We start from the raw sequence: 220,146 nt of genomic DNA on the forward strand, positions 1-220,146 counted from the left end.
TATTAGAGAAATGGCTTGGGGAAATTGATGGGATTGAAGGCAGACACATATCCAGGGCTTGATAATCTTCATCCCAGAGTACTTAAGGAAGTGGCCCTGGAAATAGTAGATCCATTGGTGGTCATTTTCTAAATTCCTCTGGACTGGTTCCTACAGATTGGAGGGTAGTTAATGTAAGCCCACTATTCAGAAAGGGAGGTTGAGAGAAAACAGGGAACTATAGACCAGTGAGCCTAACGTCAGTACTGGGGAAGTTGCTAGAGTCCATTGTCAAGGATCTCATAGCTCAGCATTTGGAAAGCAGTGGTATAATCAGACAAAGTCAGCATGGATTTACAAAAGGGCTTGATAAATCTATTGGAATTCCTGAGAATGTAACTAGTAGAGTTGACCAAGGAGAAACATAGAATCATAGAATCCCTACAGTGCAGAAGGAGGCCATTCGGCCCATCGAGCCAGCATTGAGAACCGGTGGAGGTGGTCAGTTTAAACGTTCAGAAGGCTTTCGACAAGATCTCACATAGCAGACTGCTAAGTAAAGTTAAACTGCATGGGATTGTGGGAAGTGTCTTGAGATGGATATAAAGTTGGTTAGCAGACAGGAAGCAAAGAGTTGGCATAAATGGATCATTTTCTGATTGGCAAGCAGTGACTAATGGGATACCACAGGGATCTGTGCCCAACTGTTGACATTATATATTAATAATTTGGAAGAGATTACTAAATGTATTATCTCCAAATTTGCAGATGATACACAGTTGGGTGGGAGGATGAGCTGTGAGGAAGATGCAGAGATGCTTCAGCGTGATTTGGACAGGCTGAGTGAGTGGGAATATGCATAGCAGATGCAGTATAATATGGATAAGTGTGAGGTTATCCACTTCGGTAGCAACAATAGGAAGGTAGCTTATTATTTGAATGGGTGTAAATTGAGAGGTGGATACCGAGCGAGACCTTGATGTCCTCATGCATCAGTCGCTGAAAGTAAGCATGCAGGTACAACAGGCAGTAAAGAAGGCAGATGGTATATTGGCCTTCAAAGCAAGAGGATTTAATAATAGGAATAGGAATGTTATACTGAAATTGTATAGTTGGGATCAGGATATTGATTTTGATGATCAGCCATGATCAAAAGGCTCGAAGGGCCGAATGGCCTACTCCTGCTTCTATTTTCTATGTTTTTATGTCTGTAACAATTGGTTTGGTGATCCTGCTGATTAAGTAATCCTAATGCAGTACATTGACAAATCTGTACCAGCTTTGACGAAATATTAAAGGCCTTTGATGAATATTTTAATCTTCAAGTTGTGGAACACACAGAGCTTAAAAAGAGGGATAGATGGCTCCCAGTAAAGCTACAAAAGCATAAGATGATACCCAAAGTAAATCATACAAGGGCACCAGAGAGGCAGGGAATTTTCCAGAAGTCCCAAAGATATATCTTTTTGGAGATTCTGACATGTGTCCTGAACAATGACAGAAGTTGGCAGTGCAGAGCGCGTAGCCAGCAGTGAATGAGAAAAACAAAGACCTGTTGCAGACACGCCAAGAAAAAACAGAGGCAAATCAGAATCATATAAAAGATGAATGGGAGCATTGAAATGCAAGGTTCAAGCTGAGTATATACTTTTGAAAATGCATAGCAAACTCAAGCCTTCAGTGAACAAAGCTGTTTGAGATTGGAACAAACACATTTCTGAGGCAGCACAAAAAGGTACAAGAAGAACAAAAACTCTATATTTCATGGTTGGTAAATCAAAGGTGGAGTTGGGAAAACTCAACCAGATGCACAGCCAGCCATAACAGCAAGCATAACAGGTATTCAAAGAAGATGTGGCCTGAAAGATTGAATACTACTTCAGAAAAAGCTGTGTTAGAACTATCAGCAGTGACAAACCAATACACTGAAGCACAGAGTGAGAAGCCAAGAGCTGAACAAGAACATAAGCAGTTGAAAAAACCGCCAACTGTCTTTCAAGATCAAATTCAGAAACAGCATCTAACCCTTCAGCAATGTGAAGGAATAAAGGTTACCCCAAACAGTAGAATGGAGGAACAGCAGAACAAACTCGAAGCAACTCTGCTAAATTACAGGAAAACTTGAGATGAAGTAATTGAGCTTTCCAATGACTTGATTGAAGTATATAAGATCCTGAATAGTCTGGACAAAGTGGACGTTGAAAGGATGTTTCCTCTTGTGGGTGAGTCCAGAACTAAGGGGCATTGTTTTAAAATTAGGGGACGCCCTGATATTTCGGAGATGAGGAGAAATCTTTTTTCTCAGAGTGCGACTTTGAAATGCTCTGTCTCAGAAGGCAGTGGAAACAGGATCACTGAATATTCTTAAGGCAGAGGTGGATAGATTCTTGTTGGTTAATGGAATAAAAGGTTATCGGGGGTAGATGGTGAATGTGGAACACAACACAAACAGATCAGCCATGATCTTATTGAATGACGGAGCAGGCTCCAAGGGCCAAACGACCTACTTCGGGATGGCACAGTGGCATAGTGGTTAGCACTGCTGCCTCACGGCGCCAGGGACCCGGGCTCAATTCCAGCCTTGGGCCACTGTCTGTGTGGAGTTTGCACTTTCTCCCCGTGTCTGCGTGGGTTTCCTCCAGGTGCTCCGGTTTCCTCCCACAGTCCAAAGATGTGCGGGTTAGGTGGATTGGCCATGCTAAATTGCCCCTTAGTGTCAGGGGATTAGTAGGGTAAATATGTGGGGTTACGGGAATGGAGCCTGGGTGAGATTGTGGTTGGTGTGGACTCGATGGGCCAAATGGCCTTACTCTGCACTGTGGGTATTCTATGATTCTGCTCCTATTTTGCAAGTTTGAATGTTTGTTTTAGCACTTAAAATACATTGGATGAAGATTTGGGAGGTGTGGTATAAGGATCTGGCACATATAAGGTTAATGTGGGACTGAGCAGAGTACTGCTCACACAGTGGTGCAAAAGAATACATGACCCACACCCAGGGTCAGTTGAGTGTTGGACAGAGCCATGTGTACCAGTAAGCATGGAGACAGCATCTACCAGAATCCTTCACTCTTTATCTATAGTTCTAAGCGTCAATAGAGATTTACAGTTAACCTACCTATCACCGAGAGGACTTCCTCAGACCTCTGAACTGTAACTTACACCCGACAACAGATACTTTGGGAAGCTAGTAAGGTGTTGAAAGCTGTAACAGATAGCGAGGTGTATTCACCTGTGAATTGTGGGCAATTATCAGACATCACTTGGGCCAGGATGCCATAGCTCACAAACACTTCCTCCCAGGACCTATGGACCGACTCTGTGGGTATCGTGTGCAACTGCTTCACATCAATCCATGTCCATTGGGAGAAATAGTCAACCTTCATGAGAAAGGACCTGCAATTAAGCACAAATAACTCCACTCCAAACTGTCCCATGACCTGGTAAGAACTGTGTGGGGCTAAGGGGCTTTGTCGGGACAGGTTTGTGCAGCACAGCTTGGCAGTTTGAGATAATTTCTTCAACTTCCCTTGATATTCCCGGCCACCACATTGCAGACCAGGCCCGTACTCTGCACTATGTAATGCCCGGCCTTGATGTATTTGTTGGAGCACCTCTGGCAGAGGAAAACTGGAAGACCAATCATTTATTAGAAGATCATCTGTCACGGTGAAGTGTTTCTGCTGGTCAAAACAACATTACCCCCTGGCCTCTGCTATGGCCACCCTTGTTGACAGTAATGACGGATGCGGATGCACTCCTCATCTCTCAACCACTCCGTGCATATTTGCTGAAACTTTCCTGAGGTGACCGGCAGTTGTTTTCACACCAATTGGAAATAGGTTACGAGGTCATCGACCAGGTTGACAAGAAGTGTCACAGGATTCACACTATCAGAAGGATGTGGAAGCTTTGGAGAGGGTACAGAAGAGGTTTACCAGGATGTTGCCTGGTCTGGAGGGTATTAGCTATGAGGAGAAGTTGAAGAAACTCGGTTTGTTCTCACTGGAACGACGGAGGTTGAGGGGCGACCTGATAGAAGTCTACAAAATTATGAGTGGCATGGACAGAGTGGAGAGTCAGATGCTGTTTTCTTGGGTAGAAAAGTCAAGTACTAGGAACGTAGGTTTAAGGTGTGTGGGGAAAAGTTTAGAGGAGGTGTGCGAGGCAAGTTTTTTACACAGAGGGTGGTGAATGCCTGAAACGCGCTGTCCGGGGAGGTGGTGGGAGCGGGTAATGTTGCGGCATTTAAGGGCAACTAGACGAATACATGAATAGAATGAGAATAGAAGGATACGGACTCCGTAAGTGCATACAGTTTTAGTTTAGGCAGGCATCATGATCGGCACAGGCTTGGAGGGCCGAAGGACCTGTTCCTGTGCTGTACTTTTCTTTGTTCTTTGAAGGTTGACTGCGGCCCTGGATAGTGTGTCTGCAGTCATTTGATGTTTCCCTTGAACATACACTGCATTATGTGAAAAGACAAGCAGAATCGTCGCAAGTTCCTTCTCGTCTAACAATGAGACCAGTGGTTTGTGATTCATTTTAATGGTGACTTTCAGGCCAATGATGTCGGCAGAGAACATCTCGCGAGAACACGTGACTGCAGGAGTTTCCTTTCAGTAACAGCATACCATATCCCTGTGTCTGATTGCCCCTAGGCCTGTGGAGGAGACATTCGCTGCTGTTGTAGTGAGCGAGGATGGGTTGTAGTGAGTCAGAATATCGGGTGAGGGTGGCATGTCTGTGATTTGACCGAATGTTTATTCTTGGTGCGCGTCCCAGCATCATGTCTGACCCTTTTTGAGAAGGCATCGCAGGGACTCTGTGACCTGTGCCTGGCTGGGCAGAAATTTTGCCAACTGGTTGACCATGCCGAGGAATCTTTGGGACTCTGGAAGAGATGGGATTGGGGACTCCGTGATTGCCTTTGTTTTGTGTGTGTCTGCCGTGATGTCACCATTTTGTGAGGTTCTGCCACGATGCTTTTGCTGCTCACAATGAATCCTAAGAAGTGAACAGGGTTCTTAGAGAACTTGTATTTCTCATTCAGTGTCAGTTCTGCTTCCTGCAAGCATTCTAAGACAGCTGTGTGCCTCCTGTCGTGGTCCTCAATGGTTGTACCATGCACCAAAACATCATCCATTTGGCAGATGGCATCCTCCAGGCCTTGTAAGAGAGTTGACATTGTGCGTTGAAAAATCTCAGATGCTGAGGCAAGGCCCAAGACAAGCAGTTGAAACAGAATCTACCAAATGGGGGGATAAACACGATCAATAATCTGAACTTCTCGTCTAGTGGAAGTTGCCAGAAGCTGCTGTTAGCATTGAGCTTTGCAAACACTGTGCCTTTGGAGAGCTTGGTCAGCCTGTCATCCACCAAGGACATTGGGTGGACATATCTTGCAACTGCCTTGTTCAGGTCAAGACAGACATACGTGAGTGGACCCATTTGGCTTTGGAACTGGAACACCATTCCCTCAGCTGAGTGACAGGGGAAATGACCCCCATTTTGGGCACCTGATCCAGGTGTTGCTACACTTGCTTCACAAACAGGTGCGGTATTTTCCGTGGTGTGACCAGACCCACAGGCTTGGCACTCTCTCAGTGTAACACTGTATACAGTCTTACGTTACTTCAATCCAGTGAAAAGTATTTGGAAACTCTTTCTTAAAATTGGAACCAGGCCCTTGCTGGTTAACCTCATTGATTTTCTAAAGGATGTTGAGGTCGACACAGGCTTTCTTACTCAGGAGGGAAAATTTCTTGATTGGAGTAAAAATAATGTCTCCCACACTCATTTGTTTTTATATTGGAGTGTGGTTTGCAATGTATTTCGGGATCATCCACATGCCCCAATGTCTTAACCTTGCACAGCTTCCCAAAGTGGTTTAGTGAAGTAATGCCTGATGTAACACCCAACACAGGTCTATAGAGCAGGTGGCATCAAGCTAACCTATCTACTATCTATCCAGTGAACAATAAGGAGCCGATCAAATAAAGTTTTCCTGAGTCAAAGAAAGGACAAGTTTATTAGCCACTAAATCAATAGAAATAATAAAACATGTGATGCACGCTCGCACACGTACACACACGTGTATCAGAGGTAAGGAAAGTTAGGATCAAAATAAAAGTTAAAAGAATATGTGGCTAGATGCCCTTTGCTTGTCCTTGAGGTATAGATTGTTAAAATGTTGCGGCCGATTTAAATTAGCTGGTTCCTTGGATGCATGATGTGGAGATGTTTGAGAGCAGATATCCACTCCATCTGACGAAAGAGCAGCGCTCCGAAAGCTAATGACATTTGCTACCAAATAAACCTGTTGGACTTTAACCTGGTGTTGTTAAAACTCTTACTGTCCTTGGATGCAGTCAGATATGGAAGGTACTGCAATTCTTTCCCAATTTTGGTTCATTGGTAGATTTTGGTCCTCTGATTTCTTGAACTGGATGCTGCACTTGTTCCAGGAGAGAGGACCAGGGAGAGATTTTCAGATTGTTTTTTAGCTGAAGTCCTTTTTTCAAAATCTCTCTGACAAAGATCTCTTCTGCTTCTGGTTTGGTAAGAATCAGTTCTTAAAGCCTTGCTGGCTGTGTATTCCAGAGGGACTCAACCACCATGTTTGCTGTCGTCATTGTGGTGGAACAGGCAATCACATTATTTGAAGTTCCATCTCAGAAACTTTTGACGAGTTTCAAGATAGGAGAATCCAACAGGAGATTGGGATCTTTCACATTCCACAGGGGGGGGGGGGGGGGGGGGGAGGTGGTTTGAATGTCTGTTCCGAATTGGGTGGAGGGCAGTTGAATATCCTGGCTGGCTAACAGTTCTCCATTGTCCTAAAAAGATGACAATTGATTAAAAGCCATCACTTGGCATTTTCAATACCATTCTTCGATAGTGTTGAGTATCAATGTCTGTAGATTACCCGAAACGTCTCTTTCAATTCACACTCGCTTGACTAGGGTCTTGTTTGCTTTACTTTGGAAGGTGGCCTCACATTTCAAATTACAGGATTTCCAGTGAGTTGAAGGTTTTACAAGTCATGCTTTTAAAAATAAAGAGCTATAACATCATGACAATAAGCACAAAGCATAGCCTAAAATGAGACATTCTTAAGAGGAAGGGTGAACAACCAGAGGTTATAGTTCACATTGGTGCCAACAATGTAGGTAGAAAGATGGATGGGGTCCTGAAAGCAGATTTCAGGGAGCTAGCTAAAGCATTGAAAAGCAGGACATCAGAGGTTGTAATTTCCAGATTACCACCAGCGCCACGCGCCAGTGAGCATAGAAATAATAGGTTAGAGCTGATGAACTTGTGACTGGAAAGATGGTGGAGGAGGGAGGGATTCTGATTCCTGGGGCATTGGGACTGTCCTGGGGAAGGTGGGACCTCAATGGGGCCGAGACCAATACCCTTGTTCGAAAGTTTGCCAGTGCTGTTGGTAAACTAGTTTACAGGTAGTCTCAGATGGGTGAAAATCAGATATGGTAATGGAAGGCAGAAGATCAGTGAGCCTGGAAGACAGGGGAAACAAAAAATAGAAACTAAAAAGGTGAGTTTGGCAGTGCTGAAGCAGAGATACTTCAATGCACGGATAAGTGTGTAGTGATCCATTTTGGCAGATCCAATGGGATGGAGCAGCAGTATAAAATGAAGGGTACCATTCTTAGCAGTGTAGAGGATCAGAAGGACCTTGGGGTCCGGGTCCATAGGACTCTTAAATCGGCCTCGCAGGTGGAGGATGCGGTCAAGAAGGCGTATGGCGTACTAGCCTTCATTAATCGAGGGATTGAGTTTAGGAGTCGGGAGATAATGCTGCAGCTTTATAGGACCCTGGTTAGACCCCACTTGGAGTACTGCGCGCAGTTCTGGTCACCTCATTACAGGAAAGATGTTGAAGCCATTGAAAGGGTGCAGAGGAGATTTACAAGGATGTTGCCTGGATTGGGGGGCATGCCTTATGAGGATAGGTTGAGGGAGCTTGGTCTCTTCTCCCTGGAGAGACGAAGGATGAGAGGTGACCTGATAGAGGTTTACAAGATGTTGAGGGGTCTGGATAGGGTGGACTCTCAGAGGCTATTTCCAAGGGCTGAAATGGTTGCTACGAGAGGACACAGGTTTAAGGTGCTGGGGGGTAGGTACAGGGGGGATGTCAGGGGTAAGTTTTTCACTCAGAGGGTGGTGGGTGAGTGGAATCGGCTGACGTCGGTGGTGGTGGAGGCAAACTCGTTGGGGTCTTTTAAGAGACTTCTGGATGAGTACATGGGATTTAATGGGATTGAGGGCTATAGATAGGCCTAGAGGTGGGGATGTGATCGGCGCAACTTGTGGGCCGAAGGGCCTGTTTGTGCTGTGGCTTTCTATGTTCTATGTTCTATGTTCTATAACAAATAAAGTGGACATGCTGAGGGCAAATAGAAAATATGGCAGTATAATATCGCTTTTATAGAAACATGGTTAAAGAGGGACTGGAATGGCAGCTCAACATTCCTTTTTACAGGGTTTCCAGACAGGATAGAGAGGAGGATAAAAAGGCATGGGAGTGGCAATTTTGGTAGGAGAAGAAATTACAGCTGTGAGGAGGGATGACATGTTAGAAGGATCTTCAATTGAAGCCATGTGGATTGTGCTTAGGAACAACAAAAGGGGCAATCACACTACTGGGAGTGTGCTATAGATCCCCAAACACTCAGAGGGAGATAGAAGAGCAAATGGATAGGCAAATGTCTGAGAAGTGAAAAAAAGGAGGAAATTTAAACAACCCCAATATTAACTGGAATAGGTTTAGTGGGAAAGCAATGGAGGGAACAGAGTGCTTAGGTGCATTCAGGAGAACATTTTGGGCCAGTATATAGCAAGTTCGACAAGAGACAGTGCGGTTCTGGACTTAGTTTTCGGAAATGAGGTTGGGCTGGTGGAAGGAGTGACAGTGGGAGAAATCGTAGTGATCATAATGTAATTGGCTTTAACACAGTTATGGAAAAGGACGAAGATGGAACAGGAGTAAAAGTTCCAAACTGGGTCAAGGCCAATTTTACTAAGCTGAGGAGTGATTTAGAAAAAGTGGACTGGAAACAGCGACTTGAAGGCAAATCAGTGTCAGAGCAGTGCAAGGAGTTCAAAGGGGAGATTGAAGGGGTTCAGGGTAAACATACTCCTCCAAAGAAAAAAGGTGGGATGGCCAAATCCAAAACCTCCTGGATGTCAAGGAGCTTACAGGGTAAGATAATGCAGAGAATGAAAGCCGAGAACTCAATACTACAGAAAGCCAAAAGGGGTTTAGAAAGTGGAGGGGCGAAGTTAAAAAGGAAATTAGGAAAGCAAAGAGAGGGGATGAAAGAATATAGGCAAGCAAAAAGAAGGAAAACCCAAAAATGTTTGATCAATGCATAAAGTGTAAGAGGTGGAGATGCCAACGTTGAACTGGGATGGGCACGGTGAGAAGTCTCACAACACCAGGTTAAAGTCCAACAGGTTTATCTGGAATCACGAGCTTTCGGAGCGCTGCTCCTTCATCAGGTGAGTGGAAGTAGGTTCACATACCTCACCTGATGAAGGAGCAGCGAAAGTTCGTGATTCCAAATAAACATGTTGGACATTAACCTGGTGTTGTGAGACTTCTTGAAGTGTTAGCAGATAACTAACGAAGGAGTAGAGCCTATAAAAGACCTAAAAAGGGCATCTATGTGTGGAGGCGGAGGATGTGTGTAAGGTTCTTATATTTTGTCTCTATCTTTACAAAACAGGGGGACAATGCAAACATTGTTGTTAAGGAGCAGAGTGTGAAGTATTGGATGTGATTAATAAATAGAGAGAGGAAGGGGATTAGCATAGTTGAAAACTATGGCCAGGGCCAGCTGAAGTGTACTCCAGGCTGTTAAAAAAATCAGGAAGGAAATAGAAGAGGGTCTGACCATCATTTTCCTTTATTAGCTGAGGTATAGAATGCAAGAACAGGGAGGGTATGCTGGAACTGTGTAAATTATTAGACCACAATTTGAGTAGTGTGCGCAGTTCTGGTCACCTCATACAGAAAGGATGTAATTGCATTAGAGAGGGTACAGAGGAACTTTTCACGGGTGGCACGGTGCCACAGTGGTTAGCACTGCTGCCTCACAGCGCCAGGGAGCCAGGTTTGATTCTCAGCTTGGGTCACTGTCTGTGCAGAGTCTGCACGTTCTCCCCATGTCTGAGTGGGTTTCCTCCGGGTGCCCCGGTTTCCTCCCACAGTCCAAAAATGTGCAGGTTAGGTTGATTGACCATGCTAAATTGACCCTAGTGTCAGGGGGATTAGCAGGATAAATATGTGGGGTTACGGGAATAGAGTCCAGGTGGCAGTGTGGTTGGTGCAGTCTCGAAGGGCCAAATGGCCTCCTTCTGCACTGTAGGGATTCTATGATATGATCTATGAATGTTGCCAGGACTGGAAAATTGCAGCTATGAGAAAAGATCAGATAGGCTGTTGTTCTCCTTGGAACAGAGGAGGCTGAGGAGAGATTTGATTGAGATGTTGAGAATTGTGAGGGGCCCGGATAGAGTGGATTGGAAGGACTTATTTAGCGAAGAGGTGAGTGAATAAAGGGCCACAGATTTAAAGTGATTGGTAGAAAGATTAGAAGGGAGATGAAGAAATATTTTCATCCAGAGGGTTGTGCAGGTCTGGAACACACTGCCTGAGAGGTTAGTAGAGGCAGAACCCTCAACTCATTTAAAAAGTGTCTGGATATACACCTGAAGTGCTATAACCTGCAGTGCTACAGACCAAATGCTGGAGAGTGGGATTAGGCAGGGTGGCTGGTTTTTCAGCCAGCGGAGACACTATGAGCCAAGTGGCCTCTTTCTGTGCAGTAAATTCTCCATGATTTCTAGGTGCTAACTTCATCCTGAATTCTACTTGACTCACTCCATACCACTCTTCCCCCCACCTCCACTATTGTCATGTGTCTCTCTTTCCATCATATTATGGACAATACTGTTCTCCGGTGCCAGATTAACTCCTGCTATGCCAAACATCCTTATACTATAATTTTAAGAAATGGGAAGACCAAGAGTATTGAGAATCTCCTTGTGCCATACAAACTCCACGGGACCAATGCTCTTTGCTCATTCTGGGAGCTTCGAACTGTGTCACTAAATCATGAGCGGATTGAAATATGTGACAGTGTCAACAGACACTGCCGTGCTGCTTTACATGCAGTCTAAATAATTTCTCGGCTTGCTGGTTCATGCACATTGCATTGTTCTCATCTAGGGGCATGTTGATTTGATTTGATTTATTATTGTCACACGTATTAGTATACATCAACAGGGACGAAGTAGAAAGGGTCGAGAGCTTGAAGTTTTTAGATCACCAACAACCTGTCCTGGTCCCCCCATGCCGACACTATAGTTATGAAAGCCAACCAACACCTCTACTTTCTCAGAAGACGAAGGAAATTGGGCTTTTACAGATGCACCATAGAAAACATTCTTTCTGGTGGTATCACAGCTTGGTATGGCTCCTGCTCTGTCCAAGACTGCAAGAAACTACAAAAGATCGTTAATGTAGCCTAATCCATCACGCAAACCAGCCTTACATCTATTGACTCTGTCTACACTTCCTGCTACCTCGGCATATTAAGGACCAGCATAATTAAGGACCCCACGCACCCCGGACATTCTCTCTTCCACCTTCTTCCGTCGGGAAAAAGATACAAAAGTCTGAATTAATGTAACAACCGACACAAGGATAGCTTCTTCCCTGCTGCCATCAGACTTTTGAATGGACCTACCCTGCATTAAGTTGATCTTTCTCTACTCCCTAGCTATAACTGTAACATTAAATTCTGCACTCTCTTGTTTCCTTCTCTATGAACGATGTTTGTCTGTATAGCCCGCAAGAAACAAAACTTTTCACTATATGCTAATATATGTGACAATGATAAATCAAATCAGTGAAAAGTATTGTTTCTTTTGCGCTGCACAGACAAAGCATACCATTCATAGAGAAGGAGAGAGTGCAGAATGTAGTGTTATAGTCATAGCTAGGGTGCAGAGAAAGATCAACTTTATATAAGGTAGGTCTATTCAAAAGTCTAAACTAAACGCAAAATACTGCAGATGCTGGAATCTGAAACAAAAACGGAAAAATGCTGTAAAATCTGACAGCAGTTGTGGGGAGACGAAGCTCTGACGAAGGGTCACCGAGACTCAAAACGTTGGCTCTACTCTCTCTCCAGAGATGCTGTCAGACCTGCTGAGATTTTCCAGCATTTTCTGTTTCCATTCAAAAGTCTGTTGGCAGCAGAGAAGAAGCTGTTCTTGATTCGGTTGATAGGTATTATTTGCACAAGGTGTTATTGCATTATGCAACCTACATTGTTAGCAATCCCTTAGTGCCCAAAGATGTGCAGGTTAGGTGAATTAGCCACGGTAAATGCACAGGATACAGGGAATAGTGCAGGGGGAGTTCTTTCGTAAGATAAGATGCTCTTTCGGAGGGTCAGTGCGGGTTCAATGTGCCGAATGGCCTCCTTCTGCACTGTGGGCATTCTATCAATCCACTCAAGAGAAATTTTGGCCAAAAAATGGGGGAGACACACACACACACGGCTAAATATAAGAGCAAGTGGGCGGCCAGCAGGAGTCGCCAGCTGAATGGCAAAAGGCTGAATCTTACACATGGTTTGGGAAATTATTTATGTTTCTCTCCCAATGCAAGTTTCAATGCAGACGTATGCATTTGGAAATACTGCGCTACAAATGCGAATATGTACAGGTATATAAATCTACGAGAGCAAACCAGGGCGACTGGTTTGCAGAGTGCTGCAGCTGGGAGCTGACTGTACAGCAGGCACCATGTGTGTGGGAAGGGCTGAGGATCATGCGTTTTGCCTGGTGGCCACCCCCTTGTCCCCTCCCTCTGCCTCCAGCCTGTGTGCTGGGGCTGCCAGAGCGCTTCATAGTGTTAGCACAGAGCGGTGCAGCAAGCAAGCAGCACGCTAGCCCCTGTACACACACACACAGGGTGAGAGAGGGAGCACCCTGTCTATATGCATAGGCACACACATCCACATTGGCACACACTCAGCACTTGTACAAGAGGATGGCGGCTGCCACCAGCCCCGGCTCGGCAGTGCCAATGAAACATTCCAGCAGCAGCAGCAGCAGCAGCGAGCCCGGCAGCACCAGGAAGCGGATAGACCCGAGGAGGAGGCAGGCGGCACTCAGCTTCCTCACCAACATCTCTCTGGACGGCCGCCTGGCACAGGAGGAAGCGGAGGAGCAGCTGCAGCAGGAGGAGGAAGGGGAGGAGGAAGAGGAGAGAGGGGAAGGGGCAGCAGCAGCAGATGGCGAGGCTTTGCATTGCAGAGCCGGGGCTGCGCTCCCCCTCTCCGCATCCAGCGCCTCCTCTCCCCTCCCTCCCCCGGCCGAGGAAGCGGCGCCCCCGGCTGCCGAACGCAGGTTGCAGCCGGGCGGAGCTGGAGCTGCATCCCCTCTCCCCGCTCCCGCAGGCAGCGGCAGGGCAAGGATCAACTCCTTCACTCAGGGAATACTGCCTGCTGCCTTCCTCAGACAAGCATCAGTCCCAAACTACTGCCTGGAGCAGGGCCAAATGGGCAGCAGCACTTTTGATTTGCAAAGGTCCAGGTTAGTACACAATCCTTGCATTTCATTTTTTACATTCTTGCAATCTTTATTTACATGTTTCATTTCATATTGAACTGAGGTGGAAAAGCAGTTTACATGATCAGAAAAACAAAAAACTTGCAGATTGGAAATCTGAAATAAAAACCATGCTGAGGTCTGGAGAAACTGCCAGTTCTGGGGAAGATTCACCCCAAAATTCTCTCTGCACAGATGCTGCCAGACCTGCTGTGTATTTCCAGCACCTTCTGTTCTCCCCACCCTAACAGTTCATACATGCCTGTTCCTGCATGTGCATGTGTGCACACTTATGCATGCCAGGTTTACATGTGGCCAGAATTCTCCAGCCCTTCTGGGGATCCTCCGGTCCCGTCGGTGGCGCACCCCTGCTGGCGTGGGGTGACGTCAATGGGAATTCCTATTGACAGCGGCGGGACCAGAGAATCCCACCGCTAGCAAACAATTCGCCACCTCCCGCCGGCGGGAAACACGCGGCTGGGAGGTCGGAGAATCTCGCCTGTGGCTTCTCACCCCATGTCTCGAGAACTCCATTGGTAGTACCAGAGATTGCTCTTAGAATAACGGTGTGTCGGATGTCACTCACTTGTTCAGTTGTAATGGTACAGTAGCTTCAGGTGAGGAACAGATATGGATAATTCCAATAGCTAAAAGTTGCGGTCTGAGTTGTGCTGCTCTGCTGCCTACTTTCTGCTTCAGTTTTGAACACTGTGAAATTGCCATATTTGAGTAGTACATATGAACTAAATTCACAACAGCAAGTGAAGTCCTATTATTTAAGAACCTGTTTAACAGCGTAATAAGTGTTCATTATGCCAATCTACCTCTTTGGTACTGAAACTTTGCTATTACCAGTATGGAGTTCCATTCTGCCAATTATTAATTGTTGTTGGAGATTTTAAAAACGTCAAATTTTGATCCTTGTTGCTCCTTTGCTTGTCTCATTTATTTTCTGTTGTGCTCTTAATCCAAATGTTCTCCCCTCAATTGTCTTTCTGGACCTGATTTGACATTGAATTTCCACTTCCTTCGCCGTATTTGCGTGGTTTATTTCCAAATCTCTCAATCTGATTAAGGAGACACCCCGTTGTTTGATCTACTCAGTCAAATCCCAGATGCCTGACTTCCCTGCACTGCTATCAGCTCACACTTTGCAACTTGTCCCACAAATAATTTAAAAACCTCATGGGCGATGCTAAGTATGACTGATGGCAGATGCTGTCAGATGCCCAGAGGAAAAATAACTGGCCCATTAATGACAATTTCAAGCCCAGAGTTTCAATTTTGGGAGGTTGAAACCTGTTTTGGCAATTATCCATTGGTAACGTTATATTGAATATCAAAGTGTGAGCAAAATTGAAATGCAGGTTGAGCATGTGTTTTTCCGTATGGTGCATTTATGCAACAATTATTGTGTATCCCTTGTTTTCAAGATATTAGAAATTTGAGGTTAAAGTTGCTCTTACAAATCAACTTGTGAATTCCTACAAAAATCTCCTCAAATTATCTGAAATAATTTGTATTTATTTGAATCTTGACATTTAACTAAAACTTTCACCTACAGGAGCCTTTGGAATATTTGGTACTTTGATGAAAAGGAGGCAGTGAGGGAAAATGTTTCAAGCAAGTGTTGTAGTCATAATTATTCCAGGTTTCCATGGATCACTTATTACTGTTTGATTGTATTTGGTAGGTTCCCATAGTTTGAAATCTATATTAATCCCACCATTTTGTGTTATTGCTGGATGCAGAACAGTGAATTTTATTTGCTGCTATTATTTGGCTGGCAGCTACAGAGGGTAATGCAAATACTTATTGTACATGAGTAAACCAAAGCCACATTTACATTGGGTTAAAGTTTGGGAGAGTGGCGCACAAATGGCCTCTGTGGTTCACTATTTACTTGGATTTTATAAATGTTCGAATCCAGTCCCAGTGAGGCTGGAAGGCTAATAAAAATTAAAAGGGGATGGAGTCCAGTTTGGTGCATTCGAAGGTAAGTAGAGATCTGAAGGCAACTCGTGAGATTCCCAAAAATGCATCCGTTTTACAATTAGTATTGGTTCTGATTGCAGCAGAGTGGCATTTATGCATCAGATTCCCTAGTTTATATTGCTACAGCCACCTACAATTCTGATATCAGCGTGACAAAATTAGCAATGTAAATGTAATAGAGCCACTGCATGTTTCCTACCTGTAATCTGAATTACTGAAGTACAAAATGTAAGCCTGCTTACTAAGTCTCCAGTTCTTTTCATTCTTAGAAAGTACAGGTGCTGGTTTTACACTAGCGAGTGCTGATGTTGGTGAAACTAGCGCACACTTTTCCAGGTCAAAACTGCCTTCTGCCAGTGCTGAAGTTCAAATCTCTAACTGCGTCCTGGCAATGTGGTAACACAAGCAGTTAATTCTTAACTCCTGTTAAGTGCGCACTGGTGTTTGCAAATGATAACATTTGCACTGAATGCAGCCTTGAAAGATAGGATCAATTAAAGTTAGAATTATTTACTTTTTTATTAAAGCAAATAGCAAAGCACTACGCTAAAGTGAAAGCAAATGAAAAAAGTGAGGAGGGGAAATGTTTTTAGCACCTTTCATTGTCTCTCGAGGGATGCACCTTGGACTCCAGCTTGTTTAGTCATGTAACTATAAATATCTCAAGAGGCTTTTGTATGGCAGTGCTGCTCTGTAGCTGGTCTGTGGCAGTGCTGTTCTGTAGCTAGTCTGCTGGGGTTGCTAAAGAGCAACTGCAAAGGGGAACTGGTGGTTATTCTTCCTCCTGAGCTTCACCCCTCGCTTCTGCTCCATCTCAACAGCAGTTAGTAACTCAGCATCTGAGAGAAGGCAACTATTTATGCCTTTGTGATGTTCATGATACATGTAGTTGGTCAGACCCTTTCTGTCGTACTACAGTAGGACAGCGAACCTCAGGAGAAATATGTTGCTCTTGGAGGGAGTTACATTGCAGGTTTAGCATGAGGAGGCCAGGGTTTAAAGGGTTAAAAATGTCAGGAGAATTTGCATAAACCTGCTTTGTATTCCCTTGCATTTAAAATCTGATTGAGATGTTTAAACTGATAAAGGGACTCCAGGTTGAATACAGGGGGAATGATTTCTACTGGTAAGGGAATCCAGGACAAGAGGGTATAACAATTGGAGCTCGGCCTTTTTAGAAGTGAAATCCGGAAGCACTTTGTCCTTTGGTGAAAATCTGGAACATTCTTCCTGAAAAGGATGGATTGATTGAAATTTTTAAGATTAAGATCGGTAGATATTTGTTATCAGAAAATGTGGAACAAAAGCTTAAATGGGACTGAAGTGAACATCAGCCATCGACCCTCCTTCGCCATTCAGTATGGTCATTTGATTTGATTTATTATTGTCACATACTGTGATACAGTGAAAAGTATTGTTTCTTGTACACTGTACAGACAAAGCATACCATTCAATGAGTACATAGGGGAGAAGGAAATGAGAGGGTGCAAAACATAGTGTTACTCATAGCTAGGGTGCAGAGTAAGATCAGCTTAATATCTGGTTGGCCCATTCAAAAGTCTGATGGCAGCAGGGCAAAAGCTGTTCTTGAGTCGGTTGGGACGTGTTTTCAGATTTTTGTATCTTTTTCCCAATGTAAGAAGGTGCAAGAGAGTATGTCCGGGTTGCATAGGGTCCTTAAGTATGCTGGCTGCTTTTCCGAGGCAGCAGGAAGTGTAGACGGAGTCAATGGATGGGAGGCTGGTATGTGTGATGGACTGGGCTACGTTCATGACCGTTTGTAGTTTCTTGCGGTCTTGGTCAGAGCAGGAGCCATACCAAGCTGTGATAATCCGGAAAAGATGCCATCTATGGTTCATCAGAGTCATAGCAGACAAGCTGAATTTCCTTAGCCTTCTGAGAAAGTAGAGGCGTTGGTGGGCTTTCTTAACTGTAGCGTCAGCATGGAGGGTCCAGCTCAGATCGTTGGTGATCTGAACACCTAGAAACTTGAAGCTCTCGACCATCCCCACTCCATCACCGTTGATGTAGACAGGGGCGTGGCTGACCTGTACTTAAGTCTTATTTAGACATCCTTCGATATCCTTGCATGCAATTGAATAACCTATTCCAGTTCTGTGTGCTGGCTGGAAATCATAGAACATAGAAAGCCACAGCACAAACAGGCCCTTCGGCCCACAAGTTGCGCCGATCACATCCCCACCTCTAGGCCTATCTATAGCCCTCAATCCCATTAAATCCCATGTACTCATCCAGAAGTCTCTTAAAAGACCCCAACGAGTTTGCCTCCACCACCACCGATGTCAGCCGATTCCACTCACCCACCACCCTCTGAGTGAAAAACTTACCCCTGACATCTCCTCTGTACCTACCCCCCAGCACCTTAAACCTGTGTCCTCTCGTAGCAACCATTTCAGCCCTTGGAAATAGCCTCTGAGAGTCTACCCTATCCAGACCTCTCTATGATAGTTGATGTCTATAATAATGTAATGCAGCTCTGGGATCTGTGGCTAGGGAAGAAAGTTAAAATGAAAGTATTAATGGGAGAGAATTGGTACATTTGAGGTGTATGATGAGAAAAGGAGCTGGGTTGGATGTGTGCAAAAAGAATTCGGCTTATTTTGCACCACTGGTCATACTATATTATGATATATTATATATTATATTATACTAAGTAGAATTAAAAAATCCTGGTACGGTGGCACAGTGGTTAGCACTGCTGCCTCACAGTGCTAAGGACCTGGGTTCGATTCCCAGCTTGGGTCTCTGTCTGAGTGGAGTTTGCACATTCTGCGTTGGTTTCATCCAGGTTCCGGTTTCCTCCCACAGTCCAAAGATGTGCGGGTTAGGTGGATTGGCCATGCTAAATTGCTCCTTAGTGTCAGGGCACTAACTAGGGTAAATGCAGGGGGTTATGGGGATAGGGCCTGGGTGGGATTGTGGTTGGTGCAGACTTGATGGGCTGAATGGCCTCCTTCTGCACTGTAGGATTCTATGATCTATGATATTTTAAAAACTGTGGAAAATATTACTTTAAAAGTGCTAAAACATTGGCTAAGAGTTGACAAAAAAGTGCAGTTGAATAGGGAAGCTTACAGTCCGCAGTGAGTTTCTGAGGCTAGTTCATTCTATATTTATGCTTTCTGCTGAATACTTTGATCACCAAGATGAAGAATGCCAGCTGGGAAATGAACCATTTTGACCCATTCTCAACATCACTTTCTCCTGGGTCATGTACAGCATGGTCATAGATTAGGCTGCTCATCCCTTTATATTGGGGATAGGAATTCTACTGATTACTAAGTATAATAAGAAAATTCATCTGTTCAAATTTCTCGAAAGTCTTACAAAGATTTGAAAAGATGCTCCTGCCATTTCACCAGAAGCATTGAAATGAGGAAATCTTTAAGGTATGTCATTGCTGTGTGTGATGAGAAGAGAAACTACAATATCCGTGCAGGCTAATCTTGTCTTGAATAGCATGTTCTACCGCATTCACTTGCCAGAGCAATTGCCTTTGGTGCTAAGTTAGTGATTTCACTCAGTATGTAGGCAATCATAGAATCCCTAAAGTGCAGAAGAGGCCATTCGGTCTTCACTGACTCTCTGACAGGTTCTCTCCCCACCCTATCCCTGTAAACCCACACATTTCCCATGGCCAATCCACCTAACCTGCACACCTTTGGATTGTGGAAGGAAACCGGAGCACCCGGAGGAAACCCATGTAGACATGGGGAGAATGTGCAAACTCCACGCAAACAGTGAACCAAGGCCGGAATTGAACCTGGTGCTATGAGGCAGCAGTGCTAACCACTATGCCATCATGCCGCCCTTATTTGCACTCATCCACTAGGATTTTAGTGGTGCAGCTCAATCTCCTTTCATGGGAGTTCTTAAAGCAGCAGGGAGAGAGGATTGGGTTATCCTGTTTGCCTGCACTGGTATGAAATCCGGGTTTCGGAAGATCATCTAGTATCCAGTCTCCAGCTGTAATTTATTTGAGAGGACCTGTTAATTAATTCTTGCAATTTAGGAAATTGTCAAGCATTTATGCATTTAAATAAAGCAGGAGTTATGTACTCACAATTTTAATTGGTCAGTGTTGAGCAGGAAAGGGATTTAGGAAGTGGGAAGCTGTACATGTGGACAATTTGAGCTCAAGAGAAAAGATAATGGAGAAAAGCCGGAATGATCGGGGTTAAGAAGAGAGTGGGTGAGTGACTGGGCTGGACTGGAGGTGAGGGGGAGGGGAGGACACGGGGATATTACAGGGAGAGGCAGGGACACGGGGATAATGACAGGGAGAGAAGGGGACACGGAGATGTGACAGGGATGCCTTGATCTTGGTGATGACGTAATCCACAGATTTCCTGCACATGAGGCTGGGAGACACGGGAGCATAACTGACGCCACCGTGAGCCCTTTGGAAAATGGAGCCTTGGGTAATTCCTGTTTTCCAGAATTCTCCTGGAGGAGTTGGCGAGGGGACTGGAACACTTTAGTGTTTGGTGTGATCGAACGAAGATCTGGGTGATGATTGGCTAGCCAGCTGTGCAGCAGGTTTGTTCCGGTTTGGCTTCCTAGGATTGAGAGAATGAAGAAAGGGATTGTGTTCAGGGAACCACAGGAGTATCAGACAGTGCTAGTTTTGCTGGGAGGAGATAGGCAGGCAGCCTGTGAGTATGGGGTTTATGGACAGAGATAGGGTTATGTAGGTGAAAGACCAATATGGGGCACGACTGTATAATCTGAAGGTGTGTGACACTGTTTGACCGATACTTTCTTTGGGTAAAATCTATCCTGTCAGTGGATTACACAAAGGTTAGATTGTCCGCTGGGATTGTGCTGTATAGCTGTATCACAGTGCAACAGTTTCAATGATGATGTGGAGTTGCCGGCGTTGGACTGGGGTAGGCATAGTAAGTAGTCTCACAACATCAGGTTAAAGTCCAACAGGTTTATTTGGTGGCACGAGCTTTCGAAGCGCCGCTCCTTCATCAGGTGAGTGCAGGATTTGTTTCACAATCAGAGCCTCAGGACATTCACAAACATGCCCTGTTTGTGAAACAATTCCTGCACTCACCTGATGAAGGAGCGGCGCTTCGAAAGCTCGTGCTACCAAATAAACCTGTTGGACTTTAACCTGGTGTTGTGAGACAACTTACAGTTTCAATGATGGCAGAAATGTGTGTGTGCCTCAAGCAATTTCCATTTTCCTCCTCCCCTGAAAGGACTGACTTTCTGGGATCGATTTTCATTGGCATTTGGCAAACATTGGGAGTCTCATCCAAGTGCACATTTGTCAGATATGAACTGGGTGAACATGGGCTGGCCATTCAGCTGTGGAAGGCATCACAGTCAAACTCAGTTCTGTGTTCACTAATGGTGCCGTTTCAGTGGGGAACGTAGCTGAGTAGACCTTTGTCTGCAGCAACAGCAGCTTATTTATACATTGACCTTAAGGTAATAAAATATCTCCATGAATGCTGACGTCGGCTATTTAAGGCTGGAAATTAACCCCGGACTCTGTATTTTGTATAAGCAGGTGTGATACCAAAGCAGTAACTTTACCAACAGAAACAGAAAATGCTGGACGATTAAAGCAGGTCTGACAGCATTTGTGGAGAGAGGATAGTGCAAACGTTTTGAGTCTGGATGACCCTTCGTCAGAGCTTTACCCACTGGGCCATATTATCAGTATTCTCACCTTTGAGTCAGAAGTGCAGGTTCAAGTCTCATTCCAAAGATTTGACCATATAATCCATGCTGACACTTAATTGCAGTACTGAGGGAATGTTGCACTGTCAGAAGTGCTGTCCTTTGGATATAAAGTTAAACCAAGACCCCATTTGGCTTTCAGTAGGGCATAAAAGATCCCTTGGTGCTTTTTTTGATGGAGAGTAGGGAAGCTGTCACCAGTGTTCTGTTCAATATTTACGCCTCCGCTGTGTACCAATCGCGGCTCAGTTGATAACACTCTAGCCACTGAGTCCCAGCGCTACCAGGTAGATGCAAGAAGGATATTCCCGATGATAGGGGTCACAGTCTGAGGATACAGGGTAGACCGTTTAGGGCAGAGGTGAGGAGAAATTTCTACACAGAGTGGTCAGCCTGTGGAATTCTCTACCACAGAAAGCAGTTGAGGGCGACACGGTGGCACAGTGGTTAGCACTGCTGCCTCATAGCACCAGGAACTTGGGTTCAATTCCCAGCTTGGGTGACTGTCTGTGTGGAGTCTGCACATTCTCCCTATGTCTGCATGGGTTTCCTCTGGGTGCTCCGGTTTCCTCCTGCAGTCCGAAAGATGTGCTGGTTAGGTGGATTGGCCGTGCTAAATTCTCCCTCAGTATACCCAAACAGATGTCGGAGTGTGGCGACTAGGGGATTTTCACAGTAACTTCATTGCAGTGTTAATGTGAACCTACTTGTGACACTAATACTTAAACTAGTTGAGGTCAAAACATTGTATGTTTTCAAGAAGGAGTTAGATATAGCCCTTGCAGTGAAGAGATCAAAGGATATGGAGGGAAAGCAGGATCAAGATATCAAGTTGGATGATCAGCCATGATCATAATGAAAGGCAGAGCAGGCTCAAGGGGTTGAATGGCCTCCTCCTGCTCTTATTTTCTATGTTCAAGTCCCGCTTTAGGCCTTGAATGCAAAAGTCTAGGCTGACACATCAGAGTAGTAATGAGGGACTGCTGCACTGTCAGAGAGGTCACCTTTTAGATGAGGTGTTACACTGAGACCCCATCCACAAGGTCCCATGGCACTGTTTTGAGTGAGTCCATTATTGTGACCAATGTTTATCCCTTAATCAACATCACAAAGGCAGATTATCTGGGTATTATCATGATGCTATTTGTGGGAGCTATTCAGCAAATTGACTGCTGCATTTCCTACATTACAGCAGTGACTACACTTCAAAGTACTTCATTGGCTGTGAAGCACTGCGGTTTGTCCTGAGCTTGTAAACGGTGCTTCTTAAATACAAGTTCTTTCATAATGGGGAGAGCTTCTTGACCTCAGTTGCCACCTATTTTTATTCATCTTCGGGATGTAGATAACACTGGCAACATCAGGATTTTTTTTGCTCATCCTCAAGTAGCCTTGAGAAGGTGCTGGTAAGCTGCCTTAGAAACAGAAAACCTAAGAAGGAGGAGATCATTCGGTCCATTCTGTCTGTGTTCATGGAATGAAGCTGTGCAGCCTAAGCACATTTTCCAGCTTTGGTCAAAAATTCTTTAGGTTCGAGCAGTTCAAGTGTAAACCCAAGTATTTTTTAAGTGCACCGAGAGTTTCTGCTTCTGCCATTCTCTCAGATGTGAGGTACAGAGCCCCAATACCTTCTGGGTGTGAAATCTCTTAATCCTTCTGCCAATTACTCTGATTTTTGACCTGTCTGTGAACAGAGTTCGGCCCACCATATCCTCTCCATTTAGGCTTCTCATAATTTTATATAACTCAATTAAATTTCTCCTCCGTCTCCTTTGTCCATATTTTCAAATCTTTCCTCAGAGCTCAGATTCCCTGTCCCTGGCAACATAAGTTTTTCACTCGGAGGGTGGTGGGTGAGTGGAATTGGCTGCCGTCAGTGGTAGTGGAGGCAAACTCGATAGGGTCTTTTAAGAGACTTCTGGATGAGTACATGGAACTTAATAGGATTGAGGGTTATAGGTAAGCCTATATATAAGCCTAGGTAGGTAGGGACATGACCGGCGCAACTTGTGGGCCGAAGGGCCTGTTTGTGCTGTATTTTTCTATGTTCTATTCTTGTCAATCTCCTCTGTACCCTGTCTGGTGCGATCACACGCTTCCTGTAATGCATTGAGCTACACAATGTGGCCTAACTATTTTATATAATTCCCGCATAATCTGCCTGTTTTTATACTCTGTGCCTCTGCCAATAAATGGAAGTATCTCCTCTGCCTTCTTAACCACCTCATCTACCTGCCCTGCTTTCCTCTGTTTCACAGAAACCTTGGCTATCAGTTTCTGCTCAGCGACTGCGTTTCGTGTGTCGTGTCATGTCATGAGTCTTTACAGGTCTTTATTACCTGTAAAGACTCGCATTCCAACCATTATTTTGTAAATTGAGTTTGTGTCTTTATATGCCCTGTTTGTGAACAGAACTCCCACTCACCTGACGAAGGAGCAGCGAGCGCTCCGAAAGCTAGTGGCTTTTGCTACCAAATAAACCTGTTGGACTTTAACCTGGTGTTGTGAGACTTCAGTAACACAGTCTGTGTTTACCCCAGTCCAACGCCGGCATCTCCACATCACAGAAACCCTACAGTGCAAAAGGAGGCCATTCAGCCCATCAAATCTGCACTGACAACAATCCCACCCCAGGCCCTATCCCCAGAACGCCACATATTTACCCCGCTAATCCCTGTAAACTACGCATTCCATGACACTAAGGGGCAATTTAGAATGGCCAATCAACCTAACCCGCACATCTTTGGACTGTGGGAGGAAACCGGAGCACCGGAGGAAACCCACGCAGTCACGGGGAGAATATGCAAACTCCACACAGACAGTGACCCAAGCTAGGAATCGAACCACTGTGCCATTTCCCACTGTGCCATTTCCCACTGTGCCACACCTTACTGTCCAACATTTACTGTGTGTTCCCTCCGCTTGTTTGCTCTCCACAAATGCAGTGTTTCTCCAGATTGAATTGAATTTGATTTGATTTATTATTGTCACATGTATTAACATACAGTGAAAAGTATTGTTTCTTGCGCGCTATACAGACAAAGCATACCATTCATAGAGAAGGAAAGAAGAGAGTGCAGAATGTAGTGTTACAGTCATAGCTAGGGTGTAGAGAAAGATCAACTTAATGTGAGATAGGTCCATTCAAAAGTCTGACAGCAGCAGGGAAGAAGCTGTTCTTGAGTCGGTTGTTACGTGACCTCGGACTTTTGTATCTTTTTCCCGAAGGAAGAAGGTGGAAGAGAGAGTGTCCGGGGTGCGTGGGGTCCTTAATTATGCTGGCTGCTTTGCCGAGGCAGCGGGAAGTGTAGACAGAGTCAATGGATGGGAGGCTGGTTTGCGTGATGGATTGGGCAACATTCACGACCTTTTGTAGTTCCTTGCGGTCTGTAGGGATTCCATGATGCGAAGTTCCAGAATTTTGACCCAGCAACAGTGAAGCAATGCTAATATGATTTGAGGTCCTTGATGGTGTGTGCTAGGTCCTGTGGCGGAGTGGATTCTGAGCCAGAATCTCTGGGTTCAAGCCCCACACCGGGTCTTGTTGGCCAGGGAAGGTGCGTTCACAAACAGACGAAGTATCAACTTGTGAATCGTTCCAACACACGCCAATGGCAGGCAGTAAGAGCAGGACAGATTCCTGGTCAGCCAGGAATGTGCTGGAAGGAAAATTGGAGCCTCGACCATCACTATTACTAGCTCTGGACAACAGCGTGCTTGTTGTCACAGCAACCCTGATTCCTTTGGGGGGCGGGGTTGCTGGTTGGCCACTGTGGATCAGATAGGTGCCAACAGCACATGGGATTGGAAGTAGTATATTGAGATGTATAGAAAACTGGTTGGCAGACAGGAATCAAAAAGTGTGAATAAACGGGTCTTTTTCTGAATGGCAGACAGTGTCTAGTGAGGGACTGCAGGGATCAGTGCTAGGACAGTGCTAGCACAGCGCCAGGGGCATGGGTTCAATCCTGGTCTTGGGTGACAGTCTGTGTGGAGTCTGCACATACTCCCCGTGTCTGTATGGGTTTCCTCTGGGTCCTCCGGTTTGCTCCCATAGTTCAAAGATGCACAGGTTAGGTGGATTGGCCGTGCTGAATTGCCCCTTAGTGTCTAAAGGTGTGTAGGTTAGGTGTATTAGCGATGGTAAATGAGCAAGGTTATGGGGATCGAACGGAGTGGAGCGCCTGTGGGGGAATGTTCTTTCGGAAGTCGGTGGGCTGAATGGCCTCTTTCTGCACTGTAGGGATTCTGTGGTTCGATGGGCCCCAGCTATTCACAGTACAAATTTGCAGATGATGTAACGCTGGGTGGGAGGGTGACTGAGGAGGATGTAGAGATGCAGTATGATTTCGGCAAGCTGAGTGAGTGACCAGATGCATTAAAATGTGGATAAATGTGAGGCTATCCACTTGGGTAGCAAAAGCAGGCAGATTATTATCCGAATGGCTATAAATTAAGAGAGGGGAATGTGTGAAGAGATCTCAGCGTCTTCATAAACCAGTCGCTGAAGGGAAGCATGCAGGTGCAGCAGGCGAGAAAGAAAGCAAATGGTATGTTGGCCTTCATAGTGAGAGGACTCGAGTACAGGAGCAGGGATGTCTTGATGCAATTATACAGGGCCTTGGTGAGGCCATTCCTGCAATATTGTGTGTAGTTTTGGTCTCCTTATCTGAGGAAGAATGTCCTTGCTCTAGAAGGAATGCAGAAAAGGTTTACCGGACTGATGTATGAGGAGAGATTGAGTCAGGATTATAGTCCCTGTAGTTCAGAAGAATAAGGGGGTATCTCGTAAAACCCTATAAAATTTGAACAGGACTGGATAGGGTAGATGCAGGAAGGATGTACCTGATGGTGGGCGTGTCCAGAACCAGAGGTCGTAGTTGAAGGATATAGGGGAAAACTTTTAGGACTCAGCTGAGGAAAAGATTCTTCACCCAGGGAATGCTAAGCCTGTGAAATTTGTTACCACAGAAAGCAGTTGAGGCCAAAACATTGTGTATTTCAAGAAGTAGTTAGATGTAGCACAGGGAGCGAAGGGGATCAAAGGATATTGGGGAGGGGGCGGGGAAGTGGGATCAGGCTTTTGAGTTAGATGACCAGCCATAATCATGATGAATGGAGGAGCAAGTTCAAAGGACAGAATGGCCTACTCCTGCTTCTATTTTCTATGTTTCTATTCCCTCTCTGGCTGGATAGATTCAGGGCCTTTCTCCTTGCCCTACCTGTAGCAGAGGTCGCGGTGGTGTGGGTCGGACCTGCCTTCTAGCAGAGACCAGAAAACAATGGTGTGAGATAATTGGAGGGAACTTGCTTGTTCTTCTGATAGGAGAGATCAGTGGTTTTCCAAATCCCAAGTTCATTTCCAGAAATCTTTAGCTTTTATCATTACTCTTTCTTGTATTAGAGTCTTACCTCAATCCAGTTTCTGCAGTGCAGTTTACACCTGATGTTGTCTTGGTGATAGTTTATCACTTGTGCCAGCTGCCATCTTGATTGCTGCCACATGTGTGGGATTGTTTGGCATCATGTGATGATTAGTAGATTTACAAGTGGCTGAGGCCAAATTAGCTTTGTAAAAACATCAGCTATAAGGAGCGAGCATTTGCTTGAAAAATAATACATTTTTTTCACTGCGCCATGATTTGAGTTTTGCATAAATCACCCAGCTGTGTGTTAATCTAAAGAGGTATTGTCCAGTTTGAAATTAAATGCAAAGAAAATATTCTCTAAATACAAAATGTATTTGTTGACACCTCACAAGAGAAAAGCCAGGTTAATGATTCAGGGAGCAAGGAGATGCAAAAACTGCTACTTTTATTTCAGGTTTTCAGTGTTTGCTGTAGCATGAAATGAATATTATTTCTTATTGTTCAACAGAAACTTCACCAGTTCACAAGACTATCGCAATATAAACGCACAATGGCACAGTGGTTAGCACTGCTGCCTCACAGTGCAAGAAACCCAGGTTCGATTCCCAGGTTGGGTCACTGTCTTTGCGGAGTCTACATGTTCCCATGTGTCTGCATGGGTTTCCCCCGGGTGCTCCGGTTTCCTTCCACACTCCGAAAGATGTGCTGGTTAGGTGCATTGACCATGCTAAATTCTCCCTCAGTGTTCCCAAAAAGGCGCTGGAGTGTGGCGACTAGGGGATTTTCACAGTAACTTCATTGCAGTGTTAATGTAATCTTACTTGTGACAATAATAAATGAACTTTAAAACATTATCGCAAGATAAACTCTAGTCCACAACGCTATCGCAATATAAACTCCAGTTCACAACATTATCGCAATGTAAAAAGTTAATTTGTAAAATGGAGGGAATCTTTGTTATTGTGATATGTGGGGCATGCTCATTTCAACTCTTTAAGATATGAGTTTTGTGTCAAGTCATTGCTGACAATTTTTGATAAGGTTAAGGTTGTGTACTACTGACTATTAAAAACAGATGTCTAAAAAGCAACAGCGTCTCCTGCTTAGTAAGAGGGCAGCTCTAAAGTTTCCACTCCTCCTTGGTGGTTTAGCAGAGTTCACTTTGTCAGCTTAGGTCCTTATTTCTTCAGCACAATATTATCTACAGTGACTGTACGCGGTCCCAAGTCAAACATTAACACTTGTTTCTTTGTCATACGTTGAGATAAAATTTCTCAGTTGTAGACATCTAGCTGAGTGTGAGCACCTCCTCCAGTATAACTTGTTATATCCATTTTGATAGCATTGGTGTGGGAGGATAGAAATTACTGCCGGCATTGCATGTTTGTCTGACATCTCTCAGGCATTTTAATGGAGCCATAACCTATTTCTATTAAATATTTTAACAGTTGGATTAAAATAGCTGATAGGAATGTCATACCAGCATGTGTACACAGAAATGGTTGCAATATGTTAGCGGGCCATTATGGCCCCCTCCGTCCATGTTAGCACCAACTGTCCACGTGAACAACTCTAATCATAGTTACCTCGCCTATTCCCACATCCCTTCAATCTTTTCTTTTCACTCCCCTATCCAATTTAACCCTGACTGTTAACCCTGGAAGCGAATTCCGTAACTTCATGTGGCTCTGAGGCTTCCCTCTACCCTGTCTTCTGTGTTTCTGGTAATAGTGGGGGCAGAGGAGGGGGGGCGGTTCCCACAAACTTTGGTGCTTTTCACCATACAGAAAAATGGTTCTGCCTTGGGAATTTTAAAAAAAAAATCATTTATGGGATGTGGGTATTGCTGGCAAGGCCAGCATTTGTTGCCCACCCCTAATTGCCCTTGACCTGAGCCATTTCAGGGGGCATTTAAGAGTCAACCACATCAGTGAACACAATTCCCATGTTTGTAGTTGACTCCAGATTCGGCAATAAATAATACTGTGGTGAAATAAAAAGTCATCAATAAAATTGCACCATACTTTTAATTGGCAAATAAATTATAATATAGATAGTGGCGAGGTGGTACACTTTGGTAGAAAAAAGGAGTCTACACTCCTTGGATAATGAAAATCTTATGGGGTAAAGGAGCAAAGGGATCTATGTGATACACATTCACAAATAACTAAAAGTAGCAATGGAGATAAACGAGGCTATTTAAAAAATACAAACCCAACCCTTGAGGTTCATTTCAACAGGGATAGCATTGAAAGGCAGTGAATCTACATTGAACTTGTGTGGAATCTGCTTTAGACCACACATGTACTGTGCCTAGTTCTGGTCTTCACATTGTAAAATGGATTTTGAGGTACTGGAGACGGTGATTAAACAGATTTACAAGGTGAGAGCTGTCAGGAAAAATTGAGGCTGGGGCTGTTTTCTGTGGAAACGAGAAGGTTGAGAGGTGACCTCTTCGAAGTTAAGATTATAAAAGGGTTTGATGGGGTGGACGCAGAGAAGATGTTTCCACTTGCGGGCGAGACTGAAGGCCATAAATTTAACATAGACAATAATAAGTCCAATAATGAATTCAGGAGAAACTTCTTCCCCCAGAGTGTGGCTGGAATGTGGAACTCGTACTGCAAGGAGTAATTCAGGCAAATAACGTTGGTGAATTTAAGGGGAAGCTAAGAAGCATCTGAAGAGAAAGGAGGATGGGGTAACGCTGATGGGGTATGATGGCGGTTAACAGGTATTCGTGGGCAACTGAATGACCTCAAGTTTACCAGGCCAATTCCGGGGATGGTGGGACTGATGCATGAGGAGAGATTGACTAGGCTTGGATTGTTTTCGCTGGAGTTCAGATGAATGAGGGGGGATCTCATAGAGACTTATAAAATTCTAACAGGTCGAGACAGGGTAGATGCAGGTAGGATGTTCCCAATGGTGGGGGAGCCCAGAACCAGGGGTCACAGTCTGAGAATTTGGGGTAGACTATTTAGGGCAGAGGTGAGGAGATATTTCTTCACCCAAAGAGTGGTGAGCCTGTAGAATTCATTACCACAGAAAGTAGCTGATGCCAAAACATTGAATGTACTCAAGAGGCGGCTGGGTACAGCACTTGGGGCGAATGGGATCAAAGGTTATGGGGAGAAAGCAGGATTAGGCTATTGAGTTGGATGATCAGCCATGATCATGATGAATGGCAGAGCAGGCTCGAAGGGCCAAATGGCCTCCTCCTGCTCCTATCTTCTATGTATGTTTGAATGTATGTGACTCTTGCATTTAATCTTATGTTCATGACCAGTCATTTTGGACATCTGAACTTTGGAAAAAGCCAGCTTCTATCTGTTCTATTATAATTTTCTAGAAATGTCTGTTGTATTATTGAATTGCTCTAACAGAAAAAGCCTCAAGTGTTCGAATCATTCACTGTATTTGTATACCACATCCTACCAAATCTGCATTATTCCCACTCTAATGCCTCTGTATTCTCTCTGAAATGTGCAATGCAATATGTCTCACGTAACTCTAAACTGAGATCTTATTATGGTCTTATACAGGCTGAATAAAACCTCTTTTTTTAAATATTCGTGGCGTAGAACTTGTGGCACAAATGCAGCGGCAACAAAGAGCGTGATGCCAAAGTTGTGGCGCAAGAGGATTGCGCAGAAATTGTCCTGCTTAATCAGGATAACTGGCGTGCTGGGGACACTATAGAATCATAGAATCCCTGCAGTGCAGAAGGAGGCCATTCGGCCCGTCGAGTCTGCACCGACCACGACCCCACCCCCAGGTTCTATTTCCATAACCCCACATATTTACCCTGCTAACCCCCTGACACTGGGGTCAATTTAGCATGGCCAATCAACCTAACCCGCACATCTTTGGACTGTGGGAGGAAACTGGAGCACCCGGAGGAAACCCACGCAGACACGGGAGAACGTGCAAACCCCACGCAGACAGTGATCTGAGGCCGGAATTGAACCCGGCTCCCTGGCGCTGTGAGGCAGCAGTGCTAACTACTGTGTCACCGTGCCAGTCGTGCCCTGGTGTGCCAGTCCCAAAGATGACAAAAGACATTCAGAGGGGCACTGGCATAGGGCCTACCATGAGTTTTAACAGAGCTGGAGCAAAGTGCCGGAGATTGGGAGAAGGGTCAGCAGTGACTGGCTGAAGCCCACAATTTTAGAATAAGGGAACAAACTCAAATATCTGACTCCGATATTAATATTTAGTAAACCACCCAGTCATCAAAAGTATGTGGCATACAATGGTGGACGACTTAAAATTTAGAAGTGAAATGTTTGAACTATAATACAGGGGATTATACATAGAATTGCCCATAAACGGTCACCTCACGTTGATTGTCATCTATTCAATGATTGACCAGCTCACTATTACCACTAACTGCTGCAATGAGGTCCTTTTAATAGCCACTTTGTTTTGAATAGTAGAGAGGATATTACACTGACAAACCTTCGCTGTGCAGTAAAAAATCTTTAATGCTGTAGATAATCTAATGGGAGCGTGGAATTCTTTGTTTAAACCATGGAATTAAAGCCCATCCTGATATTGTCTGGCTTCCCATGCGCTGGACTTGCTTCTCATCAAATGGCAGAGCAGACCCAAGGGACTAAATGGTCTAGTCCTGCTCCCAGTCTGCCCGTGCGTATATTCTCTTATCTCTTTCTGTTCCCACAGTTGGTCAACAGCTCCCTGAAGTGGACAGGTCTAGAATTCACACTGTCCTCTTCAGGGGCCTCATTGGTTGCAATTGCCTTGACAGTGCCTTTATTCTCGAAGCTGTACAAAATGGTTGTCCAGTTTCATTTCTTATCAGCCAGCAAGCATAAAGACGTCAGAACAGTTTTGCAGTTCAGACCCAGACTCAGTTGCAGCAGTATGGCCTCCTGCAAACTGATATCACACACTGACCTCTTTGAATCTTTGAAAAAAAAGCCAAGGTTATTCTCAAAATGTTCACAATCAGCTAGTTTTAAAGAAGGTCTTCTCATCAGCACCAGCTCTCAGCTTCTCAAAGCATGCTGGTTAATTTGGACAAGTTTCTGTACAACTGGCGAAAACAAAGAGCATTCCGTTATTTCATTTAGACTATCGATGACCCTGGGTTGGATAGCTCTTGCAGGTCTCAACTACTGCATTCTGCACTCTTGTTTCCTTCTCTATGAATGGTATGCTTTGTATAACGTGCAAAAATCAATACTTTTCACTGTATACTAATACATGTGACAATAATATATCTGGTACAGAAGGTGAAGTCGCATGGGATCAGAGGTGAGCTGGCAAGATGGATACAGAACTGACTTGGTCATGGAAGACAGAGGGTAGCAGTGGAAGGGTGCGATTCTGAATGGAAGGCTGTGACAAGTGGCGTTCTTCAGGGATCAGTGCTGGGACCTTTGCTGTTTGTAATATATATAAATGATTTGGAGGAAAATGTAACTGGTTTAATTAGTAAGTTTGCGGACAACACAAAGGTTGGTGGATTTGCGGATGGCGATGAGGACCACCAGAGGATACAAAGAAGAAGATACAAAACAGCACAGGCACCGGCCCTTCGGCTCTCCAAGCCTGCACCGACCATACTGCCCGACTTAACTAAAACCTCCTACCCTTTCGGGGACCATATCCCTCTATTCCCATCCTATTCATGTACTTGTCAAGACACCCCTTAAAAGTCACTACCATATCTGCTTCTATTATCTCCCCCGGCAACGGGTTCCAGGCACTCACTACTTTCTGTGTAAAAGATCTGCCTCATACATCTCCTTTAAACCTTGCCCCTCGCACCTTAAACCTGTGCCCCCTAGTAATTGACTCTTCCACCCTGGGAAAAAGCTTCTGATTATCCACTCTGTCCATGCCTCTCATAATCTTGTAGACTTCTATCAGGTCGCCCATCAACCTCCGTCGTTCCAGTGAGAACAAACCAAGTTTCTCCAACCTCTCCTCATAGCTAATGTCCTCCATACCAGGCAACATCGTGGTAAATCCTTTCTGTACTCTCTCCAAAGCCTTCACATCCTTCTGGTAGTGTGGTGACCAGAATTGAACACTATATTCCAAGTGCGGCCTTACTAAGGTTCTATAAAGCTGCAACATGACTTGCCAAGTTTTAAACTCAATGCCCCAACCGATGAAGGCAAGCATGCCATATGCCTTCTTGACTATCTTCTCCACCTGTATTGCCACTTTTAGTGACCTGTGTACCTGTATACCCAGATCCCTTTGCCTATCAATACTCTTAAGGGTTCTGCCATTTACTGGTATATTTCCTATCTGTATTAGACCTTCCAAAATGCACTACCTCACATTTGTCCGAATTAAACTCCATCTGCCATCTCTCCGCTCAAGTCTCCAACCGATCTATATCCTGCTGTATCCTCTGATGGTCCCCATCGCTATCCGCAAATCCACCAACCTTTATGTCGTCCGCAAACTTACTAATCAAACCAATTGCAGTTTCCTCCAAATCATTTATATATATATATATTACAAACAGCAAAGGTCCCAGCACTGATCCCTGAGGAACGCTACTTGTCACAGCCCTCCATTCAGAAACGCACCGTTCCACTGCTACCCTCTGTCTTCTATGACCGAGCCAGTTTTGTATCCACCTTCCCAGCTCACCTCTGATCCCATGCGACATCATCTTCTTCACCAGTCTGCCACGAGGGACCTTGTCAAAGGCCTCACTAAAGTCCATGTAGACAACATCCACTGCTCTACCCTCATCAATCATCTTCGTCACTTCCTCGAAAAACTCGATCAAGTTTGTGAGACACGACCTCCCCTTCACAAAACCATGTTGCCTCTCACGAACACGTCCACTTATTTCCAAGTGGGAATAAATCCTGTCTCGAAGAATCCTGTCCGATAATTTCCCTATCATTGATGTAAGGCTCACCAGTATGTAATTACCTGGATTATTCTTGCTACCCTTCTTAAACAAGGAAACACATTGGCTATTCTCCAATCCTCTGGATATAGAGCGGTTGGAGACTTGGGCGGTGAGATGGCAGATGGAGTTTAATCTGTAGAAATGTGAGGAAAAGAAGGTCTAATAAAGATAGGAAATATACAGTAAATGGCAGAACTCTTAAGAGTATTTATAGGCAGAAGGATCTGGGTGTACAGGGACACAGGTCACTGAAAGTGGCAACGTAGGTGGAGAAGATAGTCAAGAAGGCATACAGCATGCTTGCCTTCATCGGCCGGGGCATTGAGTTTAAAAATTGGCAAGTCATGTTGCAGCTTTATAGACCTTAGTTAAGCCGTAGTTGGAATACAGTGTTCAATTCTGGTCGCCACACTCCCAGAAGGATGTGGAGGATTTGGAGAGGGGACAGAAAAGATTTACCAGGATGTTGCCTGGTATGGAGGGCATTAGCTATGAGGAGAGATTGGAGAAACTTGGTTTGTTCTCACTGGAACGACGCAGGTTGAGGGGCGACCTGATAGGAATCTACAAGATTATGAGGGGCATGGACAGTGGATAGTCAGAAGCTTTTTCCCAGGGTGGAAGAGTCAATTACTAGGGGGCATAGGTTTAAGGTGCGAGGGGCAAGGTTTAAAGGAGATATACAAGGCAAGTTTTTTACACAGAGGCTGATGGGTGCCTGGAACTTGCTGCCGGGGGAGGTAGTGGAAGCAGATATGACAGTGACCTTTAAGGGATGTCTTGACAAATACATGAATAGGATGAAAATAGAGGGATATGGTCCCCGGAAGGGGAGGAGGTTTTACTTCAGTCGGGCAGTATGGTCAGTACAGGTTTGGAGGGCTGTAGGGCTTGTTCTTGTGTTGTAATTTTCTTTGTTCTTTGATCAATTCAAGCACTGACCTCAGTTGGTCTGATTTTACAGTCGCTTCCAGTGGTCTCTTTGAAGGACCTGCTAGTCTGGCTGCTTTGGATCTGGGAAAACTGCAAGGCATATGCTCGAGTCAGATATGAATGAATATGGGAAAAAGACTTGAAGTTGAACTATAAGCTCTGGATTTGCATCGAAACTGGGCCTAAGTTTGGATGCAAGTGTGCACCTTGGATGGCTACAGGACATTCTATGCAATTTGTTATGTAGCACTGATCTGACGTTAGAACAGGCAAATGCATGCGCTATGCCATGTTGGACCTCCAAGTGTCCTTTATTCTCTCTCCTATCTAATGATAAAAGTTCATTCCATTAATGTTATCAATCTGAAATGTTACCTTTAAAGTTATATAAACCTGTACATGTAAATCCCTCTTTTCTTCCACAGCATTGAACCTACTCTTTTTTTTAGAAAATGCATTACCTCCTTATTACTGACACTAAACTCCATCCTGTTATCATATCAATATCGCATTAAGCAGAACTCCTCATTAACTCCACCAGTAATTGTGAGCCTATGGATGAAAAGGTCTTTGCCAGCTTTTCATAGTGTTATGGTTGGCCGAGGAGGAATAAGCCGGTTGCCCTTTGTATTCAACCCGCTTTGGTTGGGTCGCAACAAAGTTTTGTTTAAAATTCTTTCCCCGTGGAGACCTTTTCCCAATCCAAATATATTTACTTTTTACACAGAGCCAATTTAACCAGGCTTTCTCGAGTCAAAGAAAGAGTAAGTTTATTAGTTACCAAAACCCAACGAAAAAGTAATAAAGATGCGACACGCATGCGTGCACACAAGTCAAAAATGAGAAAGTTAGGAATCCAAATAAAACTGGAAAAGAATATAAGAATCAGTCCTTGACTTGTCTGCGTGGCATGGATGGTGGCACATTGCAGCCGTTAAGTTGGATGATTCTGGTAGACCTTTGGATGCTTGTTGGTTTTGCAGCGTGTTAGAGACAGGGGGGGGCGATGACCTGGTTGTCACTGCAGTGTGAACTGAAGAGGCTGTTTCTTCCTCCCTGTCTCCAGAGAGAGATCAATTACCTGTCTGTTTCTGCAGGGAAGACTGGTGTTGCTTCATGTTTCTGTCACTCACTTATCTTCAGCCAGTTTTAACCCAGTTTCTCTGTGTATTCCCAGGAGCGGGAATTTGTATCGCATCTGTGCTCTGTTTTGCTTCCACCTCAGAACTTTTTTACACATTCGGAGATATAAATCAACAGGGGATGGGTTTTATTGATCTCTGATAAGATGTAGGAAACAGTCCATTGTCTCCACAAACTCGGGAGATTAAAGCCCAGCCTTTTGCGTTTCTCATACCTTTCTGTTAAGTGTCACTATGTGAAGTGGGCCTTGCCACCTCTTCACGTGTGAAATCCCATGTTCTCAGGCCAGGTCTGACAGTGTCACCCATGTAGGACATTTCCAGAAAGTAGTCACTTTACAGTATCGGCTATCAGAGCCTTCACTTGTATTTCTTTTCGCAAAGTGGCCTGCCTTAAAACGTTCGAAATGCCTGTAGGGAGTTGGTAAAGCTGTAGCCAACTTTAGTGACAACAGTAAGGCCTGTGCCTGACGTCTGGTTTGCCTACATTTCACACTTTCTCCAGAGGCCAATTGTTATGAGGGTAGCTAACTTGGCTAAACTGGGAAATGCACGCGCCTAGCTCAGATTCTTTATTTTCCATTCACGATTCAGAACACATTCTTTGATCTCTTGTGTTCTGTTTTACCTGTTGCTTCTCTGGGTTGGAGATGCTTTGCGCAGCAGTGCAGCAAGCCAAATCATAGAATCCTACAGTGCAGACCCATCGAGTCTGCACCGACCACAATCCCACCCAGGCCCTATCCCCATAACCCCATGCATTTACCCTAGCCAGTCCTCCTGACAGTAGGGGCAATTTAGCATGGCCAATCCACCTAACCCACACAGCTTTGGACTGTGGGAGGAAACAGAAGCACCCAGAGGAAATCCACGCAGACACGGGGAGAACGTGCAAAACAGACAGTGACCCAAGCTGGGATTCGAACCCAGGTCCCTGAAGCAGCAGTGTTAACCACTGTGCCACCGTGCCAACGTGTTCCTCCTTGCTGACAGCTCAGGAGCAGCTCTTGCGACTCCTTTTGTGTTGAAGGGGAGCAGTTTCAAGCGAGTGCAGTTAGCTCTGGCGAACCTGTTGCAGTAAGAAGTCTCACAACACCAGGTTAAAGTCCAACAGGTTTATTTGGTAGCAAATACCATAAGCTTTCGGAGCACTACTCCTTCGTCAGATGGAGTGGATATCTGCTCTCAAACAGTGCACAGACACAGAAATCAAGTTACAGAATACTAATTAGAATGCGAATCTCTACAGCCAGCCAGGCCTTAAAGGTACAGACAATGTGGGTGGAGGGAGCACAGGTTAAAGAGATGTGTATTGTCTCCAGACAGAACAGCTAGTGAGATTCTGCAAGACCAGGGGGACAGACTTTAACCTGTTGCGACAGTGTTTTTCTGACGAGGTGCTGTTCCCTTGCGGGAAGGTCTTGACACTTTAGTTAAGCGCTGAGAATGGTTCTCTTTGTATTAAAGTCCGCCAGCCTCCTCGGTCTTATCCTGCTGACAGACTGCACAGCAGCCAGCCTCACTGCATTGTTTTACAGCCTGTAAACCAGCCTCCATCTGACCCGTCCCGTTTAAATGTCAGGTCAGAAACCATGGCAGGATGAGCGCACTTCATCGTCCGCCACTGCCCAGACCACTGCCAAAGAGTGATGAATTGGGAGTTTACAACGGCAGGAAGTGGCCCAGAGACCGAGAGGAGAGCCTCAGCAAGGCTAATGAAGGAATGTCAAAATCCACATCTAAGAATATGTTTCGTGCAAGTTTCTTTTCACGACTTAAAAGTCTGTGTTTGCATCTGGTTCGAGACGGCAGAACTTATTTGTCTTCCCCTTGTTGTGCATCTGCCGAGAATCTCTTTGAGCGGTGACCAAAACAAGTCACCCTGAATAGTAGCTTTGTTTTCCTTGAGTAGGATGTTAAATCATGTGTTCCGATTGGATTGCTGGCACCACTTACAGTGCAGGAAACCGGCAAGAAAATAAAACTGCCTCAACACTTTCAACAGTTGAAGCACCAAGTCCAGCGCAGAATTGCCGGGTTAAAATAACACTTTCACTTGTATAGCGCCGCAACTCACCAGAAGCCTCAAAAGTCCTTCGCACAGTGAATTGCTTTTGAAGTGCTTTACACGTGCGGTTTTGTTTCCGCTTGTGTTTCTGTTTGTACAAGCAGACAATCTGTTGAGTCAGGGAGTAAATAGAGAACTGTTGCTGCTGCAAAGGGATTCACAGAACAACCCATACCAGACACCTCAGTCACATCAGCCTACTTAGGGTGGCACAGGGGTTAGCACTGCTGCCTCACAGTGCCAGGGACCTAGGTTTGATTCCCGGCTTGGGTCACTGCCTGTGTGGAGTTTGCACGTTCTCCCTGTGTCTGCGTGGGTTTCCTCCGGGTGCTCCGGTTTCCTCCCACAGTCCAAAGATGTGCGGGTTAGGTGGATCGACCATGATAAATTGCCCCTTAGTGTCAGGGGGACTGGCTAGGGTAAATGCATGGCGTTATGGGGATAGGGCCCGGGTGGGATTGTGGTTGGTGCAAACTCGATGGGCCGAATGCCCTCCTTCTGCACTGTGGAATTCTATAATTCTACTCTTAATCATCAGCAAAGCGATCGATTACAGCCCCTCACCCTCACAGTATAAACCTTGTCTGATTTTCCTTGTCTTCAGCTCTGACAAGGGGTCACCTGACTCAAAATGTTGGCTCTATTTTCTCACCACAGGTGCTGTCAGACCTGAGATTTTCTGACATTTTCTGTTTTGTTGTGATGGAAGGTGGTGCTGACATTGCTGTCAAATGGTACGTATTCACCAATAACACGCTCACCGATGCTTAGTTAGGGTTCTGCCTGGAACACTTGGCTCTGTGCCTCATTGCTGCCTTGATCCAAATATGTAACCCTATTGGTTGGGGTGATACCTTGGAGAAAGGAAGATTATGGCGATTGTTGGGGGCTGATCGCCTCAGCGGCAGGGTTTTGCTGAAGGCCTCGCTCAGAGTGATGCAGCTGCTGACTCTCCAAGGCCCGTCCACCATCTACGAAGCAGAGGTCAGGGGTGTGATGGAATACTCTCCACTTGTCTGGATGAGTGTGGCTCCAACAACACACTAGAAGCTTGACACTTGCCAGGACAAAGAACCCCTCTTGACACCCATCCCCTTCTTTCACCACTGGCAACAGTATGTGCCATCTGCAAGATGCATTGTAGTAACTTGTCAAGATTTCTTAGATGACACCTTCCAAACCCAAGACCTCGACCACCTAGAAAGACGAGGACAGCACACGCATGGGAACACCAACACCTCCAAGTTCCCCTCCAAGCCGCACAACATCCTGACTCAGAGTTATATTGTCATTCCTTCACTGCCATTGGGTCAAAATTCTGGGCCTTCCTCCCAAACAGCACTGTGGGTGTAGCTGGGCCGTATGGGCTGAAGCTCACCGCCATGTTCTCGAGGGCAATTAGGGATGGATTATAATGATATCTACATACTGTAAGTGAATGAAGGAATGGGTGGCACGGTAGCACAGTGGTTAGAACTGCTACCTTATAGCTCCAGGGACCTGGTTCGATTCCCGGCTTGGGTCACTGTCTGTGTGGAGTTTGCATGTTCTCCCCGTGTCTGCGTGGGTTTTCCCCGGGTGCTTCGGTTTCCTCCCACATTCCAAAGATGTGCAGGTTAGGTGCATTGGCCATGCTAAATTGCCCCTTAGTGTCCCGGGATGCGTGGGTTAGAGGGATTAGCAGGGTAAATATGTGGGGCTCTGGGGATAGGGCCTGGGTGGGATTGTTGTTGGTGCAGACTCAATGGGCCAAATGGCCTCCTTCTGCACTGTAGAGATTCTGTGATGCATTTATGAGTAGTGATATTTATCCAAGTGACTTGAAGATGGTGATGTTCTTTACATCCTGGCCTTGACTTTCTAGGTGGTGGTAGTCACAGGTTTGGTAAATGTCCTTGTACAGTTTTATTTTTTATCGAGGTTTGTAGGGCAGGGTCATGACCAGTACAGGCATGGAGATATTAAAACTTTAAAGCTTTTTTTTTAAAGAAGCGGATATAAAAAGCTGTTTAAGGTGGCTGTAGCATATCATGTGACTTGGCCGTATGAAACTCCAGACAGTCCTGAAACTCAAGCACACATTTAATTATAAATGAACAATCACAGCCATTTATGAAATTCAGGCATCTCTTTCGTTAAGGATAGACAGTCAGAGGGTGTGAGACAAACTTATAATGGATTTCTACAACCTGTGTATTGTCGTCAGCCCAGACACACAGACTGTGGCCATCTGAAATGCTCGGTGTGAAAAGTCATAACACAATATGCTTATTGGTCCAACACACCATCTTATTTGGGACAGGACTTTGAGCTGGCCACAGTCCAAAGATGTGCGGGTTAGTTTGATTGGCCATGCTAAAGTTGCCCCTTAGTGTCCTGGGATGCGTAGATTAGAGAGATTAGTTGATAAAATATGTAGGGATATGGGGGTAGGGCCTGGGTGGGATTGTGGTTGGTGCAGACTCGATGGGCCGAATGGCCTCTTTCTGTACTGTAGGGTTTCTATGATTTCTATGATTCTATGGGTACTGCAGCCGTGTTCGCTACCTGCTTTTAAAAGCATAACAGCAGAAGCTGTTCCGAGTCTGATACCATCAGAAACGCCTTCTAAGCCATAAACTTTCTGAAAGACACCTACGCAGCTAAGATAATATACAATGCTATATTGGAAGTGGAAGAAGGGCTCTGTACATCGCCCTGCAACCCCTCCACCCCTCAACATGCAAACTTTCCAATTTAAATTCCACCTGAGAGCTGAGCTTCTGGCAATTCGACTGGGTGGCATGGTGGCACAGTGGTTAGCACTGCTGCCTCACAGCGCCAGGGACCCAGATTCGATTCTCGGCTTGGGTCACCGTCTGTGCAGAGTCTGCACGTTCTCCCCGTGTCTTCGTGGGTTTCCTCCCACAGTCCGAAAGACGTGCTGGTTAGGTGCATTGGCCGTGCTAAATCCTTCCTCTGTGTACCCGAAGAGGTGCCGGAGTGTGACGACTAGGGGATTTTCGCAGTAACTTCATTGCAATGTTAATGTAAGCCTACTTATGACACTAATAAATAAACTTTAGATGTTTTGCAGCTTACTGAGAACCCTCTACTTTTACAAGACCTCCTCTCCAGCTAAAGCACAATTCAGCCAAGAAGGTTAGCATGTGGAATTCTCTTCCCCCAATTCTCTATCCCGGAAAGAAATGGGAGCCCCGTTGTCGAATTTATTCAAGGCAGAGTTAGACAGATTTTTGAAAGGCAGGGGACTTGAGGATTATGGAGAGGCAGGCAGAAACATGGAATTAGAAGAGCTGATTGGCTTATTCCTGCTCCTAAATCATATGTTCTTAAACTACAGAAAGAGATTGAAATAATTCCAGGTTACAGTCATTGAATTATCTACATCTACATCGAATCTTTGTGTGTGATAATGTGCTTAGAGATAATCTTCAGTTTTAAATTCACAAAAGCTCGATGCTGGAAATCACTTTAAACTGGGACAAATCACCCTGAGGGTAAGCACTAACCTCACACATTGAAACATTCTGATCACTGGCTACAAGAAAATACATAAACTCCTGTCCATGACAGCAGTTAAGAGTCAATAACTTTAGTGTGTACTGGAGTCACATGTCTTTCTCATAGTAAGGACATTCCTGAACCAGCTGGATTTTTACGGGAAACCAGGAATTTCGTGGCTGCTGTTACTGATGGCAGGTTTTTATTTTCTAACTGAACTTAAATCCTCAAACTGCCATGGTGCAACCTGAACTCCTGTTCTGTATTATTGGATCTTGGGTTCATGTCACACTACCTGTAACCCCCACGACTTGCCTGGGCTTGCAAAATCTCACTAACTGTCCTGTCTGGAGACAATACACATCTCTTTAACCTGTGCTTGGCGCTCTCTCCACTCACATTGTCTGTACCTTTAAGACTTGATTACCTGTAAAGACTCGCATTCCAACCATTATTTTGTAAATTGAGTTTGTGTCTTTATATGCCCTGTTTGTGAACAGAACTCCCACTTACCTGACGAAGGAGCAGCGAACGCTCCGAAAGCTAGTGTGGCTTTTGCTACCAAATAAACCTGTTGGACTTTAACCTGGTGTTGTTAAACTTCTTACTGTGTTTACCCCAGTCCAATGCCGGCATCTCCACATCTGTATTATTGGGCCAGGCTATTATTACTAGACCGGAAATATAACACAATTGCATCCTGATTTTAAGGCAACGTGGCTTGTTTCTGAGTAGGGCATATGTTATGACATTATTACAGAATAATTGGGCATTCTGAAAGATATTAAGATTCCACCTTTTAAACAGCTTTTTTTTTAAGTAAAAGACTCCTAACAGTTGAATTGGTGGGTAAAGACACCATTCTGTACTACTGAACCGTGCAGCCTGGGAAGGCCTCGAGCCTGTTCTGTGCTGTGTGTGAGTGAGGCAACCTCAGCTGGGGTAACAACTCTGCAAGCTGCAACTGGCCCTAATGAGCTAGGGCTAGGGACCCGGGAACAAAACATTGAGTCCAAAGATGTGCGGGTTAGGTTGATTGGCCAGGTTAAAAATTGCCCCTTAGAGTCCTGAGATGCGTAGGTTAGAGGGATTAGCAGGTAAATATGTGGGGGGAGGGCCTGGGTGGGATTGTGGTCGGTGCAGACTCGATGGGCCGAATGGCCTCCTTCTGCACTGTAGGGTTTCTATGATTTCTATGAAAATCAGCCAGAGTCCTCGTTCCTGCATTGTTGTCCAGTAAGAATTGTTTCCTCTGTGTGAATTACATACCAACGTACAAATTAGGAGCAGGAGTTCAGTAAGATCATGACTAACCTGGTTGTGGCTCCACTCCATACTTACCCACCCCCGCTAACACGCCCTTGGTTAGTTTAACCATAGACCATAGGTTTAACCATAGAACCCATTCAGTGGAAAAGGGGGACACTCAGCCCATTGAGTCTGCACTGATTCTCTAATAGAGCATTCAGGCTCAAACCCCCTGCCCTGTCCCTGTAACCCTGCGTTACTATGGCCGATCCTGCACATCTCTGGACTGTGGGAGGAAACTGGAACACCCAGAGGAAACCCACGCAGACACGTGCAAACTCCACACAGACAGATACCCAAGGCTGGAATTGAACCCAGGTCCCTGGTGCTGAGAAGCAACAGTGCTAACCACTGCGCCACCCTGTCGCCCTCCATTACTTTCTAGGGGAAGAGCATTGCAAAGATTCACGACTTCTGAAAGAAAAAAAATCTTCTTATCTCTGTCTTAAATTGGAGACACCTTATTTTTAACATGTCCCCAAGTTCTAGTCTCTCCTACGAGGGGAAACAATCTTTCAGCATCCACCCTGTCAAAAGCCCTCTCAGGATCTTGTATGTTTTGATAGGATTGCCGTCGATCTTTTAAACTCCAGTGGATACAGACCCAATCTGTCCAACCTTTCCTCAGCAAATAACCCCTCACATCCCAGGCATCAGCTGAGTGAATTTCTAATGATTGAAGACAAGACCCAGCTTGCCTGTGAAGTCCTCCATAGTTAAATAGCATGGCATCACTCATTGTCAAGGTTAATGAATGACGACCACATGTTGAGGTATTGACGACCACATGTTGAGGTATTGACGACCACATGTTGAGGTATTGACGACCACATGTTGAGGTATTGACGACCACATGTTGAGGTATTGGAGGGCTTTCTGCATATTGTGGAATTATCTCCAAACAAGAGAATCATGCTTTCAGGAAAGGGAGAAAGCAGATCAAACACTATTGTGTGGCACTTCTGATGGTTCATTTGTGAGATGATGGGAGCTCTGGAACAGCAAATTACAACATTTTACCAAAAAAAAAGCGCACTTAGAATATTGGATCCACCTGTAAGTCCATTTAAAAATATAAAATTAAATGGAGGGGTGGGAGAAAAAGCATTTGCCGGATCTGTATATGTTAATTTTTAAATATACGTCAATTTTCCAGACCATCTTGCTGGGGTGTAATCATATCATCAAATGGTACAATATTTACAGTAAATTATTTCTTTGCCTTCGATAAAGTAGTTTGTTGTAGTCATGAATATTTACCCCACATTAAGGAAAGAAGGATCAGGTTAGTTGACCTGCTGTGTGTCTCGGGTGTACCTTGTTGTTTGTAAAGTTTTAAAGTTTATTTATTAGTGTCACAAGTAGGCTTACATTAACACTGCAATGAAGTTACTGTGACAATCTCCTAGTCGCCACACTCCGGCATCTGTTTGGGTACACTGGGGGGGGGGATTTAGCATGGCCCATGCATCTAATCCACACATCTTTGGACTGTGAGAGGAAACCCACGCAGACATGGGGAGAACGTGCAAACTCCACACAGACAGTGATCCAAGCCAGGAATCGAACCCGGGTCCCTGGCGCTGTGAGGCAGCAGTGCTAACCACTGTGCCACCCACTGGTCTGTTGTATATCATCAAATGGGACAATATTTACTGTAAATTATTCCTTTGCCTTCGGTAAAATAGTTTGTTTTAGTCATGAATATTTAGGCCCCATTAACGAAAGAAGGATCAGGTTAGTTGACCTGCTGTGAGTTTCGGATGTACCTTGTACATGTCCCTCTTTTACTACTGTATTTGTAATGGTACCTCCAGAGCTTTTTATTGCAAAAACGGGCATCCTTCCAAAATAACTCTGGTGTACACCAAAACATTTGGGATTTCAGAGAAACCATGTTAAATATAAACTGCAGATGTCAGAAGCAGCTGATTTTGTTGTCCTATTAAAGCAACACGAGTGTCCGTCTAAGAGATCAGTGTTGTACTGAAATACACTCTGATGGTTTGTGAATTGTAGATTTTTCCAAAAGGAACAATTGTCAGCTCGAAATGCATCTGTTGTAAGTGGAGCCGATTATAATAAGAGATGAGTTTGATCAGTTATCGGACCCAGCTGGCTGTAGATGTCAGCAGATCTCTCACATTGTGTTTTGCCCTCTGCCAGCTGCCCCCTCATTGTCCACTTAGATTGTCCTTTTTTTTCTTTATTCTTTCATGGGATGTGGGCGTCACTGGCTGGGCCAGCATTTCTTGCCCATCCTTAATTGAACTGAGTGGCTTGCAAGGCCATTTCAGGGGGCAAAGAGTCAACCACATTGCTGTGGCTCTGGAGTCACATGTAGGCCAGACCGGGTAAGGATGGCAGATTTCCTTCCCTAAAGGACATTAAGTGAACCCGATGTTTTTTTTAATGACAATTGACAATGGTTTCATGGTCATCATTAGACTTTTAATTCCAGATTTTTAACATTGAAATCAAGTTTCACCATCTGCCGTGGTGGGATTCGAACCCGGGTCCCCAGAGCATTACCTACGTGCCATCGCTGCTTCATTGTCTTAGCCGAACCAATTTTGCTCAGCTGGACCAATTCCCTTCATAATCCACCATTCTGCTGACATCCCTATCTGTTGAAACTCTGCGGCACAGTGGTTAATACTGCTGCCTCACAGCGCCAGTGACCTGGGTTCGATTCCCGGCTTGGGTCACTGTCTGTATGGAGTCCACATGTTCTCCCCGTGCCTGCGTGGGTTTCCTCCGGGTGCTCCGGCTTCCTCCCACGCTCGCCGGAGGAAGGAGCAGCGCTCCAAAAGCTCGTGATTCCAAATAAACCTATTGGACTTTAACCTGGTGTTGTGAGACTTTTTACTGTGTTCGTAGAGAAGGAAAGGAGAGAGTGCAGAATGTAGTGTTACACTCATAGCCAGGGTGTAAAACAGGTGAAACTGTATCCCATTGTGATTCAAACAGCTGCAACAACTCAAGCTGACCTTTGAAAGTGGACTTTGCCTGAATTATAATATCAAATAATTAAAGATAGCTGGCCTATTAAAAGGCTGATCTGTGCGCTTATCTTTAATTTTGACAGACATCTAGGCTTAGCTGTGATGGATTGCAGTGTGATTAGTGTTTTATTTTAACTCTGTTGATACTGTTCCCGAGTCGAGACATCCTACTGAAAGTGCAAAGAATTTTTCAGAGCCCATGCTAGCAATTGATATAATGAATATTTTTGGAAATATGTGGAGTGTGTCCCAACCCGGCCTCCTCAGGACCGAGACTGTGCCGGATTTCTGATTTTCCCGCAGTTTGGATTTTCCCAGATTTTGGAACCAACACCAGTCATCCATTCTTGAAACATTGGCTCTGTTCTCTTTCCAAGGATGCTGTCAGAGCTGCTGAGATTTTCCAGTATTTTCTGTTTTCTGTCTCAGATGCCAGCACCCACGGTATTTTGCTTTTATCTTCACACAGCCTGTCTGCCCCTGCAGCATGATCCATACTGAGTATTAACATCATAAAAATAACTCAGGATGGGGGAGTGCTTACCTGCTGCAAGTGCTGATAACCATTAGTGCCAGGAACATGGAAGATTTTAAAGTTTGATTAGGCAAATTTGTAAACAGAAATCTACTAATCTGGAGAGGGTGAAGAGGAGGTTCATGAGACTGCCCTGGGAATGAAAGGCTTGACGTATGAGAAGCGTTTGAGGACTCTGGGTCTGTACTCGATGGAGTTTAGAAAGATGGGGGGAGGAATCTCATTGAAACTTACAGAATACTAAAAGCACTGGATAGAGTGGACCTTTAGTTGGTGGGACTCGGATCCAAGGGCACAGCCTCAGAGTAAAGGGACGACCCTTTAGAACCAGGGAGAGGAGGAATTCCTTCAGCCAGAGGATTGTGAGTCTTTGGAATTCGTTGCCATGGAAGGGTATGGAGGCCAGGTCATTGAGTGTATTCAAGACAGAGATAGATATGTTGTTGATTGGTAAAGGGATCAAATGTTATGGGTAAAAAGCGGGGGAATGGGGTTGAGAAACATATCAGCTATGATCGAATGGCCTAATTCTACTCCTATATCTTATGGTCTTGGTGTATGGAGAATAGGTCGATCTTAACAGTGCTGCAATGAACTCAAATCCTGTGTATGCACAACTCTCGCAGATTCTGTCCTCTGTGTGCAATTCGTCAATGGCCTCTTCATTCCCGCACTTGCTCTGTTCTGAAAGCAGCGCCCAAGGGAAAAGCGTCCAGTTTTTTGGACAATTTCTGAAGTTTGGAAAGCTAGGTTTAAGACGCAGTACCTTTGTAGTTATGATAAACCTCTGCTTATTTGTCCCTCAATAAAACGCTATAGGATGTATTAAAAGGAGAAACTGAGGACAGAGGTGCTGATAAATTGTCTTTTAAAAAATTATCAGCAAAGTTTCCGTAGCCCAGCTGAAAAGCACAAGTTGGACGGAGTGGCATCACCTTTCCCTTGATGCACTGATTGACGAAAAGGAACAGTGGAAAAAATACGCAATCGAATAAATGTAACAAAATGGGGTTTCAGTTCAACGCAGCACATTGCTAAGAACACTTTGCAATATATTATATGAGAATATCACACCAATAGGGTCTCACTGAGAACAAATCCCGGTACATCACCAATTGCTTCAGGCCAAATAAGAAATTGAACTCACTGGATTCCTCTACAGAGAGCTGGCATGGACTTGATGGGCAAAATGGCCACATTCTGTGCCATAATGACTCTGTATGGTAGTACTTCATCAGATATTCACTTGCAACACTGGATTTCAGGTTAACTCCATTGCAGAACATTGTGTTGCACATCAAGGAAATGTTCACGTCTGTTCACTAATTTCTCTGCACACGGAGTTTAAGTTAGTGATGTTGGGAGGAAGGAGGAAGAACTTGCATTCTTGCTGGGGTGGTGGGGGGGGGTGGGGGAGGTGCAGGGGGGGGGTGGGGGGGGGGGGGGAGGTGCAGGGGGGGGGTGGGGGGGGGGGGGGGGGAGGTGCAGGGGGGGGGTGGGGGGGGAGGGGGAGGTGCAGGGGGGGGGGGGGGGTTGGGGGCCATGGCAGATTGGGTGCAGCATCTGGGCAACAGTGCATCATGGGATTAGGGCTGGGCTCGGGAATCTCCAGGATGGGAGAGAAGGATTGGTGCTCAGACGCCTAGGAGTAGGGGTTAGGATGCAGGGAATTTGGTGTTGCGGGGGTGCTGGGTGGGGTTGCTGTTTGGAGTTTCTGTGATCAGGAGGGCGGTTTGATGCGAGGTCGGGAGGAATTGCCTGCTCCTGATACACGGTAGGTAACATAGCTTTTCTTTCTGTAGGGTTGCTGTCATCTGAATGCAGCCCTTGATGAATACTGGCTCTTCCAGGATAACCCTTCAAATAGGTGTTCAGCCTTCTACGTAGGCAAATATGGGACTTAATGCTCGATTCTCAGCTGGACAAAGGGCACTTCTTGTTTGTCTTTGTCCAATATAGTGGATAGTGCACTTTCTGCTTGCAATTTTGGGATTCAGAAGGTCAGCTATTGCCTGGAAAATAGATGTCAAGCGGCCTATTTCCTTTTGTTGGTTTTGATTGAAGGCTAAATGTTGGCCACGACTCCAGGAAAGCTCTCCAGCTTTTCTTCGAATAGGTCTTTTGCATCCTCCTGTTCAGGTCCTCGAATTAATAATGCCTTATCCAAAATATGGGGCCAGTCTAGATTGTGTTCCAGGTCTGGATGGGGTTTCAGCCCAGGACTCTCTGTCTCAGAGGCAGAAGTGCCAGTCTGAATTAGGGAAGAGACACGAGTATCATTGAGACCAAAACTGCTGAGGGTGGTGCTTGGACTCTAATGGGGATTTGTTAACACACACACACAATGGAACATACCCGTACTGTAGAACTCATGAAAGTAAGCATTCATGTCGTGTGCTCACTTTGGTTGTGACTACCATTTGAGGTTTGGGACCGCAAGCGTTGCTAAAGCAAGCATCTTAATTATAGATTATACATTCGATAAATACATGACTAATTTGTTTGGACCATTTTGTGCTTGCTGAACATTCCTCTATTAAAAGGAATAATAAAAAGAGCCATTTTGCTGTCTTCTCTTATACCAGGTACATTTGAATCCAGATGAGATTATATTCAATGCCCAGATTTGTGTATGTGCATGGCACTAAATATTTGGCATTCATGTCTAAACAATCAGTGTGCAAAATGTCGGGTTTAACATCTCTAGGATACCATGGGGGAATTTTCAGTTTACAGCCCCTGTTTCTCCACTGAATGAAGTCTCACAACACCAGGTTGAAGTCCAACAGGTTTATTTGGAATCACAATCTTTCGGAGCACTGCTCCTTCATCAGGTGAGTGGAAGAGGTAGATTTCACAAACACGGCATATATAGACAAAGACGATACCAATCTTGCAGTTGTGTCGTTGCCTATATATGCTGTCTTTATGAAACCTACCTCTCCACTCACCTGATGAAGGAGCAGTGCTCCGAAAGCTCGTGATTCCAAATAAACCTGTTGGACTTTAACCTTGTGCTGTGAGACTTCTTACTGTGCCCACCCCAGTCCAACGCCGGCATCTCCAAATCATCTCCACTGAATAATAGGTAGATTGCCTTCCCTTGTCTGTGGAATGACAACACGGGGGAACGGCTTCAGGATAAGGGGCTGATTGTTTTAAGACTGAGATGAGGAGAAATTTGTTCACTCCGGTTGTGAATGTTTGGAATTGGCTATCCCAGAAGGTTGTGGATGCTCTATCAGTGAGTGTATTCGAGTCTGCGATGGACAGATTTTTAGTTTTGGAGGATCAAGCAATAGAGAGAATTGACTGGAAAGTGGAGTTGAGGCAGAAGGTCAGGTATGATCTTACTGAGCGGCAGAGCAGGCTCGAGGGGTCATTTGGTCTCGTCCTCCAGTTTCTTGTGTTGTAAGAAATCTGTTCCGGATCTTGGATCCCGTTTGTGTGCCTGATCTAATTTTCTGGCAAACATTTGAATGAGTGTTCAGTCCAGAATAGGCAAAAGGCTGTTTTAATACAATTGCAATTTTCATGATAAAATGGGTGAAGATTGCAAAGTTCAGGATCGTCTCTGCCGGGGCGGCACGGTAGCATGGTGGTTAGCACTGCTGCTTCACAGCGCTAGGGACCTGGGTTCAATTCCCAGTTTAGGTCACTGTAGGTGTGGAGTTTGCACATTCTCCCCGTGTCTGCGTGGGTTTCCTCCGGGTGCTCCGGTTTCCTCCCGCATTCTGAAAGATGTGCTGGTTAAGTGTATTGACCCGAAGAGGTGCGGACTGTGGCGACTAGGAGAATTTCACAGTAACTTCATTGCAGTATTAATGTAAGCCTTACTTGTGACTAATAAATAAACTTTATTCCAGCAACCTAAGCAACGATGCTTTTATAAGCTGTCAACCACCAAGGAAAAGAAGATTTTTGTGTTGTACTTAAAATTATTTATGCTCCACCTGGCCTCGCAATAATATTCATAGAATTCCTACAGTACAGAATGAAGCCATTCAGCCCATCAAGCCTGCACTGACAACAATCCCAGTTTGCCTCCATGTACTTACCCTGCCAGAAGACCCCTGACACTAAGGGGCAATTTAGCATGGCCAATCTACTTAACCCACAGATCTTTTGACACTAACGGGCAATTTAGCATGGTCAATCTACCTAATCTGCGCATCTTTGGAGCGTGGGAGGAAACAGGAGCACCCGGAGGAAACCCACTCAGACACGGGGAGAACGTGCGTACTCCACACGGACAGTCACCCGAGGCGGGAATTGAACCCGGGTCCCTGGCGCTGCGAGGCAGCAGTGCTTACCATTGTGACAGCGTGCTGCCCTATCTTACATTTCTTGTGTTGCCTCCTGCCTGAACTGTGCTTGTCCCCACTCTCCCCAACAAAGACTGCGAGCCCTGCAGAAGCCAGATTCAAATTGCCAAGCAGCAGTGGAGTTCCTGCCTGCCGGTGTAATTGAAATGAAGCTGTAATCTGAAAGAGGTTCCAGTATCCCCACTGTAGAATAAACGCAAAATACTGTGTTTGCTGGAATCTGAAACAAAAACAGAAAAATGCTGGAAAATCTCAGCAGGTTTGACAGCATCTGTGGAGAGGGAATAGAGCCAACGTTTCGAATCTAGATGACCCTTCGTCAGAGCTGAATTCCACCACCCCTCCCTACTCTCGTAGTATAAATCTCTGCTGACTCTCTTTCCTCTCAGCCCTGACGAAGGGTCACCCAGACTCAAAACGTTGGCTCTGTTCTCTCTCCACAAATGCTGTCAGACCTGCTGAGATTTTCCAGCATTCCTCTGCTTTTGATCCCAACTGTAACTTTGGGCAGGCACCTGAAACCTGGTCAATAATGAGCAGCGGTCCCAACATGTTTCTTCAGAAGGACTTCTTCAAAATGCAGCTAATGAAAATACCACAAAACTTGCTCCAACTTATAAATCAAAGAAAGGGTTTAATAAAGAAACATCATTACTCCAAACTTGGGGCCTCGCCCTGGGCCACTCCAAGCTCACCACAATTCTACATAGTTCCTTATTTATAGTGAATCAGCTGGTCAGCTGACTATTACATCACTCTGTAATTGGTTCCGTGGTTTACTGGGTCAGCCAGCCCTTGCATCGTGTTCCCATTGGTCACATTACATCCAATACAAAGTTGTCATCATTTACATTCTAACACAACAGGCCGTGGCAAAGAGTCATCCAGCCATGTTTGAAAGGAGGAGCTGGGGCTGATCTGCCGAGTGTCGCTGAGCAAGTCCACATTCTTTCCGATTAGTATGCTAACCCAGGTGGTGCTGTGTCTGATAAGTTCATTCCAGAACCCTAAACGTTAGTGAAAGAGAGAGGCTACAAAGATGATTATTCAGTAAGTATACACTTGTGAAGTAAATTTAACTTTGTCTTCCATATATGATATTGTCTACTAAAATAAGGACATGTGGCTAAAGCGTGTCGTTGTGACCACGCCAGGGACTAGTCGGCAACTTCTGTTGGACAACAGTGCGCTAAGGGAATATTGCAGATAGATTGACTGAAATTGTTACTTTTGGATGGAATTTTACACTGAGCTGCCCTGTTTTGAGTGCCCAGTGGAGAGTCCCCATGGTACACCACCATGCTCGCTGGGCCTTCCAGACTGGGCCTGGAGAAACACCCCGTTCGCCAAATGGCACAGTGGTCAGCACTGCTGCTTCATGCCAGGGTCCCGGGTTCAATTCCCGGCTTGGGTCACTGTCTGTGCGGAGTCTGCACATTCTCCCCATGTCTGCATGGGTTTCCTCCGGGTGCTCCGGTTTTCTCCCTCAGTCCAAAAGACGTGCTGGTGAGGTGCATTGGCCATGCTAAATTCTCATTCAGTGCACCCGACAGGCGCCCGAGTGTAGCAACCAGGGGATTTTCACAGTAACTTCATTACAGTGTTAATGAAAGCCTACTTGTGACAAATAAATAAACTTAAATCTGGCTGTACGGTTTCTGTGAACTGCCTGCAATCCCAGCAGTGGCCAACACGCTTGGTGGTGCTGCTGAGCCTGGTAAACTGTCAGCCAGCTGATTGATTTATTTATTATTGTCACATGCTTTAGTATACAGTTAAAATAATTGTTTATTGCATGCTTTACAGACAAAGCATACCATTCATAGAGAAGGAAAGGAGAGAGTGCAGAACGTAGTGTTACAGTCATAGCTAGGGTGTAGAGAAAGATCAACTTAATGCAAGGTAGATCCATTCAAAAGTCTGACAGCAGCAGGGAAGAAGCTGTTCTTGAATTGGTTGGTACGTGACCTCAGACTTCTGTATCTTTTTCCCAACGGAAATAGCTGGAAGAGGGTATGTCCGGGGTGCGTGGGGTCCTTAATTATGCTGGCTGTTTTTCTGAGGCAGTGGGAAGTGACAGAGTCAATGGATGGGAGGCTGGTTTGCGTGATGGATTGGGCTACATTCACGACCTTTTGTAGTTCCTTGTGGTCTTGGGCAGAGCAGGAGCCATACCAAGCTGTGATACAAACAGAAAGAATGCTTTCTATGGTGCATCTGTAAAAGTTGGTGAGCGTCGTAGCGGACATGCCAAATTTCCTTAGTCTTCAGGCAGATTGTCTGGTAGCTGCTGGAGGGGATGGAAATCTCATCCTGAGCTAATTAAAGGCCCGACGACCGCAAAGCTGGCTCGGGCCTTCCCAGCCAAGCCGCGGTGCTCTCAGCCCCAACTTTTAAGCTGGAGAGGGTGGGGCCACTGCCGCCAGGTAAATTCCAGTTACTAACAAAAGAAGACTAGGCCGTTTGGTCTATTTTGCTGCTCGTGACTCATTTCAGATCAATTCCTGCCCATTTTTCCATATCCTTTCATATCTTTACTCGGTAAGCCTAGGGGATTTTCACAGTAACTTCATTGCAGTGTTAATGTAATCCTACTTGTGACACTCATAAAATAAACTTTAAACTTAAAAAGGAGGTTTTTTTCTGCTGCAGTCTTTTTAACCAATTTATTTTAAAATAGCTTGCATTTTAAATTATGCTCCCTTTATTGAATTCTCTATTCGAGAGAGTAGCCCTGTCAATTCTTTTATTATTTTGACATATCAGTCGGATCATCCACCGGGGAATATATCAAGTTAATGCAGTCTCATCCTGACTCGATTGTATTCTGTCAGATGCCACCTTGATGGATGATGGCTGAATTCTCTTCATGGCTGAGGTATCCTTCCCAGGGTGGGGCACAAAATGCAGCACAACGTAAATACTGTATAAACTATTGGATCCGATTACTAAATTTTCACTGCCACTTGCTTGAAAGAATATTGCAAAGGATGGTCCTAAAATAACGTCATGGCTCAGGTTATTTGTGCAGTGGTGTTGGGGCTCTGCTGACTTTTGAACCGGATTTCCTCAGCTCCTTGCTGGCAGTGTTGAATCAAGTGGCCCTCAGCAGGTGCAGCACGGTGGCACAGTGATTAGCACTGCTGCCTCACTGCGCCAGGGACCCGGGTTTGATTCTGGCTTGGGTCACTGTGTGGAGTCTGCACGTTCTCCCCGTGTCTGCGTGGGTTTCCTCCCACAGTCTTAAAGACGTGCTGGTTAGGTGTATTGGCCGTGCTAAATTCTCCCTCAGTGTACCCAAACAGGCACCGGAGTGTGGCGACAAGGGGATTTTCACAGTAACTTCATTGCAGTGTTAATGTAAGCCTACTTGTGACATTAATAAATAAACTTAAACTTAAAAAATCTTCCATTTGGGGGTGAAAAGGAAGGCAGATGACCTTGATCTATCTATGATGCGTCTCCTCTCGACGGACTATGTGAAGAAAGCGGTTGCCAGGTGAAGTAATGTAAGATGTTGCGTACAGTTTTAATCTTTCTTGGGTGAGAGAACAATGAAGCGATAACTATGCCTCTGACAGCTGTGCTTGCTTCAAGAGCTCGATGGTGATCTGCGACAGGCAGGTGGTCTGCTGATGGCTCGGAATATATTTGGAAGTGAAGATGTTTGGAGGAGAACAGTAAACAGGTGGAATGGACCACCCGCTGAGAGGCAGCTAGTCTGCAGCGTCAAATCTAAGTGAGGATTAGTAAGCGATTTGAAGGAGTGGTGATTTGTTTTTGGATCTGGCCAGGTGGATTTCATTCTCTTTTTCAGTTCTGTATGTACCTGCGTGTTGGCACGTCAATTAAAAAAAAAATGGAGAAAACCTGTTTTTAGGCATAATTAATGGCCCAGCAACAAAAGTCACAGGAATGTCTTTTGAATGTGTGTTTCCTGAGAATGTACCTTCATCAGCTTGTTGTCGACTGTGAAAATGTAAACATGATGTGGAGATGCCGGCGTTGGACTGGGGTAAACACAGTAAGAAGTTTAACAACACCAGGTTAAAGTCCAACAGGTCTTAAAATGTAAACAGACATCCGTCTTTTGTTAAAAGAACATCACCTCACCCTCCCTAATTGACAGCTTAGAACTCGTAGGATCCCTACAGTGCAGAAGGAGGCCATTCAGCCCATCGTTCCTGCATCGACAACAATCCCACCCAGGCCCTATCCCCGGAACCCCACACATTTTCCCTGCTAGTGCCCCTGACACTAAGGGACAATTGAGCAGGGCCAATCAACCTAACCCGCACATCTTTGGAGTGTGGAAGGGAACCGGAGCACTCAGAGGAAACCCACACAGACACGGGGAGAACGTGCAAACTCCACACGGTTACCCGAGGCCGGAATTGAACCCAGATACCTGAAGCTGTAAGGCAGCAGTGCTAACCACTATGCCACCCTGCCACAGATAGTAAGGGGTGCTTATTGAGGATAAAGTGAGCCATTTTTACTTTGCAGTGGTGCAAGCTACTTTGGGGCGACGGCATGTCCAAGCATTCAGAAGCTGAGCAAGGGAAGAGTTTGTAAAGCAGTGAAGTCCGTTTCCGAATGCAAACTGATCCCCTGTCTGGGATCACGCATGTCGTGATTACTGAGTACCGTGGTCTGCTTTAGAAGCAAAACTGTCCCATCGCTAATGTTACACCTCATCTTAAAAAGAAATTTTAAAAAGATCAGGATGAAAAGATCAGGAAAAAATGTTGAATGGGATTAATATGCTTGATATCTTTGAATTGAATCAAAGCACAAAGTAGGATTTAAATTTTGGATCACAATAGAATTATGGCAGATAGTAAGGGTTACTGCACACTGTAAATACATGCGACTCTAATCTAAACAGTTTTGAGCCATTGTAGACTATGTTGATGCTAATTAAAAGCGGAGGAAGCTTTCATTAAGTTTAAGCATTCAGTTAGAATGAACTGATATCTTACAATTATCAAAGAAGGAAAACATGGCTTGAAATGAGCCAGAATGCAGGATAGCAGAAAAATCTAAATTGGCTCCGGATCCATCCATCCGGATTTGATCTCAGTCCCTCTGCGGAGACCCACTTTGCAGTTGCTGCCTTTATGTTCACGCTCGCCAACAAGAGTGGATATTGCCTGCTGAAGGGGAAGATATGTGTTATTTAGCTGCTAGGCTGCATTGCTGATAGGCAGCCTGGGATCTTAACATGGTTACTGATGTTGAGCTGACAAACAGGTCTTGTCCCTTCAATCAACCCTTTGGGCAGAATTGGCACAGCACAGGTAATAGCAGCTGTCTGTAAACCTCTGGAGTCAATCAGCAGGCACTTGCAATTGTGTGGGAATTTTATTGGTTTGTTGGGCAGACGGGCTATTGTGCAATGGCTGGATTTTACACTTTTGCATTCAGAGCAAAGTGTAATGTCTGGTGTGTGACAGATGTGCTAAACAAAGGATGTATTACAGATAGCTACATTCTCACTGTGCATTTCGCTTGATAATATCAACGTATCTTTGGTCTACCAGTAGTATATGTAAGAAATCTCACAACACCAGGTTAAAGTCCAACAGGTTTATTTAGAATCACAAGCTTTCGGAGCGCTGCCCCTTCATCAGGTGAAGGAGCAGCGCTCCAAAAGCTCGTGATTCCAAATAAACCCGTTGGACTTTAACCTGGTGTAGTGAGACTTCTTACTGTGCCCACCCCAGTCCAACGCCAGCATCTCCACATCAGTAGGATATGTGATGCTGGAATATGTCTCGACTGATTTAGTGACGCTCTCCTCTCGCCATCATATTTCCGCATAATTTTATACCTTGAACCTCGATCTGTGCTGAATTTGCTGATCCCTTCAAGATGATGGATAGTATTGTCAATTTAATTTTTGTGTGCCCCTGGGCTAATGAAGGGAAGAGGAATTGGGAATCATGCCCCCTGACCTTGTGTATGGACCTCAGTTGAGGACAGATTTGGGGTTTGCTGTGAAGTCCCCATGGTCGAATAGCTTTTTGGCACTCACCGGCATCATGTGGTGAATATGAATATTGCCGTAACACTGGATGTTGGGGTAAGGTATTGGGAGGATAATCAAAACCATCCAGAACCATGCACGGCAGTGCCTTCAAGGGAGAAGAGAGCTGACAGAAAAGTCAGACCAATGAAGAAGGAATTTTCACCGTGAAACCTTTCAAACATTAAGCACCAATTTGCAAGTTAGTGGCACTTGTATTTCATAGCCCGTTTCAAAGCATATTTTCTGCCTGCTTTTGAGTCAGGTCTGGAAGAAGCTGAAGAATTAACTTTCTGTTCCATTAGTGCTTGCAGTTTCCAACTGCTTGCAGCTAATGTGAATACAGAGCCTGAACATAATAGAGTGATCCTTGTATTGACAAATGCGAGGTTATTCACTTTGGAAGAAATAATAGCAAATTGGATTATTATCTAAATGGAAAAAAATTACAACATGCTACTGTGCAAAGGGACCTGGGGGTCCTTGTGCATGAGACGCAAAAACCCAGTCTGCAGGTGCAACAGGTGATCAAGAAGGCAAATGGGATGTTGGCCTATATCGCAAGGGGGATAGAATATAAAAGCAGAGATGTCTTGCTGCATCTGTACAGGACATTGGTGAGGCCGCAGCTGGAATACTGTGTGCAGTATTGGTCCCCTTATTTGCGGAAGGATATATTGGCCTTGGAGGGAGTGCAGAGAAGGTTCACCAGGTTGATACCAGAGATGAGGGGTGTTGATTATGAGGAGAGACTGAGCAGATTGGGTTTGTACTCGTTGGAATTTAGAAGGCTGAGGGGGGGATCTTATAGAGACCTATAAGATAATGAAGGGGCTGGATAGGGTAGAGGTGGAGAGATTCTTTCCACTTAGAAAGGAAGCTAGAACTAGAGGGCACAGCCTCAAAATAAAGGGGGGTCAGTTTAGGACAGAGTTGAGGAGGAACTTCTTCTCTCAGAGGGTGGTGAATGTCTGGAATTCTCTGCCCACTGAAGTGGTGGAGGCTACCTCGTTGAATATGTTTAAATCATGGATAGATGGATTCCTGATCGGTAAGGGAATTAGGGGTTTTAGGAATCAGGCGGGTAAGTGGAACTGATCCACTTCAGATCAGCCATGATCTTATTGAATGGTGGGGCAGGCTCGAGGGGCTAGATGGCCTACTCCTGCTCCTATTTCTTATGTTCTTATGTTGAATATACCATTCTGGTACTTGCGCATGTTGATTCTGTACATCCTGCGTACGTATAAAACAAAAACTAAATTCAGTATTGGTGCTTAAAGAATCCTTTGGCTGCCTTTAATATCAGGGGATTTGAAAAAGGAATGAAAAATATTTAAAGGTTTTAGCAGGGAACGCTGGTCATTGGAGACCGCCTGCCCGCCCTCAACAGTTGAGAGAGCTTTTGACATTTCCCAGCCAAGGGCAAGTGAGCAAAGGCAGGGATGAACCCACCCCTGCCTTTGCTCACTTGGACTTGCAGGTCTCGTGTCCTTTGATCATGACGTGTTACTGGCGGTGGCTGGAGTCTTCAGGTGAGCTTTACTTCACCAGCTGAACAAAACTCTGCTAAGGCCAACAAGGTGCGGTGCTGAGAGTGACACGTTGATTTGCGAATCGCTTTGCAGAACTTAACAACACCTCAGGCAAAATGAAGCGGATGTCCTCATTAACCATCACTTTAGCACCCAACCTGTTTCTCAGCTAGCTCTTCTAAGGAGCAGTGTGAGTAGTAGTGGTTATGAGGCCTGCTTGACACGAACTGTGATCACCCACTGATTCACTGAGTGCCTGATTCTGAACTAGTACACTCTGCGTGATGGATTTCATTAGCTTCTACGTGGGACACTCTCTGCTAGCCTGGCGCACAATGAAATAGCGGCACTTTATTTATTGCACGGCACTCAATCTACATCTTCTGTTGACAGAATCACAGAATATCAATAAAGGAGCCTGGAGCACTTTGACTTGTCCCTACTAAGTAGTGATAACTGGAGGGAAATATGAAGAGAGCAAGCGATAATTTATTTTAAGCAGCTAAATAAGAAGCAGTTTATTATAGTCCACGTGTTGTTTGCATCGTGCACGTGGGGAATGAATAATTTTATATATTGACGATCACACCCTTTGGAAAATGATTAAATATTAATTCTATAAACATTTGTACATGAGAGCCAAAACTCGTGAACATAGTAGCTACCTCATAAAGAGATCACCAGCAGCATTTTATTCTAGTCTTGTGTTTAGTTTTATTTGGACTTTCTTTGTTTAACTGCAGTAATGAGAATAATGGAATCAGGCCAGCAGGTTCGTGTAATACAAGCACTTGCAGCAGAAGCTCACTTACTGGGGTAACCTGTGATTGCCAAACGTATATTAAATGCACTCTGTGCTGCAGCCACTTTGCGCTTTTCATTCTGGAAAGCATTTTGAACGCTCAGTCCTGTTAAGAGTCAAATCAAACACAAAATACACTAAAGTGTGACCATGGTTCTCCCTCTTTCTCCCCCGCTTTGGTTTAATTCTCCTTCTGGAGGGCACGGCCTCCCTTTTGAAGATTCCGACCCAGTGGAAACTGGACGGTACGTAGCCTCAAATCACGCGGCTGTATATAACATCCCGATCCGATGACGACTTTTTCCTTCGCATCCTTCTTGTGGGCAGTCCAGGCACTAGCATGTTCCAGGCTGAAACCTGTGCAACGCATGAGTGCACAACCACCCATCAATGTATAGCGCAAACACCCATGTAGACACACCTCAAAAGATGCCATTGTGTTGTGGTCAGAATTGCTTATGTTTCCACTCGCCAAGGACTGCTGCCTAGATTGAGATGTTTGGTTTCCATTAGGATGAGAGAATTAACTTGGGAACTTCCTGGTCTTTTTGGGTCAGTTATGCACAGGGCTGTGCGTTTAGTAGGGAGAGTATCACATTTTTATGCAATACATCATTTTCAGCACCATCAAACATCAACCTTTTAACAGCGTGATGGAACAAGGGAAGATGGGTCCACAAGCACTGTGGTACAAACAAGGCCCTTCAGGCTTTTGCTAGAGGAATCGACAATCAATCCTGTTGCCTTGTCCCCTCCCCTTGCTCTTGTGTTTCTCCATTACATATCTCAGTTTAACTGAAGTCTCCTGTAAATGGACCTCATGCCCCTTATGATTAGATAAAGTTAAAGTTTGTTTATTAGTCACAAGTAGGCTTACATTCACACTGCAGTGAAGTTACTGTGAAAATCCCCTAGTCTCCACACACCGGTGCCTGTTCGAGTACACTGAGGGAGAATCTAACCCGCGCATCTTTGGACTGTGGGAGAAAACCAGAGCACCCGGAGAAAACCCATGCAGACACGGGGAGAATGTGCAAACTCCACACAGATGGTGACCCAAGCCTGGAATTGAACCTGGGGCCCTGGAACTGTGAGGCAGCAGTGCTAACCACTGTGCCACCGTGCCACTCCCCTTTCCTGTGGAAACCCTGCCATACACAGTGACCCAAGCTTTGTAACAATGATTGCAACAATCCTTGGTTTTCAACTGGAATCTATACCCTCATTTTCGCTTTGTGACACTAGTGTACCTTTAAGAAATGTTTGTTTAAAATCATGTTCTCTGCAGTTGTAAGCAGGTCTTTTGGTTTCGTTTTTGCCAAGCTATCTGCTAGAAATCCTTTTATTGCTGCTTCAATGTTTTAAATGGGGTTTTGTTTATGTTTACTCTGGGCCTCAGGGAAAAGTTTAAAGGAGATGGGAGGGGCAAGGTTTTTACACAGAGGGTGGTAAGTGCCAGGAATGTACTGCCAGAGGAGGTCGTGGAAGCAGATACAATAGCACTATTTAAGAGGCATCTTGACAGATACATGAATAGGCAGGGAATAGAGGGATACAAATCACGTAGAGGCAAAAGATCTTTAGTTAAGCAAGGTGTCACGTGTCGGCACAGGCTTGGTTGGCCGAAAAGCCTGTTGCTGTTCTGTACTGATCTTTGTATCTCCCCGATGGAGCAGAAACTCTGCATGTACGACATACCTCGAGTGCTGACCCTGCCACGGATTGCTGGAGGAAGTGGGAGGGCAGATTGATGGCTTGAGGCCGGCAGGCTGCCTCGCCACTGTGGAAGCATCTCTGGCTTCAGCCAGCCTCTGACCACTTTAAACGGCATCACCTGGCACCCTCCCAGAGGAATGCCCAAGCCCTTTCCAAGCATTCACTCAGTGGGACATCACTTCCAACCCACTCTCCCATCCAGTCCATGCTGATCCTTTTATTTCATGTTTGTCAACACTGTCTTGTCCATTTCCTCTTGTAGCAAGTGCCTGAATCATCCCAGCAAGCCTCCCGTGAGATACTTCTTTGAATGCCTGCTGAAGACTCACGTATTGCATGCCCTTTATCTATATGAGCAATCACTTTATTTTTTAAAAATTGCCTCTCTTTAAAAGAATCTGGGCCATTCACCTCTCAAGTAATTTAATTTCAGATTGGGTTTATTGTGTGCGTGATCGGAAAGCTGTCAAGTAGGACGTGTATCTTGATTGATGCAAAATTCCCATCCTGCAGCTTGTCTGCAAGTTCTGGAGCACATTTTCAATTTTATTGTTGGAATGTCCAGAGTCTTTGCAGTATCCAGTGCCATTAGCAGTTCCTTGAGTCCTTGGCACAGTGGTTAGCTGCCTCACAGCGCAAGGGACCCCGGTTCAATTCCAGCTTCAGGTGACTGTCTGTGTGCAGTTTGCACCTTCTCCCCATGTCTGCATGGGTTTCCTCCGGGTGTCCCAGTTTCCTCCCGCAGTTCAAAGAGGTGCGGGTTAGATTGATTGGCCATGATGAATTGCGCCTTATTGTCGGGAGGATCAGGAGGGTAAGTACGTGGGATTACGGGGATAGGACCTGGGTGAGATTGTTGGCAGTGCAGGCTCGATGGGCCAAATGGCCTCCTTCTGCACTGTAGATTCTATGATATCACATGGAGTGAATCGAATTGGCTGGAGACCGACATCTGTGATGCTGGGGACCAGCAGAGGAGGCTGAGATGGATCATCCACTTGCCACTTCTGGCTGAAGATTGTTGCAACAAATGCAACAGTGTTATCTTTTGCACTGATGTGTGCCCCCCTCTCCCTCCCCCCTATCATTGAGGATGAGGATATTTGTGGAGCCGCCTCTAGTGAGTTGCTTGATTGTCCAGTGCTAACTTTGCCATGGTGTAGTTTTAAGCAGGAAAGATTTAATGTGCAAAATGTGCTTTATGTTTGACTATGAATGGGTTCCATCGATTCTCTTACAAATACTTTTGTGCCCTTACCTCTGTGCTGGAGTTAACACAGCATGGCAAGGAAACCTGCAACTGCCTAATCTCAGTACCGGATAGTCTGTAATTAGATTAATGTCCCTAAAGGGTGCTTAACCTCTAAATAAATAATCAAGGATGCAGGTATCTTCCACCTTGAAATGCAAATTATACATTTTATCCTTTGGCTGTCAGTAACATGCAAACAACAGGACAGCAGAATGATGGACATTGGGTGAACAGGAGGGCAGATTATTATCTGAATGGCTATAAATTAAGCGAGGAATGGGTAACATGACCTGGATGTCCTCGTACACCAGCCATTGAAGGTAAGCGTCAGCTGCAGCAGGCAGTGAACTAGGCGAATGGTAAGTTGGCTTTCATAGCGAGAGAATTTGAGTACAGCAGCAGGGGTGTCTTGCTGCAAATGTACAGGGTCTTGGTGGGGCCACACCTGGAATATTGTGTGCAGTTTTGGTCTCCTTATCTGAGGAAGGATGCTCTTGCTATAGAGGGAGTGCAGAGAAGGTTTACCAGACTGATTCCTGGGATGGTGGGACTGATGTATGAGGAGAGATTGAGTCAGTTAGGGTTAGGTTAGCTGGAGTTTAGAAGATTTGGAGGGGGGGGGCGGAATCTCATAGAAACCTATAAAATTCAAACAGAGCAAGTGCTGGAAAATGGGATTAGCGTGACTTTAGTTGTGGTTATTGTTGGTACAGACTGAATGGGCCGAAGGGCCTTGTATGTGCTGTATGACTTTACGACTTCAGGACTAGATGTAGGAAGGATGTTCCTGATGTCGGGGGTGTGGGTAAGCCATTTAGATCTGAGATGAGGAGAAATCTCTTCACCCAAAGAGTGGTAAGCCTGTTGAATGCACTACCACAGAAAGCAATTGAGGCCAAAACATTGTATGTTTTCAAGAAGGAGTTAGATATAGCTTTTGGGGTGAAGAGGATCAAAGGCTATGGGGGAAGGTGGGATCCGACTATTGAGTTGGATGATCATAAGGAATGGCAGAGCAGGCGCTAAGGGCCAAATGGCCTACTCCTATTTTCTGTGCTTCTATGTGCTTGGAGAATATGTAATTGCATCATTGTTCAATGACGGTCATATATTTTGATGAAGTTGCTGCTACTCTGCTTGCAAAAATGCTAACGCATTCATCACCATTGTTGTCGAATTGAGTATAAGCATTGCTGGGGAACAGTATGCACATATCACCTTTGATATTTACAGTAGGTATCCGAGATCCCTGGCAGCGTGACAAAGCATGAACTGAGAAAAGCCCACATAAAGTTATTGTACAGACTCTACCCAACCCTCTATCCTTGCATGGAGGTCAATATTTACTGGAAATGAGTACTTTTGCACTTTAGTTGCCTGAGTGGATAACTGCACCCGACATAATATGCTTCTGAGCCTTGCGTACCAGAAGCTCTTGGGCGGGCTGACTGTCTGGTCTGTGCTGATTTAGCTGACCTCAATCAATTTAGACCTGTACATATTGGTCTGACTGTCCCAAGACTGGATGGGGAAAATCAAACCAGATTTCCCCACTCACTAGGATGCTGCCTGGAATGGAACATTTAAGTTATGAAGAGAGGCTGGGTAGGCTTGGGTTGTTTTCGTTGGAGCAGAGAAGGCTGAGGGGCGACCTGATCGAGGTGTTCCAGATTGTGGGAGACAAGGAGAGAGTGGATAAGGAGCAGCTGTTGCCCTTAGTTGAAATGTCAGTCACAAGGGCACATAGGTTCAAGGTGAGGGGCAAGAGGTTTGTGTGGAAAAGCTGTTACCCAGAGGGCGGTGACGGTCTGGAATGCGCTGCCTGGGAGGTAGATAGAGGTGGATTGCCTTTAAAAAGTACCTGGCTGAACACTTGGCGCGTCATAACATTCAAGGCTATGGGCCAAGTGCTGGTAGATGGGATTAGGTGGAAGTTCCAGTGTTTTCCATGTGTTGGTGCAGACACGACGGGCCGCAGGGCCTCTTCTGCGCTGTATGATTGTATTCCCGTTGCCGCCCAGAAGCATTGGTGTATGGATATTAGATCTGGTATTCTCATTGCTTAGGCTGACACAAGGTTTGAGCTGCATTCAGTCATTGATGAGATAGTTTGGTGATTTCTTTCCTATTTTCTGAGGACTAACTTGATTGCAAGATGTGCTCACAAATTCCAGGGAGCGCAGAGACGACTACTGGAAATTAAATGTTTGCTGACAGTTGAACATTGATAGATAACATCATTGGATTTAGATGATAAGAATAATAAAGACAGATTTATCGTTTATCTTGGAAGCATCTTAAGGTGATTTTAAAGTGACCATTGTTACATAAATAAATAAATCGGGAGTAAAACTATCCTGGTAGTTATTTATGGATGGTATCCTGATAGCCTTCAGCTACTTTTAAACTGATATTGGTTGGTCAACCTAGTATTCACTGATAGTTGAACTATCTTGAGTGACATACAGTACATTTGTTTAGAATCAGAGACTAGAATCATAGAATCCCTGCAATGCAGAAGTGGTCCATTGAGTCTGCATCGACTCTCCAAAAGAGCATCTTACCCAAGTTTCCGTCCTATTCCCGTAACCCTGCACATTTACCATGGCCAATCCACCTAACCTGCACAATCTTGGGACACCACTGATCATGGCCAATCCACCTTACATGCACATCTTTGGAGTGTGGGAAACCAGAGCACCCGGAGGAAACCCACTCTGACACGGAGTGAATGTGCAAACTCCACACAGTCACCCGAGGCCGGAATTGAACCCGGGTCCCTGGCGCTGTGAGGCAGCAGTGCTAACCATTTAACTTGAATTGTCAATTCACTGAAACCCACTATTGTCCATTCATATTGCACCATTATTACAGAACAGTCCACCTCCCGCTGTTTCTCACTCACTTCTATTTTGTGGAATGATAACAAGTGGTGTTATAATCTGGCTGCACTTTCAAGGTCAACTGATCTTAAGTGGCTGCTTACATGCAGCATGTGCCTGGCAGTTTGCAGCTCCCACACCATTGCCAGAAAACTACTCTGAAGTTGGGTTTGGTACCAGCGCATCTGGCTCAGACCCCACCTTTTCAAATAGCTGATTTCCCCTCTACTGCCTGGTGTATATCCTCTTATCATGCCCCACTTTGGGCCGCATCTGTTAGCATGTTGTGCACCTTAGTTTAAAATGAGTGTATTTATCCGGCAGAGATGTGGAAAATAAAGTTGCAATTGGAGAAACCCCACCAAAACAGCTCGAGCCTTTAACATTATAACACTCGGCTTTGGTATAATTGAGGCGTTATTAATCTTGCATGATTTCTGAGTATGTCAGCAAGTTACAAAATACTGGAATTTACCCTATTAACACAACTTAACCTTTTCACATTAGTGGATGAAAGTGCTTATATTTGGCCTTATTAAGCATCCCTAACACACAGGAACATGAAATGCTGCGCTCCCAGAGTTAATCCCTTAATCCCTTGCTTTTGGCCGATAGTTTTTTACAATATCCCTTTTGGCTGTTTGGTTTGTACCACCTTCTGCTTTGACGATTTTGCCTGTAGCTGCACACTGTTCATCATAAAGAATTGAAGGTTCCTTCTGCTGGTGAGGATTTGCAACGTTTCATCCACCTGCATTGATGAAAGCAATGGCTTGGAATGTAGGTCTGGTAAGTGACCGCTCAAACATTCAGTGAAGCACGTAAAAACTGGAATTGGAATCTGCTCTGCGGTACTAATTCCATTGATTACTTGGCCCAGCTACGCCTGGAGAAAGACGATTATATAATTCATTTGGAGCGTTGCATCATTTTGGGCTTGTTCTGTTGAATAAATTTTAATAGGTCCTAAGTGGGGATTTCACTTTCTGATTTAATTTGTTTTTCAGTTCCGCACATTTTTATGTGATGTTTAGTAATATTTTTGGTGACGGCCTTCAGTGAGATCCAACTCCCCGATCAGTTTGCGATCCAGGAGCGCAAATTCACGGAGGTTCCTCTCACTCCCATCTTTGGGGTTATTAGGCTTTTTTTATTTTCATAGTGACTTGGGCGATGCTTCAAATCACACAAGTCCTACAGCGCAGAAGGGCCATTCGGCCCATCATGTCCGCGCCGACTCTCCGAATGAGCAGTTCACTTTGTGCCATTCTCCCCACCTGCTCCCCGTAACCCTGCCATTCTTTCTTTTCAATTAAGAGTCTGATTCCCTTTTGAATGCCTCGATTGAGCCTGCACCACACACTCAGGCTGTGCACTCCGGACCCGAACCGCAGAAGGTTGCTGAGGCCAAAACGTTGTGTGATTTCAAGAAGAAATTGGATATAGCTCTTGGGGCCAGAAGGATTGAGGGATATGGGGGGGGAAGGCTGGATCAGGATGTTGAATTCGACGATCAGCCATGATCAAAATGAATGGCGGTGCAGGCTCGAAGGGCTGAATGGCCTACCCCCGCTTCTATTTTCTATGTTTCTAACCACTGGCTGTGTGGAAAGATTTGTCTCTCATGTCGCTTTTGCTTCTTTTGCCAATTATTTTAAATCTTTGCTCTCTTGTTCTCGATCCTTTCTGGAGTGGGAGCAGTTTCTCTCTATCAACTCTGTCCAGGTCTCTCATGGTTTTGGATACCTCTCGATCTCCTCTCAACCTTCTCTTCCAAGGTAAACAGGCTGAGCTGCTGCAGTTCATCCTCCGAACTGAAGTCCCTTATCCCTGGAACTATGTTTTGTTTGTATAGCACGCAAGAAACAATACTTTTCACTGTTAATACATGTGACAATAATAAATCAAATCAAACATCTTCATGTTCCATTTGAAAAAGTCTTTTTCGCTATTCTTTCAGTTTTAATATGCTATACCTACACATTCAAATAACAAATAAAACATTCCGGTTTCCTCCCACAGTCCAAAGATGTGCGGGTCAGGTTGATTGGCCAAGCTAAATTGCCCCTTTAATGTCAGGGGGATTAGCAGGATAAACACATGAGGTTACGGGGATAGGGTCTGGGTGGGATTGTCGTCAATGCAGGCTCAATGGGCCAAATGGCCTCCTTCTGCATTGCAGGGATTCTATGAAAGCAATAAACAAAAGCTTGAAAACCCCACCATTCTGGGTGGGCTTGTGCTGGAAATGCCAGTGTTGGAACTCCTACATGGCATAGGACAAGCATCATTTTAGCCTCAAACAGCCACATGAACTTCCCAACGTCAGCAGGGTTTAGTTGTGGAGTTTGTGTTGTTAACTGCATTCCATGGTGGTTCAGTTCTAGAACAATCTTTCACAAAGCTTTTGTTGGGTCCCTGAGCTTTGTTGCACTTGCTGGTCGTTCTACAACAGGCTGGTGCAATGCTGGCCTGTGCCCACAGCTTGCCAGCTGGTGATGGCTCTGAACGCCAATGTTGACAGCCTCGGTGGTGGTAAAATCCCTTTTCCCTCGAGGCGGGCAAAACTAGAAAAGTGACCATTCTATTAAAATAGTTCCAGATGGTTTTGAATATACTGCAACATTCCTGCTTCCTAAAAACATTGCTGCTTCTTACTGGAAAACGATAGGATGGGGTGAAGAGGGTGCGGAGCATGGGGGAGGGAAGGTGAGGGGAGAGGGATATACGTCTTAGTTCTGGCTGCAGAGCACAGCTGAGCCAGAACATGAGTGAAAGGCTAGAGACACAATTAACAGTACCTCTCTCCAGTAGGTAAAATGGCTGCTAGACTATCGTCGAGAACTGTTGGTATTGAATGACTAAATAGCTGCAGATACAGCTGAAGAATTAAACATCTTGTACTGCCTGCCTCAAAATGCATTCCAAACTAAGCACTGTATTATCTGTGTTTATAAGTCTGTTGTTACCATAAAAACACTATGAATAAACTCAGATTACTCTGTTCCAGACCTTACAGCCTCGGTTTGAACACTGACCAAGGTCCCGAATTTTGTGAGGTGAGGTGAGGTGAAAGTGACTGCGCTTTGATGTCAAGGTAGTGTTTGACCGAGTGTGGCTTCAAGGCATCCTGAATTAAATTGAAATTGGTGGAAATCGGGGCGGGTTAATTTTCCACTGAGTCACGTCTAGAACAAGGGAAATTGGTTGTGATTCTTGGAGGCCAATCATCCCAGCACCCGGACGTCACTTGCAGGAGTTCTTCAGGGTTGTGTTTTAGGCCTAACTGTCTTTTTTAACTGCTTCTCCAAAGATCTTCTGTCCTTTATATAACATCGGAATTGGGAATGTTCATTGCACAGTGTTCAGTCCCGTTCCGTTTACAACTCCTTGGATATGGCCTGTGCCCATATGCAGCAATAACGGGACAGCATTCTGCCTTGGGCTGATGTGTTGTGCAAATGTTTCTTGCAATTGCAGCACTAGGCAATTACCGTCATCCTACAGGAGGCACTCTAACTATCTCCCCATGACATTCGCTGGTTTTACTGTCACCAAATTAACCAGCGACAAATTCCTGGGGAGTACCATTGGCCAGAAACTGAACTGGACCAGCCACAACAGCAGGTCAGAACATGGAAATTCTGTGGCAAGTAACTCACCTCCTGACTCCCCAAAGCCTGTCTATCATCTAGAAGACACACTCAGAAGTATGATATAAAACTCTCCACTTGCAGTGCAGTGCACCTGAGTGGGCGGCACAGTGGCACAATGGTTAGCACTGCTGTTTCACAACGCCAATGACCTGGGTTCAATCCCCCGCCTTGGGCCACTGACTGTGTGGAGTTCGCACATTCTCCCCGTGTCTGTGTGGGTTTCCTCCAGGCGCTCCAGTTTCCTCCCACAGTCCAAAGATGTGGATTGGCGATGCTAAATTGCCCCTTAGCATCCCCAGATGTGTAGGTTAGGTGGATTAGCGGGGTCAATATGTGGGGTTACAGGGTTCGGGCCCGGGTAAAATATGCTGTCGGAAAGTCGCTGCAGACCCAATGGGCTGAATGGCCTCCTTCAGCACTGCAGGGATTCTATGATTCTAGAAGCACCATCCAAACATTAGAACTCGAATACCTTGGAAATCAAGAGCAGCAGGGGCTCAGGAACACCGCCACATCTGAGTTTGTTTCCAAGCCGCACGCCATCCTGACTTGGGGGGGGGGGGGGTGGAAATCTCCGTTCCTTCACTGTTGTTTGCTCAGAATCCCGAAACTCCCTACCTGACAGCACTGTGGGTGTACCTACACCCACGATGGTTCAAGAAGGCGTCGTCTTCTCCAGGGCAGTTAGGTATGGGCAGCAAATACTGATGTGGAGATGCCGGCATTGGACTGGGGTAAACACAGTAAGAAGTTTAACAACACCAGGTTAAAGTCCAACAGGTTTTGTTTGGTAGCAAAAGCCACACAAGCTTTCGGAGCTCCAAGCCCCTTCTTCAGGTGAGTGGTACCACTCACCTGAAGAAGGGGCTTGGAGCTCCGAAAGCCTGTGTGGCTTTTGCTACCAAATAAACCTGTTGGACTTTAACCTGGTGTTGTTAAACTTCTTACAGCAAATACTGGCCATGCCCAAAGTCCTTGGGTGAATTTTTTGACCAGTGATGCACATGGCCCGTGAAATAATTTTTTTTTAAAAGTGCCTGTAGGCAAAGCAGGGATAATGGTACAAACCTGAATCTAAATAAAAATGTTTAATTTATAGCCTTGCTTGTTTACTGGAGATGTGTGACATCTTGATTTTGAATTATTCTGTAAGATGTTACTGGTACCCTTCCGTGAACTACCATCTGTTGAAGCCCAGCATGCTCGCTGTGAATGCCACATCCCACTGGGAATGTGGAATAGGCCTTTATAATTGCAGCATTGGTGCAAACAATGCTACAATTGTCATGTCAATGTGCCCTGAAACATGATAATGAGTTTATGTTTATTTTTGTTTTGTTTTTTTTCGCTCCTTCAGTGAAGTATACAATATACCTCGTGTTTGGCCAATGCAGTGGAGCTCGGATCTGTTGTTTGACCTCTCTTAATTCTGTGGTCTAACTTTAAAAAAATAAACTCCTGGTTTTTAGAATGAGCTAACATCAAATCTAACCTGGAGTGAAGTGTTTTCCATTTAGAGCATGGAAACAGGCCCTTCGGCCCAGCTTGTCCATGCCACCCTTTTTTTAAAAACCCCGAAGCTAGTCCCAATTGCCCGCGTTTGGCCCATATCCCTCTATACTCATCTTACCCATGTAACTGTCTAAACGCTTTTTAAAAGTCAAAATTGTACCCGCCTCTACTACTACCTCTGGCAGCTTGTTCCAGACACTCGCCACCCTCTGTGTGAATAAATTGCCCCTGTGGACACTTTTGTAGCTCTCCTCTCTCACCTTAAACCTTTGCCCTCTAGTTTTGGACTCCCTATCTTGGGAAAAGATATTGACTATCTAGTTGATCTATGTCCCTCATTATTTTATAGACCTCTATAAGATAACCCCTCAGCCTTCTACACTCCAGTGAAAAAAGTCCCAGTCTATCCAGCCTCTCCTTATAACTCAAACCATCAAGTCCTGGTAGCATCCTAGTAAATCTCTTCTGCACTCTTTCTAGTTTAATAATATCCTTTCTATAATAGGGTGACCAGAACTGAACACAGTATTCCAAGTGTGGCCTTAGCAATGACTGAATACAGGAGTTGGGACGTCTTGTTGAAGTTGTACAATGTTCTGACCAATGAAACCAAGCATGCCGAATGCCGCCTTCACCACTCTCTCCACCTGTGACTCCACTTTCAAGGAACTATGAACCTGTACTCCTAGATCTCTTTGTACTGTAACTCTCTCCAATAGCCGACCATTAACTGAGTAAGTCCTGCCCTGGTTCAGTCTACCAAAATGCATCACCTCGCATTTATCTAAATTGAACTCCATCCGCCATTTGTCAGCCGACTAGCCCAATTGATCAAGATCCTGTTGCAATCCAAGATAACCTTCTTCACTGTCCACTATGCCACCAATCTTAGTGTCATCTGCAAACTTACTAACCATGCCTGCTATATTCTCATCCAAATCATTAATATAAATGACAAATAACAGTGGACCCAGCACTGATCCCTGAGGCACACCGCTGGTCACAGGTCTCAAGTTTGAAAAACAACCCTCTACAACCACTCTCTGGCTTCTCTCATCAAGAAGTTTAACAACACCAGGTTAAAGTCCAACAGGTTTATTTGGTAGCAAAAGCCACACATGCTTTCGGAGCCCCAAGCCCCTTCTTCAGGTGAGCCTGAAGAAGAGGCTTGAGGCTCCGAAAGCTTGTGTGGCTTTTGCTACCAAATAAACCTGTTGGACTTTAACCTGGTGTTGTTAAACTTCTCACTGTGTTTACCCCAGTCCAACGCCGGCATCTCCACATTCTGTCATCAAGCCAATTTTGTATCCATTTAGCTATCTCACCCTGAATCCCGTGAGATTTAACCTTATGCAACAACCTACCATGCGGTACCTTGTCAAAGGCCTTGCTAAAGTTCATGTAGACAACATCAACCCACTGCCCTCATCTACCTTCTTGGTTACCCGTTCAAAAAACTCAATCAAGTTTGTGAGACATGATTTTCCACTCACAAAGCCATGCTGACTGTCCCTAACCAGTCCTCGCGTCTCTAAATGCCTGTAGATCCTGTCTTTCAAAACACCTTCCAACAATTTACCCACCACAGATGTGAGGCTCACCAACCTGTAGTTCCCAGGTTTTTCCCTGCAGCCCTTTTTAAACAAAGGCACAACATTTGCCACCCTCCAATCTTCAGGCACCTCACCTGTGACGATTGATGACTCAAATATCTCAGCTAGGGGACCCGCAATTTCCTCCCTAGCCTCCCACAATGTCCTGGGATACATTTAATCAGGTCCTGGGGATTTATCTACCTTGATGCGCTTTAAGACTTCCAGCACCTCCTTCTTTGTGATATGTACACTCCTCAATACATCATTATTTATTTCCCCAAATTCCCTAACATCCATGCTTTTCTCAACAGTAAATACCAATGAGAAATATCCATTTAGGATCTCACCCATCTCTTGTGGATCCGCACATAGATGACCTTGTTGATACTTAAGAGGCCCTACTCTCTCCCTAATTAGTCTTTTGGCCTTTATGTATTTGTAGAAGCTCTTTGGATTCTCCTTTGTCTTATCTGTCAAAACAATCTTGTGCCCCCTTTTTGCCCTGGACAATTGCAGAAGTTAGTGTGCATTACTTCCACAGTAATAGCCTAACAATAATCATTCCTTTTATTGATTGATTTTATTAATTTGTGTCACAAGTAGACTTACATTAACATTATGATGAAGTTACTGTGAAAATCCCCTAGTCGCCACACTTCAACGCCTGTTCGGGGACACTGAGGGAGAATTTAGCATGGCCAATGTGCCTAACCAGCATGTCTTTCGGACTGTGGGAGGAAACCAGAGCACCCGGAGGAAACCCACGCAGACATGGGGAGAACATGTAAATTCCGCACAGACAGTGACCCAAGCCGGGAATCGAACCCAGGTCCCTGGCACTGTGAGGCAGCAGTGCTAAGCACTGTGCCACCGTACGGCTCTTCCAAACTTGTCACTAATCCATGTTCCGAGTGGTCAGAGGGAATTTGTGCAGCTGTCCCACTGCGTGTGAAATTCCCAGGTTGTGCACAACCAACATTCCCATTAATGTGTCCAGCATGCAGCAATCTTAAAAGGGCCCTTGCAGCACAACAAACGAGGAAAAAAAAGCTTGCATTCACATAGCACCTTTTTATGATCACTGGGTGCCTCAGAGGGCTTTGCAGCCAATCAAATCTATTTTGAAGTGTAATCACTTTGGTCATGTAGGAAAAGTGGCTGCTAGTGTACGCACAGCAAGATCTCACAAACAGCAGTATGCAGGTTAGGTGGTTTGGCCAGGCTAAATTGCCCCTGAGTGTCAGTGGGACTGTCTAGGGTAAATGCATGAGGTTATAGGGTTAGGGCCTGGGTGGGATTGTGGTTGGTGCAGATTCGATGGGCTGAATGGCCTCCTTCTGCACTGTGGGGTTTCTGTGATTCTATGAACTGAGCCAGTGCTGATGCTTTCCACAATGCTTCAATTGTCATGTCAATGTCACAATTGATGCTTGCATAATGCCAAAATGAAAACTGGGGACTGCATTGCCACTTACAGGGATACAGCGGGGGGGCGCTAAAGTTTTTGCTAATTTTATTTATTCTAAGTTCAAAAGCAGAAATGGATACATTACTGCCTCCTCTTGACCCTGATAATACTGACCTCAAACTTTACCACCACACTTTCTCTCCGTCTCACCAATAACTGAGTCATCTGTTACCATCTTTCCTGATTCCTGCACTTAACAATTTCACTTAACAATTTCAAAAGCACTTGGAGGAAACCCAGGCAGTAAGGCGCATTAACCCAAACAGGCGCCGGACTGTGGTGACTCAGGGAATTTCACAGTAACTTCATTGCAGTGTTAATGTAAGCCTTATTTGTGACTAATAAATAAACTTTAACTTTAATTTAATAGTATCAGAGCTGTAGACCATGTAGCAGATATTCAGTTCATGTCTGGGCCGGGGCTAATAAGTTGAAATACTTAAGCATGGCACAGTGGTTAGCACTGCTGCCCCACAACGCCAAGGACCCAAGTTCAATTCCGGCCTCGGGTCACTGTCTATGTGGAGTTTGCACATTCTCCCCATGTCTGCATGGGTTTTTTCTGGGTGCTCCGGTTTCCTCCCGCACTCCAAAGATGTGCGGGTTAGGTGGATTGGCCATGATAAATTGCCCCTTAGTGTCAGGGGGACTAGCAGGATAAGTAGGGTTACAGGAATAGGGTTTGGGTGGAATTATGGTCGGTGCAGATTTGATGGGCCAAATGGCCTCCTGCACTGTAGGGATTCTATAACTTCCTTTTCTGCCTTCGAATGCTATTTTGAAGTAAAGTAAAAAGTAAAGTTTATTCATTAGTCCACAAGTAAGGCTTGTTAGTCACAAGTAACACTGCAATGAAGTTACTGTGAAATTCCCCTAGTCGCCACAGTCTGGTGCCTGTTCGGGTCAATGCACCCTAACCAGCACGTCTTTCAGACTGTGGGAGGAAACCGGAGCACCCGGAGGAAACCCACGCAGAAACGGGGAGAACATGCAAACTCCACACAGACAGTGACCCAAGCCAGGAATTGAACCCGCGTCCCTGGCGCTGTGAGGCAGCAGTGCTAACCACTGTGCCACCTAATTGAAGGAATGTAAGGAAGACGCACTATGTCATTGGCCAATGGAACACTGCAATGATTTGTTGAATAAGCAATTTAATAAGGCCAATTGTCGTTGGGAGTTGAGAGTTGAGGCTTCAATGCTGCTGCTTGCTGTACTTTTGAGTCTCACCTGTAACTGCAGCTTGGGTATTGATGCTGTGCATGTTTCAGTCGATTTGAAATGAAATTGGAGTAATCATTGTGCACAGCTTGATGTCCACAGCTGCACATGATTGACCTCAGAAAGGGTGCAGTGAGTGCAGATGGACAGCCTGTCTTTCCCTGCTTGCTGCACAATGTGGAGACTTAAACTTCGATCAGAACGTTTCGCCATTTGTCATTCGGATGTGTTTAACGCAGGGCCTCAGAGTCACTGATGTATTTATTGCTACCCGATGATTGCATCAGCTTAATTTGCTCCCTTCCAGCACCAACTGGACCTGCGGGAAGTCAGGGTGAGTGTAAGATTGAACTTGACCACCGTTGAATTTGGTTATTTATTAGTGTCACAAGTAGGCCTACATTAACATTGCAATGAAGTTGCTGTGAAAATCCCCTTGTTGCCACACTCCAGCACCTGTTCGGGCACACTGAGGGAGAATTTAACATGGTCAAAGCACCTAACCAGCACGTCTTTCGGACTGTGGGAGGAAACTGGAGCACCCGGAGGAAACCCACGCAGACACTGGGAGAACGTGCAGACTCCGCACAGACAGTGAGCTAAGCCAGGAATCAAACCCGGGTTCCTGGTGCCGTGGGACAGCAGTACTAACCACTGTGCCACCATGCCTCACTGTGCCATCGAGTGGGAACCAGACTGGGGCTCTGCTTCACCTGCTGGACTGGAATCAGCACTGTGTGAAACTCTGCTCAGGCAAGGGCGAAGAGTTGGGCAGGAAGGCAAGTGGCTCGAATCGGTTGAGCCTGTTCCACAGGTACTGCCAAATTTGAGATTGAGGGCACGACATACGATAGCAGCTTAATTCTTGGTTGGCTGAGCTGAACAAGGCTTTGGACTGTGTGTTTTTTTTCAGAATGCTGGAAGTGTGATTGCTATTGGTTGAAGCAGGTCATCAAACTGTGTTGAAATACGTAAATATCCTGTAAGAATCCATCAGAATGTATGCTGTAATTCTCTGTCAAAAAGCCCACGACAGATCTGTAAATGTATATAAAAGAGGCAGAATGACAAATGTTTTGATTCATGTAATGTATTTGATTTTAGCATCAAGGTTCAGTTTGTTATCTAGGAAGGGGTTCGGCAGTTTGTAGAGTTTCTGACTTGCTTACTTCGAAGGAAGTAATAAATTATTGAAGAGATTGACCTCAGAAAGGGTGCAGTGAGTGCAGATGGACAGTCTTTCTTTTCTTTTCCTGCTTGCTGCACAATGTGGAGACTTAAACTTCGATCAGAACGTTTCGCCATTTGTCATTCGGTTGTGTTTAACGCAGGGCATCAGAGTCACTGACGTATTTATTGCTACCCGACGATTGCATCAGCTTAATTTCTGCTCGGAGCCACCTCATGTGACTGCTCCTGTTTTCCTTTTTCCTGCAGCTTTAGCTGCAGGGCTGGTTTTTAAACCCAGGATTACTTTGTCTCGCTGATATAAAGCCTGGCCTGCTGATCCAGCAGAAAATGAGCCCTGCTTAGTAAAGTAACGCTGGACTTTTAGTTTAGTGATACAGCCGAGCACAGTCAGATTTTCACACTCGTGTGTGCATGGCAGGGAGAAACAGGCCAGTCAGCTGAATGATTTGGCACATTAAACACCCCCCCCCCCCCCCCCGCACCCCCCATTGCCTTCACATTGCTTCCAGCTGCATGGGCAGAGTGGACTCGCTTGGCAGTAAATGGGGCGGCATGGTGGCACAGTGGTTAGCACTGCTGCCTCACAGCGCCAGGGACCCGGGTTCGATTCCCAGCTTGAGTCACTGTCTGTGTGGAGTTTGCACATTCACTCCGTGTCTGCGTGGGTTTCCTCCGGGTGCCCCGGTTTCCTCCCACATTCTGAAAGACGTGCTGGTTAGGTGCATTGACCCGAACAGGCGCCGGAGTGTGGCGACTAGGGAAATTCCACAGTAACTTCATTGTTAATGTAAGCCTTACTTGTGACTAATAAATAAAATAAACTTTCCTGTTCTAAAATAAAAAAATCGGTGCAGGAGTAGGCTATTCGGCCCTTGGAGCCTGCACCATCATTCAATATGATCATGGATGATCATGTACTTTCAGTACCCCACTCCCGTTCTCTCTCCAAACCCCTTGATCCCTTTAGCCACAAGGGCCACGTCCAGCTCCCTCTCGAACATATCTAACAAACTGGCCCCAACAGCTTTCTGTGGTAGAGAATTTCACAGGCTGAGTGAAGAAGTTCTTCCTCATCTTAGTCCTGAATGGTTTACCCCTTATTCTTAGACTGTAACCCCTAGTTCTGGACTGCCCAAACATCAGGAACATTCTTCCCGCATCTAACCTGTCCGGTTCCATCGGGATTTTATATGTTTTTATGAGATCCCCTCTCATCCTTTTGAATTCCAGTGAGTACAAGCCCAGACAATCCAGTCTTTCTTCATATGTCAGTCCTGCCATTCCAGGAATCAGTCTGGTGAACCTTTGCTGGACTCCCTCAATAGCAAGAATGTCCTTCCTCAGACTAGGAGACCAAAACTGCACACAATACTCAAGGTGTGCCCACACCAAGGCCCTGTATAACTGCAGCAAGACATCCTTACCCCTATACTCAAATCCTCTTGCTATGAAGGCCAGTATGCCATTAACTTTCCTCACCACCTGCTGTACCTGCATGCCAACCTTCAGCAACTGTTCCACCATGATCACGTTGCACTTACCCTTTTCCTAAACTGCCACCATTCAGATTATAATCTTCCTCCCTGTTATTGACACCAAAGTGGATAACCTCACATTGATCCACATTATATTGCATTTGCCCTTTCAGCCAGCCTGTCCAAGTCACCCTCTTAGCATCCTCCTCACGGCACACACTGCCACTCAGCTTAGTGTCATTTGCAAATTTGGAGATATTACATTCAATTCCTTCGTCCAAATCATCAATGTATATTGTGAATAGCTGGGGTCCCAGCACTGAACCCTGCGGCACTCCACTAGTCACTGCCTGTCACTCTGAAAAGGACGCGTTCATTCCCACTCTCTGCTTCGATGTCCTGATGTCAGATCAGTGCCTGTCCCTGATTAGCAGGTGTCAAGACAAGATGAGCGGGGGGTCAAGCGCTGACCCTGTCAGGAGGTGGAGCGGGAAGGATGAGGGGGGATCTCATTGAAACTTGCAGAATTCTGAAAGGCCTGGATAGAGTAGACTTGGAGAAGATGTTACCATTAGTCGGAGAGACTAGGATCCAGGGGCACAGCCTCAGTAAAAGGATGACCTTTTGGAACCGGGGTGAGGAGGAATTCAGCCAGAGGGTGATGAGTCTTGCAGTAACTAGTGGGGTACCACAGTACTGGGACCCCAGCTGTTCACAATATACATTAATGATTTGAATGAAGGAATTGAATGCAATATCTCCAAATTTGCAGAGGGTGATGCGGAATTCATTGCCACAGAAGGTTGTGGAGTCCAGGTCATTGAGTATATTTAAGACAGACAGAAGTAGGTAGATTCTTGATTGGTAAGGGGATCAAAGGTTATGGGGAAAAGGTGGGAGAAGGGGGTTCAGAAACTTATCAACCATGATTGAATGGTGGAGCAGACTCAATGGGCCGAATGGCCTAATTCTACTCCTATACCTTATGATCTCGTATGTTCTAAATAAATAATCAGAAGTAAAAGACAACTTGCGTTTATGTAGATGTTCAAACGTGGTGGAAAGTGTCGAGGCTCTCAGTGGAGTGTTTGGCAAACACAGTTTGACACACGTATTGGACTGGTGATCAAAACCGATTTAAAGAAAAGAATAATAGAATCCCAGCAGTGCAGAAGGAGGCTATTCGGCCCATCGGGCCTGCACTGACAACAATCCTACCCATGTCCTATCCCCATAACCCCAGATATTTACCCTGCTAATCCCCCTGACACTAAGGGGCAATTTAGCATGGCCAATCAACCTAACCCGCACATCTTTGGACTGTGGGAGGAAACCAGAGCACCCGAAGGAAACCCACGCAGACACGGGGAGAATGTGCAAACTCCACACAGACAGAGACCCAAGCCAGGAATCAAACCCTGGTCCCTGGTGCTATGAGGCAGCAGTGCTAACCACTGTGCCACCCCTGTGAGGTATGGTAAAGTTTGGAGGACTGCAGAGATCTCGGAAGATGATGGGGATGGAGGAGATTACAGGAACAGGAGAGCGTTCATGGAAAACGAGGATGCAAGTTTGAGAATTACTTAACTAGGGGCCAGCGCAGGATGGAGAACACAAGGATGGTAGGTGAGCAGGACTTGGTGTAAGGTGGAAACTGGGCAGCAAAGGTTTAGATGATATCATATTTCCAAGGAATGAAATGAGAAATGTCAGCCTGGAAGAGTCAAGTCCAGGATCTTCACTCTCGCAGTTGGTTTTGGATGGCTTTTGAGAAAATGGGGGTTTGAAATTTTATGGTCCCACCTCATTGCCAGGGTGAGGTGCCTGGGACATTGTTTACCCGCAAGTAAGGATGCTAACTTCGTCTACGAGTGTAATGCTCAGGACCAGTCACCTGTGCCTGCTGGAGCACGTGATGTGGAGATGCTGGCGTTGGACTGGGGTAAACACAGTAAGAAGTCTCACAACACCAGGTTAAAGTCCAACAGGTTTATTTGGTAGCAAACGCCACTAGCTTTCAGAGCGCTGCTCCTTCGTCAGGTGACGAAGGAGCAGCGCTCCGAAAGCTAGTGGCGTTTGCTACCAAATAAACCTGTTGGACTTTAACCTGGTGTTGTGAGACTTCTTCCTGCTGGAGCATGACAGAGGTGGCTGCTCTAATTGCCAGCAAGAAAGTCAGAGCAGAATCTGGCTCCTCTGATTGGGTTGGGGTCCTTAATGGGCTCGAGATAGCATTTGTGAAATTTATTTCAACAGGGCAGGAGAAGAAAGTTTGAGAAGGGAAATGATACCCTGTTACGGAGCCTTGTGACTTCCACAAGATCCATTATAAAACTTGTGCTGGCTTCAGTTGCTGAGGGTGAATTGCAGGGGTAACTTGGATATTCTATGACTCTCCCCAGGGTAGAATCGGGGTGTGTGTGCGTGCGTATGCATGCTTCCGGGGGTGTGTGTGCGTGCGTGCGGTGTGGGGGTGGTGGGGTGTGGGGGGGGGGGGGGGGGGATGGTGTGCTTGTGTGCAGGGGGGCTGTTTGTGCCCCTTCTCCAGTTGAGTTTGAAACAGGATGTGAACCTGCCGCAGATCTCAGCCATCCAAGGTGGGCAGTCTGCCTGCTTTTTGCTTTCCCCAGCCATTGGAACATTAGCACCTTAACCTTTCTCCAGACTGATCGCACAGCAGCAATGGTATAATGGTGTGAGTTCCCCTGTTTGCCCTTCCACAAAAATAAATGGAAAACTTCTCTTTTTAAATTGGGAGAGCCAGGCAGGGCATTGTTTCTGACCCAGGCCCAGGCTGCATTTACATGTGCCAACCTTTCCATGCCCCTCTTCAGTCACATCACAGGCACACAAACACAGTCGACTGGCTCACTGCTTTCACAAGATTTCCAGAGAATTTGGTTCCAGCAACAGAACAAAAGAACCACAATAATGTGATTCATGTTTCCAAGATGAACTGGTAGCAGAGCACCATGTGTTGGACACTGACTGTGGCTTTGCAGTGAAAATAGCCTGGGATGAATTATCTGTGATTTTTCTCTCCCTGGGCGGAAGGATGTGGGGGGGGGGACTTTTGCTCAAATTCTGCTTGCACTGATGGTCAACCAAGATGGAGAGCAGTGCGTCAGAATAGATCACCATGGACTGTGCATTTGTGGAGCCTCCTGCTCTTCCAAAATATGGATAATTGTTGCAAAGATAACTTGAATGCAGACAATAATATAATGACGTGCGTGTTGGAAACAGACCCGTGGGTTGAGCAGCTCATTGCTAAATTCATCGACATAGTCAGCGGTTTACCGTCGTCAGAATTAGCGGGGTAAATACGTGGGGTTACGGGGGTAGGGCCTGGGTAAGATGCTCTCTTAGAGAGTCAGTGCAGACTCAATGGGCCGAATGGCCTCCTTCTGCACTGTAGGATTGTATGATCTGTGATTCTATGAATGGGCGAAAGTGGGAAGACTGCAGCTTGCTGCTATTTCCAACTCAGCAAAGAGAGAGAAGGAAATATTTATGAACTGCTCTTTCAGGACATCACAGCCAGTGAAATATTTCTGAAGTGTAGTCACTGTTGTAATGCAGGAAAACATGGTAACTGATTTGCACATAGCAAGCTGATGTGATAACCAGATCGTCTGATTTAGTGATGATTCTGGGGGATTAATGTCATGATGTGGAGATGCCGGCGTTGGACTGGGGTAAACACAGTAAGAGTTTTAACAACACCAGGTTAAAGTCCAACAGGTTTATTTGGTAGCAATCGCGAAGCCTGCCGGTAGCTGTAGTTTTTTTTTTTCTCTCACTTACCTTATAAGTACTCGCCTCGGGGTATCGGCCTCAGTGTTCCTCTGGGAGCGGACCTGCGGGGTGGAGACTGTGAGCGGTGAGAGAGAGAGCGCGGACTGTGAGTAAATTCTGGGTTTTTTTTTTGTCTAATTTTCGGGAGGTTTTTTGTAATTAACGGAAACCGGAAGGCCGCATCGCGAAGCCTGCCGGTAGCTGTAGTTTTTTTTTCTCTCGGGCCCCTAGCCCTATAAATTGGTGCAGAGGAGATACCCGATCCTCTACACTGGTAGAGGATCCCACCCTTCCATCCTCCTCTAACCTAATTATAAGTGTGGGGAAGTTTTTTGTTTTCTTTTTTTCTTGCTGGTAATGGCTTCAGGGATGGCAGTTCAGGCAGTATGCTGCATCTCCTGTGGGATGTATGTGGTGAGGAAATCCAGTAGTGTTTCAGGAGATTTTAGTTGTAAGAAGTGCATTAGATTGCAGCTTCTGGAGGAGCGTGTAAAGGAGATGGAGGGGGAGTTAGAGGAACTCCGCATAATTCGGGAGGCGGAGGTGGAAGTTGATAGGAGTTATAGAGAAATAGTAACTCCTAGAAATGAGGCTTGGGTCAATGCCAGGAGGAGGGGTAAGAAGCAATCGGGAAGACAATCCCCTGGGGCGGTTCCCCTCCATAATAGGTTTTCGGTGCTGGAGGCTACAGTTGAGGAGGAATCAACTGAGCATAGAGAGCAGATCTCTGGGGGTGAGCCGAGTGAGAAAGCTCAGGTGGTTAGGGGCTGTAAAAGACTGGGCCTTGTGATTGGGGACTCCACAATTAAGGGGACAGATAGGAGGGTCGGAACTAAAGGCAGGGACTCAGGGTTGGTGTGTTGCCTACCAGGGGCTGGGGTCCGGGATGTGTCTGACAGGGTATTCAGGACTCTTAGGGGGGAGGGAGATAAACCACAAGTTATTGTACATGTGGGGACACACGACATAGGGAGGATAGGGGAAGGGGATATTAGGCAGGGATTTATGGAGTTGGGGTGGAAACTAAAGGCCAAGACTGACAGAGTGGTTATCTCTGGACTCTTGCCTGTACCACGGGATAGTTTAGAGAGGAATAGGGAGAGGGAAGGTTTGAATTCATGGCTGAGGGGATGGTGCAGGAGGGAGGGGTTCAGGTACTTAAGCAATTGGGGCTCGTACTGGGGAAGGTGTGACCTCTATGAGAAGGATGGTCTACACCTTAATCAGAAGGGGACCAATATCCTGGGGGGTAAATTTGCTAAGGCCATGCAGGGAGGTTTAAACTGATTCGAGGGGGGGGGAGGGATCCTGAGTAGTGGGGCTGAAAGTGAGGGATGCATGGATGGGGACTGCAATGCACGGCATTGCAGAGGTGGGGTGGAGCAGGGTTTGAAATGTGTATACTTCAATGCCAGGAGTATTCGCAATAAAGTGGGTGAACTTGCAGCGTGGATCAGTACCTGGGACTTCGATGTTGTGGCTATTTCAGAGACATGGATAGAGCATGGGCAGGAATGGATGCTGCAGGTCCCGGGGTTCAAATGTTTTAGTCGAAGTAGGGAAGGAGGTAGAAGAGGGGGAGGGGTAGCATTATTGGTCAGAGATTGTATCACAGTGTCAGAGAGGAGGTTTGATGAGGACTTATCTGTTGAGGTAGTATGGGCGGAGATTAGAAATAGGAGAGGAGAGGTCACCCTGTTGGGAGTCTTTTATAGACCTCCTAAAAGTTCTAGAGAGGTTTGAGGAAAGGATTGCGGAGTCAATCCTGCTTAGGAGTGAAAGTAATAGGGCAATTGTTATGGGGGATTTTAACTTGACTAATATTGACTGGAATTGTTATAGCTCTAGCTCGTTAGAGGGGTCAGTTTTTGTTCAAAGCGTGCAGGAAGGTTTTTTGACTCAGTATGTAGACAGGCCAACTAGAGGTGAGGCTATATTGGATCTGGTGCTGGGAAATGAGCCAGACCAGGTGCTAGACTTGGAAGTTGGTGTGCATTTTGGTGATAGTGACCACAATTCGGTTACGTTCACCTTAGTGATGGAAAGGGATAGGCATGAACCTCGGGCCAGTGGTTTTAGCTGGGGGAAGGGTAATTATGAGGCTATTAGGAGAGAATTAGGAAACATAGGTTGGACTAGGAGATTACAGGGACTGGGAACGTCCGACATGTGGCGTTTTTTCAAGGAGCAGCTACTGCGAGTCTGTGATAGGTATGTCCCTGTCAGGCAAGGAGGAATTGGTAGGGCTAGGGAACCGTGGTGCACCAAAAAAGTTTCTTTGTTGGTTAAAAAGAAAAAGGAGGCTTATGTTCGGATGAGACGTGAGCACTCGGGTAGTGCACTAGAAAGCTTTAGATTGGCTAAGAGGGAGTTGAAGAGCGAGCTTAGAAGGGCTAAAAGGGGACATGAGAAGACTTTGGCGGATAGGGTTAAAGAGAATCCTAAGGCGTTCTATAGGTATGTCAAGAACAGAAGGTTGGTTAGGGCAAGTTTAGGGCCAGTTATAGATGGCAGAGGGAAGTTATGTGTGGAACCGGAGGAGATTGGTGAAGCATTGAACCAATATTTCTCTTCGGTGTTCACGCAAGGGGACATGAATATAGCTGAGGAGGACACTGGGTTGCAGGGGAGTAGAATAGACAGTATTACAGTTGATAAGGAGGATGTGCAGGATATTCTGGAGGGTCTGAAAATAGATAAATCCCCTGGTCCGGATGGGATTTATCCAAGGATTCTCTGGGAGGCAAGAGAAGTGATTGCAGAGCCTCTGGCTCTGATCTTCAGGTCGTCGTTGGCCTCTGGTATAGTACCAGAAGATTGGAGGTTAGCGAATGTTGTCCCATTGTTTAAGAAGGGGAACAGAGACTTCCCCGGGAATTATAGACCGGTGAGTCTCACTTCTGTTGTCGGCAAGATGTTGGAAAAAATTATAAGGGATAGGATTTATAGTTATTTGGAGAGTAATGAATTGATAGGTGATAGTCAGCATGGTTTTGTGGCAGGTAGGTCGTGCCTTACTAACCTTATTGAGTTTTTTGAGAAAGTGACCAAGGAGGTGGATGGGGGCAAGGCAGTGGACGTGGTATATATGGATTTTAGTAAGGCGTTTGATAAGGTTCACCATGGTAGGCTTCTGCAGAAAATGCAGATGTATGGGATTGGGGGTGATCTAGGAAATTGGATCAGGAATTGGCTAGCGGATAGGAAACAGAGGGTGGTGGTTGATAGTAAATATTCATCATGGAGTGCGGTTACAAGTGGTGTACCTCAGGGATCTGTTTTGGGGCCACTGCTGTTTGTAATATTTATTAATGATCTGGATGAGGGTATAGTTGGGTGGATTAGCAAATTTGCTGATGACACCAAAGTCGGTGGTGTGGTAGACAGTGAGGAAGGGTGTCGTAGTTTGCAGGAAGACTTAGACAGGTTGCAAAGTTGGGCCGAGAGGTGGCGGATGGAGTTTAATGCGGAGAAGTGTGAGGTAATTCACTTTGGTAGGAATAACAGATGTGTTGAGTATAGGGCTAACGGGAGGACTTTGAATAGTGTGGAGGAGCAGAGGGATCTAGGTGTATGTGTGCATAGATCCCTGAAAGTTGGGAATCAAGTAGATAAGGTTGTTAAGAAGGCATATGGTGTCTTGGCGTTTATTGGTAGGGGGATTGAATTTAGGAGTCGTAGCGTTATGTTGCAACTGTACACAACTCTGGTGCGGCCGCACTTGGAGTACTGTGTGCAGTTCTGGTCCCCACATTACAGGAAGGATGTGGAGGCTTTGGAGAGGGTGCAGAGGAGGTTTACCAGGATGTTGCCTGGTATGGAGGGGAGATCCTATGAGGAGAGGCTGAGGGATTTGGGATTGTTTTCGCTGGAAAGGCGGCGGCTAAGAGGGGATCTTATTGAAACATATAAGATGATTAGAGGTTTAGATAGGGTGGATAGTGATAGCCTTTTTCCTCTGATGGAGAAATCCAGCACGAGGGGGCATGGCTTTAAATTGAGGGGGGGTAGTTATAGAACCGATGTCAGGGGTAGGTTCTTTACCCAGAGGGTGGTGAGGGATTGGAATGCCCTGCCAGCATCAGTTGTAAATGCGCCTAGTTTGGGGGCGTTTAAGAGATCCGTAGATAGGTTCATGGACGAAAAGAAATTGGTTTAGGTTGGAGGGTCACAGTTTTTTTTTTTTTAACTGGTCGGTGCAACATCGTGGGCCGAAGGGCCTGTTCTGCGCTGTAATGTTCTATGTTCTATTAGCTTTCGGAGCGCTGCTCCTTCGTCAGATGGAGTGGAAATCTGCGCTCAAACAGGGCACAGAGACACAAAATCAAGTTACAGAATACTGATTAGAATGCGAATCCCTACAGCCAACCAGGTCTTAAAGAGACAGATAATGTGAGTGGAGGGAGCATTAAGCACAGGTTAAAGAGATGTGTATTGTCTCCAGACAGGACAGCCAGTGAGATTCTGCAAGTCCAGGAGGCAAGCTGTGGGGGTTACTGATAGTGTGACATAAATCCAACATCCCGGTTTAGGCCGTCCTCATGTGTGCGGAACTTGGCTATCAGTTTCTGCTCAGCAACTCTGCGCTGTCGTGTGTCGTGAAGGCCGCCTTGGAGAACGCTTACCCGAAGATCAGAGGCTGAATGCCCATGACCGCTGAAGTGCTCCCCCACAGGAAGAGAACAGTCTTGCCTGGTGATTGTCGAGCGGTGTTCATTCATCCGTTGTCTTAGTGTCTGCATGGTTTCCCCAATGTACCATGCCTCGGGACATCCTTTCCTGCAGCGTATCAGGTAGACAACGTTGGCCGAGTTGCAAGAGTAGGTACCGTGTACCTGGTGGATGGTGTTCTCACGTGAGATGATGGCATCCGTGACGATGATCCGGCACGTCGACACGGATGCCATCATCTCACGTGAGAACACCATCTACCAGGTACACGGTACCTACTCTTGCAACTCGGTCAACGTTGTCTACCTGATACGCTGCAGGAAAGGATGTCCTGAGGCATGGTACATTGGGGAGACCATGCAGACACTACGACAACGGATGAATGAACACCACTCGACAATCACCAGGCAAGACTGTTCTCTTCCTGTGGGGGAGCACTTCAGCAGTCACGGGCATTCAGCCTCTGATCTTTGGGTAAGCGTTTTCCAAGGCGGCCTTCACGACACACGACAGCGCAGAGTCGCTGAGCAGAAACTGATAGCCAAGTTCCGCACACATGAGGACGGCCTAAACCGGGATGTTGGATTTATGTCACATTATCAGTAACCCCCACAGCTTGCCTCCTGGACTTGCAGAATCTCGCTGGCTGACCTGTCTGGAGACAATACACATCTCTGTAACCTGTGCTTAATGCTCCCTCCACTCACATTATCTGTCTCTTTAAGACCTGGTTGGCTGTAGGGATTCGCATTCTAATCAGTATTCTGTAACTTGATTTTGTGTCTCTGTGTCCTGTTTGAGAGCAGATTTCCACTCCATCTGACGAAGGAGCAGCGCTCCGAAAGCTAATGGTATTTGCTACCAAATAAACCTGTTGGACTTTAACCTGGTGCTGTTAAAACTCTTACTGGGATTAATATCACCCAGGATATCAGGAAAAATTACCCTGCTCTTCAAAACACTGACATTTTATGCTCTAAGAGGGCAGATGGGGCCTTGATGGTGAGGCAGTGGCGAAGTGGTAATGTCACTGGATTAGCAACCCAAAGACCCAAGGTAATGCTCTGGAGACCTGAGTTCAGTAAGAAGTTTAACAACACCAGGTTAAAGTCCAACAGGTTTATTTGGTAGCAAATGCCACTAGCTTTCGGAGCGCTGCTCCTTCGTCAGGTGGAGTGGAGAAATGCTCACAAACAGCATCCAAACAGCATTCGGCAGCACTCCGAAAGCTAGTGGCTTTTGCTACCAAATAAACCTGTTGGACTTTAACCTGGTGTTGTTAAACTTCTTACTGTGTTCACCCCAGTCCAACGCTGGCATCTCCACATCATGACCTGAGTTCAACCACGACAGATGGGGAAATTTGAATTCAATAAAAGTCTGGAATTAAAAGTCGTATGATGATCATGAAACCATTGTCGATTGTCGTTAAAAACCCATCCTGTTCACTAATGCCCTTTAGGGAAGGAAATCTGCCTTACTTACCCGGTCTGGCCTACATGTGACTCCAGAGCCACAGCAACATGGCTAACTCTTAACTGCCCCCTGAAATGCCCTCAGGGATGGACAATAAATGCAGACCCAGCCAGCGATGCCCACATCCCAGTAACAAAACGTAATGTTTCAGCTGCAAAAATAGCACTTCAACAATGCAGCAGTTTCTCAGTATTGTACTGAAGTACCAGTCTGTATTAGGTGCTTAATTGTTTTGGTGGACAACTTGAACTTGTAGCCTTGTTGGTGGGGTAGGGAATGCTGGCCTGCGGGTTAAGCCACTGTTTGGTAAGCCAGGTTATGTAAAATGCAAAGTCCCAGGATTGATGCCATCATTCCTGGAATAGAGATGGGGAAAAATAAGCCAAGGTCCCAGCTGTAACTGCACATGAGCGAAGACAGACAAACCTGAGCTTGGCTGTGATGGCTTCCACAGCCGAATGGCCTACCCACATTCATTGGCTCACACCTGATGAGTATCCACTCTGATGAAGAGCCAGGTTTTCACCGGCTGCCAATGGAAATGTACCCCAGAAAGGGGAGGACGCAGGGGGGTATTACAGGGAGAGGGGAGGATGCAGGGGAATGTTCCAGGGAGAGGCAATCATGCAAGGGGATATTACAAGGAATGTGGAGGACATGGGGATTTTACAGGGATGTCTTGATCTTGGTGATGAAGAAATCTATAAGCTTCCTGCCCATGTTGTTGGATGTGAGAGTGGGAGCACATTTGATGCAGTCATTTGGCCTCTGTCCACACCTCTCCCTGTAATATCCCCCTGAGTCCACACCTCTCCCTGTAATATCCCCCTGCGTCCCCCAGTCTCCCTGTAATATCCACCTGCGTCCCCCAGTCTCCCTGTAATATCCCCCTGTGTCCTCCACTCTCCCTGTAATATCCCCCTGCGTCCCCCAGTCTCCCTGTAATATCCCCCTGCGTCCCCCAGTCTCCCTGTAATATCCCCCTGCGTCCTCAACTCTCCCTGTAATATCCCCCTGCGTCCTCCACTCTCCCTGTAATATCCCCCTGCTTCCTGCACTCTCCCTGTAATATCCCCCCTGCGTCTTCGCCTTTCCCTGTAATATCCCCCCTGCGTCTTTGCCTTTCCCTGTAATATCCCCCCTGCGCGATCGCCTTTCCCTGTAAGATCCCTGCCCTCTCCCCGCCGGGATTGTGCTTTCACCATGTGGGAAATACAGGTGGATGTTTGAAGTAGAAAAGCTTGCCTTGACTCTATTCTAATTTAATATGGAAATGTGAAGCCTGTAAACCCATATTGGATGAGTCTTATTGCCCGTAGAGCTCATATGTCCCACTGCTCTCTCGGCCAGCCTCCAACTTGTGCCTTCCATATACTTGAGCCCGTTTGCTGCCTGTATTTTCACTCCGATTGGGTCTTGTTGCCTTTGCGTTCACTGAACTCCATTGGTTGAATGTTAATCAATGCCACAATTTTAAAATTCTCATCCCTATTTTAAATTCCTCCCTGGCTCTCCCTCCCCGTCACTCTGTAACCACTTGCAGCCCTCCAACCCTCCGTGCTCCTTCAATTGTGGCCTTTTGAGCATCTCCAGGTGTTCATGCCTTCAATCTCTGAGGTAGATAATAAGATATAGGAGCAGAATTAGGCCACTCGGCCCATTGAGTCTGCTCCGCCATTCAATCGTGACTGATATTTTTCTCATCCCCATTCTCCTGCCTTTTCCCCTGATCCCCTTATTAATCAAGAACCTATCTATCTCTGTCTTAAAGATACTCAATGACCTGGCCCCAAACTCTGGAATTCCCTCCTGAAACTGGTCGCTTTTCTCTCCCTCCCTTTCTTCCTTCAGGATGCTCCATACATCCCTCTTTAACCAAGCTTTTAGTCATCTGCCCTAATATCACATCATAGGATCCCTACAGTGCAGAAAGAGGCTTTTTAGCCCATCGAACCTGCACCGACGACAATCCCACCCAGGTCCTATCCACATAACCCTACGTATTTACCCTGCTAATCCCCCGACACTAAAGGCCAATTTAGCATGGTCATTCAACCTAACTCGGTCATCTTTGGACTGTGGGAGGAAACCGGAGCAACTGGAGGCCACACAGACATGGGGAGAACGCGCAAACTCCACACAAACAGTGACCCGAGGCAGGAATTGAACCTGGGTCCCTGCCGCTGTGAGGCAGCAGTGCTAACCACGGGGCCATCGTGTTCAGGAAGGTTCCTGTGGAGCACCTTGCGCTGTTCTATTCCAGGAAGTGTGCTATGTAAATGCAGAGTGTTGTTGCTGCTGTAACTTGCAAAGTAAATCGCTTAATATATAAATAGCCCTGACAACTGAGCTGCTGCTGTCTCACATATTTAGCGCTAAATTCCGCAGCTCCTTTACTTTCCCAGTATTATGTTTAGAAATGTTTTCATCTGGTGTTTTTTGTCTCTTGTGCCAACATCGTGCCGCTGTCTGATTAATACGAACTGTTTGATTGGCGCACTTATCGTCAAGAGTTGACCTTTTTTTTATGGAAGAGTGGCAAATGTGATTTAAGGTTTTAGACAAGAGATACTGGAGAAGGAAGAACCTTTTTTAACGCAGGAAGTGATAATGACCTGGAAGGCTCTGCCAACAAGGGAGGACGGAAGAGGAGATGAAGAGTGATTTCAGCAGGAAAATGGGAGGGCAGTTGAGGGAAATAAACTTCTGAGCAACGTGGAGAGAGCAAGGGAATGGGGCTGTTTTGAGTTGCTCAACGGAGGCAATGGGCCAAATGGCCTCACCTTGTGCTGTAATAATTCCTAGGTTCAGGAGAACTTGTGTCAGGATTTTACCTACTGTGGGCAAGGGAGAAATAGATCTAGTTTCCATAGTTTGATTTATCTCCCTCCTTGCAGATAGCTACAGTTGGCGTAGTCCTGGGAGGTGGGAATATCTTTGTCATCCCAAATCGAGGGGATGAGTGCATGGAGTCTTGTTGTGAGCAAAACTCCGCCTGGCTGTAATACCATTACGGCCATAGGGCTTTGTCTTTTATCCGTTTAAAGTTTTAAGTTGATTTATTGGTGTCACAGGTAGTTTTACATTAACACTGCAATGAAATTACTGTGAAAATCCCCTAATCGCCACACTCCGGCACCTGTTTGGGTACACTGAGGGAGAATTTAGCATGGCCAATGCACCTAACCAGCACGTCTTTCGAACTGTGGGAGGAAACCAGAGCACCCGGAGGAAACCCACGCAGACACGGGGAGAACGTGCAGACTCTACACAGGCAGTGACCCAAGCCAGAATCAAACCGGGGCCCCTGGCGCTGTGAGGCAGCAGTGCTAACCACTGTGCCATCATGCATTTTGCTGCTCTCCCATCGATGGATTCTAGCACAGGGTGCTGGGGGAAAGCCTGGAGAGTATCAGCTGCTGCTGTGGATTGATGGTCGAGGAGTTCTTCAGAATGTTCTTCCCAGCATTGATCATCGACCATGTCATCCTTATGAATAGAAACACCATCCTGTGAGCGACGGGAATTTAGTCCATTTGACTGTGGTTTACATATAGCCAAGGTGGCTTCAAAAACGCTTTGCAGAGAGCGTTCGACCTGCAGACCCACTTCCCACGTGGGGCTTTGTGCCTGACATTTTTCTTGGATTTGTCAGACAGCAACACCAGAACTGACAAACAATCCCACCAAGGCCCTATCCCTGTAACTCCATGTGTTTACCCTGCTAGACACTAAGGGGCAATTTAGCATGGCCAATCAACCTAACCCGCACATCTTTGGACTGTGGGAGGAAACCGGAGCACCCGGAGGAAATCCACGCAGACACGGGGAGAATGTGCAAACTCCACACAGACAGTGACCCGAGACCAGAATTGAATCCAAGTCCCTGGCACTGAGAGGCAGCAGTGCTAACCACTGTGCCACCCTGCTGCCCCAAATGTCGAAGAAAATTTATCAGTATCCCGCAATTGCTTTGTGATGATATGACTTCAGCTGTCCTGAGACAAAATCTGTACCAGCGTCAAGCAAGACCTTGTGATAACCCCAGTACTATTTACAACCTACCTGATAGTGCCTATTCACCTCTTCAAAGATCATCTAAGTAAGTAATAAAGACCGCCTAAATGCAAAACATTTTAACCTCGGTCTCCTCCGCGCTAAACTAAACTAACCGCTATAGATATACACAATATACTGGAGGGAGTATAGGCCGCATCAGAACCGGTTGAGCTACGTTCTGGGATACTGAGGGGAGTGAGATCATCGGAGGTTCTGACCATAAATTTTCCAATCTTAGATTCGGAGGTGATGCCAGAGGACTGGAGAATTGGAAATGTTACACTCTTGTTTTAAAAAGGGTGTAAAGATAAGCCCAGCAACGACAGGCTAGTTATTTTAACCTTGGTGATGGGGAAGCTTCTCGAAACAATAATTCCGGCAAATGCAAGTTAATTAAGGAAAGCCAGCACGGATTTGTTAAAGGCAAATCAAGTTCAACTAATTTGTCAGAGTTTTTTGATGAGGTAATAGAGGGTCAGTGAGGCTAATGTTGTTGATGTATACATGAACTTTCAGCAGGCACATGTTAAAGTAACACACAACAGATTGTAAGCAAGGTTAATGGATGGGTTTTGGACTGGAGGAAGGTTTGTAGTGGAGTTCTCCTGGCGTCAGTATCAAGTCCCTTGTTCTTCCTGATAAATATTAATGACCTAGGCTTTGGTGTACAGGGCACAGTTTCAAATTTGTGGATGTCACGAAACTTGAATGTATTGAGAACTGTGAAGAGGATTTTGTAGAACTTCAGAAGGACATGGACTGATAGGATGGGTGGTCAAGTGACAGATGAAGTTCAATGCAGAGAAGTCTGAAGTGATTCATTTTGGGAGGAAGAACACGGAAAGACAGTATAAAATACAGGGTACAATTCTACAGGGGGTGCAGGTGCAGAGGGACCTGGGTGTATATGTACATAAATCATTCAAGGTAGTTATACAAGTTGAGCGTGTGGTTAATAAGGCTTCCAACATCCTCAGCTTTATTAATAAGAGTAGAGAGTATACAAGCAAGGAGGCTATGCTAAACTTGTATAGAACACCGATCCAGCCTCAACTAAAGTATTGCAACTGATTCTGGATGCCATGTTTCAGGATCGATACAAAGACATGAGAGAGTTGCTGAAAAGATGCACAAGAATAGTCCCAGGGATGAGGAACTTCAGTTGCCTAGATAGATTGGAGGAGTAGGAATAGTTTCCCTTGCATAAGGGTGATGGATATATTCAAAATCATGATGAATCTTGACAGAGTAGAAAGAGAAAAACTATTCCCATTGCTGGAGAGATTGAGAACATGAGGGCCTAGATTTAAGGTAATTGGCAAAAGATGCAATGGTGACATGGCTGAGACTTTTTCATGCAGAGGGTGGTTAGGGTCTGGAAGGCAGCGCCTGAGAATGTGGGTGGAGGCAGGTTCAATCGAGGTATTCGAAAGGGAATTGGATTGCTATCTAAGAAGGTAGAATATGCAAGGTGGGGGTGTGGCACTGAGTCATTTCCTGAGCCCCAGATGGGCTGAATAGCCTCCTGTATTATAAATGGGTGGCCCAATGGTTGGTACTGCTGCCTCACAGCACTAGGGACCCAGGTTCGAAGCCTGGCTTGGGTCACTGTCTGTGTGGAGTTTGCACATTCTCCCCGTGTCTGGGGAGAACCCGGGTTTCCTCCGGGTGCTCCGGTTTCTTCCCACAGTCTGAAAGATGTGCTGGTTAGGTGCAGTGGCTATGCTAAATTCTCCTTCAGTGTACCCGAACAGGCGCCAGAGTGTGGCCACTCAGGGATTTTCACAGTAACTTCATTGCGGTGTTAATATAAGCCTACTTGTGACACTAATAAATAAACAATTCTGTGATTCTGTATTCTGCTGTAAGGTTTGATGATGATTGCAATGCCGTAGTTCACTCTGCACTAGATTTGCAAGTCATTCTTAATCTCTCCAATCTGCACACAAGAAACTTGGCCTGTTCCTGAAATGTTACCAAACAAAGCTATATCAAGGCTCATCTGGTCAACCAAATGTTCTGCTTCCCACACATGTGGAAGGAGAGACTCTGGGATATGTTGAGCACCTCCCATACATTTGCAGCCACCTCTCTCAAAAGGGTTGGCATGGTGGCACAGTGGTTAGCACTGCTGCCTCACAGTGCCAGGGACCCGGGTTCAATTCCAGCCTCGGGTCACTGTCTGTGTGGAGTTTGCACTTTCTCCCCGTGTCTGCGTGGGTTTCGTCCGGGTGCTCCGGTTTCCTCCCACAGTCCAAAGATATGTGGGTTAGGTTGATTGGCCAGGATAAATTGACCCTAGTGTCGGGGATTAGCAGGGTAAATGAGGGATACTGGAATAGGGCTTGGGTGGATTGTTGTCAGTACTGACTTGATGGGCCGAATGACCTCCTTCTGTACTGAAGGGCTTCTATGAAAAGGCCACTGTTGACGAGGAGATGCAACAGTGGATGAGTTGTGCTAGTTCAGGCCTCTACAAACTATGGCAGCAAGTGTTTGACAACAAAGCCATGCCAACCAAAGTCCTCGTGTACAGAGCAGTTGTCGTCAACAGGTCCTTGTACTGCAATGAGGTCTGGAAGCAATGCATGTAGGCATGGGCAAGAAATACTGGCCTAGCCAGTGATGCCATTAAATGAGTTTTTAGAGAAATCCCAACAGCATTGCCTCCGCCCCATCCTGGGAATTCAATGGGTGGACGTTGAACAAATGCTAGTGTCCCTGAAGCCAGCTCCACAAGCATTCAGGTAAAACTCCTGCAAAATCAACTTTGATGGGCTGGACACTGTGTCTGAATGGCCATAATAGGTCTCTCCCCCAGGGTCCTGTTCTCCAACTCTCAAATGGCCAAAGTTCCCAGGAAGAACAAAGGAAGCACTTCAAACACAGTCTGACGCTCTTCTTGATGCGAGATATCCTTGACATCGATGTGTGGGAGGAGCTTTCTACCCATCATTCAGAATGGCGACAGCATTGAGATAAAGCTGCATCAGGCTTCAAGTCCCAACGTCTTAACGATGAGGCAGAACAGCTGCAGAGATGGAAAGAAAAGGAAGCAAATAGAGTCATAGAATCCCTACAATGCAGAAAGAGGCCATTCAGCCCATCGAGCCTGCACTGACAACAATCCCACCCAGGCCCTATCCCCATAACCCCAAGTATTTACCCTGCTAATCTCCCTGACACTAAGGGGCAATTGAGCATGGCCAATCAACCTAATTCGCACAGCTTTGGACTGTGGGAGGAAACTGGCACACCCAGAGGAAACCCACATAGACACAGGGAGAGTGTGCAAACTCCTCACAGACAGACAGTCACCCCAGGCGGGAATTGAACCCGAGACCCTGGCGCTGTGAAACAGCAGTGCTAACCAGTATGCTGCCCCAAATCCTGCATTCTGGATCCCAGTCGTTCATGGGATGTCCTGCCCCATGCACCCAAGGATCAGCAGGCGGAGAATTGGCCTGTTCAGTCTCATGAACGCATGATTGCCACTCTGACTAGAGTTCATCCTCAAATCACAAGATGGCCGACAATGGCCACGCCATGACTCTCTGGCAGTTGAATGTCCTTCCCTCCACTGGACTAACACGTGGGTTCTCAGGGTGAAGTTACAGGTGCTTTGCTCTGTTCTGATTCTCTGCTCTGCCTCCAGGCTTTGTGGTGTGCGGGAGTCTAAGAATACAATACTGGATTGGAGGGGAATATCTTCAAGTTGGCAAGTATCTTTGAGGCAGCTTGGGGGAATTAGCTCAAATGGCATGGGATCGATGCCCACATTCTCCACTTTGAAAGGAGCGGCACGGTGGCACAGTGGTTAGCATTGCAGCCTCACAGTGCCAGAGACCCAGGTTCAATTCCGACTTCGGGTCACTGCCTGTGTGGAGTTTGCACGTTCTCCCCGTGTCTGCGTGGGTTTCCTCCGGGTGCTCCGGTTTCCTCCCACAGTCCAAAGATGTGCAAGTTAGGCTGATTGGCCATGCTAAATTGCCCATTGGTGTCAGGGAGATTAGGAGGGTAAATATGAGGGGTTATGGGGAGAGGGTGTGGGTGGGATTGTTGGTGCAGGCTCAATGGGTCAAAATGGCCTCCTCCTGCACTGTCGATTCTATAACTCTAAGTACTTCATAGAGTCCATAGAATCCCTACACTGCAGAAGGAGGTCATTCGGCCCATCGAGTCTGCTCCGACCACAATCCCACCCACGCCCTCTTCCCATAATTCCATGCATTTACCCTAGCTAGTCCCCCTAAAACAAAGGGGCAATTTAGCATGGCCAATCAACCTAACCCTCTTTAAACCATTTTTGCCATTGGGCTGCAGGCAGCCAGTCTCATCGACTGGTCACACATTCTGAGTATTTGGGTGCTGATTGTGCGTGGTTTTCAGATCGTTCAATTTAAATGCTGAAAACACGCTGGCAGCAAGCATTTGAATTTCTAATGGAATCCCACCTGATAATTGTCAGCAGCACAAAGTCAGATAATGACCTCCATATAACCAATTGACTGTGAATTCCTTTTATCTAAATTGAATCATGGTATGAATTGAAGCAGGAGAACCTGACCTGTGAGACACTTGGCTACAGCAGCCCGCACACACAATTCAAAGCAACATTCAAACCATTTTGTGCATCTGTCGTCAGCCTGTGGATTGCAAGTGGATCTTGCTGCATGATTTATAACTAATTCAACAATGAGGCAGATTTCCAACCCACCCAAGTTTCCATATTTAAACAAGTCAAACCCAGGGAGCATAAAATCCACGTGCAAACAGAACCTGGTTTGCCTGGGTATTGTGGATTCAACTGCCAGTTGTTTTTATCGTGGCATCTGATCCAAGCGCAATATTTTTCATACATTAAGGATCTCAAGACATTGTCTCAACTAAGGGGGTAAAATGGGTTCAAAGAGGACCAATTTCAGAGGCTAAAATCCTACACCTGAAGGATGTGCAATCTGATACTGTGTTGTGAGATGTCCAGGAGGGCTGTTAAATTTATATTTTGTTTTCATTCATTCGTGGGACATGGGCATCGCTGGCAGGCCAGCATTTATTGCCTATCCCTAGTTGCCAAGGGCAGTTGAGATTCAACCACATTACTGTGGCTCTGGAGTCATGTGTAGGCCAGACCAGGTAAGTTCAGCAGATTTCTTTCCCCAAAGGACATTAGTGAACCAGATGGGTTTTTCCATCAATCGACAATGGTTTCATGGTCATCGGTAGATTCTTCATTTCAGATTTTTAAAAATTAAATTCAAGTTCCACCATTTGCCGTGGTGGGATTCGAACCCAGGTCCCCAGAGCATTAGCTGAGTTTCTGGACTAATAGTCTAGCGATAATACTGCTAGGCCATTGCCTCCACTGGGCACAAACTTAGCCACTGCAATTAAAGCAAAAATGATTGAAGGACTTGCATTCATTTAGTGCCGTTCCTGAGGTCAGAGTGGCCATATTGCTTGCAGGCCAATCAATCGAGGGATTGAGTTTAGGAGTCTATATAAGACCCTCGTCAGACCCCACTTGGAGTACTGTGCTCAGTTCTGGTCGCCTCATTACAGGAAGGATGTGGAAAAGATTGAAAGGGTGCAGAGGAGATTTACAAGAATGTTGCCTGGATTGAGTGGCATGCCTTATGAGGATAGGCTGAGGGAGCTCGGTCTTTTCTCCTTGGAGAGACGTAGGATGAGAGGAGACCTAATAGAGGTATATAAGATGTTGAGAGGCATAGATCGGGTGGACTCTCGGTGGCTTTTTCCCAGGGTGGAAATGGCTGCTACGAGAGGACACAGGTTTAAGGTGCTGGGAGGTAGGTACAGGGGAAATGTTAGGGGGAAGTTTTTCACACAGAGGGTGGTGGGCGAGTGGAATTGGCTGCCGTCAGTGGTGGTGGAGGCAAACTCAATAGGGTCTTTTAAGAGACTCCTGGATGAGTACATGGGACTTAATAGGATGGAGGGTTATAGGTAGGCCTAGAAGGTAGGGATATGTTCGGCACAACTTGTGGGGCCAAAGGGCCTGTTTTGTGCTGTAGTTTTTCTATGTTTCTAAGTGCTTTTTTTGAAGTGTAGCCTTGTCACAATGTAGGAAATATGGCAGCCAGTATGTGCAGAGCACGATCCCACAAACAACATTATGTAATGTTTATTTTGAATTGATTGAGTGATAAATACAGACTGGGATATCAGAGATAACTCCCCCTGATCTTTGAAATCTGATGGCACAGTGGTTAGCACTGCTGCCTCACAGCGCCAGGGATCCAGGTTCAATTCCAGCCTCAGATGACTTTCTGTGTGGAGTTTGCACATTCTCCCCGTGCCTGTGTGAATTTCCTCCGGATACTCCAGTTTCCTCCCACAGGCCAAAGATGTGCAGATTAGGTGGATTGGCCATGCTAAATTGCCCCTTAGTGTCAGGGGGATTAGCAGGCTAAATAAATGGGGTTATGGGAGGGGGTAGGATCTGGCTGGGATTGTTGTCGGTGCAGGCTCGATGGGCCGAATGGCCTCCTACTTCACTAAGGATTTTTTGAAATACTGCCAGTGGATAGGTCTGCCTAGGAGCTTCACTCTAATGCCTCATCCAAGAAGGTGCCCCCCGACTGTATCGCACTCCCTCCCTACTGCACTGGGATATCAGCCTAGATTTTGTGGAAACACATTTCTGGTGTTGGGAGTATTCCTAGTTTCGGGAACATCACCTTCGGCTCAGCATTACTGATTGCAAGGCACCTCCTGGAAATGAAAGAAATCCATGTACTGCTGAATCTTAATTTTCTACGAGGTTCTGCTGGAATTCATGTGGGAACATGGATAATCAGAAGTTTTTTAGATAGTCAGAAGCTTTTTCCCAGGGTGGAAGAGTCCATTACGAGGGGGCATAGGTGTAAGGTGCGAGGGGCAAGATTTAAAGGAGATGTACAAGGCAAGAGGGTGGTGGGTGCCTGGAACTCGCTGCCGGGGGAGGTAGTGGAAGCAGATACGATAGTGACTTTTAAGGGAGGTCTGGACCGACATGAATAGGATGGGAATGGAGGGATATGATCCCTGGAAGGGTAGGGAATTTTAGTTCAGTCGGGCAGCATGGTCGGTGCAGGCTTGGAGGGCCAAAGGGCCTGTTCCTGTGCTGTAATTTTCTTTGTTCTTAACCTGGCAGAACCCTGAGGAATTTAGGCTCTCGGGTGTTGCTTGTGTTGATGAAAATAGGTACAAGTGGATATAACAATGTATGATCATCTGTCGATCTTTTGCAAAATCAATTTATAAGGTTTCCAAAATTTTTAACTTCGCCTTCAAGAATTCCAGACTAATGTTCGAGGTCATTTGTGAACAGGGAAGGAAATTTACCATTAGTTAGCCAAAGTTATTAAATTTAATGCTCTACAGATTAAACCTTTTTTCTGAGAGTAATTAAAATATGGCCTTGTTTAAGGAAAGTTAAACATATAGAAAAATGGCAAGTATGCCAATGTAAACAGTAACTGCATTATTAAACAATGGCAGCCGTCCAAGGCTTATACTGCTTCAGGGTATTAGCAATATGTTCAGGTGCAAGAGGGTTTAGTTGGCTCACATCAGCCTAGAATTGCAAGAATAGAATCCCACAATGTAGAAGAAGGCCATTCAGCCCACCGAGTCTATACTAACTCTGACAGTACATCTTACCCAGGCCCTATCCCTGTAACCTCACATATTTACCTCGCTAATTCCCCCCAGCTTGGGACACTAAGGGACAATTTAGCATGGTCAATCCACCTAATCTGCACATCTTTGGAGTGTGGGAGGAAATCGGAACACCCGGATTGTAATCAGTTCTCAGAGGCGCAAGTCCCTTCACCAAAATTCCTTTATTTAAAAGATCCAGCAACTCTATACAGAGTGCTCTCAGTGTGCAGTCTACACCGAGAGTGCCAGAGGAACTGACACTCCTTTTTAAGTACAGAGAATTGAACCATCAATTTGGCCCATAATCAGGAAGTTCATATTCAAGCAGACCAACCTCAATTGCCTGATTAAAATCATTACACAGAGGAAACCCACGCAGATACGGGGAGAAAGTGCAAACTCCACACAGTCACCCAAAATCGGAATTGAACCCGGGTCTCTGGTGCTGTGAGGCAGCAGCGCTAACCACTGTGCCGCCCCAATTCCATCATTGCTAGGATTCAAGACTGCGTCCAACTGTTGGATATCACCTTATTTGTTACCCATCCTCCAGACAGAACTGTGACAAGGGTGGCACAGTGGTTAGCACCTCACAGTGCCAGGGGCAAGGGTTCAATTCCGGCTAGGGTGACTGTGTGGAGTTTGCATGTTCTCCCCATGTCTGCGTAGGTTTCCTACGGGTGCTCTGGTTTCCTTCCACACTCAGAGATGTGCAGGTTAAGTTGATTGGCCATGCTAAATTGCCCCTCAGTGTCAGGGAGATTAACAGGGTAAATGCGTGGGGTTGTGGTGATGGGGCCTGGGTGGGATTATTGTCGGTGCAGCTTCGATAGGCCGAATGGCTTTCTTCTGCACTGTGGGGATTATATGATTGAACTGTGACAAGTGAGATGCCTTCCTTTGGCTGAAATAACTAAAGTAGATGTGTAAATTATCATGCATGTTGCAAATCCCCTCCTAGGCTTCTGCGGCCAGAAGCAAATCCGACTGACATAGAAACTAGAAGCAGGAGTAGGCCATTCGGCCCTTCGAGCCTGCTCCGTCATTCATTATGATCATGGCTGATCATCAAATTCAATATCCTGATCTCCCCACCCCCCCTCCCCGCCATTATCAAAATCAATGGAATTCACTTGTGTCGTTGTCCGTGGAAAAGTGGGAAATTCTAATTGTCAGAAGAATTTTGAAACCTGCTGCAAAAGTACCTCGGGTGACTTTAAATTTCTCTGCTCTCTTTCCCCGAATGGTTTAATCTCATTGTTGTACTAATCCAGATTCCGTTACCCCTGCAGACATTGCGATTTGGCGCTGTCCAGATGATACAAAAGGTGCCTAATGTAACGTTTCACCGTGTGCTCCTCTTATTCCTTCCAGGCGCCGGTTGATTTCCCAGCGTTCTTCATTAGAAACTCTGGAAGATATTGAGGAGAATGCTCCGTTGCGGAGGTATGGAAACAAGCGCTGCTGCCTGTTACGGTACTGGCTGGTTTGCTTTTACACCGATAGTCAGTGGAACATTGGCACCATCCCATCCAGTAATCATCACTGTTGTGTAGGCTGTGTGGCAAAATTCTTTCTACTCGGTCAAATAGCAATTTTCCAGATGGAGCCAGCCTTGTCAGATTGCGCAATGTGTCTTAGTCCCACACCAGATGGTTCGCTTACTGTTCTACTGAAACATTATTGGATTAGCTGGCAACAAAGAGCATTCCCTGCTAAAGAGCATGTATCGATGTTCAACCTGGCTCCCATGGTATTGTCCACGAAGGAAGCCATGCTCAGTCTCACTACTGGGGCAAACTGGACTGTTTATTGGAGAATTACAATGCCGTTGTATTTTTTTATATAACCCTCGATTTCAGGCACGAGATTTTGAGAAATGAGCTTGTTTCCATTCAGCGTTAATGGTTTTGTTTTTAATGCCTTACAGATGTAGGACTCTATCAGGTTCACCCAGACCAAAGAACTTTAAGAAAATTCACTTTATCAAAAATATGCGACAGCATGACACCAGAAACGGCAGGTATGAGGCAAATGGTTTTTAAAAGTAATTTCCTGCCAAACGTTTGGTTCTGGCAGTGTTTAGTGTTTTTAAAAAAAAACAGTGAGTTGTAGAAAACATTAAAGAGCAGGAGTAGGCCACTTGGCCCATCGAGTCTGCTGCACCATTCAGTATGATCAGTGCTGATCCTCTATCTTAATGCCATACTCTTGCTCTTTCCCCGTACCCCTTGACACCTTTAGGGAGGGATTTTCTGGCCGCGTTCACCCTAATGTAACGGTTCACCATGTGTTCCTCTTATTCCAAAAAACCCTCGCGAGGTCAACAGACCTTTGCATGGTCTGCCCTCGCCCGCTACGATTCCCGTGGTGGACGTAATGGGAAAATTCACCCATTAGTGTCTAGAAATCTGTTTGTTTCTTAAATGCATTCAGTGACTTGATCTCCACAGCCTTATGCCATAGAGAATTTACCACCTGGTTTCTCCTCATCTCAGTCGTATAGGCCCGACACCATATCCTGAGACCCCCACTTAAATCCCCCCCTCCCCTGCAAGTCAGAGGAAACAGTGTCTCTGCATCCAGTCTATGCAGCCCGGTCAGAATTTTATACGTTCCAAAATGAGAGCCCCTCTTATTCTTCGAAACTCCAGTGAGTACTGGCCTAGTTGACCCAATCTCTCCTCATACGACAATCCTGCCATCCCTGGAATCAGTCTGGTAAACCTTCCCTGCACTCCCTCCATGGCAGGTACATCTTTACTTGGGTAAGGAGATGAAAACTAATGGTAAAAACTGGGCAGCATGGACAAGTTGGGCCGAAGGGCCTGTTTCCATGCTGTAAACCTCGATGACTATGACAATAATTAGAGTTAGACCTTTCAGGAGAATTACCCTGGGTCTCTGGATTACTAGTCATTATGCCAATATCATTATGCCACTGCAACCCACCTTCTGCCAACAACAATTGATGTTGGATCAATTGTTAACCGAAGGTATTAAGGAATATGGGGAAGATTTATGGAGTTGATGACAGTTCAGCCATGATCTCATTGACTGGTAAATTTGGCTGGAGGGACTACTGTCCCTATTGAGAACACTTCTATCCGTGGCCTTTTAGTTTTATGTCATATTGAAGTTTAGTAGATGAACTTAAATTGACAGTAAGAACCTTGTCTCCAAGCAACCATAGCAATTCACAAATCAATGCAGAGTGGAGCTGCTACCAGAGATTAGAATATCTACTAGCACAGTATCCACTCTGCTGCTGTGCTGTATCTCTGAATTATAGGTATTGAATTATAATAGCTTGAGCTCTTCGAGTTTAGCAGTGTACGATAGTAATGGCTTGTGTGGAGCCAGGTATGCCTGCAATTAGGTGATTTACCCAACCTACGTAGCAATGTATTAGCGTGGCTCACTCTTGCATCAAACTCAGAAAATTATGGATTTGAGTCCCACCGTGGCACAGTGGTTAGCGCTGCTGCCTCACAGCGCCAGGGACCCAGGTTCGATTCCCAGCTTGGGTCACTGTCTGTGCAGAGTTTGAACGTTCTCCCCATGTCTGCGCATGATTCTTCCCACACTCCAAAGATCATAGAATCTCTACAGTGCAGAAGGAGGCCATTCAGCCCATCGAGTCTGCACCAACCACAATCCCACCCAGGCCCTATTCCCATAGCCCCTCCTATTTACCTTGCTAATCCTCCTGACACTAGGGTTGATTTAGCATGGCCAATCAACCTAACCCACACATCTTTGGACTGTGGGAGGAAACCGGAGCACCCGGAGGAAACCCACACAGACACAGGGAGAATCTGCAAACTTCACCCAGACAGTGACCCGAGGTCGGAATTGAACCCGGGTCCCTGGTGCTGTGAGGCAGCAGTGCTAACCACTTTGCCACCGTGCCACACCAAATGTGCAGGTTAGGTTGATCAGCCATCCAAAATTGCCCCTTTAATGTTAGGGGGATTAGGAAGGTAAATATGTGGGGTTACAGGGATAGGACTAGGCTCGATGGGCCGAATGGCCTCCTTCCATACTGTAAGGATTCTGTGATTCTAACCTAGGTGTATGCTTCAGTTTACCTCTTAGAGAGCGCTGCACTATCAGATGTTGAATGAAGGCCCTATCTGCTTTCTCAGGTGAATGTAAAACCAATCGCATTGCATGATTTGAAAAAGAGCGGGAGAGATCGACCGGTGTCCTGAATAATGTTTATTCCTCAGCCTACATCGCTAAAACAAGTGACCAGCTTGTTATGTCAGTGTTGTTGGTGGGACTTTCTGTGCACAGATTGTCTGCTGCCGTTCCCTTCATGACAGCAATGACTACATTTCAAATGTACTGCATTGGCTGTAAAGTGCTTTGGGACAGCATGAGGTTGTGAATGCCACATTTTTATTTCCTTGCATGTCGAACGCTGCTGTGTATTAATAGAACATGGTATGGTGACGGAATATGTTTATTGTTGTTTTCCATCTGCCCCTCAGTTTTATGATTAAAAATCATATTATTATCAACAAAACTTGCACTAAGGTCGCACATTTAATGTGGAAACATTCCCAATGATTCAATGTGATGAGACACTTTCAGTAATATATTTCAAGCTCATCACACATGATGCTACGTGACTGGAGGCTCATCAGTAAAGCACCTGTTTAATAGATCGATGGATAATTGCAAGTTATTAAACATTTGATTTGATTTATTATTGTCACATGTATTAGTATGCAGTGAAAAGTATTGTTTCTTGAGCACTGTACAGACAAAGCATACCATTCATAGGGAAGGAAAGGAAAAAGTGTAGAATGGAGTGTTACAGTCATAGCTAGGGTGTAGAGAAAGATCAACTCAGTGTGAGGTAGCTCCATTTAAAAGTCTGATGGCATCAGAGAAGAAACTGTTTTTGAATCGGTTGGTACGCGACCTCAGACTTTTGTATCTTTTTCCCGACGGAAGAAGGTGGAAGAGAGTTTGTCCGAGATGCGTGGGGTCCTTAATTGTGCTGGCTGCTTTTCTGAGGCAGCGGGAAGTGTAGACTGAGTCAATGGATGGGAGTTTGGTTTGCATGCTGTACTGGACTTCATTCACGACCCTTTGTAGTTTCTTGCGGTCTTGGGCAGAGCAAGAACCATATCAAGCTGTGATACAACCAGAAAGAATTCTTTCTATGGTGCATCTGTAAAAGTTGGTGAGAGCTGTAGTGGACATCCCAAATTTCCTTAGTCTTCTGAGAAAATAGAGGGGTTGGTGGTTTTTTTTAACTATAGTGTCAGCGTGGAGGATTTCCAGAAGGCGGAAGCTTAATTTTGGTACCAGCCGATCAATTAACAATCAGTTCAAAAAAAGTAGCCCCCAGTAGGTTTTATTTTACTGAATCTCTTGTTGGGGCATTAAACAGACATTCAGACCATATTCCTTCATCAGACACTTGTATGTAAAAATGTAGGCTACCTTGGAGAGGTAGCCCTGTATGTTTGATTTTGCATAACAACCTTATTTTTTATTTTTTTAAAATTAGTGTCACGAGTAGGCTTACATTAACACTACAATGAACTTACTGTGAAACTCCCCTAGTCACCACACTCCGGCGCCTGTTCAGGTACACTGAGGGAGAACTTAACATGGCCAATGCACCTAACCGTCTTTTGGATTGTGGGAGGAAACCGGAGCACGCGGAGGAAACCTATGCAGAGACAGGGAGAACGTGCAGACTCCACATACACAGTGACCCAAACCGGGAATCAAACGCGGGTCCCTGGCGCTGTGAGGCAGCAGTGCTAACCACTGTGCCGCTCCATCTCTCAATCTCTCATTTTTGCCCCATCCTCCGTCCCTTGATTCTCTGTTTTGGGCCCTCACTGGTATGACCGTCTCAAGGTTCTAATGCAATAACTGCAATATTGATATATCTGGCCACAGGCCAAGTTATCTCGCAAGGCCCTAATTCTAGTTGCCCTCACCAGATCTTGACGTCCCGTTTGGTTGACCAATCATTTCTCTCAGTACAATTCTTTTTGTTGCAAGTAATCAAATAGCCCAAAAAAAAAATGCTCGGAGGAAAAATTTATTGTCAGAGTCCTGGAATAAGAACTTATTGTTCAATCATTTATATGTTTACCACCATCAAGTTGAATGATTTATTGTGCCGCACTGCTTCCTATTTATTTATAGCAGATGTTACTTTGCTAGTTAAAAACATATCAGCATTTTCTTTTTAAGCTGGTTGTGGCCCTTAATAATCTGAGGTGATATCGCACTATTTCTCAATCTGAAACGTGTCACTGAATGTGTCTCGTCACCTGGAAGTTGCCAGGCCCACAAGCTGGTAATGAAAATCCACAGCCGTTCTGGTCTACTCTAGAGGGAGCGAGATGGAGGAGCCAGAAACTAAACAGGCACAGAGAGGTGCTTGGTCTTCACCTAGCGCCAGAATTTATGATGCTTTACATTGGGCAGAGCCTCTCAAAGTATCTCAAACATGGCCACTGATGTACAGAGTTCAGCATTAACATAATAACAGAGTATCTACACAAAGGGGACTGCAGGGGAAAAGCACCAGTTTCTTATATAGAAACATCGAAGATAGGAGCAGGAGGAGGCCATTTGGCCCTTCGAGCCTGCTCCGCCATTCATCACAATCATGGCTGATTGTCCAACTCAATTGCGTAATCCTGCTTTCTCCCCATAACCTTTGATCCCATTCGTCCCTTCCTGGGATTTGGGAGAGAGGCAGGTATGGGTGTTTGGGTGAGGAGAAGGGAAGGAAATTGGGCAACCCTTCCCCAATCCGGCAGACGTCTGCTGATCTTTCCAGCGGCTCGATTATGGTGAGTGCCTTAGAAGTGTGAAGTGATTAATTTTGGTAGGAAGGAGGAGGAAAGGTAATATAAAATAAGGGGTACAATTCTAAAGGAGGTGCAGGAATAAAGGGGCATTGGGGGATTGGACAGATAAGTGGCAGATGATGTTCGATGCAGAGAAATGTGAGGTAATTCATTTTGGTGAACAAGAATATGGAGAAACAGTTTAAAATAAAGTGAGAAACTCTCGAGGTGCAGGAACAGGGACCTCGGTGTTTTATATACAAGTCATTGAAGATGACAGGTCATGTTGAGAGAACAGATAAGTATATAATATCTTAAACATTGAGTACAAGAGATCATTTTGAACTTGTGTAGGACACTAGTTCGGCCTCATCTGGAGTAATGCGTCTATTTCTGGGCGCCATACTTGAGGAAGGCATTGGAGAAAGTACAGAGGAGATTCATAAAAATGATTGCAGGGATAAAGAGCTGTAGGACTGTTTTCCTTGGAGAAAAGAAGGCCAAGAGGAGGCTTGTTAGAAGTATTGATGATCCTGATAGGTTTGGACAGGGTAAATAATGAGAAACTGTTTCCACTCAAGAGCGTTAAGTAGAGGACACAGATTTAAAATAATTGGCAAAACAAGTAAAAATGATGAGGAAAGATTTTTTCACCCAGAGGGTGGTTGGAGTCTGGAACGAATCTCCTGAGAAGGTGGTGTAGGTTTGGTCGAGTTATTCAGTAGGGAATTGAGATTCTCTGTGAAAAGAGAGAATGTGCAAGGTTATGGGGATAAGGCAGGGGAATGGAACTAGGTAGAATGCTCTTTTGGAAATAACCAGTGGAGACTCAATGGGCCAAATGGCCTCCTTCTGAACAGTAAAAATTCTGTGAAATCATTGAAGGTGGCAGGGCAGGTTGAGAAAGTGGTTATAAAAGCAAACGAGATCCTGGATTTTATTAATAGGGTCATAGAGTACAATAGAAAGGAATTTATGTTGAAACTAGATGTTGAAACTCAACATTGGTCTTAATTGGAGCTTTGTCTGCAATTCGGAGCACCGCATTTGAGGAAGGATGTGAATACACAAGCGAGAGTGTAGGAAAGGTTCACAAAAATGGTTCCAAGGATGAAGAACTTCAGTTGCAAGAATAGACAGGAGAAGTTGGGGCTGCTCTTATTGGATGACGAGATAATTCAAAATTATGATGGGTCCGGACAGAGCAGATAGGGAGAAACTATTCATGTTAGTGGAACGCTCAAGAACCAAAAGAAACTGAAGATGAAATGAAGAAAAATATTTCTACATAATGCATGGTTTGGATCTGGGTTGCACTGCCTGAGGAGAGGCAAATTTGATGGTGGCTTTTAAAGAGAATTGGGTAACGACCTGCAGATGGCACATTTGTAGGTCTACAAAAAAGAGTGGGTGAGTGGAACTAGCTGATTTGATTTTGGGAGGCAGCCAGTATGGACACAACAAGCCAGTTGGCTGACGTTTGTGCTACAACCATGTTCTGATCTTATGAGATTCTAAAGAAACTAGAGCAACAAAAGCCTATACCCGTTTAGAGCTGTTATCATAAGACAACATCCATAGGCACTTCGTGGGTGCAGTTTAAAATATGACACCAAGTGTGGGATTTTCCGGCCACGCTCGCCCCAAGACCGAAACATCCCACCCGAGGTCAACAGAGTTTTGCACGGTCCGTGTCCCGCCCGCTATGATTCCCGTGGCGGGCGGGACTGGAAAATTTTGCCCCAAGTCAAATAAGAAGGAATTAAATCAGTTGATTCAAAATTTGGGCAAAGAGGGAGGTTTTAAGCAAAGTCTTAAGGGAGGGAAGCAAGTTAGAGGGTCATAGGGAGGGAATTACAGAGCTTACAGACAAGGCAACTGAAGGCTTGGGCTCCATTGGTGGAACGATGAAAATCAGGGACGTGCAAGAAGCAGAAGTAAGTGAGCATCGAGACCTCAGTGGGTTGTAGGGCTGGGCGAGGTGACAGAAATAGGAAGGGGGTGAGGCCATGGAGGGATTTGGAAACAAGGATGAGAATTTTCAAATCAAAGCTTTCCTCGACCAGGGGCCAGTGTCAGGCAGAGAACACTGGATGATGAGTGAACGGCACTTCCTGCAAGTTAGAACATGGCCAGCAGAGATTTGGATGACCTCAAGTTTCTGGAGGATAGAAAGTGGGAGAGCATTGGAATAGGCAAATCTTGGGGAATCAGAGGTATGAATGGGGCTTACACCAGCAGATGAGCTGAGATGAGATTGATACATGGCAATGTCAGGGAGGTGGAAATTAGTGGTCTTGGTGGTGGCACAAGAATGTATTAAGGGTTAAATATAACCCTAATGTGAACAGTCTGCCTTAGTATCAGATATTTGCCAATATTTGTCCACTCACCTGATGAAGGAGCAGTGCTCCGAAAACTCATGCTACCAAGTAAACCTGTTGGACTTTAACCTGGTGTTGTGAGACTTCTTACTGTGCCCACCCCAGTCCAACGCAGGCATCTCCCCATCATATTTGCCAATGTGAGGGGTGGAGTTGGCAGCTAGAGTACAGAATTTGGAGTAAGGACTATAAACAATTTCTTCAGTCTTCCCGAATTTTAATTGGCAGAAATTTCTGCTCGCCCAGTGTTGGATGTTAGACGAGCAGTCTGATAATTTAGCAAAGCTGGTGATGAGGTAGGGTGGCATCAGCGTACATGTGCAAACCAACACCATGCATTCAGGTTATGTTGCTAATGGGCAACGTGTAGATGAGAAGAAGGAGGGAGCCAAGAATAGACCCTTCCTGAACACCAGAGCCAATGGTTAGGGAGCAGGAAGAGAAGCCATAGCAAGTGATTCAATGATGAGATAGATAAGAATGGAACCAGGCAAGAGCTCTGTTGGATGACATTGGCAAGGCATTGGAGGAGGATTGTGTGATCATCAACTGTCCAAGGCTGCAGTCAGGTCCAGAAGGATGAAGAGGGAAACTCTACATTTGTCACAGCCAGATAGGATGTCATTTGTGAGTTTGGCAAGTGCCAGTTCAATATTGTGGCAGGGCCTGGAAAAGATGGGATCAGATTTGAGAGATGACAGCAGATTGAAGGACCTTGCAGAGGAAGGGAAGGTTGGAGTTGGGTGGTAGTTTACAAGGACAGTGGAGTGGGCGGGGCGGAGACATCAAGGTCCCTTTGAGAGAAGGTGATGGTAGCAGAGATAGAGAGAGGGATAACACTTGAAGCCATCCCCTCGACCTTGTCATCATTCATTATTCTGTAAATTGAGTTTGTGTCTTTATATGTCCTGTTTGCTGTTTATGAGCAGATCTCCCACTCACCTGACGAAGGGGCAGCGCTCCGAAAGCTAGTGGCATTTGCTACCAAATAAACCTGTTGGACTTTAACCTGGTGTTGTTAGACTTCTTACTGTGCTATATACATGACAATTCAAAACTCCAAAGGCTGCATCCTGTTCCCCATTCAGTTCTTCTTGTTATCAACCCTAATCTTACAGAATAATGAATAATGATTGGAATGCGAGTCTTTACAGCTAATCAAGTCTTAAAGGTACAGACAATGTGAGTGGAGAGAGCATTAGCACAAACTCCCACAACTTGCCTGGACTTGCATAGTCTCACTGGCTGTCCTGTCTGGAGACAATACACATCTCTTTAACCTGTGCTAATGCTCTCTCCACTCACATTGTCTGTACCTTTAAGACTTGATTAGCTGTAAAGACTCGCATTCCAATCATTATTCATTATTCTGTAAGTTGAGTTTGTATCGTTATATGCCCTGTTTGCTGTTTATGAGCAGATCTCCCACTCATCTGATGAAGGAGCAGCGCTCCGAAAGCTAGTGGCGTTTGCTACCAAATAAACCTGTTGGACTTTAACCTGGTGTTGTTAGACTCCTTACTGTGTTTACCCCAGTCCAACGCCGGCATCTCCACATCATGTATATAGCATACAGGCTGATGTGGATTTTGGAGCAGTAGAGCCTCGAGGTTCTGAAGTGGAAATAGGTCATCCAGCTGGATAGAATATGGGATTTGATGTTCATGCTCGGGTTTCTGGTGGGAGTCTATCCAAGTTGCGTTGGATAGCGCAACCAAGGATAATTGCAGATGAGAAAAGCATAAAAACCTTGGACCTGCCGGATTATCCTTTGTACAGAAATTCTAAAATTGGGATTTTTGCTGATATTCATATTGAAGAAAGTGACGGCCATTTTTTGGTGGTGTTGGCATGGAAACCAGAGCTGTGCTGAAGCTTTCCTTTAGAATTGCAGAGCAATTTTCTTTGCACAGAGCTCCACTTTTCTGTCATTGTTTCGGGAAGGATGATTTCCTCTGTGCACAACATGTATTAAATCATAAGCCAATTTATTAGGAATGCTTTTCAAATGTTACAGAGCGTAGATGTAATATTCCCCTGTTTACTTAAGTTCGGATTCTTGGAAGAATATTTAATTTCCTTTATGGTGAATCACAGAGCTTTGTAGATGTATAAATATTCGACAAACCATCATTATACCAGGGGTAGCATCACTGCAGAAATTTGGTTTTGAGTTGATCACTTGTTCCATAGAAACCCTACAGTGCAGAAGGAGGCCATTCGGCCCATCGAGTCTGCACCGACAACAATCCTACCCAGGCCCTGTCCCCGTAGCCTCACATATTTACATAAGAACATAAGAACATAAGAAATAGGAGCAGGAGTAGGCCATCTAGCCCCTCGAGCCTGTCCCGCCATTCAATAAGATCATGGCTGATCTGTCGTGGATCAGTACCACTTACCCGCCTGATCCCCATAACCCTTAATTCCCTTACCGCTCAGGAATCCATCCATCCGCGCTTTAAACATATTCAGCGAGGTAGCCTCCACCACCTCAGTGGGCAGAGAATTCCAGAGATTCACCACCCTCTGGGAGAAGAAGTTCCTCCTCAACTCTGTCTTAAACCGACCCCCCTTTATTTTGAGGCTGTGTCCTCTAGTTTTAACTTCCTTACTAAGTGGAAAGAATCTCTCCGCCTCCACCCTATCCAGCCCCCGCATTATCTTATAAGTCTCCATAAGATCCCCCCTCATCCTTCTAAACTCCAACGAGTACAAACCCAATCTCCTCAGCCTCTCCTCATAATCCAAACCCCTCATCTCCGGTATCAACCTGGTGAACCTTCTCTGCACTCCCTCCAATGCCAATATATCCTTCCTCATATAAGGGGACCAATACTGCACACAGTATTCCAGCTGCGGCCTCACCAATGCCCTGTACAGGTGCATCAAGACATCCCTGCTTTTATATTCTATCCCCCTCGCAATATAGGCCAACATCCCATTTGCCTTCTTGATCACCTGTTGTACCTGCAGACTGGGCTTTTGCGTCTCATGCACAAGGACCCCCAGGTCCCTTTGCACGGTAGCATGTTTTAATTTGTTTCCATTGAGATAGTAATCCCATTTGTTATTATTTCCTCCAAAGTGTATAACCTCGCATTTCTCAACGTTATACTCCATTTGCCATATCCTCGCCCACTCACTCAGCCTGTCCAAATCTCTCTGCAGATCTTCTCCGTCCTCCACACGATTCACTTTTCCACTTATCTTTGTGTCGTCTGCAAACTTCGTTACCCTACACTCCGTCCCCTCCTCCAGATCATCTATATAAATGGTAAACAGTTGCGGCCCGAGTACCGATCCCTGCGGCACGCCACTAGTTACCTTCCTCCAACCGGAAAAACACCCATTTATTCCGACTCTTTGCTTCCTGTCGGATAGCCAGTCCCCAATCCACTTTAACACACTACCCCCAACTCCGTGTGCCCTAATCTTCTTCAGCAGCCTTTTATGGGGCACCTTATCAAACGCCTTTTGGAAATCCAAAAACACCGCATCCACCGGTTCTCCTCCATCAACCGCCCTCGTCACATCTTCATAAAAATCCAACATGTTCGTCAAGCACGACTTTCCCCTCATGAATCCATGCTGCGTCTGATTGATCGAACCATTTCTATCCAGATGCCTTGCTATCTCCTCTTTAATAATGGATTCCAGCATTTTCCCTACTACAGACGTTAAGCTGACCGGCCTATAGTTACCCGCCTTTTGTCTCCTTCCTTTTTTAAACAGCGGCGTAACATTAGCCGTTTTCCAATCAACCGGCACTACCCCAGAATGCAACGAGTTTTGATAAATAATCACTAACGCATCCACTATTACCTCTGACATTTCTTTCAATACCCTGGGATGCATTCCATCCGGACCCGGGGACTTGTCCACCTTCAGTCCCATTAGTCTACCCAGCACTGCCTCTCTGGTAACATTAATCGTATTAAGTATTTCTCCTGCTGCCAACCCTTTACCTAGCTAACCCCTCTAACCTACGCATCTTGGGACAGTAAGGGGCAATTTAACATGACCAATGCACCTAACCCGCACATCTTTGGACTGTGGGAGGAAACCGGAGCACCCGGAGGAAACCCACGCAGACACGGGGAGAATGTGCAAACTCCACACAGGCAGTGACCCAAGCCAGGAATCGAACCTGGGTCCCTGGCACTGAGGCACCAGTCCTAACCACTGTGCCACCCATTTTTTATCTTCCGTCGACAGTAACATTTTGACCCAAATTACTTGACAGTCTGGTGTTGTCATGAAACTGAGACGATACGTTGATGAAATTCGGAAGTTTAATTGACTTGATTTATTCTTCAACAGTGAAAATCTCTCTGTGAATCATAGAAATCATAGAAACCCTACAGTACAGAAAGAAGCCATTCGGCCCATCGAGTCTGCACCGACCACAATCCCACCCAGGCCCTACCCCCATATCCCTACATATTTTACCCGCTAATCCCTCTAATCTACGGATCCCAGGACACACTAAGGGGCAATTTTAGCATGGCCAATCAACCTAACCCACACATCTTTGGACTGTGGGAGGAAACCGGAGCACCCGGAGGAAACCCACGCAGACACGAGGAGAATGTGCAAACTCCACACAGCCAGTGACCCAAACCGGGAATCGAACCCAGGCCCCTGGAGCTGTGAAGCAGCAGTGCTAACCACTGTGCTGCCGTACCATGCCAGAGAAAACTGGCAGAATAAAGGACAGATTTTCTTGGTTCATCACCCAGTTAGCATCTCTTGTTTTGCATGAACCGTGTCAAGGAAAATTGTGTGTTATTCCACAAAATATGTCGCCTCTTTCTTGCAAAAAGTTGGCTGCAAAGAAATGCCACTGTTAATTCTTCCCAACTTCCTGTCCAGGATTAATGTGTGTGGTAGTCATGATGTGGAGATACCGGCGTTGGACTGGGGTAAACACAGTAAGAAGTTTAACAACACCAGGTTAAAGTCCAACAGGTTTATTTGGTAGCAAAAGCCACACAAGCTTTCGGAGCTCCAAGCCCGGGCTCCAAGAAGGGGCTTGGAGCTCCGAAAGCTTGTGTGGCTTTTGCTACCAAATAAACCCGTTGGACTTTAACCTGGTGTTGCTAAACTTCTTACAGGATTATCTGCGAAAATGATTACTTGACAAACCTCAAATTCTAATTATTACGCAGCAGATTTTGTTTCTGCGCGCAACTAAAGGAATTTATTTTTTGCCTGCATCAGCAGTAAACAGAGGAACCTGATGTGGTTTTGGAATTGTTGTGAAAAGGTACCGTCAACCTCAGCGCAAAAGCTGCCTGCATTCCTAAGTGATCAGTTTAATTTTATTCCACAGTTTGTTTAATTACTTAAAGATCTGATTGGCAAGGATTCAGTTAATGTTAAAATGGATGCTTTTGAGCACTTCACATTTCGAAAAAGGAGGTTTACACGGAAGCCAATTGGTTCTCTGCAAATGGCGTTGGTGCTGTGACTTAAGATTGTCAGAATCGTAAAGTTTTGGTCCTTAATGGCTCGGTCAATTCTCCCGTCCAGTCGAGATTCAGTCAGTAGGATCTCGGGGTTCAGATCCAGTTGCTGGTTTCAGCCTGTTGAGGTCTATGGATATTGGCCTTAATGCCATGGGTTAGGTGTGGGGAGTTGCACATACGTGGAAGAGATCAGGCATCGCTGTAAGATATCAAGCTGTTCTTCAAGGGGCACGGTGGCCTAGTGGTATTATCGCTAGACTATTAATCCAGAAACTCAACTAATGTTCTGGGGACCCGGGTTCGAATCCTGCCACGGCAGGTGGTGGAATTTGAATTCAATAAAAAATATTCGGAATTAATTGGCCATGAAACCATTGTCGGAAAAACTCATCTGGTTCACTAATGTCCTTTAGGGAAGGAAATCTGCCGTCCCGGTCTGGCCTACATGTGACTCCAGAGTCACAGCAAAGTGGTTGACTCTCAACTGCTCTTGGGCAACGAGGGATGGGAATAAATTCTGGCCAGCTAGCGATGCCCATGTCCCACAACTGAATTTAAAAAAAATGTCTCCCAGTGCTGACCTTACCTGTTGAGGCTCCCCTCCGAGTAATTGATATTTGCATAAGTTGGCCGCAGATGACTGACATTTGAGGAGTGGGAAACTAATGTCTTCAGGATTTCAGGGCCGGGCCGAGGAGAAAACTGGCAGAATAAAGGACAGATTTTCTTGGTTCATCACCCAGTTAGCGTCTCTTGTTTTGCATGAACCGTGTCAAGGAAAATTGTGTGTTATTCCATAAAACTAATTTAAAAGCACAATAATTCAATCAGGTTTTCCTGTCCTTAGGGGGTGTTCTTATTTAAATCTCATCCAAATGAGTTCCAGAAGATACCTCAGTGGCTTGCAGCCCATTGTTCAGTGTTTGCCCTGAGGCAACCAGGTTCTGCTTTCTGCCAATAGACTGAGCATTCAGAGCCATGTAAATTATTGGCTTGAGCACTATCAGTAAGAGAAACTATACGAGTTGTGTAACCTTGCCCATCTACATACCAAGCTGATGTGGAACAGCAATATGAAACTTCTGATTACGTTGGAAGGAAGGCAAGGAACTTGCGATCCTTTTTTCATATTCCAATCCAGTCACCATTCTGGACCGAGTGTGTGTGCCTTTTTGAGCCTCGCTTTAACCATGCTTCCTCAAAGGAGATAGAAGAGGCTGAACAAGGATTGATGTTGGACACCCCAGTGTCAAACCTCAACTTTTAGATGCACCGATTACTTGACTGGTTCAGATGTGTGCATGAGGGCATTTAGATGTGATAATGGGAATATGGGCAAACAAAGGGCGGCACGGTAGCACAGTGGTTAGCACTGCTGCATCACAGGTTCCTGGCTTGGGTCACTGTCTGTGTGGAGTTTCCACATTCTCCTCGTGTCTGCGTGGGTTTCCTCCGGGTGCTCTGGTTTCCTCCCACAGTCCAAAGATGTGCAGGTTAGGTTGATTGGCCTTGCTAAAATTGCCCCTTAGTGTCCTGAGATGCGTAGATTAGAGGGATTAGCGGGTAAAATATATAGGGATATGGGGGTAGGGCCTGGGTGGGATTGTGGTCGGTGCAGACCCGATGGGCCAAATGGCCTCTTTCTGCACTGTAGGGATTCTATGATTCTATGATAGTGCCCGCTTCTCGGTTACCTACATTTAAGTGAATCCTATGAATTTTAAGGGGGGCACAATGGTTAGCACTGCTGCCTCACAGTGCCAGGGACCCGGGTTCAATTCCGGCCTCAGGTCACTGTCTGTGTGGAGTTTGCACATTCTCCCCATGTCTGCGTGGGTTTCCTCTGGGTGCTCCACTTTCCTCCCACAGTCCAAAGATGTGCAGGTTAGGTGGATTGGCCATGCTAAATTGCTCCTTAATATCCCAAGATGTGTAGGTTAGGGAAGTTAGCGAGGTAAATATGTGGGTTTATGGGGATAGGGGCTAGGTAAGATGCTCTGTCAGAGTGTCGGTGCAGACTCGATGGGCCAAGTGGCCTCCTTCTGCACTGTAAGGATTCTATGGATTCTTTGATGCTAGTTGCTGTAATGTGGACCATGTGGACTTTTTTCCTTGGTCACGTTGCTGGAACAAAGGGACCTTCACTGTGACTGAAAGCATTATTTCGAGGTTGTACAACAAAGTCAGGAACTTATTCAAAACTGTGTTTAGTGTCCTAACTCAATCAAACCAAATTCCATTCATCCCTGTGCTCACTGACATCTACTGATTCCCAGTTTAGCAAAGCCTTGGTCTTTAAAATGTTATTAATGAAGAAAGCTGTGCAGATTGCAAAGTTAACGGTCCGCGATGTTGCCTGCCCCCTGGGAATTTGGCATAAGTCTACATTGCTCTGCTAGAATTGGCACTATAGAACATAGAACAGTATAGCACAGAACAGGCCCTTCGGCCCACGATGTTGTGCCGAGCTTTATCTGAAACCAAGATCAAGGTATCCCACTCCCTATCATCCTGGTGTGCTCCATGTGCCCATCCAATAACCGCTTAAATGTTCCTAAAGTGTCTGACTCCACTATCACTGCAGGCAGTCCATTCCACACCCCAACCACTCTCTGCTTTCATAACTGTATTAACTTTTTGTGATTCCTGGATACGGGCATGCACATCCCTCTGGAATCCCCTGCTTCCCACAGCCCCCCCCCCCCCCTCTCTCTCTCTCCACTCCATTTCAAAAATGCTCTGCTTTTTTACTCTTCCTATCAAAGTGAATAACTTCTCAATCTTCCACATTAGATTCCAGCATAAAATCTGGCACGTTTCTGTCCACACACTTAACCTGGCTAAATCCTGGTGCAGCCTCTCTGCTCCTCCTCACAGTTTGCATTCGTATCCAGCGATGCATCAGTAAACTTGGGTATGTTCCATCCAGCCCCCTCATCTCAGTCATCCACATGGGCGGTATGTGACCAAGGAACATTATTTCACCCCTCCTCACAGTATGAAAGAAGAAGTAATTCAATCTTTCATCACAAATAACTGCTCTCTCTTTGGAGAATCAATGTTTATGCAACTTTTCAGGGTTCACTGACGCAAAGGGGTTATTCAGCCGATGGAAAACTAAAGTCATGCCAAACTCTAGTTCACCAGAAGTATCTGCCTGTGACATTCGAGTTTTTGCATCTAAAAGTTTACAAAGAAACTAATTTAACTAAAGCTTTGCATGAATTATAATCTAATTCCTTTGTGGTTACTGGGGTACTGTAGGAATAAGTGTAGCTGAGGGTCATTTCCATACAGTCTACCACATAAACTCATTCATCAAAAGCCGCTATTAGCACATAACTCCCAAAATGTTCAATCTGAACAGCGGGGCCTCAGTGATTTAATATGTTTCTCATTCTTGTTCAATCGAACAAATTAATCATGACCCAAAATCTCTCAACCTCCCGTGTCCCAGTGGGCGCGTCATGGCGAGGGTGAGCAGTGTGCAGGAGGCTGGTGCAGTACAAGGATTACACAACATAATTCTTTCCTTGTTACCCTCTGTGTAAGGGGGCAGTACAGGTTTGCTGTTACTGTATAAGATAATGGAAAATATATGCCACGAATTCCGATATGAGGTAACATGAGAGATCTTTGCTTACCCGTTGTTAGACCGGTGTTGGTTCTTCAGAATAGCCCAACCTGGGTTACAAAGCATTGGATTAAGTGTGTCTCACAAACGATCAAGAAAACTGTGGATTTATCTGTATTACCTGTACATTTGATAGCGGGGAGGGTGGGGGTGGGGAGTGCAGAGGTGGGGTGGGAGGGGGTGCCAGAGAGAGAGGTAAAAAGTTGTATTTTAATGAAAATTGAAATGCGTGCTGTTTACAGGTTTCAATACTGAAGGAGGCTATTCAGTCATTGTTTATTTATTAGTGTCGCAAGAACAAAGAACAATACAGCACAGGAACAGGCCCTTCGGCCCTCCAAGCCCGCGCCGCTCCCTGGTCCAAACTAGACCATTCTTTTGTATCCCTCCATTCCCACTCCGTTCATATGGCTGTCTAGATAAGTCTTAAACGTTCCCAGTGTGTCCGCCTCCACCACCTTGCCTGGCAGCGCATTCCAGGCCCCCACCACCCTCTGTGTAAAATATGTCCTTCTGATATCTGTGTTAAACCTCCCCCCCTTCACCTTGAACCTATGACCCCTCGTGAACGTCACCACCGACCTGGGGAAAAGCTTCCCACCGTTCACCCTATCTATGCCTTTCATAATTTTAAACACCTCTATTAAGTCTCCCCTCATCCTCCGTCTTTCCAGGGAGAACAACCCCAGTTTACCCAATCTCTCCTCATAACTAAGCCCCTCCATACCAGGCAACATCCTGGTAAACCTCCTCTGTACTCTCTCCAAAGCCTCCACATCCTTCTGGTAGTGTGGCGACCAGAACTGGACGCAGTATTCCAAATGCGGCCGAACCAACGTTCTATACATCTGCAACATCAGACCCCAACTTTTATACTCTATGCCCCGTCCTATAAAGGCAAGCATGCCATATGCCTTCTTCACCACCTTCTCCACCTGTGACGTCACCTTCAAGGATCTGTGGACTTGCACACCCAGGTCCCTCTGCGTATCTACACCCTTTATGGTTCTGCCATTTATCGTATAGCTCCTCCCTACATTATTTCTACCAAAATGCATCACTTCGCATTTATCAGGATTGAACTCCATCTGCCATTTCTTTGCCCAAATTTCCAGCCTATCTATATCCTTCTGTAGCTTCTGACAATGCTCCTCACTATCTGCAAGTCCTGCCAATTTTGTGTCGTCCGCAAACTTACTGATCACCCCAGTTACACCTTCTTCCAGATCATTTATATAAATCACAAACAGCAGAGGTCCCAATACAGAGCCCTGCGGAACACCACTAGTCACAGGCCTCCAGCCGGAAAAAGACCCTTCCACTACCACCCTCTGTCTTCTGTGACCAAGCCAGTTCTCCACCCATCCAGCCACCTCCCCCTTTATCCCATGAGATCCAACCTTTTTCACCAGCCTACCATGAGGGACTTTGTCAAACGCTTTACTAAAGTCCATATAGACAACATCCACGGCCCTTCCCTCGTCAGGCTTACATTAACACTACAGTGAAGTTACTGTGAAAATCCCCTAGTCACCACACTCCGGCACCTGTTCAGGTACTGAGGGAGAATGTAGCATGGCCAATGCACCTAACCAGCACGTCTTTCGGACTGTGGGAGAAAGCCGGAGCACTCGGAGAAAACCCACGTAGACACGGGGAGAATGTTCAGGCTCTGCACAGACAGTGACCCAAGCCGGGAATCGAACCCGGGTCCCTGGCGCTGTGAGCCAGCAGTGCTAACCACTGTGCCACCCCGCACCCCCCACTATAAAATGTACAGGTATTGTAAATGCGAATACTTTGCGTCGAGGACACCTAATGCAGGTTTGTTTCGCATTTACAGTGAGGGGAGTTTTTGACTTCATCGCCTGGGCAGTAATGCAGTGGTGTTTGTTACAGATCCCGTTCAGTTTTCATCCCGGTGACGAAAAGAAAAACTCATCAGCAAGCTTTGATTCTTATAATAAGGGCTGTGGGAAAGGTTTTAGTTTTTCTTGAGCGACCGATGTTGTGAGCCCAAGTTTCCAAGGTTGGTCAGAGTAGAAGACTGAGTAAATCAGGAAGGGTTTGATTCAGTGGAGTGCACCTCCGGTTTTAAGACCATAAGATATAGGAGCAGAATGAGGCCATTTGGCCCATCGGGTCTGCTCCGCCATTCAATCATGGCTGATAAGTTTCTCAACCCCATTCTCCCGTCTTTTCCCCGTAACCTCTGATCCCCTTTCAATCAAGAGCCTATCTATCTCTGTCTTAAATACACTCATTAAAAGGTATGAGAAGGAATGATGAAGACTAAATAGAGTCCAATGCAATTTTCACCTGGAAAATATTGTGTTGGAGAAACACAATGTGTAATAACTCCAGGTTTTAACGTTGCGAAGAGGAAAAGTGTGTGTAGGACACCGTCTTTCAACCTGCTAGCTCAAAGGACAAGGACAGTGGCGCACGAGAACACCATCACCTTCAGGTTCCCCTCCAAGTGGCACACCGTCCTGACTTGGCACCATATCGCCGTTCTTTCATTGTCGCGGGATCAAAATCCTGGTGTTCCCTCCTTAACAGCAATGTAGATATACCTATGTCAGATGGACTGCAGTCGTATAAGAAGATAGCTCACCATCACGTTCAGTAGCAGCAATTGCTGATCTTGCCAGCGATGCCCACATTCCACGAACAAGTTTAAGAAAAAAATAAAAGAAATCAAGCAAGGAAAGTTTAGAGGATAAAAGATGATAGTACTGACGAGAAAGGCTGAAACAGAGGAATGTTAGAGGCTGGAGAAAGACTTCTAACAGGGAGCTTGTCTCCTGTCCAGGAGTGTAAAAGACCTCTTGTACTTCCTGGATAAGAAAGTACTGAAGTCTTGGACAAGTTCAAGTTGGGTAAAGGATAATTTTCAGAGTTACACTGCAGAATGTTTTACCTCCTCTTGCCCCCACCTGTAATACATATCAGAAACACTATGATCCCTGCAGTGCAGAAAGAGGCTATTCAACCCATTGAGTCTGCACTGACTCTCCAACAGAGCATCTTACCCTGGCCCACTTCCTGCCCTATCTTCGTAACTCCACACATTTATCTCGCTAATTCCCCTTAAACTTAACATCTGGGGACACTAAGGGGCAATTTAACGTGGCCAATTCACCTAACCCGCACATCTTCGGACTGCGGTAGGAAACCCGAGCACCCGGACAAAACCCACACTGACACGGGGAGAACGCGCAAGCTCCACACACAGTCACCGAAGGCTGGAATTGAACCCAGGTCTCTGGCTCTGCAAGGCAGCAGTGCTTCCCGCTGTGCCATCTGTCGTATCACCTGTGCTGCCCATGAATTCCCAGTCTCTGTTACTGGCAGGCAAAGAACTTTCACCAGTAGCATGAACCCGGCGGCCTCTTCAGGGGTTTGTGTTTACCGCTTTCAATAATCGATGTTGGAGAACACAGTTGTCGAGTGCAAACTGATAGTCTGCCTGCACCACGTTTGGAACTGGTTTCTGGATTGAGAGGAAGAGTTTATCTTTCAGGTTGACGCCCTTTGATCAGAAATTGTTCACTGTTTTTCTCTCCACGGGGATGCTGCCAGACTTGCTGAGTATGTCCAGTTTTTATTTCAGATTTCCAGCACTCTCATTATCTCTTTTTTTTAATGAAAAGATACGATGGTTGTCATCGGGCAGCCATGTACTGTGACTAATCCACCTTGTGCATTGTGTTCGCTGAGAAAGTCAAAGCAAAGTGTGAGTGACTGTTCGTTTCTACTTTTTTTAGGATAGTGCTAATCAGCGGCAAGAGATCCTTCTGCTCTGTGTTTTCAGTAATGCCGTATCGAGACAACACTCAGACAGGGTGAGTATACAAGAGACGTCACATCTTCCACAGGGTGTGATGACTATTCATGGCTTTAAATTTATATGGTGTCCTACATATTGAGAATGTGAAAAGCATGATCAGTTCACATGTAATTCTGAGCGATATAACCGATCATGAGCTACAAAAAACATCGAGTTCCTCATTCTGGGCAGTAGAATGTTTCTGTATTCCAAAATGTGTATTGATTTTTTTTTCAATAATATGTCGATGAACTGTTAGCTCGCGTGTGATATCACATTATTGCTTCAAAACCCGGGAGGCTATCATTTTTAACACGTGACAATCTACCTTGGTAACTCGGAGTTGTATGCACAGATGGTTGATCAGTGATCAAGGATATTCCTTGCGGTCACGCCTTGTGACTCCTGTTAGGCATCTGCAGACAGAGGGCAAGGACAAAAATAACGAGGCCTCTGGGACTAATGTGTCATTTTACGCGCATGGTTGAATTTGATGAAGCCACTTGGGACAGCAATCAGGAAACACTCCAATCATTCATAATATTGTTAGGAGGAAAGGGATGACGATGTCGCAGAAGAGGCAGAGGGCTCTTCATCCCAACATCAAGGGCAGGATGCACAGGAAGGAGAGGAGCAGAAGCCAGGGACCTACCTGCTTTTTTTGCCAGACTAAAGAGGAAGCATCGTATAATTGGAAAAAAATTGCACTTGTCTTGAGAATGGTACCTGCAGTCAGGGGGGAAAAATATGAAGCAACCAGAACGTTTAAGAGTTTTGTTCGAGCAAAGAGATCATTAAGGATATAATATGACAGCCATGGTTCTGTGTTCGCAATCTTGCATCTTAGTCAAAACATTGTGGGTACTGTTCTCATTCCAGAGCCCAAAATCTAGCCTGATGCTCCCGTGCAGTACTGAGGGAAAGCTGCATTGTCAGAAGTGTTGGGTTTTAATGAGATGTTAAACCTGGGGCCTTGTTCTCAGTTAGATTTCTGGTACTATCTTGAAGGAGAGCAGGGGAGCTCTCCCAGACATCCTAACCAATATTTATCCCAACCTACATTATGGAAAAAGATTATCCGTTCGTTATTACATTTCTCTTTGGCGGAACTTGCAAAATGGCCACCATGGTTCCCGCATTACAACTGTGACTGCCTTTCAAAAGTACTTAATTAAAGCACTTTTGAGATGCCACGACATCACGAAAGATGCGATATGTTGAACTTGTAAGAAGGATGCAGAATAGAAAAAAAGTGAGTTTAGATGGAGGACAGAGTCATCAGAATTTTATTTATTTTTAGCTAAGTGTATGTTTTACTCAGAACGTTACACTAACTTCAGATACTGAAATAGTTTTATTACTGAAACATCATTTATTCTTTAGAAATTGGGCGACACGGTGGCACAGTGGTTAGCACTGCTGCCTCACAGGACTGGGGTTCAGTTCCCGGCTTGGGTCACTGTTTGTGCGGAGTCTGCACGTTCTCCCCATGTCTGTGTGGGTTTCCTCCGGGTGCTCCAGTTTCCTCCCACAATCCGAAAGACCGTGCTGGTTAGGTGCATTGGCCGTGCTAAATTCTCCCTTGGTGTACTCGAACAGGCACTGGAGTTTGGCGATTAGGGGATTTCCACAGTAACTTCATTGCATTGTTAATGTAAGCCGACTTGTGACACACATAAATAAATGAAAAGAACTGGGTCATCCCATTGTGGCAGAGATTTCTCTGGTTCCTTTGGTTCTCGAAGGGTTGATGGAAAGGAGGAAAAACATCCAAAGACAGAAAGAAAGAACTTGCTCTTAAATAGCGGCTCGTCACATACCGGGGCACTCAGTGCGTTATCCCTGATGGATTACACTGTGCTCTCTCTATTATTATATAGTTAACCAGAGTTGCTAATTTGCAGACAACAAGCCCCCAAAGTACAGGCTTCTTTCAGAGACGGAACGGATAATGCGCTCAGCAGTTATTACCTTTTAGTGTTTTAAAAAAAACATTTTAGACAAAACAAGCCTATTTCAAGCGTGTAATGTCTGCTTCTGGTCACAAAACATGAACCTGCATGATATCATCCCCCATCAGTAGACAACACAAACATTAAAATCTGCTGCAAAAAACAAAATTTAGCTGTCAATTTCAAACTCCCCCCAAAAAAACAAGACTTAAAATAACGTTTTAATTCGAGGGTTTATTGGCAAATGCTGAGCTGTTATTTTGCCTCGCACTGGGTTGCATTGGGTGTACACCACAGGAAGTTGATCTTGACAGCGATCCACTCGTCGTCCAGTGCTCCGTACTTAAGGAGCGATGGACTTTGTGCCGCTGTCTGGCCAACTGGGTCTGCTAGCTGCTCAGTGAAGATGGTGAAAAGGAACTCCAATTCCAGCCTTGCATCCTCGAATTAGCAAGTTGTACACATGAAGCCCGTTAGCGCTATCGTGAGGTAACCCTTTCTTCAATATTTTAGTCCTAACTGAGAAAGAACTGTCTGAAGCTCATCATACAGAAGAAGATTTCTTTTGTGTAGCACTTAAGTCTGTTTAAAAATGATTTAAAATGTCTCAAAGCGCTTCACGGTGAGTTACTTTGAAGTAGGGTGATCGGTGTGTCAACAAAGTTGGCATCCCTGTGCACAGCAAAAGCCCACAAATAGCAGTGGCACCAGGTAAACTACTTTTTGTGATTTTGATTAGGGAAAGGCAATTAGCCAGGACACTCGGAGAGCTCTCTGCTCCTTAAATTGTGTGGCAAAATCTCTTCAACACCGTTGACTTTGTTTAAAAGCTGAAAGACACCACCCTGACAATGCAACAGTCCACCGGTGCGACACCGAATTGAACATAGTGAGATGAACAGAGTGAAGAGAAACGAGGTGAATCAGCGGGGTGGCGACTGGATGATACAAAACTCGTGTTTTAAAATCCTGAAGTGAAGGATGGCCTAAGGAACTCCGCTGTTTTGAGACCCGGGGAAGAAAGAAATATCTCGAAAAGGACACCACGGGGAATCTTCATTTCAATGGGGATGTAGGGGAAATTACAATCTTAGAAGTTGGCGTATTTGCAGGTTAGCCGAAACAAAAAAAAGCAGCCCCAACTTTAATTATGAATAAATTAACAATTGGCCACTTTCCAGTTAGGTGATAGGCAGGCTACTTAATGGAGCCAAAGAAAATGTTCTGAATTGAAATTGGATGCAAAGTATTGTCACCTGTATATTTTAGCATTAGTTACCAATAATTATACAATATACATGCCGTGCAAAGCGCTGGAACACTAACGCACTGTGGGGCATTCCATGTTCTCTCCTGCTATCGTACAATTGGATTGAAATTTTGGGCGGGATTTTCTGGCTGTTTACTGCCGGAGGGATCTTCCAGCCCTGCCGATGGCAACCCTCCATCAGCAGGGCCAGTGGGAAACTCTATTGACTGTGGCGGGACCGGAAGTTCCAGCCCTGGCAGAGCATGGCGTGTGGGGCCAGAGAATTCCCGCCCATTTATATACAATGGCCCTGAAATTCCTCAGGGAATCTGCAGTTGCTCCGCTGTAACTCTGGCCAAGTTCCAACAAAGGGCCTTCAGCATGAAACGTTAACTCTCGTAATGTCTCCCCAGAAGCTGCCAGACACGCTGAGTGCTTCCAGCATTTTCAGTTTTTCTTTCAGATTTCCAATGTCCACAGTGTTTTGTTTTGGTATCAAAGATCCGGTTATGCTGGGTTTCTGCAGTTCCTGAAAATGTCCTCTGTGCCTTGCAAGGACCGTCGCTGCTCTTGGCCTCTTATAGGACGAATGATGGCCAGTGGCATGCCTTGGTTTCCAGTGTGGCGTGGCACTGCAGAGATACCCAGTGGACTGAGTGAGTGGAGTGGCAGCAGCCTCCACAAGGGCAGCTGTGGGCTCCATCACAGATGGATTACCGAGGAATTTCAGAGCTTACCGGCATGTCCATTAAAATAGTTTTCATTGTTGAGCATTACCGAGATAGATGCACCGTAGAAAGCATCCTTTCAGTTGTATCACAGCTTGGTATGGCTCCTGCTCTGTCCAAGACCGCAAGAAACTACAAAGGGTCGTGAATGAAGTCCAGTCCATCACACAAACCAGCCTCCCACCCATTGACTCTGTCTACACTTGCCACTGCCTCGGAAAAGCAGCCAGCGTAATCAAGGACCCCACGCACCCTGGACATTCTCTCTTCCACCTTCTTCCGTCGGGAAAAAGATACAAAAGTCTGAGGTCACGTACCAACCGACTCAAAAACAGCTTCTTCCCTGCTGCCATCAGACTTTTGAATTGTCTGGCCTTATATTAAGTTGATCTTTCTCTACACCCTAGCTATGACTGTAACACATCCTGCACTCTCTCCTTTCCTTCTCCCTTATGTACTCTAAGAACAGTATGCTTTGTCTGTATAGTGTGCAAGAAACAATACTTTTCACTGTATCCCAATTCATGTGACAATAATAAATCAAATCAGTGGTTAATATTGCTGTGGCCACACAACTAAAGAAATATAGTTCCTACTGCTTATCGCGGACACCAATGTGATTCATCAGTATCCATGATGATAACCTGGCACCGCTATCTTGTTGCTCATTAGCACATGCTGCTTCTTGAACCGCTAGCTCCTGGCTTGGGTCATTGTCTGTGTGGAGCCTGCACGTTCTCCCCGTGTCTGCATGGGTTTCCTCCGGGTGCTCCGAAAGACATGCTGGTTAGGTACATTGTGGCCATGCTAAATACTCCCTCAGTGTACCCGAACAGGCACTGAAGTGTGGCGACCAGGGGATTTTCACAGTTACTTCATTGCAATGTTAATGTCAGCCTACTTGTGACACTAATAAATACATTTTGAAACTTTGATGTCAAATATCAACTTGAAGTGCCCCCCCACATCCCCACCCCTTCCGAGTGCCGTACACCACTGTGAACATTTTAATCACCAGCAGTAATTAGATCACTGATATTTATTTCTGTAATGCCCATCATCAGTCATCTTGTACATTTTATTTGGAAACAATCGGTCTCCATCCAGCTGGCGCAATATGATTAACAGTCCTTGTGTCTGAACACGACAACATTTTATGACTTTGTGCATGTCGATGTAACAAAGTGTGAGCATAACAATGCCAGAGTTATTAAAGCTGCAGCGGAAATCCCATGAGATTGCAGGAGGCACGTTGAGTACTATCATACTCCACAGGTTTCAGTGTAGACTAAACATTCGGGAATTAATGAGCAGGCTCGCTGCATTATTTCTCTAGTAATTGTATTTCACACAATTACTGGATCTCGCTCGTGTAACCTCCTTTTTTACACCTGAGAACCAACGCAAACAGAATGTTGGCTCTTTCACTCGGACTGGAAGTCAGGAAGTATTAGCCCTCCTCGAATCCCGGAAAGCTGGATGTGCAATAACAAAATCTGTATGCGTTAAGACTATAAAATCACTGACCTCCAAGGCATGGGAGGGCGTTAGTTTCACTGGTCATTAAAATCTGGGTGTAATTAAACTAACTGACAAGAAAAATTGCAGAAATCTACAGCTTTGAAATGCATGTTTTCAAATGAAGCTAATTTGTGTTGGCTTTTGCTCAGTGTTACCTCGCACTCCCACTCGTGATTTGATTCATTATTGTCACATATATTGAGATACAGTGAAAAGTATCGTTTCTTGCGCACTGTACAGACAAAACAGATCTTTTGTAAAGTGCATAGGAGAGAAGGAAAGGAGAGGGTGCAGAATATAGTGTTACAGTCCTAGCTAGGGTGTCGAGAAAGATCAACTTAGTGTCCATTCAAAAGTCTGATGGCAGCAGGGAAGAAGCTGTTCTTGAGTCGGTTGATACGTGAACTCAGACTATTATATCTTTTTCCAGGTGGAAGAAGGTGGAAGAAGGGGTGCATGGGGTCCTTGATTATGCTGGCTTCTTTTCCGAGGAAGCAGGAAGTGTAGATGGAGTCAATGGATGGGAGGCTGGTTTGTGTGTCAGACTGGGCTACATTCACAACTCTTTGTAGTTTCTTGCGGTCTTGGACAGAGCAGGAGCCATACCAAGCTGTGATACATCTGGAAACTATGCTTTTTGTGGTACATCGGTAAAAATTGGCGAGTAAGTTATTCACGGGTTGAAGTCCTGCTCTGGAAATTTGAACACAATCCAGGCTGGCACATCAGTGAAATACTGAGGGAATGCTGCACAGTTGAAATTGCTGTGTTTTTTCGTTGAGATGTTAAACCAACGCTCCGTCTAGCCTCTTAAATGAACATCAAAGATCCTACAGCAATATTGGAAGAAAAACGGGGCAGCTCTCTGCAGTGTCTTGGCCAACATTTATCCTTCAACTCACACCACCAAAAACAGATGATCTGATCATTTCTCTTAATGCTGTGTGGAGATTCTATCCTGCTTCCACCATTATAACAGTGACCACGCTTCAGTAAGTGTTCAGGAACTTTCGGGCATTCGAGGTTGTGGAAGGCACTTTGTAAAGGCTTCTATCACTTACTTTCTATTCTCTAAACAGACTGTTACTTCCAAAGAAAACAGACGTGCCTTTGACTTTTTAGCAGAGAGTGCATCCATATTCCTTTAGGGACATTCGCTAAAAATGATGCTGTGGTTTGGAAAACCTACAGGCAATTATCAGCCATTTTAATTATCTCAGCTGACATTGTGAAATGTGGAAGTGTTTTAGCTCCTCACCTGTTTCTGTTTTGGGTATTCCCTAGCTCCATGATACATGAGTTTTTTTCCTTGTCTTTTGTTGTTTCCCTCCACACTCTGCTCTCCCGGCAATGGTGGTGATTCATGGTGGCATGTATTCTGTAGCCTTCTCTCTGCTCTCACCCCAGAGGTAATTCTTCACAGGTGCCCCTGGATAGTGAGAGCTGGCAGGCCATTTAACCATAGGAGCATCACTTCCGAACCTGATCCTGTTCTCAACTGGCATCATACAATCCCTATAGTACCAAAGGAGGCCATTCGGCCCATCAAGTCTGTACCGGCCACAATCCCACCCAGGCCCTATTCCCATAACCCCATACATTTACCCTGCTAATCCCCCTAATGCTAGGGTCAATTTAGCATGGCCAATCAACCTAACCTGCACATCTTTGGAGTGTGGGAGGAAACCGGAGCACCCAGAGGAAACCCATGCAGACACGGGGAGAAGGTGCAAACTCCACAAGGCACTGACCCAAGTCGGGAATCGAACCCGGGTTCTTGGCACTGTGAGGCATCAGTGCTAACCACTGTCACCATGTGCATCCATAGATGTGTTTTCTGGCAGAGGTGCTGACTAACAGGAACTCTGACTGAATCTTCTCCTCTTAGCCCTCAGAGCATTGATTTTGATTTGGTTTATTATTGTCACATGTATTTGTATACAGTGAAAAGTATTGTTTCTTGCGCGCTATACAGACAAACATACCGTTCATAGAGAAGGAAATGAGAGAGTGCAGAATGTAGTGTTAGTCATAGCTAGGGTGTAGAGAAAGATCAACTTAATGCAAGGTAAGTGCATTCAAAAGTCTGAATGCAGCAGGGAAGTAGCTGTTCTTAAGTCGGTTGGTACGTGACCTCAGACTTTTGTATCTTTTTCCCGAAGGAAGAAGGTGAAAGAGAGAATGACCGGGGTGCATGGGGTCCTTAGTTATGTTGGCTGCTTTGCTGAGGCAGCGGGAAGTGTAGACAGAGTCAATGGATGGGAGGCAGGTTTGCGTGATGGACTGGGCTACATTCATGACCTTTTGTAGTGCCTTGCGGTCTTGGGCAGAGCAGGAGCCATACCAAGCTGTGATACAACCAGAAAGAATGCTTTCTATGGTGCATCTGTAGATACTTCTTGAGGGATCTCCACCATCCGCGATCAGCTAATCCAGCCCAGTTTGGGGAGCGAACGCAGCTTAGGGGAAAATTCTAAATTGGGCATTGACCATTCAAACCGAACCATGGCAGTTTGGACTGGAGAGGTTTCTTAAATGGAGCTTTAGCCACAGAAACATCTGCAAAGCTAATTGTAAAGGTGGCTGCAGGAAAAGTCCTCTTTTTTTCCTGGAACCAACTCCACAACAAGCAGATGTGTGTGTGCAAGTGCACCAGATTAGTATGTACAGAATTAATCCTGGAGTTTGGACTGGAAACATAGTGAGTGAGATTTAAAGAGATGGCCATTATGGAAGAAATTACAGTCGCTGTCACTTAAAGTGTCGACATTTAAAAGGGACAGACTCTCTTGTCAGTTTAAAACCATTATCCAATTGCATGCTCATTTGGCCCAAAGTTGCCAACTATAACGTCTTAAGCCCTCCTTTTGGATAGGAACAGCTTTGCTTGGCTGCTGGTTCGCACCTCATTAAGTGGGTTGAAGAGGAGATCCCAGCTTCCGTTGTATGTGACGTTTGGGCTGTGTAAAATGGCTGTTCAGTGAAGGAGTTATATTTGTATGTTTTCCCTCCTCTCTGGACGGTACTGAGATTCTCCACCTGGCACTGATTGTTTCTGACCGATGGCTCCTGTCTCTCTATCTCCTGATGCCCATGTCCAGGGTAGGTGGAAGCTGAATGCTTCCCCTATACTTTGTACGCCATGCCCCTATCTAATCTACACTTACTCAGCACCCAGTAAGTGTATATTAGATAGGGTCATGGCGTACAATGTATCAGATCGTCACAGAGTGAATGTATCAGTGAATGCCCCATGCAAGGCTTATTGAGAAAGTGAAGGGGCATGGGATACAAGGGGACATTGCTTTGTGGATTCAGAACTGGCTTGTCCACAGAAGGCAAAGAGTGGTCGTAGATGGGTCTTTTTCAGAGTGGACCAGTGGGGTGCCCCAGGGATCTGGGACCCTTGCTCTTTGTGATTTTTATAAATGACCTGGATGAGGAAGTGGAAGGATGGGTTGGCAAGCTTGCTGATGACACAAAGGTTGGAGGTGTTGTGGATAGTGTAGAGGGATGTCAGCAGTTGCAACGAGACATAGATAAGATGCAAGACTGGGTGGAGAAGTGGCAGATGGACTTCAACCCAGATAAGTGTGTGGTGGTTCATTTTGGCAGGTCGAATAGGATGGAAGAATATAATATTAAGGGTAAGACGCTTGGCAGTGTAGAAGATCAGAGGGATCTTGGGATCCGGGTTCATAGGACGCTCAAAGCGGTGTCGTAGGTAGAGGCTGTGATTAAGAAGGCGTATGGAATACTGGCCTTCATCAATAGAGGAATTGAGTTTAGAAATCGGGAGACAATGCTGCAGCTGTATAGGACCCTGGTCAGAACCCACATGGAGTACTGTGCCCAGTTCTGGTCACCTCATTACAGAAAGGATGTGGAAGCCATAGAACGGGTGCAGAGGAGATTTACAAGGATGTTGCCGGGATTAAGTGATATGCCTTATGAGGATAGGTTGAGAGAGCTAGGTCTATTCTCCTTGGAGAGGTGAAGGATGAGAGGTGACCTGATAGAGGTGTATAAGATGTTGGAAGGTATTGATAGAGTGGATTCTCAGAGGCTTTTATCCAGGGCTGAAATGGTTGTCACGAGAGGCCACAGGTTTAGGGTGCTGGGGAGTAGGTATAGAGGAGATGTTAGGGGTAAGTTTTTCACTCAGAGGGTGGTGGGTGCGTGGAATCAGCTGCCGGTAGGGGTGGTGGAAGCGGATTCAATTGAGTCTTTTAAGAGACTTTTAGATAGGTTCATGGAGGTTAGTAAGATAGAGGGTTATAGATGAGCCTAGAAGGTAAGGAAATTGTTCGGTGCAACTTGTGGGCCGAAGGGCCTGTTTGTGCTGTAGCTTTTCTCTGTTCTATGTTCTATCAGATCGTCACAGAGTGAATGTATCCGATCGTCACGGAGTGAATGTATCCCATCGTCACAGAGTGAATGTATCCGAACGTCACAGAGTGAATGTATCCGATCGTCACAGAGTGAATGTATCTCATCGTCACAGAGTGAATGTATCCGATCATCAGAGTGAATGTATCCCATCGTCACAGAGTGAATGTATCCCATCGTCACAGAGTGAATGTATCCCATCATCACAGAGTGAATGTATCCGATCGTCACAGAGTGAATGTATCCGAACGTCACAGAGTGAATGTATCCGAACGTCACAGAGTGAATGTATCCGATTGTCACAGAGTGAATGTATCCGATCGTCACAGTGTGAATGTATCCGAACGTCACAGAGTGAATGTATCCGAACGTCACAGAGTGAATGTATCCGAACGTCACAGAGTGAATGTATCCGATCATCACAGAGTGAATGTATCCCATCGTCACAGAGTGAATGTATCCCATCGTCACAGAGTGAATGTATCAGATCGTCACGGAGTGAATGTATCCCATCGTCACAGAGTGAATGTATCCCATCGTCACAGAGTGAATGTATCCCATCGTCACAGAGTGAATGTATCCGATCGTCACAGAGTGAATGTATCCGATCGTCACAGAGTGAATGTATCCCATCGTCACAGAGTGAATGTATCCCATCGTCACAGAGTGAATGTATCCCATCGTCACAGAGTGAATGTATCCGATCGTCAGAGTGAATGTATCAGATCGTCACAGAGTGAATGTATCCCATCGTCACAGAGTGAATGTATCCGATCGTCAGAGTGAATGTATCAGATCGTCACGGAGTGAATGTATCCGAGGATAAAAACATAGGACCTTTCCAATCTGGTGCCGATCCCCAATTTACACCGTTCCACCCTTGGCAACTATGCTCTCAGCTGCCTGAGCCCAAAGCTCTGAAACTGCCCCTCCCTAAAGCTCTCTGCCTCTCCGTCTACTTCGAAGATGCTCGTCATAACCTTCGTCCTTGACCAAACATTTGGTCACCTGGCCGACTATCTCCACGCATGACCTGGTGCCAACTTTTGTTTGTGCCTGGAACAGTTCACCATGTTAAAGGCATCATATAAATGTATATTATTGAACAGTGTGGAGCTGTGCTCTGCAGTGCACCTATTAGCTGAATCATCAAGGGCCAACTTGCCTTCTCTTGTTTCATTATCCGTTTTACAATCAGACAGCTACACTCGTAACACTAAAACCCATTGTGTCCTTTCATGCGATCTTTATCAGCGTGATATCTTGTGACATTCTAAGATTGTGAAACAGGGATTTAGTCATGTAGGAAGCAATACTCATTGAGTAATTGGGAATAATAACATATTGATTTGTTCAGATATGTGTGTAATGTTGCCCACAGTTTAGAAACTAATGTTTTTTTTAGAACATGACAGAAGTGCCAGACAGGGAGCAAATATTACCAATTCTGTCTCATGGATGATGATGTTTTACAACCATAACAGAGTGCAGATTCCCCTACAAAAGGCTTTCTTCACAATAGGATCATTTCAGAAAAATTCACAGCTGTTCAGATATTGCCACTAACTTTCCAAGACCTTGGTTTGGGGAGGGGGAGGGGAATTCTTACCAAAAAATGGCAGAGTGTTGATTCTGGCGAGAGAAACACACCAGTCTTCTCTCCATATCTTACCACACTCTGCCACAAAAAAACAGGTACCTGTGTTTAACACTGTCATGTTGGGGGGGCGGGGCGGGCGGCGGGGGATGCTTCAACACACCAGCAAAGCCCGGCTGCACTGAGATCAGGGCACTGTGTGAAGGGTGCATTGATCAGACCAAATAATCACCCCCAACCCCACCATGGAGGTCTCACCGCCCACTCCCGTCACCGACGAGGGGTGGCAAAAATCAGAAGTTGCAATCTCGCCGACGAGATTCATGATTTCCAGAGTTACGCCAAATCTTGAGCCCCGGATGGCGAGAGTGAGCCCAAGATGGGCCCACTATTTCCACATTATACCCCAACTGTTTCCACATTATTTTTCATGTCACCAAACTCTCAAGCAATTCTTATCTCTGTTCTCACTAGGTTCTGTTTTTCAATAGCTGTTAGATTGCAAAAACGATTGAAAAGAACAATACAGCACAGGAACAGGCCCTTCGGCCCTCCAAGCCTGCGCCGCTCATGTGCCCAACTGGACCATTCGTTTGTATCCCTCTATTCCCAGTCTGTTCATGTGGCTATCTAGATAAGTCTTATACGATCCCAGCGTGTCCGCCTCAATCACCTTGCTTGGGAGTGCATTCCAGGCCCCCACCACCCTCTGTGTAAATTACGTCCCCCTGACATCTGTGTTGAACCTTGCCCCCCTCACCTTGAACCTGTGACCCCTTGTGTTCGTCACCTCCGACCTGGGAAAAAGCTTCCCACTGTTCACCCTATCTATGCCCTTCATAATTTTATATACCTCTATTAGGTCGCCCCTCATCCTCCGTCTTTCCAGGAAGAACATCCCCAGTTTACCCAATCTCTCCTCATAGCTAAGACCCTTCATACCAGGCAACATCCTGGTAAACCTTCTCAGTACTCTCTCCAAAGCCTCCACATCCTTCTGGTAGTGTGGCAACCAGAACTGGACGCAGTATTCCAAATGTGGCCTAACCAACGTTCTATACAGCCGCAACATCATATGCCAACTTTTATATACTATGCCTGCCATATGCCTTCTTCACCACCCTCTCCACCTGTGCTGCCACCTTTAAGTATCTGTGGACTTGTACACCCAGGTCCCTCTGTGTGTCTATACTCCTGATAGTTCTGCCATTTATTGTATAGCTCCCCCTTACATTAGATCTACCGAAATGCATCACTTCGCATTTATCTGGATTAAATTCCATCTGCCATTTCTCCGCCCAATGCCTATCTATATCCTGCTGTATTATCCGACGATGTTCATCACTATCCGCAACTCCAGCAATCTTCGTGTCATCCGCAAACTTACTGATCACACCAGCTACATCTTCTTCCAAATCATTTATATATATCACAAACAGCAGAGGTCCCAGTACAGAGCCCTGCGGAACTCCACTAGTCACAGACCTCCAGCCGGAAAAAGACCCCTCCAGTGCTACCCTCTGTCTTCTATGGTGAACACAGTAAGAAGTTTAACAACACCAGGTTAAAGTCCAACAGGTTTATTTGGTAGCAAAAGCCACACAAGCTTTCGGAGCTCTAAGCCCCTTCTTCAGGTGAGTGGGAATTCTGTTCACAAACAGAGCTTATAAAGACACAGACTCAATTTACATGAATAATGGTTGGAATGCGAATACTTACAACTAATCAAGTCTTTAAGAAACGAAACAATGTGAGTGGAGAGAGCATCAAGACAGGCTAAAAAGATGTGTATTGTCTCCAGACAAGACAGCCAGTGAAACTCTGCAGGTCCACGCAACTGTGGGAGTTACAAATAGTGTGACATGAACCCAATATCCCGGTTGAGGCCGTCCTCGTGTGTGCGGAACTTGACTATCAGTTTCTGCTCAGCGACTCTGCGCTGTCGTGTGTCGCGAAGGCCGCCTTGGAGAACGCTTACCCGAATATCAGAGGCCGAATGCCCGTGACCGCTGAAGTGCTCCCCAACAGGAAGAGAACAGTCTTGCCTGGTGATTGTCGAGCGGTGTTCATTCATCCGTTGTTGCAGCGTCTGCATAGTTTCCCCAATGTACCATGCCTCGGGACATCCTTTCTTAGGACAGAATTCCCACTCACCTGAAGAAGGGGCTTAGAGCTCCGAAAGCTTGTGTGGCTTTTGCTACCAAATAAACCTGTTGGACTTTAACCTGGTGTTGTTAAACTTCTTACTGTGTTTACCCCAGTCCAACGCCGGCATCTCCACATCATGACTTCTATGGTGAAGCCAGTTCTCCACCCAACTAGCTAGCTCACCTTTTATCCCGTGAGATTTAACCTTTTGCACCAGCCTGCCATGAGGAACCTTGTCAAACGCTTTACTAAAATCCTTATAGACGACATCCACGGCCCTTCCCTCGTCAATCGTTTTTGTCACCACCTCAAAAAACTCAACCAAATTTGTGAGGCATGACCTCCCTCGTACAAAACCATGCTGTCTATCGCTAATGAGATTATTCAGTTCTAAATGCGCATATATCCTATCTCTAAGAATCTTCTCCAACAATTTCCCTACCACGGACGTCAAGCTCACCGGCCTATAATTACCCGGGTTATCCTTGCTACCCTTCTTAAATAACGGGACCACATTTGCTATCCTCCAATCCACTGGGACCTCACCTGTGTCCAGTGAAGAGACAAAGATTTCTGTTAGAGGCCCAGCAATTTCATCTCTTGCCTCCCTGAGGAGTCTAGGATAGATGCCATCCGGCCCTGGGGATTTGTCTGTCTTAATGTTTCCTAAAAAAACCTAACACTTCCTCCTTTGTAATTGAGATTTTTTCTAATGAGTCAACACATCTCTCTGAGACACTACCAGTCAACATGTCCCTCTCCCTTGTGAATACTGATGCAAAGTATTCATTTAGGATCTCACCTACTTCCTTTGGTTCTAAGCATAATTCCCCTCCTTTGTCCCTGAGAGGTCCGATTCTTTCCCTAACAACCCTCTTGTTCCTAACGTATGTATAAAATGCCTTAGGATTCTCCTTAATCCTGTCTGCCAAGGACATTTCATGACCCCTTTTTGCCCTTCTAACTCCATGTTTGAGTTCTTTTCTACTTTCTCTGTATTCCTCCAGTGCTCCATCTGTTTTTAGCTGCCTGGACTTCATGTATGCCTCTTTTTTCTTTTTGATTAGATCCACAATTTCACTGGTTATCCACGGCTCCCGAATCCTACCTTTCCTATCCTTCCTCTTTACAGGCACATGCCTGTCCTGCAGTCCTATCAACTGCTCCTTAAAAGACTCCCACATGCCAGATGTGGATTTACCCTCGAACAGCCTCTCCCAATCAACAGCCACCAAATCCTGCCTAATCCGGCTGTAGTTAACCTTCCCCCAATTCAGCACCTTACCCATAGGACAACACTCATCTTTTTCCATTACTATCCTAAAGTTTACAGAATTGTGGTCACTATTTGCCACATGTTCCCCCACTGAAACTTTGATGACCTGACCGGGCTCATTCCCCAGTACTAGGTCCAGTATAGCCCCCTCTCTAGTTGGACTGTCAACATATTGTTCCAAAGAAACCTTCCAGTACGCATTTCATAAATTCTTCCCCGTCCAGGCCCCCAGCCCTAAAGGATTTGTTCCGCTTTGTGCTGAGTTAAGCCAATCTCAGGTCCACTAGAATAGGCTTCACTGCCCTTGTCAAGAAAGTAAAATAAGTGCGTATTCCTGCTTCTGTTTGGCCACTACTGGAATGTGCCAGCATGTAAGCAGGCTCGGGGTGAGATTGGATGTTGCTGAGGTGAAGTAGCTCACTGGCTGTCATTGCCCGGATTTGAGGTCTGGTTATAACTTGATCCTTCCCCTAATTGAGGGAAAACAGATTGGGTGGGTGATGGTGCCTGCAATTTATACGGAGCTGTCAGTTTAACCATTCTCCGATGCTGCCTGCCCACCATGTTATTGTCAGCGTACTTTGAGCAAGTGAGCGTGATACCCACAGCGAGGATCTGGGGTCCTTCTTTAACTATGCCGATATCATCAGAACCCAGTCTGCAGTTTTATTTGGAGGATGGATGAAGGAGCAGTGACAGCTTCCCACATCTGCCCACAGTTGATTGTGGCCCAGGCAGGGGAATAATACAATTTAATGTTTAAGTCTTCTCATGCGCCTTTGCTCTTCCCTTTCCTTGGTTCCTCCTCCTTCCCCAACCCCTTACTTACAGCCGGAGTTCTTACCTTGGTCCCCTGCTGCTGGCTGGCATCAGTCAACAAATTGGCCAAGTTGCTATGTGCCTAGATTTGCCATCCTCTTTGGGGCAAGTGTGCATGTCACCCATCTCCCCCCCCCCCCCCCCCCCCCCTCCACCCCATCCAAATTAGAGCCATAACATGAGGCAAGGCTCTTTCCTGAGGTAAAGGAGGGCTGATGGGGTAGAACCACACCTTGGCATAGGCTCGTGGCTTCAAGGGAAGGAGAGAAACGGAAGTTTAAAGCAATATATATGATTCCAACTGACAATATAAATGACCCGTCCAACTATCATTCCCATTGCTTTGGGAGGTGAGGAGACATTTCTTCACCCAAAGAATGGTGAGCCTGGGGAATTCATTACCACAGGAAGTAGTTGATGCCAAAACATTGAATGTATTCAAGAGGCGGCTAGATATAGCACTTGGGGCGAATGGGATCAAAGGTTATGGGGAGAAAGCAGGATTGGGCTATTGAGTTGGATGATCAGCCATGATCGTGATGAATGGCGGAACAGGCTTGAAGGGCCAGATGGCCTCCTGCTCCTATCTTCTATGTTTCTATGAATAAAAATCCACAGGTTTGCACTGGTGTAATATCTAAATGCTGTAGATCTGCAGAGAGGGAGGGAGAAAGTTGCTTGTGCTCTCTTATTTTTGGCTTTCTGGTGTGTGTTATTGTCAGTGACTTCTAGCGATCCTGTATTTTCAGGGATATGAAAGCGGAGGGCGGGAGGCAGAGGCATCCTTCTGGCGGAGTCAGTGCCAAGGAGATGGTGATTGGTCTTGAAGGAGTGGAGCTCGGTGCTGCTGGCAAGGTGGGTATCACTGGGGCAGACTGCAGGGTCCAGAGAGAATTGTTGTCCCATTTCTCTGGTTCCAATGTTTTAAACAGAGCGAGCGGCAAACTGTATCCATTACAAAATGCTCCGTTCCTCTGGCAGGTACAAACGTATGAGCGCTAACAATGCATGTCATAGAATCACAGAATCCTACAGTGCAGAAGGAGGCTATTCGACCCATGGAGTCTGCACCTGCCACAATTCCACCTCAGCCCTCTCCCCATAACCCCAGACATTTACCCTGTTTATCCCCTTGACATTAAGGGGCAATTTATCATGGAAAATCAACCTTACCCGCACATCTTTGGACTATGGGAGGAAACCGGAGCACCTGGAGGAAACCCACGCAGACATGGGGAGAACGTGCAAACTCCACTCCATGTCCTTGACTCGGTCTTTGTGTGATCACTAATATTGTCAGGAAGGCTGAACCATAGAATTCTACAATACACAAGGAGGGCATTCGGCCCATCGAGTTTGCACCGACCACAATCCCACCCAGGCCCTATCCCCATAACCCCATGCATTTACTCTAGCCAGTCTCCCTGACACTAAGGGGCAATTTAACCTGGCCAATCCACCTAACTTGCACATCTTTAGACTATGGGAGGAAACCGGAGCACCCAGAGGAAACCCACGCAGACACGGGGGGAATGTGCAGATTCCACACGGACAGTGACCCAAGCCAGCTATCGAACCCGGGTCTCTGGGGCTGTGACGCAGCAGTGCTAACCACTGTACCGTCACAAGGTTGAAGACACAATTTAAGAAAATATATTTAAATCTCCTCCTAGATGAGGCATCTCGGAACCACTTGAATTCAGTGCACCAAAGATCAACTTATATCTTCACTTCAGGTGGGAGAAAGTTGAACCGAGTATAGAACTGGAAGACCCATATAGTCTCACTGAGATTTCATAGACTAAATGACTGGAGGAAAAGGTACTAATTGAGATATCAATTTTCCTGTTTGGCGCTCATTTTGACCTCTAGTTTGCCTGCCGTTTTTGACAGGTTTCCGTCTTGAAACGAATACGTGGACCTTTCTGGAGGTGGATTCTGGGCTGGAATCCATTTGTGCCAGATATCTGCTCCATGTTGGCTACACTGCAGTTTGCGATGCTCTCTGGGTCCCCTGTGTGTACGTCACTCAGCTGCTGCTGCTGGGTTGATCATTGCCAGAAGAGGGAGAACAGCATTGGAATGTCTTCAGAACCTGTGACCTGAGCTCCCTTTGCACTGAGTAGTAAGTGAGGGCGTGCCCATCGCCTGAATTACAGATCCAAACAAAATACAGCGGATGCTGGAATCTGGAACAAAAGCAGAAAATGCTGGAAAATCTCAGCAGGTCTGACAGCACTTGTGGAGAAAGAATAGAGCCAACGTTTTGAGTCTGGATGACCCTTCCTCAGAGCTGAATTACAGATATCGGTGGAAATGCTTTACTAGAGAACTTGCAGTCTCAAGCTAACAGGATTCCAAAGGAGATGCCTGAAGTTATGGCAGAGCAAAACTCTTTATTTTGCCTTGCACCTAGATTGAGTGAGGAAAACCTTTCCCCTGCCAACAGTAAGAGATTCTGACTGCAAGGTTTGGGAGTCCCATTGAGCCTTCCATTGTACAGTTTCAATGGGGAGGATGTGTGCAACAACAGTTTGCATTTATATAGTGCCCTGATAGTTGTAAAACAACTCGAGGCACTTTATAGGAGTTTCATCAAACAGGATTTAACAGCGAGATGTAAGGAGATGCTGAGACAGATGACCAAAAGATTGGCCAAAGAGTTAGGTTTTAAGGACCAGCTTAAAGGAGAGAGAGAGCTGTACGAGGTGGAAATGTTTAAGAAGAGAATTCCAGAGTTTGGGGTCTAGGTACCTGAAGATATGGCAGCTAATGGTGGGACCAGACAGTGCTTCACAAGGCTCACTCTAAATGATCACACATCCTATAAGGAACTGAGTGAAGAGACTATGTTAGCGGAGTGTGTTTTATCGAGAGGGCAATTGAGGAAGAATGATGATAACCATTAAATGAAGAGCTGCGATTCAGGTTATCTGCCCAGACACCATTGCCAATGGTCATGACAGTAACAGTCACACTCAACTTTTATGTTACAGACTCACTTCAGGCAGCACTCTGGAAACTTGGTGATGTCAGCCAGGGAGTCATCCTGCAATGCAATTGTCAGGTAACTGGCAGCACATTGTGGGAGATGTGGGTAATGCATCTAATATAGCTCCTAGCGTGCTAGGACTTTGAGCTGTATCACATTGCTGGCTTCCTCAAAGTGGAGGGTGCAATAAATAGCGCACATATACCATTGCTTTAACTGACAATCCTTCCAACCTTCCTAACAGAGTTACAGAAGGCTGAATGCCCAGTTTGGGAGATGCAGTAAATCATCGAATGCCTCCAGTGCGAAGGAGATCATTCAGCTCATTGAGTCTGCACTGACTCTGACAGTGTATCTTATTCAGGCCTTCTTCCCAATCCCTATCCCCAAAGCCCCACACATTTAACTGGCTAATCCCCCTGACCTACGCATCTTGGGACACTAAGGAGCAATTTTACCACGGCCAATCCACCTAACCTGCACATCTTTGGACAGTGGGAGGAAACCCAGATACAGGGAGAATGTGCAACTCCATAACGACAGTCACCCGAGGCCAGAATCGAACCCGCGTCCCTGGTGTTCTGAGGCAGCAGTGCTAAGCACTGTGCCACCGTGCCGCCTTATCCTTCAGAAAACCCCAGAGGGGTTTGGTGGAAATGATCAAGTTCCATTTATTTTCTGGAATTCCGGTACTGCACAGAGACAGTGCAGGAATTGGACAGCTTGTGAGAAAGGTGGCCAATAATTTGCTGCATGGACAATGATTCTTTTAATTAAGAGTTACAGGAATGGAGCTGAAGAGCACGTGTCACTGTGGCCACAATGAAGATTTAACTGAGTTTATTGGCTGACTTGAAGATCAGATCGTATATCCTGGAAAGTTGTAGTTTGCCGTGCCCTGAACTACTTTGCCGTTCATAAAGGGGAGTAGCTGGGGGTTCCTGGGGAGCTGGCCCTTGGTGCTTTGGCAGAAAGCAGGGTTAAAATCTGCCCTCTAAATTTTAAACCCCAAAAGCGACCAAGACAGATGCCTCCATGTTGCACAACCATTGCACCACCACGAGAAATGAAATCACTGCTGGGGTCAGAAGATCAGTGAATTCCCAATTCTGAGGCCTCATGGATTTTCAGGGTCTTTAACGTACATAAGAACTAGGAGCAGGAGTAGCCCGTCTAGCCCCTCGAGCTGATCTTTTGATGGATGAGCTCCACTTACCCGCCCGCTCACCATAACCCTTAATTCCTTTACTGTTCATAAATCTATCTTTGCCTTAAAGACATTCAATGAGGTAGTCTCAACTGCTTCACTGGGCAGGGAATTCCACAGATTCACAACCCTTTGGGTGAAGAATTTCCTCCTCAACTCAGTCCTAAATCTGCTCCCCCTTATTTTGAGGCCATGCCCCCTCATTGTAGTTTCATCCGCCAGTGGAAACAACCTCCCTGCTTCTATCTTATCTATTCCCTTCATAATTTTATATGTTTTTGATTTGATTTATTATTGTCACATATATTGGTATACAGTGAAAAGTATTGTTTCTTGCGCACTGTACAGACAAAGCACCGTACATACAGAAGGAAAGGAGAGAGTGCAGAATGCCAGTGTTACAGTTATAGCTAAGGTGTAGAGAAAGATCAACTTAATGCAAGGTTAAGAGATTGAATTAAAGCATTGTTAGAGAGTTTAAAGAGAGAATAAAGTTTTAGAAGCATAAACAAGAGTAAAAGATGGAATTAGGAGGTATGCTGGGCACAGCTTGCAAGAAGTCGCCACGCTCCAGTGTCACCTTAGGCAAAATTTCTACAAAACCCCCTCACATGCTTCTAAATTCCAATGTGTATAGTCCGAGTCTACTCGGTCTCTCCTCATAAGCCAACCCTCTCAACTCTGGAATCAACCGAGCAAATCTCCTCTGCACCCCCTCCAGTGCCAGGATATCCTCTCTTAAGTAAGGAGACCAAAACTGTACACAGTACTCCAGGGGTGGCCTCACCAACACCTTATACATCTGTGACATAATCTCCCTGTTTTTAAACTCCACCCTTTTAGCAATGAAGGACCAAATTCAATTTCCCTTGCCCACTCACTTAAACTATCTATATCCCTCTGCAGACATTCAGTGTCCTCTGCACACTTTGTTCTACCACTCATCTTAGTGTCATCTGCAAACTTTGACACACTACACTTGGTCCCCAACTCCAAATCATCTATGTAAATTGCAAATAATTGTGGCCCCAACACTGATCCCTGAGGCACACCTCTAGTCACTGATCGCCAACCAGAAAAACATCCATTTACCTCCACTCTTTGCTTTCTGTTAGTTAATCAATCCTCTATCCATGCTAATACATTACCCGTAATGCCTTGCACCTTTACCTTATGCCGCAGCCTTTTGTGTGGTACCTTGTCGAATGCCTTCTGGAAATCCAGATAAACTACATTCACCTGTCTCCCGTTGTCCACTGCACTTGTAATGTCTTCAAATAATTCCAGTAATTTTGTTAAACCTGACTTGCCTTTCATGAGCCAATGCTGTGTCTGCCCAGTGGGACAATTTCTGTCCAGATGTCTCACTATTTCTTCCATTATGATAGATTCAAGCATTTTCCCCACCTTACCCGCCTTTTGTCTACTTTTTTTAAACAGTGGCATCTTATTTGCTGTTTTCCAATCTGCTGGAACCGCCCCAGAGTCCGGCGAATTTTGGTAAATTTCCATGAGCGCATTTGCTATTTCCCTCCCCCCCCCCCCCCCAATCTCCTTTAGGACCCTGGGATGCATTCCATCAGGGCCAAGAGACTTGTCTACCTTTAGCCCCATTAGCTTGCCCAACAATACTTCTTTCGTGATGATGATCATTTCTAGATCCTCACCTGCCATATCCTCCTTGTCATCAATTTTTGGCATGTTATTTGTGTCTTCCACTGTGAAGACCGACACAAAATACCTTTTCAATGTCTCGGCAATTTTCTCATTTCCCATGATTAAATCCCCCTTCTCATCCTCTAAACGACCAATGTTTACCCTAGCCACTCTTTTTCATTTTGTATCCTTGTAGAAACCTTTGCTATCTGTTTTTATATTCTGAGCTAGTTTACTCTCATAATCTATCTTAGATTTCTTTATAGCTTTTATTGTGGTTTTCTGTTGACCGTTAAAGATTTCCCAATCCTCTAGTATCTTTCAATTTGATAGCCTCTTTTATTTCCTTGGATTTCCATGGCTGATTATCTCTCTTCCTACAGCCCTTCCTTTTCACTGGTATATACTCTTGCTGAGCACTGTGAAAAATCGCTTTGAAAAGTCTCCACTGTGCCTCAGTTGTCCCACTATAAAGCTTTTGCTCCCATTCTACCTTAGCCAACTCCTCCCTCAGTCCATTGTAGTCTCCTTTGTTTAAGCACATGACACTGGTATTGGATTTTACCTTCTCACCCTGCATCTGTATTTTAAATTCAACTATACTGTGGTTGCTTATTTCCTCATAATGTAAAAATTTGTTGTCACATTGTTGATTAAAGTAGCAACGACATGTAATGGAACTCTTTTAGAGAGGAGTAAATATTTTAAAATTATGTACAAGGTTTAACAAGGTCTATACAATCATTTTTATTAATCTAAGCGTCCTTCAAACTCTTGAAACATTCCTAACGCTTTGCGGCCTATGAATTGCTAATGTGTTGTCACAGTGCCAGGGACCCAGGTTCAATTCCGGCCTCTGTCTGTGTAGAGTTTGCACTTTCTCCCCGTATCTGCGTGGGTTTCCTCCAGGTGCTCCGGTTTCCTTCCACACTCCAAAGATGTGCGGGTTAAGTTGATTGGCCCTAACGTTAAGGGGATTAGCAGGGTAAATGTATGGGGTTATGGGAATAGGGCCTGGATGGGATTGTGGTCGGTACAGACTCAATGGGCCGAATGGCCTCCTTCTGTACTGTAGGGATTCTGTGGATTCTATGATAAATGTATGGAATTAGGGAATAGGGCAAGAAAGAGGGCCTGGGTAAAATATTATGTCAGAGAGTCAGTGCAAACGTGATGGACCGAATGACCGCCTCCTGCACTGTAGGATTAATTATTCTTTTCTAACCTCCCTTCCTCAGAGGAAAACAATGCTAACTCCACTAGTGCCTCACATAATACTTCACAGAAGCTATCCTGAGATGCACTAACATGCGTGTTGGACATTCAGTGAGCCTCTACGATACCAGTATGGTATTTCCATTCTTGACACCCATTGTTCTTCTGGCATAGCTACGCGAGACAGCTTGTGTTATGCGGGTTTCTGCTGCAGTTTTGCACTGATCAAAAACTTGGTTGAAATCACGCAAACTCATTCCATGTTAGCCTTAGAACCAACACAGAAAGAGAGGAAGAGAGAGAGAGCATTGCTTTATCCTCTCCGGTTGAATTATGCCTTGAAGCCCCGAAATGACGCAGCAATACGATCTACAAATGGAAGAACTGGAAGAAATATGAATTGTTTGGCGAGAACATCTGGACCGCTTGTCCTGGCCTGAACATAAAATTTCAAGTAGTGTCATGGTTCAGGTTAGAAACTCTGTTATCAAGCCCGCCTGAATCATAAGTTTTGCATTTTGAATTTGGCTAGGATAAGCATGAAATGTTTCACTTCAGGTATGATTCATTGACCCACTAGAGAGCTTTTACCAAAGTTTAGTTAAGACTATAGTTAACAGGTATAGAAAGAAAATTAGCAAGAACTTTTCTCAATTACAAATAAGAAGTCTCTACAATGTTCCAATCAAACCAAAAGTTAAAAGACTTTTTTCAGTTAAAAGACCCTTTTTCACAGGTTTAACACAGCACAGACCAATGCTCACATGACACTGGGTTCGAGGCCGTTAGTTGATTTCTGCAGTCAAATGCACTTGAGACTGAACAGTTTGAAGACAAGACAGCTTCCCAAAACACCGGAGAGACTCTGGTCCCGTCCCAAACTACAGCAGGTTTTCACCCTTCAGGAAAACAAGGTCTTGTTTTCAGCAAACCAACAGAATTTCCAAAGGAAAAAACAGGGAGAGAGGGAAAACACTTCTTTTTAGCTTACTGTCCCTTCTAAAATTCAAAACTCAAACCTGCCGCTCCAAACTGAAAATGAAATCCCTGTCACCTGACCTGCCCAGATTCTTTCTCCTCCCAACAATGACACCACCTAAGGCTGTGAGCATGAATTTTTAAAACTCTTAAAGTAACATCACAATAGACATAAAATTTAAATGAGTGAATGTGGCATATCAAAGGATTTATTCATACAAATAATCACTCTTGTGTTTGAATATTTTAATGCAACATTTTCTAGTAAATTTGTCTTCACAAAGTCAGATATTAATGACCTTGCAGTAATTAGGATATCTCATCAGTAATGTTTTACTCAAGTGTTTTACAAATGTGAGAACATTTGTCAGATCATCGAGCAAATAAAATTCACCAAGTTCATTCTCATTCAGCAAATCTCTTGTCTGGTGAAGTTTGAAAGATAAAATATTTTAGTAAGAATATTATTCAGAAACTAATTATAAAGATGTGTCACTACTGTACAGTCTCAGCTGTATTTTACACTGGAGCCAGAAGGCAGTATTTGATTAAAGTGCAGAATATATTTTTTTGCCCCTTCATATGTTAAAACTTTATTTTTTTCCCCCCACAGTCTGTTAGCTACACTCAGTTTCTTTATCCAACCAACGTCTTGAGTGGCAGGCGGAATACAATTGATTCTACTGCTTCACTGTCCCAGTTTCGGAACAGCAGCCATCGTAATCTTCCTCTTGGGAGGGCCAGCAGTTCCCAAGGAAGCATTGACACAGGTAACTCGGAGGAACGAGCATGCGCTCTTTACGTTTGTTTCAGATTTTCATAACACTTGGATGTATGTAATGAACTGGAAGAAATATGAACTGTTTGGTGGGACCATCTAACGCTTGTCCTGGCTTGAATATGAAATTTCTAATCGACATAAAATTTAAATGAGTGAATGTGGCATATCAAAGGATTTATTCCTACCGGTAACCTGCTAAGTGCAAAGTGAGTTTATTATTCTGTGCATGTTTCTAGCTTCTGCTGCCTGGTTTTTCAGTATTTATACGTGACTCTTTCAAAGAAGCTTTTTGATTGATGGCTGGGGATTGCCAGTAAAAGCCAAGCTCTGAGTAAAACAGATATCTCAGGGCATGGGATATAACTGATGCCTATTCCTCCTCCTCCACCAACACACCACCTCCTCCTGTACCTTACTAACAGAGCAATTGCATACACACAGCGCTATTATTCAAGTGCTTCTTGAAATTTCTCCTGGTAACCCTACGCTCCTGAAGGTGCTGACAAATGATGAATAACTCCGTGGGCATCGGTGTAGCTTTTCAGTGGCTGTTCTTCATGTAGGAGTCAGTGCGTCAGATACCACCTCCCTACCTGATACCTTTCCTCGCAAACACTTCAAAGAGACATCCCCAGATAATGAATAAGAGCAGGAACACTGGCTAATATTTCCCATCGCCGTTCCTCCCCACCAGTCTCAGGAACCTGATATCAGTTGTAGCATCTCAACAGCCCTGGCTGTGTTGAAAACACAGGCATTGAAGAAGAGATCTTGCTGGTGTGTTTGACTCAGAATTAATTTATTTCTCCACTCCATTATCATAGTGAATTCTACGCCATCTGAAAAGGATTTTGTACTATTCCAATTTAAATGCTCTACTAGAAAGATTTCTGAGAACGGAATGAAGAAACTGGTGGCACAGCAGATTCTTTAACATTCAAATATGTACAGAATATAAAATTCTGTATTTGTATATCTTTAATATAATAGAATAGGCTGGAAGATTGTAATAAAGTGGTGAGCCTCTAACAATGCAAACCATATCTATCCTGTGGCTGCAAGTGCAAGTCAGAAGCCGGGTGGCCCACAGTAGGTTACTCACCTTCTGACTCCCAGAGTCTTCCCACCATCTTAAAAGATACAAGTCAGAAGTGTGCTGAAATATTCTCCACTTAGCTGGATGAATGCAGCTCCAACAATACTTATGAAGCGCAACGCTATCCAGGACAAAGCAGCCAGCTTGATTGGCACCCCATCCGCCATCTTAAACTGTCACTACCTCCGTCACTGGCACACAGTGGCTTCAGTTTGTAGCACCCATAACATACATTGTTGCAGCTCGCCAACGCATCTCTGCCAGCACCTCCCAAAGCTGTGACATCTACCACATAGAGAGACAAGGGGCAGCAAGCACAGGGCGAACACCATTATCTTCAAGTGCTCTTCCAAGTCACATATCATCTTGACCTGGAAACATATTACTTGTTCCTCCAATATCGGTGGACCTCCCTACCTGGTGCACCACAGTGCTGCCTGCAACACACAAGCTGAGCAGAGTGGAATGGCTCAAAAGATGGACAAATTGCAAAAGTAAAGACCAGACCTCTCTCAGATTACCAGAAGTTGATTATTTGAGCACCGAAAAACCTGGAACGGAAAGAAATGCTTTGCCATTGGCATCCCTGTCCCCCATCCAGCTGGAAAAGAAATTGCGCCCTCCACAGGTAGTCAGCAGCCGTGCACTGCCACCAGATACACCCAGTAAATCTTGCCTTTATATAGAGGAACCTGGGAAATATTTAAATGCACTGACTTTACTGAGTGCTTAATAGTCCTGTTGGAATTACTTTCTCAGAAGAAAAGAAGGATAAACTGATATGTATGTCGTACCTTTCACAATCTCAAGACATCCCAAAGCGCTTGACAGCTAGTGAAGTACCTCTACGGTTTAGTTACAGTTATAATGTAGGAACTATGAGGAACAACTGATTACATGACTGGATTGGAGCTCTTTGTCTGGGGATTATTAGTCCGGGTCTCTCTGAATTACAAGTCTGATAATATATCTAGCACGCTACCAGATCATAACAGCCTGTTAAGGGAGTTAATTTTAGAAAAAGAGTAGGACTTACATTTACAGAATGCCTTTCATAACCTCAGGATGTTACAATTAAATATTTTAAAAAGTGAATTAAGTCCATTTTGTAGCCTTTTTAAATGTAGTCACTGATGTAATGTAGGAAATGTAACAGTCAATCTGTGCACCGCAAGATCCCACAAACAGCAATGAAATAATGAGATACGCAACTTATTTGTCCATGTGCAGCAACATGGACAACTAACTAGTTCTACTAAACCAAAAGGATTAGCTTGCCTGCAAATTGGAGCTGATATCTGTACAGTAATGATGTTTAAAAATAACTTACATTTGTATCAACGTTCAGTTTTGGCCTGGAGACCAGCTAAGTTTTTACTGGGGTATACCCTGTCCCAGTTCATAGAATCCTTACTGGGCAGAAAGAGGCCATTCAGCCCATCCAGCCTGCACTGACAACAATCCCACCCAGGCCCTAGCCCCATGACCCCATGTATTTACCCTGACACTGAGGGAAAATTTAGCATGGCCAATCCTCCTAACCTACACATCTTTGGAGTGTGGGAGGAAACCGGAGCACCTGGAGGAAACCCACGGAAAAATTGGGAAAATGTGCAAACTCCACACACACGGTTACCTGAGGCTGGAATTGAACCCAGGTCCCTGGCACTCTGAGGCAACAATGCTAACCACTCTGTCACCGTGCCAGCCTGGAGTATAAGAAAATGATGTGGAAAATGAAATTTACTCGATAATTGTATTGGAAGTAAAAGGTGGTTAGTAAGTAAGCAGATTGCTGTAAGTTGTGACGTACACCTTATTGATGGGAAGGATTAGTCTCGATGGTGATGAGGGAGTGTCGCTATGTCTAAATATAGGCGGCATGGTGGCACAGTGGTTAGCACTGCTGTCTCACAGCGCCAGGGACCCGGATTTGAATACTGGCTTGGGTAAATGTTTGTGTGGCGTTTGCACATTCTCCCCGTGTCTGCATGGGTTTCCTCCGAGTGCTCCAATATCCTCCCACTGTCCAAAGATGTGCGGGTTAGGTAGATTGGCCATGATAAATTGTCCGTTAGTGTCAGGGGGATTAGCAGGGCAAATATTTGGAGTTACAGGGATAGGGCCTGGGTGGGATCATTGTCGGTGCAGGCTCGATGGACCAAATGGCCTCCTTCTGCACTGTTGGGAGTTTATTCCTTGAGATCTGGAAGAACTCGGCACGGTAGCACAGTGGTTAGCACTGCTGCTTCACAGCTCCAGGGACCTGGGTTCGATTCCTGGCTTGGGTCACTATCTGTGTGGAGCTTGCACATTCTCCTCGTGTCTGCGTGGGTTTCCTCCGGGTGCTCCAGTTTCCTCCCACAGTCCAAAGATGTGCGGGTTAGGTTGATTGGCCATGCTAAAATTGCTCCTTAGTGTCTTGAGATGCATACGTTAGAGGGGTTAATGGGTAAAATATGTAGGGATATGGGGGTAGAGTCTGGGTGGGATTGTGGTTGGTGCAGACTCGATGGGCCGAATGGCCTCTTTCTGTACTGTAGAGTTTCTATGATGATTCTATGATTGTCTACGCACTTGTACTGAAGTGCCCATTGACAACTTTACCTGTCCAGTGAGGTGCCTTGTGGAGCTTTCCCACATTTCTCTTATAAAGTTCTGGACCTCTTAGCAAACTGAACCCTGTCTGAGTTGAGAGAGAGCAAAAACTTAATGCAAACGTTCAGATAATTCCTTCATGGGTTTTGCAGCACATTCGGTGAAAGTACTGTGGCACAGCATTTTAAACTTTGCTGGTAAATGATTTCCAAAAGCCGAAAGGAAAATGATTTATAGCCTCAATTCCAACATTAATGATGTGGTGCTTTCTTGATGTAGTTAATGGTGTTTTTAGATTTCCAGAAGGCGTTCGATAAGGTGCCTCACAAAAGGTTGCTGCAGAAGATTAGGGTACACGGAGTTGGGGGTAAAGTGTTGGCGTGGATTGGGGATTGGCTATCTAACAGGAAGCAGAGAGTTGGAATAAATGGGTGCTTTTCTGGTTGGCAGTTGGTGACCAGTGGCGTGCCGCAGGGATCGGTGCTGGGGCCTCAACTGTTTACCATTTACATAGATGATCTGGAGGAGGGGACTGAGTGTAGGGTAACAAAGTTTGCTGATGACACGAAGATGAGTGGGAAAGCGAATTGCATGGAGGACGCAGAAAGTCTGCAGAGAGATTTGGATAGGCTGAGCGAGTGTGCGAGGATCTGGCAGATGGAATGTAACATTGGCAAATGTGAGGTTATCCACTTTGGACGAAATAATAGTAAATTGGAATATTATTTAAATGGAGAAAAATTACATCATGCTACTGTGCAGAGGGACCTGGGGGTCCTTGTGCATGAATCGCAAAAACTCAGTCTGCAGGTGATCAAGAAGGCGAATGGAATATTGGCCTTTATCGCGAGGAGGATAGAATATAAAAGCAGGGAGGTCTTGCTGCAACTATACAAGGCACTGGTGAGGCCCCAACTGGAGTACTGTGTGCAGTTTTGGTCCCCTTATTTGCAAAAGGATATATTGGCCTTGGAGGGAGTGCAGAGAAGGTTCACCAGGTTGATACCGGAGATGAGGGGTGTAGCTTAGGAGAGATTGAACAGATTGGGTCTGTACTCGTTGGAGTTTAGAAGGCTGAGGAGTGATCTTAGAGAGACATATAAGATAATGAAGGGGCTGGATAGGGTAGAGGTAGAGAGATTCTTTCCACTTAGAAGGGAAACCAGAACTAGAGGGCACAGCCTCAAAATACGTGGGGCCAGTTCAGAACAGAGTTGAGGGGGAACTTCTTCTCTCAGAGGGTAGTGAATCTCTGGAATTCTCTGCCCATTGGAGTGGTGGAGGCTACCTCATTGAATATATTTAAATCATGGGTAGATAGATTTCTGATCGATAAGGGAATTAAGGGATATGGGGAGCAGGCGGGTAAGTGGAACTGATTCGCTTCAGATCAGCCATGATCTTGATGAATTGCGGGGCAGGCTCAAGGGGCTAGATGGCCTACTCCTGCTCCTATTTCTTATGTTCTTATGTTCTTAAATGTTAATATTGGAATCTAACAAGCTTTGTTTATAGTTAATATTATCACTTGGTACAAAATTTTAAAATAACAAATTATACACCTGCAGTCATTAAAGTTGTAGAAGTGCGTTATGTCTATTATAAATCACAGCTAAAAACGACTGCTCTGTACTAAGGCTGTACTAAATACTAAGATTTCTACAGCAGGACTGAGAAAGATGGCAGATAATGAAAATGATGCTGAAGAAATAGTGTCAAAGTCAGTGCAAGAACTGATGCCAAGCATGACAGCTTGGAGCATGTCTTTTTGACAGATGGATTGACAGAAGCTTCAGAGCTTTTGTTGCATAGCTTTATATCTGTAACGTAAAAAATTCCCCTTATATTCTTCCTTTCATATGCTAATGTCCCATCGACACTGAATTTTCCCATCTTGGGGGTTTTCTTGACATGGGATGATTTTCAAGTTGTGGATCTAATTACCGCAGTAGCAAGACTGCCGGTACAAACCTCGGGAAGGATTCCGATTCAGAGGGCGTCTCTGAGAGCGCCATCCAACTAGAGATGGTGGATAGGCTTCTATAGTTAAGGAAGCCCACCAAAGCCTCTATCAGGAGGCCAAGGAAATTTGGCATGTCCACTACGATTCTCACCAACTTTTACAGATGCGCCATAGAAAGCATTCTTTCTGGTTGTATCACAGCTTGGTGTGGCTCCTGCTCTGTCCAAGACCGCAAGAAACTACAAAGGGTCGTGAATGTAGCCCAGTCCATCATGCAAACCAGCCTCCCATCCATTGACTCTGTCTACACTTCCTGCTGCCTCGGCAAAGCAGCCAGCATAATTAGGGACCCCACGCACCCCAGACATTCTCTCTTCCACCTTCTTCTGTTGGGGCAAAAAGATACAAAAGTCTGAGGTCATGTACCAACCGACTCAAGAGCAGCTTCTTCCCTGCTGCTGTCAAACTTTTGAATGGACCTACCATATATTAAGTTTTTTCTACATCTTGTCTGTGAGTGCAACACCGCATTCTGCACCCTCTTTTTTTGTTCTCTCTGTATTCTATGGACGGTATGCTTTGTCTGTACAGTGCAAGAAACAATACTTTTCACTGTATCCCAATACATGTGACAAATCAAATTAAATCAAGGGTTAAGGAGGAGGGAGGGCAATTCGGCACACCCGATTGGAAAGCTAGTCAGCAGTGTGCACTGTGCCTCCTGCGAGAGTGCTGCTGAGGTGAATGGGACAAAGAACAAAGAAAATTACAGCACAGGAACAGGCCCTTCGGCCCTCCAAGCCTGCACCGACCATGTTGCCTGACTTAACTAAAACCCCTTACCCTTCCGGGGACCATATCCCTCTATTCCTATCCTATTCATGTACTTGTCAAGACGCCCCTTAAAAGTCGCTACCGTATCCGCTTCCAGTACCCCCGGCAACGAGTTCCAGGCATCCGCTACTTTGTGTAAAAAATCTGCCTCGTACATCGCCTTTAAACCTTGCCCCTCGCATCTTAAACCTATGCCCCCTAGTAATTGACTTTTCCACCCTGGGAAAAAGCTTCTGACTATCCACTCATAATCTTGTAGACTTCTATCAGGTCTCCCCTCAACCTCCGTCGCTCCAGTGAGAACAAACCAAGTTTCTCCAACCTCTCCTCATAGCTAATGCCCTCCATACCAGGCAACATCCTGGTAAATCTTTTCTGTACCCTCTCCAAAGCCTCCACATCCTTCTGGTAGTGTGGCGACCAGAATTGAAAACTATATTCCAAGTGCGGCCTAACTAAGCTATAAACCTGCAACATGACTTGCCAATTTTTAAACTCAATACCCCAGCCTTGAAGGCAAGCATGCCGTATGCCCTTCTTGACTACCTTCTCCACCTGCATTGCCACTTTCAGTGACCTGTGTACCTGTATACCCAGATCCCTTCGCCTATCAATACTCTTAAGGGTTCTGCCGTTTACAGTATATTTCCTATCTGTATTAGACCAGGAGAGCACAAGGCAAAATGGATGGGAGAGAAGGCTGGAAGAAATGGGAGCCGCTTTATCATTATCGACGTTATTCATGACATCAGTCTCTGGATAATGATCGTGTAATTGCAAATCTCTGCCTCTGGATAACCTCCGACTCACCAATTTGCATCTTTAACTTGCAGATTGCATATTATTTTCTTGGCCTGCTGGGGACTCGCCTCCTCCTCTGAGTTGACGAGCTGCAGACACTTTGGGAATCCCGTGTGTCACCGATTAAAATTCCTTCGGATAATGCTGACGAATTACTTCATTAACATGCTCAGTGGGTTTCCTGCCACTGCTCGATTGCCTTCAGAATACAGAGACCTCCTCCAGGAAAAGCGGGAGGAAGTGAACACATTAATGTCCATCATTACTTTCCAACGTTCCATTCCTCCTCACCAAGCCCTTGGAGGCTTTGGGATACGATTACCTCCATTGGCTTTATAGAATTATAGAATCTCTACAGTGCAAAAGAGGCCATTTGGTCTGGACCAACTCTCTGACAGAGTATCTTAACCCAGGCCCTCTCCCATACCCTATCGCTGTAACCCCACACATTTCCCATGGCAATCCTTCCAACCTACATATCTTGGGACACTAAGGGGCAATTTAGCATGGCCAATCCACCGAACCTGCACATCTAAGTTAAGTTTATTTATTAGTCATATGTAGGCTAACATTCACACTGCAATGAAGTTACTGTGAAAATCCCTTAGTTGCCACACTCTGGCACCTGTTTGGGTACACTGAGGCAGAATTTAGCACGGCCAATGCACCCAACCAACACATCTTTCGGACTGTGGGAGGAAACCGGAGCACTCAGGCTTGGAGGGCCGAAGGGCCTGTAATTTTCTTTGTTCATTGTTCACCCGGAGGAAACCCACGCAGACATGAGGAGAACGTGCAAACTCCACACAGACAATGACCCAAGCTGGGAATCGAACCCAGGTCCCTGGCACTGTGAGGCAGCAGTGCTGACCACTGTGCCACCCTATTTGGAGCATGGGAGGAAAGTGGAGCACCAGGCGGAAACCCACGCAGACACGGGGAGAACGTACAAGCTCCACGTGGGCGGTCACCCAAGGCTGGAATCGAAGCCTGGTCCCTGGCACTGAGACAGCAGTGCTAATCACTGTGCCACCGTGCTACCCAATTGTGTGCTCTCATTGTGTGCCAGTTCAATCCTATGCCAACAACACCTCTGTTCAGGAGATGCCATTGAAGTGTTTGATGCTGGGAAGACAGTGAAGACTGCTGCCTTTCTTCCACTCTTTCCTAACATTCCCCACTGAGACATCAGCATTCAAAATGATTGAAAAGACCTTGATTTCCACGTTGCAGATGTTGATTCACTTGTCTTGAGGGGAGCTCATTTTTCAGTGTGTGAACACCTTTTTTTAGTTATTCTGATACGAGCTGTCAGCTTATTTCCCTTGTTGTCCCTGCTATGAGATAATTTACTGTGCGTGTGAAAAAGTCAGCATGTTTTAACAGGTGAGAGTGAGTCGTCCTGAAATAATGAACTTTACCAAAGTCCAGCCATGCCCTGCACGCAGATTGTTTCATAAACTGTGTTGGCTCAGTTCATGGCGAGGCTGTTTCGTGTCGGATATTTGATTACCTATTTGATGGTCACCAGATATCTGTTACACTATTATGCTGCGATTAGTGGAACAGTCGCATGCACACACGGGCGGCACGGTAGCACAGTGGGTTAGCACTGCTGCTTCACAGCTCCAGGGTCCTGGGTTCGATTCCCGGCTCGGGTCACTGTCTGTGTGGAGTTTGCACATTCTCCTCGTGTCTGCGTGGGTTTCCTCCGGGTGCTCCAGTTTCCTCCCACAGTCCAAAGATGTGCGGGTTAGGTTGATTGGCCAGGTTAAAAAAATTGCCCCTTAGAGTCCTGGGATGCGTAGGTTAGAGGGATTAGCGGGTAAAATATGTGGGGGTAGGGCCTGGGTGGGATTGTGGTCGGTGCAGACTCGATGGGCCGAATGGCCTCCTTCTGCACTGTAGGGATTCTATTCTATTCTATTCTATTCTATTCAGGACATTTGTACCACCATTGGTAAACTGCAGGCTTAAATAATGCATCTGAAAATATAGCCAGGATATATCACTCTCATTAACCCCCAAAAATCATAGACTTGTGTATGTCGATTGCTGTCTGTCTCCAAAGATGTACTTGGATTTATTCAGTCGATGTTACAGCACAGAAGGAGACTCAGCTCTTAAATTTTGGTGCATATGCTCTCCACAAGCTTCCTCCCATTTTTTACTTCTTCTAAAATTTCAACTTGCTCCCCCATTCTTTTCCCTCTTGCGTCGTTATCTAATTTACCCTGAAATAGATCTGTGCTCCCCAGGTGACAGGAGCTTTTCCTGAAGTTTTTATTGGATTTAATAGTAACAAGCTTATTTTTATGATTGCCATTTTTGGATTTGCCTGCAAGTGGAACCATCTTTACAACCACAGGTGGCACAATGGTTAGCACTGCTGCCTCACAGCGCCCGGGTTCGATTCGAGCCTTGGGTCACTGTCTGTGTGGAGTTTGCACTTTCTTCCAGTGCCTGTGTGGGTTTCCTCCCACAGTCTGAAAACGTGCAAGTTAGGTTGATTGGCCATGGTAATTTGCCCCTTTGTGTCCCAAGATGTTTAAGTTTATTTACAGTGTCACAAGTACCCTTACATTAACACTGCAATGAAGTTACCGTGAAAATCCCCTAGTCGCCACATTCCAGCGCCTATTTGGGTACGCTGGGGGAGAATTTAGCATAACCAATCCACCTGATCAGCACATCTTTGAACTGTGGAAGGAATCCGGAGGAATCCCATGCAGACACGGGAAGAATGTGCAGGCTCTGCACAAACAGTGACTCAAACCGGGAATTGAATCCGGGTCCCTGGCGCTGTGAGGCAGCAGTTCTAACCACTGTGCCACCGTACTGCCCTGATGTGTACGTTAGGGCTGGATTAATGGGGCAAATATGTGGGGTTACAGGGATAGGGCCTAGATAAGATACTCTGTCAAAGAGTCAGTGCAGACTCGATGGGCCAAATGGCCTCCTTCTGCACTGTATGGATTCTATGAACCAACCGGTCAAAGCCTTTTGTAATTTTAAAGACATCTACTCACCCCACAGCTTTCTCTTTTCTTGGGTAAGGAGCTGGATCCAGTCACATCAGTCTTTCCTGGTGGTTCTCACCTTTCCATTGTATATGACGTGGGCACGGGAACAGGCCATTCAACCCGACTGATCCATGTCTGTATTTCAACTTCACTCAATCCTCCCCCATCTTTTCTCATCTAAACCATCATAACCATCTATTCCTGTCACTCTCATATGTTTGCCTAATTTCTCTTTAAATGCGTCTAACCTATTCTCTCGAACCACTCCCTGTGGTAGTGAGTTCCATACTCTCACCACTGGTACCTGGTTCTGATAACATACCTGTCAATCTGTTTAATACCTTCTCCAGTACTTCGTAGACTTCATAGAATCCCGAAAGTGCAGAAGGAGGCCATTTGGCCCATCGAATCTGCACCGGGGCGGCACGGTAACACAGTGGTTAGCACTGCTGCTTCACAGCTCCAGGGACCTGGGTTCGATTCCCGGCTTGGGTCACTGTCTGTGTGGAGTTTGCACATTCTCCTCGTGTCTGCGTGGGTTTCCTCCGGGTGCTCCGGTTTCCTCCCACAGTCCAAAGATGTGCGGGTTAGGTTGATTGGCCATGCTAAAATTGCCCCTTAGTGTCCTGAGATGCATAGGTTAGAGGGATTAGTGGGTAAAATATGTAGGGATATGGGGGTAGGGCCTGGGTGGGATTGTGGTCGGTGCAGACTCGATGGGTTGAATGGCCTCTTTCTGTACTGTAGGGTTTCTATGATTCTATGACCGATACTCTGACAGAGATCTTATCCAGGCCCCTTAGTGTCTCACGATGTGTTGGTTAGGGCTAATCCCCCTAACCTACACATCTTGAGACACTAAGGGGCAATTTAGCTTGGCCAGTCCACCTAACCTGCCCATCTTTGGACTGTGGGAGGAAACCGGAGCACCTGGAGGAAACCCATGCAGACACGGGGAGAATGTGCAAACTCCACATAGACAGTCACCCAAGGTTGGGATGGAACCCGGGTCCCTGGCGCTGTGAGGCAGCAGTGCTAACCACTGTGCCACTGTGCCTAGTTCTCCTTTTCTGTGGCAACAGCTGATTTAAAATGTAATTTTAAAAAGGCAAGGAAATGGAGGAGGTAGAGTAGCATTTCCGTTTAATTCTTTATTCTCAATTATATTTGCATGATTTTTTCAGAACAATGTAAAAAATGAAATAACTGATAAAGAGTGTGGTTCTGGGAAGAACACAGCATTGTTTAATGGTGACATTTAATTCCAGGCAATGAAGTGGGCGAGTTTGTGGAATATGACCCGAACCTGCTGGATGACCCACAATGGCCATGTGGAAAACATAAAAGAGTTCTGATCTTCCCTTCCTATATGGTAGGTGCCATTTGGTCCTCTCGCGATTCTGGTGCAATAGTTTGTGTAGCTGAATGCAGCCCTGAGACGGTGGAAATCGTGTCTGCAAGTTTGTTAACCATCCTCATTCCTGTCCAAGTGGCACTACAAAACAGGACTATATGAGAATTATTGTGAATAGTACGTAACACTCAAAGATGTATTTATAATGAGGAAATGTTAAGCGATGGGCAGCAGGGTTAAACTTGCTTTCTTTGGGAAAGAGACATCAAGTTTTCAAGTTTATTTATTCCTGTCACACGTAGGCTTACATTAACACTACAACGAAGTTACTGTGAAAATCCCCTAGTCGCCACACTCCAGCGCCTGTTCGGGTACACTGAGGGAGAATTTAGCATGGCCAATGCACCTAACCTGCACGTCTTTTGGATTGTGGGAGGAAACTGGAGCACCCGGAGGAAACCCACGCAGGCATGGGGAGAACGTGCAGACTCCGCACAGACAGTGACCCAAGCCGGGAATCGAACCCGTGTCCCTGGCGCTGTGAGGCAGCAGTGCTAACCACTGTGTCGCCCTGACATTTTAAAGGATATGATGGGGATTGACCAAACTCATCCAGATAAATGTGACCAATTGGATTTGAATGGTGAGGAATGTGAGTTAAAAATAGGGCTTTCAGATGTCCAGCACATTGCTTTTGTTAAAATTGGGAGTTATGGGTAAGAAGGGAACTCGGGCAGGTCAGTTTAGAACTTTGTGCCCTTGTGAAGTACTGACTTATAGTGAGTTAGTGTTCCTAGTGTGTGGTTTCCACTCCGGAGTCTTGCCAAAGTAGTGTTGATGTGTGAGCCCAGGCATTGCAGGTTTGTTGAATATTAATGTCACTTGTAATCCTTATTTCTTCACTAGCAACAGGCATACAAACAGAATATCTGGTAAAGGTTTAAGGTTTATTTATTAGTGACACAAGTAGGCTTACATTAACACTGCAATGAAGATACTGTGAAAATCCCCTAGTCGCCACACTCCGGCGCCTGTTCGGGTACACTGAAGGAGAATTTAGCATGGCCAATGCACCTAACCAGCACGTCTTTCGGACTGTGAGAGAAGTAAACCCACGCAGACACGGGGAGAACATGCCGACTCCACACAGACAGTGACCCAAGCCAGGACTTGAACCCCGGTCCCTGGTGCTGTGAGGCATCAGTGCTAATCACTGTACAGCCATACCACCCGTGAGGTGGAAATTGCTGTGTATTGCATCATATGATGGGTCCAATACATATGGCTTTAGCACTGGGACTTTCAGCACTAACCTCTACATTGTTCTTTATTTCTCTTAAATAAACCATCCCTCTGTAGCTCGGAGCAGCAAGAATGTTCCCCTGGCCGCGCAAGTATCATAATCCTTAGAGCCATGGCATCCCGACAGTGCAGAAAGAGGCCATTTGGCCCACCCCCTCCACATTCCCGTAACCCCCATCCCCATAACCCCATGCATTTACCATGGCCAATCCGCCTAACCTACATATCTTTGGACTGTGGGAGGAAACTGAAGCACCCGGAGGAAACCCGCACAGGTGTAGGAAGAATATGCAAACTCCACACAGACAGTTACCCAAGGCCGGAATTGAACCCAGGTCCCTGGCGCTGTGAGACAACAGTGCTAACCACTGTGCTGCACTCTTCCTCCCCTTCCTCCTCCTGGGACTGAACTGAGGCATAGTCCTCTTCACTTGGACGTGCTGTCTGTGAAAGTAAGGCCAACACTGGCAGATCAGGCTGGGAATGCTGATGAGGTCCAGAGAAGAATCCCTATTGCTCTTCAGGCCTCTCTGTTCAGGCCTGCTTGTAAATAGGCCCAGACCAAAATCTAGCCCAACGTGCAGCAGGCTAACTTTCCTTCAAGCCCTCAGGCAAGGTGTTAAGACCCCTACTCTCACGCTGGCTGAGATCAACTAGCTCTCAACATAGAGCAGGGATCAAACCCCGAGCTCTCTGCTATGTTTGATTAAGTACTGTAGCACGCTAGGCGGAATATATCCACTACAGCATTGTGCGAATGATTCATTTTTAATTGCTTTCAATCATTAATTATCCCTTGAGGAAACACTGGAGGTGCAACTTAATTCAGCTCTCTTGAGTAATGAGCTCTCTTTGCAGTTTACAAACGCACTGAATATCGTTACTTATTAATGCGGCTGAAGGTGCAGAGCTGATGGACAAGATAGCAGATAACATTATTGCTTCGACATCAAAGGTGTGAAGTGAGAACTTTGGTTCTAATTCCTGATGCAGTGAAGGAAATCGTACCAGTTTAGTCTTTGAAATGTTAATTCCTTTATTTACAGCAGTAATACTTGTCGCGTGTAGAAAGATTAGGGACGATGTCTCCAAAATGCTGAACAGCAATTAGAGACTTGACAGTTAAGCTGCCTCTTTCAGACAGTGAGGCCTATTATGTGCTCAGGCACATAATTGGTCAATTCCTTTAGGTATTCAAGTGGCACCATATCCACAATTGAAAACCAGGAGACAGCAAATGTGTGACCAGCACGAACTGTGTCATCTTTCTGCATGTGAGGAACAATAAGCTGTATGACTTTGAGGGTGTCACACAATACAGCCGAAAGCTTGTGAAGGCACAATTAATTTTTCACAAGTATTGTCTGATTTGACACCGATAAGAAACAAAATGATCCCAGATCTTCCATTTCCAATAGCGACGAATGCTCATTGTTACTGGGGGCCATCGGAGATCCCAGAGAACCGTCTTATACTGGAGCCCCGGATTTTCCAGTTTTCCTCCAATGGCTGCATGGGAGTTAATGCAAATGGTGTCCCTCCCCCTCCCCCTCCAGGACCTGTCGGTGTCTAAATTCAGGCCGTTTGTCTGGTAATTACACAGATTTTTATGCTGATTTATTTTGAGCTTTTTTTCGCAGGAGCACAGCACTTTAAATTGATGGCCTAGCACTTCCCGTCACTCTCAGCCCTACTCACACCTCCTCCCCTCTCTCCTCTGACTTTGCACATCACCCTTGCTTCCCTGTCGTATGCGCTGCACTGCTGAACTCCCTTCCGCGTACCCCACCCTGCTCCCTGGCACTACTGACTCTGGCATTGGGTCCCTTCTGAGTGTATGGGTCAGTAAAATGGAAGTAGCTTTGACTTTGGACGATGGTATAAGACGGGCGATAGAGATTCAGCCATCAAATAGAAATCCCACCCGATGTTGGTCATTTTACACCAACACCCAGAACGCATTAGGAAGATAACCTGACTGCTTTCCGAGCATTGGTTTCAGTACTTGACCTTCCTGGGAACCATTAACCACAATGTACACTTATATAGCACCTTTAAAACCTCAAAACACCCTTAGTCGCTATTGAAGAGTGTTTCCGGACAAAATTTGATACCTACCCCCATGAGATATTGGGACAGATGACCAAAAGACTGGCCAGAGTTTAATCCTGAGGAGTGTCTTAAAGAAAGAGAGGAGAGTATGGACTGGTTTCGAAAGAAATTCCAGAATTTGGGAGCAAGGCATTTAAAGGCAAGGCGCTAATGATGGGGTAAATAAAAGTGAGAATGTGCAGAATGAAAGCAATGCAATGATCTCAAAGTAGTTAGCACTGCTGCCTCACAGCGCCAGGGAGGCGCTTTCGAGTGCCGGCTTGGGTGACTGCCTTTGTGAAGTTTGCATGTTTACCCCGTGTCTGCGTGGGTTTCCTCCGGGTGCTCCGGTTTCCTTCCACAGTCCAAAGATGTGCAGGTTAGATTGATTGCCCCTTAGTGTCAGGGGGATTAGCAGGGTAAATACGTGGGATTAAGGGGATAGGACCTGGGTGGGATTGTGGTCGGTGCAGACTCGATGGGCCGAATGGCCTCCTTTTGCACTGTAGGGCTTCTGTGATTCATCTGGTTGTGGAGCCTGAGGAGGTTGCAGAGGTAGGAAGATGTGAGGCCAAGGAGAGAAAATGAGGATAAGAATTTGAAAGTTGGATATTTGGAAGCTGGGAGCCAAAACAGTTGAGCAAGCATAGGGGTTATAGGTTAATGGAACTTGGTGCGCGTTAGAATACAAGCAGCAGAGGTTGACAAAGTCCCTCATGGTAGGCTAGTGAAAAAGGTTGGATCCCATGGGATAAAGGGGGAGGTGGCTAGATGGGTGGAGAACTGGCTTGGTCATAGAAGACAGAGGGTGGTAGTGGAAGGGTCTTTTTCCGGCTGGAGGCCTGTGACTAGTGGTGTACCGCAGGGCTCTGTATTGGGACCTCTGCTGTTTGTGATTTATATAAATGATCTGGAAGAAGGAGTAACTGGGGTGATCAGTAAGTTTGCGGACGGCACAAAACTGGCAGGACTTGCAGATAGTGAGGAACATTGTCAGAGGCTACAGAAGGATATAGATAGGCTGGAAATTTGGGCAAGGAAATGGCAGATGGAGTTCAATCCTGATAAATGCGAAGTGATGCATTTTGGTGGGAATAATGTAGGGAGGAGCTACACGATAAATGGAAGAACCATAAAGGGTGTAGAGACGCAGAGGGACCTGGGTGTGCAAGTCCACAGATCTTTGAAGGTGACGTCACAGGTGGAGAAGGTGGTGAAGAAGGCATATGGCATGCTTGCCTTTATAGGACGGGGCATAGAGTATAAGAGTTGGGGTCTGATGTTGCAGATGTATAGAACGTTGGTTCAGCCGCATTTGGAATACTGCGTCAAGTTCTGGTCGCCACACTACCAGAAGGACGTGGAGGCTTTGGAGAGAGTACAGAGGAGGTTTACCAGGATGTTGCCTGGTATGGAGGGGCTTGGTTATGAGGAGAGATTGGGGAAACTGGGGTTGTTCTCCTTGGAAAGACGGAGGATGAGGGGAGACTTAATAGAGGTGTATAAAATTATGAAAGGCATAGATAGGGTGAACGGTGGGAAGCTTTTCCCCGGGTCGGTGGTGACGTTCACGAGGGGTCATAGGTTCAAGGTGAAGGGGGGGAGGTTTAACACAGATATCAGAAGGACATATTTCACACAGAGGGTCGTGGGGGCCTGGAATGTGTTGCCGGGCAAGGTGGTGGAGGCGGACACACTGGGAACGTTTAGACTTATCTAGACAGCTATATGAATGGAGTGGGAATGGAGGGATACAAAAGAGTGGTCTAGTCTGGACCAGGGAGCGGCGCGGGCTAATTGTTCCTTGTTTCTCGTTTCAAGGCTTCATTCTATGATCATCTTGCTGGTGCCAGTACAGAGCGAGACTGCGGATAGTTGGGAACCTGTCTCGGGGGCAGGGAATTCATATGGTGTTCGTGGAAGTGGAAATGACTAGGGTTGGGAAGCATTTCCCGATCAGGGCCATTGAGATCTCCTGGACTCGTTTCGATCGCCTCGGGGTCGGAGAGGAATTTCCCAGATTTTTTTTCCCCATATTGGCCCTGGGGTTTTTCACTCTGGGTTTCGCCTCTCCCTGGAGATCACATGGTCTGGAATGGGGGGGTGGGGGTGAGTTAATAGGTTGTGATGAACAAAGCATCGTAGCTGTGAGGGACAGCTCGGTGGATAGGATATTGGTATGTAGATAGGCTGGAAAATTGGGCGGGGATCCTGGATTCAGGATTCAATCCTGGATCGGGGAGCGGCGCAGGCTTGGAGGGCCGAAGGGCCTGTTCCTGTGCTGTATTGTTCTTTGTTCTTGTTCTTTGTTCTTTTGTTGATCTGAAGGTTACAGAGGGTCTAAACTGGGAGATTAGTCAAAGGCGAATGAGAAATTAGCTGCAATGAGAGATATTTCACTGAAACTCGTATTGCACTCATCGGATTAGACCAAAGAATGGTAATGTTTTGACCAATCCGAGGCGACTGGCTGATTGGTTTAACCTAGAGGTGGCAAAGACATAGACGAGGTTTTCCGCAGCTGATAAGCTGAGGCACAGGGTGGAGGCAAAAAAATATGACTTTGACCTTGAGGTAAAAATTTGACTCTGCGCACTCCAGAAAGATTATGATTTTTTACAGTTGTTTTCAACTCTGGATTTACTCCGTGTTGCATATTTTTGTTTAGGTTTCCTGCCCCGGCCTGTGTCACACTATCACTGCCAATTCCCCCTCACTATCCTGTGCCACCGCTCCCTCATGTACCCTTGATTTTTTGAATCTTCCATTTTTGGAATCTTTTTCGTTAAGACTATTGTATGAGTTCTTGGTGAAATATAATGTTCATTAAAAAAAAATTACTTATTAGTGTCACAAGTAGGCTTACATTAATACTGCAACGAAGTTACTGTGAAAATCCCCGAGTCGCCACACTCCGGCGCCTGTTCGGGTACACTGAGAGAGAATTTAGCATGGCCAGTGCACCGAACCAGCACGTCTTTCGAGGAGGAAACCGGAGCACCCGGAGGAAACCCACGCAGACACGGGGAGAACGTGCAAACTCCGCACAGACTGCGGCCCAAGCTTGGAATCAAACCCGTGTCCCTGGTGCTGTGAGGCAGCAGTGCTAACCACTGTGCTCCCGTGCCACCCTTCTATGACACAAGAACACAAGAAACAGAAGCAGGAGTAGGCCCCAGTACAGTGTGTCTCCCTCGCAGGTCCAGCTGTCTCTGCTCCCGGATGGTGAGAGTGGGCCCCAAGCCTGGCTCTCTATTTATCCTCTCCTCAGAACAGTGTGTCCCCCTCACAGGTTGAGCTGTCTCTGCTCCCGGAAAGTGACGTGACGATGACACACGGGAGTTGAGAGCTGGATATTGAATAAATATGATGTGGCGATGCCGGCGTTGTATGTAGCTCATGAGAACTAGATGCTGCTACTTTGTTTTGGATTCCACATCTCAAAATAATGATTGGTTCCGTGAGTTCCTAAGGTGAAGTTAGCTCACCTAATAACTAATGTCTGCCATGAGCTAAACGCGATAATTAGCTCAGCAGCTTTGTTGAAATGAAATCTCCAACTCCTTGGCGATAGAAGAAATGATCACGTGTTGCAGCATCATAAATGTGCCTTCAAGGTCGTCGTCTGGTTGCTACATCCAGCTGAATTATAAACATGCTTTGAAAGACCAAAGTGGCAACGGAGGAAGATCTCCAGAAGTCGATTTATGATGATGCAGTGCACACAGTGATGCGGGGAATTCATATTGCCGCTAATAATTCTCATGGATTGTCTGTGGAGTGGAGCTACAGCTGTGATTTATCATTGCGAGTCTGGTCTGTCCCTTCAGGGTCAATGTTCGTACTGGGCAGAATGTAATAGCGACAATTTCAAAACTGCTGCGCTTAATCACAGAGCAGTTGTAAATATCTGTAAGTTCCAGGCAGTGGGTCAATAAATGACATTCCTTCTTTTTGGTTGAAAAGATTGTCTCGAATTTACTCACTGACTTTTAAAAAATTTAACAGTAGGTGTTTGACTTTTTGTTTTGAACCTTAATCCAAACCAGTCTGCCTGGAGTGAACCACACCCCATTGTGGAGACTTGATTACTTTGAAGGTATGAGGGATCTTTGCAAGGGATAAATCAAAACTGTCATTATGTACAATCTTTAGTCTGTTAAATCCTGCCAGTGACGTTCAATATTGATTTCACAACTTTGCCGTGAAATCGTTATTAGGCACAGGCACACAGACCTCCTGCGAATTTGTGCTTCCCTAATGTGACTATGGCAAGGTCTGCAAGACATAACAGGCTACAATATGAAGGCATGTAAAATCGCCAGCTCCAACGCACCCCTCCCTGATGAGCTCAATGCATTCTACGCCCGTTTTGAGCAAGAGGTCAGCGAGAGCATGCCCTCCACCCTGGAAGCCCTGGATGAACCTGTATCTGGGGTCACCGTTGCAGATGTCAGAGCAGCTTTCTCAAAGGTCAACCCACGGAAAGCGACTGGCCCGGATGGGGTACCCGGGCGAGCACTCAGATCCTGCACAGATCAGCTGGCGGGGGTATTCACAGATATCTTCAATCTCTCTTTACAACAATCTGAGGTCCCTATCTGCTTCAAGAAGACAACCATCATCCCGGTACCTAAGAAAAGCCAAGCAGCGTGCCTTAATGACTATCGGCTGGTGGCTCTGACATCCATCATTATGAAGTGCTTCGAAAGGCTAGTCATGGCACGAATCAATTCCAGCCTCCCGGACTACCTGGATCCACTACAGTTTGCCTATCGCCGCAACAGGTCCACAGCAGACGCCATTTCCCTGGCGCTGCACTCAACACTGGAACACCTAGATAACAAGGACACCCTATGTCAGACTCCTATTTATTGACTATAGCTCAGTCTTCAACACTATTATTCCCATGAAACCCATCTACAAATACCGTGGCCTAGGCCTCGGCACCTCCCTCTGCGACTGGATCCTGAGCTTCCTAACTCACAGACCACAATCAGTAAGGATAGGCAACAGCATCTCCTCCACGATAATCCTCAACACCGGTGCCTCACAAGGCTGTGTTCTCAGCCCCCTACTATACTCCTTAAACACCTATGACTGTGTGGCCAAATTCCCCTCCAATTCGATTTTTAAGTTTACTGACGACATCACCGTAATGGCTCAGATCTCAAACAGTGACGAAGAGTACAGGAATGAGATAGAGAATCTGGTGAACTGGTGCAGCATCAATAATCTCCCTCAATGTCGACAAAACGAAGGAAATTTTCATCGACTTCAGGAAGCGTAAAGGAGAACATGCCCCTGTCTACATCAACGGGGATGAAGCAGAAACGGTCGAAAGCTTCAGGTTTTTAGGTATCCAGATCATTAACAACCTGTCCTGGTCCCCCCATGCCGACACTACAGTTAAGAAAGCCCACCAACACCTCTACTTTCTCAGAAGATTAAGGAAATCTGGCATGTCAGCTACGACTCTCACCAACTTTTACAGATGCACCATAGAAAGCATTCTTTCTAGTTGTATCACAGCTTGGTATGGCTCCTTTCTGCCCAAGACCGCCAGGAACTCCAAAAGGTCGTGAATGTAGCCCAATCCATCACGCAAACCAGCCTCCCATCCATTGACTCTGTCTACACTTCCCGCTGCCTCGGCAAAGCAGCCAGCATAATTAAGGACCCCATGCAGCCCGGACAAATCTCTCTTCCACCTTCTTCCGTCGGGAAAACGATACAAAAGTCTGAGGTCACGTACCAACCGACTCAAGAACAGCTTCTTCCCTGCTGCTGTCAGACTTTTGAATAGACTTACCTTGCATTAAGTTGATCTTTCTCTACACCCTAGCTATGACTGTGACACTACATTCTGCACTCTCTCATTTCCTTCTCTATGAACGGTATGTTTTGTCTGTATAGCGCGCAAGAAACAATACTTTTCACTGTATGCTAATACATGTGACAATAATAAATCAAATCAAATCAAATGTGTCCTGTCTCCAGAATTCAAAACCAAAGACAGTGGCTGGAATTTTACCGGCACGCCCTCTCCAATTCTGGGGGCGGGCGAGGCTCGGAAAACAGCATTCTCTGTTGGCCTTGGGCGGGATCGTACGAACCTCGGGCGGACATGCCGGTAAAATTCCACCCAGCGAGTGAAGCATGTTGTACTTTCTGAATTTAGCCAGACATTGAGTCTGCCAATACCTCAGTGCATATTTTTCACAACCAGAAGCTGAAGACAACTTCTATGGCGTTGCTGCCGTTTTCCTTGGCTCAAAGTATGGGAGCAAACGGTTTTCCCCAACAAAGGGCCCGATTTTGCTGTCCTGGCTTTGGGTGAACCGCGAAGGCAAATGGAGGCGGTGGGGAACCAGAAATCCAAAATTGTGGCCTAGTTCCTGTCGGCCTCCATTTTGACTGGCTCTGGAAATAAAGCGGATGTAACTTGCACACGCTCACACAAACTGACATTGGAACTGCCATATTGCGGGCAGCCTCAATTTTATATATATATTATATATATATATATTATGGAAGCTAAGAAATGTTTAACCAGGCTAGGCAGCTCCAACGCCGGGTGCGGTGGGGGGTCGGGGGGCTTATGGGTGAACCATTCAAGTTTTGGCATGTACTGTGTACCCATGAAACTATAATATTCTTTGTGACAACTAGGCCCAGACATGGCAACACTTGTTCAAGATGCGAGCTATTGAAAGCTCACCAGCAGGATGAATCCTTGAGGTGTTACTCTAACAATAGCTTCTGTGTCTATCTGTGCGCACCTGCATCTGTACATATGTGTATCCGCCTATGCAGTCTACGTGTCTTTGTATGTGTGTATGTGTGTGTACATGTGCGCGTGTGCATGCAGGTGTGTACGTGAAAGGTCGTATGAGTGAAATGGAAATCAGGGGCTAAGAAAACTTGGAAATTGGGATATAGATTTTATATCTGGAGTGATCTAGTGATCTTTTGCTTGGTCTGCTCTTGGTGAAGTAGTAACGTTTTCCACTCCCCTTAGTTTAGCGTAGTTTTTTATGAAGTTCCTGCCCAGTCAGGTGAAGAGCAGCCATTGGGAAATGGAATATTAGTATTGTCCTCACAAATCTGTCCCATGACCAACCAGTGCCTGTACTCCTTGGGTCGGAATAAACAGGGTTTCATTGTGGTTGAATTTGGTTGATGGAAGATTGGAACTAGGTCAACTTTTCATGGTTTAGCCAGCTGTGCAGTATACTTACCAACTGAACCATCCAAACTCTATCGCAATGAAAATGGGGTCAAACAAGGTGGTGTCACCTCTTCTCCATTTTCCTCACTGCAAAACCGCACCTCCCCTCCAGTAAATTACCCATTGGTGTGTGGATAATCTACAGAACAGACAGGAAATGGTTCAACCTACATCACCTTCAATCCAAAACTCAGTCCAAGCTCAGTCATTGACACTGTGTGTGCATTCATTCAGAAACTGAGCTCTAGGTTCTTGTTGACTCCTTCTCCGAAGCATATGAAAAAAACCGACCTTTCCCGAAACACCCGAGAAAGTAAGGTCCATTTCCAATCAGCTCCCAAACCATAACACCCCCCTGATCAACAACCCAAGCAGTGGAATGTTTTTGACATTGAGGAGCAAGCGGCACGATGGCACAGTGGTTAGCACTGCTGCCTCACATCGCCAAGGACCCAGGTTCAGTTCCGGCTTGGGTCACTGCGCGGAGTCTACACGTTCTCCCCGTGTCTGCGTGGGCTTTGTCCTGGTGCTCCGGATTCCTCCCACAGTCCGAAAGACGTGCTGGTTAGGTGTATTGGCCATGCTAAATTCTCCCTCAGTGTACCTGAACAGGCGACGCAGTGTTAATATAAGCCTACTTGTGACACTGATTTTAAAAAAACTTTAAGCCTTGTAACTATAGGCCAGTTAGCTTAACTTCTGTAGTGGGGAAAATGCTTGAATCTATCACCAAGGAAGAAAAAGTGAGACATCTGGATATAAATTGTCCCTTTGGAAAGACACAGCATCAGTTCATGAAAGGCAGGTCATGTTTAACTAATTTACTGGAATTCTTTGAGGCCATTATGAGCAAGGTGGACAATCATAGAAATCATAGAAACCCTACAGTGCAGAAGGAGGCCATTCGGCCCATCGAGTCTGCACCGACCACAATCCCACCAAGGCCCTACGCCCATATCCCTACATATTTTACCCGCTAATCCCTCTAACCTACACATCTCAGGACACTAAGGGGCAATTTTAGCATGGCCAATCAACCTAACCCGCACATCTTTGGACTGTGGGAGGAAACCGGAGCACCCGGAGGAAACCCACGTAGACACGAGGAGAATGTGCAAACTCCACACAGACAGTGACCCAAGCCGGGAATCGAACCCAGGTCCCTGGAGCTGTGAAGCAGCAGTGCTAACCACTGTGTTACCGTGCCGCCCATGGGGACAATGGGGAACCTGTGGATGTGGTGTATCTGAAATTCCAGAAGGCATTCAACAAGGTGCCACACAAAAGGCTGTTGCATAAGATAAAGGTGCATGGCATTACAGGTAATGTATTAGCATGGATAGAGGATTGATTAACTAACAGAAAGCATAGAGTGGGGGTAAATGGGTGTTTTTCTGGTTGGCGATCAGTGATTAGTGGTGTACCTCGGGGATCAATTTTGGGACCCCAATTGTTTACAATTTACATAGATGATTTGGAGTTGGGGACCAAGTGTAGTGTGTCAAAGTTCGCAGGTGACACCGCGATGAGTGGCAGAGCAAAGTGTGCAGAGGACGCTGAAAGTCTGCAGAGGGATATAGATAGTTTAAATGAGTGGACAAGGGTCTGGCAGATGAAGTACAATGTTGGTAAATGTGAGGTCATCCATTTTGGTAGCAATAACAGCAAAATAGACTATTTAAATGGTACAAAATTGCAGCATGCTGCTGTACAGAGGGACCTGGGTGTCCTTGTGCATGAATCACAAAAAGTTGGTTTGCAGGTGCAGCAGGTAATTAAGAACGCAAATGGAATTTTGTCCTTCATTGCTCGAGGGATGGAGTTTAAAAACAGGGAGGTTATGTTATAACTGTATAAGGTGCCAGTGAGGCCACATCTGGAGAACTGTGTACAGTTTTGGTCTCCTTACTTGGGAAAGGATATACTGGCACTGGAGAGGGTGCGGAGGAGATTTACGAGTTTGATTCCGGAGTTGAGAGGGTTGGCTTATAAGGAAAGACTAAGACTGAGGCCATACTCATTGGAATTTAGAAGAATGAGGGGGGATCTTATAGAAACATAAAATTATGAAGGGAATAGATAAGATAGAAGCAAAGAGGTTGTTTCCACTGGCGGGTGAAACTAGAACTCGGGGGCATAGCCTTAAAATAAGGGGAAGCAGGTTTAAGACTGAGTTGAGGAGGAACTTCTTCACTCAAAGGGTTGTGAATCTGTGGAATTCCCTGCCCAGTGAAGCAGTTGAGGCTACCTCATTGAATGTTTTAAAGGCAAAGATAGATAGATTTTTGAACAGTAAAGTAATTAAGGGTTATGGTGAGCGGGCGGGTAAGTGGAGCTGAGTTCACGAAAAGATCAGCCATGATCTTTTTGCAATTGCAGAGCAGGCTTAAGGGTCCAGATGGCCTACTCCTGCTCTTAGTTTTTTATGTTCTTATGTCCGTATGCTTCAGAATGGAGTCATTTTCAGATTAGAAATGTAGGCCTAAATTTTTCATCCGGTTAAATCAGCTCTTTTATTGGAGTGGGAAATGCCTTTGGAAGCTGTTTCACTAACTCTCTGACACTTCCATATTAGCCTGCGGTGAAGCAAAGCATTTTCCAAAGCCATCTGACCCAAAAAGCAATTAAAACCTCTACCAATGGCACGGATCCCATTTCCAGTGCTGGTAACCTTTGCTGTATGGCGCACAGACGAGAGCCAGCATACAGTCCTTGACCATCTGTGACGGCCTGTATTCCAAACACGTGCTGCCAAGCCTGACATGCAAGAAACGACAACAGTGAACAGAACCACAGGAAACATTTTCCTAAAGCATCCAGCCAACAGTTGGAGGATCGAGTCCAAATGCACCTCCGTATCAACCGTGTGTATTGGACCCCTGTACCAGGGAGTCATTTCCATTGCAGACAGCGATCACAGCATGGGCTCCCTCATAGTCACTTAAACAGAATTAACTTGCTAAAAATCAGCATCTTTTTTCAGTAGTCGGACATTGATTTCAGCTGGCCTTGTCACAATGCAAATCTTATGCTGATGGTTTCCCTAGCAACCCGCAGAATACTGTTCCTTTTTCATTACTATTGTGTTGGTTACAGTACAGCCTGATGCAGGAGATGCAAGGGAAATTGGCAGCTTCAGCTACTGGGAACATATTGGCTTTATATTTCCAACACGCTAATCATGAATATGCAAATGTAATTTTACAGCGAGTGTTTAATTGCTATATAACGCATGTGTCAAACCACAGGAACTCTGTAACCTTCTCCCTTGCTGAGGAGAGCTTCTTGGAATGTTTTCCTGATGAATTCTGAAACCTCCAAAGCTTGTTGTGGAATTCCAGCTACGTTCAGTCACCGGGGCTCCAGTAATCCTTCCTGAAAACATCTGACCACCATATTGTTCCAAACATGCCAGTGTAATCTGCACAGGTCCGGTTGGCCAACAACTAAACACAGCCAGCTTCGGAAAGTGCTAGCAAATTGCAAGACATTCAGTGTGAAGTTGCTGTATTCGTTCAGCACAAACCACAGCAGATAGAGTGTAGCCGCCAACATAAAAATTATACTGTCATTGGCTATCCCTTGATTCGCAGGCAGCGCCTACTCAGAATCAAGAGTCTGTGTTGTTGGTCTTCATGTGACGGAATTGTTTCGCATTCCTTGAAACTAGGGATATTTGGCTAATCAGGTGTGGGTTGTCATTTATACAGCTCCTTTGCCATAGTAAGTTGGTAAGTTTGCCGACGACACGAAGGTTGGTGGGGTTGTGGATAGTCTGGAGGGATGTCAGAAGTTACAGAGGGACATAGATTGGATGCAAGACTGGGCGGACAAGTGGCAGATGGACTTCAACCCAGATAAATGCGTCGTGGTCCATTTTGGTAGGACAAATGGGATGAAGGAGTACAAAATAAAGGGAAAGACTCTTAGTACTGTAGAGGGTCAGAAGGACCTTGGGGTCCGGTTCTATAGGACTCTAAAATCGGCCCCGCAGGTGGAGGAGGCGGTTAAGAAGGCGTATGGTGTGCTGGCCTTTATCAATCGAGGGATTGAGTTTAGGAGTCCGGGGATAATGATGCAGCTATATAAGACCCTCGTCAGACCCCACTTGGAGTACTGTGCTCAGTTCTGGTCGCCTCACTATAGGAAGGATGTGGAAAAGATTGAAAGGGTGCAGAGGAGATTTACAAGGATGTTGCCTGGATTGAGTGGCATGCCTTATGAGGATAGGCTGAGGGAGCTCGGTCTTTTCTCCTTGGAGAGACGAAGGATGAGAGGAGACCTAATAGAGGTGTATAAGATGTTGAGAGGCATAGATCGGGTGGACTCTCAGAGGCTTTTTCCCAGGGTGGAAATGTCTGCTACAAGAGGACACAGGTTTAAGGTGCTGGGGGGTAGGTACAGGGGAGATGTTAGGGGTAAGTTTTTCACACAGAGGGTGGTGGGCGAGTGGAATCGGCTGCCGTCAGTGGTGGTGGAGGCGAACTCAATAGGGTCTTTTAAGAGACTCCTGGATGAGTACATGGAGCTTAATAGGATGGAGGGTTATTGGTAGGTCTAGAAGGTAGGGCTGTGTTCGGCACAACTTGTGGGCCGAAGGGTCTGTTTGTGCTGTAGTTTTTCTATGTTTCTATGTAAACATAGTAGGTAGCACGGTGGTTAGCACTGCTGCCTTGTAGCACCAGAGACCCGGGTTCAGTGCCAGCCTTGAGTGACTGTGTGGAGTTTGCATGTTCTCCCCGTGGGAACCAGGCAAGAGCAGTCCCAACCCTGGTGGAGGATGGTATGATCAACCCTAATAGTTTACCACTGTTACAGGCACATTGGATGCCGTTTGTGACTTGGATAACAGCTTCCACTACTATGGGAGGCAGGGTACTGGAGATCACAGGTTTCTGTGGAAGGATAAGTTTGGCCATGCTGATTTGTGATCTTGCAACTTTCCACAGGTGAAATCTCTTGTTTCAGCTTGCCAGCTCCGATTAGCAGTTATTTTAAGACTCGGACTTTTGTTAAGAGACGTAGAGCAGTAAACTCATTGGCATCTCCCGCAGGTGCTTCTTGTGACTTTTCAGAATCATTCTGTTCCTGATCACCCGGCACTGTTGCAACTTCATCTCCTATATTGCGAACATGATGCAGCCAAACTCTCGCTCCAGCTAACACCCATTCATTGTTGCTTTGAACTCTTCCTCATGTTGTGGATATAATTCCATCCTCACATTCTCTCCCTAAACTCTCGATTCCCTTCCATTTTTTAGTCATTCACAGGGTGTGGACGTCGCTGGCTAGGCCAGCATTTATCGCTCATCCCTAATTGCGCTCTAGAAGGTGGTGGCGAGCGGCCTTTGTGAACCGTTGCAGTCCCTTTAGTGTAGGTACACTCACAATGCTGTTAAGAAGAGAGTTCCAGCATTTTTCCCCAGTGACAGTGAAGGAACAATGATACATTTCATTAGCCATGATGTGGAGATGTCGGCGATGGACTGAAGTCTCACAACACCAGGTTAAAGTCCAACAGGTTTATGTGGAATCACGAGCTTTCGGAGCGCTGCTCCTTCATCAGGTGGGTGCAGTGTTCCAAAAGCTCATGATTCCAAATAAACCTGTTGGACTTTAACCTGGTGTTGTTACATTTCATTAGAATCTCCTTACCCTCAATCTCTCAGCACCTCACCTCCTTGTACCCTGTGTCACTGCAGCCCATGTATTACTTCCCAGAGAAAAATTGAACAGTCACTATTAAAAACAATTCATAAAAGCTCGGTTTTTAAATTGCACATTTAACAGTACACGCAACACTTCACATTCATCCTACTGATATTTTATTTTACTATTTTGGGAGGTTTATCATCATTGAAACATTTCTACGTTAAATAAAATGTCTTGTGAGCAATCTCAGTCCATCCTATCCTTTCAAAGCTGTCTATCTTCAACAGATAGATTTATTGGTGTTTCCCTGTAAACATGGCTCAGGCAGACAGCTTAAAAAGCCACAGGCATCCTGTTCTTAATCTGCACTGTGTTGTAATGTGCTATAGAATGTATCCTTTTCACATGCACTGTGTCACCACTGACTAAGGAAAGGTCCTCACTGTCCTGCTGCACTCAATGGAGCACTTTTCAGTGTAGCCCCAAAGCAGCTCCATATTGTAAAATGAATAATTTTGCTAAAATAATTTTTAAAAATCTCCACTTTAGTTTCCTTTGGCTTCCTCAGTGTTCCAACAGTAACACCTCTTCAGTTATTTAGTATTCCTCAAATGTAACTCCAGGTGAAGGAGTGATGAAGCATTATAGGGTGGCACGACGGCACAGTGGTTAGTACTGCTGCCTCACAGCGCCAGGGACCCGGGCTCAATTCCCGGCTTGATTCACTGTCCGTGTGGAGTCTGCACGTTCTCCCCGTGTCTGCGTGGGTTTCCTCCGGGTGCTCCGGTTTCCTCCCACAGTCTGAAAGACGTGCTGGTTAGATGGATTGGCTATGCTAAATTCTCCCTCAGTGGAGCCGAACCGTTGCAGTCCCTTTAGTGTAGGTACACTCACAATGCTGTTAAGAAGAGAGTACCAGCATTTTTCCCCAGTGACAGTGAAGGAACAATGATACAGGAGTGTGGTGACCAGGGAATTTTCACAGTAACTTCATTGCAGTGTTAATGGGCCCCATTTTATCATTTTGATTCTAAGTGCTGGGTGGACTTGAAATTGGAAGTGTTTCAGATCCGACTTTTAGACCTGTTCTCAGGTGCCTTATACGCACTCTGCCTGCAAAAATATCAGCGAATCCGAATCGCGCTGCACAAGCCTGTGGGCGGGGCTTATCGCGCCCGAAACGCTGGAGCTCCAATCAGCGCCTCCAACTGCGCACGTGCAGCAAAAAATTGATAGACCGCTGCTCCCCTGCCACATCGCTCCGGGCTGGATAATGCCTCTCCCTGGCCTCCACAGACATTGCCCCACCCCCCCCCCCCCTACTAATCTCAGGCAGAGTGGCAGCGGACCTCCCCCCCCTTCCCTCCCCTGATCTCAGGCAGAGTGGCAATGGACCCGTCCCTTCCGCTCCCACTGATCTCAGGCAGAGTGGAGGGGACCCCCCCATCTCTCTCCCGTCGCCCCCCCCTCACCGATCTCAAGCAGAGAGCCGTCGGGACGCTAGTTATTTACCTCGTCACTAACTGGAGCGCCCGAATCAGACTTCTATGGAGCATGTCTGTTTCGTGCCGATTCTGGATGGGCGAACACGGTGGTAAAGGGGGAAGTGCCAGTAAAGTTGGGTGTGCAGCCCATTAACTCAATTTGAATGCATGCAAATGGCCATCGCGCCCATCTCGGGCACAGTCCTAATCATGGCAATTTTCGGGCCTTGGTAAAGGGGAAAGCGGCGAGGAGGCAGGCGTGGATCACGCCCGTCTTTACCAAATTTTCATGCCCTAAAACGGGCACAACGTGATGATAAAACAGGCCCAATGTAAGCCTACTTGTGACACGAATAAATAATCTTTTAAGAGAATGAAAGAATTTGGAGAGAGAGACTAGTGGCAGGGAAGAGGAGAAAGCCTTGGAAGGTAGAGGTAATGTTGGTTTATGAGATTAGCTCCATAACCTGGAGTTAGAAACTACATAGGTAACTTTTCTGGGGCTTGTAGCTGCGGATTTGCAGATAGGGAAAGGCTGTGAAGGAACATGAAAATAAGCCTGGTGATCATCAAATTGTTTCAGCTGAGGCACAGGGCAAGCAAAGCTAAACAAGGGCAGGGCTAGTGATGTATGGATATCAGCAGATTTAGCCTGAGTGAGCAATGGGAAGATAGCCAGAGTTGGCGGCAGCAAAAGCCAAGGAGGATGACTTCAGCTTTTGCTGATGTTGAGCTGCAGAAAGTTTCTACCCGTCTAGGACTTTATGTCCATCAGTCAGCATCCACAAATCTGTGATGGTGTGGAGCACAAATGTTGAGTGTCATCAGCATTAACCAACTTGGCAGAGGAATGGGAACAAGGATGTAACATTAGAAAGGAAAAAAACTGGTGTATAAAGGATTAGGAGAGGCAAATAGCAAACACTACAGTAAGAAATAGGTCTGAGATAGGGTCAGAATAAGAGGGAATGCAATGTAACCTATATTGGGTTGATAGTATATGCATGTAAGGGCACAAAGCATAACCAATGTTGTTGTTGAGCTGCAGGGGCAAATAGCCACTTGGGAATATGATGTTGTGACGATAACTGAGATCAGGGGTTAAAAGGGCAGGACTGTATTTTCAATGTTCCTGAGTATAGCATGTTCAGGAAAGATAGGAGAGGAAATAAAGGAGGAATCACCAGATTGGTTTGGGTGAATATTACAATGCTCGAGAGAAATAGAAGATAGGAGCTGGAGGAGGCCATTTGGCCCTTGGGGCCTGCTCCGCCATTCATTACGATCATGGCTGATCGTCCAACTCAATAGCCCAATCCTGCTTTCTTCCCATAAGCTTTGACCCCGTTCGCCACAGTGCTCTATCCAGCCGCCTCTTGAATATATTCAGTGTTTTGGCATCAACTACTTCCTGTGGTAGAAGATATCCCAGAGGGGTCAATGACAGAAACTCTTTAGTTAGAGCTAAACAAAGCAATTGAGATGCTATAATGCTAATGGTGCATTCCATTGGAACAAATTTGTAAGGAACTTAGCAGTACAAGAACTAGATTTGTGATAATAGAGGATTTTATTTACTATCCCCGTCTATATCAGGATCATTAAAGGCAGAGAAGAAGAAACGTTTCCGAAGTGTGTTGATTAGTATGTTTCCAACCAACAATGGAGGAAGAGGTTGCTGAATCTGATTACTGGGTGGATCAATTAGATCAAGTGTTGGTGGGGGAACATGTGGGTGACAGTGATCACAGTTTCAGAAGCTGTAGGTTAGCTATGAAAAAGAGCAAAGAACAACCCAGCGGAAAATTGATTAATTTGGGGAGAGCCAATTCCAGTGGGGTCAGAATGTATCTGGCCGAGGTAAATTGGGATCCAAGTTGGGCTGGTCAAACTGTAACGGAATAATGGGTTGCATTTAATGAAGAGATGGGTTGGGTACAATCTAGGGACCTTCCAAGGAAGGAGAAAGGCAGGACAAAAAAGGTAGAGCTCCCTGGAGGACGCAAGAGATAGAAATAGAAGATGAAGCAGAAAGAAAATGAGTGCATTTGACAGATAGCTGGCTGCCAATGCAAGTGAGAACCAGGCTGAATATAGGATGTTCAGAGGGGAAGGGAACAAAACAGGAAGAGAAGCAAAGTGAATATGAGAAGAGAAGGCAGCTAACATAAAAGGGAATCCAAATATTTTCGATAAGCATAGAAGTAGTTTATAAAAAGTGGGAGAAGGAGGATTTGGGCTGATTAGAGACCAAAATGGAGATCTGCGTTTGGAGGTGAGGTAGTGGATGAGCATTTTGCATGCACAGTGGTTAGCACTGCTGCCTCACAGGGACCTGGGTTTGATTCCCGGCTTGGATCACTGTATGTGCAGTCTGCACGTTCTCTCCGTGTCTGCGTAGGTTTCCTCTGCGTGCTCTAGTTTCTTCCCACAGTCCGACTGACATGCTGGTTAGGTGCATTGGCCATGCTAAATTCTCCCTCAGTGTATCTGAACAGGCGCAAGAGTGTGGCGACTCGGGGATTTTCGCAGTAACTTCATTGCACTAAGCCTACTTGTGACACTAATACATAAACTTTAAACTGTCTTTATCAAGAAAGGTGCTATCAACGTCATTGTAAAAGAGGGGAGAGTTGAGATATTGGAGGAGCCAAAAAATGATGGAGGAGCTATTAGAAAAGCTGATTCAACTTGCTCCATTAATCCTGATCAACTTTTAAGTGTGGAAATTGAAAAGGTACTGACCATCATCTTCCAATCTGTGGTGGTGCAAGAGGACTGGAGAATTGCATATCTTACAGTTCCATATACTGTACGATGCAAAGAATAAACCTTGGAACAATAGACAAGTTATTTTAATCTCTGTGGTGTGAAAACTTATATAAACAAAATTTAAGTTACTTTTGGATAAATGTGGAATAATTAAGGAAAGCCAGCACTGATTTGTTCAGGGCAAAATGTGCTTAACTAAGATTGAGTCTTCTGATGTGATAATAGTCAGGGTTGATGAGGGTAATGCAGTTGATGTGATGTATATGGACTTCCAAAAGGCATTTGATACAATGCCACATTACCGGCTTGTCAGCAAAGTTAGAACCCATGGAATAAAAGGAACAATGACAGAATGAATACAAAGTTGGCTGTGCGACAGGAAGCAGGAAACAGTAGTAAACAATTATTTTTTGGAATGGAGGAAGGTATAAAGTGAGATTCCCCAGGGATCCCTGCTTTTCAAAAAAAAGTAAAGTAACGTTTATTTATTAGTCACAAGTAGGCATACATTAACACTGCAATGAAGTTACTATGAAAATCCCTTAGTTGCCACACTCCAGCGCCTGTTCGGGTACACTGAGTATTCAGCATGGCCAGTGCACCTAACTTGCACATCTTTGGACTGTGGGAGGAAACTGGAGCACCCGAAGGAAACCCACGCAGACACAGGGAGAGCATGCAAACTCCACACAGACAGTGACCCAAGCCGGGAATCGAACCCAGGCCCTTGGCACTGTGAGGCAGCAGTGCTAACCACTGTGCCGTGGATTTGGGACTAGTCAAGTTGCCTTTACAGAGAGCTGGTATGGACGCAACTGACTAAATGATTATCTTCTGAGCTGTAACCATTTTGTGATTCTATAACTGGAAATCAATGTTGTTACCAGAAAGTGACGTTAATAATGAATGGAGGCACCAAGATCCCTGAGGTACAACTGAAAAAACTGTGAAAAACAGTGGATGTGTTGAGATGGTTAGGAGCAGGAGTGTGGAGTGACAGTGGAGGAATTTAATGTGACCAAAAAACAAAAGCTGTGCAAAGATTATGAAGCCCAGACCTGGATCAGGGTCTGGGCTTCACAATCTTTGCACAGCTTTTGTTTTTTGGTCACATCAAATTCCTCCACTGTCACTCCACACTCCTGCTCCTAACCAGGAGCAACAGACATATTGGAATGGAGAGTCCTGATGCTTTGAGTTGGTCATAAACCACAGTGCAAGACTCGACCAAAAAAAAACAGGACTGTTTTTAACCCTGCTCGCCTGGTAAGACTGGGTTCATCATATACTCCATCCAATTGTACACCAGAATTGTAATTCAGGGTAATTCAGGGTAAAAACAGAAAGGCTGGAAAAACTCAGCAGGTCTGGCAGCATCTGTGGAGGGAGAAACCGAGTTAACGTTTTGAGTCCATTATGACTCTTCAAAGACGATGGTGCCAGACCTGCTGAGTTTTTCCAGCACTTTCTGTTTTTATCTCAGATCTCTAGCATCTGCAGCATTTTGCTTTTACGTTAATGTGTTAGAGGGTACCTTTCTGTAGGTAAATGCACATGCGTATGTGAGTCAGTGTGTGTGGAAATTGGTTATGGAAAACTCCTGAATAATTATTGGGATGAACTATTGCGGGTGTCTGTTTTCCTGGCTGTGGGTGGCCTGTAAACTCCCCACAGATGCTGCCGGACCTGCTGAGTTTTTCCAGCATTTTCTGTTTTGATTTCAGGTTTGCAGCATCCGCGGTATTTTGCTATTATTGTATTTTGGGTGGCACGGTAGCACTGTGGTTAGCACTGCTGCTTCACATGCCAGGGACCCGGATTCGATTCCCGGCTTGGGTCACTGTCTGTGTGGAGTTTGCACGTTCTCCCCGTGTCTGCGTGGGTTTCCTCCGGGTGCTCCGGTTTCCTCCCACAGTCTGAAAGATGTGCTGGTTAGGTGCATTGACCCGAACAGGTGCCGGACTGTGGCGACTAGGAGAATTTCACAGTAACTTCATTGCGGTGTTAATGTAAGCCTTACTTTGTGACTAATAAATAAACTTTAACTTTTATTAAAAGCTCATCATCAGAAATTGGGCCACTTTTGGCCTGTTTACAAATTAAAATCAGTCCCATTTTTTTAGTCACTGGCATTTGGTACCAAATAGTTCACCAAACCCGAACTGAAAATAAAAGGATATGGGAAATACACATCAGGACAGTCAGCACTTGTAAAGAAACAGGTAGGTTGACACATTGGATGTACGTCAAGAAGTTAAAGAAGTCATAACTGTGTCCGTGTAGCTTGCTAAGCCAATCTTTCTTTTTTCTTTAGACTACAGTGATTGAATATGTCAAACCCTGCGATCTGAAAAAGGATATGAATGAAACCTTCAGGGAAAAGTTTCCCCATATCAAACTGACCCTCAGTAAAATAAGAAGGTAAGCAAAATAGCCTAGCTGTAAAGTTCCTTTAATCATCCACGGAATGTAGATGCCACTGGCAAGTTTGTTCTTATTGCCCTTTCTTAATTGAGAAGGTGGTGGAGAACCAGCTTCAGGACAACTCGAATGTTGCTTGAGAAGAAAGACATATTGTTGAGGCTTTTCATCTTGCATTCATCAGGAAAGTACTGTGCAGCAGAGGGCAGTTATATTGCTGCGGGTCTGGGATCACAAACAGACCAGACTGAATAAAGACAACAGATTTCCTTCCCTAAAGGACATCCAGCGAACCAGATGGGTTTTTACGACTTTGTTACGTGGTCACCTTTCCAGGCACCAACATTTAATTGCAGATTTATTTATTTTTTATTCATTTGTGGCATATGAGCGTCGCTGGCTGGCCAGCATTTATTGCCCATCCCTCGGTGCCAGAGGGCAGTTGAGAGTCAACCACATTGCTGTGGGTCTGGAGTCACATGTAGGCCAGACCAGGTAAGGATGGCAGATTTCCTTCCCTAAAGGACATTAGTGAACCAGATGGGCTTTTCCAACAATCGACAATGGTTTCATGATCATCAGTATATTCTTAACTCCAAATATTTTTTATTGAATTCAAATTCCACCACCTGCTGTAGCGGAATTCGAACCCAGGTCCCCAGAATATTAGCTGAGTTTCTGAATTAATAGTCTAGCGATAATGCCAAAAGGCCATCGCCTCCCCTAACTAATTAACTCCTTCTAATTAACTGAATTTAAATTCCCCAGCAGTAGCGCTGGAACTTGAACTTGTGTCTCCAGATTTTTTAAAAATTCATTCAAGGGATTTGACCATCATTGCCCTTCCGTAGTGGCCTTTGAGAAGGTGGTGATGAGCTGCCCTCCTGAACCGCTGCAGTCCCTGGGTATAGGTACACCCACAGCGCTGTTACGAATGAAATTCCAGGATATCGACCCAGCAGCAGTGAAGGAACGGTGATATATTTCCAAGTCAAGATGGTGAGTGACTTGGAGGAGAACCTCTAGGTGGAGGTGTTCCCATGTATCTGCTGCCCTTGTCCTTCTAAATCTTAGTGGTTGTTGAATTGGAAAGTGTTGCCAAAGGAACCTTGGTGAGTTCCTGCAGTGCATCTTGTAGATGGTACACACTGCTGCCACTATTTGTCAGTGGTGGAGGGAGTGAATATTTGTGGCTAGGGTGTCAATCAGTGAGCTGCTTTGTCCTGGATGGTGGCAATCTTCGAGTGTTGTTGGAGCTGCACTCATCCAGACAAGGAGAGAGTATTGCATCACATTCCTGACTTAAGCCTTGTAGATTGTAGATAGGTTTTGGAGGGTCAGGAGGTGAGTTACTTGCCGCAGGATTCCTAGCCTTTGATCTGCTCTGGTAGCCGCAGTATTTATATGGCTGGTCCAATTCGGTTTCTGATCAGTGGTAACCCCATGATATTGATCGTGGGAAATTCAGTGATCATAACATCATTGAATGGCAAGGAATGCTTGGCAGACTAGGCCTGGATATTGTCTACGTATTGTTGCATTTGGACAAGAACTGCTTCAGTACCTGAGGAGTTGTGAATGATGCTGAATATTGTGCAGTCATCAGTGAGTCCCCACTTCCTTATTTGGGAGCCCCTGGCCTGGAACACTCCCCTGAGGAGCTCCTGTAGTGATGTCCTGGAGCTGAAATGACCGACCTCCAACAACCACAACCATCTTCCTTTGAGCCAAGTATGACTCCAACCAGTGGAGAGTTTTCCCCCTGATTCCCACCGACTACAGTTTGCTAGGGCTCCTTGATGCCATACCCGGTCAAATGCTGCCTTGATGTCAAGGGCAGTCATTCTTGCCTCACCTGTGGAGTTCAGCTGCTTTGTCAATGTTTGAATCAAGGATGTAATGAGGTCAGGAGCTAGGTGGCCCTGGTAGAACAGGTTATTGCTGAGTAAGTGCTGCTTGATAGCATTGATGACCCTTGCCATCACTTTGCTGATGATCGAGAATGGACTGATGGGCAGTAATTGGCCAGGTTGGATTTGTCCTGTTTCTTGTGTATGGGACATAACTGGGCAATTTTCCACATTGCCAGGTAGATGCAGGTGTTGTAGCTGTACTGGAACAGCTTGGATTGGAGTTCTGCAGCACAAGACTTCAGTACTATTGCTGGAATATTGTCGGAGCTCATAGTCTTTGCAACATATAGTGCCTTCAGCTGTATCTTGATATCACGTAGAGTGAATCGAATTGGCTGAAGACTGAAATCTGTGATGCTGGGGACCTCCAGAGGAGACAGAGATAGATCATCCACTCGGCACTTCTGGCTGAAGATTGTTGCAAATCCTTCAGCCATTTCCTTTACACTGATGTGGTGGGCTCTGCCATCATTGAGGATGGGGATATTCATGGAGCCTCCTCCTCCATCATTAGCTATCATTAGTTAAATCATCTGGGTTTAAAGTCCAATAGCACAGTCACTATGCAACCATTTCCTTAATGTTATCTCTTCAGGAAGTCGAATACACAGTCCACATAAGAGAGGAGAAGTTTATGGACAAGTTACTACTGTCCAAAGATGTGCAGGATAGGTTGATTGGTCATGACAAATTGCCCCTTAGTGTCAGGGGGATTGGTAGGATAAATATATGGAGTTACAGGAATAGAGCCTGGGTGGGATTGTTGTCCACTCAATGGGCCGAATGGCCTCCTGCACTGTAGGGATTCTATAATAAGTGTATCTGGTCTACAGTGACTTCTGTTTGAAGATCTTGGACTTTCCCATGTGGTGGTAGAATCCTCATTATTTGAGTGTGTCCAGGCTGAGTGAATTCATCGTCTTCTGTGGGCCGTCTCACATCCGAAGGGTCCCATGTGAGATCGGTATGGATGTCCACAGAACCGGCAATTGTAATTGTTGGTTGCAGACTGAAAATCACAGGTTGGAGTGAAAAATTTCAGCTTCTTTAACCCTATATCACTCGGGCAACAAATGCTGATACGCAATTTGAACTTCATATCAGTCGAAAGGAGATTTGGGAATTATCGATTTTCTGTCAGATGAATTATCCAGCAGGGCTTTTGCTCCATTAAGGCAGCGAGTGGAAATTGTTTCTATGTGTCTGTGTTGTTTCCTTTATTTAAAAAAATACATGTGGAAATATGGCCGCTTTGGTGATGTTAAACCCCAGTGCAAGGCCCTACGTAATTCATCATTTTTTTCCTTTCAATTGTCAGCCAAACTACTTTTGTCCTCCCAGGGCAGCCCAGTCAATCTGCAAAGTGGATCTGACAATGATAATAGGCTTAGAAAGATTGTTTACGGTTGATGTCCTTGTTCATACCATTGGTAAAGCAGTGAGAATCCTGCAGAGATATTTTGAGTGACTTAACCATCACCGGGAGAGTTCAGCTTCACTCCACAGCATCTAAAATATAACAGTGGCAACATCATTCTTGTTAAAATTGTCAATTCTTACACATTGTTGTGATAGCACAGAGGGAGATGTTGGTGGGGCTGTCCCTCACCTGAGATGGCTTGAGGCCTTGACATAACCTCTCGTCAGAGCGAGTAAAAATTTACTTAGTCCAGCCAAAAAAAAAAGCAGAATAGGAGTTCTTAAAAATATCCCTTTGATTTACTGAGTGTATTTGTGGAGAGACTCGGGCAGTTATTGTCCAGAAATAGTTTCCTCACTATGCTGCATTTCAGAAGTCCTGCTTCCTACTAACCTTCAGGGTTAATGGGATGAAATTCAACTTGGAAGGCTGTACGAAATGGCCGATATTGCCTTTTTATCTTGCCACAGCCAATTTTCTTCTCTGTCGCACATACGCCAGGCTGTTTAGATGGATTTCACTCCCGGTGTGCTATGCAGCATTCCAACCTGTCCTTGTGTGTTAAGCTTCCCTTGTTAACATTCAATTAAATTCAATGTTATTGTCATTGTATAGTATACAAATACAACAAAAAGTGAGCTTGCAGGCTCCCAAGGTACAAAGAAAAAAGCAAATGCAAGTAGTCATTATAAAACAATGCCAATAGTCATTAAGTGTATACATGCATATTGCACAATACCCATCGTCTGGGAATATGTTGAAGGATGGAGTTCAGCTGGGTAACAGCTCTGGGGAAGAAGCTGTTCCTGAACCTGGTCGTATGGGCTCGAATGCATCTGTAGCACCTCCCAGATGGCAGAAATCATAGAAACCCTACAGTGCAGAAGGAGGCCATTCGGCCCATCGAGTCTGCACCGACCACAATCCCACCCAGGCCCTACCCCAGTTTCCCTACATATTTACACACTAATCCCTCTAACCTACGCATCTCAGGACTCTAGGGGCAATTTTTAGCATAGCCAATCAACCTAACCCGCACATCTTTGGACTGTGGGAGGAAACCGGAGCACCCGGAGGAAACCCACGCAGACACGAGGAGAATGTGCAAACTCCACACAGACAGTGACCCAAGCCGGGAATCGAACCGAGGTCCCTGGAGCTGTGAAGCAGCAGTGCTAACCACTGTGCTACCGTGCCGCCGGCAGGGGGGCAAACAGTCTATGGTTGGGGTGGGAGGGATCTCTAGTAATGCTGAGAGATCTCCGCAGACAGTGTTTGTGATAAATGTCCTGGATGGCTGGTAGCTGGGTGCCGATGATGTATTGGGCAGTTTTGACTACCCGCTGCAAAGCTTTCCGGTCAGAAATGGAGCAGCTGGCCTACCACCATAATGCAATTCAACACGATGCTCTCTGTTGTGCACCGGTAGAAGTTTGAGAGAAGCTGGGGGGACAGGTTGGCTCCTCCTCACTAGGGAGGAAGGCATAGCAGCACCTATACTTCCCTTGTTAACATTGTCCATAAATTAACTTCATGTAAATGTGTTGGCCACTGCAGTGCAAGAGGAGATTAGGAAGCCGTCACGGGAAACCTAGTCTGCTGATTTGAAATGCAGATGGCACCTAGCGGCAATAAACGAAATTAGTGATGCTGTGAGATTGACTCTTACTGATTGTGATGTTGCTTTCCTGACCAGATGGTCATGAATCCAAATCCCAGGCTTTTCTTTACCACATTTGTGACGAGTCAGATCACCTTGGTTCAGTCCCAAAATTGCTGGCACTGGAGCATGCCAACTGGATCCGTGTGGCATATTTTATAGCATGCCAGTGTTACCTACAGTCTGTGCTGACATTGGGATTCAAAAGAAAATGAAGATAGCAGGACTTAAAGATGCCCAAAGTACCGAGTCCCAGTGGGGATAATTTTAACTCAATGTAAAACAGACAGCTGAATTGTCAGCACGACCTTCGCCCATTACAGCTCCCCACCCGACCTCTGACTTATATCCACCTGTCTTTCCAATAGTTATCAACAGTGACTAAATTTAGGTCTGAATTTTCACTCAGTTGTGCACCTCAAACATAACCTATTGCTAAGATGCATAAATTAATGGTTATAAACAGTGAACTGCACTACATCCTTTAAAAAATGACTTTATGCCTCTGATAACTCCGAACCAGAAGATAGGATGGTATTATTTATGGTATTTCCACTTTCACTCATCCTGTCCTTTTCCAATCTTTAGTCACACTTCCATGTTAACCTCTTCATCGCTGATATTGTAGAAACACTCCAGTAATTTTCCTTGGAGTCCTCCTGATTGGGCACCGTACTCTTGGTGAAAACCTCAGTTGCATGATTTATCCGGAGCACTTGCTGGGATTTCTCCAAAGTGACAGTGGCCGATCGGAAGAACACCTGGGGGAAAGTCTCAGTGACTGACTTAATCATTCAGCTAGTTTGTCCATAATCTTTAGCTTTGCTGCTACCTTCCTGCCTCTAAGAGGAACTAAGTGGCACACACACACATAAAGCAACACTGCGGTGCTAATTCATTGGCCTGAGAAACAACACTGAGCAAAATTGCAGCACTTCCAGTGTGTACTACAAACACGTAAGCTCTGGTTGCTCTTAGACTCGGATCACTAGCACGGATTACTGCTTTTCATGCTACTGGGTAGATAACAGGTGTATTATAGAAATATAGAAAGCAAGAGTAGGCCATTCAGTCTTCAAGCCTACTCCGCCATTCATTCAGATCATGGCTGATTATCAAATTCAATATCCTGATCCCACCTTCCCCACCCCATATACTTGATCCCTTTAGCCCCAAGAGCTATATCTAATTTCTCCTTGAAATCAGATAACGTTTTGGCCTCAACTACATTCTGTGGTGGTGAATTCCACACATTCACCACCCTCTGGGTGAAGACATTTCTCCTCACCTCAGTTCTAAAAGGATTAGCCCTTAACTTCAAACTGTGATCCCCTAGTTCATTTTCTTAACCATGCTTACTGATGGTATTGGTGTAGTTCAGTGATGGGCAACCTAGGCTAGTGAGTGGGCAGCATGAGTGGCCCACCTTCGTCTCAGTGGGCCGCAAGATTGAAACCACGGGGACGATTCTCCCAGAAGTGCTGAATTGCCAGGAAAACTGTTCTAAATCCCGACTGTTCTGTCAGTTGAGTTTCTTACCAGAATCTCTGTACTCTGTGGACTGAAGAGGTCCCAGTCGTGAATATCATTAAAAACCCAGGGGGGGCAAAGCCTATTCGCGCTGGGGTTTGACCGTCCTGGAGCTCTGCGCGTGCGCAGTGGCCCCAAACTGTCAACCTCCCATTTGCTGGCCATCCCAATCACTGACCAGCCTTGGACCACCGCAGTGCTGCCCCTTCAGCCCCCCACCCCCCCACCCCCGCCACGGCCTGATCGCGGCCCCCACAACAATTCCTGGGCCAGCCCTGACCCCCTCCCCCTCTGTCGCAGAGCACCCACATGTCCAGGCTCCACCCCCCCCCCCCCCCGCAGTGACGATACCCCCCCACCACCCCCCTCACCCTGGCAGACCACCACCCCTCAGCCTGCCCTCCCTCCATCCCAGATCGATCCTGTCTGCAGAGTGGCAGCGGTACCCCCACCCCCACCAATTGCCCCTAGGCCCCACCCACAATAAGCCTTGCCCCCTTGGCACTGTCCAATGCCCGGTGGACAGTTCCAAGGTGCCCCCTGGGCATGGACATTTTGCTCCTTGGGCAGTGCCAGGGTGCCCATGCCCAGGGGGCACCACCTCCCACCGCCCGACCCCCTGGGGGGCCCCGATTGCCCCCCCACCCCTTCATTCCGGCAGGATCTCCCGCTAGTTCCCCGAACGTGAGGAGCTAGTCTGAACCCTGCTCCTGCCAGGGTGGGAGATTTGAAATGACCTAATATGCATATTTAAAACAGATTAAAAACAGATTTAAATGACTTACCTGCCTTCCCGCCGGTTTCCAGTGTGGTCTGACCAGCAATTGTTCACCGGCTCTGGGAGATGCACATGCATTCCTGGTGCATGCGCAAATCCCTGTTCAAGGCCGCAGACGTGCGTCTCCCACTGCGACCCGACAGAAAAGTTGCGGGTCGCAATGGGAGAATGGCGGCCCATGTTTCAATCTTGCAGCCCACTGCATGTTCATTGATTAAGGCCCTTGATTCAGATTGGGTACGTTTAATATATGCTGAATATTTCATAAGTTATAAAAAATGCTTATCCATTCATATGTTAATAGAACAGTCATCAACATCAAACAAAAGAAATATTTACACTTGATTGGATGCAGAAGGAGCTTTCTCAGTCAATGCTGTGTGAATTCAGCACACACCTCACTTCACGTGCCCTTGCTTTACGTGTGGATCACTTCAGTCACACCGAACTGGGGAAAAACGCTACATGGATGGAAACCATCAGAATGTGGCAACTCTGCACGTGGGCAGCAGTCAACAAAATGTCTTATGGGCCGCACTCAGAACCCAGATGGCCCACAGGTTACCCACCCCTGCATTGCTGTTGTTCTTAGCAAGACTTTTCATCATCATCTCGAGGATTGTTGCCCTTCGAGTTGCAAGGGTTACTGTGATTCCACATCTTTGCACATCATATCACAGCTGCTCCATTGTTTGCCTCCGCTTTTAACGAACTTGTGATCTGCAAGTAAGCATAAGTGGCACGGTGTCACAGTGCTTAGCACTGCTGCCTCACAGTGCCAGGGACCCGGGTTCGATCCCTGGCTTGGGTCACTGTCTGTGTGGAGTTTGCACGTTCTCCCTGTGTCTGCGTGGGTTTCCTCTGGATGCTCCGCTTTCCTCCCACAGTCCAAAAGACATGCTGGTTAGATGCATTGGACATGCTAAATTCTCCCTCAGTGTACCCAAACAGGCGCCGGAGTGTGGTGACTAGGGGATTTTCACAGTAACTTCATTGCAGTGTTAATGTAAGCCTACTTGTGACACTAATAAATAAACTTTAAAAACTCCTTGTTACACCAAGTTGTATTAGACTAATTCCATCCAATATATCCTCTTATTCCCATCCTCCTCATCCAGGTCCCTCGGAATGCATTTGAACTATTTGCCTCAACTTCTCCTTGTGGTAGCAAGTTCTGCATTCTTGTAAGGTCCTCTTGTAAGATCTCTCTTTAAAATCCTGATTTATTCGTGACTGATTTATATTTATGACCTTTAGTTATGATCTCCCCACAATTGAAAAGGACATCTTTATGACTATCCAATCAAATCCATTCAAAACTTCAAAGGCTCAGTATAGCACAAACCTAGGCAGCTGTAGTGTAGACCAGTTAGCTTGACATTGGTGGTTGGAAAGACAATAGAACCCTGAATCAAAGATGTAATAAAGAAGCATCTAGAAACAAAAAATGTAAAACAAAAGGTAGTTCAGAACACATTCAAAAGGAAAGGTCATGTTTGACTAGCCATGTTATTAAATTCTTTGAAGAGGGATCGGAAAGGGTAACACTGTAAAAATAATCGCTGGAAACCTTCAGCTGGGATTCTCCAGTGCCGCTGCAGTGAATGGAGTTTTAGCAGAACGCTAAATTCTCCGTTCTCGCTGGCAGCTGGGCGGGAGTGAACGAGATCAGAGAATCCCACCCATATATTTTGATCTCCAATAAGCCTTTGATAAGGTACTTCATATACAATTCTGGTTAAGTAGCGGAATGAATAGTAAATTGGCTACAAAACAGAAAGCTAAGAGTATGGTTTAAAGGTAACTGCTATTAAAAAGGGAGGTGGAGAGAACACAGAATTATAGACCAGTCAGCCTAACGGCGATAGTGGGGAAAATGTTAAGAGTCCATTATTGAAGATTTGGTAGCAGAGCACTTGGAAAACAGTGGCAGGATTGGAAAGAGTCAGAATGGATTTACGAAAAGGAAATCATGCTTGACAAGTCTACTGGAATTCTTCAAGGATGTAATTAGTAGAGTTTCAGTTGGGGGAGTGGTGGGGTGTAATGGGTGTAACAATTCAGCTATCTGTTCTAACCGAGTGAAAATTACCTCCAGTGCGGCACTTGGGCATCTTTCAGTCCTGCTATCTTTATTTTGTGTGCCAAGCGGAAACAGTTGGCTTCAACAACATTCAAGAAGCTCAACTCCATCCAGAATATATCGGCTCACTTGATTGACACCACTTTAAACATTCACTCCCTCCACCACCAACGCATAGTGCCAGCAGTGTGTACCAACTACAAGATGCACTGTAGCAAATCACCAAGGTTCCTTCGACAGCATCTTCCAAACCCGCAACATGTAACATCTAGAAGGACAAGGGCAGCAGACACACGGAAACACCACCACCTTCAAGTTCCCCTTCAAGTCACACACCATCCGGAAATATATAGTCGCTGGGTCAAAATTCTGGAACTCCATCCCTAACAGTACTGTGGGTGCACATGCACCACATGGACTGCAACAGTTCAAGAAGGCAGCTCACCACCACCTTTTCGAGGGCAATTGGGGGTGGGGAGTAAAGATGCTGGTCTGGCCAGTGATGCCCACATCCTGTGAAAGAAGTTTATAAAAAGCAATGGCGACTGTGCAATAAAGATTTACTAAAGTGACACCAGAACTGAAGGGCTATCCCAGTCATGAAAAAGAAGCATTTTTAGGGCTCTTTTCTGTGCTACTGTATAAACTGTGGGAAGCCGTTATCTTCTAATGTTTGAGGGGCTGAAATTTATCTCCTGGCATAAGTGAGCTTTTTGTGCCACACTGTTTATACAAGATGCTCCAGTGTGGTTATACATCTGAAACGTATGCTACTGAATAATTACGTGTGGTTGTCTGCATCAACATGCCTTTGGATGGTATTTGCTGCTATTGAAGTTACAGGTGTGCCCTTTTATAGGAAAGATTACAGAAACAAATAACTAAGTGTTGCACCGATTAAACACCATGACTATAGCTGGTGCACATGTCCAATAGCTCACTTACCAGCTGATGTTCAAAGCAGCCTATCTGATTACCAACACAACAGCACAATAGTTAGCACTGCTGCCTCACAGCTCCAGGAACCTGGGTTCAATTCCCTGCTTGGGTCACTGTCTGTGTGGAGTTTGCATCTTCACCCCATGTCTGCGTGGGTTTCTTCCGGGTGCTCCGGTTTCCTCCCATAGTCCAAGATGTGTGAGCTAGCATTGGCCATGTTAAATTGCTCTTTAGTATTCCGAAATGCATAGGTTAGAGGGATTAGCGGGGTAAATATGTGGAGTTACGGGGATAGGGCCTGGGTGGGATTGTTGTTAGTGCAGACTCGATGGGCCAAATGGCCTCCTCCTGCACTGAAGGGTTTCTATGATTCTATGATCTTCAGCTGTCCGAGACTGTGCCAGATGTTGACCAGACGCTGATCCAGGTGGTTGAATACAAAGAAAATACTCAATACTTCAGTGCTGTAGCGAATGTAAATCAAGGAAATTAAGAAGTGACTTGGACCATCATATCTCATCTCTGCCTTTCATCTCGGTTTATATATTGCCAAGACTTTCGACTTACAACCCTGGCCAACAAGTCATTCCAAACATTCATCATTGTATTTGAAAAAGTTCTTTGAAATATTTTCTTATCACTTATTTGAATTTATATCTCCCCTGCTTTTACTTTGCTAGGTTAGTTTGATGCTTTTTGTTTTATTTGCAGAAGAGCAAATTATTTTTTTTTTGAAACCTGCTGTGCTGATATCAAATAGCACCGTCGCGTTGCCCAGCGCACACCCGGATCTCAAGCCAGGCTGGATTGTGCTGAGGTGGTGGAGAAGGAGGTTGTTGCCAGAGGTGGCATTGTACATTCTTGCTGCAAATTGTCTGGGCTTCTTCACACATCCTGAAAAAGCCCCACGCGGCTGTCAGAAGGAAACGTGAGGATTGATGTGAGTGGGAACCTGGAGAACGGGGATGGAGGGGAACAACAAGACACCGGGTTCCGTGCATTCACTGAGAGTCGGAGCACCCAGGTGCAGGGATGTACTACACAGGCTGGGATATTCCAGTCCAGCCTATCATGGGACTGGAAAATCCCACCCAAAGTCAACGGACCTTAGGCTGGTCCAACACATTTTCCGTTGGCGGGGCCAGAAATTCGCAGCCGATTGTTTTTAACTTTCAGTTTTAGTTACAGAATGGAGTCAGCTATTAAAACGTTTATATTTAAAAAGCACCTTTAATGTAGTTTTTTAAAAAAGTTCCCAAAGTTTTCCTGGATTCATTATCAACTGAAGTTGACACCAAATCTCACAACACAGCGTTGGAGTAGGTGATGAAAGGCTTGCTCAGTGTGGTAGATTGTAACAACACTCGGTCGTGTTTGGTTGGTCTTTTAATTTCAGTTTATCAGCTTTCTAATATCAGTTTCTCATTGTGTGCATCTTAGCATTGGGAATGGGCGGCATGGTAGCACAGTGGTTAGCACTGCTACTTCACAGTGCCAGGGACCCCTGGTTCGATTCCCAGCTTGGGTGACTGTGCAGAGTTTGCATGTTCTCCCCATGCCTGCGTGGGTTTCCTCCAGGTGCTCTGGTTTCCTCCCACATTTTGAAAGACATGCTGGTTAGGTGCATTGATCAGAACAGTTGCTGGACTGTGGCAACTAGGGGAATTTCACAGTAACTTCATTGCCGTGTTAATGTAAGCCATACTTGTGACTGATAAATAAACTTTAACTTTTCAGTTTTGCGGCTTGGGTGTGATATAAACTTAAAAGGCCGATTTTCAAAGCTGCTGATGCTTTCACAATGGAAAGTTGTGGAGGAACCTTGTGGCCTGTTCCATTGCGTTTACCCCAGCATTGATTTCTTTTGAAACTGACTTCTTTATTGGAGTTATCAGTTTACACGCTGCTTTACATGGTACTTACAAATACAAGCATTTCGCAACACTTCCTATTTACTTGAGGGTTTGGCAAATAACAGATCTTTTGGCTTTGCTAATGATTCACTGAGGAAATTCCAATTTATTATGAAAAACTATGTTTGAATTTCCGATTTGAAGTATGAGTGTTTAAGAAATCTCTCATACATTGTGATCGTTCAAAATAAATTGCGAGTCCAGCCAACGCTAAGATGCACACAATGAGAATGTCGAATCCTGTTGTTCCATACGCTTCAGTCGTACATGACCTGCTCAACCAAAGCAGAAAATTGGACCCTCTCACTCATAAATAGGTATGCTGAGTGCGCACGTGCAGCTTTTCGAAGACGTTACTGAGGGTTACTGATGGCATTTTTGCTCTCCACAGTTTGAAGCGTGAGATGAGGAAGTTGGCGCAGGCGGAATGTGGCCTGGAAGAGCCAACTGTCGCCATGTCCTTTGTCTACTTTGAGAAGCTGGCCCTCAAAGGGAAACTGAATAAGCAGAACCGAAAACTCTGTGCAGGCGCTTGTGTTTTACTAGCAGCCAAAGTAGGCAGTGACCTAAGGAAGCATGAAGTCAAGCACCTGATTGATGTAAGTAAATCCGAGCAGACAGAAGGGCTTTCTCTGCATGTCCGCTAATACTGTATTTGAACAATGCTTTGTGCGAATTAGGAGAGTTAATAGACTGCTGTCATTTATTGCGAGGGAAATTGACTACAAGAGCGGGGAAGTCATGCTTCAGTTGTACAGGGCATTGGTGAGACCACATCTGGAGTACCGTATTCTTCGTCATTGGTCTCCTATTAAGGAAGGATGCAAATGCATGAGAAGCACTTCAGACAAGGTTTACTAGACTAATGCCAGGAATGGGAGGTTATTTTATGAGGAATGTTTGGACAGGCTAGGCTCTTACCTACTGTCTGGAATTTAGAAGAGTGAGAAGTGATTTGATTGAAATCTTTAAGACTCTGAGGGGTATTGGCAGGGTGGATGTGGAGAGGATGCTTCCTCTAGTGGGAGAATTTTGAACTCGGGGTTACTGTTTAAAAATAAGGAGTCGCCCGTTTGAGACGGAGATGAAGAGTGAGTCTTTGGAACTCTCTTCCTCAAAAGGCAGTGGAATCAGTGTCTTTGATTATTTTAAGGCAGAGGTAGATAGATTCTTGATAAGCAGGGGGGGGGGGGGCTGGTGAAAGGTTATCAAGTAGATGGGAGATAACACTTGGCAGAGCAGGCTCGAGGGACCAAGTGGCCTACTCCTTCTAAGCTGTTGAGAGGAAATGTTACTGGACGCCATCACTCACTGTGGATAACTAAAGACACAAGGTGGAAATATCAGTTCCTTCAGCGTTCAAAAGCGACGTTAGAAAATTGTTGTCAAGATAATATCTAAATCCCATTTCACTTAAAATGGAAATGCAGCCCGAGTGCATCATGTAGAGGCAGAGCATCTTAGAGCACTTTCAAGGATAGTGGACAAAGGAAGACACAAAGCAGGAGGAGAAGGGAATTAACCAAAACATGAAGGGATGAGAGGATGGAGAGAAAGTGTTTTGTAGGAATGTGTTCATAGATTGAGGAGACAAAGTGGAAGTAGAGGGAGAGGGAGTTAGTGGAGTTAGAGGGAGAGAGAGTTTCAGTGTACTGATGGTGCAGGTATCAAGCAATCAACCAGGGTCAGAGAATGGTGGATTCGTATCACCGCAATCTGGCCCACACTGAAGTGACGCCACAACACAAGGAGGATTGGCGGAGGTAAGCAACTGGTAAATAATTTGTTTATTTTAATAACTTTACACTCGATCAAGTCATTATTAAAAATCTTTTTTAAAAAAGAGTAAGCTTAGTTGGTTAAATACAGAAACTTTAATTAAATTGAAGGGTTAGTCAGGGAAGTGGAATTGAGGCCACAATCAGTTTGGCCATGATTTTATCACATAGCAGAGCAGGTGGAACAGGACAAATGGCCAACTCCTGCTCCTCATTCATATTTGTATGTTTGTAAATTAATGAAACTAGTTAGATTGGAACCACGAGAGTATTGCAATCCTGGACAAGCATTCCATAGTATCTGCATCTCAAGGAACTTCAGATCAGAGTTGTCTGGCTAGAGAAAAGATAGAAACATAGAAAATAGAAGCAGAAGTAGGCCATTCGGCCCTTCAAGCCTGCTCCACAATTCATTATGATCATAGCTGATCACCAATTCAATATCCTGATCCCCCCTTCTTCCACCTCCCCCCCCCCCCCCAATATCCTTTGATCCCTTTAGCCCCAAGAGCTATATATCTTATTTCTTCTTGAAATCACACTGTGTTTTGCCCTCAACTACTATCTGTGGTGATAAATTCCACACATTCACCACTCTCTGGATGAAGAAATTTCTCCTCACCTCAGTCCTAAAAGGTTTAACCCTTATCCTCAAACTATGCCCTCTAGTTCTGGACTCCACACCATCGGGAACATTCTTTCTGAATCTACCCTGTCTAACCCTGTTAGAATTTTATAAGTTTCCATGAAATCCCCTCGCTCTTCTAAACCCCAGTGAATACAATCCTAACCGACATAGTCTCTCCTCATTTGACAGACCTGCCATCCCAGGGGTCAATAGCACTCCCTCTATAGCAAGAACATCCTTCCTCATATAACGACACCAAAACTGCACACAATTCTCCAGATGTGGCCTCACCAACGCCCTATACAATTGCTGCTGGTGCGGATGAGAGCAAAGTCTACAAGGTAGATGAGCAAACTGACCATGACGCCATAGTTCAGGAGGCCATTCAAGCTGGAGTGAAAAAGGAGTGTGGTACTGATAAGGGACAGTATAGTCAGGGACAGTATGGTCAGGTGGATAGATATTGTCTTCTGCAGACATGACCAAAGTTCTGAAGATTGTGTTAGCCTCCCAGTGCTGCAAGGAAAATGTCAAGGCTGGAAACAAGAATAGCGATTTGGGGATAAGTTAGAAGAGTGAACCAGGATGGGCAGAATTTAATGATGTTAAAAGGCATTAGTGACTTAGATGACATCGTAGAAAAAGTGAAAACTTGTAAAGCTAAAGATACAGGAGGAAATATTGATTTGTATTTTGCGAAGAATAGAGGTGTAGATATTTTCTAAATAGATAAAGAATTCAGAAATCGGAAAAGCAAAAGGACTTGGGAGTCTTAGTTCAGGATTCTCTTAAGGTTAACTTGCAGATTGAGTTGGTGGTTAGGAAAGTAAATACAATGTTAGCACTCATTTCAAGTGGACTAGAATACAAATGCAGGGATGTACTGCTGAGGCTGTATAAGACTCTGGTCAGACCACATTTAGAATGTTGTGAGCAATTTTGGGCCCCGTATCTAAGGAAGGATGTGCTAGTCATGGAGAGGGTCCAGAAGAGGTTCATGAGAATGATCCCGGGAATGAAAAGCTTGACGTATGAGGAGCATCTGAGGACTCTTGGTCTGTACTCGATGAAGTATAGAAGGATGAGGGGGGGCTCTCATTAATACTTACAGAATACTGACAGGCCTGGATAGAGTGGACATGGGAAGATGTTTCCATTAGTCGGAGAGACTAGGATCAGTCTCCGAGAAAAGGGACGACCCTTTAGAACTGAGATGAGGAGAAATTTCTTCAGCTGTGGGGGTGAATCTATGGAATTCATTGCCACAGAAGGCTGTGGAGGCCAGGTGTTTGAGTGCATTTAAGACAGAGATAGGTTCTTGATTGGTAAAGGGATCAAGGGTTACAAGGAAAAAGCAGGAAAATGGAATTGAGAAACTTATCAGCCATGATTGAATGGCAGAGCAGACTCAATGGGCCAATTGGCCTTATTTTGCTCCTATATCTTATGGTCTTATGCAGACTTGCGTCAGTTCGAAGGGACAAAGAATGCCACAGGTCACTCACTAACTGTGGGATTCTACATTGATCTTAAAGGATCATAAGAATTAGGAGCAGGAGTTGGCCATTCAGCCCATCAAACATGCTCCACCATTCAATGAGATTATGTTGATTGGATTGCGGCCTTGACTCCTCCATCCTGCCTGTCCCCCAGAACCTTTGACTCCCTTGTAGATCAAAAACTTGCCAACTCAGTCTTGAATATATTCAATGACCCCAATCGCCGTTGCTCTCTGGGGAATAGAGTTCCACAGACTAACAACCCTCAGAGAAATGATTTCTCCTCATCTCCATCTGCTGATTTTTAAACTGCGCCCCCCCGGTTCTAGACTGCCCTGAGGCAAGTTTGTTTCTCTCTACTGTACTGATCTCAACCTTTTAGCAAAGCTATCCCACCTATTTTTTTTTTCATCCTGACCTTTTGAAATGTCAAATACCCTTATACTCATTTCCCAGCCTTCGTCACCTTGCAACCACATCTTTATAATTCTTATAAATGGACAGGCACATGGCAGATAACTTAATGCAGAGAAGTGTGAAGTGATGTATCTTGGTAGGAAGACTGTGTAAAGATGGGCTGAACGGCCACCTTCTGCACTGTACTATGCTATGATGAAGGTTTTAACGGCAATGTGGGGGGGAGGTGCAGGACTGAGGCAGATGGTGTTACAGAGATGAAAGAAAGCAGTCTCACTGGTAGGCATAGCTGAGGAAGCTGAGCTAGGGTTTGAGAGATCCATTTCTACACTTGGTGAAACTAGCCAAACAAATTCATGGAGGTAAGATCAGAGATATGTAGTTGTTAATAGAAAGGATGAGAGAATTATTTCACATTCAGTGGGAGGGAGTAACAGCTCCTCTAGGTTTTAATATCAGGCAAGCAGTTGGGCAGAGGGGGTACCATTTAAATAAAGAGGTCAAGAATGGAACCTTTGATTCAAATGTTTCAAATAATTAATCAGAGCATGTAGGAGCAAGTCATCTCTGCTTTTTGTATGGGTTGAATGGGGCCTCTAGTGTTTCAGTTGATACATGTGCTATGTGCTACATTAAGCCACAGAGGGAGGGAAGGCTCCAGCCTTAACGAGATGACCTTTATGATAACATAATTGTTTGACAGTGATTTTAAGATGAACATGTGGGTGGTTATCATAAAAATCATAAGAACCCGGAGCAGGAGTGGGCGCTTTAGCTCCTCGAACCAGCTCCACCATTTAATACAAACATAGTTGATCTCATCTCCTCCTCAACTCCACTTTTACGTTCATCCTAGCCCTTCAAACTCTTACTAATTAAAAATCCATCCAGCTCTTCCTTAAATTTGCTCAAAAACCCAGCATCCACCACGCTCTGGGGTAGTGCATTCCACAGACTCATGACCGTCTGAGAGAAGTAATTTCTCCTCATCTGTTTTAAATCTGCCATCTCTTATCCTAAAACTATGACCTCTTGTTCTAGATTGCCCCACAAGAGGAAACATCCTCGCCACGTCTACTTTGTCAATCTCCCTTATCATCTTGTACTCCTCAATTAGATCTCCTCCCATTCTTCTAAACTCCAGGGAGTATAGGCCTAAACTGTCCAATCTCTTTTCATAAGGCAAACCCCTTGTCTCTGGAATCAATCTAGTGAACCTCTTCTGAACCACCCCCAATGCAACTGCAACTATGAAATCTCATTCTCGTTTTCAGAAAAAGTACAAAGCGCATTGTGTGATATTTACTGTGCCACAGTAGTGCAATGTAACACTTGTTCTCCATTTCTGTCTCTGCAGAAACTGGAAGAGAAATTCAGACTTAACAGGCGTGAACTGATAGCATTTGAATTTCCAGTGTTAGTGGCCTTGGAATTTGCTCTTCACCTCTCTGAAAACGAGGTGCTGCCACACTACAGAAGACTCACCCAGCACTCCTAGCCCAGGCTGTATATCCAGCTGGAGAGGCCCAGGTTTTCGCAATGTGTCCTCTCCCACCACCCCCGCCGATGGATCTCCAAGTGCTGCTGGAAGTAAACTGATTACGAAGAACTTTAGAAGATTGGAATAGCTTTCTGTAACATATGCGTGTACTGATAAGCCACTGCATAAAACAAACACATCTATTTTTATATATCCGCTGATGGAAATGCACTTTCGTGGCCCAAAAATGTAGCGTTGATGTTTTTCTCAGTCGAGATTTCTGAACGCGATGTCTATTTATTTGACATCACTATCAAATACTAAATTGTGTTTTAATATGAAGAATTTTGAAGAACAGTTTCGGTTATTGTTCTGCATTATATACCGAATTATCATAAGTTTGTTTCTTAAGGAATTTACTTCAGAACACTGACAACTTTTTCCAGTATTACCAAACAGATTAGAATGAAAGAAAGATTTGTTAACTTTATACATTTGTGTATGAAGCTGTTTCTTTTCCTTGCCCACATTACATTTTTACAAGTGTCCCCGTCATGGGGCACTGCTGAATGATGGCAATGAGTAAGACTGCACTCTTTAGTTTCCTAAACATGCTCTATGTTAGAGTTCATACTGAGCACGTTTGTAGTGCTGTGTTGAGGTTTTAGTCTTAAAAAAATAATAACTCTTTGTTGAACCATTGACGTAAAACTGGCGCCAATCCGATTGCTGGATTTCTTTTTCCTCCTCCTTACCTGGCATTACTTTTCCAGTGTTTAATTATCTTTTGATAATGCTTGACTGATGAGATGTTTGAATGATGAGCTTTTGCACTGTTAGCTAATGAAAACAAGCCATATTTTATCAGAACAAACGAGCACAAACCTAGGCCAGTATCTTGTTCCTGCATTCCGTGCTTTCTGCTGGTGTTTTAGAACACAGGCGATAAATTGTTCTGTAAGATACAAACCGGTTCAACAATGTACAGGCCGGCCAAGCAGAAATGCTGAATGTACAAATACAGTGAACCCAATTTCCCCAACGGCAATTCCGATTTCTCATTTTCAACAAATTCTATTCACAAGTGAATTCCAGTTCGTACGCATTTTTCATGTTAAAGGTCATATACTGTACACCTTATACTGTCGCTTTGAAAACTGATTTATTGAGTAAAACAAGTTGTTTCAAACATTTGTTTTTGTAAATGTGGTCTATATATAACACAGCAGCGCCAATCTATACAGTTTTCTATCAAATCAAAACACCGATTAAAATGTTGTCGGAAAATTGAGGCATATTTCGGAAATGCTACTAGAAATTAAAAAAACAAAAGCTGTCAGTCTTGCCAAAGTGGCATCTTAAGGATCGCCCTTGTGAAAGCTCTTAGTAGCTGTCTTGTGCACTCTTCTTCCTGTCCCCGACCCCTGTGGGGAGTATCAGCGGGGTGACTAACGTTTGGGAGGTGGACTGTTTTATTATGGACAATTCAGAAGGCCTTGATGGGTGACCTTCTGGAGGCTCTAAATTCCTCACATTAGTTTACTGGTGGACTGAGCAGTGCCCCCTAGTGTTTACCGGTGTATGCCTTTGGAGGTAGCCTGGTCCACAATGCTAGCATTGTGAATCCTCTACAACAAAGGTAACTTGCGATCTTCCCATCTGGTGACTTTGCACCTGCGCCATCCTGTCTGCCTCCTGCTCATCTCATGACAATGTGCAGCCTGTGGTTGGCATCTCATTCAAATGACAGCCTCTCCAACAATACACCGTCCCCCTTAGCACCCCACTGGGGTGTCAGTCTGGATCCTGTCCTCTAACCTCCTCAGAGATTTGACTCCATGGTATGTCACTGAGAGATGTGAGTAAATTGAAAGAAACACTGTACAAATCTGCAAAGATTAATGGTAGGTCAGAAGATTAGACTGATTTTAAGAACCAGCAAATTATTATTTAAGAATAATAAAATGGAGAAAATAGAGTATGAGCAAAAGCTAGCTAGTAATATAAATACAGTCAGAGTTTTGGTGCTTATTTAAATAGGAAAGCAGTAACTAAAGCCAGGCAAGGTGGTGGAGGCGGACACACTGGGACCGTTTAAGACTTATCTAGATAGCCATATGAACGGAGTGGGAATGGAGGGATACAAAAGAATGGTCTAGTTTGGACCAGGGAGCGGCACGGGCTTGGAGGGCCGAAGGGCCTGTTCCTGTGCTGTATTGTTCTTTGTTCTTAAAGCGTGTTGGTTCTTGAGGGAGAGTTTGGAGAATTGATGATGGAAAACAAGGAAATAGTGGAGATGTTGAACAGGTATTTTGTGAATATCTTCACTATAGATGACCTAAAAAACTTCTAAATACTTGAAAATCAAGAAGTGATATAGAAACATAGAAGACAAGAGCAGGAGGAGACCATTTGTCCCTTCGAGCCTGCTCCGCCATTCGTTATGACCATGGCTGATCGTCCAACTCAATAGCCTAATCCTGCTTTCTCCCCCATAACCTTTGATCCCATTTGCCCCGAATGCTATATCCAGCCGCCTCTTGAATCCATTCGATATTCAACTACTTCCTGTGGTAATTAATTGACACAAGAAAATGAAGCGAGACAACAAACAGATCAACTATGATTGTATTGAATGGCGGAACAGGCTCGAAGGGCAGAATGGCCTACTCCTGCTCCAGGTCCGAATGTTCCGATGTAAGGATGTTTATCCTATTTGCAGGAGTGATAGTATTTCTATGTTTTAGTGCCCATATTCACTACATACAGCGCATGAGATGCGATCTTCAAAATTGATTTTTATGCAACAAAATAAACATTTATGAAGCATCTTTTGCAACATCTCAGTGTGGCTGAGGCAATAAGATGCTGTCCTTGTTGTAATGTAACAAATAGGGCAGCATTTGTACACAGCAAGGTCCCACCACTGTCAGTGAAATCAATGGCCACATAATCGAATTTAATTGGGTTAGTCAAAGTTAATGTTGGCCAGTGTCATGGGATCTTTTCTATCCAACTGAGAGGGCAGATGTGGCATCTGTCTGACATCCCATCCCTGTGGCAATACTCCCTTAGCATGACACTGGCGTGTCATGTGGGCTATGTCTTCAAGTCTCCTGAGTTAAATTTGAGCCCATCATGTGGGACTGAAAAGCAAGAATGTTACCATTGATCCAAGTCCACTTCCGTTGTTTTGTCATTGCATTTGCCTTGACCCCACTATTATTGGTGGGCTAAAGAAAACAGGTGATAGTGGATCAACAGCCTGCTCTACACCTCACCCACTTCTGTCTTCCAGTGAAGTCGATCGAAAAGAGACTGGAGTGAGGTGTAAAAATCAGCTGCTTACTCGCCATTACCAAGTGATAATTATCCCTAATTATTGTCATCACAAAAAGCACTGATTACAACAACTTGAATCTAGGGTTTGCTTGGTTATTTTTGCTCGGTCATTAGAAATTGCTGCTTTCAGCATTATTGCACTGAATTGGGATTTGATGCAACTGTAGAAATCAGGAGTGTGTAATATACGGAGGGGAATTTGAGGCGTTACAGTTTCACTCTGGCTCCAAGATTGGACAGTACGAACAGGACCTCAGAAAACTGCAACTACACAGAGAAGGAGTAGTTGGCATTTATGCCTTGGCCCTGCTTGCTGTTTCATTATTTCCAGAAAAAGACCAGGTACTTTTGATTCAGAAATTGTTTAATCACCTGCAAGATTGTGACCAGAACTTGCACTATCCTTACTACCCTCTGAAACCTAGGATGTTATCCTGGATGATGTTTCTGTATTTGAGTGCTGCTAACCTTTTAAGTGTCTTCCCTTTAACTTCCATCACTTCCTTCACTTTTTCTTCTGATGGTGGCGAAGTGGTAATGTCACTGGACTAGGGAGGGCATGGTGGCACAGTGGTTAGCTCTGCTGCGTCACAGTGCCAGGGACCCGGGTTCGATTCCCGGCTTGGGTCACTGTCTGTGTGGAGTTTGCACATTCTCCCCGTGTCTGTGTGGGTATCCTTCGGGTGCTCCGCTTTTCTCCCACAGTCTAAAGATGTGCGGATTAGGTGGATTGGCCATGTTAAATTGCCCCTTGGTGTCAGGGGGACTGGCTAAGGTAAATGCATGGGGCTGTGTGGATAGGGCCTGGGATTGTGGTCAAACAAAGAACAATACAGCACAGGAACAGGCCCTTCGGCCCTCCAAGCCTGCACCGATCATGTGTTCCTAACTAGACCATCCGTTTGTATCCCTCTATTCCCAGTCTGTTCATGTGGCTATCTAGATAAGTCTTAAATGATCCTAGCGTGTCTGCCTCAACCATCTTGCTTGGTAGTGCATTCCAGGCCCCCACCACCCTCTGTGTAAAAAAAGTCCCCCGCATATCTGTATTGAACCTTGCCCCCCTTGCCTTGAACTTGTGACCCCTTGTGTTTGTCATTTCTGACCTGGGAAAAAGCTTCCAACTGTTCACCCTATCTATGCCCGTCATAATTTTATAAGCTTCTATTAGGTCGCCCCTCAACCTCCATCTTTCCAGGGAGAACAACCCTAGTTTACTCAATCTCACCTCATAGCTAATACCCTCCATACCAGGCAACATCCTGGTAAACCTTTTCTGCACTCTCTCCAAAGCCTCTGCGTCCTTCTGGTAGTGTGGCGACCAGAACTAGACGCAGTATTCCAAATGTGGCCTAACCAACGTTCTATATAACTGCAACATCATATGCCAACTTTTATACTCTATGCCCCGTCCAATAAAGGCAAGCATGCCATATGCCTTCTTCACCACCTTTTCCACCTGCGCTGCCACCTTCAAGGATCTGTGGACTTGCACACCCAGGTCCCTCTGTGTGTCTATATGCCTGATGGTTCTGCCATTTATTGTATAGCTCCCCCCTGCATTAGATCTACCAAAATGCATCACTTCACATTTATCTGGATTAAATTCCATCTGCCATTTCTCCGCCCAATTTTCCAGCCTATCTATATCCTGCTGTTTTCTCTGACAATGTTCATCACTATCTGCAGCTCCAGCAATCTTTGTGTCGTCCGCAAACCTACTAATCAGACCAGTTACATCTTCCAAATCATTTATATATACCACAAACAGCAGAGGTTCCAGTACAGAGCCCTGCAGAACACCACTAGTCACAGACCTCCAAGCAGAACAAGACCCCTCCATTGCTACCCTCTGTCTTCTATGGCCAAGGCAGTTCTGGCCCCATCTAGCTAGTTCACCTTTGATCCCGTGAGATTTAACCTTTTGCACCAGCCTGCCATGAGGGACCTTGTCAAATGCTTTACTAAAATCCATGTAGACGACATCCACGGCCCTTCCCTCGTCAATCATTTTTGTCACCTCCTCAAAAAACTCAACCAAATTTGTGAGGCATGACTTCCCTCGTAGAAAACCATGTTGTCTATCGCTAATGAGACTATTCAGTTCTAAATGTGTATAGATCCTATCTCTAAGAATCTTCTCAGTGCAGATTTGATGGGCTGAATGGTCTCCTGCACTGTAGGATTCTATGACTGGTGATCCAGAGACCCTGAAGGCATTCAGATTGAATTCTACCATGGCAGCTAGTGAAATTTAAATTCAGTTAATAAAATCTGGAATTGCAAACTAGTCCCAGAAATGGTGACTATGAAATTATTGTGGATTGTTATTAAAAACCCACCTGGTTTCTGCCATAGTTACTTGGCCTGCATGTGAGTCTGGATCCATAGAAATGGCCTAATAAGTCATTTAATGCAGCCAATTAGGCATGAACAGCAATGTTGGGCCTAGGTAAGGATACCGACATCCCATCAAATCAGTTTTAAAGTGTGTTCAACCACCCTTTGCTTCCACAAAAAAGATTTTGGATGGGATTTTCCAGCCTCCCTGCGGTGTGTTTTCCAGCGGTGGAGGTGGCTCGCCATTGGCCGCCAACTGGATCTTCCAGTCCCGCCGATGTCCACGGCATTTTGCATAGCTTGCCTGTCCCACTGCTGGGGAATCTACCACGAGGGGCTGCATCAGTGGGACTGGAAGATCCTGTTGGAGGGAAGGGCTGGAAAATCTCGTCTTTAATTGGCACTTCCCTTCCTTTTTTTACTCTTTGCATTTTGGAAAGCTCCATTGTTCCCCTTTTACATTAGCTGTCAATTTTCTCTCATATCCACCCCCCCCCCCCCCCCCCAACTTTAAAAGAAAGCATCCAGGTCCTTCTTAGATATTCAGAGGCTTCTCCTTTCCACCCAGGAGTTAGAAAATCAATCCTTTAGTAAAGTAACAGTGGCTGTACTGGATCAGATGTACAGATATGAATGCACAGAGCAACCTACAATAAAAAGGATGTGGAACATTATGGGCAATGTCTACTTATTTTTTCATTATGCAATCCTGGCAGGCAAAGCTTTATGTAAAGAACAGTGTGATGAAAATTGATCTCCAAAGTTCCTTTATTCTTGCACAATTCGGAGCTATTGAAGGGAATGAGAAGCGTCCAATGGTTTCATGAGTGTCAATCAGGGACTGCATCACAATTTCAAAAGAATACTTAGTGCTTTCTCTCAATATAAAAAGGTCTCAAAGCTGACCATTTAAATACAATAATGATAGGAAACTATTATGATGTTGTTGTAAAATTGCTCTGAAAATTGGAAAAGTAATATGCCAGGAGCAGCTGGCTGCTTGACTAGTTGCACTGTGCAATGTATTTGCTGTTCTTGGCTGTTCCAAAGGGGAAACTATGGTTTTATGAATAAAATCAGACATAGTTCACTGATGCAATCATTTATTCAGCCTCAGCGCAGTCAACACCTCCCTGTGCGGACAGGCAGAAGGACTGGGCAACTGAAGCTTTCCAGATCTGCTGGTAAGGTTCACCCACATTGGGTCCTATTTTACCATCAGGTTACGCCAACTTGGTAAAGTCGGGCATGAGGCGAGTAGCCGTGATCCACGCCTGCCTCAGTACCGGTTTCCCCTTTGCCAAGGCCTGAAAATGGCTGCGATCGGGACCACGCCCAAAATGGGCACGGGAGCCATTTGCATGCGTTTACATTGACTTAATGGGCTGCACGCCCAACCTTACCGGCAATTCCCCTTTACCATCGCGTTCACCCATCCAGAATCAGCGCAAAACAGACATGCTCTATAAAAGTCCGATTTGGGAGCTCCAGTTAGTGAGGAGATAAAGGCCGAGCATCTGCTGGCTCTCTGCTTGAGATTGGGGCAGGGGAGGGGAGGGGGGTCCGCTGCCACTCTGCCTGAGATCAGTAAGGGGGGAAGGGGCCCGTGATCGGTCTGGGTGGCGGAGCAGGTGGGGGGATAAGGGGGTCAGGAATGTTGTGGGGGTGGGGCAATGTCTGTGGGGGTCAGGGGAAGGCATTATCCGGCCCAGGAGCTGATGTGACAGGGGAGCTGCATTCTTATCATTTTTTTCTGCGCATGTGCAGTTGGAGGCGCCTATCGGAGCTGCAGGATTTCAGGCATTTTAAACCCCGCCCACAGGCTTGAGCAACACGATTCAGAATCGCTGATATTTTTTCAGGCAGAGTGTGTATGGGGGCGCCTCAGGACGGGTCTAAAAGTCGGTTCTGAAACACTCCCAGTTTCAAGTCCAACCAGCATTTCGAATCAAAATGGTAAAATAGGGCCCATTGTGTCGATAACTCTAAAGAATAAGCCAACAACAGCTTGCATTTACATAGTACCTTTAAGATGGTAAAACATCCCTAATGATCAGCAACATCCCCAATGATCTCGATCAATAAGGGGACCAAGGGTTATGGGGAGAAAGGAGAATGGGGACGAGAATCATATCAGCCATGATTGAATGGCGAAGTAGACTTGATGGGCTGAATGGCCTAATTCTGCTCCTATATCTTATGGTCTAAGCTATTTCACTGCAAACATTGAGCTAAAGAAGGAGACATTAGGACAGATGGTCAAAGGCTTGCTCAAAGACATCAGTTTTAAGAAACAATACAAGGAGGATAAAGAGGTGACAAGGTGAAAATAATTAAGGCACAGCCACCAATAGCAGGGTGATCGGTGTTAAGGTGCAGTGAGTTCATAATTTACATTCTGCAATTTAGTTGGCGCATTGCATTAGGCACACAACCTGAGAAATTCCATGCCCATTCCAGCAGAGTCCTGCTGGAATTTAATCCAGAATCGAGTGGAATGGCTGGAAATGGGCAGTTTCTATGGATAGTTCATAGAATAGAATCAGAGAATCCCTACAGTGCAGAAGGAGGCCATTTGGCTCATCAAGTCTGCACTGACCACAACCCCATCCAGGCCCTATCCCCATAACCCCATGTATTTACCCTAGCTAGTCCCCCTGACAGTAAGGAGCAATTTAGCTTTTCCAATCCACCTAACCCGCACATCTTTGGACTGTGGGAGGAAACTGGAGCACCCGGAGGAAACCCACGCAGACACGGGGAGAACGTGCAGACACGGGAAGAACGTGCAGACTCCACTTAGTGACCCAAGCCAGGAATCGAACCCTGGTACCTGACGTTGTGAGGCAGCAGCGCTGACCACTGTGTCACCATGCCGTCCTGGAGCAGAGCATTCATCCGCACCAAACAGGGACAGGTTACACCTGAACTGGAGGGTGATTAATATCTTGGGAAGATTGCTAGAGCCACTCGGGAGGGTTTAAACTAGTTTGGCAGGCGGGTGGGACCCAAAGCAATAGGGAGACAGAAGAGAGGGTTGAGGACAGCACAGAAGTTAAAAAGAGTACATTAAATAGTAAAGGCAGTGTCAGTAATCCTAGTACTAGACAGTGTTGAGGGTGGTGAAGTATTGGGGAAGGTATCAAGGTCAAGGGTGGGTACCGGTAGACAGGAAGGTGGGTTGAAGTGTGTCTACTTCAATGCAAGGAGCATCCGGAACAAGGTAGATGAACTTGGGGCGTGGATTGGTACTTGGGACTACGATGTTGTGGCCATTACGGAGACGTGGGTAGAACAAGGACAGGAATGGTTGTTGGACGTTCCGGGGTATAGATGTTTCAGTAAGTGTAGGGAAGCTGGTAAAAGAGGTGGAGGAGTAGCATTGTTAATCAAGGATAGTTTAACGGCTGCGGAAAGGCACTTCGAGGGGGATCTGCACACTGAGGTAATATGGGCTGAAGTTAGAAATAGGAAAGGAGCGGTCACGTTGTTAGGAGATTACTATAGGCCCCCAAATAGTAATAGAGATGTGGAGAAAGAAATTGCTAAGCAGATTATGGATATGTGTGGGGGTCACAGCGTAGTCGTCATGGGGGACTTTAACTTTCCAAATATTGATTGGAACCTTTGTAGGTCAAATAGTTCGGATGGGGCAGTTTTTGTGCAGTGTGTGCAGGAGGGTTTCCTGACACAATATGTGGATAGGCCGACAAGAGGTGAGGCCACTTTGGATTTGGTACTGGGAAATTACTGAGGGTACTAGTGCTTTTACATACCATCATCATGGCAGCCACTGTTTGAATCATAGAAATCATAGAAACCCTACAGTGCAGAAGGAGGCCATTCGGCCCATCGAGTCTGCACCGACCACTATCCCACCCAGGCCCTATCCCCACATATTTTACCTGCTAATCCCTCTAACCTACACATCCCAGGACTCCTAAGGGGCAATTTTTTAACCTGGCCAATCAACCTAACCCGCACATCTTTGGAAATGAACCGGGCCAAGTGTTAGATTTGGTTGTGGGAGAGCACTTTGGAGATAGTGACCACAATTCGGTGTCTTTTGTTATTGCAATGGAGAGGGATAGGGCCATACGGCAGGGCAAGGTTTACAATTGGGGGAGAGGTAATTATGATGCGATTAGGCAAGAATTAGGGGGCATAAGATGGGAACAGAAACTGTCAGGGAAAGGAACTAATGAAAAGTGGAACTTTTTCAAGGAACAAATACTGGGTGTCCTTGATAGGTATGTCCCTGTCAGGCAGGGAGGAAATGGCCGAGTGAGGGAACCATGGTTCACGAAAGAGGTGGAATGTCTTGTGAAAAGGAAGAGGGAAGCTTATGTAGGGATGAGGAAACAAGGTTCAGATGGCTCGATTGAGGGTTACAAGTTAGCAAGGAATGAGCTGAAAAAGGGACTTAGGAGAGCTAGGAGGGGACATGAGGGGGTCGGATCAAGGAAAACCCCAAGGCTTTTTACTCTTATGTGAGGAATAAAAGAATGACCAGGGTGAGGTTAGAGCCGGTCAAGGACAGTAGTGGGAACTTGTGTATGGAGTCAGTAGAGATAGGCGAGGTGATGAATGAATACTTTTCTTCAGTGTTTACCAAGGAGAGGAGCCATGTTTTTGAGGAAGAGAAGGTGTTACAGGCTAATAGGCTGGAGGAAATAGATGTTCGGAGGGAGGATGTCCTGGCAGTTTTGAATAAACTGAAGGTTGATAAGTCCCCTGGGCTTGATGAAATATATCCTAGGATTCTTTGGGAGGCAAGGGATGAGATTGCAGAGCCTTTGGCTTTGATCTTTGGGTCCTCACTGTCCACGGGGATGGTGCCAGAGGACTGGAGAGTGGCGAATGTTGTTCCTCTGTTTAAGAAAGGAAATAGAAATGACCCTGGTAATTATAGACCGGTTAGTCTTACTTCGGTGGTTGGTAAATTGATGGAAAAGGTCCTTAGGGATGGGATTTACGACCATTTAGAAAGATGCGGATTAATCCGGGATAGTCAGCACGGATTCGTGAAGGGCAAGTCGTGCCTCACAAATTTGATTGAATTTTTTGAAGAGGTAACTAAGTGTGTTGATGAAGGTAGGGCAGTTGATGTCATTTACATGGATTTTAGTAAGGCGTTTGATAAGGTCCCCCATGGTCGGCCTATGATGAAAGTAAGGAGGTGTGGGATAGAGGGAAAGTTGGCCGATTGGATAGGTAACTGGCTATCTGATCGAAGACAGAGGGTGGTGGTGGATGGAACATTTTCGGACTGGAGGCAGGTTGCTAGCGGAGTGCCACAGGGATCAGTGCTTAGTCCTCTGCTCTTTGTGATTTTTATTAATGACTTAGAGGAGGGGGCTGAAGGGTGGATCAGTAAATTTGCTGATGACACCAAGATTGGTGGAGTAGTGGATGAGGTGGAGGGCTGTTGTAGGCTGCAAAGAGACATAGATAGGATGCAAAGCTGGGCTGAAAAATGGCAAATGGAGTTTAACCCTGATAAATGTGAGGTGATTCATTTTGGTAGGACTAATTTAAATGTGGATTACAGGGTCAAAGGTAGGGTTCTGAAGACTGTGGAGGAACAGAGAGATCTTGGGGTCCATATCCACAGATCTCTAAAGGTTGCCACTCAAGTGGACAGAGCTGTGAAGAAGGCCTATAGTGTGTTAGCTTTTATTAACAGGGGGTTGGAGTTTAAGAGCCGTGGGGTTATGCTGCAACTGTACAGGGCCTTGGTGAGACCACATTTGGAATATTGTGTGCAGTTCTGGTCACCTCACTATAAGAAGGATGTGGAAGCACTGGAAAGAGTGCAGAGGAGATTTACCAGGATGCTGCCTGGTTTGGAGGGTCGGTCTTATGAGGAAAGGTTGAGGGAGCTAGGGCTGTTCTCTCTGGAGCGGAGGAGGCTGAGGGGAGACTTAATAGAGGTTTATAAAATGATGAAGGGGATAGATAGAGTGAACGTTCAAAGACTATTTCCTCGGGTGGATGGAGCTATTACAAGGGGGCATAACTATAGGGTTCATGGTGGGAGATATAGCAAGGATATCAGAAGTAGGTTCTTTACGCAGAGAGTGGTTGGGGCGTGGAATGGACTGCCTGCAGTGATAGTGGAATCAGACACTTTAGGAACATTTAAGCGGTTATTGGATAGGCACGTGGAGCACACCAGGATGATCGGGAGTGGGATAGCTTGATCTTGGTTTCAGATAAAGCTCGGCACAACATCATGGGCCGAAGGGTCTGTTCTGTGCTGTACTGTTCTATGTTCTATGTTCCAGACAGATCAGACAAAAGCAGGGCACAGAGAGAGGGAAGTCGAGATTAAATTGAATTTATTTCAATGCAAGAGGCCTGATGGGCAAGGCAGATAAACTCAGGGCATGGATGGGTACATGGGACTGGGATATTATAGCAATTACTGAAACATGGCTAAGGGAGGGACAGGACTGGCAGCTCAATGTTCCAGGGTACAGATGCTGTAGGAAAGATAGAATAGGAGGTAAGAGAGGAAGGGGAGTTGCATTTTTGATTAAGGAAAACATCATGGCAGTACTGAGAGGGGATATATCCACGGATTCGTCCACTGAGTCTATATGTGTTGAACTGAGAAATAAGAAGAGGGAAATCACTTTGATAGGGTTGTACTATTGGCCCCAAAATAGTCGGCGAGAAATTGAGGAGCAAATATGTAAGGAGATTACAGATAGCTCCAAGAAAAATAGGATGGTAATAGTACGGGATTTTAACTTTCCCAACATTGACTGGGACAGCCATAGTATTAGAGGCTTGGATGGAGAGAAATTTGTTGAGTGTATTCAGGAGGAATTTCTCATTCAGTATGTGGATGGCCCAACTAAAGAGGGGGCAAAACTTGACCTCCTCTTGGGAAATAAGGAATGGCAGGTGACAGAAATGTTAGTGAGGGATCACTTTGGGACCAGTGACTATAATTCTATTAGTTTTAAGATAGCTATGGAGAATGATTGGTCTGGCCCAAAAGTTAAAATTCTAAATTGGGGCAAGACCAATTTTGATGGTATCAGGCAGGAACTTTCAACAGTTAATTGGGGGAGCCTGTGGGAAGGCAAAGGGACGCCTGGTAAGTGGGAGGCTTTCAAAACTGTGTTAACCAGGGTTCAGGGTAAGAACATTTCTCTTAGAGTGAAGGGCAAGGCTGGTAGAAGTCGGGAACCCTGAATGACTCGGGATATTGAGGCCCTGGTCAAGAAGAAGAAGGAGGCACATGACATGCACAGGCAGCTGAGATCAGGTGGATCCCTTGAAGAGTATAGAGGGTGTAGGGGTAGAATTAAGAGAGAAATCAGGAGGGCAAAAAGGGGACACAAGATTGTTTTGGCAGGTAATGCAAATGAGAATTCAAAGACCTTCTACAAATACATAAAGGGCAAAAGAGTAACTAGGGAGAGAGTAGGACCTCTGAAAGATCAATAAGATCATCTATGTGCGGATCCACAAGAGATGGGTGAGATCCTAAATTAATAGTTCTCGTCAGTATCCACTGTTGAAAAAGGCATGGATGTTAGGGAACTTGGGGAAATAAATAGTGATGTCTTGAGGAGTGTACATATAACAGAGAAAGAGGTACTGGAAGTCTTAAAGTGCATCAAGATAGATAAATCCCAGGACATTGTGGGAGGCTAGGGAGGAAATTGCGGGTCCCCTAGCAGAGATATTTGAATCATCGATAGTCACAGGTGAGGTGCCTGAAGATTGGAGGGTGGCAAATGTTTTGCCTTTGTTTGAAAAGAGCTGCAGGGAAAAGCCCAGGAACTACAGGCCAGTGAGCCTCACATCTATAGTGGGTAAGTTGTTAGAAGGTATTTTGAGAGTCAGCATCTACAGGCATTTAGAGATGCAAGGACTGATTAGGGACTGTCAGCATGGCTTTGTGAGTGGAAAATCATGTCTCACAAATTTGATTGAGTTTTTTGAAGGGGTAACCAAAAAGGTAGATAAGGGCAGCGCAGTTGATGTTGTCTACATGAACTTTGGCAAGGCCTTTGGCATGGTACTGCATGGTAGGTTGTTGCATAAGATTAAATCTCATAGGATCCAGGGTGAGGTAGCTAAATGGATACAAAATTGGCTTGATGACAGAGGGTGGTTGTAGAGGGTTGTTTTTCAAACTGGAGGCCTGTGACCTGCAGTGTGCCTCAGGGATCGGTGCTGGGTCCACTGTTATTTGTCATTTATATTGATGATTTGGATGAGAATTTAGTAGACATGGTTAGTAGGTTTGCAGATGACACCAAGATTGGTGGCATAGCAGACAGTGAAAAAGGTTATCTAGAATTGCAATGGGATCTTGATCAATTGGGCCAGTGGGCTGAAGAACAGCAGATGGAGTTTAATTTAGACAAATGCAAGGTGATGCATTTTGGTCGATCGAACCAGGGCAGGACTTACTCAGTTAATTGTAGGGCATTGGTTATAGAGTCATTGAACAAAGAGATCTAGGAGTACATGTTCATAGCTCCTTGAAAGTGGAGTCACAGGTGGACACAGTGGTGAAGAAGGCATTCGGCATACTTGGTTTCATTGGTCAGAACATTGAATACAGGCGTTGGGACATCTCGTTGAAGTTGTACAAGACATTGGTAAGGCAACACTTGGAATACTGTGTACAGTTCTGGTCACCCTATTATAGAAAGGATATTATTAAACTAGAAAGAGTGCAGAAAAGATTTACTCGGATGCTACCGGGACTTGATGGTTTGAGTTATAAGGAAAGGCTGGATAGACAGGGACTTTTTTCTCTGGAGCATAGGAGGCTGAGGGGTGATCTTATAGAGGTCTATAAAATAATGAGGGGCATAGATCAGCTAGATAGTCAATATCTTTTCCCAAAGATAGGGGAGTCTAAAACTAGAGGGCAAAGGTTTAAGGTGAGAGGGGAGAGATACAAAAGGGTCCAGAGAGGTAATTTTTTCACACAGAAGGTGGTGAGTGTCTGGAACAAGCTGCCAGAGGTAGTAGTAGAGGCGGGTACAATTTTATCTTTTAAAAAGCGTTTAGACAGTTACATGGGTACGATGGGTATAGAGGGATATGGGCCAAATGCGGGCAATTGGGACTAGCTTAGGAGTTTAAAAAAAGGGGCGGCATGGACAAGTTGGGCCGAAGGGCCTGTTTCCATGCTGTGAACCTCTATGACTCTTTCACTCTAATCATCAGAAGGCTGGAGATAGTCATTCATTATATCTGGAGTTCCTGTGCTGCAGATCTGTGAAAGGTATAACAGTCAGGCCAAGCCAGCAACCTGTACCGTGGTGATCCAAATGAACATACATACAGGTGGTAATTGTGGCTTGGACCTCCAATTTAAATTTTCATTGTTTAAAATTTACAGTGCGGGGTCAGAGGTGGTGTGGTGGTGGTGAGGAGGGGGATGGGGGGCAACGTGTGTGTGGAATTGCTTTCTTGGTTCTGGAAACCTGCACCCTCCACCCAAGCCCACCACTCTCCAGCGTCAAGTGCCTTCAGTGATAGGAGCACCTTACTATTGGAAGGTAGGTCTGAGTCCAAGTTGGAGATTTGGGGTAGGTGCATTAAAACATTTTCCATCATGGGATGTTGGGGCCTCAAAATCATAGAATCTCTACAGTGCAGAAGGAAGCCATTTGGCCCATCGAGCCTGCACCACCAACAATATTTACCCTGGTAATCCCCCTGACATTAAGCGGCAATTTAGTATGGCCAAGCCAGACTTTGAGTGTGGGAGGAAGCTAGAGCACTCAGAGGAAACCCATACAGATAACTCCACACAGTCACCCAAGGCCAGAATTCAACCTGGGTCCCTGGCGCTGTGGGTCAGCAGTGCTAACCACTGTGCCGCCCTTACATTTCTTCAAAAAGCTACAACTGGAAACAGCAAGCAGACTTGATAGATTCTAATGTCTTCACCCTGGTCTGTGTTTGTTCAAATTGTCTCACGTTTGAAACAAGGAACTAAACAAAATTATTGCAATATTATAGTCTAACGTGATTAATTCTAAGGTTTTGTGCAACAGATTATTTAAAATAGTTCAGTGCTAAAGTAGCAATAACTTTAAGAATATATTAAAACATTCCTCCTCCTGGTAATAAGAGTACACGGTAATACATCTTGCACTGTCTGGAGGGAAATTAAAATATGCGCCGGAACTCCACCACCTCGCTCGCCATGGAGGGTGAGGGTCCGACAATGGAAATCTCCGTTGACCTCGGACAGTAATTTCCAGTCTCGCCCGAGCAAGTCCGTAAAGTCCTATGTGACACGTATTTATTCCTAAATCAGATTTCAAAACTGAACTTTAAATAATGAGTAAGCCAAGTTTCAAGAATCTACTTTCCCATTAATTGCCCAGACATTTGAAGGACTGTTTCCTCCGAGAATCTCAATATTTACAACATACCAGCAACATGTTGCAAATGGATATCATAGTTTAACGCACAATACAGTGTTTTACAGATTGAATAATTGTGGGACTGTTAAGTAACCTTTACCTGTTTATTAAGCCAAAGGGATCTCCCTTTCAGGGATCAAATTGATCAGGATCATCGGCTGTTATTGGTATTGTCAGCAAAGCAATGATGAAATTCCTGTTTTCATCCGTTTATAACACAATGGGTGGGGTTTTATGGCCTCGCTCGTCCCGAAACTGTAAAATCCCGTCTGAGTCAACCTTCCCGTGGTCTGCCCCTCGCCCACTCCGATTCCTGTGGCGGTGGAACAGTAAAATTCTGGCCTATGCGTATTAGTAATGAAAAACCTATGGAGAAATGATCAATAAACAAACTAGCTTTTTACCTCTAGGGCCCGAGTTTGAATGCAGCCCAACCAAGTGGAAGGAAAGTCCTACATGGAAGTCCTTGTCCATATACACTGAAATATGAGCACCATCCAGGCTTGGGCTGATAAGTGGCAAGTAACACTCGTGCCACATAAATGCCAGGCAATGACCATCTCCAACAAGAGGGAATCTAACAATCTCCCCTTGATATTCAACATTAACATGACTGAAAACTCTGCTCTCAACATCTTGCAGTGCGGAGATGGGGGTTACCATTCAGAAACTTATATGGACGAACCATAGAAATGCTGTAGCTACAACAGCAAGTCAGGGGCTGGGAATTCTATGCCAAATATCCCCTTCTGATTTCCCAAAGCCTGTTCACCATTCAAGTTTATGTATTAGTGTCACAAGTAGGCTTACATTAATACTGCAATGAAGTGACTGTGAAAATCCCCTAGTTGCCACATTCCAGTGCCTGTTCGGGTATCATAGAATCACTACAGTGCAGAAAGAGGCCATTCGGCCCATCGAGTCTACACTGACCACAATCCCACCCAGGCCCTATCCCCATAACCCCCTGTATTTACCCTGATAATCGCTTGACACTAGGATCAATTTAGCACATCTTTGGACTATGGGAGGAAACCCACGAGGGCAGGAGGAGAATGTGCAAACTCCACACAGTGATCCGAGGCTGGAATTGAACCCGGGTCTCTGGTGTTGTGAGGCTGCAGTGCTAACCACTGTGCTGCCTTACACTGGGTACACGGAGGGAGAATTTAGCATGGCCAATGCGCCTAACCAACACATCTTTCAGACTGTGGGAGGAAACCGGAGCACCCAGAGGAAACCCACGCAGACACGGGGAGAACGTGCAGATTCCGCACATACAGTGACCCAAGTCGGGAATCGAACCTGAGTCCCTGGCGCTGTGAGGCAGCAGTGCTAACCACTGTGCCACCATGTTACCCCAGGGCACAAGTAAGGAGGAAAACTCTCTGCTGGTTCGAGGCATACCTAGCACAAAGGATGTGGTTGTTGGAGGTCAGTCATCTCAGCTCCAGGACATCACTGCATGAGTTACATGGGGAAATGTCCTAGATCCAATTATCTTCAACTGCTTCACCAATGACCGTCCTTCCATCATAAGGACAGAAGTGAGGATATTCGCTGATTATTGCACAATGTTCAGCAGCATTCGCAACTCCTCAGATACTGAAGCAGTCTATTCCAAATGCAACAAGATCTGTATAATATCCAGGTTTGGGCTGACAAGTGACTAGTAACATTCACGCCACACAAATGCCAGGCAATGACCATCTCTAACAAAATAATCTAACCACCACTCCTTTGCATTCAATCGCATTTCCTTCGCTGAATCCCCCACTATCAACATCCTGGGGCTTGCCATTAACCAGAAACTGTTAGATTGGCCAATATGTCTCCTCCAATGACAAAACAAACCAAATTATTTGGACATTATCACATTGTTATGTGTGGGGCTTGCTGTGTGCAAATTGGGTATGGTGTTTACAACAGTGACTACACTTCAAAAGTGCTTCTTTGGCTGTAAAGTGCTTTGAGAGGTCAGGTGTGAAAAACAGTATAAATCCAAGTCCTTTTTTTCACAAGGTGGATGCATTGACGTCCAAATTCTAAACCTTTATTTTGGAACAATGAAAGAAGACAGATCATTGAATGAATCACTACTCTGAGGATTCTGGCAGGGAAACACTGAAGAATGAAAAGCTCCTTGCCTCTGATGTTAATAATTAAATTCCCATGGCCAAGTAAATGTCAAGTTTAGCTCACTTACTTCCCTTGGAACAACAATATATGTCTCCGTTTGGCATTGCACAAACATTTCTGACCATGTTTTTTGCCATTATTAGACAGGCAGACATCCTAGCTTTAAACAAGTATCAACATTGTCATGGGGAGACTAATGAGTCCTGGAACTGAACTAAATAGATTACAGTAATGGTGGATATTGCAGGAAATATTAGCTTTTCTAGCTTTCCACAGCATTTGGACGCTCAAACCAGTTACTGACCAACTCGAAGCAGCTTCTACTCAAAGAAGGAGAGAGAGAGAGGGATTAACCAGACTGAGAAATGAATGGGACAAAAGAAAGGCTGTTTAAGATCAGAGTTTTTTTTCTAACTCTCTCTGTGGAGAGAGTAGAGCCAACATTTCAAGTCTGAAGGGTCATCTAAGATACTGTCAGACCTGCTGAGATTTTCCAGCATTTCTCTGTTTTTGTTTCAGATTCCAGCATCCGCAGTATTTTGCTTTGATTTTTATTTTTAACTGGCCTATAGTTTCCATCTGAGCTTGATACAGCAAATTGCCAGGTTATGAAACTGGGATTTGAAAGTTCACTTTTTTTTAAAGAAATTGACTAAAGGTAATGCTGGAAAAAAAAAGACACACTGTTGAAGCTTTTTGTCTTGCACTCATCAGAACACCAAATTTCAAAGGGAACAATTTATGCAGGGTGAGAAAAGATTGGTTGGCAAGTGGATTGTAATTAGTTGAGGCATTACCATGGAGAATGCATCAGAGAATGATTTAAATTTTTTAAAAAAGCTCTGATTGGTCAAGGTGTTGCCATGGGGATTGAATCAGGTTTGTCGCCCAAACGTTTGCTAATTGAAAAAGGGTTAATGCCTGGACATGTTGTTCCGGATTCTCCGACCTCGCCCCTGGCTGAGATTCTCCTGTTCCACTGCAGTGAACAGAGATTTGGCTGAGCACCAACTTCTCCATTCTTGCTGGCAGCAGCGGCGGGGTGTTAACAGTTGGAGAATTCTGACTGTTCTTTCTGCTTGCAAAGGACAGGTCCTTATGTATGAATACCATGTAGCTTCCAGCAAGAATACGTGAGCTGCATTGGGAGGCTGACTAATAATCTTAAACTGGTCGTTAGTGTAATTCTTAGCATGCTCAGGATTGTTCAGTTCCTGTGGTTCAATCGTGGAATTGCGTCTAATGTTGGACATAATGTTCTGAGTTTTGCAAGCACAGGTTGATTGAGTTTGGTCAATACTCTTGTTGCAAACAGGCAAATGGACATGCTATTCAATGTAGTCTTGCCAGTAGTTGGATTGCAGCCTACATACCAGGCAACGCAGCGGCACTGAAATTCATATATCACATTATTCATTTATTAAACCAAAAAAGATGATCTGAGTATCACACAAATTAATTAGCGTTTTCTGTTTGGCAATTCAGAACAGATTGAGAATTTGCAAAAGGAGGAATTTGATTGGGTGCAAATTGGTTGTTTCATTTATATACAGCACAGAAGTGAGTACACTCCAAAAATAATTGAGTTCCTGTGTAAGGTGTTGGGATGTCCTGAGGATATGAAAGGAACTATTGTCAGTTCATTGATCAGCACTTCCCTTCGCCAGGAACTAATCCCATGAGCCCTTGGGGTTTGCCAAAAAACAGAAATGCAGAGATCAATCAACATCCGAAATATGAAAGATTAATATCTTAAGGGAATCCGCCATGAAAAAATTCAGATCAGAGCAACTGAATCAAATTGACCGAAGGCTGGAATCCATGATGTTGGGGACCTCAGGAGGAGGCCAATGTTAATCATCCACTCGACATGTCCTGCTGAATGAAGATTGTGGCAAGTTCTTCAGCCTTATCTTTTGCACTGATGCGCTGGACTCCCTCAACATTGAGGATGGCAATTTCTGTGGAGCTTCCTCTCCCAGTTAATTGTTTAATTGTCCACCACCATTCACCGCAGGAAGGCTTAGATCTGATCTGTTGGTTGCGGATCAGCTGTCCACCGTATGCTGCTTTTGCCTTTACTGGCACTATTGAGCCACTATTGATGATGGACGTTGAAGTCCCCCACACAGAGTGCATTCTGTTTCTTTAGTGCTTCCTCCAAGTAGTGTGCAACATGGAGGAGTACTCCTTCATCAGATGGGGGAGGGAGAGCAATAGGTGGTAACCACCAAAATGTTTCCTTGCCCCATTTGACCTGATGTCATGAGACTTCATGTGGTCCAGTGTTGATGCAGAGATCTCCCAGTGCAACTCCCTCCCAGCTGTATATCACAATCTCGCCACCTCTGGTAGGTCTGTCCTGTTGGTGGGACAGGACATGCCCAGGGATGGTCATGTTTGGAACATTGTAAGATATAATTGTGTCTAACCACGTCAGGCTGTTGCTTAACTAGTCTGAGAGACAGCTCTCCCAATTTTGGCACAAGCCTCCAGATGTCAGTAAAGAAGACTTTCCAAGTCTGGGTTTGCAGTTGCCAGGTGGCCCATCCAGTTCCATTCTCACTTTAGTACAACCGAGTGGCTTACGAGGCCATTTCAGAGGCTGGTTATGAGTCAACTATACACTCTTTCCGCAGGAAGTTGTGGAGGCCAGGTTATTTAGTGTTTTTAAGACAGAGATAGATAGGTTTTTGATTAATAAGGGGGTCAGGGGTTATAGGGAAAAGGCAGGAGAATGGAGATGAGAAAAATATCAGTCATGATGGGCCGAGTGGCCTAATTCTGCTCCAATGTCTTATGGTCTAACCATATTGCTATGGGTCTGGAGGTACATGTAGGCCCAGAATATCAGGACGGCAGATTTCCTTCCCTGAAGGAGCAGTGAGACAACAATCTGCAATGGTTTTATGGTCACTATTTTCTTCCCAAGCATTTAATTCCAGCCGCTGTGGTGGGATTCAAACCCATGTCCTCAGTGCTTATCCTCTGCATGACCAAGTCTGGTGACATTACCACTATGCCATTGTTTCTCCCTGAAGTTACATGCTTTACATGAATAAATAGTAATCTTAAAGGCGGTGTACTAACTCCTGGGTGGGAAGTTGGCAGGAAGCACAGCTGCTGTCTGTGAGCGACAGTGCATAGCCGGGTTTGGTCAACATGTTTTGAACCAGCTCCCCACTGAGATTGGCAAACAGGACCACCTCACTGTGGATCTATAAAAATTGGGTTCTGCCAGGGAGCTGCCTTGCCAAGAAGTGACTGTGTGGAGTTTGCATGTTCTCCCCGTGTCTGCTTCCTCCGGGTGCTCTGGTTTCCTCCCACAGTCCAAAGATCGACAGGTTAGGTGGATTGGCCATGCTAAATTGTCCCTTAGTGTCCCAAGACGTATGGGTTGGGGGATTGGCGGGGTAAATACGTGGGGTTCTGGGAATAGGGCCAGATTAAGAGGCTGAGAGTCAGTGCAGACTTGATGAGCCGAATGGCCTCCTTCTGCATTGTAGGGATTCTATGATCTATGATCTCTAAGTCAGGCTGGGTGAGCAGTGATCCCAGAGTTGGGCCAGTGAGCTCAGGATGGCAAATGGCCCAAACTGTCTTTGTGAGATTTCTTGTATCTCAGGCCCCACAATGTTAAGTTTTACACTGAGCTCTGCTGCATGAGTCCTCACTGGGCAGTTCAGTTTCCATCCTAAGTGTTGGGACCCTGATTTACATACATTTACAAGCCTCTGGTTCAGCTACCCAAGCAAATAATGTGAACATAGCCGTGGGATAGGTGAAAATCTGTAAGTGAATTCTTAACTCATGACAATCCATTTTGACCTTTGGGTACTTAACATCTGTATTTGTGAACCACAAGAGTTTTGCCTCTCGTTTTGATGGTTAAAAAGGCCGCACTGTTAATGACTGTCCTCTATTTAAATACAGACTTATTTAGAAGGGGGTGGCATGATGGCACAGCGGTTAGCACTTCTGCCTTACAGTGCTAGGGACCTGGATTCAATTCCAGGCTTAGGTCACTGTCTGTGTGGAGTTTGCATGTTCTCCCAGTGTCTGGGTGGGTTCCCTCCAGGTGCTCTGGTTTCCTCCCACATTCTGAAAGACGTGCTGGTTAGGTGCATTGACCCAAACAGGCATTGGAT

At 45.4% G+C, this 220,146-nt stretch overlaps 1 protein-coding gene across 4 annotated transcripts; it reads left to right on the plus strand.

The window, feature by feature from the left end:
• The first annotated feature begins 12,915 nt into the window (after positions 1-12,915).
• cables1 (Cdk5 and Abl enzyme substrate 1) lies at positions 12,916-198,955 on the plus strand. Of its 4 annotated transcripts, XM_078215929.1 has the most exons (11): positions 12,937-13,614; positions 67,664-67,712; positions 99,815-99,886; positions 100,371-100,463; positions 120,533-120,610; positions 137,023-137,128; positions 144,935-145,091; positions 156,686-156,789; positions 179,618-179,724; positions 192,352-192,559; positions 197,640-198,955. In XM_078215929.1, the coding sequence occupies exons 4-11, from the start codon at positions 100,435-100,437 to the stop codon at positions 197,778-197,780; spliced, it is 930 nt and encodes a 309-aa protein (XP_078072055.1). In that variant the 5' UTR covers positions 12,937-13,614; positions 67,664-67,712; positions 99,815-99,886; positions 100,371-100,434; the 3' UTR covers positions 197,781-198,955. The 4 variants fall into 4 exon arrangements, with proteins under 4 accessions (XP_078072052.1, XP_078072053.1, XP_078072054.1 ...); XM_078215926.1 differs by lacking the exon at positions 67,664-67,712 and having other exon boundaries at positions 12,916-13,614; XM_078215927.1 differs by lacking the exons at positions 67,664-67,712; positions 99,815-99,886 and having other exon boundaries at positions 12,934-13,614.
• Positions 198,956-220,146: the final 21,191 nt, after the last annotated feature.

Source organism: Mustelus asterias, chromosome 7 (assembly GCF_964213995.1).
Source record: "Mustelus asterias chromosome 7, sMusAst1.hap1.1, whole genome shotgun sequence".
NCBI classification, from domain to species: domain Eukaryota; kingdom Metazoa; phylum Chordata; class Chondrichthyes; order Carcharhiniformes; family Triakidae; genus Mustelus; species Mustelus asterias.

What these genes read in the sequence shown, in the direction of transcription:
- cables1 (XM_078215926.1), top strand. Translation starts at nt 13,070, where the DNA reads ATGGCGGCTGCCACCAGCCCCGGCTCGGCAGTGCCAATGAAACATTCC. An exon ending in TTTGATTTGCAAAGGTCCAG is followed by an intron (nt 13,615 to 99,814) that starts GTTAGTACACAA and finishes TATTCCTTCCAG; the next exon opens with GCGCCGGTTGATTTCCCAGC. An exon ending in GAGAATGCTCCGTTGCGGAG is followed by an intron (nt 99,887 to 100,370) that starts GTATGGAAACAA and finishes AATGCCTTACAG; the next exon opens with ATGTAGGACTCTATCAGGTT.